The sequence below is a fragment of the Pristis pectinata genome, chromosome 4, assembly GCF_009764475.1.
Source record: "Pristis pectinata isolate sPriPec2 chromosome 4, sPriPec2.1.pri, whole genome shotgun sequence".
Lineage (NCBI taxonomy): Eukaryota > Metazoa > Chordata > Chondrichthyes > Rhinopristiformes > Pristidae > Pristis > Pristis pectinata.
Window position 1 is genome coordinate 105,637,378 of NC_067408.1, and position 288,358 is coordinate 105,925,735.

A 288,358-nucleotide genomic window follows, 5' to 3' on the forward strand; every position below is an offset into this window, starting at 1 on the left:
CAGGACCCTGCTCCCAGCATGGTTCAGGTGGAGCCTGTCCCATCGGAACAGCTCCCTCCCTTCCCCAATACTGGTGCCGATGACCCACGATTTCAAACCCACTTCTCCCACACCAATCTTTGAGCCACGTACTTAACTCTGATCTTGTTGACCCTGTGCCAATTTGCATGTGGCTCAGGTATCAATCCAGAGATTATTACCTTTTTTGGTTCTGCCTTTTAATTTAGACCCTAGCTGCTCAAATTCCCTTAGCAGAACCTCTTTCCTTGTTCTATCTACATCGTTGGTACCCACATGGACCACGACAACTGGATCTTTCCCCTCCCATTCCAAATTCTTCTGCAGGTCAGATGAGATGTCCTGAACTCGGGCACCAGGCAGGCAACACAGCCTTCGGGTCTCTCGATCCTTGCAACAGAGAATTGTGTCTATTCCCCTGACTATACTATCCCCAATCACAACTACATTTCTCTTCTCTCCCCCTTCTTGAATGGCTCCCTGAACCATGGTGCCACGGTCAGTTACTCATCCTTCCTACAGCCCTCACTCTTGTCCGCAGACCTGAGACCTGTTGGACAAGCTCAAGGGCTGAGGCTCCTCCAGCACTACCTCTTGGATCCCCCTACCTGCCTCACTCGCAGTCACACCCTCTTGTCCCTGACCACAGGTCAAATTAGAAGCAGTTAATCTAATGGGTGTGACTGCCTCCTGAAACACAGCATCCAGGTAACTCTCCCCCTCCCTGAAGCATTGCAGTGTTTGAAGCTCAGATTCCAGGTCATCAACTTTGAGCCTGAACTTCAAGCATCTATGATTTCTCTTTCCTCTTTCTTTGACTATCAGATCAACAATTAATCCTGTTTTCCTGTTCATCAGTTCTGATGAAGGGTCTTTGACCGGAAACACTAACTGTTTCTCTTTCCACAGATGTTCTCTGAGCTGCTGATTTTTCTGTTTTTAGTTCAGATTTCCAGTGTCTGCAGTTTTGTTTTAATTTTCAATGGTTACTCTCCCACTACACAACACCAGACCTAAAATGGCCTGCTCCCTGATTGCTTCTTTAACAAGTTGCTTTAAGAAGCCATCCTGAATACCTTCTACAAACTCATCCTCAAGGCTACCCTTGCCAATTTGATTTGTCCAATCTATATGATAATTAACATCACCCATGAGTATTGCAGAACTTACAAGCCCATGTTATTGATTTATACTCTGTTCTGCAGTGTAACCAGTGTTAGGATGCCTAGATACTAATGACTTATTAACCTTACTTTTTCTTCTCTGCCCAAATTAATTATACACATTGAACTTTTGAGCCAATATCATTCCTCAACACTGCAATGATATCATCCTTTATTGACAGAACTAAACTAACTTCTTTACCTTTCTGCCTTTCCTGATACATCAGTTCCCAGTCTTTGTCACTTTGTTGCCTTGTCTTCTGTAATGGCGACCAGATCAGATCCATCTATTTCTATTTGTGCCATCAACTCATCTATCCTGTTACAAATGCTATGTGCATTCAGTTAAACAGCAGCTGGTCTTTTTCTGTCAGTCTTTTACATAGAACATTGAACAGTACAGCACAGTACGGGCCCCTCAGCCCACGAGGTTGTGCCGAATTATCTGAACACCTACTCCCTGATCAATCTAACTCTTCTCTCCTGCCACAGCCCATAACCCTCCATTTTTCTACATCCATGTGCCCATCTAAGAGCATTTTACAGTTCCCTATTGTATCAGCCTCTACCACCACCCCCCGGCAGTGTGTTCCAGGCACCCACCACTCTCTGTAAAGAACCTACCTCTGACATCTCCCCTGAACATACCTCCTCTTACCTTAAACAGATGTCCTCTGGTACTGGCTATTGCCGCCCTGGGGAAAAAGTGCTGGCTGTCCACTCTGTCTATGCCCCTCATCACCTCTATGAAGTCGCCTCTCATCCTGCGTCGCTCCAAAGAGAAAAGCCCAAGCATGTTCTCTAATCCAGGCAGCATCCTGGCAAATTTCATCTGCACCCTCTCTAAAGCTTCCACATCCTTCCTATAATGAGGTGATCAGAACTGAACACAATACTCTAAGTGTGGTCTAACCAGGGTTTTATAGAGCTGCAACGTTACCTCACAGCTCTTGAACTCAATCCCCCAACTAATGAAGGCCAGCACACCATACGCCTTCTTAACCACCCTATCAACTTGCATGGCAACTTTGAGGGTTCTATGGACTTGGACCCCAAGATCCTTCTGTTCCTCCACACTGCTCAGAATCCTTCCATTAAGCTTGTACTCCACCTTCATGTTCATTCTTCCAAAGTGTATCACTTCTGGTGTGTAACCAGAACCCCATGTAAATGCTCCCGAAACAGCCTCCACATTTCTTCTGTGCATTTCCCTGAGAACATCTGTTCCCAATTTACGCTCCCAAGATCCTGCCAAATACCGTCGTAATTAGCCCTCCCCCATTTTAAAAACTTTCTTATATTGTCTGCTCCTATCCTGTCCATGGCTATGCTAAAGGTCAGGGAGTTGTGGTCATTATCTCCGAAATGCTCGCCCACCAAGAGGTCCGTCACCTGACCATGTTCATTGCCTTGTGCTAGATCCAGTATGGCCTCTCCTCTAGTTGGCCTGTCCACATTACTGTCTCAGGAATCCTTCCTGGATACACCTAACAAATTCTGCCCCATCTAAACCTTTTGCACTAAGGAGGTGCCAATCAATATTAGGGAAGTTGAAGTCTCCCATGACAACAACCCTGTTATTTTTGCACCTTTCCAAAATCTGCCTACTTATCTGCTCCTCAGTGTCCTGGGGTGGGTGCCTATAGAATACTCCCAATAGAGTTATCGCTCCTTTCCTGTTTCTGACTTCCATCCACACTGACTCAGTAGACAATCCCTCCTCGACGTCCTCCCTTTCTACAGCTGTGATACTATCCTTGATTAGCAATGCCACTCCCCCCTCTTTTACCTCTTTCCCTATCCCTTTTAAACCCCAGAATATCCAGCAGCCAATCCTGCCCATGCAACAGCCAAGTCTCTGTAACGGCCACAACATCATAATTCCACACACTGATCCATGCTCTGAATTTATCACCCTTATTCATAATACTTCTCGCATTAAAGTAAACACTTTACAGCCCATCCAACTGACTGCACTTATGATCTGTCCACAGTCTATCCTTCCTCACAGTCTCTCCGCATAATGCACCTACCTTTACACCAACTGCTCCATCATCTGACCTAACACTTTGGTTCCCATGCCCCTGCCAACCTAGTTTAAACACTTCCCAACAGCTCTAGCAAACTTGCCCGCAAGGTCATTGATCCCTCTTGAGTTCAGCTGTAACCTGTCCCTTTTGTACAAATTATACCTTCCCCAGAAGAGATCCCAGTGATCCACAAATCTGAAACCCTGCCCCTTGCACCAACTCTTCAGCCATGCATTCGTCTGCCATATCTTCCTATTCTTACCCTCACTGACACATGACACAGGCAGCAATCCAAAGATTACCACCCTTGAGGTCCCGCTTTTTAGCTTCCTTCCTAACTCCCTATATTCCCTCTTCAGGTCCTCAAACCTTTTCCTATCTATGTCGTTGGTACCAATGTGTACCACGACTTCTGGCTGCTCACCCTCCCCCTTAAGAATACCGTGGATTCGATCCGAGATGTCTCTGACCCTGGCACCTGAGAGGCAACATACCATCTGGGAGTCTTGTTCTCATCCTCCTATCTGTTCCCCTAACCAATGAATCCTCTATCACTACCGCAGTTCTCTTCTCCCCCACTTCCCTTCTCTGCCACAGAGTCAGACAGTGCCAGAGACCTGGCAGCTGTGGCTTTCCCCTGGTAGGTCGTCCCCCCCCCCCACCCAACAGTATTCAAAATGATATACTTGTTATTGAGAGGAATGGCCACAGGGGTACCCTGCACTGGCTGCCTATTCCCTTTCCCTCCCCTGATGGTCACCCAGCTACTTGCATCCTGCAACCTAGGTGTGACTGCCTCCTGGTAACTCCTGTCTATCATCTCCTCAGTTTCCCGAATGATCCAGAGTTCATTCAGTTCCAACTCCATTTCCCTAACGTGGTCCATAAGGAACTGCAGTCAGATGCACTTCTCGCAGGTGTAGTCATCGGGGACACTGGAGGTCTCCCTGATATCCAACATTCTGCATGAGGAGCAAACTACTGCCCTGTCTGCCATTCCCAGTGCTCTAAACTGTGCAAAAAGAAAAAAAGAGACCTTACCTGAGCCTCACCTTGGCCTTCCTTCACTTACCCAGCCCCTTTACGCCGAATGTCCCAGTCTTACATTGAGCCACTCCTACAATGGCCACTCCACAATTGGCCGCTCCACCTTTTGTTTAGTATTAGCAGGCAATTGTCCCCATTGGGAACAGTAAATGGTTAGAGGTAACAGAAAAGTTTCCTTTTTGAAAAACAATAGTGTTTTCCATTCTAACTCACATTTTTATTTGTTAGGTATATATTCTAGCTAATTATCATTTTGTGAGCCTTGTCAGTCAGTCAAAGTTTGCTGAATAAATGTGAAATGGACTCCCCTCACCTCAGTTGCATTTCTTCCAGTGTCTTGCCAGTAGGGAAGTGGTTACTCCAGGTTTAAGTGGGAATTCTCATGAGAGTTCGGCCCAGAATATACTTAGCTGACGTTCCTTCTTTTTGAGCTAAACTCAGTCAGAATCAACATTGAGAGGAAGGGTGGTGTGGAGATGAGAGGGGGCATGTTCCGTTCTCTGTCAGGAAAGGAAGTGGGGAGACACTTGGGGTGGTGCTCAGGTGGACGGGAGGAAAGGCTGGAAATGCTGCTTTAGGCTGTGGAAATAATGTGCCAGAATTCACTTGGGTAGCAGAGCAGTATCTGGAGCTGAGGATGTGGAAGGGTGGCAGCATACACTGAAGGAAGAATGTGGTTCCAGCTTAAGTTGGTGTAAAAGTAGGGTACCAGCTTGAACTATGTTGGAGGGAGAGCAGGTTGAATTGAGTGGGGAAGGATGGGAGAGGGAAAAGACACCATCAATTTGTAGGGCTGGAGGAGAGAGAATATGTGTGTGTGTGTGTGTGTGTGTGTGTGTGTGTGTGTGTGTTGGGGGGGGGGTGGTGGGGGGGGCAGAAAATTGGTTGGGGTAGATATGGGCTCAGAGGAGGTTAGAATGGATAATTGGATATGGGCCAAAGATTGCTTTGGTCTTTTTAGGGGGGAATATCAATCTAGTTGGTCCAAACATTATGATATTTTTCCTCTTTTTTATATTGAGTTTATCAATTGTATAAATAGAAAAGTAGTTAATTAGTATTAGGATACAAGCTTATAAAGACAAGCTGAAACCTTTTTGGATATAATACTCTTTGAACTTCCTTGAAATGTGCCACCAATGTTCCTTCACCAGTGATAAAGAATAAACAGTACGATAGACAATGATTGCAGAGGCCAAGCAGGATGAAAATGGAGAATATATGGACACGTGATTGCCTGGATTTCATACTCTTTTGTATGCTATTTATACGCTCCATAAAATGCGAATACCTTTTGGTTCTATGAAAACAAAATGAAGTTGGGTGAAAATATGTTAAAGGTATTAGTATGGTGTTCTGTACAGTGAAGCATGTGTTAAAACCTTCCCACTGACAGCTGCATATAGAGTTTGATGCAGCTGCTTCTTTGCTAGGCTGACCACTGAGAAGCAAGTCAGAGGTTGGAGAACTCTCTCCATGGCAATCACAGCAGTGCTGCAGTAAAAAAAAAGCTGGTTTGAAGATGAGGAAAAGTTGTGGGGAAAGAGGAAGGGAAATGCTCTCCTGTGTGTTTGGGGACCGTCCATATGATGGTATGACGTAATTGAATCCTGTGTGGTGAATGGTCCCAATCCAATGGTGTGGGCTGGTTAAGGGGCAGTGATCACAACATGCAGCTTAGAATTGATCTGCACAGAGAGGCTGTGATGAGTGAGGGGTGCACCATTGATTTATTTTCCTTGATGCTGACCGTTGAAAGCAGGCTGGCAGATGCTGTGTGTAGGACATTGATGTAACAGTGCAGACCTTTCACTTCCCATCTCACTTCTGATATTTGCACGATGCAGCCCTAATTCTGTGAGTGAGCACTGAAGGTTATCGGTTGTCACCAAAAGCTCCAATTTTCCGCCAGCAACAAAAGAAACGTATGCTGCGTGATTTATGACATCATTGGATGTGTGACTGATGCTAGAAAAAAATAAGATTTCTTTATTAGTCACATGTACATTGAAACACACAGTGAAATGTTTCTTTTGCGTAGAGTGTTCTGGGGCAGCCCGCAATTGTCGCCTTGCTTCCGGTGCCAACATAGCATGCCCACAACTTCCTAACCCGTATGTCTTTGGAATGTGGGAGGAAACCGGAGCACCCAGAGGAAATCCACGCAGTCATGGGGAGAACGTACAAACTCCTTACAGACAGCAGCCGGAATTGAACCTGGGCCGCTGGCGCAGAGTCAGCCCCACAAAGGAATATTGTGAACAGCTGAATTTCCTGATGGGTACAATCTCACCTGGAAGTGAGCACTACCACAATTTATCCCAAGAAAAAGTGCTTTTATGCATAATCTTTTTCATATAAAAAACCTCCTCCCATAAAAGTAAAAGAAGGTATATCAGTATCTTGTTACAAAGCTCATTTAACATTTTTTTGAAGGTCATTGGGGCATTCTTGGTTCATCAGATATTTTTTGAAGGGATTTGTTTAGCATATTGGCCAGATATGTCACATGAGATTCTGGACCAACAATGGAATCATGTTGAGAATCTGGAGATTGAGAATCTGGAGCAACATACAAAATGCTGGAGGAACTCAGCGGGTCAGGCAGCATCTATGGAGGGAAATGGACAGTCGACATTTCAGGTTGAAACCCTACATCTGGACTGGATGAAATCTCCACGTCCATAGATCCCTCAAAGTTGCTGTGCAAGTTGATAAGGTTGTTAAGAAGTCATATGGAGGGTTGGCCTTCATTAGTCGGGGTATTGAGTTCAAGAGCTGTGAGGTGATGTTGCAGATCTATAGAACTCTGGTCAGACCACACTTGAAATATTGTGTTCAGTTCTGGTCACCTCATTATAGGAAGGATGTGGAAGCTTTAAAGAGGGTGCAGAGGAGATTTACCAGGATGTTGCCTGGATTGGAGAGCATGTCTTATGACGATAGGTTGAGTGAGCTAGGGCTTTTCTCTTTGGAGAGAAGGAGGATGAGAGGTGAGTTGATAGAGGTGTACAAGATGATAAGAGGCATAGATCGAGTGGACAGTCAGAGACTTTTTCCCAGTGCAACAATGGCTAGCACAAGGGGACATAGTTTTAAGGTGATTGGAGGAAGGTATGAGAGGGACGTCAGAGGTAAGTTTTTTAACACAGAGAGCGGTGGGTGCGAGGAATGCACTGCCAGCAGAGGTTGTGGGGCAGATACATTAGGGACAGTTAAGAGACTCTTAGATAGACACATGAATGATAGAGAAATGGAGGGCTATGTGGGAGGGAAGAGTTAGATAGATGTTAGAGCAGGATAAAATGTCAGCAGAACATTGTGGGCCAAAGGACCTGTACTGTGCTGTAGTGTTCTATGTTCTATGTTCCTTTAAAGTCGGTGTACCTGGAGGAGACTTCACAGTGGAGGAACAAAATGATGACACAAGAGACTGCAGATGCTGGGATCTGGAGCAACTCTCAAAGCGCTGGGGGAATCTCAGTGGGTCAGGCAGCATCTACAGAGGCCAGTCCAGATGAAGGGTCTCAACCTAAAGCATCGACCGTCCACTTCCCTCCACAGATGCTCCCTGACCCACAGAGTTCCTCCAGAATATTGTGTGTTGCTAATTTTCTAGATTTGTAACGTGTCACCTCTTTGGATTAACAAATACATGACAAATGCCCAAGCTGTTAGCAAGCATCCTTAAACCAAATTTACCAAGGCATTGTTCTACCCTGGGACTTTGCCTCTACTTAAGTACAATTATGTAAATTGGTCTAATTACTGCAAATCATTATTATGCCCTTAGCAGCTTCATAAATAAACTTCCAGTTTGAGATCCATGGAAAAGCCTATTTATATGTAAATTAAATCCAGCTAATATGAATCTGTAGTAACATTAAATACATGTTCTGATTTTATTGAGATAAAAGATTTTTTTAAATCAAATTATCTTGCAAATTAAATCTAAATCTTTGAGTGGATTTTTATTCTCAGGAAACTGGATTCCCAAATGTTATTTCTGTTGTTTGTGCCAGTCATTGAAAAGGAGAGTCCAAGCGTCCTTGCTGGTTCAAAGGAGCAAGGCAGTTCCTTCGTTGATACCCTTTTCACAAAACACCATTTTATACTGTTTGTCAGGGTGGGAATGGAAAGTGAAGGAACTATTAGACTCATAAAATTGTAGATTCATACAGCGCAGAAACAGGCCCTTCAACCCACCAATTACGCAGCAACCATCAGACATTTATTTACACTCGTCCCTTTTTATTGTCTCCACCCTCCCATCAACTCCCCCCAGATTTCACTTCTTGCCTATGCTAGGAACAATTTACAGTGGCCAATTAACCCACCAACCTGCCTGTCTATGGGACATGGGAGGAAACCGGAGCACCTGGAGGAAACCAGAATGCACGGAGGAAACCACAGCAAGGACACGCAAGCTCCGCACAGGCAGCACCCAGGGTCAGGAATGAACCTGGATCGATGGAGCTGTGAGGCAGCACCAGCTGCGTTACTGTGCGACCCTCAAGGTTTATCATTAAACCAATGATTACCCATAATATCATGGTGAAGGGGTGAATATGAGCAAAAAGAGAATCTATTTCAGCGCGTGATGTTGAGACAGGCAGGAGTGGAGATATGAGAGGCAATGCCAAGGAAGTGAAGTGATGAAGAATAAACAGTATGATAGACAATGATTGCAGAGGCCAAGCAGGATGAAAATGGAAAATGTATATCGTCACAAGTAATTACCTTGTCTTTGACGGGTTGGGATTAATGTGGTCTCAGTGTCCTGAATCAGATGGAAAAAAGGCTGATGGGAAAGTGAGTGTTGTGCTTGGTCGTGATATGTTTGATGACACGAATGGGATAGTAGTGAGAGGTACTGAAAGTCGATAGTCTCTTTAAAAAGGGTGATGGTGGTAGTGTTGAAAATGAGGAGAATAATGGTAAACAGAGAATTACCAGCAGTTGTACTGAAAAACTACTCTTGAAGTCCACTGAGCTGTGAAAAAATTTGCCAGTGGAATGGTAATGACAGCGCAGATCAATAGGTGATACATAGGCGAGTGTTCCTGTCCTTGGAAACCTCCACTTTGCCAAGTTTCGAGGTCAGGAAGAAGGGTGCATTTGGTGAAAATTTGCTCTTCGAATTGGAGTGATGTTATCACCTGAAATAGTACCCACCTCTTAGCAGGAGATACCAGCTCAGATGTTTATGACTAAAATGAGGAAGTGCCTGACATTAAGATGATCAACTTATGATGCTAACTTCCAGACATTAAGATGATCAACTTATGATGCTAACTTCCAGACAGAGTATTGCAGGCAAAATCCCTGGAACCATTCAAGAAAAGAAAAAGAAGTGACTTTCAGGATTAGGATACTTTAATGTCATTTTGATTCTGGTAAGTTCAATTGTGGTAATCTGCAAAAGAAGAGAGAATGGACTTTCTCATACTTTATCCATGGAAACTGCAATTTTCTCAGGTTTAAGTATGTTAAATTCTTATCATTTGACTCTTTGATTGGCTACAGGACCTCAGGGTGCTAGTGGTGAAGGGGTGGCCTTGATACTGGCACATAATTTGCTGAAGAAAAACAACAACATGAGATATTTGGTGAAAGTTTGCTCTTTGTGTTAGCAGTTTGTTCTCTTCACTTTCAAGAATTCCAAATCAAACCACTCCTTTAAGGCATTACCATCAATGCTCCTGACTATGAGTCCATTTCAACCTTTCATGCATCTGTTCTGGGATTTATCTCACTCCCGATCTCTGTGCCCAACTTTCCCTTCAATCCTTGGTCACAGCACAGAGGTCACACTATTCCAAACCGCCGACAGCAGGTTAGATGGCTGTGGCAATGCTGCATTATCTCTCTTCATTCTCTGTGATCTTCGGCACACATTGATGTTGCTCCTGGTGAGACATGTCACACAGTGGAAAGACATTTGTTGTCTTTCAGTAAACATGCTTTGATATTGTAGGCAGCCCTTCAACACCATCACCCAAAGTTCTGTAGCCAACCAAAGAGTAAGAATTTAACATGTGTCAAACTGTCATCGCTGGTTCGGTCTAACTACTGATCTGATAAAAGCAGCTTCTCCTAACTTTTGCTTCTGCCATTGGTCTCAGAGAAATCTACTTAACAAGCTTTCTGTGTAGTTCTAACAGAATGTAGGTGAACATTTTTGGGAAACAGTGCAAATGGCCATGTTTAATTATTTTGAAAGGGGTTTCGTTGATGGTTCTCCTGAGAAACTCTGGGTGATTGTATATACCTTTTCTAGAACATAGAACAGTACAGCACAGGAACAGGCCCTTTGGCCCACGATGTTGTGCCAAATGAAGTAAACTAGTAATTAAATGCCTAACTAAATTAATCCCTTCTGCCTCCACAATGTCCATATCCCTCCATTCTCTGCACATTCATGTACATATCTAAGAGCCTCTTAAATGCCTTTATTGTATCTGCCTCCACTACCACCCCTGGCAGTACATTCCTTTTTTTGGAGATAAACAGGGAAAGTTTTACATAGTACCTTTACATTTTGTTTCCTCTTTGAATTGGAATTCAAAGCATTCTGTAAAGGAAAGTGAAAGCCACTGGCAGAAGAGATTTCTTCTAATCTGCATCTGGATTCCTTTTAGTGGGTGACATTAATAATGTAACAATATTGGGATCTAACCTGCCTCTTGAAGTGGGCAACTGCACCAAAATATAGGCAAACCTTGTATACATATCTAGAGGATAAATTGATTCAGAATTTTACTGAATATAATGCACATGCATTTTTATTTCCCATGACATAAAACATCCGCACGGTGTCTCTGAATCTCTTATTGTGATACTGAAGGAAATTGCTGGAGAAGCATCATAAGTGGTTATGTATACCATTTCTCTGAGGAGTCAACCAATCTTCTATTAGAGTTAAGGCAGGAGAGCAGGAGAACTTCTGCAGATCTTCTACTTTACCGTCAAAGCCTCTGAGAAACAATTCTTCATCAATCAGGGAATTGAATTTAGGAGCCGAGAGGTATTGTTGCAGCTATATAGGTCCCTGGTCAGACCCCACTTGGAGTATTGTGCTCAGTTCTGGTTACCTCACCACAGGAAAGATGTGGAAGCCATAGAGAGGGTACAGAGGAGACTTACAAGGATGCTGCCTGGAATGCGGATCATGCCTTATGAAAGCTAGGGTAAAGGTAGGTCCGATTAAGGACAGAGGTGGGAGAATTTGCCTGGAGGCGGCGGAAGTGGGAGAAGTTCTCAATGAGTACTTTTCTTCGGTATTCACCAGGGAAAGGAGTCTTGATGACGCAGAAGGGAGTGCTGGTAGGGGTAATGTTCTCGAGGTTGTAGATATCAAGAGAGAGGATGTGTTGAAGTTGTTAAATAATATTAAGACAGATAAATCTCTGGGTCCTGACGGGATTTTCCCCAGGCTGCTTCGAGAGGCTAGGGAGGAGATTGTTGAACTGCTGGTAAGGATCTTTTTGAGTCCTCGTTGTCCATGGGGATGGTGCCAGAGGATTGGAGGGTTGCGAATGTTGTCCCCTTGTTCAAAAAAGGTAGTAGGGATAGGCTAGGGAATTATAGACCGGTGAGTCTCACATCTGTGGTGGGTAAGCTGTTAGAAAGGATTCTAAGGGATAGGATTTATGAACACCTAGAGAATCATGGACTGATTAGGGACAGCCAGCATGGCTTTGTGAAGGGAAGATCTTGCCTCACAAGCCTGATAGAGTTCTTTGAGGAGGTGACCAGGAAGATTGATGAGGGCAGTGCGGTGGACGTGGTTTATATGGATTTTAGTAAGGCGTTTGATAAGGTTCCTCATGGTAGGCTTCTTCAGAAGGTCAGAGGCCAAGGGATCCAAGGAAGCTTGGCTGTGTGGATTAGGAATTGGCTTGCATGTAGAAAGCAGAGGGTTGTGGTGGAAGGAGTGCCCTCGGATTGGAAGGCAGTGACTAGTGGTGTCCCGCAGGGATCGGTTCTGGGACCTCTACTTTTTGTGATATTTATAGATGACTTAGATGAGGGGGGTGGAGGGCTGGGTTAGTAAGTTTGCAGACGACACTAAGATAGGCGGTGTTGTGGATAGTGTGGAGGGCTGTCAGAGCTTACAGTGGGATATTGATAGGATGCAGAGCTGGGCTGACAAGTGGCAGATGGAGTTCAATACGGAGAAGTGTGAGGTGGTACACTTTGGAAGGACAAACTCCAGGGCAGAGTACTGGGTGAATGGCAAGGTACATGGCAGTGTGGAGGAGCAGAGGGATCTGGGGGTTCATATTCACAGTTCATTGAAAGTTGCCTCACAGGTGGAAAGAGCAGTTAAGAAGGCCAATGGGATGTTGGCTTTCATAAGTCGCGGGATTGAGTTTAAGAGCCGCGAGGTGATGATGCAGCTTTACAAAACTCTAGTTAGGCCACACTTAGAGTACTGTGTTCAGTTCTGGTCGCCTCATTATAGGAAGGATGTGGAGGCATTGGAGAGGGTGCAGAGGAGATTTACCAGGATGCTGCCTGGATTAGAGAGTATTGAATATGAGAAGAGGCTTAAGGTGCTAGGGCTTTATTCACTGGAAAGGAGGAAGATGAGAGGAGACATGATAGAGGTATATAAAATACTGAGAGGAATAGATAGAGTAGACAGTCAGCGCCTCCTTCCCAGGGCACCAGTGCTCAAGACGAGAGGGCATGGCTTTAAGGTTATGGGTGGGAGGTTCAGGGGAGATGTCAGGGGGAGGTTTTTCACCCAGAGAGTGGTTGGTGCATGGAATGCACTGCCTGGGGTGGTGGTGGAGGCAGATACATTGAACAGGTTCAAGAGCTTGTTGGATAGGCATATGGAGGAGTGTGGGATGGGGGGATATGCGGGAGGAAGGGGTTAGGTAGTGTGAGGGTGGTTTGATGGACGGCACAACATGGTGGGCCGAAGGGCCTGTTTTGTGCTGTATGGTTCTATGGTTCTTCTATGGAATGTGAGAGAAGGGGGAATCCAGGAGAAACCGATGTCACAAGATCACAAGACAAGGGAGCAGAAGTAGGCCATTCGGCCCATCGAGTCTGCTCCATGCGCTAAAGAAAAAGAAAAAAGAAAAAAAAAAGCAGGTTGAGGGAACTCGGCCTTTTCTCCTTGGAGAGACGGAGGATGAGGGGGGACCTGATAGAGGTGTATAAGATGATGAGAGGTATTGATAGGGTAGATAGTCAGAGGCTTTTCCCCAGGGCTGAAATGGTGGCCACAAGAGGACATAGGTTTAAGGTGCTGGGGAGTAGATATAGAGGAGATGTCAGGGGTAAGTTTTTTACTCGGAGAGTGGTGAGTGCATGGAATGGGCTACCGGAAATGGTGGTGGAGGCGGATACGATAGGGTCTTTCAAGAGACTGTTAGGTATGTACATGGAGCTGAATAAAATAGAGGGCTATGGGTAAGCCTAGTAATTTCTAGGGTAGGGACATGTTTGGCACAGCTTTGTGGGCTGAAGGGCCTGAATTCTGCTGTAGTTTTTCTATGTTTCTATGTTTCTATGTTGAAGTGCAATGGTGTGAATTCTGGCCCCAATTATCGGTTATCATTTCTTAATCAAAAATCAAATTGCTGGAGGAACTCAGCAGATCAGGCAGCATTTGTAAGGGGAAATGGACGGTTGATGTTTCAGGTCGAGAACCTTCATCTCCAGTCCAGATGAAGGGTCACGACCCAAAATGTCGACTGTCCATTTCCCCTTCCAGATGCTGCCTGACCTGCTGAGTTCCTCCAGCAATTTGTTTTTTGCTCCAGATTCCTGCATCTGCAGTCTCTTGTGTCTCTGTCATTTCTTAATGATTCCTAATGTTTGTGTAGCTTTTACTTCTTTGAAGACTGCAGTGTTAGGTTGTCACTTTATTTTTTAAAAATATAAGAAAGAAAAAACAATCTGATGTGCTGCCGTGCATTTCTTTAATATCACTTTAAACCATTCAGCTTAAAAATTGTACAGAAAATCATACTTCTAGGTGTTATGCAGAATCAATAAAAGCACTAAAGATGTTCAGTGCTTGAAGGGTTAGTACAAGATCCATGATGGTGATGGTGGTGTAAGTTTAGCATATGTGACACTATTTTCAAAGTAATTCCCTGTCACCTCTGCCATTTAACTTCACTTTGGTGACAGCTCCTTTCACAGTTGCAGTACTACCTCATGGGCAGAACCCATCCCTCAATCAGCACTGCTAAAGAAACATTTGTTCTCATTGCCGCTTGGAGCTTACTGTGTGCAAGCTTGCCATCATGTATCCTGCGTTACAACAGTGACTGCAAATAAAAAGCATTGCACTACTGGAAAATGCTTTATGATGTCCTGAGTATCACCAGATAATAAAAACTTAAAACAACTAAGTTAAATATAAATATCCCTGTTTTCAATAAACTGCTGCTGGAGTTGCTGAAAATATTGAATGCAATTTAAAACAGTTATAGAAAGGATGATTGGTATTTTCCTGCCTGGTGATAGTGAAATAGCATTCTTTATACTTTTAAAAATCTCAAGCTTCTTGCAATTTCTTAACTATGTTGTATAGCTGCATGCTGTTCCTCCTTGTATAAGAAAGTGAAGCATGAGTGGGTCTCATATCACCTCAATTCTGTCCCGTCAACTGACCTCCTGCCTTCACTTTCTTGCTCTAACCCCCATGCTCTTTCATCCCCTTCACAGCAGCTATTCACTACCACATTTTTACAAGTTTTACATATGGCCAGAGTGACAGGATATGAGTAGTGGACGGTGAGAACAGGAGAGGAAGAGCAAGGTACAGATATGGCTTGAGATGTACTTGTACCCTGTTGAAAATTTTGAACTATGATAATTTAGTGCCATCACATTTACACTGAATCCTTGGTGTCCAGAATATAGGTTGCAAAATATAAACCAAACACCAAATTAGACTCCCTGTCCCAAAGGTTAGGCAAGCTCTGAATTCACTGAGCAAATTTATATTAAGTTATATAATTTATAGTAATTTTATACCTTTGCTCCACTGTACTGCTGCTGCAAAACAACAAATTTCACGTCATGTAAGTCAGTGATAATAAATCTGATTCTTATTCTGAAATCTCATATAGCTTTATGTTCAGAGCAAGAAAACAAGGCAAAACCACCGTGACCTAGAAGTTTGAAAGTGGAGTGCTTTTGTTTCAGTTGCTGTCTGTATGAGAAAACTCACTGCTTGGAGCGGAACATGATCATGCATTTTTCCCAATCGAAATGCTCCACTCCAGACGTTTGACCAGGCAGATGCGGTTGTGAATCGCACTTGTGCCAATGATGTGCTCTAGGTCAGAAATGCACCTAATTGCCTCATGTCCTGTGCAGTTGTTGCAGGAATGTGATTCTGAGGCAGGCCTGTTGTTGGGCACCCCCATGTAAGCAAGATTTTAATAATGCTGCCCAGTGCGGCCAAGTCAGCTGGGTCTTCTTTCATTCATTACTTGCTGGGGCTCTTCAGGCTTCACCACCCCAACTGTCGTACTCAGCCCTCTGAAGCCCCCGCCCCATCACCTCACAACCTCAGCCAACCCCTCTTACAATCCTTCCCCCACCCACCCACCCACTCCCCCATTTCCCCTAGCCAGCTTCCCAACCTCTGATGCTCCAGCCCCCAACCCCATCCCCTTCACATGACCGACCCCTCCCCGAGACTCTGAGCCAAAGCCCCTATCAATCCCCAGACCCTGGTCTGATGACTTGACCGACCCATCACCACCGGGTGCCTCTCCCCTGCTGTTTACATATGTAAGGCTGCAGCACGTGAGAAAAATCTTTCGGGGACATTCAGCGGCACCCGACACTTCGGGATTCAGGTGCTACTGAATTTTAAAAAGGCAGGCATGCAGCCAAATGGCTGCCAGTGCATATGTACTGATGGATAAATGTATCCCTGTGGGCACTGATGCATTTCCAGACCCATTTTTCAATATAAATGGAACAGATCACACATACTAACTTCCAGCCCTAAGTATCCATAGCCCAGCCTTTTCCTCCTTTAAACTGATAGCTTTATGTCACAACATATCAAAAAACTGATGCTCCTATAAATATAAATGAACTAAGAGGGAAACAGCAGCATAAACAGACTATATAAATATATAAATTATGAACTAAGGGAGGACAGTAAATAGCCAGGACAAATAATTATAGGACAGAGTGTAAACAGTGGTTAAAAATAATGTGGGAAGAATGGCTAATAAAAGTGAGTTAAACTGTCCATGCAGTAATGAATCCTCTGGAATAAAACAGAGGAACAGAAGCAATGATATATGAGAAGTGGCTGCCAAAAATCCAGATTGAGATTTAAATGTTGCAGTAATAACATATTAGAAATAATGGAGTGGGGGGGAGAAAAGGGGAGGTGGAGTAACTGTGAGTATTAAAGATAATGTGTAGCAGTTGTAAGAAGTTGTGCAGCTAGCAATCAGCAAGACAGGAACAGAATCATTTGAAAACAGATAAGAGATAATAAAGGATCTATCATGACACAGGTAGAATAATTGAAGAGGATTGGTGAAGGAAATATGCAAACAAATTAGGGAAGTGAGCAAAAAATGTGGAAATAATAATCGACAATAATTCAGCTGCCCTAATAGTATCTGGTCAGAAGCATAAACAAATTAGGATTGTAGTTTACAGAACTATTAGAAAGAAGCTTGATGATAACAAATTAATTGCTGGAGAGCATGAGAAGGGCAAATATGTCTAAGCAAAATGCCAAAAGGGCATTAAGGGGGCAATGAGCCCATGATTGTTAAAACATAATAGATTTTACAGGCACATAGGAAAATTGGAGTAGGAATTGGGCCATTGAAAATAAATCACAGGCAATGATACAAAGTGATCAAAGTATTAAACAACAACTTTGCCTCAATATTTTCTATTTACTGGGGTAATGCGACATGACAAGATGAAATTAGAAATAATAACATCAAAGATGAAATAACAGGGAACTTGGAAAATTATAGTATGATTTGGTTTTATAAAGGGAAAAATTGCATTTGACATAATATAACTGAAACTTGTATAGAGGGATAAATAAGGATGTATCAATGGATGTAGTGTATCTGATTAAAAAAAAGATATTTATAGTCATAGAGTAAGACAGCACAGAACAGGCCCTTTGTCCCAACTGGTCCATGCCGACCAAGATGCCCATCTGAAACTGGTCCCATTTGCCAGCATTTGGCCCATATTCCTCTAAACCTTTCATAGCCATGTCTTTGAAATGTTATTGTACCTGCCTCAATCACTTCCTCCACCAGCTCCTTCCATACACCCACTACCCTCTGCATGAAGAAGTTGCCCCTCAGGTCCCTTTTAAATCTTTCCCATCTCACCTTAAACCTACGTCCTTTAGTTTTTGATTCCCTTTGTCTGGGAAAAAGACTGTGTGCATTCACCCTATCTATGCCCTTCATGATTTTATACACCTCTCAGTCCTCAGTCTCCTACACTCCAAGGAATAAAGTCCCAGCCTGCTCAACCTCTCCCTGTAACTCAGGCCCTTGAGTCCTGGCAACACTTTTGTAAATCTTTGCACTCTTTCTGGATTAATGACATCTCTCCTATAACAGGGTAACCAAAACTGTACACAATACTCCAGGTGTGGCCTCACCAATGATTTGTACAACTGCAACATATTTGGGAAAATATCACACAATAGGTCTCAATGTCTCAATAGGTCTCAAATAAGGTCTCAAGGAATGGAGTAACATATCAGCACAGATAACAGATTGGTTAAATAAAAAACAGAGTAGGAATAAATAGCTAATTTTCAGATTGGCACAGTGTTACCAGTGGGGCATTACAGAGATCAGTCCCATGCTCTTGATTATTTTATAATTTATCTTAATGACATAGATCAAAAGACAGTGACAAGTCGAATGATCTAGCTGTAAGTGGAAAGGGTGCTGTATGGAAGATGCAAATGGAAAAAAGCAGATCAAGCAAATAGGCAAGAAGATGATTGACAGAGTGAAATGTAGAAAAATGGGGGAGAAATTGTGAGGTTATCCACAGGTTGGAAGAATAGAAAAACAGAACATTTCTGTGGGAAACTAATAAATGTCAAGAGGGATCTTGGTGTGTTGGTTCATGTAATGCAGATACAGCAAGTATTTAGATAAACAAATATAGGAGTACAAAGGTAAAGAAGTCATAATGAAAATACACAGGGCTTTGGAGAGAACTCTTATGGAGTATTGTGTGCATGTTTGGTTTCCATATACTTGCCTTGGAGTTTGTGCAGCATTGATTCAATAGGTTGATACTTGGGATGATGAGATTGCCCTATGAGAAGGAGTAAGATTGCTGATCAAATTAGATAAGGATGAGGGGAGGATTGAACGGAGCGTGAAAACCAGCATGAATTGTTGGGCTGAATGGCTTGATTCGGCACTGACTCAATGCAGATTAAAGTGCTCAATTTCTGTACAAACTATCTACATTTTCAAAAATTCTACACAAATATGTGTTGTTATATGTACAGTATTATTCATGAACTGTCTCAGAAGGATATTCTTCAGTTTTTAAATCCAGGAAAACAAATGAAATACTAGAAATACACAGGCGATCTCTGTCCATCTGAAGAGGACAGGTTAAGACAAAAAACCCTATAGCCAGCTAGCCAGTTTGAATAAAGGGTTTCTTGTGATGCACAAGGCTGGTTTATTCTGAGCATTACTTCTGATTTCCAGTGTTCATTTTACGTTCTGTCACACTTCTTCCTGCTCTGTGGCATCTACACAACTGACTTACACCCAAGGCAGGCTTTGGGAAAATAATTTTTCCATTACAGGGAGGATGTGATGGGTAATGTGGGTATCCTGTATGATTTGAGAGGACTGTGACAATGGTTAAAGTTAAAAGCTGCTGAATAATGCAGTATTCTTTGAATGGATGCCTCTTTTCAAAGGAAGTCACATTGGAATTAAAAAGAGTAACATGTTTTAAGAAGAAAGCAACTTGCAAATAACATTCAAAAATAATTCTTTGCAGTAACTCCTGTGACAGTGGAGCTACTTTAAAAGCACAACACCCTTCACTGCCCAGCATCCTTTCTGAGACCTTGTTTGAATCCAGTAATGTGAATTACTGAATAGTTTGTCCATGTGTGTGCATTTATTTTCTTTTAATAACTTAGAAAGGCATCATTAGCCTGCATTCACCTCTACAGCAGAACATTAGAAATAGGTATTTAGGACTTCCAACTACTTGGGAAGCTGGGATTCTTTAAAAAGTTGACTGACCATCTGCAATACCTGCACCAAAGTGTGAGTGAGGAGAAATCTGGTTTTGGTCACTGATGCTGAATGCATGTGGGTACATTAGTGGCTACTTGTAATTGCCTTTGCACATTCAGTCCATTGAAATCAATGCAACTGCATGGGAGTAATAACAAGTTTGCATGCATTGAGCATGAGACACCAAAGAGGAATTTCATCCCCTGTTTTCTAAATAGCTTCTGAACACATGTATGTGCTCTATAATGTGGCTGATATGCTTTTTGCAGCTCTCTATATTGAACACAGATTTTGTGTCTATCTTACTAAAGTAAAAATCCTATTGTGAACCACGCCATGTCCTATTAATTCAGCTTGATCCCTGCACCCTACCATATTTCCTAACTCAAGTGTTTTTTTTGTTCAAACATCTAATTTCATCAGTGTGTTGTGCAGGTGGGAACTTCACACCCTGATACCATTCATCACACACATAAAATGTGATATTCCTGTCTGTCTTGAGGCAAAGAAGTTCCTTCCACCTCACACTTTGGATTCATTCTCTAAATTTGTAACCTCCCCATTCTGCTCTGCTTGCTCCTCGTGGCTCTTGTCTTCAGCTTGTCCCCACTCCTCGTTCTCTTCCTCCTCTTCCTCCTCATTAAGTTTGGAAGAGACTGACCAAGTGAGGGGCAGTTCTGCTTTGCTGATCATCTCCGCCATTTCTCTGGCACTACAGGATGGGGTCTTTGTCTCATAGGTTTCATGAAAGTTGTTATAATCAACCTCGTAGAATCCCTCCTCCAGCGACAGGACAGGCATGAAGCGGTAGCCCCACAGAATCTCACTGGTAACGTATGAACTCCGAGCTTGACATGTCATACCTGTGCAGACAGAAAGACACCCAAGATGAATAAGAACATTTTTTTTCTTCTTCATGTACATATTAAATACAGATTTCACACATTCTTTCCATGGGTTTATTTACCTTGATCTTTACAATTGTGTGGATAATCCATGAGCTCATGTTTATCTGTGCTATCTCTGAGCAAAGAACAGATCACCTCCTCTGATGCCTGTTTCCTGTCAAACACTGACAAATTTTCTTCAATTATGTTCCCATGGAATATCCTGGTTCACGTCACTATGTTAAAAGTGCCAGGTAAATACGAATTGATATTAAATACATGACTTTATTTAAGTTAGGAACATGGAAAACACCTTTTTGCTCTTCCAGGCTGTTCCACCATTCCATGAGATCGTGACTGATCCAGGGCCAATCTCCCACCTTTTTCCCATGTCCCATCATACTTTGATGTCTCAAAAATCTGTCAATCTCACATTAAGCAAATTTAACAATTAATTTAACAATCTGAGAAGAAACTTCCCAATTTCTACCACCATCCATACGTAAAAGTGATTCCTAATGACATTTCTGAAAAGCCTGCCTATAATTTTTAAACCATGGACACTCACCTTAGAGTTGCCAACCACTAGAAATTGTTTCTCTTTGTCTCCCCATAATACCTTGAAAGTTTAAATCAAACTATTCCTTAGTGTACAAAGAGGGTGATAATGAGATAACAGACAGTACAAATCTAGTTTGTGTAAACTCACCTTGTAAGTTAATATGTGAAATCCAGGTATCATTCTGGTAAATCTACACTATATCAGATCAATAAATCCTTCCTCAAGATATCTTTGGTACCCATTCCTGGGATAACATTTTTATGAACATTTCCTGTAATCTCAGCAAAGCTGGAGGAGAAAAAGTAAGTTATTTCCAGATTTTCCTTCGACTATATCAAATTTAAAGCAGAATATTGGAAAAACCCTTGTGGACTTTCTGTCTATTCTTCTAGTCTTCACTAACTCAAAGTTATAAACATAATTTATAACATATTAGAACAATAAGATTATTGTTTTAAATCAACTATATAACATGTGTGCGGAAATTCCAGAACTTAGCACCACTGTAGGATTTTATTTTGTTATATTCAGTGTTAAAATTGGTATGACATGATCTTGTAAAAACTAAGTACAGATTATGTCCTTAAAACTCTTGGGAAAACATCCTGAGGTTAGGAGAGTGCTGAATGTGGAATGGCCCATGCAAACATCTGCAATTCAGTCTGCTGTAGCTTCAAGCAATGCTTTATTAATATGGATTTTGGAAAAGCTTTTTGACCTCCCTAAATTTTTACTAATATATCATTTCCAAAACCTTGCAACAGTATGTAAATCTATTAAGAAGAAAATCAGAGATATCTGATGCTGAATAGCTCTCACTAATGCACAATGCTATAATAGCTACAGAAATACTTTAAGCTTTCACCTGTTAATATTGAATACGGCTAACAGAAGATGCTTGATTATGAGGTGATGTTTTGTAAGGATCTCCTAACTCAACAGTCTTAGTGGCTAATGTAAAATTGTGTATTTGCCCCATATGATTCTCAATAAACTCCACTAATCCGGCACACTAAGGACTTTGGTGTGCTGGACTAGCAGATTTTCTAGACTGTTAGATGCTATTCCCAAGCAATACCCCAATATACTTTTAATTCACTTTTTTTGGGTGTTACACAGTATTATAGTAATTTTTCTGGTGAACCTGTTAAGTTTAGAGGGATTGGGGAAATGGGGTCCTCGTCAGTTTAAAGACAGCATGTCAACCAGGACCCAGCGAGTCGAAAGAGAGTGCACGAACTGGGGCCCCGGTGAGTCGGAAGGGAGCATGGCAAAATTCACCCGGTGATCCAGGTGCTGAGCCATCAGGATTTCCAAATATTCAGATAGCAGATTATCTGAATTTTACTGTACTGCATTAAAGCCCAGAAATCATTGATGCTAATATTAACATGATTTCCTAGCCCGTAGACTACAGGTTTGCTCTATGAACATTACCACCCACTGGGAAGTCAGATTGTATTATAAATTAAAATAGACACAAGATGCTTTTGGCTCTTCCTTCTGTCCTTCCAATCCACCTCCATGAATGAGTTACAGCATAAATATTTATTGGAGTGTGAGGTGAATACATTTATAGGGTTCATTAAACGAACCATTCATAAATATTTTTAGAAAGATGTCGTGCGTTAATGGAATATTTACCATTAAAGCACAGTTTCATGAGCCTGGTGAACATCATCCAGCAAGTCAGAGGCTGGAAAGGCTGAGACTTTTTTCCCTGGAGCATAGGACTCTGAGTGGTGAGCTTATATAGGTATATAAAATCACGAGGGGTATAGACAAGGTGGATGGTCACAGTCTTTTTCCAAGTGTAGGGGAATATAAAACTAGAGGACATATATTTAAAGTGAGAGGGAAAAGATTTAAAAAGAACCCGAGGGGTAACTTTTTCACACAGTGGTGGGTATATTAAACGAGCTGTCAGGGGTAGCTGTAGAAGTGGGTACAATTACAATGTTTAAAAGACATTTGGACAGGTATATGGATAGGAAAGGTTTAGAGGGATATGGGCCAAATGCAGGCAAATGGGACTATCTCAGATAGACATCTTGGTCAGCATGGACAAGTTGAGCCTGTTTTCATGCTGCATAACTTTATGATCATGTTAAGGAAATGGGGTAGCAGTGAAGTCAGCTTTGTATTCTGTGTATGATGCAGGTATGGTCAATCCAGTGAAAGAAAAGTACTTTTGCAGGAAAAACAGCATTTGCATTGTGTGTTGTAATGTTAAGCATGTATTTTCCTGATTTAAAAATGCTGCAAAGGAGTGGTTGAGGTCCTTCCAAGGTTCCGTCACTGAGAGCCGCTAAGATCTTCGGCCACACGACGATTCATTTCCTGGTATTTTTGCCACTGGAGTTGGCGTGATACTTGTCTCTTTATCTCCCAGCAGTATCGGGAACTCAGCAACTACTTAACAGTGTAATAGGATGATGTATCTACATGTCACCATACTTTATCACTGGTGGGTCATGGCACACATCCTTTAATGACAGCATCATTGATGTTTGTAAAATGGAATCGACAGCAACAGTAATTTTATGAGCTGCTTCTTTGTTAGTGTGTTGGAAATGAAGGGAATATGTTCTGTAAAGTATTATTTTTCATGAGTTTTCTCTACCTCCATTTTCAGGACTACTTGAGCCTGCATCAACAGACAATGCTAAAGTGGTAGTTCATGATGTTTGGGGCTACACAATAAAAGCAAGTAGGATATCAGACCACAATAGTACCAGCGTTTGATTCTAGCTGTTAATCTGATGTGACACTTTTGTCAATAATATGATGTAGGATGGCAGTCACATAATAAGATTAACCTGAAACATTAGGTCTATTTCTCTCTCATTAGATGTTTCTGTATCTGCTGAGTATTTCCAGCACTTTCAGCATGGACAGTATTTTGCTTTTTATTATTTAATAATAAGATTATATTTTATTATATAATAATATAATGATTAGAGGGATTATTATAATACATATAATAACCCCACTAATAATGCCTTCTTCCTTCCACAGAAGGAGGCATTACATTCTGGGAAACTAAACCAAAAATTATGGACTCACCATATTGGGAACAGGTGTATCAAAATGACTTACTTCAATATCATGCTTCCCCATTTCTGGAAACTACCTCAGACTCACAACCTCTGGAATATCTGCACTCCTCTAGAACATAGAACACTACAGCACAGGAACAGGCCCTTTGGCCCATGATGTTGTGCCAAACTGATTAAGCTAGAATTAAATACCTCATTAAACTAATCCTTTCTGCCTGCACAAGGTCCATATCCCTCTAATTCTGGCTTCTTGTGCATCACTGATTTTAGTCGCCCACCACAGGCAGATGTGTCTTCAGCTTCCAAGAACGTCACTGGAATTCCATCCCTAAATTTCTCTGTCTCCATCATTCCCTCTAAGTTTTTCCTCAAAACCTTATGTGGTATATTTAAACCAATGCAAATTTTAAATTTAAAATTTTAAATAGAAACTCTTGCAAATTTCCACAGATGTATGGTGAGGAGCATTCTGACTGGTTGCGTCACCGCCTGGTATGGAGGCTCCAATGTGCAGGATCGAAAGAGGCTGCAGAGGATTGTGGACTCAGCCAGCTCCATCACAGGCACAGCCCTCCCCACCATCGAGAACATCTTCAAGAGATGGTGCTTCAAGTAGGTGGCATCCATCACTAAGGACCATCACAGTCTGGGACATGACCTCTTCTCATTACTACCATCAGGGAGGAAGTACAGGAGCCTGAAGACCCACACTCAGTGATTCAGAAACAGCTTCTTCCCCTCTGCCATCAGATTTCTGAATGGTCCATGAATTCATAAACACTACCTCATTATTCTTTTATTTTGCACTATTTATTTATTTTGTAATTTATAGTATCTTTATGTCTTTGCACTGTAATGCTGCCACAAAACAACAAATTTCATGTCATAAGATAGTGATAATAAATCTGATTCTGTTTATGTTCTGATTCTGATTTAATGTAAAGTGTAAGTGTTGGTTTAAGGTTGATGGGGTCAATATTATCTTACATATGTCAAATGGTTAAGCTTTGGAAAAACTGTAGGTAGCATGCTTTAGGCAAATGAATATCACTGTTGTAATAATTGGTCATATTTCTCTGATATTCTGGGTTAAAGGAGTGCTGTAATACTTCATGGTTAAAGTAGAAGAGGAATCCAATACATGACATCTCCCTCTTTGACCACAGTGAAATGCATCTTTGCGTAGAATGTCCTGGGGGCAGCCCGCAAGTGTCGCCATGCTTCTGGCGCCAACGTAGCATACCCATGGCTCTTAACCCATATGTCTTTGGAATGTGGGAGGAAACCGGAGCACCCGGAGGAAACCCATGCAGGCACACAGGGAGAACGTACAAACTCCTTACAGACAGTGGCCAGAATTTAACCCAAATCGCTGGTGCTGTAATAGCGTTATGCTAACCGCTCCATTACTATGCCGCTGCCAGTGCCAGTGACATTTCCATTTTGAACACGTCAATGTGGTGATTAGGTAGATAAACTTGATAATTTACAGTAAGTCATTCTTAGGAAATCCTCCGGGCTAAGAAGTGAGTTTCACTCGATCTTTACAAATATAAGACAGAACAAATTTCTTTCCTTTCAGTTGAAGCTAAGAATCTTGGGTCAAATAGTAACACTTCAACTAATTCGTCTCTTCAATAACCCTTCTTATTTCACTGTGTCTCAGCAGTTTTCAGTCTTGGGCTGAGTCAGAAGGTTGTGGCTTCATTGAGCATAACAATTTAGGTCAATACTCCAGCGCAATGCTGAGGGGGAGTGATGCTTTCTTGGAAGTGGTGTACGTGGGATGCAACATCTAACTGGGATTCTGTCTCTCAGGTATGAGTAAAAGATTTGACATTCCCCTTTGACACTCACCAATTTTTATTGATGCTATCCTATCTAGATCTTATAAGTATCCTATATGGATGCATCATGGCTTGGTATGGTAACTGCTCTGCCCAGGACCGCAAGAAACTGCAGAGAGTTGTGGACACAGCTCAGCAGATCACGGAAACCAGCCTCCCCTCCATGGACTCTATAGTTCTCGGTGACCTGGTAAAGCAGCCAGCATAATCAAAAACCCTACCCACCCTGCACATTCTCTCTTCTCCCCTCTCCCATCAGGCAGAAGGTAAAAAGCCTGAAAGCACGTAGCACCAGGCTCAAGGACAGCTTCAATCCTGCTGTTATAAAACTATTGAACGGTTCCCTAGTACGATAAAATGGACTCTTGACCTCACAATCTACCTCGTTTATGACCTTGCACCTTATTGTCTATCTGCACTGCACTTTCTCTGTATCTGTGACACTTTATTCTGCATTCTGCATTGTTTTACCTTGTACTACCTCAATGAACTGTGAAATGAGTTGATCTGTATGATCGTTATGCAAGACAAGTTTTTCACTTTACCTCAGTACAAGTGACAATAATAAACCAATTTCAGTTCCAATTCCCACAGCATGGTTTTGAAGAAGAGTGGGAGATAACCTGTGCGCCCTGGAATGTATTTATTTCTCATTCAATATCACTAAAACAGAATGTCTGGTCATTATCTTACTGTTTATGTGTGTTTGTTTGGTTGGAATTTTCTCTGCAGTAGAAACATGACTTGAAAAATAATTGGCTATAAAACACTTAAATGTTGTGTATTGCCAGTACAAAGACATATAGTATGTAACTATTTTTGCTAACTTAATAATCAATCCCCATCCAGCTTTCACTGGTAGATTATGGTCACAACAGCAGAAACTCCATATCAAATGGAGCAATGGTGTGAATGTGAATTGGCTGTATCATTGTGCATACAGTCCCTGACATACTATCCCTGACACCAAAACCCTTGGAGAAACGTTTGTGTGCTTTGACCAATTTGTAGGACTTTAGCCTCTGAGTCAGGAAAATGTGGAGTCAATTCCCACTCCAGAGACTTAGCTGCATGTCCTGGCCTGACACTCCAAGGCAGTAGGAATTCTGGAAAGTTTTCCAGGGAGCTGATCCTTAGATCTTGCGGACCCCAGTTGCCACAAGCACAGTAGCTTGGCATTGGATGTGCATGCATCCAATGCATGTTTAGAAACCTGTGTCCGTGGATACATAACCAGGCCAGTGAGTAGTTCTGACTCTAGGTCATCCAAGGCCTTCCCCCAGGACTGGTGATGTTCAAAAAATTACCGGAGACCCCAGGTACGAAAGAGTGACTGAGGGTGTCACCTTTTATATAGAATATAAACCTGAAACCACATAGATCCTCCTGGGAAAAGTTAGATATCCCATGTTACTACTTCAAAGAAGAGCAGGGGAGATCTCCCCACTAAAGGGAAATTAAAAAAAGATCGCAAATGCTGGAAATCTGAAACAAAAACAGAAAATGCTGGAAGAACTCAGCAGGGCAATGCATCTTTCGAATGCATCTGTGGAAAGAATATTTGTTCCTCAACCAACATCAGGAAAATGCTAATTATCTGGCCATTATCATGCAACGATCTGTAGGACTTTGCTAAACATAATTTGACTGATCCCTTCCTACATTCCAGCAACAGGAACACTTCATAGGCAGTAAAGGTGCGTTAGTGTCCTCAGTATAGCAACACTATGACCACTTTGAACCCCTTGCACTACAATGGACATTTTTTTTGTTCTAATTGTGTTCTTTCTTGTATAATTTTGTATAATTTAGGTTTAATTTATGTTTTTCTTGTGAATGCTGCTTATCTGATGCCATGAGCCTGTGATGCTGCTGCAAGTAAGTTTTTCATTGCACCTGAGCACACATGTACTGGTGCATTTGACAGTAAACTCGACTTTGCCTTTGACTTTGATTAGCTGTAAAGCACTTTGGGATTTACTGAGGTAATTACATTGTGGTATAAATGCAAGGGCCTCCTCTTTAACTATCCTGTTTCCTTGCCATTACTCTGAAAATTGGTATGCAAATGTGAGAGACTGAGTCAGAGTCAGAATCAGGTTTATCATCACTGACTTATATGTCGTGAAATTTGTTGTTTTGTGGCAGCAGTACAATGCACAGACATGAAAGTGGCGCACACTGAGGGCAGAAACCATAGGATCGATATGGAACCAGACCATGAAATGCAGCCTGTGGTTTCTGTGCTGCCTCACTGCTAAATTCTACTTGTCCTGAAATGTAAAGCTTGTTCATGATCTGCAGCAGGTATTTAATAATTTCAGGGCTTCCATGTTTTTTGACTGGAATCCATGAAATGTTCCACAATTGCATCGAATATGCTGCCAGTTGCAGGCAGATAGAGTTTCCTTCCCTGAAGTTTTCAGGTGGTGGAGTGTTTGGTGGCAACAAGGAGAAGGCACCCTGAGCACAAAACGGTCAGTGAGCTGCCGGCTGTCATTGCTGATCTCCAGGAAGATCCTGATGCCTCTGCTAATGGAATGTTGATCTACTGGATACAAGTGAAGGAAACACATGACAGGGGAACTTAAAGGGGCCACTTGGGTGGCATAGTTGGTGCAGCCAGTACAGTTGCCATCTCACAGCTCCAGCGACCCGGGTTCAATCCTGACCTTGGGTACTGTCTGGGTGGAGCTTGCACCTTCAGCCTGTGACCATGTAGTTTTCCTCAAGTGCAGGCACGGTAGTGTAGCAGTTAGCGTAACGCTATTACAGCACCAGCGACCCGGGTTCAATTCTGGCCACTGTCTGTAAGGAGTTTTTACGTTCTCCCCATGTCTGTGTGGGTTTCCTCCGGATGCTCCGGTTTCCTCCCACATTCCAAAGATGTACAGGTTAGGAAGTTGTGGGCATGCTGTGTTGGTGCCGGAAGCGTGGCGACACTTGCGGGCTGGCCCCAGAACACTCTATGCAAAAGGTGCATTTCACTGTGTGTTTCGATGTACAGTGACTAATAAAGATATTTTAAGTGCTCCGGTTTCCTCTCATACCTCAAACAGTATGTTGAGCAGAAAAAACAACAACTGGAAGAACTCAGCGGGTTGAGCAGCATCTGTGGAGGGAAAGGAATTGTCGATGTTTCGGGTTGGGATTCCTTCCCCCACTCCCTCCACAGATGCTGCTCGACCCGCTGAGCTCCTCCAGCAGATTGTTTATTGTTCCAGATTCCAGCATCTGCTGTCTCTTGTGTCCTCAAATGGTATTGGAATTGGTTTATTATTGTCACTTGTACCGAGGTACAGTGGAAAAACTTGTCTTGCATACTGATCATACAGATCAATTCATTACACAGTGCATTGAGGTAGTACAGGGTAAAAATAATAACAGAATACAGAATAAAGTGTCACAGCTACAGGGAAGTTCATTGCAGGTAGACAATAAGGTGCAAGGTCAAATAAGGTAGATTGTGAAGTCAAGAGTCCATCTCATCGTATAAGGAAAACCGATCAATAGTCTTATCACAGTGGGATAGAAGCTGTCCTTGAGCCTGGTGGTACGTGCCCTCAGGCTCCTGTATCTTCTGCCTGATGGGAGAGGAGAGAAGAGAGAATGACCTGGGTGGGTGTGGTCCTTGATTATGCTGGCTGCTTTACCAAGACAGTGAGAGGTATAGACAGAGTCCATGGAGGGGAGGCTGGTTTTAATTGGTTACTGTGAATTTCTCCTTGTGTGTAGGTGAGTGATGTAATTGGGGAAGAAGGGCAATTGATGGGAACATGAGGAAAATAAAATAGGATTAGCGTAGAATTGTTTTAAATGGGTGCTCATTGGTCGGTACAGACCTGATGGGCTGAAGACCCTGAGTTGATGTCTAAATGCTAATTTTCATCTTTCTTGAATAATTATTAGTTGTAAGAGAAGGGAAGTTAGGCTGTATGATGGAATGCAGTGATTGCAAAATCTCCTGGAATACATCCAATCACAGTTGGGAATTTAGTTCTCTAGGTCAGCTACCAGCTGTTGTTAGTGGGCTGGGGGGAGTACAGGGACTGGCCTACATGGAGGGGTGGGGGCTATGAAGAGGGAGTGTGTATGTCTGAGGAGAGGGGGTGGGTATGAAGAGGGGTGTGGGGTTATGTGAAGAGGTGGTGGTAGGAGAAAGGGTGGATTTATGAAAAGGGGGCAGATCTGTAAGAATGGATAGGGATGTGAGGAGGGGATAGGTTAATGTGGAGGGATCAGGGTATGAGGAAAGAGGTGGAGCAATGGGGGCATGAGAGGGGGTGGAGTTATACAGTAGGGAGATGAGAAGGGATGGGTTCTGAAGAAAAGGGGTGGGGAGTGAGGAAGGGAGGGGTGGAGGAAGTGTGCATTATATCCTGGTACACAAAATCATCTTAGGTTTCCTCTTCAGCCAGTACTAGGCAGTGTGAAAGTGGCATTCAGCACTGAGCAACTTTAAAAGAAGCCTTCAGTTGACCCCAGCCCAGTCCTGGCCCACAAATATACATCTTCATGGGGCTAAAGCATGTTTTAAGCATCTGATCGGAATGCCTGAGAAAGGAGCCAAATGCTTCTGGCTGTGGGACATTAAGACCCATGTGGATGAGATGCAAATTGTGACTAAATTGGTATGCACTGCACCCAACTTCAGTACTAAAAGACAGGAACAATATGTACTAATTTTGTCTCTAACATGTTTAAAATGCTAACCTGTGTCTGTCAGTTAATCAGTCAAATATTAAGAAAATCCTATTTCAGCAACTTCTCCCTGCAACGATCAATTTTAATCTCAAAGAAACAAGATTTCATGGATTTATTTGGCTAATGGTTTTGTTACTTTGTAGTTGTTTGAATGCATCATGGTGAACAATCCATTTCAAAGCACCTTTCAATGTTGAGGCAGTGACATTCACAGTCTGAAGGACTTAAAAGGAACTGCTTGCATCATGTAAATTTTCACAAAGGGAAATACTAATCGTAATGCTAAAGCATTTTGCACTGTTTTTTTAACAAAAGATAGAATAAGTCAGCTTTTCTAAGGCTTTCTAGATGTGTATTGTTACTAGCAGGATTCCACAGGTATTTCCCTTGGTAAGTGGTGGGATAAACTGTTCAATAAGGACAGGAGCATTATATAAATAATGCAGTATTCTAGTCTTAATTTGAGTTTGTTTATAACTGTAATGTGTACCTGCAATAATAGTTCCAAGATAAAATAAACTGACTGATTTTCTTTTGCTTTTCTGAGACTGACAGCTGTTTGTAAAATCTGGCTACTCCCAGGGAAAGGTGAACTCACCATTAAATGAAGTACATTTTAAAAAAGAAATTATTTTTTGTATTTGTGCCTCCAAAAGTGTGATGGATAAAGGTAAAAGATAGCACTTAATGATAAATAGTACTAGTTACTATTAATAATTACTTCTGTAAATTACTTTAAGTAAATTTGATTAGCAGTGGTACCCTGCATGAAGTGTATAGTTTCAAAATACCATGAACACTTTAGGAATTGCTGTTATTACAGAGAAAGGTAATTGTATGATTTCGTATACCTGTTCATCAGAGGTGTGAGTAACTTGGTTCAATCATTTGGACAACAGAAATGTTCGAACATACATTGAAATACAAAGAAGTTACAAAGGAGGTCCAACCACTCTGTGTTGGGGAAAAAATTCCTGTTTACGTTTGCCACCTAATTCATATTGATCATTAATCCATGTCCTTTCTTCACCTGAATTCTTTCCTTCACCTGTCCAGTTTTAAACATTGATATAACAGCCTCAACAACAGGTCTACATAGGTCCATGAATATTGCAAAACATCCCAAGGTTCTACCCAGGAGCATAACCAGTGCTCAGGCCACAATAGGGGATGGTAGAGAAGATGATCAAAGTGTTGGTCAAATTGTTAATTTTTAAAGGGTGCCTTTGAGGAAGAAAGAGATAAGAGGGGAAGTGAGGGAGAGAGGTTTATGGGAAGGATTGCAGAGCCAGCAGTGAGTAAGAACCCAGAACTGGAAGAGTATAGCTGTCTCCGAGGGTGATGGGGCTGGAAAAATATAAAGATAAAGGGAGGGGCAGGAATGATATGAATATTAAAATTTAGGTATTGCTTACTTATGACTCTATGCAGGGCAGCAAACACAAGAGTAAAGGTGGGAGACATTGCAAATTAAGACACATTCAGCAGAATTTTGGATGAGCTTGAATAAGGAGGGTAGACAACGGAGAGATGCCACAACAGTAACAATTTACCTAGAAAGGTAACAATGGTACGGAAGGAGGTTTCAGCCACAGAAGAGTGGAAGGATGGATGGAGTTGTACATTGTTACAGAGGTGGAAATGGGCATTATTGATGATGGGGTGGATATGTCGTCAGAAACCCATCAAGGCTGTTGAATATAAAATCCAGGTTGTAAGAAGACTGGAGACAAATGAGTCCATAGCTGGGAATAGAGTTTGCGGTGAAGAATGAAGATAGTGGTTTCAGTCTGCCCAATATATTTCTGGGGGAAAGCTTCTGGTTAACCAGTCCTGGATGTCAGACAAGCAGTATGACTTAAGAACTAGTCACGGAAATGACTTCCTCATCCTCTATATAAAGAAACTTCTCTTGCCATCTTGTTGGAATTGTTGTAATCTTACACCCGTGCCTTTGCTTTGAACCTCTCCGCTACTAAGAACAGTTTCTATGATCCATCCTTATCATAATTTTAAACAATCTTTGTATTTCCTCTTAACTGAAACCATCCTGGTGATTCTTCATGGTTCCTTCACTAAAAACCTATTATTTATTATTCTATACTGCGATACCCAGTACTTCACAGTTCTCCACTGAGATCTTGCATTCCTGGCTCTCTCATATTCTGTAGCTCATGCTTGAACTTGGGTCTCTGTTTTGAAGAGTCTATTTCAGTTCAGAGTACAAACAAAATGTATCATCTCACACTAGCAGGCACTGAACTGCATCCTACTCTTCCTATTCCACATATACCCTGGCAGCTTCCTGTGACCTTGTAAGTAATTGACTGAGCTTCCTATTTTGGTATCTGTTAGTTTTGGCACAACTCTCCGTAGGCTTTTATCCAAAACATTGACAGGATTGGCCCCAGAAACCTTGTGGGACACCATCACTCATTTCCAACCATCCAGAAAATCTGTTATTGATGCCTACTCTCCGCTCTCCCCCTTCTAGCCAATTATTATTCCAATTTTTTTCCTCCACCGTATGCCTGAATTTTCTCTTGGAACTATACAAATAGAGAGTAAGTAGGTCACAACTAATTTGAAAACTTAAAACCACTTACACCATCCTCCCTAGTTCCAGACCATTGCCTAAATCAGCCTAATGGAGTTAACCATTTGAGAATATCATAGCACCAATTACACACCATTAACACGCATTAAGTGATTCTTCAATACATCTTTCATAGCCACATACAATTAATATTTTGCTTTATTATATAAGAAAGAGCCAGTCATAGGACCAGACAGCATAGCAGTGGTTCATTATAACAGATGTATCATATTAATTGTATTAATGTAATTAATCCAGGATGTTGCCTGGATTGGAGAGCATGTCTTATGAGGATAGGTTGAGCGAGCTAGGGCTTTGCTCCTTGGATAGAAGGAGGATGAGAGGGGTTGATAGAGGTGTACAAGATGATAAGAGGCATAGATCGAGTGGACAGTCAGAGACTTTTTCCCAGGGCGACAATGGCTAACACGAAGGGACATAATTTTAAGGTGATTGGAGGAAGGTATAGAGGGGATGTCAGGGGTAAGTATTTTACACAGAGAGTGGTGGGTGCGTGGAACGCACTGCCTGCAGAGGTTGTGGAGGCAGATACGTTAGGGATATTTAAGACACACTTAGATAGACACATGAAGGATAGAAAAATAGGGGGCTCTGTGGGAGGGAAGGGTTAGATAGCTCGTAGAGCAGGATAAAATGTTGGCACAACATTGTGGGCTGAGGGACCTGTACTGTGCTGTAATGTTCTATGTTCTATGTTCTAATTAAAGAAGCTTCTCGAAAGTTAGGATGTCATGTTGCAGCTATACAACACATCGATTAGACTGCATTTGGAGTACTATGTACAGTATTGGCCACCAGACTACAGGAAGGATGTGGCAGCAATTGAGAGAGTACAGAAGTGATTCACTGGGATGTTGCCTGGAATGGAGGGCTGTTGTTATAAGGAGGGATTGGATAGGCCTGGTTTACTCTGACTGGAAGCTAGAAGGCTGCAGCATAGCTTACAGAAGTTTATAACATTATGAGGGGCATAGACAGCATAGGTAGTCAAAGTCTTTTTCCCAGGGCAGTGGAGTCCAGAACTACAGGGCTTAAATTTAAGATGAAAGGGAAGAATTAAGGAGACCTAATGGAACGACCTGCCAGAGGAGGTAATGGAGGCAGATCAATTGCAATGTTAAGAGGCATTTGGACAGGTACTTGGATAGGAAATGTGTGGAGGGATATGGGCCTAATGCAGGCAAATGGGATTAGCATAGATAGGCATCACAGTCGGCATGGGCAAGATGGGCCAAAAGGGCCTGCCTTTATGCTGTACAATTCTATGGTTCAATGAAATCTTCATTAACTTCCCACATTGTTAACTGTGGTACATCCCACTTGAGGGAGTGTTGGTACTTCCAATCTGCTGAAACGGTGTTGATACTTTTCAATGCTGCTGAAACGTTTAATGCAAAAATCAGAAAACTGGCACTGAGAGGTTATAACAATGCAAAAAGGTTGAGCAGGCTGGAAAAAGAATGCCGAGGGATATCCTGATGGAGGTCTTTAAGGCACTGAGAGGATTTGATAGCATAGACATGGAAAAATGTTTCCACTTATGAGTTTACCTAAATGGACGTCATATATATAAAATATTTCCTACTAAATCTAATTCAGGGACAACCTCTTGATCCAACCAGTGTTGAGATCACATAATTTGCTACCACTTGGAGCAGTTGATGCAAGTACCTTAAATGTAGTTAGGGCACTTCGTTAGATGAAGTAGGATGGGCAGAGGTTCACATAGAATGCAAAAACAATGAGATAAACCTGTTGGGCCATAAAACTGTAGGAAATTCTATGTAACCTTTTAACTGTCAAAGTTAATTTAGGGAGTCATTTTGCATATAGTGGACGTATTGCCTTTGCAAGAATGCACCTGTTATGTGCATGTACGAATATGCCACCAAACTAATTATGTGCAGCAATAGGCCACTTGATCCCACAGACCTCTTCCACCATTCCACAGATTATTGCTGTTCTGAATATAATCTCAACTCTGCTTTCCTGCCTAGCTGTAGTAACCTTTCATCCCTTGTTCATCAGGTATGACCTACCTTTGAAATATTTAATGACTCTGCTTCCATTGTCCTTTGGGGGAGAGAGTTCCAAAGGCTCTCAATCCTCTAAGGGAAAAAAACATCTTTGCCGTGAGTAGGTGGCCCCTTCATTCTGGATTCTCCCACAAGAGGGAAGATCCTCCCCACATCCACCCCATTGAGACCTCTCAGGATCTAAGGTGTTTCAATCATTCTCCTCTCAGTGTTCCCGGTGAAACAAGTCTAGCTGTTTGACCTTTCCTCATCAGATAACCTACCCATTCCATGCATTAGTCTCGTAAACCTACTGTGAGCTGTGACCAAAGCATTAACTTTCGTTCCTGGATAAAGAGATCAATACTGTACGGAGTACTTCAACTTTGGCCTCACCAATGTCCTATACAACTAAACCCCCTTTTGTATTCAATTCTTCTATCAATGAATGCTAAAATTCTGTTAGCTTTCCTCATTACTTGCTCTATCAACATATTAGATTTCCTTTTTTGAAGGAAGCTTTATTTACAAATTTCTAATATGTACATTATTTCCAACCGAATATTTACAAAATTCAAATTTAAACAAGGTCACCCTTGTCCAGGATGCACTCCAGTCCCCGCGGTGCCCACCAGTCCCAGAAGGCCTCCAGAGAGCCGTGGATGCCGTGTGTTCCCTCTCCAGGGACACCAAGTCACAGACATCCCCTCGGAAGAAGGGCAGGCGGCAGGTTTGGTTGGAGCCCCCAGCAGCCTACTGCCTGGACCTGTGAATGGTCACTTTGGCCAGGCCCAGGAGCTGGCCTTTGGAAAAATCATGCACTATGACTCCCAGATCCTTCTGCATCTCAGAGGTCTGCAATCTCTGTTTGGTTGGCATAAAGTAAGAACAAAAATAGATAACGGAGATGCAACCACTGTAACATAACTTGAACATTCTATAAATAGTTCGATTGTGTCTCCTTAGTTGTAACAAACATTTACTACTAGCCACTGAATGTGCAAAGCATTTTTTAAACCAGGCTTTGAAAAAAATCTTTTTTTTTGTCCAGTTTTCAGTCAAACTCAAATTGTGCTCCAGTGCAAAAGCCAGGAGTGATGGTATATAAAAGATCAGCACTGCTATTCTCAGATTATTGTTGCCAATTGGCAACTCATCCTACTAACTCAATGTAACTGCACTGTGTAATGAATTGACCTGTACGATGGGTATGCAAGACAAGTTTTTCACTGTACCTCGGTACAAGTGACAATAATAAACCAATACCAATACCAATACTCTCATCAATGTTTAATGCACTCACTATCTGCTCATAGTACTGAAACAGTCAGGAATGAGTGGCTTATTAGCAACTATGACAATGTGCTCCATGGATTGATAATATTTTTCACACCAGCTTTCTCTATAATGGTTTCTTCTAACTATAATGAGCTAGTGATAAACATTTACATGCACTATTGTGAGCTAAGGCCATTCTGATAATGTACCTGCAAACAGCTCTAAGATCCTAAGAAGTGACTGGTTGGTGTAATGGTGCAATGCCCCCTGTTTCATCTCTCACCCTTGAATCAGTACCCATTGTGATACAATGATAGACTTGTATCCACCAGTGTTAAGGAAGAAGACTTGTACCCAGCTGTATCATACCCTGGGTCTACAAGTGGATATGGACTTTGATCTGGACTCAGTCCCACAGTGTTGGACTGTGGACCTGAGATGGCTTCTGTGTCCCTGGAGCCTTGCCCCTGGGGTCCCCACTCTCAGGTCCCAGATCCTGCCTAGTCCCTAGGTGCCTGGTCCAGTCTTTAGTTACTACCTTGCTACTTCAGAGTAAACTGGATGATGATATGTCAAATGCTCCTCTCGACGAGCTATCCTGGGTATTCCCGGACCTGCCCCTCTGTTGTTTTTTGCTGGAAAATCAGCTCCTGAATCAATATTTCACAGAGAGCCATATTTTCCCTTCAGGTACAGGAAGTCTTGTTCCATCCAGCTCAGTGGCAAATTTAATTTGCTCCACATTCTGGTGTGCTTTGAGAGATGTACTTTTTTTTAACCTGTAACCTTGACCACAGCTCATGCATTCAAGCTAATTCATTTATTGCAACCTTATCTTTTTCTTTGACTATTTTTACGCACTGCATCATGTTTCCATTCAGTCTTCGTTCAGTTCCGCTGCAAAAATCAATTTAATTGCTTTGTTTATTTCCAATGATTTGTGACTTGAGGCCTGAAACCTCCCTTGTACTCAGCCCGAATCCTTTCTGATGTGTGCATGTGGACTTTTGAGGTAAAGTGACTTAGCTGTTCACCATATGCCAAAACCACAATGGATCTGTAAATTGACAGTAAAAACCTGTTCAGACTTGATAGTTCCTTTCCTCCATGATGTTATTAAACCAGAAAGAGTGCAGAAAAGTAAACAAAGGACTGCAGATGCTGGAATCTAGATGAAAAAACAACAAGATGCTGGAAGAACTTAGCAGGCCAGGCAGCATCTGTGGAGAAAAACAGACAGGGTCTGAAGAAGGGTCCTGACCATCTGTTTTTCTCCATGGATGCTGCCTGCCCTGCTGAGTTCCTTCAGCATCTTGTTGTTTTTTCATCTGGAGCTTAGAGAAATAGAGAGGTATGGTTAAGCTTAGTAATTTCTAAGGTAGGGACATGTTCATAGAACATAGAACAATTACAGCACAATTCAGGCCCTTCAGCCCACAAAGCTGTGCCGAACATGTCCCTACCCTAGAAATTACTAAGCTTACCCATAGCCCTCTATTTTACTCAGCTCCATATACCTATCTAACAGTCGGCACAGCTTTGTGGGCCAAAGGGCCTGAATTGTGCTGTAGGTTTTCTATGTTCTATGTTCTAGTACAGAAAAGATTTACCAGGATGTTGCCTGAACTTGGGGGCCTGATTTACAAGGAGAGGTTGCAAAGACTAGGACTTTATTCCCTGGAACGTAGGAGATTGAGGGGTGACCTGATGGAGGTATATAAAATCATGAGGGGCATAGACAGGATGAAAGCACATAGTCTTTTTCCCGGGGAGGGGGTGCTAAAAACAAGAGGGCATAGGTTTAAGGTCAAAGGCGAGAGACTTAAAAGGGACATCAGGGGCAGCTTCTTCACGCAAAGAGTGCTGTGTATTCAGAATGAGCTATCGGAAATAGTGGTTGAGGCAGGCACATTGGCAACATTTAAAAGCCATCTAGATAAGTACATGGATAGGAGAGGTTTAGAGGGCTATGGGCCAAACGCGGGCAGATGGGACTAGCTCACTGGGCAACACAGTCGGCATGGACGAGTTGAGCCGAAGGGCCTGTTTCCATGCTGTATGACTCCAAAACCATCCCAACACAGGGTGTACAATTCCCAGCACACACATTCCTATCATGCATTTGTTTCAATCAGCCCCAAAAGTGCTAACCATTTTGCCAACTACAAATGTAGCTGCCTGCAGTGTGTTAATCGTTCTGTGGATTTTGGGCAGAGGCAAGTGTTTACTCAAGAGTTTGCACCTCATTAAGATCCCCACCAACTGGTGTCAGGTTGCAGTTTTGCCCAAGATTAATAACAAGCAGTCTCAATAAGTGAGAAGCACCTCGTTAAAGCTCCAAATTACCTTCTGCACTTAATCTCCTTTAAATTTCAACTCCTTCAGTGATTTGCTACAGTCTAATAGCAATAATGCTGGATTGTGTAGTTTGGTATTGGTATTTGTTTATTATTGTCACTTGTACCGAGGTGCAGTGAAAAACTTGTCTTACAAACTGATCTTACAGGTCAATTCATTACACAGTGCAGTTACATCAAGTTAGTACAGAGTGCATTGATGTAGTACAGGTAAAAAACAATAACAGTACAGAGTAAAGTGTCACAGCTACAGAGAAAGTGCAGTGCAATAAGGTGCAAGGTCACAACAAGGTAGATCGTGAGGTCATGAGGTCATAGGTCATAGTCCATCTCATTGTATAAGGGAACTGTTCAATAGTCTTATCACTGTGGGGTAGAAGTTGTCCTTAAGTCTGGTGGTACGTGCCCTCAGGCTCCTGTATCTTCTGCCTGATGGAAGAGTAGAGAAGAGAGAATGTCCCGGGTGGGTGGGGTCTTTGATTATGCTGGCTACTACACCAAGACAACGAGAGGTCGGCATGTTACCTTGCTTTTCTTTGGTACCGGGATGATAGTGGTCTTCTTAAAACAGGAGGGAACCTGAGATTGAAGCAGGGAGAGGACCAGAGTCCCTGCCCACTCACTTTTACTTTTCATAGCTGTGGAATGTGGAATCTGCCCTCCTCTCAAATGTCTATAGAGGCAAAATTGGGCCCTAAGACGGCATCCTGAATGCCCTGATGACCTCTGCAGCTCTCTAGCCATCTAAGACTTTTTATGCATTTTTCAATGTCTCTGATAGACAATTCCTGCCGTTTGTACGTTCTCCCTGTGACTGAGTGTTTCCTCCGGGTGCTCCGCTTTCCTCCCACATTCCAAAGACATACAGGTTAGGAGCTGTGGGCATGCAATGTTGGCACCGGAAGAGTGGCGACACTTGCAGGCTGCCCCCAGCACATTCTCAGTAACGCAAAAAGACGCATTTCACTCTGTGTTTCGACGTACATGAGACTAATAAATAAATATCTTATCTTATCTTAAAAATCTATTCAAATAGATAGTAATCTAAATAAAAATGTTAACATTATTTTTTAAAAATTAAATTGTCCTTAAAGGCTGACAAATAAGTAATTAAAGGAAAATATGTAAGGACTTACCCACACATCAGTCTACCTCGTCATGGCCCTTGCACTTAATTGCCTATCTACACTGCATTTACTCTGTAACTGCAACACTATATTCTGCATTCTGTTATTGTTTTTCCTTCAGCACTATTTCAATGTACTTACGTATGGAATGACCTGTTTGGATGGCACGCAAACAAAGCTTTTCACTGTATCTCGGTACATGTGACAACAACAAAACAATTAACAGTTACCTTTCTCCACACTGGAGAAACAAAGGACTGCAGATGCTGGAATCTAGATGAAAAAACAATAAGATGCTGGAGGAACTCAGCAGGAGAGGCAGCATCTGTGGAGAAAAGCAGGCGGTCAACGTTTCGGGTCAGGACCCTTCTTCAGGACTGAAGATAGGAAAAGGGGAAGCCTAATATATAGGGGGGAAAACAGAGCAGTGATAGGTGGACAGAAGAGGGGAGACAGGGTGGGTGCAAGGTAGAGATAGGTAGATGCAGGTCAGAGATAGCAACTCTCCCCTCCTCCCCCACATTTGTCTATCAGTATCTCTGACCTGCATCTACCTATCACCACCTTGTGCCCATCCCGCCTCCCCTCTTTGGTCCACCTATCACTACACTGTTTCTCCCCCCTATATACTGGGCTTCCCCTTTTCTTATTTTCAGTCCTGAAGAAGGGTCCCGATCCGAAACATTGACTGTTTTTCTCCACGGTTGCTGCCTGGCCTGCTGAGTTCCTCTAGCATCTTGTTGCTTTTTCACCTTTCTCCACACATTTGGTAACCGCAGTCAGCCCTCCCCACATAAAGCTGAGGGCCGCGTTCAAAGTGCATACTGGTGGTCAGTCAGGGCATTTGGGCAAATGCGTATCAAGGGCAAATTGCTCAATAGAGGGCAATGTTCCTTTAGTCCTCACGATGTCAAAATGACCTTGTGATGTAACACTGCTACCGAGAAGCCATAGAAACAAGGGTCTCTACACATTTCCTTGCCAATGAAACCTGGCCACCAGCCATGTACCTCACTGCTGACTGAAGGCACAATCCCCATTCTGATGATGTTTAGCTGCCACAGATCTTCACTAGATCCAGAAGAAAGCCAGCAGGCAGAATAGAAGTATGCAGGCATCCCAAATACAAGACCCACTTCCTGGCTTCGACTTTTCCCTAAGACACAGATGCACCATCAGTTGGATTGGAACATGCTTTAATTTCATCCATAAATGAAAATCATAATGGAATTATGATCTCACAATCCAACCTGTGGATTGTTAAACTGCTGCAGTCTACTCTCATTCAAAGGAGTGTTAAAATATACACGTTGTGTCCTGAAGCCTCTTTAAGGCTGATGTTTGGCTCCTGAATATGTTGCTCGTGCAAGAAACCAAGACTGACCAAATGACTTAGCATTTAATCGACAACCATTCTCAAATCATTTCATTCCTAGGCTCTGACAGAATGATACATTTTTCTGTTTTGTATGTACTGCATAAGATTTATTTCTTTAAGTCATCAAAATCTCAGTTCCCTCACAAAGATTGTCAATAATTCTCTGCAGGTTATATATTACATTTTTACTCATTTCCTGCCCCATAACTTTATGTTATTACTAAATTGAACTATACCACTCTGGATAACTTGTCTACTAGCCCAGCTACTTTTGCAAATAAATCTAATAGGTCTGTGGAACAAGTACAATGTTTCTGTACGGTGGCTTTCGAAAGACTGGTAAATGTGATTTAATAACCAAGGGATTTACCCAGATGGGCAAAGTCCACTGTTTCTGTTGCCATGGTAACCAGTAGTAAAGGGTTGCATGACCAATCGAAGATGAATTCTCATTGCTTGTGTCAATGCATCAGTTCAACAATTAAATGTCAACAATCATTTGAGATTAGAAAAGCTGAAGAATACCAAGGCCTATCAAGTTTGGCTTCTACTGTGCTGATTGTCACATGATGCAACAATAAAGAATTATGAACTAATTATTATATTCAATGTGCAGATGTTTCAATTCATCAAGTCCAGAAATAAATCAAGGAAAACCTCAGTGGTGGAGAGATTGGGGAACAAAAAGATTAAAGCTACTTGTTCTTCCCTAGCTCATTACACCGGGCACATCAAGTTATTTGTATACTGCAACTAAATAGTTACTTTCTGGTAGAAATCAATCCAATTTCATTTAAGTGAATCAATGCTAATTGGTTTCACTATCACCAGCTATTCCATAGACAACTACTTGCACACTGGGGGTGGTCCAAGGATTCAGGGCTGGGCCGCTGACCAGGTGGTATAGCTATTGGGACTGTGGGCAGGACTGGGGCAGCAGCCCTGAGGAGGCTGGCTATCAAGAGCAGCCCGAGAGTCGGGTGGGGTGAGTGAGGAGAACTGAGGGTGGAGGAACCAAGGGGGAAATGGAAGAGGCCGAGGAAAAAGGGCGAGTGAAGGGGGAAAGGAGAGAGGAAACTGAGAGAGACAGTTGGGGAAGAGGAGAGAAGTAGGTAGATTGAGGGAGGGGGGAGCGAGAGCAAGGAAGCAAGATCTTGTACCTGTTTGTGTGTGCATGTGTGTGTCTAACTCACCCAAGCTACTCTGACAGTACCTGTCATACCTGTGACTTCTTACAGCAAGAAGGTGAAGAGCAGCTGGCCACAACCTGCGGGTTCCCCTCCAAGTCACGCACAATCCTCACTTGTAAATATACGGCTGGTCCTTGATCATCACTGGGTTTAAATTCTGGAACTCCCTGCCCAACAACACCATCCCATCAAGAGGACTGCTGTGAATTAAGGACACTGCTCTTCACCACCTTTACAATGGGCAGTAAATGCTACCCTTGCCAGCAACATCCAGATCCTGAACATGAATATTAAAATAACATAACTTGGGTTGTTTTCTCTGGAGCATCAGAGGCTGAGGGGAGACCTGATAGAAGTTTATAAAATGATGAGAGGCACAGATAGACAGTCAGAATCTTTTTTCCCAGAGTAGAAATGTCAAGTACTAGAGGACATGCATTTCAGATAAGAGGGAGAAAGTTTAAAGGAGATGTGCGGGCAAGTTTTTTTACACAGAGAGTGGTAGATGCCTGGAACAGGCTTCCAAGTGGAAGTGGATACAATAGTGATGTTTAAGAGGCTGTTAGATAGACACAGAAAATGGAGGAATATGGATCATGTGCAGGCAGAAGAGATTTAGTTTAATTCGACATTGTGTTCAGTGCAGACATCTTGGGCTGAAGGGCCTGTTCCTGTGCCGTACTGTTCTGTGTTCTATGTTCTATACGTGTGTGTGTGTGTGTGTGTGTGTGTGTGTGTGTGTGTGTGTGTGGTATTGGTTTGTTATTGTCACTTGTACCGAGGTACAGTGAAAAACTTGTCTTGCATACCGATCGTACAGGTCAATTCATTACACAGTGCAGTTACATTGGGTTAGTACAGAGTGCATTGATGTAGTACAGGTAAAAACAATAACAGTACAGAGTAAAGTGTCACAGCTACATAGAAAGTGCAGTGCAATAAGGTGCAAGGTCACAACAAGGTAGATCATGAGGTCATTGTCCATCCATCTCATCGTATAAGGATGTGTGTGTGTGTGTGTGTGTGTGTGTGTGTGTGTTAAGTCTGGAGTGGAGCCTGGTCTCCAGTCATCTTGGATATCCTTGCCATTTGTCCAAGACCTCACTTTCTCTTGTCTGTGTGGTAGCTGAGGTGAAATGGCCACCCCGCGATAAAAGGACTCACACACAGGCATCTTCCATTCCTTTGAACTGAAGCAGAAGCAGATCATCCTCAGTCTCCAGGGACTGCCCTAGAAAAAGGCTTAGACTGTGAGGTTAATCTTAACACCCAAAACCTAAAGTCGGGGCAGTCAAGTCAGGAGTTAAAATGCAAAAAATCTGGGACCAATCCTGCCTTGAATCTACCCACCTGGTTTTAATAGAAATGGGAGGATGAAGGGGGTGGGGTGGAAACGAGATGTAGGGAGCATGAAGGTCATTTAAGTTAGGCCTCCTACCTTAAATTTAACAATTATTCGATTCCCAGGCCTTCAGAAGCTTGCCAGTTGAAGAGAAGTGAGCAGGGCTTAACCCATGAGGTACAGTAAGTGATTTTTACTGCAGTACTTGTGAGTCAGGAGAAGCAGGAATAAACGTTCCTTTAGCTACCCAGTAAACATTCATTTACAATTTGACTGCTCCCTCTGACCATTGACCAAATCTTGACTATCATTGAATTGCCTCGTGACACCTACTCTTGGTGACCACGGTCAGATCCCTCTAATCACAATTGAGCTCTTCTGATCCCCACTCATCTACCTACCCAGTCACTGACCCATCATCCTGAAAACATTCACAACCATAGCCCTTCACAGAACCCATGGGGCTAAACTATTCTGCAGAAACACTGCTGATGTTTTTCATTAACCTGCCTAAAGAGCAGGTCCTAGCATCCTGGTGTTGTTGTCCTTACAATCTAAAAGCATACTCCCTCACAATTCTTTTCCACTGCTTAGCTTTTACTGAATTTCTCATTCTAGTCCAATCTTTGCATCACCCCTGTCATTCTGGTTGCCCTCCTCTGCATCCTCTCATTATATGTAATATTTTTCCTTTACTGCAGTGGCTAGAACTGAACACAATGTTCTGTGCCATTACTCCACTGATTTATTATGTCACTATTTCAGACTAATATTTTCTTATCAATACTGCCTAAATCTGATCTGCTTTACTCACAGACACTGTACATTGCTGCAATAGCTTAAATGTATAATTATGATCCCTTTGTAAAGTACTTCTACTTAGAATCTCATCCATGGTTAGCAGTAGTGACAGTGCAAAATACTTTACTTCTGAAGCAACAAACAATCTTCTGGAGGAGCTTAGCAGGGTGAGCAGCATCTGTGGGAGGAAAGGAATTGTCGACGTTTCGGGTTGAGACCCTGCATCAGGACCAATGCAAGGTTTTGACCCAAAACGTCAAGAATTCCTTTCCTCCCACAGATGCTGCTCACCCTGCTAAGCTCCTCCAGAAGATTGTTTGTTGCTCCAGATTCCAGCATCTGCAGTCTCGGGTGTCTCCATTTTCCTTCTGAAATTAAGTTTCATTAGCTTCAATGGAACGAAGTTTCAGAACCTCACTACAGAGTACCTGGACTACTGGGCAATGTGTTTGGTGCAACTGATTGGCAATAGATTTTAAATCATCAACATTTTTCTCCTGTGAATTATATACATCATATTTTTGCCCAGTTCCCATTTATATCCCCCTGTGCCTTTTACCCAATTTAGCTTTAGTTTACGGCATTCGTAAGTTGTGTAACGGAGGTTGTGATTGTTACTCTTAGCTTTATTTTAACTTTTTGATGGTGATGCCACAAACTGTGGACTAGACACATTCATTGTTCTGCTGTTAAAGTAAGATGTTTGCAAGGACATAGGAATTAATGCGCATCTCATAAATTTAATGATATTTAGAGCTCAAGACTAGGCTAGATAACTGAATTAGTCTGTGTTGCTGTTGATGTGCAAGGTGAATCTCATTTCATTTCCCCATCGAATCATTTTGGCACATCCTTCTGTTCCTTTCTCCCCCCTGTGTGTATACAAATTGCCTTAAGTGCATCATTCTATCTGCCTTCCTGCTATTTATTGAAGCAGCTTCTGGATTCTCCAACTGGATAATAATTTTTTTTCCTGGATTTATTTTTCTCTAACTTCTACTCATAGACTCCATTTTTTGGTCTCTTCTCAGTGGAAATATTTCTTCTATGTACCCGAACCAGGCAAATTGAGTTCAATAGTTTCAGATAACCAGCCTTTCCAGTTTGTGTTATATTTGGGCAGTTCTGATGAAAGCTCATCAACCTGTAACATTAACTCTGTTTCTCTCTCACACAGATACCGCCTGACATAGAACATAGAACACTACAGCACAGTACAGGCCCTTCGGCCCACAATGTTGTGCCGACATTTTATCCAGCTCCAAGATCCATCTAACCCTTCCCTCCCACATAGTCCCCTATTTTTCTATCACTCATGTGTCTATCTAACAGTCTCTTAAATGTCCCCAATGTATCTTCCCCCATAACCTCTGCTGGCAGTGCGTTCCACACACCCACCACTCTCTGTGTAAAAAGACTTACCCCTGACATCCCCCTTATACCTTCCTCCAATCACCTTAAAACTATGTCCCCTCATGTTAGCCATTGTGGCACTGGGAAAAGGTCTCTGACTGTCCACTCGATCTATGACTCTTATCTTGTACACCTCTATCAACTCACCTCTCATCCTCCTTCTCTCCAAAGAGAAAAGTACATGTGAAGTACTTCCAGCATTTCTGTTTTATTTCATATTTCCAGCATCTGCAATGTTTTGTATCACAATTCCATCACTGTCTTTTTCCCCTCTTCTCTGTTTTTACTCCTCTCCTTCTACTTACGCCTCCTCCAGACAGATCAGTGGTGATTGACAAACATTCACCGTCTTCTCTCAGCCAGCACCAACTCCCGTTGTGTCATTCAGTCTCTCTTGGTCTCCACCCAATCACAGACATTCTGTGTTCTCTCCTCCCACCCCCTCACCCCCTTCACTACAACGCAAAACATTTCTAACTTTTCCCAGTCTGTTTGGAGGCCATTCGGCCCATTTAGTCTTTGCCAGCTCACTGAGTAATCCCATTTCTCTATAATCTTCCTTGTAACCTATTGTCCCATATTCCCTACAATTCTACTACCCACCTACACTTGCGGCAAAAACCCACAAATCTTTGGGATGTGGGACAAACAGGAACGTCTGGAGGAAACTGGCAGAGTCACAGGGAGAACTTTACCCAGACAGCACCCAAGGTCAGGATCGAACCCGGTCACTGGAGCTGTAAGTCAGGAGCTCTCCAAGCTGCAGCACTGTTGCCATCTGGTTGTGTCTCCACAGATACTGTCTGATCTGCTGAGCACTTCCACCACTTTCTGTTTTTATTTCAGATTTCCAGCATCTGCAACGTTTGCTTTTCAGATCTTCCATCTTTCTCCAAGTTCCTGAACCTCCCCCATTTTCTTCGTTCCACCACACATCGCCACCGCACCTCATATTCCGCCTTGGTGATCTCCAACCCGATGGCGTCAACATCGATTTCTCCAACTTCTGGTAACCCCTCCCCTCTGTTTTCTCTTCCCCCCCCTTTGTTTTCCTTCATTCCTGTGGCCCCCTTACCCCTTCTCTTTCCCCTCCCCTGACCTCACAACCTGCCCATCCCCTCCCTCTGGTTCCCCACCTGCTTCCCCTTATTCCATGGTCTGCTGTCCTCTCCTATCAGATTTCCTCCTTCTTCAGCCCTTTGCTTCTTCCACCTATCACCTCCCAGCTTCTCATATCACTCCCTTTCATCCCCCTCCCCCACCCACCTACCTGCCCCCCCCCTCACCTGGACTCACCTATCGCCTGCCAGCTCATGCTCCTCCCCCTTCCCCTACCTTTTATTCTGGCTTCTGCCCTCTTCCTTTCCAGTCCTGACGGAAGGTCTCGACCTGAAATGTTGACTGTTTATTTCCCTCCATAGATGCTGCCTGGCCTGCTGAGTTCCTTCAGCATTTTGTGTGTGTTGTTCCAGATTCCAGCATCCGCAGAATCACTTGTGTAGCCATGTCTTTAGTCTCCTAGGGCCTAAGCTCTGAAAATTTGAGTCTCTCTCTGTCTCTCTTCCTTTAAGACATTCTTCTTAACACCTATGTCTTTGGTCACCAATCCAAACATCTAATAACAAGGCTCAGTGATCGTTTTCAGACCTGGGAGCTGCCTTGAAATGTTTTAACATATTAAATGTGCAAGTTGTCATTAACTTATCACCAATTTATGTTCTGTGAGTCTTGCTCTCTTTTGAATGAATTTACTTATACTCTTGTTCTTCTCCATTCCCCAATCCTCATGTTTTACCCTAGAATTCATTGTGGCTTGATAAAATATCAATCACTGCACCTTTTATTCCATCTTTAGGTTCTATAAGTATTTAATTGCAGAATGTTGTATCTTTATTTTCAACTTTGAACAGGTTAAACATGATTCCAGAGTGCTTTGCACTGCCACCAAGCATCCAGATGAAAAAGTGTTGCATTGTTGAGCACCAATATGGATGTGGATGAACACAATTCACCATAAAAAAAGTGAAGTGGAAGGGTTTTTTTTCAAACAAAATTTCAAATAAATAAGTACCTCTAGAAGTAGAGCCTTGGATCTCCATGCTGCGATCTGCTGCCTAACTAGCCCGGGGGGTGAGTTACTATCCAGCTCTGGCAAGGCTGAAAAACAAAGCCACTCACCAGCTTCCAAGTAACAATACTGTGCATATTCTTCATCGTTAATCATGAACAGACTTTCTTTCAGTGGCTTTTTGTTGCAATTGGTTTCAATTCTTGTGCACCCAAATCGTTTGCTTTCCCAATCCAATAACATTTAATATTCCTTCACCATTACAAATCCAGTCCCCCATCTCAACCTCTGTTTCTCCAACCTTCCTGTCTATAAATTCCTTCCCTACTCTTGTCTCACTTCTCTCTTTCCATCCCACACCCTTTGCCCCAAAAGCCCCCTTTAAACCACTGCCCTGCAACCTCCCTCTCCCTTCCCTCTAAACCCCATCTCCAACCCACCTACGACTCTTCCTCCCCTCCCAACCCACACGTTTTCAAACACCTTCCTCCCAAAAGATCCCCTTTGAGCCTCCACCACACAAATCCCTGTCCTTTCTCTCTGAACCTTGTTTCCCAACCCATGTCCCACTAAAACCCTGCCCGACCCTCCTTCACAGCTCATCAACATTCCCTCCAATCCTCATTCGCTAGCCCCACCTTCCCACCCCATCTTTGCCAGCCTCCACATTGCCAAACACCCCCACCCAAACACAGTGACCAACTTCTCTTCCATATATTTTATCCTGTGCAATCCATTTCCTGTCACTGGTTGTTCAGCTTTTGAGTGTATAATGAGACATAAGGATGTCACATAAATATAACTATTTTCTCTTTAGTGCTGATAAAATGTGAACACTGAAAGAGGGTCTGTGTAAGAAATAAAGACAAAGTGTTTCTCACTTGCACCTTGGTTGCCTCCCACTTTCCACTGCGCATGGGTTTCATCCAAGCCTCTGCTGCCTGTTGTATGAACCAAGTTATATTTGGGCAGTTCTGATGAACCACATTTTATCTACCCATCACCCCCATGTTCGCTGAACTTTACTGGCTCTCAGTTTGGTAACAATTAACTTTAAAATACTCAATCCTGTTTTCAAATCCATTCTTGGTCTCATTGAAATCTGTCACAATGACTTCCTCTTGTGCAAGTCTTTTGACATCCATGCACCCACCTGATGCTGGCAACTTGAGTATCCTCCGTATAATTGTTTTCCCTTTGGTGGCCTATCACTTAGCTGGCAAAACTCTAAACTCTGGAATATCCTCTCCACTAATGGATTGGTTGATAACACCCTTGTGAAGTACCTTTGGACAATTTCCTGCCTTAAAGTTGCTGTAGTCTAGAGATTGGATCCCATAGTATCTGTTTATTAGACACTAAGTACACAAACTACCTTTAACTGGAGTAGCTAATTTGTGCTAGCAAATGTTTCTGGGTAAAATTGTGGCGATCAAAAAATTGAATTGGGTACTTCTCTGTGTGACCCACACTAGTGCACCTGACATATTCCTACATCATGTTCATACTGAATGTTGTCATTACCCACGTGACGTCTATTTCTGCCAATACCGACATAAATTGGAACAAGATGCTGCAAACCACAATTGTCATGGAGCAGTCTTTACTTGATGCTAGTTTGTTGCTGTTCTTGCCATTTAAAGGGACACAATGGGGAGACCTGAGATGGCATCTTCAGAACTGACTGCATGCTGCTCAGACATGTTCCAGAGTCCCAACATCCTTAACTAACAGTGAATATTTTCTCCAGCATTTAGTGAAGGAGATGCTCCGTCCACCAGCAACTCAGTGGTGACACTGCTGGCAGAACTCCATTACTGGAGGGCTCGTATTGCCTTGGCTTTTCACTCAGGATAAGTCAAGGACCTTGGGACAAGAGGCAAAAACACAGCTTCCACTGAACAGCCTTCTCCCAGAGAGCATCAGAAATATCACATCCTATCTAGACCGGTTGAATGAACAGGGTCTTCACAGGCTCAGGTCTTCCAACACCATCATCACTCAGAGATGTGACAATCTGTGGGAAGGTCCCTGGCCACAATCTTGTACTTGGACTGCTCTCCATCTGAAGGTCAAGGTCACATTAACTCTCAACTTCCGTGCCCCAGAAACATTCCAAGGGCCACAGTACCTTTATCATGTCTCCCAACTGTTGTACTCCATTGTAGTAGAGAATTCAACTTGACACTGTATTAACAAAGAAATTATTTTGTATACTTTGACTTCAGTAAGAAATGGGAGGCACCTTGGGCACTGGGATTTGCCAGTATTGTCAGCTTCCAACAAGTGCAGGCAGCCATTGGCTACATTCATGCGTCCATAAGGGCTCCCAGTAAGAATCTGAACCTTCTCATGAACAAGAAAGAATCTTGCTGCCTTAATGTGCGTCCTTGAATGTGGATTACAAGAAAGGTTTCCAGGTGGTGAGTACCTTGTTTCTGGAAAGCATATGTGACTCCTTCAAACTGCATAGCGGGACATTTTCAGTGGGCCAACACTGTTCAGAGTGAACGGTCCTCTCACCAGCCCACTCTCTAACCAGAGCAGTCGAGTGTGAATACAATGACAGCTGAGTCAGTACAAGGATAGTGATGGAAAAGACCACTGATCTCCTCAAGGTGATATTTTGTTGCTTGCATCAATTGACAGGTGTCCTGCAATACACACTACACAGATACAGAGACTCAGTTGTGGTGTGTTGCATGCTGTACAACCTTACGGCTTGTAGAGTGCAACCAGTGCGAGAGGAAGAGCACTAAGGAGGCCTCAACTGAGAGCCACACGGCAGAGGTGAAGAGCAGTAGCAGCAATAGGAACAGGAGGGAGACTAAGGCAACAAAGGAATGATCTTGCTCCGTGCACACAGCCTCATCTGCTAAGAGAGAAGCATTATTGCTGCAGGATATAAATTAATCCTGAAAGGTAAAAGATTCTCCTAAATAGCCTGCAAAATCATAGTCCCCACTGCAAGCCATGTGCTCCTTTCCATGCTCCAATTATTATCAGCAACATATTACACCATTCGTCAGAGGAGGAGGCCAAATACATGGTAGTGTAGTGTTAGCATAACGCTATTACAGCGCCAGTGACCCGGGTTCAATTCTGGCCGCTGTCTGTAAGGAGTTTTGTATGTTCTCCCTGTGTCTGCGTGGGTTTCCTCCGGGTGCTCCGGTTTCCTCCCACATTCCAAAGACGTACGGGTTAGGAAGTTGTGGGCATGCCACGTTGGCGCTGGAAGCGTGGCGACATTTGCGGGTTGCCCCCAGAACTCTCTACACAAAAGATGCATTTCACTGTGCTTTTCGATGTACATGTGACTAATAAAGATATCTTATCTTATAATATATACAAATTCCTCCTATCCTGCTTTCCAGGGTTACCTCTGCAGATTATAACTAATGAATGAATGACTCTTTGTACCTAAGTGGCATGCAACATCTCTATTTTCCTAATAACCCTATCTAAGTAACTCAGACCTCTGGATAAAATATGTTTTTCTCCATTTGGTACAGAGATGTGTAGATCACATCACACATCATGTTACAACATGAAATTCCTTTCTGCATTGTTCTATTGTGCAGGGATTCTCACACATGGAGGAGACAATTGTACCTGCTATCAGGCTGCTCTTATGGTGGGCGTGATGGGTTTCTTGTTCCATCCCACATATACACTCACCAACTTTTATCGATGCATCATAGAAAGCATCCTAACTGTATGCATCAAGGCTTGGTATGGCAACTGCTGTGCCCAGGACCGCAAGAAACTGCAGAGAGTTGTGGACACAGCCCAGCGCGTCACAGAAACCAGCCTCCCCTCCTTGAACTCTGTCTTTACCTCTCACTGCCTTGGCAAAGCAGCCAGCATAATCAAAGACCCCACCCACCCGGGTCATTCTCTCTTCTCTCTTCTTCCATCAGGTAGAAGATACAGGAGCCTGAGGGCACCTACCACCAGGCTCAAGGACAGCTTCTATCCCACTGTGATAAGACCATTGAACGGTTCCCTTATACAATGAGATGGACTCTGACCTCACAATTTACCTTGTGACCTTGCACCTTATTGTCTACCTGCACTGCACTTTCTCTGTAGCTGTGACACTTTGTACTGTTACTGTTTTTACCTGTACTACCTCAATGCACTCTGTACTAACTCAATGTAACTGCACTGTGTAATGAATTGACCTCTACGAATGGTATGCAAGACAAGTTTTTCACTGTACCTCGATACAAGTGACAGTAATAAACCAATACCAAACCAATACCAATACATCCTCCTGGCACATGTCATGTCTGTTTGAATGATTGTGAGAGTTATCCCCCTCTTCTCTTCCCTTCAGCACCTGCCTCTTCCATGGCAGCCTAAGTCTCGGTTGTTGATGTCAGCCTGCTGTGGAGGGTGTATCAGGAGATGCACAAAATTGGGTCAGGTCTTGTTGGGAATTTTGCAGGTCCTTTTACAGCACCAGATACCACCCTAACGTTGTTTCAATGATTCTTGCGTAACTTTGCTTTATTTGCAGGGGACCCAATTTGGCTTTAGCATTAAGTATAGCCATGTTTTATTCCATCAAGAATGGCTGCAACCCAATTTCTAGGCATGTAATGCAGGTTGGTATTAATAGTCATAGACTGACATGACTGCTTTATTTGATTGTGGGGTTGTAGCAAAATGCAGAAATGGTTGCTTAATCCAAGAAAGATGCAAGTAAAAAATTGTATCCATTGCTCTATCGAGGAAGATGCATGTATAAATATTGCAATTGCACCCCTTTAATGTGAAATAACTTCAGCTGGAAGAGCTAGTGAATCACTTTTAGTTTCCAACCTTGATTCCCTCCATTGATGAGTTTCCTCAAGTTTGAAGATGCAGTGCAGTTTAGGTTTGAGTGTGAAGAGGAGGAAAGGATTAATCATCAAGTCGATGATTGAGTGCAAATAAGTCATGAGACAATATTTTAAGACAGTAGCAAAGGAGTCTGTGAGCAGGTGAGAGATGAGAACACCTTTTTTAGAATGGACAAGGGGTATTAAACATTCATAAACCTTAGTGGATGAGATTTGGTCCATCATGCCTGCAGGTTAATGTTGAATCTGCTTCCAACACTAAAAAGTAATGGAGATTTTCTGAAAAAGGAATTCATATCGAAATAATGAAGATAAAATAGGAATAGAAATGATAGGATTTTAGTTGTTGGCTATAGGCCCATAAGCGATGTGATCAAAGGTGATCTTCAGAAAGTTCGGAGGCATGTATAAGCAACAGAGCAATAATGTTGGGTGATATTAACCATCCAAGATCTGAGGAAAAATGAATGCTTGTGGTCAAAGGTGGAAACTCTTTAAAGGTGTACTTAATGCTGCAATCAGTTGCAGACAATGCAATCTGATAGGAAAGGAAGGTGCAGCCGTTTGTTACCTCCACCTATCATCTCCCATCCTCTGTCGCTACTTCCACTCTCCTCTCCTCACCTGGATCCACCATTTGCTTGCCAGCTCTTGCTCCACCCTTTCTCCTCACCTCCTTATACTGGTTATCTCCCCTTTGCTCTTTCAGTCCAGGTGAAGAGATTTGATCCAAAATGTCGACTGTCCATTTTCCTCCATAGATGCTGGTTGACCCCTGAGCTCCAGCAGCCTCTTGCGTCTTGATTTTAAACAGGGGCACTGAACATCAATGAGCCTTCTATCAACTTCTTTTGAAAAGGTTATAGTTTTCAAATCTTCATATTAATAAGATGTCTTCTTAATTGAATTGACAGTGTTTCTTTATTGTTCTGTTTGCTGTGTTGTACTTGAGGCTTCATCATCCCATTCCAATGAGGCTTTGTCCATGACCAATCTTTGACTCAGTCTTCATGAGGAACCTGCCTGCCTAACACCATTGGCTCTAACTGTTGCTGCCCTGGCTTGCTTCCAAAACATTCCCTCATCACACTGTTGCATACAACCTTACTCCCACTGCTTGCATTGTGCCATTGAATTCAGAACCACTGGGGGAAGGGGGAGGAGGAGGCCTGAAAAAAGAATGCAAATTAGAGGATTTGCAACTGATTGACCAGAAGTGCAAACCTTCCACAAAATATCAGTGATTTAATTTGGCTGACTGGTTTAGTTGTTGCGTGGGAGGGGCTGCATTTCATTCATAAATAGTTATTCATATGAAAACATGTCTAATGGACGATTAACCTGTCATAAAGGATTATCAGAAACAAAGCAGATACAAGTATTATTGAAACAAAAAAAGAAAGAAAAAACAGATGCTGGAAATCAACAATAAAGACAGAAAATACTGAAAATATTCAACGTCAGACACTACCTGTGGAGAAAGAAAGAGTCAATGTTTAAGGCTGATGATTTTTCATCAGAATTGATGATAGATCATCAACATAAAATATTAATCCTGTTTCTCTCTCCACTGGTGCTGCTTTATCTGCTGAGTATTTCCAGCATTTTCTTTCTTTGCTTTTGAAACCAATATACTTTTGCCCATTGATCCCTGGAATGCACAAACCACCAGGTAACACCATTCATTACTGCGGAAATTAAGTCAAAATTGGGTTGGAGTGTGGGAGGGCAAGGGGAGAGGAAGATATACACCTGGCCAACTGAATATGTGCAAACTCGTCACAGCCAGCTCCAGAGGTTGGGATGGAACGCAGGTCACTGGAGCTGTGAGATGACAACTCTACTAACTGTGCCACTGAGCTGCCTTGTTTTACTGTTCTGCAGACTCCCACAGATGCTGCTCGACCCGCTGAGTTCCTCCAGCAGATTGTTTGTTGCTCTTTATAAAGGTTAGTCAGCAGGTCAGGCAGCATCTGCAGAAGGAAAAACAGTGCGAAAGGTTATCCACCTGAAACCTTAACTCTGTTTTTCTCTCCAGGGTGCTGCCTGACCTGCTGAGTACTTCCATATTTCCACAGAGCAAAGAAGGAGGCAATCTCAGCCAATCGAGTCTATGCCAGTTTACAGTGCAATTCCAATTGCCCACTAGTTTTTCCCATAACGTATTCACTGCACATTCCCATTCCCTGATTCTGACCCTGACAACAACCTTTCCCTCAATGTCAACAAAACAAAAGAGCTGGTCATTGACTTCAAGAAAGGGGGCGATGTACATGCACCTGTCTACATCAATGGTGCTGAGGTTGAGAGGGTTGAGAGCTTCAAGTTCCTGGGAGTGAACATCACCAACAGCCTGTTCCGGTCAAATCATGTAGATGCCACAGCCAAGAAAGTTCACCAGTGCCTCTACTTCCTCAGGAGGCTAAAGAAATTTGGTTTGTCCCCTTTGACTCTAACCAACTTTTACCGATGTACCATAGAAAGCATCCTATCTGGATGTATCACAGCTTGGTACGGCAACTGCTCTACCCAGGACCGCAAGAAGCTGCAGTGAGTTGTGGACACAGCCCAGTGCATCACGGATACCAGCCTCCCCTCCTTGGACTCTGTCTTTACCTCTCGTTGTCTTGGTGAAGCAGCCAGCATAATCAAAGACCCCACCCACCCGGGACATTCTCTCTTCTCTCCTCTTCCATCGGGTAGAAGATACAGGTGCCTGAAGGCATGTACCACCAGACTTAAGGACAGCTTCTACCCCACTGTGATAAGACTATTGAACGGTTCCTTTATACAATGAGATGGACTATGACCTCACGATCTACCTTGTTGTGACCTTGCACCTTATTGCACTGCACTTTCTCTGTAGCTGTGACACTTTACTCTGTACTGTTACTGTTTTTTACCTGTACCACATCAACGCACTTTGTACTAACTCAGTGTAACTGCACTGTGTAATGAATTGACCCGTATGATCGGTTTGTAAGACAGCTTTTCACTGTACCTCAGTACAAGTGACAATAATAACCAATACCAATACCAATACCCACCCAGGCCATTCTCTCTTCTTCTCTCTTCCAGAGGGCAGAAGATACAAAAGCTTGAGAACACGTACCACCAGGCTCAAGGACAGCTTCTATCCCGGTGTTATAAGACCCTTAAATGGACCTCTTATACTATAAACATGAACACTTGATCTCTTAATCTACCTCATCACAGTCCTTGTACTTCATTTGTCTACCTGCACTGTACTCTCTCTGTAACTGTAACACTTATTTTGCATTCTGTTTTCTACCTCGATGGACTTGTATATGGAATGATCTGTCTGGATGACATGCAAACAAATGCTTTTCACTGTATCTTGGTATATGTGACAATAATAAACCAGTTACCAGTTACCTGTACTCCGACTCCAGGTACAGTGGCCAACCCGTACATCTTTGGGACATGGAAGAAAACGGGAGCACCCAGAGGAAACCCATGTGGTCACAGGGAGAAAATGCAAGATTCACACAGACAGCACCTGAGGTCAGGATTTATCCCGAATTCGAGGCAGCAGACCTGTGCCACTGTGCTGCATTTTCTGTTTTTATTTCCAGTACCTGCAGTTTGTTTTGCTTTCCTTTAAACGGGTTTACACCAGAAGACCCATCTCCTTCCCTGGCACCCACTTTACCCAGCTAAAACAGAAAATGCTGGAAAAACTCAGCAGGTCAGACAACATCTGTGGAAAGAGAAACAGTTGGTATTTCAGGTCTGGGATCCTTCACCAGAACCAAGCAGCACTACTAACCATGACCAGGTTCCCACCAACCAGTGCATGCTTGCCTTCATTGACTGTGGAGCTGGAACATCATGTGGCAGCTTTATAAAACATTGGTTAGGCCAAACCTGGATTACTGTGTGCATTTCTGGTCACCACACCCCAGGAAGGATATGATTGTGCTGGAGGGAATGCAGAGATTCACCAGGGACATTGCCTAGAATGGAGCATTATGGTTGTAAGGAGAGACTGGAGTAAAACCATAGGCTGCTGGAGGAACTCAGTGGGTCGGGCAGCATCTGTGGAGGGAACGGTCATTTGACAATTTGAGCTGAGATCCTTCATCTGGACAGATGAAGGGCCTCGAACCGAAACACTGACTGTCCAGTTCCCTCCACAGATGCTGCCTGGCCGCTGAGTTTCCTCCAGCAGCTCATATTTTTGCTCCAGATTCCAAGCATCTTGTGTCTCAGTAAGGAGACACTGCATAGGCTGGGATTGCTTTCCCCGGAGTAGAGGAGGCTGAGGGGTGACCTGATAGATGTATATAGAGGGCCGTGGATTGGGTAGATAGTAAAAATTGTTTTCCATGGCGGGGTGTCGAAGACAGGGGGGGCAGAGGTTAAAGGTGAGGAGTAGGAGGTTTAGAGGGGATCTGAGAGTGTATTTTTTCACATGGGGGCGTGGGGTTTGGAGTCTGAATGTGCTGCATGAAGAAGTAATGGGGGCAAGTAGCTTCGGGACATTTCAGAAGCATCTAGACAAGTGGTTGAATCACCAAGACCAGTGGGCTATGGATCTAATACAGTTAAATGGGATTATTGTTGGTAGGTACAATGGTTGGCATGGACACGATGGGCTGAATAGCCTGTTTCTGTGCTGTATGACTCTATGAGTCAATGACTCGTTTCCAAATAACCATTTCCAGCACCTGCAGTTCTTTTGGTTTTCATTCCCTGTGAGGTCGGATTGCAAGGGAAGTCTCTGCTAACAGCCAGAGGAGGACCAATGGGTTTGGAAGGAGGTTCTGAGACGGTGTGGAAGTGAACCCCTTACCTGTTGCCTCCACCATTCCTTCGAGGATCACCACGATCTCCATCTCCTCTTTGGCCAACTGGGCTTTGGAGATTTCCCAGAAAGGACTCTGCTGGTTGATTTCATGGCAAATGATTAGAGGGGAAACTAAAAAGAGCCGGTCATCTCCCGTGTCGTAGCCCACGTTTATATCTGTTTGATTGAGAGGGATGAACTCTCCTTCCTTGGTCTGCTTCGATTTGATCAGTTTGGCACGGATCGAAGCCTCGACAATGTGGGAGTTCCTCAAGTCCCCAACTCGGAACATCAGGCACAACTTGCCGTCGCGGACACTGATCACAGCGTTGGTGGAGAACACCAGGGTTTCTGCTCTCTTGTGTGCTGCGAGATCTTTACAAACATGCACCCTACCATGAAGGCATTGACTATGGAGCCCAGCACGGACTGCACCAGGAGTAGAATGATGCCTTCGGGACACTTGTCTGTGATGAATCTGTAGCCATAGCCAATGGTGGTTTCAGTCTCAATGGAGAAGAGAAAGGCTGAGACAAAGCCATTGAGATTGTTAACACAGGGCACCCAAGAAGCGTCCCCTATGTGGCTTAGGTCCCCTCGGATGTAAGCAATAAGCCACCAGATCATTCCAAAGAAAAGCCAAGTGGTTGTGTAGACCATAACAAAGATCAGTAAGTTGAGTCTCCATTTCAGGTCCACTAATGTAGTGAAGATATCAGTCAGGTAACGGTACCGCTCCCAGGACATTGCCGTGGTGAACGTTGCATTTCCCGTCCTTCCGCACGTACCTCTGGACACTCTTTACGGCAGCTTGACCACCCGAGCCTATTTGCTTCGGGATGTCCTCACGCACTTGCTTCGGTAGCTTCGGCTGCCGAGTGGCCAGGGGGCTCTCAACGTCCCGCTCCATTGGTCAGTCTGGTCAGAAAGGGACAGAGGCAACAAAGTGATTTGAAGTCCTGCATTTAAAAAAAATCTACCTTTAAGTAACCTTACACAAAGTCTCAGACACCAGCCCCCATTGACATTGCCATGTTTCAAGAGAATTCTATTAAAATAGCAGAATATGAAACATCTCACAAAATTCATGTTTAACAGCTCACAATTTCCCCATTCCATTCCTTCTTGAGAGCCCCGCTCTCTCTGAAGGCCCATTCCATCGATCATCCTTTATGCTGGTAAAACTCAGTTTCAAAATTACTGTTTACTACTTTATTCTCATGATTTGGTTTAATGTAAGATCCTGGATGTATCTTTTGTGCGTTGATAAACTCAGATCCCAGTTATCTAACATCAGGGCTGAGAAATCCTTGGTGAAAGGACTAGTCTCATGGTTATTCATCAATGCCTTAATTACTCATCTTTTCCATAGCCTTTGGAAAATGGCCAGGACTCCTGAGTAGTTACTCCATCAGAGAACTGTAGATATTGATTATAGCTTGTTCTGACCTGCCTTTCACTGCTTTGGTTATGAAGTTTGACATTCTTTTGGTCAGATTTGCTTTTGCTGATTGTTGTCTTTAGCTTTTTAACCTTCTCCTCAGCTATCTCAAGACCATTCATAAAATGTATTGTGACACCGATTTTTCTCTCTGTGTCCAGTACTCTACAACATCAAAATTGTTTAAGCCACGTGCTTATTGTTTAGATACTTTGTTATCTAAACAATAAGCACGGCAGGCACAGTAGTGTAGCGGTTAGCACCACGCTATTACAGTGCCAGCGACCCAGGTTCAATTCCTGCTGCTGTCTGTAAGGAGTTTGTACGTTCTCCCCGTGTCTGCGTGGGTTCCCTTGGGTGCTCCGGTTTTCCTCCCACATTCCAAAGACGTACGGGTTAGGAAGTTGTGGGCATGCTACGTTGGCACCGGAAGCGTGGCGACACTTATGGGCTGCCCCAGAACACTATGCAAAGATGTATTTCACTGTGTGTTTCGATGTACATGTGACTAATAAAGATATCTTATCTTATTTATCTTTGGACAAGATACATTCAAATATCAATTGATCCTAACTTTCCCTTTCCCTATTTTGAATCTGCCTACTTTGTAATAATCTAATTTGAAATAATAAAGAACTTGCACTTCTATAGAGCCTTGCACAATAAAGAACTTGCACTTCTATAGAGCCTTGCACAATCTCAGGATGTTCCTAAGCACTTTGCCATCAATTAAGTATTCTTAAAGTGTAGCTAACTGCATAATTTAAACAAACTTGACCACCAAATGCAGAGAGCACAATGAGATGAATGGACAGCTGATCTATTTTAGATGTTGGTTGAGGGATAAGTGGGCCACTGGGAAAACTCGTCTTTGATTAGAACAATGGGATCTTCCCCACCACATTTCCCCATGCATGCTTCCTTTGCTACTTTAGCACATTATATGCCTCTATACAGTCTCTTGAAGGCAGAAAAACAAGTGCACTAGTCATTCCTCATTACAATTATAATGTCCTTAATCGGTTATTGTTTCAAAGTGTATGGAGACCTAAATCTCTGTTGAGTTACACACTAACTCCCACACTATTCATAGAGTACATTTGATACCACTTCTTTTCTTAATCTGCAATACTTACTGTTTATTTAATTTGAATTTTGTCCACCATTGTTTTGTCCTGTCAGGAAATGCAAGTGATGTAGTTAATTTGGACTTCCAAAGGAAATTTCATAATAGGCCTGTCATATAGATTGAATGCAAAAACGGGTGCAGCATGATTGAAAATGGTCTAAATGATAGGAAACAGAAAGTAATGAGGAAAAACTTGCTTCTTTGGCTGGAAGGAAATGTAGAGTGAAGTTCCCCAAGGGCTTGGCCTGTACTAGAAACATTCATTTTCTTAATATATGCAAATGTGTCATATACAAATGTACAAATTAGAAGCAGGGGTAGGCCACTTCACCCCTCAAGCCTGCTCTGCCATTTAACAAGATCATGGCTGACCTGATTGTAACCTTAATTCCACATTTCGATCTACCCGAGGTAAACTTTCATCTCCTTGCTTATCAAGAATCTATCCACCTCTGCTTTAAAATTATTCAGATTCTCTCTGTCTTACCCTTTGAGGAAGAGAATACCAAAGACTCAGGATCCTTTTAAAAAAATAAAATTGCCTCCTATGTCTTAATGGGTGATCCTTGTATTAAGCAGTGACCAGATTCTCCCACAAGTGGAAACATCCTGTCCCTAACATGGCTCCTCAGCTTATCACTGTGGCAACCCTGTACCTTTGCCCTATCTATCCGTTCTCTACCCTCTCTGCAATTTAAAACTAACTTGCTTTCTCTCTTGTCTGGTTCTGATGAAGAGTCATAGAGTTGTACAACACAGAAATGGCTTTTTGGCCCAACTTGTCCATGCCGACCAATCTATGCTAATCCCACTTGCCTGCGTTAGGCTCATATCCCTCTACTCCTTTACAATCCAAGTACCTATCCAAGTGCCTTTTAAATTCTGTAACTGAATCTGCCTCTTCAACGCTTCCTCTGGCAGCTCATTCCAGATAACCATTGTCCTCTGTGTGACAAACTTATCCCTCAGATCTCTGTTAAATTTCTCCCCTCTCACCTTAAACCTCTAGACTTCCTTACCCTGGGAAAAGACTCTGACTATCTACCCTAATATGCCACTCAGAAATTTATCAACCTCCATAATGTCATTCCTCAGACTCCTATGTACCAGTGAAAATAAACCAACCTATCTAATCCTTCCTGATAAGTGAAGCCCTTGGTTCCAGGCCACGTCCCAGTGCTTCTCTTCTGCACTCTTTCTAATGCTGCCACATCCTTCTTGTAGTGTGGTGACCAGAAAGGTACAAGATCCTCCAAGTGTGCCTGACCAACGTTTATACAGCTGCAATACTACAGCTCAACCTCCTATACTCAAAGCCATGTCGAATGCCTTCTTCACTACCCTATCCTCCTGTGTTGTAATTTTCAGGATCTATGAACTGGACCCCAAGGTCTCTCTGTACATCAACACTCTTAAATTGGTTATTATTGTCACCTGTACTGAGGTACAGTGAAAAACTTGTCTTGCATACAGTTCATACAGATCAATTCATTACACAGTGCATCAAGGTAGTACAGGGTAAAACAATAACAGAATGCAGAATAAAGTGTAACAGCTACAGAGAAAGTGCAGTGCAGGTAGACAATAAGGTCATAACGAGGTAGATTGTGCGGTCAAGATTTCATTTTATCGTACTAGAGAACAGTTCAATTGTCTTATAACAGCAGTACAGAAGCTGTCCTTGAGTCTGGTGGTCCCTTATGGAGGTTAAATGAGGCCCCTGCCATTTACTGTACATGTCCTTTTAGTATTTGATGTCCTACTATGCACTACCTCTCACTTGTCTGGATTAAATTTCATCTGTTACAGCTTCACCCAACTTTCCAACTGATCTATGTCCCTCTGCATCCTTTCACAACCTTCTTCGCTCTCTACTACTTTTGCGTTGTCAGCAAACTTACTAATCAGTCCATCTACATTCTCATCCAAGTTGTTTATAAATATAACAAACAACAATGATCCCAGCACCGATCACTCTGTTACACCACTGGTTACAGACCTCCTGTCAGAAGAACAACCTCCAACTGGTAACCTCTGCTTCCTATCACCAAGTTAATTTTGGATCCAATTTACCTTGGATCCCAAGTGCCCTACTGGGTGGGACTTGTTAAAAGCCTTACTAAAGTCTATGTAAACCATGACTACCATGCTGCCTTCATCAGTTTTCTAAGTTACCTCCACAAAAAACTCAAACAAATTTTTAAAACAGGATTTTCCCTGCACAACATCATTAGGACTCCTCCTAATCGGTCTCTGCCTTTCAAAGTGAACATAAATCATGTCCTTTTTTGCAATAATTTCCCTACTATTGATGTAAGGCTAGCTGGCCTGTAGTTTCCTGGCTTATCCCTACTGCCCTTTTTGAATAAGGGAACAATGTTGGCTATCCTCCAGTCCTCTAGTACTTCACCTATGGTTAATAAAGATGCAAAAATCTCCATCAGAGCCGCAGCAATTTCCCCCCTTGACTTAATGTGAAACGTTGATCTGTGTAAAGAGAGGTTTCTCTTTCCACAGATGCTGTCTGACTTGCTGAGTCTTTCCGGGACTTTGTTCTCATCACTGGACAAGCTGTTAGAAAGGGTAGATAGGCAGCAGGTGAAAGTTAATGCTGATAAAATGTTGCATTTTGGTAGGAAGAATTAGAAGTGGTATATAAATTAGTGGCACAATTCTAAAAGTGATACAAGAAGAGAGAACAGGAACTGGGGTATGTGTTCATTGTTACCTAATGTGTTGGGGAAGGTTGGAAAAGTGCTTAAGAGCATGCATGATCCTAGTCTTTATAAATAAATAGAGACCTAGGATATAAAAGCATAATGTCATGATGAACCTTTATGAAATGCTAATTTAGTTACAACTGGAGTAGTGTCCCATCACGGTTTAGGAAATGTGTCAAGTCAAGGCTTTAGAGAGAGTGCAGAAAAAAATCAACTAAATTTATTCTGGGAATGAGCAACTTTAATTACATGGATGGTTTGGAGCAGTTGGTGCTTTTCTCCTGGGAACAGTGGTAGTGGTATTTAAACTCATGGAGTGTATAGTCAGAGCAGATGGGAACTTAGAGAAAAGACAGAGAGAAGGACCAGAAGTGACCTGAGAAGAATCTTTTATATATAGCAAGTGTTTGGGGTTTTCAATACACTACCAGGGACAGTGGTTCAATTGTCCCTTTAAAAGTGAGCTGGACAATTACCTGAAAGGCAAGAATTGGTAGAGTTATGGGGAGAGAGCAAGGAAGTGGGACTAGCTGTGTTGTCCATACGTAGCCTGGTGTGGACTTCATGGAATACATAATCTCCTTCAGCACAGTAACCACTTGGTTATTCTGTGTAAGTCATTGTGCCAACTCCATTGTTAGACATTGATAATGGCAGTCATTAAACTATTAAATTCCACAAGAGACAAAGCAATCTTATCCTTGAAGAGGATTACTTTAATGTAAAAGAAACTGTCAGGCTGCCTGATGCACAGTATGTCAGTCAATTGACACGCAGGACTTGAGTGTGGAATCTTGTCTGAAATTCTGGTGCTGAACGGTTGGAAGTGATATTTTGCTCCACGTACTCTGTTGAAGACAAGTGAGGAATTCTCCCTAATGTCCTGATCAATATTTATCCCTTAACCTCCATCAGATAATCTGACCATTACTCTTTCTTACTCCTGCTTGTTGGGAAGTTAGTTGCCATGTTTGCACAGTAGTGTAGCGGTTAGTGTAACGCTATTAGAGTGCCAGCGACCCACGTTCAATTCCGGCCACTGTCTGTAAGGAGTTTGTACGTTCTCCCCGTGTCTGCGTGGGTTTCCTCCGGGTGCTCTGGTTTCCTCCCACATTCCAAAGACGTACAGGTTAGGAAGTTGTGGGCATGCTATGTTGACGCTGGAAGCGTGGCGACACTTGTGGGTTGCCCCCAGAACACTCTACGTAAAAGATGCATTTCACTGTGTGTTTTGATGTACATGTGACTAATAAAGATATCATCTTATCTACACCTGCGATTGCATTTTGAATAAGGCACAATGTTGAGTGTAAAGGCTGTGGGACATCCTGAGATCATAAAAGGCACTTACTTAAATTCAAGGAATTCCTTTCCAAATGCCATTACCAAATAACATTAAGCACAGCCTGATGAAGTACATCGCACTGCTCTATCATTCTTCGCAAAGGCTTGGAGTTAGATCATTTGCCTAAGAGTTTAATTGCGAGATGATGGGATGTGACCGGAGGAGAAAATGACCATCAGAACCAATTTAAAATTCTGGGTACCAGATGTGAGGGAAAACTTAATTTTTATGCAGATAGTCATTATGATCTGGAACCCACTCCTTGAAAGGTGGGGTTGGGCGCACATGGTGGGAATACAATTAATCAGTCACTGCTCCAAGTGAGTGGCCAACTGAGAGAGGATAATTTGCAGGGTTAAAGGAAAGCTACAGGGGATTGTGACTGTTCAATTGCTCTGTTAGAAGCTGGCATAGACTTGATGGGCTGAATGGCTTCCTTCTGTGCTAATCTATTTGCTCCTGAACTCCTTTTAGAATTGTACCCTTAATATTATACTCCCCTTCCTTGTCCTTCCTTCCAAAATGTATCACTTTTTAATTCACTGCAATGGATTTCATCGCAAAATACATTTTTGTTTTAACACATAACCATCATCTGCAAATGTTAAAATGGTGCCCTAGCATCATTAAATATATATCATGAGTAGTGGTCTTAGTACCAAACCAATAACAATTCTAGGATTTTATAGTGATCTAGTGACAGAATTCAACTGCCTCCTATCAACTTGAGCCTATTTGATAAACAAATGAGATATCTTTATTAGTCACATGTACATCGAAACACACAGTGAAATGCATCTTTTTTCTAGATTGTTCTGGGGGCAGCTCGCAAGTGTTGCCACGCTTCCGGCACCAACATAGCATGCCCACAACTTCCTAACCCGTACGTCTTTGGAATGTGGGAGGAAACCGGAACACCTGGAGGAAACCCACACAGACACGGGGAGAACGTACAAACTCCTTACAGACGGTGGTCGGAATCGAACCCGGGTTGCTGGCGCTGAAAAGTGTTACACTAACTGCTACACAACCGTGCCTGCCATGGTATAAGACATCCTAAACCTCCTGCCATAGTCAACAAATTTGGAAACTGTCCCCATTTTTTGTTTTATTTGTACTGACGCACTATGCTAAACTGGCCTGATCACCCAGTTATGGTGTGTTCAAGTCTGTACATGGCAGGAATGTAATTTAAGCTACTATTTGAAGTTAAGCTACTATTTGTCTATGAACTACTTTATCTGTTCTCGTTATCTTTGCCCGCTATTTTAATGCCAGTTAAGCCGTACATTTTAAAAAATAAACTGGCTTAAGAACTTTAAATGACTTCTTAATGAACTTTAAAATTGTTATCCAGGGTGCTAAATAAAGATCAGAGCCTACAGGTGATTAATATAAAAGCTGAAATAAAATCAATAACGTATTTACAAAATTTAAAAAAAAGATCTTTTATGTTTTGAAATATTTGAAGTAATTTATTTGTGATTATATATTCACGATAGCTCGTTTTGGGCTCTCCATAAACAAAATATCTTTTTTGACCATTTGCCCATCTTTCCCTAGCTCTTCCATATTCCATGTCCTGAAACAATCTTAAATATCTTGTATATAATTGAACACTGCACAGACATAAAATTACCTTCTTAGAGCTGTATTGTTTGATAAACAGTAACTATGGAGTAAAGTGTCATCAGAAACTCGCCCTTTAAGCTGAGGTCTAAGCCCAGCCTTTTCAAGATACTTTATAGTGGGATTGACTTCAAAACACCTGCAGTTCAAGTGATTATTTTTGACTGGTGGGGAAGGCGTCAACAGTTCAGCCTGTCAAGGCACATTGAACAAGTGAGCAAAACCTTGGTATTTCCTGTTAAACTGTACATTTACAGAAATTCCAAAGTTGCTGCTAGTTTCATGGTGTAATGATGACAAGTTATTGTCCTTTCACAGTCATTACTCCCACAAAATCTCAGCACTTACGTCTTCACTGAAAAATGGGAACCGCTGGTGTAAGTTGTAATTACACTAATATGTCAGTCTTGATGCGGCAGTGTCTTAGTTTGCCATCTCCTGGTGCCTTCATCCATATAGCAGAAAAGGTACAACAGCAACAACAACTTCCATTAATGTCTCCCCTTCAGAATAGCTATGCCTCAGAAGCGTGGTGACTCTTGTGGGCTGCCCTTCAGAACACTCTACGCAAAAGATGCATTTCACTGTGTGTTTCGATGTGCATGTGACTAATAAAGAGATCTTATCTTATATCCCAAGATACTTCACAGGACTGTTATAAACTGTTGGGCAGGCATGGTAGTGTAGCAGTTAGTGTAACACTATTACAGTGGCAGCGACCTGGGTTCAATACCAGATGCTGTCTCTAAGGAGTTTGTACATTCTCCCTGTGTCTGCGTGGGTTTCCTCCGGGTGCTCCGCTTGCCTCCCACATTCCAAAGGCGTACGGGTTAGGAAGTTGTGGGCATGCTCTGTTGGCGCCAGAAGCGTGGCGACACTTGCGGGCTGCCCCCAGAACACTCTACACAAAAAAGATGCATTTCACTGTGCGTTTCGATGTACATGTGACTAATAAAGAAATATTATTATTATTAAACCAATATAAAATAATTTTACTGCCTCCCAAATTGCTGTTTGTTCAACTTTTTATAAAAATAGTTAAATCTCATCCCTGGAATCACTTAGTGAATCTTTACTGTGCCCTTCCTAAAGCCTTTACATCCTAGAAATGGACATATTATCCCAGTCTTTATATAATTAGTGTCTATATGGTTGGGCTAATTAAACTTCCATCCTGAACACTGCTTTCACTGAAGCCTATGGCTGTTCTAAACTTCCTGGATGCAGGTTAATTATGTTCAACAAATGCTATTAAATCAAAGCACAAGTTTTAAGGCTTAATATTGATTTCTCCTTCATGGATTTTTTGAAGATTTCATTTAAATACTATGCCCTCTTAGTTTTGTCTTCTCTGCTATATATGGAAATACAAGTAGATACTGAATCATTTCAGCTTTCTAAAATAACTAATAATTGTAGAAATGAGATCTGTATTACAAGACACATTAATCCTCATTTGCTTTATTTTTTAGACACCGGGAAACTCCTATCTCTGTGGACCAGACAGCAGTAATTTTTCAGTTTGTACACTGTGATGGCAAAATAAACACTAATATTGTAATATTAAGGGTAGTTTGACACTAGAAATAAACTGATTTATGTAATTTTAGCTCTTTGAATTAAAAGTTTTATGATCTAAATACTGCATACTATGTCATCACTGCCTTCCCCCTTTTTATTGTATCTCTCTTTGTTACATGTTTAACCTCAATTTAACATTCTTCCCCACATGGTCCAGTCTCTCTCATAAACCTGTGATAGCAACATATAACACTTTGAGCCTGCTCCACCATTCACGAGGATCAGAACCAGTGTTTTACCTCAACAGCGTTCTTGTTGGATCCCCACAAATTTCCTCAATGTCCAAAATTATTACTTTCATCTGAAATAATGAATTTTAAATATTTGCCTAATCTTGTTTTTCTTCTGGTTTCCCTTGACCATCTATAAAAGTTTAGAAATAGCCACCTGAGAGACAGACACAAGAGACTGCAGATACTGGAATCTAGAGCAACAGAGAACTCAGTCCTGATGCAGGGTTTGACCCAAAATGTCAACAATTCCTTTCCCCCCACTGATTCTGCTTGACCCGCTGAGTTTCTCAAGCAGATTGTTTGTTGAGCCACATGAAAGAATTCACTTTAACACAGGTCTGAAACCATAGTAGATTCTGCACAAGTCAAAAGACAGAAGAAGCCCTTGCAATCGCAAATTCACCGAAATCTGACAGTCCCTGGACTCCCACACACAATGATCTTCTGCAGCATGCACATGTAAAACAGACTTGAAGGAACAGAGTTCAACACACAACATATATACAGTATATTTAGGATCATGTGTGAGAATACTTGACAGTGAAGATGGTTATCAAGAATTAGAGTGAGATCTTGTTCAATTGGGTAAGTGGGTCAGTGAATGGCAAATGGAGTTTAATTCGGTTAAGTGTGAAGTGTTGCATTTTGGGAAGAAAAATCAGGGTAGGAATTTCAGAGAGAACAATAGACAATAGACAATAGGAGCAGAAGTAGACCATTCGGCCCTTCGAGTCTGCACCGCCATTTTGAGATCACGGCTGATCCTCAGCAATCAATATCCTGTTCCTGCCTTGTCCCCATATCCCTTGATTCCCCTATCTATAAGAAACCTATCTAGCTCCTTCTTGAAAGTGCCCAGAGAATTGGCCTCCACTGCCCTCTGAGGCAGTGCATTCCACAAATTCACAACCCTCTGGGAGAAGAAGTTTTTCCTCACCTCTGTCTTAAGTAGCACCCCAGTAACGTCCTGGGGTGTGTTGTAGAATGGAGCGACTAGGAGTACTAGTACGTGGTTTTCTGAAAGTGGCGTCACAGGTAGACAGGGTGGTGAAGAAAGTTTTTGGTGTGCGAGCCTTGGCATGGGACTCAACAACTCCCTTTGCAACTGGATCTTTGACTTCCTGACAAACAGACTGCAGTCAGTCAGGATAGGCAGCAACACCTCTGCCATGATTATTCTCAACACTGGTGCACCACAAATCTGTGCCCTCAGCCCTCTACTCTACTCCCTATACACTCACAATTGTGTTGCCAGATTCTGCTTTAACTCCATCTCCAAGTTTATAGATGATACATCCATAGTGGCCTTATCTCCATATCTCAAATAATGATTTGGAGTACAGGAAGGAGATAGAGAGCTCAGTAACATGCTGCCATGACAACAACCTTTCCCTCAATGTCAGAAAAGTAAAAGAGCTGGTCATTGACTTCAGGAAGGGTGGGTGGTGCACATGCACTTGTCTACATCAATGGTGCTGAGGTCGAGAGGGTTGAGAGATTCAAGTTCCTGGGAGTGAACCAACTATATAGATGCCATGGCTAAGAAAGCTCACCAGCGCCTCTACTTCCTTAGGAGGCTAAAGAAACGATATTGGTATCGGTATTGGTTTATTATCATTACTTGTACCGAGGTACAGTGAAAAACTTGTCTTGCATACCGTTCATACAGAACAATTTGTTACACAGTGCATTGAAGTAGTACAGGGTAAAAAAACAATAACAGAATACAGAGTAAAGTGTCACAGCTACAGAGGAAATGCAGTGCAGGTAGACACTAAGGTGCAAGGTCATAACAAGTTAGTTTGTGAGGTCATCTTATAAGGGAACCGTTCAATAGTCTTATCACAGTGGGATAGAAGCTGTCCTTGAAGCTGGTGGTTTGTGCCCTCAAGCTCAAGGACAGCTTGACAATTTGGCATGTCCCCATCGACCCTCACCAATTTTTATCGATGCACCATAGAAAGCATCCTATCTGGATGCATCACAGCTTGGAATGGCAACTGCTCTGGCCATGACCACAAGAAAGTGCGGAGAGTTGTGGACACAGCTCAGCACATCACGGAAACCAGCTTCCCCTCTATGGACTCTGTCTACACTTCTTGTTGCCTCAGTAAAGCAGCCAACATAATCAAAGACCCCACCCACTTGGGACATTCTCTCTTCTCCCCTCTCCCATAGAGCAGAAGATACAAAAGCCTGAAAGCATGTACTATGAGGCTCAAGGACAGCTTCTATCTCACTGTTATAAGACTACTGAACTGTTCCCTCGTACAATAAGATGGACTCTTGACCTCATACCTCGTCATGACCTTGCACCTTATTGTCTGCCTGCACTGCACTCTCTCTGTAGCTGTTACACTTTGTTCTGCATTCTGTATTGTTTTACCTTTTACTACCTTGATGCACTGTGTAATGAATCGATCTGTATGAACGGTATGCAAGACAAGTTTTTCACCATACTTCGGTAAATGTGACAATAATAAAACAATTCCATATCCTTCATCAGTCATGGCATTGAATAGAGAAGTTGGGATGTTATGTTGCAGTTGTCCAAGATGTTGGTGAGGCCGTGTTTGGAGTATTCTGTTCAGTTTTGGTCACTGCTATAGGAAAGATCCCATTAAGCTGGAAAGAGTGCAGAAAAGATTGATAAGGATGTTGCCAGAACTCAAGGGACTGAGTTATAGAGAGAGGTTCGGCAGGCTGGGGCTTTATTCATCAGGGCATAGGAGAATGAGAGATGATCTTATAGAGATCTATAAGATCATGAGGGGCATAGATAGGCTGAATGCACACAGTCTTTTTCCCAGGGTTGGGGAAACCAAGAACTAGAGGGCCTAGCTTTAAGTTGAGATTTAATAGGAACCTAGGGGCAACTCTTTTACCCACAGTAAAAACTTTTTTGACAAGTTGTGATTCTTTCCCTCACCTCCTGCAAATTCCTGAAATGTTCTTAAATGTCATAGATATAACTAAGCAATATGATTACTAATTTAATTGTTAAATTAGTAAATTTGTTTATTACTGTCACATGTACCGAGGTACAGTGAAAAACTTTGTTTTGCATGCTATCCATACAGATCATTTCATTACAGCAGTGCATTGAGGTAGTACAAGGGAAAACAATAACAGAATGCAGAATGAAGTGTTACAGTTACAGAGGAAGTACAGTCTTTAAATGGAATGAGCTGCCAAAGCAAGTGGTTGAGCCAGGTACATTAACAACACTTAAAAGGCATTTGGACAAGTACATGGATAGGAAAGGTTTAGAGGGATATGGGCCAAATGCGAGCAAATGGGATTAGTTTAGATGGGAATCTTGGTTGGCCTGGACAAGTTGAGCTGAAGGGCCTGTTTCCGTGCTGTATGACTCTATGACTGACTTGTGATGCAATATTATTATCCAGATAAAATTACATTCAAATTGTAGGGCAGAAGTTCTGCTATTTCATCCTTGCTGGTATCTGCATCATAAAAGCCCCTGCCATGATGTTACAATGTCCATCTACTCCCCTTTTCCTCATATATTTGCCTCGCCTGCCTTAAAGGAATAAGTGCATTTTGCGAGAATTAGCCTGTGGTAGCATGTTCCATGTTATAAAGAAGTTTCTCCCGTTTTCTTGTATGATGGTCATTTTCAGCAACCTGTAAGTAAAAACTTTTTTGACAAGTTGTGATCCTTTCCCTCACCTCCTGCAAATTCCTGAAATGTTCCTAAATATCATAGATACAACTAAGCAACATGATAAGTGATAGCTTGGTGCTCTTTCAAAAGACCGCAGGGATTTCCATTGATTTGGGTATGTAACTGGTCCATAATTTGCCAATACCTGCTGACAATTAATGGTAACAGTAGCTACATTTCATAAAGGTTATCGAAGACAATCTATAAATGCAAGTTTTTCTTTCTTGGAGCATGAGAATGTAACACTGTGGTGAGCTTCTAAGATGGTGAATGACTCATTGTAATTAATGAATCACTGATGTCATTGCAGCAGTTCCTCAGGGTTGCAGCCTCTGCCAATCCATTTTCATGTTTGCAGTTGTTTGCACTGTTCCATTCAGAGCTTCTCCAAGAAAGAAGTAATCTATTGGAGATGCCAGGATAATATCCAGATTTGGGCTGATAGATGATGAATAGAATTTACTATCCTAGATGGTTGTGGAGGCACAATTGCTACATCTATTCAGGACAGAGATCGTAGGATTTTAGGTATTAAGGGAATTAATGGAGCAGGAATGGCCTGCTCCTGTGCCCATTTCTTACAACGTTAAGCAGCATTTGCACAACATAAATGACAGTGATCACCTTCAAGAAGAGAGGGAATCTAACACCCTGTCCTTGATATCTAACAGCAACATCATCAAATCTACCAGCATTAACATCATGAGGATCGTCATCAACCAGAAGCTTAATTGGACCGGCCTCATAATTACCATAGCTACAAAACCAGATTGGAAGTTGGGTATCCTGTGCCAATGACTTACCATCTGACACCACAAAGCTTTCCCACTATCTACAGGTAAGTCAGGAGGGTGGTGGTATGCTTTCTACTTGCCTGAAACCATGCGCAAGAAGGTTGACACCAACCAGCAAAAACTGGTTACTAATTCAAATGAATGATATTAATGACATAAGGAGTGTTATGAATTTGAAGTATCAGGAATCATGTTACAGGGACATCAGTTATGCAGGCAAAACATGCCCTGTTCTGCCACATCACCTGAGCTGGAATTTCTCCTGATCTCTGCCTATAACTTTGAAGGATTCCTTGGAAGAGAATTGTTTTCACACATCCTCCAGAAGTTTCATCTGATCTTCCAACAAATGTGGCAGTAACCCAGTGGACTCCTTTGGAAATGTCAGGGAAATATGCCTGAGCCTAAAATCCTGGGTCTAAGAATGAATAATAGTGAAACAGTTTGGTTATGCACTTTAAACCTGATATTCTTCTCAGTTTAGCTAACTTCTCAATCTATTAAGGACCAAGCTAAGGGCTAAAAAAATTCCATTACTTTTCCAAGACTCATTGAAGTATTTACATACTCTACTTAACTCAGTGAATGAATAGCTTCAAAAGGGAAAAATTCGAACTAGATTGAAAATGGGTGAAATTTTAAGATTATTTTCTTTCTGGTCTTTAAAAATAAACATAGGTGAGTTGTTTGAGCCAGACTCTCAGGAAATGCGGAAACAGATGAATAAGAAGTAAGTCACTCACGATGCCTATATTTGTGCAGGTGGAATCTTTGAAAGCCTTGATGAAGTGGGGTGAATATGATGATAAATCAAAATGACTATGATCAAAGATGATGAATTTCAATTTAAGCAGTAGATGTGGGAGGTTTTACTGCTGCCGCTGAATGCTGAGAAAGACTTCAGAATGCAAATGCAAATATATTTAGGCTAAGACATATTAGCTTTGTTATCATTCAATGGTATTTGATAAACTTGCTTGATACTGAAGGGTAGTTGTTGACTTTTTGTTATAATTATTATACTGCCCATTATGTTTCTCCTGGAATGGCCTGCAAATAGCTGGGGAGTTCATCTAGTCTTCTGAGACCACCTCCCGTTCAATATTAGACTTACTCAGTGAAAACTGATCACAAGATCTGCAGTCAGAAAGACCCACAGGGTGATGTGGGTGGTTCTGTTGTGGTGGGATATTAAGGGGATCAAGAGGCATGGGGTTAGTGCAGGAAGGCGGCGCTGAGGCAAAAGGTGATCTTATTGCATGGTGCAGCTTGCACATGGTCAACTTCTGCTTTTGGTTCTTATGCTATAATTTTCGTTTCATCATCAGCAGCTTTACAGAGGCTGCTGTTGAAGAAACGTGGAAGACACTGCCCTGCCAGGAATCACCTCTATCTTGGTATCAGTATTGGTTTATTATTGTCACTTGTACCGAGGTACAGTGAAAAACTTGTCTTGCATACTGATTGTACAGGTCAATCATTACACAGTGCAGTTACATTGAGTTAGTACAGAGTGCATTGAGGTAATATTGGTATTGGTTTATTATCGTTACTTGTACCGAGGTACAGTGAAAAACTTGTCTTGCATACCGTTCATACAGATCAATTCGTTACACAGAGCATTGAGATAGTACAGGGTAAAAAACAATAACAGAATACGGAGTAAAGTGTCACAGCTACAGAGGAAATGCAGTGCAGGTAGACAATAAGGTGCAAGGTCATAACAAGTTAGTTTGTGAGGTCAAGAGTCCATCTCATAAGGGAACCGTTCAATAGTCTTATCACAGTGGGATAGAAGCCGTCCTTGAAGCTGGTGGTATGTGCCCTCAAGCTCAAGGACAGATCACAAGGTAGATCATGAGGTTAGAGTCCATCTCATCGTATAAGGGTCTTCATGATCTTACAGCAACTTCGGCTACTGCGTCTTGTTAACCATTCTTTCCACTCTCCATATTCATGCCTGAGACCTGCTTCCTGACATCTCCAAGTTGATACTGATATCCCTTCCTGTCTTTGCAAAAGATTCTGTGACCCTCCCAATCAATCCCATGTGGATCAGTCTGAATCAAGTTGCTTGGAATGAAGCTGATATCCTTCTTTCCGCTAGATAGCTCAGGAGGTGGAAGAAAGATTTCGTCCATCACCTTAAATGAAGTCACTTAACCTATGATAGCAAACATGTTTCATCTTTGTTCTCCCAAATAAAGTAGCAAAACCTAGAACATATTTTATTACATATCAAGCAAAATTGTCCATCACTACCTCATGCCTCATCTTGTCATTTTCCAATAGCCCTGTGATATCAAATGGTCTATTACTCTAGGATCAAAGGCACCACTTCAGCTTGTTTACCAAATAGAATCTATTCATTTTCCTTAGACCTGCCCTCATAATGACTGTCAGAGCCCTGCAAATCTCTTGCCAGCTATCCTTCAATATACTGGGATGAGAACTACCTAACCCAATGCCTAGGAAGAGAGGACAGGAGACAACAAAATGTTTGGCGGAAAGAAAAAAACAGCTTGATGACACAAAGTCTTGAATAAAACCCTAGCAGCTACTTTTTTATGATTTAAATATTCTAAAGCCCAGATGTTCATAAATTTAGTTTCAACATGGCAAAGGCTGAAGATGGCATCAGTTTTCAGGACTGATAAAGATTGTTGTAAACAAGGAAACCCATTTCCTTTTACATCATGAGTAGTGTATCTCACTGTGAGTACTGAGGAAGAGCAATAAATCCAATGAAGTATAAACTTACAAGGTGCAAGCTATTATTGAGGTAGATTATTGTCTGGAAATAGAGGTGGAATAATACTAGTAACTCATTGTAGCCACAGCAGCCTCTTAGCTATCCTCAGTAAAGGTTATTACATTATGTTGGGGTACAGTAGCCCAATAGGTAAGTTACTGTATTAGTAACCGGATACCAGGACTGTTGATCCTGAGAAATGAATTGGAATCCCACCATGGCAATTGCAAATTTAAATTAAAGTAATTAAATAAATCTGGAACAAAAATGCTAGTGTCAATAATTATAATCATGAAACTAATGGATTGTTCTAAAAACCAATCTAGTTCACAAATATCCCTCAAGGATTGTGGGCCGAAGGGCCTGTATTGTGCTGTACTGTTCTATGGTTTCTATGGTTTCTATGGAAACAAATCTTCCATCTTTACCCAGTTTGGTCCACATGCATCTCCTGACCCGTCAACACGGTTGTCTCTCAACTACATCCTCATTTCATGGCCAATTAAAGATAGACAATTAATGCCATGATTGCAGTAATACCCACATCCCATAAACAATAAAACAACTTGCTGATATGGGCGTTGAAGCTACGTGTAACTTCTGCATTTATTTTGACTGTCAATCTTACTGAGTTAAAAATACACCAACACAATTTTTGGAGATGCAGAATGACTGCTGCATTGTTAAAAATCTGAATGAGACATTAAATCGAGGCCCCATCAGCACTGTTTTGAAAAGAACAGTGAAGTTCCTCCCAGTGGCCTGGACAATATTTATCCATTAATCACCAACTAAAAACAAATTACTTGTCATTATCTCATTACCATTTGTGGGAACTCGCATTGCACAAACTGGCTGCCAAGTTTCCAACATTAAATATCGTAAAAAAATAATTATTGGCTGCAGGGCATTTTGGATCATCTTCAGGTCATCAGGTGCTACAGAAATGTAAGTTATTTTTACATCCAAGTTTCCATCAGAATAAAACCTGAAACAGTTCAGCAGTTGAGATGTAATTTGAATTTGCAATAAAAATACAAGCACAATAAAATTCTTGCCAAGATAGCAAATGTGTAGGTAAAATAGAAGAAGTGCCAATATGCAGTAGGCCAACAGATGGCACAGGAACTCTGTATACAAATAAAGGTCTCCCAAATACCTTTCTGTAAAATGGAGCCATTTTAACCCTGACTAATCGAGTGTTATTTTAATTTTGAATGTTCATCCAGCGACATTTTAGAACAATTTTCTCAGCTTGAGTTCCACTTAAGATCAATAGTTTTCTCTTTTCATGTGGATTGAAATTGATTGGATGAAGAATTCTAAAAGTCAGATCCAGATCAATTGATCAATATATAAGAAAAAAAATGGGGCTATGAAATTTTGCGCATCATACCCAGCATGGGCTTGAATAGCAGTTTGAAAACACTGGATTATAGGAAGAAGGTGGACCAAACTAATGTTGATTTAGGAACATTTACCAAAAGGTTTTGAAGCAGGTTTGAAAGCACTGGATTATAGGAAGAAGGTGGACCAAACTAATGTTGATTTAGGAACATTTACCAAAAGGTTTTGAAGCAGGTTTTAAAGCTGCTAAACAATCACAAAGTAACGATACTTGGAAAGGAGGTTCCAAATTAAAGAGTTGAAATAAGGAATGGCCATTGTGCAGATGGGCGGGATGGAGGGATATGCGTAAGCAGAGTGGATCCACGGAAGTCCATTGATTGAGGACCTCAGTTCATTAGCTGAGATGTAAGACTAGGGCACAGAAGCCAGATGGAGCTCAGGTCATTCATTGAAATGCTGGCCGGGAAAATCATGTCTTGGATCTCTTCTCACTTCATTTCATGACCCAGCAATTCACTGAAAATGCAAACATAGAATATTTCTTTCCTGTCATGCAGAAATAATCCAATAAAAGCTCAATGAACCCAGACAAACAGCTCTGTATCATAATTTTACAATTATTACCCTATCAGAGTGGATGCCTGAGACACTCACACACCATGAGGTGGTAATGGTCAGTAGGTGATAGGCCATAAACGCTCATGTGACAAATGAACCTAATGCTAACAATGTTGTTTCTATTAGTCCAGTACATGTGGTAATTTACAGATTCTCAGCCTGTGATTCTCTGGGCTGGTCTAGGTAGTGGGATTGTTAATAATAATAAATGAAGTGGGATTGTTAACATGGAGCAGGATTTAAAAAGGTTTCACTGTCTGTGCTTGTAATACCCTATTTTCTGGATGTGCCACCTGATCATTTGCCCTTTGATGGACTTCTCAAACAAGAGACAGTTATGAGTATATTGCATCAAACCAATGATGATGATGATTGGTTATGAGCACCCAAGTGGATGACCTCACTCTTTTTTCCACACTATATTTTCTCTTCCATGTTCTTGCCCACTCCCTCAGCTTCCCTTATCCCCTTGAAGCCTTTTTAAATCCTGCTCCATGTTAACAATCCCACTTTGTTTATTATTATTGGAAATATGACATTTTGTCCCCTCAGCCAAATGATTGACATTGATTGTGAATAAATGGGGCCCAAGCACTGATCCCACTAGACACAGCTGGCCAACCTCAATCCATGTCAATTTATTACCCCAAAATTCTGTGTACTCTAACCTTGTTGAACAACCTCCGGTGTGGGATCTTATCAAAAGCCTCCAGAAAATCCAAATATACCATATCCGCTGATCTATTCTACTTGTCACACGCTAAAAGAACTCTAGCCGATTAATTAAACTTGATCTTTCTTTCATAAATCCGTGTTGACTCCATGACATCCTTCATTATAGATTTCAGCACTTAGTCTACAACTGTCATGGGGTAAAAGGTTGGTAGTCCCCAATGCTCCTTGCTTTCTAAAAATAGTGGGGTCATATTTGCTACCCTACAATCCACAGGAACAATTCCAGAATGTATAGAATCTTAGAAGATGAGACCTGAGTATCCGGTATCTCTAACACTACCTCTTTCATATATGAGGTGTAGCTCATCGGGTCCTTGGGGTTTATCAGCTGTCAAGCTCAACAACTTTAGTATTTTGGTGAATACTAATTAGCTTCTTCAGTTCCTCGTTCGTGTTAGACTCTTGATTCTCCAATATATCTGGCAGGTTTTATAAGATATCTTTATTAGTCACACGTACATCGAAACACAGTGAAATGCATCTTTGCGTAGAATGTTCTGGGGGCAGCCCGCAAGTGTCGCCACGCTTCCAGTGCCAACATGGCATGCCCACAACTTCCTAACCCGTACATTTTTGGAATGTGGGAGGAAACTGGAGCACCCGGAGGAAGCCCATGCAGACACGGGGAGAACGTTGTGAAGGTAGACAAATCATTTAATTGATCTGTCATTTCCTTCTCTGTCTCTCCCTGTAAGGTGCCCACATTTGCCCTCACTAGTTCTTTTCTTTTTATACCCTTATAAAAGCTTCTTTTCTGTTTCTTGACTGTCTACTCTTGTATTCTATCTTGACTTTATTTATTGATTTCTTGATCCTCCTTTGCTGAGTCTCAAAATGTTCTTAATGCTCTGGCCTGCTGCTATTTTTGAAAACTTTATAAAACTTTTTCTTTGAATTAACCTATCTGGCCATTTTTCTCCTTCTGCTAACCCTATGATTGCTTTTTTTTACATTAATGGCCAAACGATCCATTTTGCTTAAATGGAAGGATCCAATACCCCCTACTGCTTTTCAATGGTTCTCTCAAACTATATCATGTTTAAACTTGGAAAAAATTAGGAGTGGTACTGTTGATCCTTCGTTTAAATTTGAAGATATTTGGAGTCCATTTATTCAATATTTTCACATGATGTGGATCCCCTTTCAATAACTTTCCAACTTGGAGGAACGGACTTGACGACATAATATTGCTCTGTTTCTACTGAGAAATTTTAGCCCAGTTTTTTTTCTCTTTTTTTCTGTTGTTTGTTTTTTTTAAAAAAGTTTTTTTTGTTTAGTTTATATTGTTTATAATTATTTTTATTGATTTGGTTTTTTAAAAATTTATATAAAAATCTTTTTCCTTCCTTTCTTTTATATTATGTTCATTTACTAAGAGATCGTTGGATCTACAGATCTTTTTTATATTTTATTGTTCTTTATGATTATCTATGCTATGATTGTTATCCTGATCTCTTTGTATTACATGTATAAATATTGATGTTATATATCAATCTGTATTAATTTGAAAACTAATAAAAAGATTGAAAAAGAAAAGGATTAACCTATCTTTAATTTCTCTTGCTCAGCCACAGATGAATTACTTTTGGTTTTGGGTTTTATGCACTATAAGATTTGTTTTTGCAACTTACTCATTATATCCTTAATTGTACTCTATTACCTGTCCACCATCATACCTTTCCATGTGTTTTCCCAATTCACCACAGCCAAGTCTCCTCTTATATGTTCATAGTTCATTGGCAAGATGAAAAGGAGAATGTATCAGTATTCTTGACTGTTGTGAGTGGTTGAATATGAGTTGATGGCTGTTAGATAAATATATACATGTGAAATACATTTGCGTGAATTTTCGATATCCCTGTCGTTAGTCAACATTTTCTACTGGACAAAATTACCCTATACTAACCTGAAGCTTAGAAGAATGGAGATTCATTTATTTATTTAATGTATGTACATAAATTAATGAATGTAAAATCATGCAAACTTTTTAAGCACACACCTTAAAAAAAGTGAAGCTTGGTTAGTAAGATAAAGCTTTTTTTGGTACCTTCTCAATGTCAAGAGGACAGGTTTCTGGATTTGGGTTATGATGTTTGCAAGCCGTAGAAAGACTTAGACTTTGCAATAAAGCTGTATGACTACATCAAGCAAATGGTGAGGCATTAGACAATTATCTTGTATGATCTGATATAAAAGTCTAGAAATTCTTCAGTTTGTAAAATAATATTGAAGTGGTATTGTGACAGGTACTAGCGCCAGTTTTGGACAGTGTATATGATGTGCCTGGCTTACAATATGTCATGCACAAGGGTACTGCCCACATAATCATAACAAACTGCTTCATCAGCCCAAAGCAACACACACAAAATACTGAAGGAACTCAGCAGGTTAGGCAGCATCAATGGAGAGAAATAAACACTCTACGTTTCGGGTCGAGACCTTTCATTAGGCCTGGAAAGGAAGAGGGCAGAAGCCGGATTAAAAGGTCAGGGGAGGGGGAGGAGCACAAGTTGGCAGGTGATAGGTGAGTCCAGGTGAGAAGCTTTTTACATCACTAAGTTCCTCCAGCATTTGTGTGTGTTGCAGCAGACTCCAGCATCTACAGAATTTCTTGTGTCATCAGCCCCAAGTTGCTCAACTTTGCTACCACAATCCCCAGCCATAGAGGTGGCTCCCAACAGAGAACAGTTGCCTGGACTTGCAGTGTCACTTGGGGCAGGTTTTGTGCTTGAGTAGAGTGGGGGAGAGGGTGGTATAAGGATGACAACCATCTAATGCCAACTGTAGAAGGAATGTTGAGTTGTTGGAGGTCAACACTTGGGATTATACTGGAGGAACGAAGAGCAATCCTCACTGACAGACACCTTGTGAAAGGTCCAGTGAGGAATGTGCCCTTTAATGTCATTCAGTTAAGACCTGTATCTGCAGTTGAGGCCAAGCCATTCAAAACTTACTTATTTGCATTAGAAAACTGTGGAAGTTATACAAATGATGAATTGCATCACCAGACATCATTGTGGCATAACCAGCAACCTCTGTGTGTAAGTGCATCTCACACATGCTATACAAACTCAGAGTATTTAATCAAGCTTAGCGATTGGGTTTCAGATAAAATTCAAAATTTGCAGGCCAAAGACCTTCAGTAATTAAAATTCAGGCATGCTTAATGCTATGTTTTAATTGAATTGCTAAATAACATGGCAATAGAAAGATAATACTGGGATGCTTCAAAATTCGATTAATGTTTGGAGGGTTTTGGGCAAAGACTCATTATGGAAGAATTGTATGTGTAGATGTGGTATCTGAGTGTCACTATTGGTATTGTGCAGAAAATGTTTGAACTGTGAATAGAGTACTGAACTGTGTCTTCTGTGGCCCTTGACGTTGTGCTATATACAGGAGATTGGCTTAAACTTCACTGATTCTGGTGGCATTATTCCAGCTAATCTTCAAAAGACTGATTGCCACATCTCTGCACTGTTACAAAGAATGAACCTTAACAGGCAGCAGTCCAACCTCATTAAACTTAGTAGTGTGTTTTTTTCTATTTACTTATAGGATGAGGGCATTTTTGGCCAGGACAGCACTTATCTCCCAGCCCTAACTGTCCTGAAGAAGGTGGTAGCGAAGCACCTTTTCAGCCGCTGCAGTCCAGGGGTGCTGTTAGATAGGGAGCTCCAGGATTTTGAGCTCATGAAAATGCACAGGAGCAAAATATAAGCATTCTTTGCAGACTTTCAGGCACAACTGCAATTTTCCAAATACCGTGGCCTCTGGAAAATTTGGGCTTTGCCAATAGTTTCTTTATATAGAAAAATGAATACAACATGGTGTTTTGTCTGCTGCAATGATTGTAGTTGCTATGGATGCATTTATATTTAATATTCTATTCTCCCCAGGTGAACAAAGCAGGAACATTGAATTTAAAGGAGAAATGCAAATAGAAAGGAAAATTCAAAAAGGTCAAACATAATGCAACACAGCCCAGGGGACACTGACAATTTGATATCATTGTGAAATCAATTATTAACTGGGTTAGACATGGTCAGCTAATAAATAGCCAGCAGGAGCTGAAGGAACATGGAAAGATGTAAAAATAACAAGATTATTGTGGTGGATGATTTTAACTCTCCCCTCCCCCCATATTAATGAGGACTCCCCTCGTGCCAGAGGAGTAGATGGAGCAGAATTTCTTAGGTGCATCCATGAGGGTTTATTGAAATAGTATGTCCAATTGGCGACGGGGTTGTAATATACCTTATATTGGGGAATGAGCCTGGCCAGGTGATCAAAGTTACAGTGGGGGAATATTTTTGGAACAGTGACTATAATTCTATATGCTTTAAGATAGTTATGGATAAAGATAAGAGGTCCTGAGGTGAAAGTGCTAATTACGACAACATTAGGCAGGAACTGAAGAAGGTAGATTGAGAGTGGCTATTTGAGGGTAAATCCACATCTGACGCTTATGAGAAAAGGCAAATTAATTAAAGTTCAGGACAAGCATGTTCCTGTGAGGATGAAAGATAAGGAGAGCTGGGTTTGGGAATCTTGGATGACAAGAGATTTGTAAATTTAGTCAAAAAGAAAAAAGGGAATGATATATAAGGTTTGGGAAGCTGAAATCGGATATGGCCAGTGAAAGATATAAAGGAAGCAGAAAAAAACTTAAGCAAGAGAAAAGAGGGCTAAAAGGGACCATGACATGTCCTCGGCAAGTAGGGTTAAGGAGGATCCCAAGGCTTTTCATGTGTATATTATGAGCACGAGGGTAGTTAGGGAAAGGGTAGGTCCACTCAAGGATAAAGGAGGGGATTTATGCGTGGAGCCAGAGGAAGTAGGTGAAGTCCTTATTGGGTACTTCGCAATCATATTCAGCAAGGAGAAGGACATTGTTGATGGTGAGTTTAGGGAGGGGTTTGTTGATGATCTAGGACATGTCTATATTAAGAAAGAGGAGGTATTGAGTGTCTTGAAAGTCATTAGGGTGGACGTCACTAGGGCCAGATGGGATCTATCCCTGGATACTGATGAAGGCAGCGGAGGGGATGAGGGTTGGGCATTGGATGTTATCCACATGGAAAGCATTTAGTAAAGCATTTAAGATGGTGCCTCATGGTAGGCTGGTCCAGAAGATTAATTCACATGGCATCCACAATGAGTTGGTAAATTGGATCCAAAATTGGATTAGTCATGGAAGACAGAGGGTAGTGGTAGACAGGTGCTTCTCTGACTGGAGTCTGTGATCAATGGTGTTCCGCTAGATCAGTTCTGGGATGTCTGTTGTTTGTAATATACATAAATGATTTGGATGAAAAGTGGGTTGTCTGATTAGTAAGTTTGAGATGACATGATAATTGGTAGAATTGTGGATAGTGAGGAAGGTTGTCAAAGGATACAGCAGGACATAGACCACTTGGAAACTTGGGTGGAGAAATGGTAGATGGAGTTTAATCTGGACAAGTATGAGGTAATGCATTTTGGAAGGTAATTTATTTATGAGGTAAATGGGTGGGGGGGGGGAAGGTAATAAAGACATATTTGTTGACTTGAAGTTAATGCTTATTGGTTTTGTTTCGTGATTTTACTTACTTGCTTATTGGATTAAGTGGCAAATGCACAAATATTTCATTTGAATATTGGGATTGCAAAAGCCTTAAATGCTTCTTACTGCTACAAATACTCCTTTAATGTGCTTATATAATTAAACCACAGTCAGCAAACATACAGAAATCACCACAGATTCCCCTAATTAGAAATGATTTGTTTTGCTCTTAATTTCACTTCAGTGAAATTAAATAATGTGCTGGTGATGGGATTGTTGGTTTGGGCTGAGGCAAAATCAACAGATTAATGATCCTTCCTTTACAATGTATTTACATCACAATAGATCATTTGGCCCAAGACTCTATGCTGAAGCCTTATGAGCATTTCCTTGGCAATATAATTTTGGCCCAAGATTTCCTATTGCAGAAGGTCAAGCATTCCTCTCCCTCACTGAAGACCCAAACAATAAAGAAAATCCAAATGGAAAATACTATAATTTTTCAGGATCCAAATACACCAAGGTCAATGTTTATCTTTGCTTGACTGGAAACATTTATGTCTATGAGGAAGAAAGTTTAGGTTCTTGCTGCATTTCAGAAATTTGAGCACATACATACTGTAATCTAGGCTGAAGCTCCAATAATTTCAGTGATGCACCAGGCATATCTGCCATCTGGAGGAAGTATTTGCTTCCTATTATGCTATTACATGTTTGATTGGTATTATTAAAAACAGCTTTCGAGAAACTTTTTTTGAGTTGCAAGGTAGTAGAAGTAGGAGAAATTGCTTCTCCAATAAAAGCAAAAATATTTTCAAAGAAGGTCTGTGGTTATTCATCATTTTGAACAACCCAAAAATATTTCAGTTACACATGATCTGTTTCCAAGTTGGTGCAAATGGATTTAGCTCTCAGCTCTAAGGTCAGACAACTCCATGGAGTTACTGGACAAGTAACCAGAAGCCTTGGCTATTGATCAAGAGATAAGAATTTAAGCTCCTCTATTGACAAGAGGGAAAGTTAGTTTCAAGTAAATGAAGTAAATCTGAAATTAAAAAAAAGCAATGAAACTGAAATAAAAGTAGCAATAATGACCATGAAACAATTGCATTCTTGTGAAGATCCATCTGACTCATTATCCTCTACCTCCTCAGGAGGCTAAAGAAATTTGGCATGTCCTGTTGACCTTCACCAATTTTTATCGATGCACCATAGAAAGCATCCTATCTGGATGCATCATGGCTTGGTATGACAACTACTCTGCCTAAGACCATAAGAAACTGCAGAGAATTGTGGACACAGCTCAGCACATCATGGAAACCAACCTCCCCTCAATGGAATTTGTCTAAACTTCTTGCTGCCTTGGTAAAGCAGCCAACATAATCAAAGACCCCTCCCACCTCAGACATTCTCTCTTCCCCCCTCCCATTGGGCAGAAGATACAAAAACTTGAAAGCATGTACCACCAGCCTCAAGGGCAGCTTCTATCCCACTGTTATAAGACTATTGAACAGTTCCCTAGTATAAAAAGATGGACGCTCAACCTCACAATCTACCATGAATGTCTGCTACACTGCACTTTCTCTGTAACTGTAACACTTTATTCTGCATTCTGTTATTGTTTTCCCTTGTACTACCTTGATGTACTGATATGATGAAATGATGTGCATGCAAAACAAAGTTTTTCATTGTACCTTGGTACATGTGACAATAATAAACCAATTTACCAGTTTACCTTTTAGTTAAAGAAATTTGCCATCCATTCCTGTCATAGATGGTGCTCCAGGCCAGCAGTGAAGTTGACTCATAACTCTCTGCTACCAGTGTCTACATTTGGGTAAGGACAATAGATGCTGGTCTTCTCAGTGTTGAATAAATTAGAAAAGTAATTGCTGTGTTCTATAAATTATTGGCTCAATCTGTAGTTTGTAAAATATCATGTGACTCTACATCATTGGGAAGCAGGATATATCCCCATTACCATATTTGACCCTGAGCTGAGTTTCCGATTCCAAATAGACCCCACAGAGATTGGTAAAATCTTAATGTCAGCCATCTTCACCCCTGCCTGAGCTCAGGAGTTGCTGATGTACCCCTCACAGTTTTTCTTGCTGGCTAGCCTTCCATCCTTCAACCTCCATAACCTTGAGCTCTACACAAACTCTGCAGTTCACAGTTTTTTTGACTTTCCGGGCATTCTTTAAATTCATTTCTGATATAAGATCATTGAACTAAAACATTAACTGTTTCTCTCTCTCTCCACAGAAGCTACCTGACCTGTTGAGTACTTCCAGCACCTTATGCTTTCATTACAGATTTCCAACACCCACAGTCATTGGTTTATGTATTACTCATTAGATTTTGTTGCAACATTTCCACTGAACCTCCTGCTTATCCATTCCTTAGCAGGATCTCTCCCAGATTCAACGTGAACTGGCAGTAGCTATGGTTTGATACATGATAAATTTTGAACCTTCGAACAGTCAATGAACAAATGACCAAGTCTGAGTTTGCATTTGGAAAGAAATGATCCTGTGAATTTTTGCAGCCACCTCCTCTCTAGCGAGCAATTACTATTTTGGCACTAGAAAAATATCTAAAATTATATTATCTAAATCAGCAGAAAAGCCTTGTGTTTAACAGTGACAAAGAAAACATCTTTATGTTATAGTATCATTAACTGAGAAACCAAAGAGCATTTGCAATTTCTCAAAAGAAGTCTTTTTTGTCAAAAAGTATGGATAATTTAGAAGATTGTGTTCATTGAATGAGGAAAAAGCCTCAACTGAACAATTTTAAGGTTGCATGTATATGGATCATGAATCTCCAAACCAAAGCTCTTGACATTTCATGTGGATGAGGTATCAGGTCAGTATACAAATTGACAATAACTTTACTAAAGATACAGTGGTTGAATCCCTTCAGTGTTTTAATGTTACCACTAAGATTTTGCTCACCGTCAGATTTGCAGAGCAAAATCTCACAGGAATACCAGCCAGTGTAAAATGCAAGGATAAGTTATTTCCCTAAGGAAGAGGGGGCAAGCCTAAGGTGGCCCTGCAACACTGTAGAGTTGACTCTGTGACTTGTGTCTCATCAGGCAAGGTCTTTGTATCACAAAATTGACCATATAAGGAAAAGGGTGATAGGTAAAGATTAGACTAATTACTGAAAGAACTGGTAATGACTAAATAAAATAGCTGCCTCCTGTGCTGCTTGATACTATAACATAGGAATAATCAGCCAGACCAAACCTCCGGAATCCTAATTGCATGACAGTGTGGTCTGACCAGTCTGTTAGCTAGTTTAAACATGTATTTTTCTAATTTGTACTCTGCTGTTTTAGCTACATAATTTAGCCTTGTTGACAACTACTTAAAACTGATTTGATGTGTTAAGTAGAATATTAGTTAGTTCACTAACTCCGTTTGCTGCAGCTAATTAGTTCACACATTTGGTATTCTATACATACTCTGCAGGTTCTATATAATTCAAGCCAATTAAGGCTACAGATTTAGGCACTGGTTCTAAATAAAATTTATCTAAAATCCATAAAAGTGTCACAGGTTCTTGACACGTTTCAATTTTTTCCTGAATTTAGAGAGCTCTCTGATGGTTTGGAGGTAGACTAATTTATACTAACATTTTGAGTAGGGGTGGTTTGATCATTCTGACCTTTCCTTTTAAACTTTCCAGCTGTTTCCTTTCCATGATTCTGAAACAGAAGCCTTACATCCCCTTTCCTGAGCAAAGCTCACTGAGTATGTTTTAAACTTATGCAACTGTTGCTTCTGGTAACCTGCTTCACTGTAGTATCACAATGTGTGAGCTGAGCTGTATCTCTGCCTCCTCTCTGCATATTCACCTCGACTGGATATGGTTATTACACATTCATGAGGCATTGTTTTCAGTAACGTAGATTGTTTGGATTATTGATCACTCTCAGTTCACTGCCATTTTTAAATGTTTTTTTAAAATAAATAGACCTGCATTTTTTTATAACGCTCTTCACAATTTCAGGATGTTCCAAATGCTCTATAATTATGCACTTTAAGTATAGCTACTATTGTACCGTCAGGAAAGAAACAACTAAATTGTGCACAGCAATTTCCCACAAAAAGCATGATACTTATTAGACAATCATTTAATAGTGATATTGATTGAGGGATAAATGGACAGCAGGAATATTGTCCATGCTGTATTTCAAACTAGTGCCAGAGGGTCTTTATGAGAGAGCAGGTGATACTTGGTTTAATATCTTATCTGAACATTAGCACTCCCTCATTATTGCAATGTCAGACTAAAGTTTTGTGGCTGTGGAATGGGACTTGAATTCACAACCTTCTGACTAGTAAGCAAGACTGATCCAACTGAAGCACAGTTGACAACACATCTGTGTTTTTAACCAGGCATTCTTTCCAGCCTATTGCTCTGCTACCTTTCCCTTAGGCATGCATTTCACAAATCAAAACTGTTTTGCTGTACAGTGTGAAGTGCCTTCCTAAAATCAAGATTGTCAAACACACTGCTGCACACCTTTCTACCAGGCAATACTCAGAGGTCTGGCAAATTGATTAAGCATATATTACATCTTTTCTCTAATCTCTCCTTCCAGGAGATTCTTTGTTATTTTTTATATTAAAAATCTTGACCATTTTCATAGTTGTATAGCAGAGAAACAGGTCCTATGGCCCACTACATCCATGCAGGCCATCAGCTACCTTTCTACTCTAATCCCATTTATCTGCACTTGGTCTACAGTCTGTGCCTTGGTAATTCATGCTTGTTCAACTGCTTCTTCTTGTAGTGAGGGTACCTGCCTCTGCCAATTTCTCAGACATCGCATTCCAGATTCAAACCACTCTATTTGGAAAAAAAATTCTTCCTCAGAATCTTTGTAAACCTATCTGGTCTTAGTCACCTCTGCCATGGGAAAAAGTTTCTACCCTATCTATGCCTCTTATAATTTTGTACATCTCTGTCAGGTCCCCCCTCAGCAACTCAGCCTACCCAGTCTCTCTTCACAACTGAAACATTTCACCTCAGGCAGCATCCTGGTAAATCACAACTTGGTGTGGCAACTGCTCTGTCCAGGACCACAAGAAATTGCAGAGAGTTGTGAATGCAGACCAGTCCATCACGAAAACCAGCCTCCCCTCCATTGACTCTGCCTACACTTCATGGTGCCTCTGGAAGGCAGCCAACACCAGAGATCCCTCCCACCATGGTCATTCTCTCTTCTCCCCCCTCCTGTCAGGCAGAAGAAACTGGAGCAGGGCAAATTATGAGAGCATTAAGCAGGAACTAGGGAGAATTAATTTTTTTTGGGCAAGTCCACACCAGACATGTGGAGGGTGTTTAAAGACCAACTGTACAGAGTACAGGAGAGGTATGTTCCAGTAAGAAGGAAGGACAAGGATGGCAAGTAAGAAAAACTTGGATGTCAAGAGAGGTGGTGAATTTAGTCAAGGAGGAAACGGAAAATTATATAAAGGTTAGGAAGCTAGGATCAAACAGAGCACTTGAGGACTATAAAGAAGCCAGAAAGGAACTTGAAGGGAATTAGGAAAGACAGGAGGAGCCATGAAAAGTCCTTGGCAAATAGGATTAAAGAGAATCCCAAGGCATTCTATATATACATCAAGAACAAGAGGATAACTAGTGAGAGGGTAGTACCACTCAAGGATAAAGGAGGGAACATGTGCTTGGAAGCGGAGGATGTGGGTGAGGTCCTTAATAAGTCGTTTCCATCAGTATTTACCAAGGAGAAGGATGTGGAGGATAGGGAGATCAGTGTGGAGCATGTTAATATGCTGGGGCATTTTGAGATAAAGGAGGAGGTAGTGTTGGGTCCCTTAAAGAGCATTAAGGTGGGTAAGTCCCTGGGGCCTGATGGGACATACCCCAGGTTATTGAGAGAGGCAAGAGATCAGATTGCTGGGGCCTTGACATATATCTTCTTGTCATTTTTGGCCACAGGTTAGGTCCCAGAGAACTTGCAAGTAGCTAATGTTGTTCCATTATTCAAAAAGGGAAATGGGGATAATCCTGGTAACTATAGACCAGTGAGTTTTTAGATGATGTGACAAGGGTGATTGATGAAGGTAGAGCTGTGGATGTTATCTACGTGGATTTTAGTAAGGCATTTGACAAGGTCCCTTATGGGAGGCTCACCCAGAAGATTAAGAAGCATGGGATCCACAGTGGATTGGCTGTTTGGATTCAGAACTGGCTTGCCTGTAGAAGACAAGAGGTTAGTGGTCGATGGGACATTCTAGCTGGAGGTCTGTGACTAGTGGTGTTCCTCAGGGATCTGTACTGGGACCTCTGCTGTTTGTGATGTATATACAGTAAATTACCTGGATGAAAATGTACATGGGTGGATAGTAAGTTTGCAGATGATACGAAGGTTGGTGGTGTTGTGGATAGCGGTGAAGACTGGCAAAGGATACAAAGGGATATAGCTCAGTTGCAGATATGGGCAGAGAAATTGCAGATGAAGCTCAACCCGACCGAATGTGAAGTGTTGCATCATGGAGGATCAAATGTAAAGAGACAATACACTGTTAATGGCAGGACCCTTAACAGTGCTGATGAGCAGAGAGATCTTGGGGTCCAAGTTCATAGCTCCCTGAAAGTGGGTACACGGGTTGATAGGGTGGTAAAGAAGGCATATGGCATGCTTGCCTTCATTAGTCGAGGCACTGAGTTCAAGAGTCAGGAAGTTATGCTGCAGCTTTATAAAACTTTAGTTAGGCTGCATCTGGAGTATTGCATTCAATTCTGGTTGCCCCATTATAGGAAGGATGTCGAGGCTTTGGAGAGGGTGCAGAAGAGGTTTACCAAATGCTGCCTGGATTAGAGGGCATGTGCTATGAGGATAGGTTGGACAAACTTAGATTGTTCTCTTTGGAGCGGCGGAGGCTGAGGGGAGATCTGATAGAGGTTAATAAGATTATGAGAGGCATAGATACTGTCCACTCGGCAGCCAGTATCTTTTTCCCAGGGTTGAAATGTTTAATACCAGAGGGCATGCATTTAAGATGATAGGGGGTAAGTTCAAAGATGTGTGGGGCAAGTTTTTTACACAGAGAGTAGTGGGTGGCTGGAATACGCTGACTGGGGTGGTGGTGGAGGCAAATACGATAGAAGCACTCAAGAAGCTCTTAGATAGACACATGGATGTGAGGGAAATGGTAGGATATGGACATTGTGTAGGCAGAAGGGATTAGTTTAGTTGGGCATTTTATTACTAATGTCATTGGTTTGGCACAACATAGTGGGCTGAAGGACCTGTTCCTGTGCTGTACTGTTCTATGTTCTATGTAACATGTACCACCAGGCTCAAGGACAGGTTCTGTCCTGCTGCTGTAAGACTCTTGAATGGATATCTTATATGATAAAGGTAAACTCTTGATCTCCCAATCTACCTCGTGATGGCCCTTGCACTTTATTTGTCTACCTGCACTGCACTTTCTCAGTAACTGTAACACTATATTGTGCATTCTGTTTTTTTCTTCCTTTTGTACTACCTCAATGCACTTATGTGTGGAAAGATCTGTCTGGATGGAATGCAAACAAAAGCTTTTCACTGTATCTCAGTACATGTGACAATAATAAACCAGTCTCCTCTGCACCTTCTTCAGTGCAAATGTGTCCTTCCTATAGTATGGTGATCTGAACTGCACACAATATTCCAGTGTAGACTAACCAATGTTTTATAAAGTTGCATCAAGACCTCTCTGCTCTTATATTCTATGTTCTGGCTGATGAAGACAAGCATATTTCATACCTTCTTCACCCCTCTCTATCTGTGCTGCCACCTTTGAGGATATTTGGACTTGTACACTAAGGTCCTTTTGCTCCTCAATGCTCCCTAGGGTCTTACCATTCATTTGTTCTACTCATTAGAACCCCTAAAATGCATCACCTCACACTTATCAGGATAAAATTCCACCTCAAATTGCTCTGCTCATCTTACCAGCTGATCAATATCATTTTGCAACCCAAGACTACCTTTCTGACCATCAACATCATCACCAATTTTCATGTCATCTGTGATTGAGTAATGGTTCCTTCTATTATTTATAAGTCATTCTTTGATGTTTTTTAAACACTTTTAACTACTTTCCAATCACTGGGATATTACAAAATTTCACAGATTTCTGAAACGTGCTGAGGATCTGAGGATAATCACTACCAATACTCTGAAATGGAACTGTCAGAGAGCTTGGAGCCTTCTTCACTCAAATGAAAATGGAAACTGCTAGAAATACTCAGCAGGTCAGACAGCATTGGTGGAAAGAGAAATAGAGTTACTGTTTTAAGATGATAATCTTTCATCAGAATTAGGAAATATTCTGATGACAGATCTTGAGGCAATGTCCAGAATGATTGGCTGTGATTAAAAAACCCAGCACCATCCCCTTTTGTGTCATTGAATCTCTCTTGATCTCCACCCTATCAAAGACATCCTCATTGCCTCTCCGTTCTCTGCAACTTAAAACATATTCATTTTCCAACACTCCCTCGGTTTGATGAAAGGTAATTGATCTGAAAGGTTTTCTTTCTCTTACTCTAGATGCTGCTTGATCTGCTGAGTATTTCCAGCATTTTCTGGGTTTGAACCCTCCAGTATTTGCAGTTTTTTTGCTTTTTGATTCCTGCTTTCTTTACTATGCCTTGCCTTTAATGCTAATAGTTTCTTGTCTGCCTTCTGCCTTAGAGGGTTGTACATCCTTCCCCTCAGTCGTCTTCCCTCACCATATCCACTGCAATACTCAGATCAATGAAGATAATAATGATTTAGTTAATCTGCCATTTTCTCTTCATACATCCCAGGAATCAGTCTGGTAAACGTTCACTGAGCTCCGTCCATAGCAAGAACATCCTCAGATAAGGCGACCAAAGCTGAACACAATACTTAAGGTGTGGTCTCACAGTGAAGCCCTGTATAATTGTGGCAAGACACCCCTTCTCCTATATGCGAATCCTCGTGCTATGTAGGCCAGCATACAATTTGCCTTCTTAATTGCCTTTTGCATCTGCATGCTTACAACAACTGATGCACAAGGATACCTAGGTCTCATTGCACCTCCCAATTCCAATTTACTAATCGATTGCTATTCAGTACAAAAGTTACAGAAGTTAAAAAAACATCCATGCAACACAATTACAAAAATGCAATGTGAGTATCTTGACCAGTACAAGATCTGTGCAATGAAGAGCAGGAAATTTTTCAGTGATGACAATGAAGCCAGTGACAGAATTATCATCTTTTTACAATCAGCTTTTGGTTTGCTATATCGATACACTTAAAATTTCTATGAGTAAAATCAGAGCCAAAGTGGACCATCTAGTTAAAATTCTCTGAAATAGTTGTGGAAATATTAGCTCATTCCACCAAATGCAGTCCAATTTAAATGTTACTGTGTTGTTTCAGAGATAATATAAGCTGCAGGGCTGAAAAAGCCTTTAATTCACTATCAAACACTCAGATAAAACACCGCAAGTAACATACGTTATAGCTTTGACAAATGTGCTATAGAAAAAATGTGCAAAGACTGCTGGATTTTTAAAGGATGACTGTGACTGTTTAGTTTAATGAGAATCTAGATTACATTGCCTATAAAAAAGAGCAGCTTTATAGGTGAATACATTGCAGTTGTGAATACGATCATTTGTATAGAATGTCTTTAATTTTGAAAAGTCCAACACACTTCACAGAACTATAATCAAAATAAAAATAGATGCCATGACCACAAAGGTATTGGTGCCTGGAAGATGGGTCCATTAGCACTCATGTTTTGTATAAAAGCAATGTAACCTGGATTAGATTGCATTAGCAATAATTTTCTGCTGTAACTGCGCACATTAGGAGGACGGACTGTGCGCTATTCATGTTGGTGAACCTGATGTTTTCCTGGTATTAGGTGAGTATTTAATGATGTTGCTATTTGAGCAATGGCTATTTCCACCCTAGCAGACATAAATTGCTCGTGTGTAATCTATGACCTTTGTTGTAAAGGCATTAAAAAAAGGAGCACAATGTATTGAAATCCTCAGAGATATGCCAATTAAAGGGTCTCTATTCTGATGTTGATGCATTGATCAAAACATCTGCTAGACTTGTATTCCACTTGTCACAATATTTTCCCAATCATTTTCCTTGCTCCCTCATTGTTTGTAATTTGATGTGCTTCAGTGCATTATCATGTGATCTCCGCATACAGTTTGGCATAGGCACAACAATGCCAATGGATCCCTGCAGCTCCTGTTAAGAAATCCCCCAAAACTTGCTGACAACAAGAGTCAACAGCATTGCTCAAAAAAATCTGAAGAGAACTACCATCCTCACCATCAAATTTTAATATCTTTTCAAAATGCCTTGAGGCACACCGAATATATATCCAAAGAGGGAGAGGGTTATTTACAAGACATATTAAGAATTTAAGACTTGCTGCAAACTGTATGTTTTAGATTGTGAAACTGTCATTTGTTTGAGAAGGAGGCAAACCATATTCCAATTGAATGACAGTGTAAAGGCACACAAAAATAGATGATGGAGGTCGGTGAAGATTACTTGTTTTGGGAGTCAAGTGTCCATATATTGGTCTGGGAGAGGTTTCCCTATCCTGCCAGTGAATTTGGAGGATTTTATTGAAACTATATTACCTGGTAGTTCTTCAGTGCTTTAAGATGCCTGTAAGTTGTCCATTACGAGACAATAGGGATCAATTCTGTTTGGTAGACAGGTTTGAGAAGGTTAGGTGTAACAGTTACAATTCATCACTGACGTCTACCTTTGTTGGGAGCTGGTTCCCAAGATAAGGGAATGAGCCACATTTTTCAGGGATTCATCATGGATCTCAACTGTCAGGGCAGGACTGTGTTGTACGGTAGGGGAAGATAATTTTTGCCTTCCAGATGTTTAGATTAAGGCCCATCCTCTCATGTGCTTCTTACAGGAGTCATAGTTGACTTGGAGCTTGTTCTCTGAATATGCACTTAGACAAGCATTGTCTGTGTACAGCAACTTAATCATTGAGGTTGGATTAATACTAGTTCTGGAGTGGTAGCAACAAGATTGAGCAGTTTCCTGTTCACTTGTGGATCAATTCCATTCCAGCAGGAAGGTTATTGGAGATGAGGTGCAGTATTGCAGTACAGAAGATGAGAAGAGGTTGGTGTGATGACACAGCCTTCCTTCTTTCTGTGCTGGGCTTTGGTCTGTGGTGGATTTGAATGTTGGGATCAAGGCTTCTATGGCTCACACTACGGAATCAGAATCAGATTTGTTATCACTGACATATGAACTGAAATTTGTTGTTTTTGCAGCAGCAGTACAGTGCAAAGACATAAAATCTATAAATTACAAAAATAAATAAATAGTGCAACAAAAAAAAGAATCACGAGGTAGTGTTCATGGACCATTCAAGAATCTGATGGCAAAGAAACTGTTCCTGAATCATTGAGTGTGGGTCTTCAGGCTCCTGTACCTCCCGGATGATGAAGGTCCTTAATGATAGATGCTGCCTTCTTGAGGTGCCACCTCTTGAAGATGTCCTCGATGGGGGGGGGGGGGGGGGTGGGGGGCGGGTTGGGGGACGATTGTGTCCGTGAAGGAGCTGGCTGAGTCTACAACCTTCTGCAGCCTCTTGCGATCCTGTGCGTTGGAGGCTCCATACAGAATTATTGGTACAATGCACTGATACAAAAATAGATGGAAGAGCAAGCTGTGATGATGACATCAAGATTCTGCAAAGGGATGTAGATGGATTGAGTGATTGGGCAGAAACCTGGCAATGGAGTTTAATGTTGGGAAGTGGGATGTCATGCACTTTGGTAAGAGGGATCAAAAGGTGGATTATTACCTAAATGCAAATGAGTGAAATTCAGAGGGATCCAGGTGTTCTACTGCATGAATCACAAGGAGTCAGCAGGCAAGTCCAACAATAAGTTAAGAAAGCAAAAGACATGTTGGTCTTTATTGGGATGGAGTCAGAGTTTAAGAATAGGGAGGTTTTGTTACACTTGTACAAGGTGTTGGTGAGGCAACACCTGGAATACAGTGCACACTTTTGTTTCCCTTACCTAGGAAAGGATATAGTAGCATCGGAACTAGTGCAAAGGAGACTCACCAAGCTAATTCTCAGGATGAGAGGGTTGTCTTCTCAAGAGACACTAGATTGTTTGGGTCTGCATTCCTTGGAAACCCTAAGGAGGGTTGACAGGGTAGATGTTGAGGTGTTTCATGAGTGGGAGAGTCATAAACAAGGGGACATAGCTACAAAATAGGGGGCATATTAAAACTGTGGTGTGCAGAAATTTCTTCCCTCAGGGGGTAGTGAACCTTTGGAATTCTCAGCCCCTGAGGATGATGGAAGGCACACCATTAGATATATTTAAGGTGGAAATAGATGAATAATTGAAATATTGAAAAATTGAGGGTTATGGGGAAACACACACAAAATGCTGGAGGAACTCAGCAGGCCAGGCAGCATCTATGGGGGGAAATAAACAGTCAATCTTTCGGGTCAAGACCCTTCATCAGGACTGGAAAGGAAGAGGGCAGAAGCCAAAATAAGAAGGTGGGGTGAGGGGGAGGAGCACAGGCTGGCAGGTGATAGGTGAGTCCAGGTGAGAGGGGGAAGGTAGGTGGGTGGGGGAAGGGGGAATGGAAGGGAGTGACGTAAAAAGCTGAGAGGTGATAGGTAGAAGAGGCAAAGGGCTGAAGAAGCAGGAATCCGGTAGGAGAGGGTAGTAGACCATGGAAAAAAGGGAAGGAGGTGAGGCAGGTCCTGAGGGTGGGGAGGGAAAGAGAAGGGGTGAGGGGCCACAGGAATGAGGGAAGAAAAGGGGAGGGGGAAGGGAGGGGTTACCAGAAGTTAGAGAAATCAATGTTGATGCCGTCAGGTTGGAGACTACCAAGGCGGAATATGAGGTGTTGTTCCTCCAACCTGTGTCTGGCCTCAACGTGGCAGTAGAGGAGGCCGTGGATAGACATGTCAGTATGAGAGTGAACTTCCGGTAACCCCTCCCCTTCACTCCCCTCCCGCGCCCTTTTGCACCCTCATGACCTGCCCATCTATTCCCCACCTCCTTCCCTTGCTTGCTCCACCCTCCTCTGACTCCTGCACACAATCCTGGGTGGTAACTTTGGTATGACTCTGATACAGTACACACTCAGGTCAAGTCCAATCTTACAGCAATTACAGACTTGAATATATATGAGGGTTTTCCTTTGCTTCATTCTACGTGCAGTTTACTTGTGGTAATTGCAGGAGGGAATCTTTTGGAACTGAACAGCTTCACCTCTGTTGAGACTAAACGGATAACTTTTCCCAGATGTTGTGAGAACCTTGTTGTTGACAAAATGAATTTAAAGCTTGATTACACAGCCTAAGGCATAATTAAACATTGGTAGCTGCAGTCACTTTTTGACAGGGGCTTTGTAATACCACCTAGTAAGCTATAGAGATACGTCAAGTAGGTTTCTGGACATCATATAATTACTGCACCTTTTCCAAAAATAAAGTGCTTACTCTTCGCCTTCTGTCACTCAAAGAGTCCCTTAGGCAAGAGGCTGGCATGTTTGTCAGGCCATTAATAAAATTCAAAGCAAGAGATGTAATCTAGCTACAGCAGCCAGATTACATTTGGAAAGAGCAGTTCGTGATAGGAGATCTTAGAGACACTGTAGTCCTGACCATCTGCAAGAAAGGAAGCAAATCCAATTGAGGCAACTACAGAGAGGTGTCTCTACTGTCTGCCACAGGGAAACAATAACAAGTGCCCTCCTCCCAGTGGATTAGGATCTCCTCTTGGAAATGCAGTGTAGATTTAACTTGAGGAACCCTGGACACATTGGTATTGGTATTGGAATTGGTTTATTATTGTCACTTGTACCGAGGTATAGAGAAAAACTTGTCTTGCATACCGTTCGTGCAGACCAATTGATTACATAGTGCATTGAGGTAGTACGCGGTAAAAAGAAACAGAATACAGAGTAAAGTGTCACAGCTACAGGGAAGTGCATTGCAGGTAGACAATAAGGTGCAAGGTCATGACAAGGTAGATTGTGAGGTCAAGAGTCTATCTCATCGTATAAGGGAACCGTTCAATAGTGTTCTAGCAGTGGGATAGAAGCTGTCCTTGAGCCTGGTGGTATCTGCCCTTAGGCTCCTGTATCTTCTGTCTGATAGGAGAGGCGAGAAGAGAGAATGACCCAGGTGGGTGGGGTCTTTGATTATGCTGGCTGCTTCACCAAGGCAGCGAGAGGTATAGACAGAGTCCATGGAGGGGAGGCTGGTTTTCGTGCTGCGCTGGGCTGTGTCCACAATTCTCTGCAGTTTCTTGCGGTCCCGGGCAGAGTAGTTGCCATACCAAGCTGTGATGCATCCAGATAGGATGCATTTTCACTGTGTGACAAGAAGATTGTTGGGAGAAGCATCAACCATGGTACATTAACTTTATTGATCTTAAAAGAGCCTTTGAATTTGTCATCAGAAAGGGGTTGAGGAGAATTCTCCTCATACTTGGCTGTTTCAGAATTTTGCTGTGCTTCTACATGTGTTTTATGATGGCATGCAAGCTGTGATTCTAACCAATAGCTTGACTCCAGACACAATCTCAATTTGCCACAATGTCAACCTTACCTCCAACAAGCTTCTTGCCTGAGTGGAGAAAACCTACAGGACGAATGGAAAACTGCTCAACCTCCATTGTCTCCATTCCAGAAGGAGGGTCACTCCAACTTAGACACCCCCCTCAGTATGCAGATGATGCCTGTGTATGGGCACCTTCCGAGGCCAAACTCCCCCCAAATCATCATTGACTCGTTCACTGAAGCACACAGGAAAATAGGCCTTACAGTAAACATCTGCAAAACAAAGGTCCTCTCCCAAACTGCTCTGGCTTCACCCCAACAATAAAGGTCCATGATGAGACCCTGAAAAATGTGGATCACTTCCCTTATCTCACTAGCAACCACTGAGTGAAGGAAGACATCAGTGGTGAAATTCATCATTGCCTCCAATATGTCAGTCCAGCTTTTGGCATCTGAGGAAAATGTTGTTTGAGGATCAAGACCTCCAACCCAGAAGAAAAGTCATGGTCTATTGGCAAGCAGTGAATCCTGTCCAGGCATGTCAAAGCACTGGAGAGGTACCATCTTTCAAAATTCTTTAGATTCTAGAACAGTTCCCACATATTGGAAGGTAGCAAATGTAACACTACTTTTTAAGACTGAGAGAAAATGAGGAACCCTATTTAGCCTGATATAAGTAGACTGAAAGATATCCATTATCAAAGAAGTAGTAGCAGGGCACTTAGAAAGTAATAATAGGATTGGCAGAATCGACAGGAATTTATGAAAAGAAAATCAAGTTTGAGTTTGTAACTGGTAGAATAGGCAAGGGATCTGGTATATTTGGACTTTCAGAAGGGCTTGAAAAGGTGCTACACCAGAAATTATTAAATAAAATTTGACTACGCAGGATTGGGGGTATTATAGCAAGATGGATTGAAGATTAATTAATGGACAGGAAAGGGAGAGTGGGAATAAACAGATAATTTTTGGGTTGGGAGGTTGTGATTACTAAGATGCCATGAAGATTGGTGTTGGCACCCCGGCTGTACATGATTTGGATGAGGGGACCATATATAACCTATCCAAGTCTGCTGGTGATACTAAGCTGGTTATCAGTGTTGGGTGTGAGTAGGATGCACTGGGAATATATGCAGACTAAGTGAATGTGTGAGGACCTGGCAGATGCAATATATTGCAGAAAAATGTGAAGTCATCCATTTTGGTAAAAAATAATAGAAGAGTGGACTTTTTTTTAAAACAGTGAGAGATTGAAAAGTGCTGGTGTTCAGAAGGACCAGGGGGTGATGGAGAGAGGGACCAGGTGCATTTGGCATCCTGCCCACAGTCTTGGTCCCTGAAGAACAGAGTAAATGCAGTTAAGTTCAACAGTCTTTGACAGCAGTGAGTCTGGGCAGTGAGCTGCCTCCAGCATGACCCCACCTGTTATACTTTGCTAAGATTGTGCTTTATCTAGCAGAAGGAAATGCATTATATTCTAGCAACTCTTGGGGCTGAATCCAAGTTATTGAATGCCAGTTACAAATGTGCACAGTTCATTTACAATTTTATTCTTGCTCTTCCAGTTTCAGAACATTGTGGATCCATAACAATTAATTTATGGAAATGAACATATTTGGTGAAATGAATGGAGTTAGCCCTGATTCTTTTTCTCAATTTTGCTCATATAGCATGTCTCTAAACCAGCCTAAAGCATATAAATCATCCTCAGTTATGATGTAAAAGTAAGATTTTATTTACTTAATAGCATTCTTATGGAAAGCAATTATTTGCCTGTATTGGAGCCAGTGACCTGATAATGAATGTTCTTGCGAAGTTATTCAACTCAAATCTTTTGGGATGAATTAGTGGAATATGCCCCCGAAGCATCTCACTTTACAATCCCACTTTCATCCAGTGCCTTTGTACATTTCATTCCGAAGTAACCAGAAGAATGATCACAGGACCACAGGCACAATAAACCCAATCTATTCATATATCTCAATTCATTTTCTCAACAGAAACACAAAGGAAAATGCAATTTCCTTTGGTTGACACATTTGCACCAATTTCCTTTGTATTTTAATAGCTATAATCATTGATTTAAAATCAACAGGCTAACGACTTAAAAAGGCAGACAAGGAAATTCTATGCAAGAATATGAACTTGCAGACTATCAGAGGAAATTAAGTCTCCAGGTAGCTGTTTGACCTCATTCAACTCTTTGCTTCATTAGTTTTCCCTGGTAGGTTATTCCACAACTATTATCTGGCAGTGCACATTCTACTTGATCTGGTTTCTTACTCCTGAGTTTTAATTGGTTCATCCTGGGAGCATGAACCTTTCCCCAGATGATAATTTGTGGAGGTCCTCTGCTCTGATGTGGTCTTGGCATGTGTTTCTCAGTGAGCACTTGTTCTTTGTGTGAATGTGCACACACTTATGCGTTTCTGTGTGTGCAGGCAGGGTGGGGCGTGGGGAGGGATGAAGTAATGTGTTGTGGGTAGTGTGTGAGTGTGAGAACTATTTCAGGAATGTGACCCACTTTCTGAGTGAGTGACCGTGAGAACTTGGGATGCTCACTCAGTTGGATAATAACCACTGTACTGAAGTTCACAAGACACTGCTCCTTCACCTCACATATTTATCTAATCATTTCATCCAAGATATAACATAATCACTGCATAAGATGGATTTGGGACTGACTGCACTTGAAAATTGAGGTTCACTGCAATCTAAGGAGAGTGAAAGTATTTTCTTTTGGCCCATGTGATTTGATTCAGCAGCCTTCCATTTTTGTGCATTCAATCAGGGTTGGATGATATTTCCTCTGCATAAAATAATAAATTGGGAAATATTCATGCCCTTAAGACATCTGAGTCCTTTAGGGAAGGAAGCCTGCTGTCTTTTTCTGGTTTAATCTACTCATTTCTCCAGACTTACCAATATGGTTGACTCTTAACCATTTCCCAGTTCAGGAAATTAAAGGTAGAGATTCAGCCCAAAGATAGAGAATAACTGTCGGCATTGCAAGAGCCATATACCATGAACAAGTAAATGAAAAAGGGTCTTACAAGTATGATTTGAAACAGGCATGTCAGCCCCACAGTTAACCCATGTTTGCATTAATGCACTGAGAAAATATCCATAGAGGTTGAGTATTGTTGGCAAGACATCAAACTAGCCATTTAGATATTGTCTTTAAACTCTTGTAAAGTGACTATCTGTGCAACTGCTAAGCTGTTGAGAGACAGGCACACCACATGGCTCTCTTGCCCAGTACAGCTACTTTATAAAGACAGGCATACATACAAAGAGAGCAACACACTTCATGTTTAATGATGGATTAGACTTGTATCCTTCTAAAAAAGCAGCAGTGAAATAAAACTAATATATCAATGTAAATATTTAATGATCAACAACTATTAATCTATCCCAGTTGCTGTTTTTGGATCCTTCCTGATCTTCTTACTGGTTTCAGTATTCAATCAACATTTGAACTGTTTGGTTTTGGATTTGGATTCAAAGATTGTTTTGTTTCGTTGTCCATTTTGCTTGGATCTGTTACCTCACTTCCTGAAGCGGGGACTGGATCCAGCTCGGACACAACTTCATGATCAAGTAGAACTTCATCCAAACTTGTTCAATGTCCAGCTGAAATCGCTTTATTCATGTGAACACTTCAGATTCAATCAACATTTGCAATAAAATATCTCTTATTCTGCAAATCTAAATGTTCATTTTAGGCAATGGGGAACTGAAATTATATAGTGTCTATTGCCACAAGCAGTGGTAAAGAAACTGTTGGTCTCTTACTGCCAGAAATAGCAGAATGTATAATGGGGAACAAAGAAATGGCAGTACCTAAGATGGATATATCACCCAGTTCATCCTGGATTGCTGAGGGTAGTAACAATGGCTTTTGCTATTCCAGATTCTAACCACTCACCACTTTAAAAAGCTTTTCCTCATGTTACTTTCAGTTCTTTTATCATTTTTATTGGCCATATTCTACAAAATGTGTATTGAAACAATAGTGAGGACTGAGGATAGGAGAAATACAGATGTTTCACCCTTGGTCAAAAAGGGATGCAAAGGTAAACCCAGCCACTACAGACCAGTCCATGATGGGGGTGAAACTTAGAAATGACAATCAGGTACGGAGTTAACAGTCAATAGGATAAACGTGGATTCATTAGAGAGAGCCAGCATGAATTTGTCAAACATAAATTGAGTTTACTGATAGAGTTTTTTGATGAGGTAATAGAGATAACCAATGAAGGAGATGTGTATATGAACATTAAAAAGGCATTTGATAAAGTGCCTGCATAATAAGCTAGTCATCAAGATTGAAGCCCCTGAACTAAAAGAGGCAATAGTAACATGGATAGAAAATTGATTAAGTGTCAGGAATCATTTTTTTGGACTGCTGGGAATTGTATAGCAGTGTTCCCCAAGGCTCTGTACTAGGAGCACTGCGTTTCTTAATATATATGAATGACCTGGACTTGGTTGTAGTAGGCACAATTTCCAAATTTTCAGGTAACACAAAACTTGGAAATGTAATAAATTGTGAGGAGGATACTAATAGACTTCAAGACACTATAGACATGTTGGTGAAATGGTTACATACTCAGTGGATGAAATTCTATGCAAAAAAAAAAGCAAATATTTACATTTTGGTAGAGTCATGGAATCATAGAGCTACACAGCACAGAAACAGGCCCTTCAGCCCAACTCATACATGCCGACTAAGTATCTGATGTGAGCTAGTCCCATTTGCCTGCGTTTGGCCAACATCCCTCTAACCCGATATAAATTAAAGAGCATAATTCTGAAAGGGACACAGGAACAGAGAGATCTGAGTGTATATGTGCACAGTTTGTTCGAACTGGTAGAATAGGTTGAGAAAATAATTTAAAAAAGCACATTGCATTCTTGTCTTTATAAATAGAGACACAGAGTACAGGAACAAGGAAGACATTGGAGTAACGTGTCCAGTTCTTGGCACCACTCTTCAGGAAAGATGTGACTATATTGGAGAGGATGTACAAGAGACTTTCCACCACGGTTCATGAAATGAGGGACTTGAATTATGTGGCTAGATTGAAGAAATGAGGTTGTTCTTGGTGCAGCAGAGAAGGAATCTTGCAAAGGTATTTAATATTATGAAGGATACAGACAGAGGAGATAGAGAAAATATTCCCACTGGCAGAATGTTTAAGAATTGGAGGACGTACCATGAACATACATAATAAAAGAGGCAAAAATACAATGAGGAAAAGCTTTTCAAAGCAGTGAATGGTTCGAATCTGGAATGCATTGTCATGGGAGTGGTGGAGATAGATTCAATCATGATATTGAAAAGGGAAATTGAAAGAAGGAAAGTTTGCAGGACTACAAGAAGACGGCAGGAAAGTGGGACCAGCTGCTTCCATGCTGTAATCTTTCCATGATTCTATGAGTGGGGTGACAGGATTGATTGCATCTCTTGGTCCCATGGAGCAGACCATACTACAAATCATTAGAGTGATCAGTCCACAGTGCATGGCCAACATTCACAGTATTTTGCTTTTGTCAGCACTGAATTGTTAATCTGAGTCCCAAAGGCGTCCTAATAGCTAGTGAAGGAAATAGGAACATATCACCTGATGCAGAAAAGTGTACTTCAGGGAGGTAGGAGTATAATGCTGCTATAGATTTACCCAGTCTGGTCAAGCTACACCTCTCACGGTGGCAGTAAAAACATATATTGTACCTTTCACAACCCCAGCGTGACCAAAAAGCATTTAACAGCCAAGGAATTTCTTTGTGAAATGCAATTACTTTCATAATTTATGAAACAGCAGTTGATGTGCACACAGCACGGTCCCACAAACAGCTGTGTGGTGACAACTAGCTAATCTATTTTTAGCAGTGCTGGTCAGGAGATTGGGTTGGGGAGAACGTTTTTGCTGATTTGTGAATAGTTGTATCTTTTATGTCGAGCTGAGAGGGCGAACAGACCCTTGGTTATGTGTCTTATCTAAAAGGTGGCCCCTGCAAAAGTTTTGCACAAGTCTTTGGAATGGGGTTTGAACACATGACATCTTGACTCCAAGTTTAATATTCTTTTCTAAGAATTATAGAATGTTAGAATTATTACATTATAAAAAGAGGCCATTCAACCCAATGAATGCATCACAGCTCCTTGTAGAGCAATCTATTCAGTCCCATTTCTCCATTCTTTCCCCACAGACCAGCAAATTAGTTACCCTGAAGTGTCTACCCAACCCCCATTTGAATGTTCTGATTGACTCTATTTCAAAGCATCAAATTCCAGACCATCATCATTCTGCATGAAATGGGTTTTCCTCACCTCTCCCCCTGTATCTTTCCCCTATCACTTTGAACCCATGTCCCCTGGTTCATGAAGCAAACAGCACAGGAACAGTTTCTCTCTATTAATCCTATCTGGACTTGTCCGTCTCTATAAAATCTTCTCTCAAAGAGTACGATCCCAGTTTCTCCATTCAACCTATTGCTCATCGTTGGAAACAATCTGTTAGTTTTTTTCTCTACCATCTCTGCATCTGGCCTCTATGAAGTCCGAGGGGCCTGTTCCTGTGCTGTACTGTTCTACATTCCACAATCTCACATGCCTTTGCAATTCAACAGGATCTTGAGACATGAGTACAAAAGCAGGGTTATAAAACACTGGTTAGACTCTGCAATCACTTCTGGTCATCACCCTTTAGGAAGGATGCATAGGCCCAGAGAGGCAAAAATGTTCCATTCCCTGACTAACATTCCTCTTTCTAAAGAGCTCAAAAATTAATCAAAGAGAGCTCTTAAATTAAAGGAAAGTTAAAAGACAGCTAAATTATCTACTCCATTTTGTTACAACTATTTTGGCTGACTTGCTGTTTTAGCATTTTTTGTGGGAGCTCCTTTCTGGGGTGATGTGTATTTTCATGAATATTGCAGTGTCTGTTGGCTTAGACAGGGACCTGGAGAATATATGCTTCTTTTATTTTAACAGAATAATTCTGCTTTGAGTATCATGAGAAACATTTTGAAGCAGCAATGAATATGCCCTCTGGCAAGCAGCTGTTCAATCACAGAGCTGGTATACATTGGTATTCGACTGGAGATGGAGGTTCTGTGACTACTGATGTAATCATGGAGCACACTCAGGATTTGAGAGCAAAGTAGGACTTCTTGCATATGCTTTATTAAATGGCATGACAATAGGGTACTGTTGTTCCCTATCCAGCTGTTGAAATATATTAGCCTATATGAGGGAAGCCTGCAAGAGCTTATCTATGTTCTGAGGGAATGAGAACACAGATAAGAAATTACTACTGCCATGACCAGTAAGTTTGCAGATGATACTAAAATAGGTGGTATAGTAGAGAGTGAAGAAGGTTGCCTCAGGTTACAACAGGATATTGATCAATTGGGAAGATGGACAGATGGAATTTAACTCAGACAAGTGCAAAGTGATGCATTTTGGGATGGTAAACCAGGACAAGACATACACAGTGAATGGTAGGGCCCTGGGGAGTGGTGTTGAACAGAGAAACTTTGGGGTACAAGTACATAGATCTCTGAAAGTGGCGACACAGGTATATCTTTATTAGACACATGTGCATCGAAACACACAGTGAAATGCATCTTTTTTTGCATAGAGTGTTCTGGGGGCAGCCCGCAAGTGTCACCACGCTTCTGGCACCAACATAGCATGCCCACACTTCCTAACCCGTATGTCTTTGGAACGTGGGAGGAAACCGGAGCACCCGGAGGAAACCCACGCAGACACGGGGAGAATGTACAAACTCCTTACAGACAGCAGCCGGAATTGAACCTGGGTCGCTGGCACTGTAAAACGTTACGTTAACCATTACACTACTGTGCCTGCCCATACAAACAGTTGTAGAAAATGTTAGTGAGGCAACACTTGCAGTATTATGTGTAGTTCTGGTCACCACACTACAGGAAAGATGTGATTAAGCCAGAGCGGGTGCAGAAATGATTCACAAGAATGTTGCCTGGATTGGAGGGCTTGAGTTATAGGGAGAGATTTGATAGTCTGGTTCTGTTTTCCCTGAAGCAAATGAGGTTGAAAGGTGATATGATAGAGGTATAAAAAATTATGAGAGGCATGGAGAGGGCAGATAGCTAGAATCTGTTTTCCATGTTAGGGTGCCTTAAACTAAAGGGCATGGGTTTATGGTGATAGGGCAGTGGTTTAAACCAGATCTGAGGGGTAAAATAGTCACACAAAGATTAGCTGGTATCTGGAATAAGCTGCCAAAGGAGGTAGCAGAGGCAGGAACAGTAACAACATTTAAGAGGCATCTGGACAGGTACTTGAATGAGCAGGGCACAGAGGGATATAAAATTAATGCAGGCAAGAGGGATTAGTATAAATAGGTATGATGTTGGGCCGAAGGGCCAGTTTGTATGCTGTGTAACGCTATGACTCTATAAGTACGGGCATGGTAAGTTTACTCTAGCTCTTGGGAAAGTGCAAGTATACAATGCTGTGCCACTTCACAACAATTGTTCCAAAATACTTACTTCTTTACATTAATAACAACTTGGATTTTTATAGTGGTTTAATGTAGAAAAACATTGCAATAGACTAAAAAATTGATGCTGAGCCAAGGAAAGAAATGTTAGGACAGGATTACTCATTAAAGATTTGGAAGCTGATTAAGGATTTATAAAGGAAGAGACAATTGGATAGATGCAGAGGAGTTCAGTGAACAGACTGCAGAGGCAAGACCACAGGGGCAGCTACCAATGGTGACTACACAAGGGACTGCAGAGGCTGGAATCTGGAGCCAAAAACAAACTGCTGGAGGAACTCAGCAGGTCAGGCAGCATCTGTGGAAGGAAATAGTTGATGTTTCGGGTTGAGACAATGGGCAGCTGAAGAATTGGGCGTGGGGCTGCAGGCGATTGTGCAAAAGGCTGGAATCAGGGCAGAATGTTTTATTGGGAGAGGAATTGCGTTAAGATAGAGTGGGGGTCGAAGCCATGAAAAGGTTTAAACGTAAGACTTTTAAATGTGTGTTTGGGTGCCCTAGGAACCAGCATAGGTAGGAAATGACAGGTGCTTGAGTGGGAAGGATTTATTGTGAGATAGGTTTCTGACAGCAAGGTTTAGGCTGACCTAAATTTGCAGATGGTGGAAAATGGGAAACTAGCCAGCATGAGTCTGGAGGTGACAAAGAATAAGGGTTCCGCCCATCTGCTATTCTTAAATCTGAAGTATATCTTATGCATTGTTTCATTAAACTGCATTGTGATTATTATGTTCACTTGCCTATTCAAATTTAAATTTTTGCAATTTGCAGTTCCTTCTTCTACTATTTTGTTATTATTACCTTCTTCTGATATTTATTATTAATCCTTATAGTACTCATGACCAATTTCTCAACAAATGGCAATATACAGTCCCAATAATAATGGTTGTGTTGCTTAGCAACCTATCAATGGTATCGTAGCAACAATGGGTTCAAACCAGTTCCTCTTTTTAATTAAATTTATTTTATTAGGTGATTTTGTCCTCTTTCATTTTGCCTGATTCTTGATCTTTGTGCCTGCCTCTCCGTGACATGCCGCTAGCAGTCTGGTTCAGAGAAACATTTCATCAAGGCTGTGCTTGGTCAGTCCTGTCCATGGTTCTATCCCAGGTACAGCAATCTGCTGCTAGTTTCTCACAGGTCTGGGCATCCAGAAATCATTAACTACAGCACAGGAAGAACATTAACTGGCCGATTAAGAAGCATCTTCAAGGAGTCAGTAAACCTCCACTTATGGAAATCTTCACTTATAATATGATCCCTTGGGTGAGAAATGAATGGCATTTTGGTCTTCAGTGTGATTTAATAGGGAGTGTGCACCATCAGTAGGTCAACAGCAAGAAACATGAAAGGAGTCCCTTCAAAATAATAAAACATCCCCAGATACAGCCCCAGAGCACTGCAAAATAAAAAATAATGCTGAGGCACCTAGGGCAAGTTAGGATACCCATCCAAGGACAATAAATCCTACCTAAAGAGTGGAGCCAGAGCTTAACATAGTCCTGCAGATTTCCAAGACTTCTTTACCAAGGCTGCTTGGTGCCTCCTTTAGTCAATTGCTGGAAGACATGGGCAGTCACTCTGACCTGGACTCTGGAATTCAGCTCTTAATATGGTAGGATACATTGGCTTTTCCAGCAATGTATGGATAAAAGTAGGACTCGATACTGGTGACATTGGTTGCTGAAGCTGCTGCAGATTCAAGTGTTCCTGCATTCTAATGGCATTAACACCAACAGTGAGTACAGAAAGCTTACTGAAAGCGATAATGATAAAAATAAGTGTGAAAGAAGTGATCTTGAAGCTGACATTCTATTGGCAAATGAAAGTAAAGCACTTCCTAAGACCTTCTGACCTCAATTAGACAATCCTTTAAAATACAGTTTCAATGGTTGCGACACCTGTCTTCCCATATTTGATTGACAGATTAAGCACTGAGCAGTCCTTCAGGAGTGCAAGTTAAAATAGCATGTGAGTTCTAATTGCAACCTAAGAAACTGATTTTATTGAATTCAGATTCTATCTGTTTACACCAAAAAAAATCTCTGCTGTTTAAGTGGCAACACTGCAGCTAAGTACGTGGCTGCTATTTTAACAACATGTCAATCCCCATCTTTCATTTCTGTCAGGAGGGCAGGGTTGAAGCTCTGCCCTGTAATTGTCTGCATGGTTCATATCTATTAGTGCAATAGCTCACGTGCAGAAGAGGGAGTGCATAGTGCTAAAGATTCTTAAATAGCAATGAACTCCCAAGTGATTGTAACATTATTAAAGGAGCTTTCTGTGTAATATTAATGACTTACACTCATTACCCCTACTTTAAAACAATGCAATTACTGCATTATTTATTTAATTATGCAATTAATAATGAAGAATATTACATAATAAATACCTTATCCTAGAAATTAGCGTTTATCTTTGTTAAGTGCGTTCAGCACTAACACCCAATCGGGTGACCTTCTGAAATTTGCAAAATTGGGAAAATGTATTAAAAAAAAAGTGTTAGTGTTGTTTTCACTCTGGTTCCTGAATTAAAACATAATCTGTACAGCTCCTGTCAGCAGCTGCCCGCAGAGATCGCAGCTGCCTCATCATTGCCATTAGGAATCCTGGGAAATGAGTCAGGGCCTTAAAGGAGCAGTCTCCATGGCAGCCAAAATCTTTGGAAAGGCTGCCTTGGAGATGAGGAAAAATGCAGGGAAGGGGGTGACAAGCCTTCAGCCTGCATGGCCATAACCCACAGATCAAATCCCATGGCACAAGTGGTACCACTGTGAGACACAAGCTTATTGCCTTGAAGAATCTGCAGTGTATGGGGGTAGCTGTGGCACTGCAGTGAGACCCAGCAATGATGTGTGGAACATTCAGAGCATTACTCAGGCAGCCAGATGCAGACAGATCCAGATAGGATGTCATAGAACGTAGAACATAGACAGTACAGCACAGAACAGGCCCTTCTGCCCACAGTGTTGTGCCGACATAACTAATCCCTCCTACCTACAGAATGTCCATATCCCTCCATTTTCCTCTCATTCATGTGCCCATCCAAGCCCCTCTTAAAAGCCCCCAGTGAATTTGCCTCCACCACCCTATCAGGCAATGCATTCCAGTGTGGATATGTCTCCTTAATGAATTGCTGTTCCACTGGGAGAAAAAAACGAAGGTTGTAGGTTGCACTTTACAACAATTTCTATTGGCAAGGCAAGGGTGAGTGTCACACATATTGATGACATCATTATGCTCACAAATGATGCTGGAAGAGTGACAGCTGCCCGAAGATAAATTGCACTGGATAATTTTGTGTTGGCAGGATTTCAACGGGAAATGATTGTTATCACACCAAGTATGTCTAAAACAGCTTTCATATGCATAAAATGAGGTGCATTTGTTCTGTCTGTTCCCATGAATTTATGAAAGTTTTTTTTAAATGCTTCGTGCTGGTGACATAATCAGGAGTCTTGACTTAAGGAAGTTACTGAGGCAAATTGAAATGTTGAATTAATATTAGTACTGAAACAGTCACAAATCTGGGAGTGATTCAGCATGTTATTTTCTCTTCTATGTTGGCAGGCTACACCTTCTGAATCAGTATGACAATGACACTATCAGTTCTCACAACTTATAAAAGGGAAATCATTGGATGCAGAGAATGCAAAACTAAAAACTACTTTGAAAGTTTTTAATTTGACTCTGCAAGATATGCTGCCAGACCTTACCATGTTCTCTTCGATAGCACTTACATAGAATATAGAACAAAACAGCACAGCACAGGAACAGGCCCTTCAGCCCACAATGTCTGTGCTGAACATGATGCCAAATTAAACTAGACCTATCTGCTTGCACATGATCCATACCCCTCCATTCCCTGCACGTTCAAGTGCCTGTCTAAATGCCTCTTCAATGCCACATTGTGTCTGCTTCCACCACCATCCCTGGCAGCCTGTTCAAGGCATGTACCACTCTCTTGTGTAAAAAGAATTACCCCGCACATCTCCTTTAAACTCTACCCCCTCACCTGAAATGCATGTCCTCTAGTATTTGATATTTCTGCCCTAGGAAAATGACTCTATCTATGCTTCATAATTTTATAAACCTCTATCAGGTCTCCCCTCAGCCTCCAATGCTCCAGAGAAAACAACCCAAGTTTGTCTTACCTCCCTTTATAGCTAATACTCTCCAATCCACAAAGTATCCTGGTGAACCTCTTCTGCACCCTCTCCAGAGCCTCCACATCCTTCCTCTAATGGGGCAACCAGAACTGCTCGTAATACTCCAAATGTGGCCTAACCAAAGTTTTATACAGCTGCAACATGACTTCCTGACTATTATACTCAATGTCCCAACCGGTGAAGGTAAGCATGCCATATACCTTAAAGGAACAAAGGACTGCAGATACTGGAATCTGGATGAAAAACACCATGATGCTGAAGGAACTTAGCAGGCCAGGGCAGCATCTGTGGAGAAAACATGGATGCTGCCTGGCCTGCTGAGTTCCTCCAGCAACATAGTGTTTTTCATTCATGCCATCTGCCTTCTATACCACCCTTTCTACTTGTGTGGCCACTTTCAGAGAGCTATGGACTTTGACCCCAAGATCCCTATCTACATCAATACTCCTCAGTATACTTTCCCCTTACATTTGGCCTCCCAAAGTGCAACACCTCACGCTTCCCCGGATTAGACTCCATCTGCCATTTCTCTGCCCATATCTGCAGCTGATCTATATCTGTATTCTTTGACAACCTTCTTCACTATCCAGAACACCACCAATTTTTGTGTTGTTTGCAAAGTTACTAATTTGACCACCTACACTTTCATCCAGATTATTTATATATATCAGAAATAACCGAGGTCCCCGCACTGGTTCCTGCAGAACACCACTGGTTACAGGCCTGCAGTCAGAACAACATCACTCCACCATGACCCTCTTTCTTCTATGGGCAAGCTAATTTTGAATCCAATCTACCAGGTCACCATGGACTCCATGCACCTTAATCTTCTGGATCAGCGTACATGAGGGATCTTGTCAAATGCCTTACTAATTCCAAGCACTTACCAATCTCAAGATTCCTGCTGTCCAGAAGGACAAGTGCTTCAGACCATGACATTGCCCGCAAGCTCTCCTCCAAGTCATCTTGCATCTTAAGTCAGATCTCTGAATAGTAGCCAGGATGTGGGGTACAAATTACAACAGTGGATAGAAAAGGCATGTAAGAGAGGCAATGTGACTTCAATATGCAGGTAGACTGGGAAAATCAGGTTGGCACTGGATCCCAAGAGAAGGAATTTGTAGAATGCTTACGAGACGGCTTTTTAGAGCAGCTTGTGGTCGAGCCCACTAGGGAAAAGGCAATTGTGGATTTGGTGTTGTGCAATGAACCAGATTTGATGAGGGAGCTCAGGGTAAAGGAACCCTTAGGAGCCAGTGATCATAATATGATAGAATTCACCCTGCAGTTTGAGAGGGAGAAGCTAAAATTGGACGTATCAGTATTACAGCTGAGTAAAGGTAACTACAGAGGCATGAGAGAGGAGCTGGCTAAAGTTGATTGGAAGGGGACCCTAGCAGGGATGATGGTAGAGCAGCAATGGCAGGAGTTTCTGGGAGTACATCGGAAGACACAGGATCAGTTCATCCCAAAGAAGAAGCAGCATTCTAAAGGGAGGATGAGGCAACTGTGGCTGACAAGGGAAGTCAAAGACAGCATAAAAGCAAAAGAGAGGGCATACAATATTGCAAAAATTAGTTGGAAGCTAGAGGTTTGGAAAGCTTTTAAAAACAAATAGAAGGCAACCAAAAAAGCAACAAGAGGAGAAAAGATGAAATATGAAGGTAAGCTAGCCAATAATACAAAAGAAGATACCAAAAGTTTTTCAGATATATAAAGAGTAAAAGCGAGGCAAGAGTGGACATCGGACCACTGGAAAATGACGCTCGAGAGGTAGTAATGGGGAACAAAGAAATGACAGATGAACGGAATAAGTATTTTGCATCAGTCTTCTCTGTGGAAGACACCAGCAACATGCCAGAAATTCGAGAGAGTCAGGGGGCAGAAGGGAGTGTCGTCGCTATTACTAGGGGGAAGGTGCTTGGGAAGCTGAAAGGTCTGAAGGTGGATATGTCACCTGGACCAGATGGACTACACCCAGGGTTCTGAAAGAGGTAGCTGAAGAGATTGTGGAGGCATTAGTAGTGATCTTTCAAGAGTCACTAGAGTCAGGAATGGTTCTGGAGGACTGGAAAATCGCAAATGTCACTTCACTCTTTAAGAAGGGAGGGAGGCAAAAGACAGGAAATTATAGGCCGGTGAGCCTGACTTCAGCAGTTGGTAAGATGTTAGAGTCTATTATTAAGGATGAGGTTTCAGGGTACTTGGAAGCTCATGATAAAATTGGCCAAAGTCAGCATGATTTCCTTAAGGGGAGATCTTGCCAGACAAATCTGTTGGAATTCTTTGAGGAAGTAACAGGCAGGATAGACAAAGGAGAGTCAGTGGATGTTGTTTACTTGGATTTTCAGAAGGCCTTTGACAAGGTGCCGCACATGAGGCTGCTAAACAAGATATAAGCCCTTGGCATGACAGGAAAGGTACTAGCCTGGATCGAAGATCGGCTGACTGGCGGAAGGCAAAGAATGGGAATAAAGGGAGCTTTTCCTGGTTGGCTGCCAGAGACTAGTGGTGTTCCTCAGGGGTCGGTGTGGGGTCCGCTACTTTTCACGCCAATGATCTGGATGATGGAATTGATGGCTATGTGGCCAAGTTTGCGGATGACACAAAGATAGATGGAGGGGCAGGTGGTGTTGAGGAAGCAGGGAGTCTGCAGAAAGACTTGGATAGGTTGGGAAAATGGGCGAAGAAGTGGCAGATGGAATACAGAGTAGGGAAAGGTGAGGTTATGCACTTTGGTAGAAGAAATAAGCCATAGACTATTTTTTAAATGGGAAGAGAATTCAGAAATCGGAGGTGCAAAGGGACTTGGGAGTCCTAGTGCAGGATTACCTAAAGGTTAACTTGCAGGTTGAGTCAGTAGTAAAGAAGGCAAATGCAATGTTATCATTCATTTCGAGAGGACTAGAATATAAAAGCAAGGATGTAATGCTGAGGCTTTATAAGGCATTCGTCAGACCACATTTGGAGCATTGTGAGCAGTTTTGGGTCCCATATCTAAGGAAGGATGCGCTGGCATTGAAGAGGTTGCAGAGGAGGTTTATGAGAATGATCCCAGGGATGAAAGGGTTAACATATGGGGAGCATTTGATGGCTCTGGGCCTGTACTCACTGGAGTTTAGAAGAATGAGGGGGGATCTCACTGAAACCTACTGAATATTGAAAGGCCTGGACAGAGTGGAAGTGGAGAGGATGTTTCCAGTAGTGGGAGAGTCTAGGACCAGGAATAGCCTCAGAATAGAAGGACATCCCTTTAGAACAGAGATGAGGATGAATTTCTTCAGCCAGAGGGTGGTGAGTCTGTGGAATTAATTGTCAAGTCATTGGGTATATTTAAAGCGGAGGTTGATAGGTTCTTGATTAGTAAGGGCGTCAAAGGTTACGGAGAGAAGGCAGGTGAATGGGGCTGAGAGGGAAAGGTAAATCAGCCATGATTGAATGGTGGAGCAGACTCGATGGGCTGAATGGCCTAATTCTGTTCCTATGTCTTATGGTCTTATCTTAAGTATTGCTGTATCTCCCCATTATCATGATGAGAATATTTTTACCACATGGTTTACAAAAGCATTTCACCACAGCCTTCTCAAGGACAATGCTAGCATGTCCAAGAAAGGCCACATTCCGTGAATAAATAACAAAAGAATAGTTACAACAAATAGAAAGTCTGATTCTCATTCCCACCTTGAACCACCCCACCCCACCCCATCCCAACACATACCATGAATTATTGTATATTACTGGCAAGTTAAAGGACGTTTGAACAGATGGAGACATTGATTCAAGGACAATTATTCCAAGGCAAAATGTTAAAAGTTATTCAGAGTAATGTCAAAAACAAAGAGTTGGCATTTACATTGCTTTTCATTCCACCTGTCAGAACATTTCAAAACTCTTCACAGTGAATGACATTGGAATTCTGTTTGGTATAACAGTGATTACATTTCATTGGCTGCAAGGTTTCACCTTGCAAGAGTCTAAAGGAGGCATATTTGCAAGTTGTTACTGGTTGGTTGGCTAATTAACAGCAGCGAATAAAAGGAAGGTAGGTATAAGTAGAGTGGCTATTTTAGGAATGGCAATTGTGTGTGTGGATTGGGTAGAGTGGGGGTATTGAGGCTTTGGTGTGAGGAGGTGGAGGCTAAGGTAAGTCTCTGCTAAGTTTCTTTCTTTCTTTGGTCTTTTCCTTTAGTGCCAGGCCAGAGTAGTTGGAATGGCTCTGGGGTCAGTGGTGTGTTCATCTTTTGAGATGTGGGAGTTCTGGGAGACCCTCAGTCTCCCTGATAGCTACATCTGCATGAGGTGCTGCATCCAGCTGTAGTTCCTTACAGGTCATGTGTGGGAACTGGAGCTGCAGCTGGATGACCTTTGGCTCCTATGAGGAGCTCATAGATAAGAGCTACAGGGAGACAGTCACTCCTAAGTGGCAGGAGGCTGAGTGACTGTCAGGAGAAGGAAGAATAGGCAGGTAGTGCAGAGTACCCTTGTGGCCATTCCCCTCAATAACAAGTATACTGCTTTGGATACTGTTGGGCAGGATGACCTACCAGGGGAAAGCCACAGTGACCAGGTCCCGGGCACTGAGCTTGGTCGTGTGGTGCGGAAGGGGGGGGGGGGAAGAAGAGGAGGGCTGTAGTGATAGGAGATTCAATAGTAAGGGGGGCAGACAGGAGATTCTGTGGATGTGAAAGAGACTCCCAGATGGTATGTTGCCTCCTGGGTGCCAGGGTCAAGGATGTCTTGGATTGGGTCTACAACATTCTGAAGGGGGAGGGTGAACAGCCAGAGGTCATAGTGCATATTGGTACCGATGACATAGGTAGGAAAAGAGATGAGGTCCTGAAGAAGGAATGTAGGGAGCTAGGTAGGAAGCTGAAAAGCAGAACCTCAAGGGTAGTGATCTCTGGATTGCTGCCTGTACCACATGCCAGTGAGGGTAAGAATAGGTTGCCTTGGCAGCTGAATGTGTGGCTGAGGAGTTGGGGCAGGGTTTCAGATTTGTTGATCATTGGGATCCCTTCTGAGGAAGGTATGACTTGTACAAAAGGATGGGTTACATCTGATCTGGAGGAGGGCCAATATTCTTGCGGGCAAGTTTGCTCACGCTGTTGGGATGGGTTTACATTGGTTTGGCAGGGGGATGGGAACCAGCCTGATAGGTCAGAGGTTGGTTCATCTAGTGTACAAGTAGATGCAGATGTATTTTAATGAGAAGTATCAGGAACAAGGTGATAAACTTAGTGCATGGGTAAGTAGTGGAACTATGACGTGGTGGCCATTAGAGACTTGGCTGTCGCAAGGGCAGGAATGGCTGCTGGATATTCTGGGGTTTAGATGTTTCAAAAGGGATGGAGGTAAGAGGTGGGGGAGTGGCTTTGCCGATCTGGGACAGTGTCACAGCTTCAGAAAGGGAGACATCCTGGAGGAGTCATCTATTGAGTCGGTGTGGGTAGAGGTCAGAAACAGGAAGGGAGCAATCACCCTATTGAGAGTATTCTACAGGCCCACCTCTCTCTTCCCCCCCCCCCCCCCCCCTCACCCATAACAGCAGAGACACTGAGGAGCAGATTGGGAGGCAGATTTTGGAGAGGTGCAAAAATAAGTGTTGTTGTGGGTGATTTCAACTTCCCTAATATTGATTTGCACTTCCTTAGTGTAAAGGGGATAGATGGGGCAGAGTTTGTTAGGTGTGTCCAGGAAGGATTCCTGACACAGTGTGTCAGGAGGAGGAGGCATCATCATCATTCTGGAGACAGTGATCATAACTTCTCGTCCTCCTCCTTAGAGGGATAGGAACAGATGATATGGGGAAGTATTTAATTGGGAGAGGGAAAATTATGATGCTATTAGGCAGGAACTTGGGAGCAGATGTTCTGGGGAAGTGCACAGTGGAAATGTGGAGGTTGTTTAGGGAGTGCTTGCATGTGGTTCTGAATAGGTTTGTCCCATTGAGGCAGGGTAAGGATGGTAGAGTGAAGGAACCATGGTTGACAAGAGACATAAAATATCTTGTCAAGAGGAGGAAAGAAGCATGGATTGGACAGGGCTCTGGAGAGTTGCAAGGTGGCCAGGAGGGAGCTTAAGAATAGACTTAGAGCTAGAAGGGGGGCATGAGAAGGTCTTGGCGAGTAGGATTAAGGAAACCAAGACATTCTACATGTATGTGAAGAATGGAAGGATGACTAGAGTGAGGGTAGGACTGATAGGGATAAAAGAAGAACATGTCTGGAGTCAGAAGAGGTAGGGGGAGGTCCTTAATGAATACTTTGCTTCAGTATTCACCAGTGAGAGACCTTGCTGTTTATGAAGATGGTGTACGACAGGCTGATATGCTGGGGCATGTCGATGTGAGGAAAGAGGATGTGCTAGAAATTTTGAAAAACATTAGGATAGCTAAGTCACTGGGGCCAGTCAGGATATATCCAAGGTTATTACAGGAAGTGAGGGAAGAGATTGCTGTGCCTTTAGCAATGATTTTGCATCCTCACTGGACACAGATGATTGGAGGGTGGCAAATGTTGTTCCTTCTTTCAAAGGGCATAGGGATACCCTGGGAATTACAGACTAGTGAGTCTTCAGTGGTGGGCAAATTTACTGGAAAAGATTTAGACAGGATTTATAGGCATTTGGAGAAGCAGGCTGATTAGGGACAGTCAGCATGGCTTTGAGGGTGCAGGTCGTACCTCATGAGCCTGATTGAATTCTTTGAGGATGTGATAAAGCATTGTGGAGTAGTGGATGTGGTATACATGGATTTTATTAAGGCATTTGATGAGGTTCCTCCTTGGAAGGTTCATTCAGAAAGTCAAGAGGCATGGTATCCAGGGAAACTTGGCTCTGTGGATTCAGAATTGGCTCCTCCATAGAAGATAGGGTGGTTGTAGATGGAGTGTATTCTGCCTGGAGGTCAGTGACCAGTGGTATTCTTCAGGGATCTGTTCTGGGACCACTGTTCTTTGTGATTTTTACAAATTATTTGGATGTGGGAGGGTGGGCTAGTGAGTTTGCAGATTACATGAAGGTTGGTGGTATTGTGGATAGTGTAGAAGGTTGCTGTTGGTTACAACAGGACATTGATAGGATGCAGAGCTTGGCTGGGAAGTGGCAGATGGAGTTGAACCTGGAAAAGTGTGAAGTGATGCGCTTTGGAAAATCTAATTTGAAGGCAGAATACAAAATTAATGGCAGGACTCTTTGCAATGTGGAGGGAAAGAAGGATCTTGGGGTCCATGTCCATAGATCCCTCAAGGTTGCCATGTAGGTCGATAGGGTTGTTAAGAAGATGTATGGTGTTGGCCTTCATTAGTTGGGGTATTGAGTTCAAGAGCCATGAGGTAATGTTGCAGTTCTATAAAACTCTGGTTAGACAACACTTGGAGTATTGTTCAGTTCTGGTCACCTCTTTATAGGAAGAATGGGGAAGCTTTAGAATATGCAGAGGAGACTTACCAGGATGCTGCCTAGATTGGAGAGCATGTCTTGAGGATAGGTTGGGGTTTTGAGCTTTCCTCTTTGGAGAGGAGGATGATGAGAGGTGACTTGGAGGTGTACAAGTTAAGAGGCATAGATCGAGTGGGCAGTCGGAGACTTTTTTTCCCAGGGCAAAAATGGCTAACACGAGGGAGTATAAGTTTTTAAGGTGATTGGAGGAAGGTATGGGGGGTGGGATGTCAGAGGTAAGCTTTTTAGTGGTGGGTGCAGGAACTCTCTACCAGCAGAGGTGGTGGAAGCAGATGCATTAGGGACATTTAAGAGACTTAGTTAGGCAGATGACTGAGAGAAATAGGGGGCTATGTGGGAGGGAAGGGTTAGATAAATCTTAGAGCAGGATAAAATGTCGGCACAACATTGTGGGCTGAAGGGCCTGTACTGTGCTGTAATGTTCTATGTTTAAGGTACTCTGGTGGGGCTGTGTGGGGAGGGATCAGGGTGGTGAGGGTGTCCTGCAGTTGTAAAATACACAATATAAATGTAAGTCTTTATTTCCTTTTCAGGTATCTCAGATCACTTTGAATACAACAGATTTTCAGAAAAGGCAAGTAGCTAGAGAAAGTAACTGGTTAATGTGTTTCACTGCGGCAAAGATGTCGAGCAAGATACTGAACTTCCATAAATGGATCGTTAACTTTCACCTTATTCAACAGTTGGGATTTCAGTTTATAATGTGTGGCACTGCTGATATTCCTTGATGTCAACCTGAATTGTCGGCCTCGATTAAGTGCAACAAATCCTAAAATGAAAACTAGTCATAACCTGGTGAAAGTTATTCAATTCTTTCAGAGTGATGAATCTCTGAAATTCTGTCCCAGAGTTGTGGCGGTTAGCTCATTAGGCTTAAAGTGAAGGTAGTTTTTTGAAAAATTCAGGGATTGAGAGCTGTGGGGATCTGGCACGAGAAGTTGAGGCCTGGGTAAATCAACCACAATTACACTGAACGATGGGGCAGGGTTAAGGGGTCGAGTGGCCTACTTCTGCTCCTGTTTTGTGTTTTTTGTTCTTCTGTTCAGTACTTGGAAAGAACAGCTTTGGAAATTGTCTGAAACTTAATGTCATGCCAACTATCAGCTGGGATTTTATGGGGAAATTTCAGCTGTTCTGTACATAACTACTGGAGTTTCATGCATCTCTAGGTAAATATAGAAGTTCTGAATTTGGTGATGGCTGAGATCTTTTGACTATCCTCCAATAATGGATTCCTCATACAGTGAAGCTTGGGAGGCCAATGCAAAGAGGAGTATTCCAACAATCTGGCAGTGAGCAACTAGGATTGCTCTTCAAATAAAACACACAAAGTGCTGGAGGAACTCAGCAGGGCAGGTAGCATCTATGGAGGGAAATACATTCCTTGTTTCAGGTCAAGACTCTTCATCTATTTATTTCCCTCCATAGAAGCTGCCTGACCTGCTGGGTTCCTCAGCACTTGTGTGTTGCTCCAGATTCCAACATCTACAGAATCTTGTGTCTCGGATTGGTCTTTGCATACTTAGATTTTTATTAAAACTATTTGCATTTGTTTAAATGTTTTAAAGTAGTTCTAAATATTTTAGTTCATTATCTCAAATTTTCAAGCAGTTTTTAATTATTAATAGTTTTAATAATTTGTAATAGTTTTAAATATGTCTGAATATCAGGAACACTTGGAATTTTTCCCAAGAGTTTCAGTCAACTAAGCAAGGGAATATGTCTTAGCTGGCTGTCAAAGTTTTTTCAAATAAAAACAGAAAACACAGGAAATACTCAGCAGGTCAGGTAGCATCTGTGGAAAGGGAAATGGCTAATGTTTCAAACCTGCAACCTTTAATTCTCATTCCACAGATGCTGCCTGATCTGCTGGATGCTTCCAGCATTTCCTGTTTTATTTTGGATTTCCAACATCTACAGTATTTTTTGATTTTTCAGTCAAAATTTCCTAAATTGGTGTGGCTTGATCTAGCCTTTCCATGTGATACCATTTATGCCATCTTATGTGCTGACCATTGTCTTGCCACTGAAGATTAGATCTGCTTCTATCCACAAGTTTCCAGTGGATGAAACCTATTAGGTAAGTCAGACATTTATTCGTAGTTCAGTAATGAGCACAAATGACTGTCAATTGCAAATTCTTGGCAAATGTATTTGTATCTGTGAAGTGGTACTAGCCAAATAAAAGGCCACATTGATGTAAATAAAGATAGAATCCATGGGATGAAAGGGAAAACAGGTGTCCTTTGCAAACCAAATGTTCTCTTTTTATACAAGCCAGGGCTTGTTTGTAGTTTCCAGAGAATGCAGGCACAAAATAAGTCACTCAAAGAAATGAGGAAAATGAAGATAAAGAGACACAAAATAAACATGCATTAATCATTTATTAGAAAATACAATAAAAGCTAAGCTATTAGCATTTATAGTTGATAGCCTTGAAAATTATGTGAATATCCAAAGATGTAATGAATTTAGTAATAATTATTTTAAGTGCTAAAATACCACATAATTAAATAAACTAACCGTGTCACTGGAAAATAAGCACTTTTCAAGTGTTATAATAACTAGCAGGATAGGAGAGTTTAGAAGAATAAGAGATGATATCATTTTAACATGAGGAGGGATTAACAGGGTAGACTGAGGTTTCTTTAGCTGGAGAATCAAGTATTAGAGGATACAGTCTCAGGACAAAGTTACCATTTGGGACTGAGGAGCAGATTTTTTTTATTTGAGATGGTTGTGAATCTATAGAATTTCTTATCCTGGGGAGTTGCAGATGCTCAGACAAAACGTGTTAAGCCTGAGTTTGATGGAATCACATGATATAGGCAGTGGATGGAATAGTAGCTTACTTAGAGGATCAACTGTGATGTAGAATGGTGGAGGAAACGAGGTACCATAACTCCTATTCCTGTTTCTTTCTCTTTGAGGTTAATAATGATATTGTGAAATCCTGAATGTATATTTCTCATTGATTATTTACAAATTTCACACAATGAACTCTTTTGATGTTGCCAACATATGTGATGCATGTTCTGAAGCAGTACTTCAGAGTCTGGAGGCAAACAATTGCTCTGCTTTGCCAGAATTGCACAATGTTGGGTATTGGAGATCTCTGAATATTCTGTTTTGGCTGAGGGGATCTACTTGGCACCCATTTGTTTGAGAACTTATCTAGAAAACAGTGACAGCTAGTTCATTTAGTATTGTAAAATGACTTTCAATGTCAAACTTAGTCAGAGTGATATGGCATCAAAACAGGGCCTTTGGCCTAACTAGTCCATGCTGACCAAAATTCCCATATCCCTCAACCTTCCCTATCCATGTACCTGTCCAAGTATCTTTTAGATGTCATTGTATCTGCCTCAACCACCACCTCTGGCAGCTCACTCCATATACGCACAACCTTTTGTGTGAAGGAGTTGTCCCTTAGGTCTCCTTTAAATCTTTTCCCTCTCATCTTAAATCTTGGCCCTCTTCTTTGATTGTTTCCCTGGGGAAAAGACAGGGTGAATGCACACAATCTGTGCCCCTCATGATTTTATACACCTTTTAAGGTCAATTTGCTTGTATCTGATGCCCTGAATCTTCATGATACCTAATTAGTTTTCCCTCTAGATATATGGGATTATAGTGGAAGAGAAATAGTAGCAACAGCATTGTGTGTTAATAACTTCCCTCTTACTGGTTTTGAATTCCTAGCTCTTGACTCTATGGTCAAGATGTATATGTTTTTCTGCAGGCATACTACATTCTCTCCAAAACCTTCCCCTCCAATGCTCTTATGGCATACTGTGCTTCCTATCCCTTAGGAATAAAAATGCAAATCCATAAGGATAAAGGTTTGTTTTATCCAGGCTTTACACAAGACTTTTTGGAAAGTAAAACAGCAGCATATGTTTTAATTGGTAAGAGATTGAGAGGTGTTGGTGCTCAGAGGGACCTGGGTCTCCTACACAAATCATGGACCATTTCTATGCAGGTATAGAAAGCAATTAGGAATGCCAGTGGAATACTGGCCAATAATTAAAGGAGATTTGAATAATGGTATAAAGACCACATACAGGTCTGCTCTCCCTATCTAAGGAAGGATGTACTGAGATGTAAAGAATGCAATGGAGTTTCATAACGTTGACTTCTGGGATGGGGAGTTTTGTCCTACAAGGAAAGATTAAGCAGACTGGTCTCTGTTCTTGAATTTGGGATAAGAGGTAATCTTATTGAAGCATAAAAATTCCTTACAGGATTTGACAGGGTCGATTTGGGGTTTTTTCTCCTGGCTGGAGTATCCAGTAAGAGGGGTGCCAGTTTCTAAATCAGGTGTCAGCCAATCAGATCTGAGATGAGAAGGAACTCCTTCATCCAGAGAATACTGAGACAATGGAATTTTCTTCCCAAAAGGGCTGTGGAAGCTCAGTTACTGAGTGTATTCAAGGCAGTATTTTGATACTTTCAGATTGTAAGGATGTCAAAGAATATGGTGTTAGTGCTGTTGAGGTAAAAATAAAATCAGTCATATGATGTTGAATGGGAGCAGTCTTGAGGTCCAAATAGACCTAATTTTGCTTCTATTCCTTATGTCCTATTGTTCTTGCATTTGGCACTTTTGCATTTGGAAATTAATCTTTGTTTCACATAGAATGTCAACAGAACTTGTTTTCCATTGTGGCTGCTATGAATGCCATAGTCCACTCCATGCTGCCTGTTCCATGGGTTAAACTAAGGTACTTGCATAGTGCAGTTTGATTGTAAGAGTTTGGTGTCGAATTGCTGCAGGTGAGTTCTGAACCAATCTTTTATCTTGCTGCTGTAGCAGCTCATTAGTCATGGTGAGCTGAACAAAGGGATTATGGACAGATTTTCAGTTCAGAGTTCCACCACACTACTTTCCTGGGGTCAGTTTTACCTTGTATCATTTTGAAATTTATTCTAACAGTATTGATATTTCAGAAGAATTATGGAATTAAAGTCTACAGCAAGGAAGGAGAACATTCAGCTCATGAAGACTCTGCTGGTTCAATGCAAGAGAAACTAGCTGCTCTCACTTCCTAGTCCTCTCCCCTAATTCTGCAAACTTTTCATCCCTTTCAAGTACTTATCCAGTTCCTCTTCCATGCCACACTTGAATGTTTTCACTATTGCTGTGGTAGTGCCTTCCAAATCCCAACCACTTGTTGTATAAAGATATCTTTCCTCTTCCCCCTTTCTTTTGCCCATCACCTTCATTCAATGTTCTCTGCTGATGGGAGATGCTTCTCTTTACCTACTCAATCTAGACTCTTCACAATTTTAAATCCTAGCAGATCCCCTCACTATTTCCCCTGTTCCAAGGTGAACAACCCTGGGTTCTTCAGTCCAGCCATGTAACTGAAGTTCCTCATCCCTGGAGTCAGTCGAGTAAATCTTTTCCACCTTCTTTGAGGCCTTCACACCTGTCCTAAAATATGATGCTTGCTAGTGGACAGAATAGTTCAATGCATTGATAAGCCAATATTTCATTAAGGTTCAGCATGATTTCCTTTTTCTTTATATAAACACCATTAAATATAACCTTTGAATGTAATTTGTTGTTGTGAACATCAGTAATGAGAGCTTCTAAAATTGTCCAATGTTCTTTCAAATTAAGTGTTCCCATCACATTATGTTTCTTATGTTACAAAGATATTCCTGGATTCAAATTTGACTGAAGCAAAGTGTGCTGCTTCTCATCACCTTAGACTCTTGGGGAACTGCACTTGATTGTGTCAGATTAAGTTTCAATAAGCATATCCCTGCCAATTATAGGTTGCAAATGTTATGTAACACTATGACTGATAGCCATGGAAAAAACATTTTGTTGCTCACAAACACTACTGCATTGAGTTCTAAACCATTTGAAATGGAGCTCCAGATAGTGCAGATTATGAATACATGTATGTATGTATATCTTAATTTACACCACCTGTAATATTACCCCTTATGTTGACTTATGCCCTAAAATGATTTCAAGGGCACTAAACAGCTTCTCATCTCTTACCCACATGGCCATACTTTAAGAAAATTTGCATGATGAGCACAAACAATCTGTGACTGTAGGGGGCAGCACAGGCAAAGCTGATCAGCTTCATGGACACCCAAACTACAGCCCATGACTTGGCAGGTTGATCAACTCCCAAGTTGTCTTCATCTACTGTAGATGAAACCCATTTAATTGAGTAGCTTCATGGCAAAGCAGGATTGATTCTTCAGTGTTTGCCATGCATAACCACTCAGCTACATTCTAATCTACATGGTGTCTGGATGCAAGAGGAAAATATTTTGTTATTCAAGAATGTTTCCCTCTTAGATGAATTCTAGATAAATCATCCAAAATATTAAAGATATGACATGCCTCCTCAGTTTACTTAGGCCATTAAAGACTGTTGTATGCAAGGTCCACAGTAAAGTTCTGAGCATGTGATGTTACATGCCACATGTTGTCTCTTTGCATCCCCAGCAGCCTCTTTAAGCTCAATGTCCACAACAATCTCAGCTGGCAGTCTTCTGCCTTGACCTAAAAATGCCCTCCAAGTGCAAAGGGTCCTGGATGTGGGCAGCTGTCTAAATTTGACAGACTTTGCAGGGGTACATGTACAATTCCTTAAGGTTTTGGAGAGGGAGAGAGAGTGTGTGTATGCATTTACATGTGGTGTGCATGCTTTCATAGTATGGGTGTCAGAAGGTTGCCACAGTTACCTGCTATCGCACGGCTCCAGCAACTCAGATTTGCTCCTGACCTCGGGTACTGTTTGTGTGGAGTTTGCACATCCTCCCTGTGACTGCATGGGTTTCCCCAGGGTGCTCTGGTTTCCTCCCACATCCTGATCATGCCGGTAGGTTAATTGGCTACCGCAAGATTGTCCCTAGTATAGGTGGATGGCGAGAATGAGGAAGAGTTAATGGGCATCTGAAAATAGGGTACAGGGAAATAAGTGCGGAACAGGACTGATGGGAAGGCTCTGAGAGCCATCATCGACTTGATGGGCCAAATAGCCTCATGTTGTAAAGAAATAAATGATAAATAGTCTACATATTATCTTTTAAATGATTATGGGGTGGGACTTGGCGCTCTGCCTGCCACCCTCATCCAGTTCATATTACACTTAAGGCCAATTCTGACACCCCTATGTTGCTCTAACTAAGATCAGCTGACACTTGACAGGTTTGTATTTGCCCTGTTCTTTCCGATACTGGGGAAAAATATCTATTTTTACTAAAAACAAACTGCACTTCCAACATACCTTTTTTAAATTGGTTATTCATAATTTATCTTCAATTTGAATCATGATAATGACTGAACTTTGTATGAAGTTGTAGTTAAAATTTCACACTAAGCACAGCTACTGCAAGAGAGGGCCTGTGTACCCAGTTTTTCATGACTGGTTCCCTCAAACAATTTCCAGCCAATGGCAGTTTAGGAAATAAATGAATTTGGTAAGTTTCATGGCAAATATCATAGGACATGCATGGCAAGTATAGCTACTCGGGTTTACATGATGTCTGGATGCAAGAGGAAAACATCTTGTTTTTCAAAAAGTTTGGATTTCAGACCAATTCCAGTCAAATCCTCCAAAATAGAAGTGAAATGTTTCCTCAATTTTTTTTTGCCAAGTAGTTGATTGCATCAGCTAGTGTATCTTGAGTTCACAAACCAAAGCATCCCGTGAAATCAAGTGACCATTACCTGATGTGGTTTCTCCCATAAATGCTGTGTTACCATTTAAAATGTTTTTTTTTCCCACACTTCTTCATGCCTCAGAATAAAATTATTCTTTTTTTAAACTTGCATGCTATTTATAAAACATTATTTAGCATCAGTGCAACCTATTGACTGTTGCTTTGGGTCTTCAATTTTAGTAGAAGAACATTTCAAGCCAAATGGGGAAAAATCAGAAATGTTATGATTCCTGGGCATGAAAGTATTTCGGTAATGCTTTACTTTTCAGATATCTATTCTGATGAACAAAGTTTATTTTAAAAAGAAACAAGTGTGGTCAGATTAAGCCATTAGCAATAGATACTATTAAAAGATTTCGTGCAATGGAACTATCACTTCTAAGTATAATTTCGGAGCTTTGACCATACTTGCTCTAGTTCCTAATCTCAAAGCCATAGCAGTTTGGCTGTTGTCCCAACCAAGGCAATGTGTAAATGACAAATATACAATGATAAAATATTGACAACAAATTATATAGATACAAAATATCAAATGTCTGTAAAGCACTTTTTAATGTTTTTAATATTGCCAGTTGTACCGTGGAGAAGAAAATACAGAGGTGAGAAGTGCATTGGAGAAGTCAAAAGAGTGAAATCTGTATGCCACATTACAGGAAGGATGTGGAGGCTTTGGAGAAGTTACAGAGAGGTTCACCAGGATGTTGCTTGGATTAGAGATTAGTAGCTGTAAGGGGAGGTAGGACAAACTTGGATTCTTTTCTCTGGAGCATTGGAAGCTGAGGTGTGACCTGACAGTAGTACATAAGATTGAGAGGTATATATAGCATAGATAGAGTATGTTTCCCAGGTGAACTGTCAAATACCAGAGGGCACAACTTTAAGTTGAGGGGAGCAAAGTTTCAAGGAGATTTACAAGGCAAGATTTTTACACAGAGTGGTGTGAGCCTGGAATGTGCTGCCAGGGGATAGGGGTGGAAGCAGATGTGACAGCAACGTTTAAGAGGCATTTGGACTGGAGGTAGGAGAATGGTGTTGGGGGAAAAAAAAAATCAGCCATGATTGAATGATAGAACAGATTCGATGGGCTGAATGGCCTAATTCGGCTCCTATATTGGGAGCAGAAGTGGGAGGGGTGCAGAAACCACAAGGCGAGAGAAAGGAGTACAGGGAGTGTGGGTTATCTGAAAGTGGAAAATTCAATGTCCGTACCATTAGTTTGTAGACTATCTGGGCGGAATGAGGTGTTGAATATTATTGGGTGTTAAGTCTGTTGAGAAAATGATCAGAATGCCAACATTTAGCTCTACATTGCAATCATCTCAAAAATAGCTGAAGTTTTATTTGTTACTTCCATGCACTTTCCTCCAGGACTCACTAGACAGAGATCAGTAAACAATCTTTCTCATTTCAACTCTCCTTGCACTGGGATATTCTAACCAACCACTGTTCCTCAACATGTCCCATTTGAAGACTACAAAGAAAATGAATTCTAACCAGTTGGGGCATGACCCTACTTTTACACCACATCTAGTATTATTCCTCATTGACTTAAGTGGAAATTAAAACTAGATGGATGTGATACCAAAGTTATCCATGAATATGTTAGTTTCCCAATGGGTGACTAAGGTTAAAACTGTCACCTTAATAAGCCTACATATGCTATTGAATTGCAGTATCTTATCCACAAATATTAATGCCATTCACAAAACCATAGAAATTGCTATTGTTACGGACTCAGTGAAAGTCCCTTTAAGATAGAGAGTGTGTGTGTGTGTGGGGCGTGCTTACGTCAATAGAAGATAAAGGACGTAATGACGTTGTTGAAGAAGTTAGAAGAAGAAAGAGAGAGAGAGAAGGGAGAGAGACACCAGCCTGCTTGTTTTCTCTATCGATGGATGAGAAACAATAACTGTGTTTACCACTGAAATCCATGTATGGAAGTTGGAAGTAATCCGGTGGAGTTCACTTTGTTGCTGACCTGTAGAAGGAAACAGGTATTTGTGTGTGGACGACCACGGTTCGGATGCTTTTCGGGGTGAGGAAGTCACTACCGAGTAAACACTGAAGTGTCGTTTGGGTTCCATCGTGGAACATTTGGATTTCGTATGTACTCTCTCTATGTTTTCTACATCTACATCTTATCTTCAGACAATGGTGGTTGTTGAAGAAGAAGCCCTTGCTCATGTTTCACCTTATGGCTTGCGGAACTGAACTTTAAGAACCATTCAGGAACTGGGAGTTTTGGACTTTGTCACACACACACACGAAGAGTTTAGTTTTGGGGTTAACGTTCGAGGTTTAACATTCTTGAATTCTAACATACTAACATTTTTACTTTTATTTTACGTATTATCAATAGTAGTGATTAATAAAATAGTTTTTAACACTGAATCATGCTCAGTGTGTTTCTTTTGTTGCTGGTTCGTGACACTATTGTTCCATTAATCAAGAATTCAGAATATTTATGAGCGTTGCAAAAAATACCACATGATTTGAACAGGTTGCTTTTTCATTCGTATTGCATAACATTGGACAGGGAATCATCAAATAATGCAGAGTGTTATTAATAAAGTAGATAAATTCAAGATATAGTACAGGGAAGATCAGGCAATTTGGAACTTAATGATTGTATTGAATAGTGCAGTAATGAACAATTTCACTCCTACTTTCCTAGTTCTTTGCTTTCTGGACTTAAAGAGTAACTTTAAACACCCTCACTAATTGTTAGTGGGTAAATAAAGTCCCTCATTTTACCTGATCCCACATGTTTGGTTTTAACCTACTGTTCTGTGCACACATGAAGGACACCTGCTGTGATTTTTGCTCTAGACATACAGGCCATGACAGATTACACTGCTGGGACCCAACTCTGATTAAATGAGGCCTCTGTGGGGAAACCAATGGGAAGAGCTTGGGGCCAGAAAACAATTTGTGTGCAATAACATCTCTAGGCTGTGGATAAGTGGAATGTTGCTTGGGAAATTCTAGAGCAGTCTTCTAAATTATTAAATAACAAAAATAATTCACTAAGAGCTTTTACTTTACAACAATTAATGTGACCACAAAGACAGCAGATGCAGTCTGACACTGAACATCTTGTGGAAATTTATAACAGTTCCCTTCACAGAGAGATAATTAATTAGGGGACATAGGTTTAAGGTAATTGATAGAGGGATGAGTGGGTAGTTGAGGAAAAATCTTTTCTGCCAGGATGTGGTGGAGCATGAACTCACGGTAAGTGTGGTGGAAGTAGAATCTTCACATGTAAAAAGTACCTGCTTATGTCCTTGAGATGCTTTAACCTACGGGGAGCTGGGGAATAGGATTAATGCAATATTTTTTGCCATTATATCTATTGTCATAGATTTCTACGATTCCGTGAGTTAGTTTCTTGCCACTTTTCCAACTGACAGGAACGTTGGGGCTTATTTCATCCTTGGCTGCAGATGCTTAACATGTGCATGAGTTTTGGTCATCACTTGTTCTCATCCAGGCTCATTAATCTCAATAGAACTCATCAAGCAGAAGGTGAATGCAACTGGCAACTGATACCCATGTCTGTTTACCACTAGCAGCCAAAGTTGATTTGCTGTCCCTACATCTTATTGTAGGTATACCTGCCCTCACCTTTCACTCCCTGCCTCTCTCCACTTTTCATTCCACTGTTTTATCCATCTTCTCTTTTCCTCTCACTTCCTTCCTCTCCTCTCTCCCTCAACTTTTACATCAAGTTAAATCTTATGCTTCCCACGTTTCATTCCTTAGTGCAGGCACGGTAGTGTAGTGGTTAGTGTAACGTTACTACAGTGCCAGTGACCCGGGTTCAATTCTGGCTGCTGTCTGTAAGGAGACTGTATGTTCTCTCCGTGACTGCGTGGGTTTCCTCCGGGTGCTCCGGTTTCCTCCCACATTCCAAAGATGTATGGGTTAGGAAGTTGTGGGCATGCTATGTTGGCGCTGGAAGCGTGGTGACACTTGCAGGCTGCCCCCCCCCCCCCCCCCCCCCGAACACTATGCAAAAGATGTATTTCACTGTGTATTTCGATGTACATGTGACTAATGAAGAAATCTTATCTTACTTGCACTTTAAGACTCAAATCTGTGGTTGACTCCCCTGTTTATTTTCAGACTGCAGGCCAAGGGCTGTCAATGGTGTGAGTTTGACACAGTCAGTGCTGTTGTGTAATAATTACGATCACAGTACCTGCATGTCTATTCTTGTATCTGCTTTCATCTGCTGCCGTTGGAGGGAGCACTGGGAGCCTGGGAAATAGAGTGTAGTTATTCCAAGATCTATCCCTTCAGGCAGTGAAAGGTCTGGCAGTGTGGAGTCCTTCAAGGTGAAGAAATCATGTATTTCCTGGAAAGGTGGCAATCAGCATGAGAAAAATTCTATGTGCAATCCATGAGGACTTGGGCATTGACAGAATAGACTTCTATTCAAAAAAAAAAGTCCAATAATTTAATGGAGCTCGTGGGGACATGAGTGCAGTCAATGGCTGTCGGTGGTTGTGGGAAATCCCAAGGTCCCATCTGTTCCTTACTGAAATCAAAGAAGATGAAATTATTCCTTCTGGGGAAGAGAACCTAGGTGACCTTTCTGATGCACCATGATGTTACAAATCGGGAGACATTAAAGTGATCTACTATGGCAGCTTGGAAAGGTCCTGAGATGTGGAAACTGAGAGTCAATGTGACCTTGCCTTCCACAGCGAGTGTGGCTGAGATCTTCCCATTGACTGCCAAGGATCTCAGTGATGACAGCCTTGGAAAGCCTGAGCTTGCGAATATATTGTTCATCAGAGAGGTCCAGGGGATGCAGTGTTTCTGATGATTCTGTAGGAGTTAGTCAAGTCTCTGACTTCTTCCTGGAGGTTCACAACCTCTGTCAATCCTGCTTCCTCTCCCAGCACTGATCTGGAGGTTGGTTGTTTGTGTAATCACTGTCTTCAATCTAACATGCCTTCCAGTTCTCTGGCCTGTGCTCGAGTGTGCTCCTTCTTCTCAGTCAAGAATTTCTGCATGTCAGGATATGCTAAGCCCAAATGAGTTGGTCCCCTCACCTTTCACACATATCCTTGCATTTGCATTTACCTGCCATATTCTAAGCCTTTTAATGAGACTGATAAAACCTGGCTCCTACCTCAGGCTTTGGATTTCATTCCTATGGATCTCGTGGTTTGACTTCATAGAACATAGAAGAGTATGTCACAGGAACAGGCCCTTTGGCACACTGTCTCTGTACTGACCGCAATGTCTACCTAACTATTCCCATCTGCCTGCACATGGTCTGTAGCCCTCTATTTCCTGCCTGCCAGCTCAAGTTGTGTGCTAATTTTTTTTAATGTTCTTGTCAGGCCTTTTATTCTTTGACTCACTTATTTTCTAGCTGTTGTAAATATCTAATCTGTCCTCAATAGGATGTAGATGACTTAGCACGTCTTTCTAAAAGCTGTCTGAAGTCAGTTTACATTTTTATGTAAATTCTTCTGGTCTCCAAGGCATTATCAACCTCCCAGTTCATCTTGGTCTGGAACAATGCAATCATCACACATTCAGGACAAACAATTGCCACAGATTTGTGTTGGTTTTTTTATTTCACATTCTCATTGTTCATGTGGTATGAAGTTCATTCACTAGACCACTGCCACCCTGTTATGTCTTGTTTTTCCTAGACATCTGTTTCTTAATTACTTTTTAAAACTCAAATCTAGTTTATGTTGTGTTTACTTTCAAACTGCCTGCCATGTACTACTGAGAGATGCACTGTATGTTTTCCACACAGTGACATGTAAGTGAATGATGTACAATCAGTACAAATGGTACACTTACACCTATAAGCTCCTATTTATTCTTGCAATAATATAACATTTAGGATTTGGATATCTCCCTGTTTCTAAACCCAGTGTTTGAAGAAGCCTATCTAATTAAAATTATAAACGTATAATTACAAAGAATTAAAATCTTCTCTTCTGATATCTATAAACTTTTAACAACAAGAACTGTTTCAAGGCCTGAGGTTTCAATTCATATTTACTTGCCATTTTGTAATATTGTCTCATCCTGCATCAATTGCCTGACATCACTATCGGTTTGAATCAGTAGGTCTGTGACAATGCCAGGACTGAGGGGAGTGTCTTTCTTTGCTCACATAGTTAGACCACTGGCCCAAGGAGTAGAAGAGAGCCAGAGTACTGCCAGGGTTTGAGTCTTGGGAATGTGTCCAATAAAATGGGCTAAACTTGTACCTTTTTAGAGGAGTCATGTTAAGTAGAATTGGAAATCCAAAAAATTGTAAATGCAGTAAATCTGAAATAAAAACAGAAAATGCTGGAATAAAAACTTAGCAGGTCAGGAAGCATCTGGGCATTTAATGGCTACACTATTTGACTCTATCACAGAAATTCTGTTTGTTCCACCCATTGCCCTCTCCCTGCTACCTGGACTAACTTTAAGGTATCTTTGAGTCACATGTATATTGAAACACACAGTGAAATGCATCTTTTTTGCATAGTGTGTTCTGAGGGCAGCCTGCAAGTGTCGCCACACTTCAGGTGCCAACATAGCATGCTCACAACTTCCTAACCTGTATGTCTTTGGAAAGTGGGAGGAAACCCACGCAGACACGGGGAGAATGTACAAACTCCTTATGAACAGTGGCTGGAATTGAACCCGGGTTGCTGGCGCTGTAAAGCGTTACGCTAACCGCTACACTACCATGTCTGCCCTACACATTCTCTCTTTCTCAGTTCTGATGAAGGGTCTTCAACTTGAAGCATTAACTGCTTCTCTTTCCCCAAATATTGCCTAATCTGCTAAATTTTTTCAACATTTTCTGTTTTTATTATCAGGAATTGGGTCCAGAGGAGGTAGAATGTGAGGTGAAAAGTGAGAATAAAATGAGAGGAAAACAAAATTATTCAGAGTAGGTATTATCTGAAATTCACTGCCTCTATAGATGGTGGAAATAAAATCAATCATAACCTTTAAAAGGCAATGGAATAGGCACTGAGAGAATATAATTTGTGGGACTATGGGGAACGAATGGGGGATTGTGGCTGATGGGTTTGCCATGGTAGGAGTCTGCATAGACCACGGACTGTGTGCTCCGTGCCAATAACAACTCTAATAATTTGGGCAGAGTGATTAGGTCAGGAAACAAAGGCAGAGAAAGATGAGTTACTTTAAGATATTAGGTTTGAGCTAAGTATGGATTGTAATACAGTCTTTATCAGTCCACAACACACCCACCTAATTCCCAGATGCTCTGATTTTCTGTAGTGTGATGATGTCAGAATGATTGAAAGCTTGCATTACTTTCTTGTTAATTGTTGAATTTTCTGTTTATTCTACACCAAGGTTTATTTTTGGATATGCAGTGGTGTGGATAAGGAACTGTCACGGTAGTTGACTGCCACAAAATTTGTTTATCATTGAATGTATTTGGAATTTACTTCTGACTAATTACCAGCAAAGACTGAGATTTGATTGGAAACTGATATTGTGGCTCTAGGATATGATTGATTTCCCTCTCTGAACAGTTATCAATGAACAACAATTGCTTGAAGATTCAGATAGGTTAAAAGGAGTGTAATTGGTGGCTGTCTCCTATATAAAAGTCTCATTTGGTTTTGTTATTACGTGGATGCAAATAATTAATCCCTATCACTTCACTGTAATGTTAGAATAAAAAAAAGAGCAGCTGGATAGAACTGTGTGGAAGCCACAGGTAATTGGGGATATAATAGAGCAATTAGTAAGCTCTCTCAGTTTCATCCACACAAGTTAACACAAAGCCACCATCTTTTAATAGGAATGCTTTCCCATGAAGGACTTGCCTTCTGAGAATGTTCAAAACCTGAATGACTGTAAATACTATTTACAGTTTTAAATGAGTTGATGACTGTGGTAAAATGACACCACACAGCGACTTGATATGAGACTGTTGATTAGTGTTCAGACTGCATTTGAAGGAATTTTAATTCAATGTTTGTCATTCACAGTCAAACCTTTGACTGCACAAAAGAGAGGAGTTGAGTTGGTGGGAAGGGAGGATGGGTGGAGGTGGTTGATGTTTCATGAGTGTGTGTATCGCAGTTCCTGGCAGGGAGCCTTGACCTCCAGGAACACATTTCAGAAATTGGAATGGAAAATCAAGGTACTGTATACCCAAAATAGAGTATGGACATAAAAATTAATCCCATATAGACTTCAGACCAGAACTTTACTGTACAGAAGGAGGCCATTCTTCCCACTTCTTTGAAGAAGGTATTCGTGTGGCCCCACACAATCTCACATTCAGATGGTTGGATCATGATATGACCAAATAGAGCAGAGCTGAGAATGATACAAATGTTGACAGCTGACAATATCATGCATCCAACTTTGGCAACTGCTCTTTTATTGCCTCTGAGTATTTCTGACATTCAAGTGTTATTAAAGTCAATTAAAACACACAAAATATTGAACCTTTACAAATTATAAACACATTTAGATAATTAAAAACATTAAAACCAATACAGCTAATTTAAAAATGTTTTAAACTTAGCTTCTGCAAATCTCTTGCAGCTGTTTTTGTCCATTCAAATGAATGGGCTCGTGGATTCTGCACAAGGTCTAACCTGGTGTAGATTTAGTGAACAGATTCCCCAGCTTAGGTATGGGGGAACTTGACAAGTTTCTTTATCAGCAGACGCAGCTTCCAGCCTTTTGTGCTTGCTCGACATTCTGCTATTTTCGTGGATAATTTAACCTGTTTATTTTCAATGTACCATTGCAGAATTATTCACACATGCTAATGTGGCAAGAAATTATAATCCCATCAAAATCCACAGATGTATTTTGATATGAAGCTAATTAGTGATTCTGATTTACAAATCATGGGATAAATTAAATGTAAAATATTGAATTCTGATGAAGGATCTTTAGATCTAAGTTTTTGACTGACATCTGCTTTTCCCCTCACACTGCCTGAGCTGTTGTGTAGTTTCAGCTTTTTCTGCTATTGTATATCAATACAGGATATGTGTAGGAGAAGAGTGAACGGATATTTCATTTCATTCTGTTCTGTTTTCATGACTTCCTTTCTCAATTATGAGTAATCACTAAACAGTAAATATTAAAAATTTTCTTATGTAGTACAAATATTTGACATGATGAAATAATTTAGAATGCATCATCGCCTTTAGGAAATGAACAAAAATCTAAAGAATTTTTCTGGCATTGATGAGTTAACAATTCATGCAATCAAAATGGCTCTTAAACATTTTGATTTTAAAATTCTCATCTTTGTGTTCAAATTTCTCCATGGCCTGTTCTCTTCTTAAATCTGTGACCTTCTGCCCTACAATTCTTCTGAGACATCTGTTCCTCTAATTCTGGCCTCTTGCGCATCTTTGATTTTAATCGCTCCACTGTAGACCTCTGTGCTGTAAATCTAAGCTCTCAAATTCCCTCCGCCTTCACTTTTCTCTCCTCCTTTTAAGTTGCACCTATAAATGTTTATATTATATCTTTGACCAGCTGTCCTAATGACTCCAGATGTCACAATGGTCTCATTTTGTTTTCTAAATCTTCTATGGAATGTCTTGGCATGATATACCATGTTAGACATTCTTTATAAGCAAATTGCTGTTGTAAATGCTGACACACATTTTGTTAACCCTTGAGTGAAAATTCCCTGTTGCAGTATTAAAAGTACTTTCTATTTCATATTCCTGGATTGTTTCTACTGAATGTATAACTTGAAATGTTCCAATTATACTAATAGGCAGTTATCTCCATACAATTTTTTCATTACACAAACTAATTTTTCTCTTCTGTTATACTACAAATGTGAGACATGAGCCACAATTGATTAACATGAGTGTGACTTGGGAGATTGTCTCAATGTTGGCAAGCATTTTTGAGCACCATCTAACATTTTATTAATGATCCATTTCAATATTTTTTAAATAAGTAATTTATATAAACTAAATAAACATTTGTATGACCTTCGAGTCACAAATATTTCATAAAGATCACTATAGTCTATCACCTCAGTTACTGCTGTGTATCCCACTTTTTCCTTTTACCTACAATTGCCCTATTCAATACTTGAAAATAAAGCTGGCATAAATTCCTTGCTTTATGCATGGTGCATTCTCCACAGAAATGGAGATGGAATCTTGACAAAGCACCATTCGTAAAGTGCATTCATCAAGTGACAAATAATGTATATGTTTAGGAGAAGGGATATGGAATAACCTAGATTATAAATAAAAAGGACTTAATATATGTAACACATATTTCCAACCTCTTAAATCTGTAACCTTCTGCCCTACAATTCTTCAGATATATCTCTGATAGGATGCCACAAATTATTTTGAGAGGGTAGCTATTGTTACACAAGCATGTTGAGGATACATTTTCTACAATATACGTATTTAAACAAGCACATTCTTAAAAATAGAGAGTTTATAAGACAACCATCGTAACTGAATTCTCACTTAAGAAATTGATTGCATCCATGTAATGGGGGTGGTGGGAGAGTAGATAATGACAATTCATGACAATCCAGTGAAACTGATTTCAAAGCTACAGCAACATTAGGAAGAAACACTTGCAATTAAGTGACATCTTATTCTGCCAGAAAATTGTTTATTACTTTTGAAGTCCGGAAACTGTTGAGAAACTTGGCAGTCATTCTTTGCCAACAATATTTCCATAGAGAGAATAAAAGCAAATATGCTGTTAGTATGATTTGCTTTTATTCAGAATATGGCAACAGGAGTTCATGAAAATTCAAATAAAAACAAAGTGCTAGAAATGCTCAGCAGGTCAAGCAGCACTATGGAGAGAGAAACAGTAAAGTTTCTGATGGATGATCTTTCATCAGAATTGATCGAGAGAATTTCCTGTTCTCCCTCAAATAGGCTATTTTATGCCTAGCAACTGGCCCAAAATGGCATCAACTCAGAAAGAAAGATTTGCATTTATATTGCACCATTAAGGGCTGCAGGACACCTCAAAGCATTTCACAGAAGATGAAGTTTCTGTATGGGCTTGTGACTTAGGATCAATTTGCCAAATTGCATGGACTGAAATGCACAAATAGTAAGGTGGTTAATGAGAAGCAACCGTAGTGATGTTGGCCTAGGGAAAAATATTAGCCAGGACCTCAGGCCTTTTTAAACATAGAGCTGTGGATCCTTCATGGAATGTGGGTACATAGGCAATATCAGCAATTATTGCCTGTCGGGAGAGCGCACAACAGTCTTCATTGAGGGGTCATCAGTGGAAAAGGCAAGCAGCTTCAAGTTCCTGGGTGTCAACATTTTGGAGGATCTATTCTGGGCCCAATGCATTGATGCAATCATGAAGAAGGCTCACCAGTGGCTCTACTTTGTTAGGAGTTTGAAGAGATTTGGTATGTCACCGAAGACTCTTACAAATTTCTATAGAGCATTTTGACTGATTGCATCATAGTCTGCTATGGAGGCTTCAAATCCACAGGATCACATAAGGTTGCAGAGGATTGTAGACTCAGCCAGCTCCATCACAGGCACAACACTCCCCACCATCAAGGACATCTTCAACAGGCAGTGCCTCAAGAAGGCAGCATCCGTCACTAAGGACCCTCAACATTTGCGACATGCCCCCTTCTCATTACTACCATCAGGGAGGAGGTACAGGAGACTGAAGACCCACACTCAATGATTCAGAAACAGCTTCTTCCCCTCCACCATCAGACTTCTGAATGGTCCATGAACACTACCTCATTATTCCTTTTTTAATGCACTATTTATTTATTTTTGTAATTTATAGTAATTTTATATTTTTGCACTGTACTGCTGCCACAAAACAACAAATTTCACATCAGTGATAATATATCTGAGTCTGACCTTACTTGCTCCAATTGACCTTGAGAAGGTGGTAGTGACTTGCAATGTGCTAAATTTACTTTCATAGTACAGTTGGATAGGTAATTCTGGTATTTTGGTCCAGCAATGTTCATGGAATGGTGATACATTTACAAGTTAAATTGGTATGCAAGTTGAATGGGAACTTGCTGCTGGTGGAGTGTCCTGCTCTTCTTGTCATTCAGGGAGGTAGAGATCGTGAAGGAAGCCTTGATGACTTGCTTAGTATATATTGTTTGTTAAATACTTCAGCCACTGTGTTCTGTACGTGGAGAGCATGTAGTTGGAGTACCAGTCATGCAGACTGCTTTGTCATGGATGGTGTGTGGGTTCTTGAGTGTTATTGGAGCTAAACTCAACCAGGCAAGTGGGGAGTATTTCACCACACTCCTTTCGTGTGCCTTGCAAACAGTGGGAACTGTTTCGTGGCTGGTCCCATTGTTTCTGATTAATGATAAATGGCAAGGACGTGAATGGAGAGTGATTTGGTGATCCTTGATTGTCCATTAACTGAGGAGACAGTTAAGACTCCCTGAAGTACTAATCCACATTCAATGCTCAGAGGTATTAGTAAACCAGATGTGTTTTTATGACAACCCAGGGACTTCACAGTTACTGTTATTGACATTACTATTTTTAAAAATTAAATTTAAATTGCTCAGCAGGATTAAAATCAACTGAATCAATAATCCAGAACTCTTACTTTAAGCTAACCACTACACTACCATAGCTGCTGAATGATACAATGGAAAGTTCAGTTAAGCTGAATTTCTTTTCTTACTGTCAGTGTCAACATTGAATAGAAACCTTGTGGATCTCTCTGAATGGATTGTCAGATCTATAGTTTATTTTCTGATTCATATTTCTTTATATGGTTTTATTAAAGAAGAACATTGATTTTATTTGAGAATTACTTCCAAGGTATGGGACATTTGGCCCATAAGTATAAGCCACCTGTATGCTGCACAAGGATCTCCTCCCAACCACCTGCACATCTTTCTTTCTCTGTCTCCTACTTGAACTAAACTAACGTCCCCCTGATGTCAATCCAGAGAGGCTACTCGATTTTTAAAAAAGGCATTGTTTTACAATCCATAAATAATAAATTTGAACACGTAAAGCACAAATGGACTGTTTTTTCATTACCATTTCGACCAAAGGCATTTTAAATCATTATTAACAACAACATGCTTGCAAAGGTAAATAGAACACAACAAGACCAAATAACGATGGGAGAGGGGAGCCGTTTGAATCCATGCATGTTTAACTGGAAGTAGGTGGTTGTTGTCCAAATGCACCTCCATGTTTCTCGTCATGTGTTATGTAATGTCTCACAGAGTGGAATTTCAATCTAGTGAGCTGCCTCCGTTCGCTACTTCATTCTATTTATTCACCTGCCCCAATACATCGTTCTCTCTCCAGAACAAACATCAACAGACCTTGCCCGTTTCGGTGACTATCAGACAACACTTCGAATTTCCTCAGAAACCGCGGACTGTATTTATCATTCATGTTTATTATGAACTGAAAATCATGAATCAGCTGTTAGGAAACGAGTCACTCCGCTCGATGCCCTCCTTATGAAGGGTGCAGTTGCAAATTACATAATTAATTAAAAAATATACAATACTCATCTGCACCCACCTCCCTCCCTCACCACAAGAACGCTTATTGCTAAACCTAACCAACATAAAGTGCCTACTATAATTGTGAAAATTATTGTTACTGGGACAACGGCTGCTGTTAAATATAATTCAGAAACATCGTCAGTTTTGAACGGAGACAGAGAAACCCCCATTATGTAAAATGAACCTAATTACCTCCCTTAGAACGGCAATTCATTTGGAAGGCGATATATTTTCGAGTTCTGGGGCTGACACTTCAGCCGATTTGCAATTTGCAGTGAAGTTTACATTTCAGGCCCTTGGGAGAATCAATGTAAAGGGGTCACAGAAACTTTCAACGTTAAGGCTAACAATTGAATTATTGATAAATGTTCAATGTTTGCAACACATTCGCCTGGTTCAGTCAAACAGCAAACTGCACCCCCCGCCCCCCCCCCCCCCCCCCCACCACCATCGAAGCACAGAAAGTGACCCGTTTAGCTCCCCCGCCCCATCCGCCTGCCCTGGGGCTCAGATAGCGCTGTCCTCGGTGCTGATGCTGCGACTGTAGCCATGGAGACAGCAGGCAGTGTGACCAGAAACGGGAAGCTCTCCATGAGAACAGATCTGACAAGACTTCTATCACGCTCTGTTGTCCCAATGTTTAACTCTTCCATTTTTTCACCCACTAATGCACGCACATTATAATTACAAACTGCTCTCCCCTCCCAAAATTCAGCCTCAACCCAATATAACCCTGCCACTGGAGAAATGCACTCAAGATTGGCAACTAACACAATCCAATCACCCGATTTATACAGGAAAATGACAATAAAAAGCCTCCACCTTTACGCTGAAAGCTGCAATTGTTTATTCCGACTTCAAACCTCCATCAACACTTTCATTTGTAAATGGGTCTGGGCCATCTGAAGCGTAAATAAATATTAATGATGAAAATTGATTTTCCCCCCTGATCTTGCTTCCTTGTTTAATTTATTGTTCTATGTTCCCTGTTGGTTTCCCCCCTTTTTTACACCTGAGGTAAACTAACTGTATTGTAAGAAATTGTACAGAGCATCTTACCTACAGATCACAATGTTTTAGTCACGAATTCTCCCTCCGCCCCCTCTTTCTTAAATATAAAGAGAAAGATTGAGACTGACTTTGGGAAAAGGTTCACGACTCACCAAAAGTGACGGGTAGAATAGGGGAGAATTCACATCACAGCCGAGGGGTTTCCAGTGACCGGTGCGAGGAAGCGATCCACCATCGCCGGCTACAGGAGTTCAGCGAAGGGGAGGAAACGAAGCCGTGTGTGTGTGTGTGTGTGTGTGTGTGTGTGTGTGTGTTTGCAGAAGAGGGGGTGCGGGGAGAGGAGGGAGGGAAGGAGGCTGCTGGAAATCCGACATCAAAGGGAAAGTGTGCAGAAGCGAACAAAAAAAAACAGCCACGCAGCTGGGCGGAGAAGTAAACGCCCGCGTACAGGAAACGTCATTAAAACCAAAGATTTCATGAATTCTTCGGAGTTTAATATTGACCTAGAATTTCAACAAAGTGCCCGACATCTGAACAACTGCACACAGCGCCCTGTACTGGGGGAAAGGAGGAAGTGTGCCAGGGCCGATGAGAGCGCCAGATTGGAAACTGTTCTTGTATATCTATAACGATTTGATGCACATTTTAATCTGTTGGGTTCCATCTCCAAATGTAGAATGGATTTTACAGCTACACTTTAGTAATCTGAAATATTCGGAACTAGACAATAGTATTCAACCCCTTTTCAATAGATTATATGGAAGTGATTTACTCACATTCATTTGTGAGTGGTCAGCAAGGCTACTGCTCATTCCCTAATTTCCCTTGAGAAGGTTATGGTAACATTTCCTCTTGAACCACTGCAGCCCTTATGGCGATGGTGCTTCCACAGAACAGTTGGCAAGGGATAAAGGATGGCACAGGCTCCAAGGTTACATCATTCTAGAATTGAAACCAGTAAGGATGAAGGAGCAGTAAAGACAGGATGGTGAGACACTTGGAGGGACATTGGCATCTGGTGGGTTACCCATCTCCTGAAGGCCTTGTGTTTCTTGTGGTAGAGGGTGTGGAGTTGGGAGATGCTATTGGAGTAACTGCAATACACTTTGCAAATGGTAAACTCTGGTGCAGTGGTGGTGAAGGGAGAGAATGCTTAAAGAGGTGGATGAATCCAATCAAGCTGGCTGCTTTGTCTGAACTGGAGGTTAAGAAAGTGAATCAAAATTGAATAAATAAATCTGGAATGAAAAGATAGTAATGGTAAAATGGCCTGATTACTGTTGGAATTTTAGGAAAATCAGCTGGTCCACCTATACTCTTTAAGGAAGGGAATAGAACATAGAACATAGAACACTACAGCACAGTGCAGGCCCTTCGGCCCACAATGTTGTGCCGACATTTTATTCCTGCTCTAAGATCTATCTAACCCTTCCCTCCCACATAGCCCCCCATTTCTGTATCATTCATGTGGCTATCTAAGAGTCTCTTAAATGTACCTAATGTATCTGCCCCCACAACCTCTGCAGGCAGTACGTTCCACGCACCCACCACTCTCTGTGTAAAAAAAACTTGACATCCCCCTTATACCTTCCTCCAATCATCTTAAAATTATGCCCCCCGCGTGTTAGCCATTTTCGCTCTGGGAAAAAGTCTCTGACTCACTCAATCGGTGCCTCTTATCATCTTGTACACCTCTATCAAATCATCTCTCATCCTCCTTCTCTCCAAAGAGAAAAGCCCCAGCTCACTCAATCTATCCTCATAAGACATGCAAGGAATTTTCCATCCTTGCCCAGATTGGCCAATGTGTTACCCCAGAACCATAGCATACGGTTGATTCTTAGCTGTTCTCTGAAGTGCTCAGCAAGACAATCAGTTCAAGGGCAATTTGGGATAGGTAATAATTGTTGCCTTAACAGTGGTACCCATACCCTGTGGTTGAATAAATAAAATAAAGATCCTGCAGCCTGTTCTATCTAGAACATGTCTGATCTATGCCTCAGTTTCTTGGTCGTATATGCTTAATAGCCTCATCAAAAAGTCTGTCTCAGTATTAAGACATTTTTAAGGCTCTTTCAGCAGCTTTCCAGATTCCCATCACCATTTGTGTGAACAAAGACTAATTGACGTCACCAATTTGAACGTGTGCACTGCCTTTCCCAGTTCTGAGCTCTCCCAAAGGTTTGAAAAGGCCTGTTCTTCATTTGTGGTCATCACATTTTGCTGATTTAAAGTAATAGCAATTTGCTGACCTGTATGCCATTGAACCATAGAATTATTCAACGTTGGGGCTTTTGTGGTTCTTTTCCAATCAGTCCCTTTATCCTGTTCTGAAAACTTCTCCTTTTCACATATATATCTGATTCCTTTTTGAAAGTTATTATTAAATCTGCTTGCATTACATTTTCAGGCAATGGATTCCAGATTGTAACAATTTGATTCAAATCATCAATTCAATTTTAATTTGTAATTGGACAAAAATTAATGTCACCTCAAAGGAGCCTTTTGTATATCGTTGTTTTGTAATGTGGCAATTAATTGATTCTAGCACTTTTAGTTTTTATTTCAGAAAAGTTTTTTGCTTTTTGAATTTTGGACATCATGTTTGCCAATATTTCTGAGCTGTACCAGAGCACTGCTGCCTTGTTGAACTCCTTTTATTTGTTTGACGTGTTAATTGATGCACTTGTCTGCCTTTTCAGGGGAATAAAAGATAATTTATAGCAGATGTCCTTGCTCCTTTTTAGCTGCCCTAAAGCCACTTGAAGGTTGCCCACATAGTAAGGATTACACATAGGCCAGACCATTGATGGATGACAGATTCCAATCTTTGAAGCTTGTTTGTGAAACATTTAGGATTTTATATCTTGGTGTTTTTATGGTTAGTGTCTGGTGGCAATTTACAGCTTATGGTTTTTATTTGATTTCAAACACAACTGGCCAACATCAGATTTGAACTTATAATCATGTAGGCTGCTTGTCTATGACCACAAGTGTTGAATAACTGTAGAGAATTCAATAGAATTATAACTCCTGTCCTTTAGTCACTGAACTGAATAATTAACTTCTCACATTGCATAATTTAAAATCTTATAATTGCCCATTTGCCTTTTCTAAACTTCTATCTCTGCTGCTGACAATGTGATCTCGATGGAAGTTTTATCAACAATACATAAATTCTTCGAATACATTGGAGACTACTTGGTGATAATTTGCTTCTATTTTTTAAAGATTGTACAAGAGGAAATTCTTTCATCCTTGAGTTTTCAGAATTTAATTGCTTTTCATATTTTTTTTTTGTTGCCAAAAGTAATTACTCTTACTTTTAGTTCTATCTTTTGTCCTCTTTGATTGTGTTCCACCTGATTGCCAAGGGCAGTTATCTTCTGCATTTGATTTGATTGTGGAGCATGATCAGATAAAGGCTGAGAATTGTACAAAGGCACAGTTGATATTACAGATTTTCTGCAACTGATTTGGCAATGAAACTCTATTGTGCACGAGAAATGAAGCTTGAGGAAACAGATCAATCTCAGTGATAGTTCTACAGGCAAAAAAAAAGGCAAGTATGAACTTTCACTGTTGGCATTTTGAACCAGCTTTTTCAGAATTGAACTGGAATTCTGAGATTCAGCTGCAGCAGCTCATGTATTTTGGAAATTTAGTTTTAAGCATTAGCTATTCTTGTGATGTTGCTGTGTTTATAAATGCCCTGCAGATTATCTGACAGCCTCGCCACATGCTGATATTGGAGAAGTTGGAGCGTGGCAAGGAGAAGGCTATTCAATGAGTCCACCAGAATTCATTGCTCTGAACTGCCCATTTGGAACTGAACATCCTCCATCAATGCATAGATTTTTTAGCAATCTGTTAGGCAAGGTTATAATTCACAATCACCACATGATACAGTTCCTTTAAGATGCTGCAGTGCTTAGTGTTATCAAGTGGGGATAGACTATGGTAAATTTTATTTCTTTGAGTAGCATTTCTGTGATTTTCAACACCTCAAGCAAATTATCAGTGAAAGGATCTTATTGCTTGGAACTAAAGAGGGGTTGTAACCTTGATGGAACAGAAAACAATTTAACAATGGAACTTGGTGCACTATTAGTTGATGCATTCTTTTGAGCAATGACAACAGAAGTTGGATCAAATTTACTCTCTGTCCAATATTCCCCTTAGAAACCAACAATCCAGCAAAAAAAGGGCACACACAAGGTTGTTACTGATAATAAGAAGCAATATTTGATCACGGATGATGCCCTGAAGGTTCCATTGCAAGTGCAAGAATAAATTATCAAAACATTGTGATTATGATTCATTGTATGCATCCTTTGAGGCTAATCACTTTATGTACAGAACCTCATCAGATTCTTCATAAGACACAAACTTTTCAATGAATCAAAGAAATAAACCATTTTGTTCATCATGTCCATGGTAAGTGATAGAGGACTATTGGGTCTACACCAATTTCACAATTCCCTGTCCGTGACTTGGCTGAAGTGTTTATAGAAGTACTTTGTAAATATGCTGAAGGTTTCTGCCTCAACCACCTTTTCATGCCATGAGTTTCAAATCATCTACATTCTTTGTTGAAATGATTTTATCTAAACTCATCTCTAATCCTTCTATCTACTAGGTTAACTTAATTCCCTTGGGTAATTGATTTATTCAAAGATTCTAGAAATGCCCAGGGCTGTATAGTAACTTTATGGTAGGAATGGATAGGATTATCTACATTTCTGAATCATCAAGATTAATTTGCTCTGAAATAAGACCTTGAACCGATGCACATTACCTCTACAGACTGTCCCTGGGTAACAAACGGGTTGCTTTTTTACAGACGTCCATAAGTCGATTTTGTCCAATGGTTGGAACTATACACAAAAATCACTCAATATAGTAACTGTACCTCCACAGTATTGTAACGAGTGGCATCAAAAGCACATAATTCTCATTAGAAAGAACAATTACTAAAAGTGGAGAGAAAGCAGAAACTACTTTGCCATTCATAGGAATGAACATATGGTACAGTATGTAAGTCAGACTTTTAGAATAATACAGCACAGGAACAGGCCCTTCAGCCCATGATGTCTGTGCAAAATACAATGCCAAATGAACGATCTTCTGCCTGCACATGATATATCCTTCCATTCCCTACGTATTCATATGCCTATCTAAAAGCCTCTTAAATGCCACTATCATATCTGCTTCTGCCTCTGCACCTGGCAGCCTGTTCCAGGCACCTACCACCCTCCGTGTAAACAAAAACTTGCCCCCTCACCTTATACGCATGTCTTCTAGTATTAGAATCTAGTAATGCTATTGGAACTCCTTCATTTGTAGGTGTGTTCTTAACCAGGGGATGGCCTATAAAGGTAAATGTTACTTGTGTGTTTTCAAGACATGGAGTTTCACATGCTTCCTGTACAGATGAACAATTCATCACTTATTCTTATTTTAAATGGATGGAAATATCTGTGGCTGCCCTGACTTCTGAACTCCTGTCATTTGCTTCTGGTGAAGCAGCACCCTGGGAATATGAAGAATATGTAATCAAGCATATAGTATTAAGTTTGTACCTTGTTCAGGAAAATGCCAAACTGGAATAGGTGTTCTGAGCTTTGTTGTTCAGTACTGTTGTAGAACACTGTGCATCACCCAGTGAAGCAGACAGGCTGATGATTATTCCCTGGACAGTGGCAGGTCCAACTACTGCTAGGAAAACAATTGAGAACTGAGAAAATTCACAGTATGCGAGGTGTGCAATTTTCTATGTTACTTCATGCAAACTTGGAATCAACAAATTGAGAGTGACAAGGCAAGTGGAGTGCTAATTAAATTTCCATTTTTAAAGTGACCCTGTGAATATTATTCAGTCTAACTAACATAAAATGTAATGTTTGCACACAGTCAGCATAAATATTGCCATCTGAAGGAAAGGCTGTGTAATGAAGTCCATGTAAAGTGTGAAATAAATGCTCCAAGTACACACCAGAACTATAACCATCTGACAAGATAAAAGATGATTAGATGTCCTAGTCAGAAATCCTTCATCAAAACTCAGAATGTTATTTTATATTTTGTCTTTGCTTAGGTTGCATCTGACACTCCTGAATTTGTGTTTTTATTGTTTATCTCCACCTGATGCTTCCCACTAAGGCCCATTCACCAATACCCCAATGCTCACTGACCTACATCGCTCACTGGAGACACAAGAGAATGTAGATGCTGGAGTCTGGAGCAACATACAGCATAGATGTGAATCTATTCAGATGAAGGGTCTCGACCTGAAATGTTGACTGTCCATTCCCCTCCACAGATGCTGCCTGACCCGTTGACTTCTTCCGGCATTTTGTTTGTTGGTCAACACTTTTCACGTCTGGCAATGCCTCCATTTTCAAATTGTCATCCTTGTTTACAATTCCTCCCATGCTCTCTCATGTATCTGCACTTGTGCAAGTTTGGCTCTTAGTCCTATGTAAGGAAAGAGTTAAATTAGCCAAAAGTCATTTCTGATTCCTTCTTAGTATGTGCAGTAGTGTGTAACACAAAATGGTGTCAGCTCGGACTGTGGGAATGTCTTGAGAACTTACGGGAGTACTGATGCACATCCTTGAGAGTAGATACTGGTGAAGGATGTTTTTTTCTTTACAGACCTGTTGCCTCTGTTTCTAAGTTATGTGTTTAGGCCGAAGGTCACAAGTGATAAGAAGGTACAGGCTGGTACCACTAAGGAATGGAAAAGTGCTGGGGTAAAAGTTATGTTCAGTTTTTGAGGGGTATAAAAGGGGGCACCATCTTTGTGCAAATTGGGACCTTCCCTTAGGCTGGGTCACGACCAGTGCTAAGACACAGACAGAAGGCTGTATGAAAGGTTGTCGGACACCTGAGGTTCCCTCCGGCATTATATAGATCAGTTCATTGATTGGTTGACAAGTATTATTTTGCTTCCTTCTGTATTTTAAGTATTCTTCTTCCTTTCTGCATTTTATTCTTTATATAACTCTATTAAAGTAGTTTCTATAACCTTTAACACGTGTACAGTGCCTCCTTTGTTTGCGAATACCTCTTGCTGCTGAATCAGGACAGAACAAGGAACAAATTTTAAAATATTTTCGTTACATCCCGTAGAATGTTACGGTAGAGAAAGGCATCATTCAGCCCATTTTGTGTAAGCTGGTTCCTGATAGAGCAATCTCATCAATCCCATTTTTCTGCTTTCTCCCTACAGTCCTCCTAATTATTCCCAAGTGAGTATCCAATTCCTTTCTGAAGGCATCAATTGATTACGTTTCCACATCCTTCGAGGTCAAGGATACCAAAGGCTAAGTTCTTTCTGAGTAAAAACTGTTTCTCCTTAGATACACCTTGTATCTATTCCTCAGAATTTTAAAGTTGTGCCTCCCAATCCTTTAGCGGTTCACTGACAGGGATATCTTTTCTCTGCTTACTTTATCTAATCCAGTCATGTCTATTGACTTTCTCTTCAACCTTGATCATTTCTGGATTTAATGAATCCACCGTTGAATCAATATCCCAGGGGAATTAAGCTAAACTAGTAGACAGAGAGATTAGAGGCGAGTTTAAAAAAAACTTTTCACCAAAGAATACAGATGATTTGAAATTCATAGCACGAAAAGGTGGTTGGGTAGAAACCCTCAACATATTTACAAAGTACTTCAGTTAGCTAGCCCCTGAACTTGGGGATTCCCTCCCTTAACTGCCCCACTTCTTTACAATTCTTTAATCCTTCATACTGCTCATTGGAACATATCATTTATCCTTCAGTGCTTTGTTTAATAATCAAGGATGCAAATGTCGTAGAATGTTTTACTATGTTAAGGATACTATAAACATTTGAAAATTTCTTATTGTCCTGGGCAGTAGATAGAAAGCCCCCTTCTTTAAGTATTTGTCTCTTTTTTAAAGCTGGATTGGGATTGCTCTTCCATCTTTCTTTTCCCAATGTGTGTTAAGTTCTTTTTGTCTAAAAAAGAGATATATTTATTTTGTAATGTTTAAGTATATTTTAACATTATCCCCCTTTTGGGTGAAATTGGGCCTTAAATCCATCCTTGCTTCTGACGTTCTGCCTGATGGTGTCTGCTGTTCCTGCCTCTGTTGTCCATTATCCATTATCTGATTTTCTCACTTTTACATCTGTGGAGAAAGAAAGAGTTAATATTTCAGGTCAGAAGCCTATCATTAAAACGTTGAAACACACAGTAACTGGAGAGCTAATAATGTACCAGAACTTCTATGTCACCACGTCATCCATTAACAGTGGGGTCTTGGATGCCTCTCTAACATTAGTCAAAACTAGAGTCATGGAAATTACAGAAGGCTTCACTTGTCAGGTAACTTGGATTTTACATTGTCGTATCTTGTACTGTTACTACTTTAAAATTCTACTCCCCCATACAATCAAAAGAAATAAACCATAAAATTGGTCCATTTTAGCAACGTAAAATATGTTCATACTGAATAGGGAACAGGTGTGGTGTAAAACTGATTACTGATTCGCTATGAGCCCATTTTGTCTTGAACCCATTTCACTCCTTTTAATTGTAATTGAGTCCGTAAGGTGACATCTGCTTGTAATGCTGATATAACTCTAGGTGTGCTTTGCTACAGATATCCCGATGAGAGCTCAGCTGTTTCATTAGGATTGTTAAGTTCAGGTTGTTTCCAATTGTCTGCTTGTGTGATTTAGTTGATAATTGTAGCCGCAAATTCTTCATTACAGGCCCTCATGTAGCAGGTCCATAATAAATTCATTAAACAAACCATCATTTAAAAACAGTTTCATTAGTGACAATGATGATTCCCATCACCAACTCTGAGGGAGCCAATTATCCAGCACTCTCTTGTGCATTCATTGAATGAATCCATGCTCATTTTTTTCCCTTCCAGTTTATCACCATCCTCACATATGCTTCACCATCTGCCTTTATATTGAAGAAAGAAGCAGGTCATTTTCAATTAGTTTTCTCTTTGTTAAGTCTACTGCACCACAGAACACGGGATTAACCATATTACATGGAACATGCAGAATGCCCAATTGGCTGTAAAAGGATTGTAGGCTTAAGGATATCAATATTGAAGTAACCTGCCTCAGTGGAAGGGGGAAGCTTGGTATACAGTAGTAACAAAATTTACCTGAAACTTAAATTAGGTCGGTCTACTTAGGGACTTTTAGCCCAGAAATTCTAGTGCACTCAAATGGATGCATTAGATGTTTTTTCCAGGCCTGTGCTGCAAATTTATGTTGCCACATACGTATTTCAAGTTATCTCTGCTTTTATTTCAGAATTTTCAGCCTTTTACTTTTGTGTCATGCATACCATAACGGCCAAAGTAGGACCTGTGATGACCCAGGTCAATGGCAGTTTATTTACACTAAATACACTTTTATTTTAAAATGTGTTTCTTCCTCCTTCTTGTCTTCCAGGACTGGGAACCCAGGGCTGATGAATTCAAACCATATATTTGAAAGGAAAAGCTCTTCTTTGAAGCAGGGTCATAGGAGTTCCCATGTCCCACCTAAAAGACAGCACCTCCAACAGTGCAGCATATCCCATGTACTGCACCAAAGTGTCAGCCGATATTTTTGTGCTTACAATCATTGAAAGCTAGTTACTTGTGGGATAGAACACCACTGGTTCCTCAAAACATGGGATCTTGTCAGTTGCGATCCCTCTCCCTGGAACATCAAACTCATAGCGAGTACTGTCTGCAGGAAGGTCATACAATCAGGCATTATCATCAGATCTAGGCAGCTGTTAACACTGATCATTTTCATTCAGGAAAATCCCATAGTTTTAATAGGCTGAAGCAAGTTTTAAATTTAGCAATACATAACACTAAGCACTTAAAAAAACTGCCAAATGTTTGTAAAAATCCTACTTGGTTAATGGACATCTGGCGAGAAGAAACTTATCGTAATTACCCAATTGGGCACATACTGATGGATGGACGTTCACCCTTATCCTGGTGTTTTCCTTTGCATTGTCTACCCAATATGGACAGCTCACCCTTACCTCTGTCAGATTGCTAGAATTGGTTTCTCACATCTTCAACTTGTCGATTTCTTTCCCTCCATCTTCACAACCATAATTAATCCAAACTACCATGGTTCAAGTCCTCGCTTGTACAAGGCACACTGTCTCTGCTTCTGTTAAACTTTTCTGTCTTTTTGTCCCTTCATGATTTGAGGTCTTTATTCTTGGCTTTTGCACAACTTATATGAGCAATCATCTCCAGCAGATTTCATTCGATTCTTGGTCTTTAGTGGCTGATCTTCAGCAGCACTTCTTTGCTTGTTTGAAATTTCTCCCCGCACTATTCCCCTCCCTTACTTGAAAATCAAGTAAGGGCGAGGAATAGTGTTAATACTTGTTTAAAAAAATCCATCTTTACACTGAACTTTCACCCCTCCTGCAAGATACCAAACTTGTATTTTTATAGAACTTTTTACTAAGGACTTTGCTAATGAAATAATTTTTGAAGTAGAAAATACACCAGTTAAGTTATGCACAGTAAGGTCCCACAGACAGCAATTTGTTAATGACCAGATAATTGATTTTGACCATGTTGGCTGGTAAGTTCATATTGCAGTACGCAAAGCTTTCCTGCATTACTTAGTGCAGCAAAATCTTTTACATTCCTCTGTTGGACTAGAGGGGACTCCAGCTTAACATCTCTTGTAAAGATAGCACTTTTAGTTTATTGTCATATACATCATGGTGCATTATAATACTGCACTCCTTTTGTTCTGCACTGAAATGTCAGCCTAGTTTTTTGTGGTCAAGGTTCTGAAATAGCACTTGAATCCATGATATTCATCATTGGCGCTGAACATTAGATATCAAAAGCTACTGAATAATCTCTCCCATATCCTCATCTCTCCCTGTAGCATTCTCTGTGATGCTGTTCTATGCAAGGGGCAATTTATCAATGAAGGTTGTTTTTTGAACTTCTTGCAAAAGAGTAAAGAAGGCAGAAGCTAAACTAACCATAAAGCTAGAGGTTCTTTTGTACCCTACGCTCTCATATCCAATTCAGCCCTGTCATTGTCCATTTTATTTACATTTGGGTGCTTAAATGGGTTCCCCTAGATGGCAGACTATACCATAATTCTGCACAGAATGGTAGTCCTATGTGCAGCACGCGAAGGCCACACTGTGTGTTATATGAGGGGGTTGTAAATACTACAAATGGCAGAAAATATGATCTCTTAAATTGTTTTCACGAACTCTTAAAAAGACAACAAATGGGTTGTGGGAAAACTAAATGGATCTGCCATTTTTTAGTTTAATCTGGGAGCAGATTGAATTCTTGGCCTCCTCATTTTGCATTATACTCTCTTCCGACATTAGAATGCTCCTCATCTAGGATGGACAAAATCAGAAACACCACCAGGGCAAGTGAATGATTTAAACTGAATAATTGCCAAACCTCCAAATGAGATACGTTTCTGAGAATGATAAATCTTGTATAATGGAATAATTTGGCAACAGCAAGTTCTTTGGTTTAGAGTTATATCTTCCATTTCCTCTGACCTACTAAACTCAAGCTGAATCCTTTCTGTAATTCCTTTCCTTACTTCAATTGATTGATTTTCCTAGTGGCTTTTCAATTTTTGCCTCAAGTGCAAATACTACCCTCGCAGATGTCTGAATCCTTTCCAATACTCTCTCCTGCTTTATTATCAGTAACATTCCAAAACGAGTTACAAAAATTCTGTGTTGTAGGGATCTGCTAATCCACCCAAATGAACTACTATTTTCCTTGCTACCACAACAGATTTTATTATTTTTGAGGGGTACACTCCATTTCCTGTATATTAGTGAACCTTGTTCCAATGGAACAGAAATATTAAATTGTGAATATGATATTTTAAAAAAATTAAGGCATTCAGTGAATGACATCATTACTACGAGACAAAGACCTGAATCAGGTTGAACCTTTGTGTTTGATGTGATAATCCAATACCTGGAGCAGGAAATTATGACATTCACAATCCCTAATGGAACTGGGAGGAATAGGTCATTGTTTTACTGGGTGGTCCTGGTTGCACAGGCATTGAGAACCTTAACAGTGCTCATTCCTGATCAATTGTAGTCTCAGCAGTGTTCTAATGATGTCCTGGCACACACTCCTATCCTCTCTGGACATGTATTGATTGAAGGAGCATGTAAACAAGGAGACTGCCACCATAGATTACTTATACTTGATCTGGGGAGCTTTGGCCTTGTTATAGTTCTCTCTGTTCCAGACCAATATCAATAATTCTGAATTATGAACAAAAAGTGGGAGCTATGAAATATTGCTGCATGAGACAATTGCCTGAATTGAACTCCTTTCAATTTGTTGGTTAAAAATGTACAACAATTCCTAATATCATTGCATCTTAAATTTCAATATGATTTTCTCTTTTTACTTTCATCATTTCTACCCATTGCACTTCCCACAGCCAGTATAGACTGTAGTAACAACAGCAAATGCTGGAAAAACTCACCATCACTGTTTTAATTCAAGTATCGCAGCAGCCAGTTTGTATAAAGTTAAATAAATGACCAGATTATCTGCTTTACACATTGATAGAGGGATAAGTGTAGGCTGGGGCATTAGAGGCAATATTGTTCCTTCAGATAGTGCCATAGGATCCCGAGAGGGATTTTGGCCTCATCCAACATAGAGTCATGGAGCAATACAGCACAGATACAGGCCCTTCGGCCCAACTAGTCCATGCTGACCATGGTGCCCACCCAGCTAGTCCCAATTTCCTGCATTTGGCCCATATCCCTCTAAGCCCACCCCTCCAAGTGCTTCTTAAATGAGACTATTGTACCTTCATCAACCACTTCCTCTGGCAGCTCATTCCATATACTCACCACCCTCTGTGTGAAAAAGTTGCCCCTCAAGTCCCTTTTAAATTTTTCCCCTCTCACCCTAAACCTAGGTACCCTAGTTTTGGACTCCCCTACCCTGGGAAAAAGACTGTTACCATCCACCTTATCTATGCCTCTCATAATCTTAAACATTTCTATAAGGTTGGGCCTCATTCTCCTACATTCTAAGGAATAAAGACCTAGCCTGGCCAACCTCTCCCTATAACTCAGGCCCTCTAGTCCTGGCAACAGATGATATCCCCAATAGATCAGTACCATTGGTGTAGCACTAGAGGGAATGATTAACCATAATTTCTAGGGCTACTTTAATACAGAACTGCAGGACAAAGATGGAACCGCTCTACTTTACATAGTTTAATGTGGTGTCTTGCTGTGCTGTACATGAAGCAGCAGCTAACAAAATATAAACGGTCCTCTTTGCTTTTTATTATGATGGGCACCCTGCACAGCATAAAGATTGAAATGTCATTTTTAAAATGCAGAATGTACTTCACGATGTGAATCCTATTATCTCACTCTTCCACACATCTTGAGATTTCAATGGCGTTGAAGCGAAGTGCTACACACTGAGTGAAGAATAAAAGCACACAGTCGGAGGGTTGAACTGGAGACTGAATTTATTTCAATTTCCCGTGCTGGCTTTTTAAACCCGTTAACGTCCCGCCCTCTCTGGGCGGAAGTGACGCCCGCCCTGCGTCACCGAACTCTTCTGGCGCGTGTGCTTCCTCCCCTCGCTGTTGGAGAAGAAGGCCCGGCGCCACTTTGCAGCCGGCCTTCCTGCCAACGTGTGCTCCGATTTCAGAGCCGGTTCGCTAGTCCTGAAGGTGGGTTGCCGCATAACTCCCCAACACCCCCCAAAGTCTACGGTCTGGGGCAGTCGCTGTTTGGGCGGTCCGCCCCTGTGCCGTGGAGCCTAAGCCTCGACAGTCTGCGACAAGTCCACATGGGCCGCTTTGAGCCGGTCCACCGTGAAAGTTTCCTCTTTCCCTCCAATGTCCAGAACATATGTGGACCCGTTGTTCCTCAGCACTTTGAACGGCCCCTCATACAGACGCTGTAGCGGTGTCCAGTGTGCGTCCCTTCGAACAAAGACAAACTTACAGTCCTGCAGGTCTTTGGGTATACAGGTCGGGGTTCGTCTGTGTTGTGAAGTCGGAACGGGGGCTAGGTTTTGTCTAGGACTGCCGCTGGTTCTTCCTCTTGCCCCCTTGGGGCTGGTATGAACTCTCCTGGGACGACCAGGGGTGTGCCGTACACCAGCTCGGCTGACGAGGCATGCAGGTCCTCTTTGGGTGCAGTGCGGATTCCCAGCAGGACCCAGGGGAGCTCGTCCGCCCAGTTAGGCCCTTTCAGGCAGGCCGTGAGAGCCGACTTTAAGTGGCGGTGGATGTTCCACCAGCCCATTCGACTGTGGGTGGTAGGCGGTTGTGTGGTGTAAACGTGCTCCCAACAGGCTGGCCACAGTCGACCACAGGCTGGAGGTGAACTGGGCGCCTCTGTCGGAGGTAATGTGGGCCAGTACCCCAAAATGTGCTACCCAGGTCGTGATCAGCGCTCTGGCACAGGAATTGGCGGTGGTGTCAGTGAGCGGGGCCACCTCTGGACATCTCGTGAACCGGTTCACAATAGTGAGGAGGTACTGCGCTCCTCCCGACATAGGCAGGGGCCCCACGATATCCACATGAATGTGGTCGAACCTCTGGTGGGTGGGTTCAAACCGCTGAGGTGGGGCCTTGGTGTGCTGCTGTACCTTGGCTGTTTGACAATGCACACACGTTTTGGCCCACTCATTGACCTGTTTGCGAAGTCCGTGCCACATGAACCTGCTGGAGATCATCTGGACGGTTGTCCTAATGAATGGGTGTGCCCAACCATGGATGAAGTTGAAAACTTGCCGCCGCCAGGCTGCCAGGACGATGGGGCAGGGTTGGCCCGTAGCTATGTCACATAGGAGGGTCCTTCCACCTGGGCCTACCAGGAAGTCTTGCAGCTGCAAGCTCGAGACTGCAGTCCTGTAGCTGGGCAACTCGTCATCTGCCTGCTGCGCCTCCACTAGAGCTGCGTAGTCCACACCTTGGGATAGGGCCTGGATAGCTGGTTTGGAGAGTGCGTCGGCCACGGCATTGTCCTTCCCCGAGACATGCTGGATGTCCGTCGTGTACTCGGAGATATAGGACAGGTGTCACTGCTAACGGGCCGGCCAGGGATCGGACACCTTCGTGAATGTGAAGGTCAATGGTTTGTGGTCCGTAAATGCGGTGAATGGCCTGCCCTCTAAAAAGTACCTGAAGTGCTGGATTGGCAGGTATAGTGCCAACAGCTCCCTGTCGAAAACACTGTATTTGAGGTCAGGCTGTCGCAGGTGCTTGCTGAAGAATGCCAGGGGTTACCAGCCCCCTCGATGAGTTGCTCCAGCACCCCACTGACTGCCGTGTTGGATGCATCCACTATGAGGGCGGTTGGAACGTCCGTTCTGGGGTGCACCAGCATGGCGGCGTCTGCCAAGGCTTCCTTGGCCTTAACGAAAGCAGCCGCGGCCTCTTCGTCCCAGGTAATGTCCTTGCCTTTACTCGACATCAGGGTGAACAAAAGGCGCATGACTCTGGTTGCTGAGGGGAAGAAACAGTGGTAGAAATTGACCATACCAACAAACTCCAGCAAGCCTTTGAAGGCGTTGGGCCGGGCGAAGTGGCAGATCGCGTCTACCTAGGCGGGCAGGGGTGTTGCCCCGTTTTGGTAATCCTGTGGCCCAGGAAGTCGATAACGTCGAGTCCGAATTGGCATTTAGCCAGGTTGATGGTGAGGCCAAAATCACTCAGACAGGAGTAGAGCTGGTGTAGATGGGACAGGTGTTCCTGATGATCATGGCTGGCTATGAGGATGTCGTCCAAATAGATGAACGCGAGGTCCAGGTTGCATCCCACCTCATCCATTACCTGCTGGAACGTCTGTGCAGCATTCTTCAGGCCGAATGGCATTCGGAAGAACTCGAACAGGCCGAATGGGATGATGAGCACTGTCTTGGGGATGTCTTCAGGGTGTACCGGGATTTGATGGTATCCCCGGACGAGGTGCACCTTGGAAAAGATGCTTGCCCCATGCAGGTTTGCTGCAAAGTCTTGTATGTGCGGCACCGGGTAGCGGTCTGGGGTGGTAGCTTCGTTCAGCCTACGGTAGTCGCCGCACGGTCTCCAGCCCCCTGCTGCTTTGGGCACCATGTGAAGGGGGGAAGCCCATGGGCTGTTGGACCGCCGTACGATCCCCAATTTCTCCATCAGCTTGAACTTGTCCTTCACCAGGCGGAGCTTGTCTGGGGGGAGCTGTCAAGCGTGGGCATGGAGGGGTGGTCCCTTGGTCAGGATGTGGTGCTGTACCCTGTGTCTGGATATGGCTGCCGTGAACTGTGGTGCCAGAACCAATGGGAAGTCCGCCAGGATTCTGATGAACTCGTTGGGTGTGGGGCCGGCAAATTGGCTTCGCCTAAGGAGAACGTCTGGAACATCTTGGCGTGCACCAGTATTTTCCCCACATAAGTCAACCAGTAGGCTGTGGGCCCGTAAGAAGTCCACCCCCAGGAGTGGCTGGGCCACGGCAGCCAGTGTGAAGTCCCACGTGAAGCGGCTGGCGCCGAACTGCAGCTGCACTGTGCAGGTGTCATAGCTCCAAATTGTGCTGCTGTTTGCGGCCCTGAGGGTGGGACCTGGCTCCCTGTTACGGGTGTCGTGCCCCGTCAGGGGTAAGACGCTAATCTCCACTCCGGTGTCGGCCAAAAAGCAGTGTCCCAATTGCTTTTCCCAGGCGAACAAGAGGCTGTCTTGGTGGCCAGCCGCCATAGTCATCAGCGGTGGCTGACCTCGGTGTTTCCCGGGAACTCACAGGGCGGGCAACATCGGCGGGCTTCTGTACCCCACCGTTGGTGATAGAAGCACCACTGCCAGTTGGCCCCTTCACTCCTGCCTCTAGGTTGTGTGTGCTCCGTTGCCGGGCCTGGTCTGGCCTGTCGTTGGGGCCTTGGCTTGGTGATCTGTGCGACAGACGCCTCGCTCTCCTCCTTGGCCTTCCACAGCACGTCTGCCCAGGCCACCACCTTCCGGGGGTCACTGAAGTCTGTGTCGGCGAGTATCAGGTGTATGTCCTCGGGTAGTTGCTCTAGGAACGCCTACTCGAACATGAGGCAGGGCTTGTGTCCATCAGCTAGGGCCAGCATTTTGGTCATTAGAACTGATGGTGGCCTGTCTCCCAAACCGTCCAGGTGCAGTAGACAAGTACTGCGCTCCCATCGTGAGAGGCTGAAGGTCCTTATAAGCAGTGCTTTGAATGCTGCATATTTGCCCTCCTCCGGGGGCGATTGAATGAAGTCCTCGACCTGGGTTGCTGTCTCCTGATCGAGGGAGCTTACCACGTAATAGTAGCGCGTAGAGTCAGAAGATGTCTGCCGGATCTGGAACTGGGCTTCTGCTTGGTCAAACCACAGTCATGGTTGCATGTCCAGAAAGTTGGCAGTTTAAGTGAAACTGCGTGTACAGCTGAGGGGTCGATCATCTTCGGTCCAAATCCTGTTTGGACTGTTGGGGTCACCAATGAAGTGAAGTGCTATACACTGAGCGAACAATAAAAGCACACAGTCAGAGGGTTGAACTGGAGACTGAATTTATTTCAACTTGCCGCACTAGCTTTTTAAACCCATTAACATCCCGCCCTCTCTGGGCGGAAGTGATGCCCGCGGTGCATCACTGAACTCTTACCGCGCACGGGCTTTCTCCCCTCGCTGTTGGAGAAGAAGGCCCGACACCATTTTGCAGCCGGCCTTCCTGTCGACGTGCGCTCCGATTTCTGAGCCGGATCGCTTGTCCTGAAGGTGGGTCGCCACAGCGTTTCTATAATCTTTGACACTGGATGCATAGAAGTACAAACTTCTCACAGACAGAAACATAACTACAGTCATTAACATATGTAGCTTAGTATCTTTCATTCTTGCTGAACCACCCAACTAGTCTAGAAGTGTAAAGATAAACTCGCTCAAGATGACAAAATTGATCCAATTACTTATTTCACAGTAGATAAAGAGTTCATATAGCAGTGTAAAATTACAGGTAAGAATGGAAATTGGGGGATCTCTTATGTCCAAAAGAGGAACAAACTTTTGTGTGAAAGGGTTTAAAGAATAATTGGTTGTGTTTTTGCAGATGAAGATGATCCAGAAATAAAGAAGGATCTGGGTCAATCACATAAATCTATCAAAAGTGGGCTGACTTGCCTTGGTCCCAAAAAGGATTTTTTAAAATGAGTTTCTCTCACATTTGCTGCTTTTACACTTGTTTTTTTTTTGGTGGCATTACATCTAATATGTCCATGAACATAAAAGAGATCATCACTTTTTTTCTTGCATGTAAAAAAATGATGGTATCCATTTGGTAGCAACTAAAATAAAAGAAAAACATGTTGCATGGCTAACTATAACAGTCGAGATTTGCACAGTGCAACAAACAGTAAGTGTGGGTGGGGGTTGAGAGGTGGGTGGAATAAAGAATTAAACTGTTTTTAATGACATTGTGATGAGCAGGTAGGCAGCTGGGGAAAGAATCTCTCTCAAGTTTTTATCTAATTTAAGAAAACTATTTTATTTATGAATGAGCTCAATACTTTTAGAAGATAGAACATAGAACAATAAAGCACAGGAACAGGCCATTTGGCCCACCAAGTCTGTGCTGACCATTATGCTAATCTAACTAATCCCAATTGCCTGAACATGGTCTGTGTCCCTCTATTCCCTGCCTGTCCATTTGTCTGTCTAAATGTCTCTTAAGCGTTGTTATCATATCTGCTTCTACCATCTCCTCTGACAGTGTGCTCCTGGCACCTAACACTCTATATAAAAAACTTGTCTCACACATCTCCTTTAAACTTTCTCCCTCTCACTTTAAACCTATGCCTTCCACAATTTGACATTTCTTCTTCGGTAAACAGTCCTCCACACACTTGCTGATAAAGTCTGTGATGGTGGTGGCATTTACACCCTGGGAAAAAGACTCTGAATATCTACGCTTTCTATGCCTCTCATAATCTTATATACTTCTATCAGGTCGTCCCTCTGCTTCTGACACTCCAGAGAAAACAATCCAAGTTTGTCCAACCTCTCCTTATAGCTAATACTCTCCAATCCAGGCAACATCTTGGCGAACCTCTTCTGCACCCTCTCAAAAGCCTCCACATCTTTCCTGTAATGGGGTGACAAGAATTGCACACAATAGTCCAAATGTCGCCTGACGAAAGTTTTATACAGCTGCAACATGATTTCGTAACCTTTATTCTCAATGCTCCAACTGATGAAGGCAAGCATGGCATACACCTTCTTTACCACCCTATCCACTTGTGTTGCCACTTTCAGGGAGATATGGACTTACACCCCAAGATCCCTCTGTACATCAACACTCCTAAGGGTCCTGCCATTTACTGTGTACTTTCCCCTTGCTTTTCACTTCCGAAAGTGCAGCACCTCACACTTGTCCAGATCAAACTCCATCTGCCATTTCACTGCCCAAATTTCCAATTGATCTATATGCTGCTGTATCCTTTGACAACCTACCTCACTATCCACAGCTCCACCAATGTACTAATCTGATCACCTGCATTTTCATCCAGATCAATTTATATTTATCACAAACAAAAGGATCCCAGCACCAAACCCTGCAGAACATCACTGGTCACCGACCTCCAGTCAGAGAAACACCCTTCACTATGGCCTTCTGTCTTCTATGACCAAGCCAATATTGTATCCAATTTATCAACTGTGGATCCCATGTGACTTAATCTTCTGAATCAGCCTACCATGAGGGACCTTGTTAAATGCTTCACTAAAGTTCATGTAGACAACATCCACTGCCCGTATCTCATCAATCATCTTCATCAATTCCTCAAAAAATTCAGTCACATTTGTGAGACAGGACGCCCGTGACTTTCCCTAATAAATCCATGCTTTTCCAAATGTGAGTAAATCCTGTCCCTAGGAATCTTCTTCAGTCATTTCCCAACCACAGATGAAAGGCTCTCTGGTCTATACATTTCTGGTTTGTCCTTGTTGCTCTCAAACAAGGGAACACCAATGATTATTCTCCAGTCTTCTGGGTCCTCTCCTCACACTAAGGAGGATACAAAGATCTCTGTTAAGTCTCCAGCAATCTCCTCCCTTGCCTCCCTCAGTATCCTGGGATAGATTCCATCATGGTGTGGGGACTTAGTCACCTTAATGTTTTTCAAGAGACCCAACACTTCCTCCTCCTTCATATCGACATTCCCTAGAATATCAACATACCCCTTCTGATCTCACCATCATCCAAGTCCTTCTCCTTGGTGAATACCAATGCAAAGTACTCATTTATGACCTTGCCCACTTCCTCTGGCTCCAGGCAGACATTCCCTCCTTTCTCCTTGAATGAACCTACCTTTTCCCTAGTTACCATTTTTCATGTCAGTATAAAATGCTTTGGGATTCTCATTAATCCTACTCGACAAGGACATTTCATGGCCTCTTTTAGCCCTCCTAATTCCTTGTTTAAGTTTTCTCCTGCTTTCTATTCCTCAAGACCTTGTTTGATTTCAGCTTCTTAAACCTTACATATGCTTCTTTGTGTCTTTTTGACTAAACTTACAACTTTTCTTGTCATCAAAGGTTCCTGAACCTTTTCAGCCTTGTCTGTCATCCTCACAGGAACATGCTGGTCCTGAAATCTAACCAGCTGGCCTTTAAAGAACTCCCACATGTCATATGTGGATTTACTCCCAAGCAGCACCCCCAAACTACTCTCCCTGGTTCCTGCCAAGTATTATTGTTATTAGTCTTCCCACAATTTGGCACTTTCAGCCGAGGACCAACCTTATCTTTATCCATGGCTATCTTAAAACTTACAGAATTATGATCACTGTTCCCAAAATTCTTCCCCCCCAGTGAAACTTCAAGGTCTATTTTAGTCCCTTCCCTAGTTGGACTATCTACATGTTGTTATAATAAATGCTTATGGATGAATTTAACTAATTCTGCCCTGTCTAAGCCTTTGGCACTGAGGGAATCCCAGTCAATGTACCAGTCTGTTCTTTTTGTTAGCTTATTCCAAATAACTAACATTGCCTGAGTTAAAAGAACTTTTCTGCATTTTTTTTGTTTTAAAGTGACACCTAGATTTTTGTTTTATGGTCTAACTCTCCCAATAACCTTGATGTCAGACTAAGTCATATTTTGATGAGTTTCCTAATTTATGTTGAACGACCTAATTTGTGCAGAGATAAAATACCTTTACATATGGAAGTATGCAAAAATAGACTACTTTGCTTGTCAAGTATGATGTCAGATGTCTCACAATGCAGTGAATAAAGCTGCATTGGAATGAAATTCATCCTAAACATTTAAAGAGTAGAATGTGAAATAGGCTGCATACCAAGACTATACACTGAACCAGTTCAATTTGGCCCACTTCCAAGTTTCCATCTCCAAATATTCCTGATACTAGATATTTAGGACCCTGCAGGCAGCTATGCCTCATGGATAGAGGTTTGCTCATGTTTAAAAGCAGCCCAAACAATTCATATTATATTCAATAATCATTATTTTCTCCGACATTAAGTGACATTGCTATGATGAACAATGGAGAATGCTACCAATATATTTTCCAGGATGTTTCTCTGCTCAGTTAGAGGTATAGATTGTGGGCTGGTATTAGCACTTGTTATTATAAAACTATGGAGTAGAAACATTGGAAAATTCAGAAAGAAGAGCTTATCAATATATGAAGCCTACTTTCTCTGAAAGACTAGGCACTAATTGCTGCTGGCTGAGCGTTTCCAAAATGTTCAAGAGACTTATTTCACTACCAGCTAATAAGTGTCTGAAACACAATTTCTTACTGTTTATATTAATGAAAGGATTCCACAAATTGTGGCTAGTGTAGCTCAGTCATTTCAGGTGAATCTTACATTATTTGGATGAAGATTTGGATCTATGTTGGGAAGATTATTGCAAACCAATGTCAAGGATTATCCCACCAAAATGACTCAGATCTGGCTGATCAAGTTTAGCCAGATCATCTGTTTGCCCTGGCATGTTATTTGCAACAGTATTGCCAAATTTAATTCTTGAATATCTTCATTGTGTCCTTGCCAACTGTGGATGATTTGGAGAAGAGAAAAATATACAAAAAGACAGCCCCAGCTTCCTTACCTACTATGTCTGTGAAGCAAATAGGATGGGTTTTCTTGCAAGGACATTGAAATGAACAATATTTCCAACACTATTCTACATCCTAAGCATGGATGGAACATGTAGAAAGATGTAAATGCAATTCCATGCTCTGCAAGGTTAAAGCAGACTATGGTTTTAGCCAATTGAAAGAAATACTTGGTGTATGGAACGTGGCCTCTGCTGAAAATTCTCATTAAATCAAACACAGGGAAATGTTAAATGTTAATACAACTGTCAAGTCAAGCTGCTCAGTGGAGCATCCTCAAAGACTGAGGGAGCATTCAGAAAGAAAGGAATGGGACATTAAATAGCTCATGCTTGTTAATCCAATTGCACTTGCTGAACAGTTGTAGTATATGCATCCACTGTTGAGATACACATTATGCACAGAAGCGTTCCAATTAAATATTGTGAGATCGTGTGTTACATCAATGAATGAACATGTTCTTGTGTGTTCAGATGTATTAGTGATATTTGGCTAAAATCCCTCTTACATTTATGCTCAAAATAGAAGAAAACGGTTTGTACTTTCATTGTCAGCTTGTCTTTCGTTACAGGACTCTAATCTCTTTCATCACTCTAATTTTTCTTAGTTCTTCCGTTTCTTCATAATTACTACAGACAGGCCTATAAAACCAAGCTTGAATTCAACTAATAGCAGTTTCCAGATTTAGTTTGACTCTGTGCCTGAATCTGGACTTGCAAATAGAAAATAAACACAGGATGTGTGAGTTACTGCTGACCTTTGCAATTCAGACCTGAGAGGGTGCCAAAGGAACATTAGGTGAAGCTGATAGGAATTTCACAGACTCAGACAGCTATTTTGAAGCTGCGTTTTTACCTGCAAGATGTAGATGGAGGGCTTATGTCTTTGAAAATCTTCCAAAGCGGCTCAGCCTTCCCCATATCCACGTGACCTGCTTGGAGTGAAGTTGGATGAACTGGTGGAAAGATTGACTGCCCTTTTCTGGTACTGAAGGCCACTGTCCACAGGAACTGTGTCACAGTTAATCCTGTCAGTGGATAGCTGACATGATGAATGTTATCGGAAGCACCAGAAGACCTCACTGTTAATTCCAAAGAAAATGGGAGGCCTGAGGAAAGACCCAAGGTAAAATTGCTTCCTTTACTTATTAAAATAAGCAGTAAATACTGGAATACACAGCATCTGAAAATAGAATAGAACATAGAACACAGAACATTACAGCACGATGTTGTGCCAAAATTTCATTCAACTCTAAGGTCTATCTAACCCTTCCTTCCCACATAGCCCTCCATTTCTCTATCATTCATGTGCTTATCTAAGAGTCTCTTAAACATCCCTAATGTATCTGCCCCCACAACCTCTGCCGGCATTGCGTTCCACACATCCACCACTCTCTGTGTAAAAAAAACTCACCTCTGACATCCCCCTTATATCTTCCTCCAATCACCTTAAAATTATGCCCCCTCGTGTTAGCCATTGTCGCCCTGGGAAAAAGTCTCTGACTGTCCACTTGATCTTTGCCTCTTATCATCTTGTACACCTCTATCAAGTCACCTCTCATCCTTCTTCTCTCCAAAGAGAAAAGCCCTAGCTCACTCAACCTGTCCTCATAAGACATGCTCTCCAATCCAGGCAGCATCCTGGTAAATCTCCTCTGCACCCTCTCTAAAGGTTCCACATCCTTCCAATAATGAGGCAACCAGAAATGAACACAATACTCCAAGTGTAGTCTAACTAGAGTTTTATAGAGCTGCAACATTACCTCGCGGCACTTGAACTCAGTACCCTGACTAGTGAAGGTCAACACACCATACGCCTTCTTAACAACTCTATCAACCTGCGTGGCAACCTTGAGGGATCTATGGATGTGGACTCCAAGATCCCTCTGTTCTCCACACTGCAAAGAGTCCTGCCATTAATCTTGTATTCTGCCTTCAAATTCGATCTCCTGAAATGTATCACTTCACACTTTTCCAGGTTGAACTCTATCTGCCACTTCCCAGCCCAGCTCTGCATTCTATCAATGTCCTACTGTAACCTCCAGCAAAGGGCAGGGGTCCCAGAACAGATCCCTGCGGAACACTGCTGGTCACCGACCTCCAGGCGGAATACTCGCTACCTACAAGCACCCTCTGTCTTCTATGGGCAAGCCAATTCTGAATCCACACAGCCAGGTTTCCCTGGATCCCATGCTTCCTGACTTTCTGAATGAGCCTTCTATGAGGAACCTTATCAAACGCCTTACTAAAATTCATATACACATCCACTGCTCTACCTTCATCAATGATAAGAGACTGATAATATTTCAACAGAATTAGTTCCAGCATTTGAAGATATTTCCTTCTTCAACCTTTACCAAGCAATAACCGCAAAATTACAGCAGAATCTCCCATTTAATTTTCACAGCCACTCCCTGAAATCATTGATACAACCTTATAGCCCATTACATGCTTATTGTGCCTGGCTAGATAGGAACAGCGCACAATTCAGAACATGCATTTAGAGTTGCAACCACATCAAAAGATAAGAAGAAGCTCACCAGCGCCTCTACTTCCTCGGGAGGTTAAACAAAATTGGCATGTCCCCTTTAACACTCACCAATTTTTATTGATGCACCATAGAAAGCATCCCATCTGGATGCATTACAGCTTGGTACGGCAACTGCTCTGCCCAGGACCGCAAGACACAGTGTAATGAATTGATCTGTATGAACGGTATGCAAGACAAGTTTTTCACTGTACCTCGGTACAAGTGACAATAATAAACCAATACCAATACCAATACCAAAATATCAAAGGTTTCCTCCAGTAAATGATTGATTGAGTCTTCTGCAGCAAAGGACAGATTGCTGGAGGAACTCAACATTGCCTGTCCATTTCCCTCCACAGATGCTGCCTGACCCACTGAATTCCTCCAGCAGTTTGTTTCTTGTCCAGATTCCAGCATCTGCAGTCTCTGCGTCTCCTTAATTGAATTTTCTATTAGCTCTCACTGAAACCTGACAACATTGGAGGGATAAAACCAAGATTACTGATGTGATATAAAGAGAGTGATTAAATTGGTGGAACTTTGCTCAGAGTTCTTCCCTCTGATTATACAGAGGAAGATAACAATACAAGGATTAGTTAGCATCATTGTTGACTGAAAGGTAGATGAGAGAGTTTAGAAGGATTTGATATTCCTTTATCAGTGCCACATACCAGATACATATGGTTCCTTGCGTGCCTTTCAAAAAGCAATTGAAGACTGTCTTTTGGATTAATTCCTGATGTATCTTGCTGGCTGCTCTAGCATTTCTGCAATGATTCCCTTTTTGTAAGGATTTGTGTTCTGTTACGATCTGGTATTTTTAAAAAAAAACCTGATCATTCTGGAAAAGTCCAGCAGATAGCAACGATCTTGGAGGTCTATTTTATATTAGACTTGAATGTAGTTCTGCTCTTTCAAGCTAATGAGCATTGATACTTCAAGTTACTAAAGATATATCCTGCAACATTTCTGGTTGCTCTTCAAGCTTCATTCTTCAGTTAGGATTATTGCAATGGTGTCTTTAGCCAGGGTTAGATGGGCCTTTGAAAAATTGTCTTTATAATCCAGGAAACATTCTTTCTCATATATTTAATTTTGGGATCTGGGCAGTGTCATTGGCAAGGCCAGCAATTATTGCCCATCCCTAATTACCCTCGAAAAGGTGGTGGTGAGCTGCTTTCTTGAACTGCTGCAGTCTTTCTTTTGAAGGTATTCCCACAGTGCTGTTGCGTAGGCAGTTTCCAAGTCAGGATTGTGTATGACTGGTGGATTTGTGAGATGCTATCAGAGTAGCCTGGGCAAGTAACAGCAATGCACTTTGTAGTTCACACTGCAGCCATTGTGTGCTGGTGGAGAACAGAATGAATGTTTAGGTTGTTTTGTTTTGGTTGGTATCAATCTCCTTGAGAATTGTTATGGCTTCAGTCATCCAGACAACTGGAGAGTACTCCATAATGCACCTTATTTGTATCTTGTAGCTGGTGGAAAATGATTGGGGTGTCAATATTTGTGTCTCTCACCACAGGACATTCTGCCTCTAACCTACCCTTATAGCCATAATATTGCATATATATAGCCAGAAGCATTGCACTTACTGCCTGGGAAGCATGCATTTCATTTGATGGAGCAGAACTCCTTTCATTATCAGGATATGGGATGGTACATATTCAGGGAATTCTTGAATTGGGTATTTCATTTTTTTCCTCCTCCTTTTGTTTGATGGCTTTCTGTTGCTATTATTTCAGCTGGGATTCCATATTCTGATCTTGGCTCTGTTTAATGGAACTAGAACTAAAACATTATCCATCAAAGCAAAGACTCCATCTAGATATTCAGATGTCTCAGGAAGGCTTCTGTGAAGATTGGCAATAGATGTTTAGATTTGGAAATACCAGCTGAGATTGTCTGTTTTTATTTCAGTTATTTAGTCTTAATTATGGATTCCGTACAACCATTTCTCACTTGATAGTTCCCTCCTTTCCTATACATGGTGCTATTGTCTTGGCTTTGGCTGCACTCTCTCCTCCAAGCGTATTTAGAACCACACACTGGCTGGAGACTGAGATGCAGGGGTCGCCTGACTAACAGCTTGGTCTTTTGACTTACATTCATCCAGTCCCTTCCAATCTGGACTCCCTTTGGCTTTCCCTTTGTCACATCTTGAAATATGTTATTCAAAAAACACTTAACCTCACAAACGGACTGCAGTGATGTTCTCTGCTGTCCAGTGGAGAGTTCTTGCCCAGGACAAGGGGAAGAATTCTGGAGAACCCCATGGCATAGCATCAGCTTTCCACAGGTCTGTGGCACCTGCCAAACCTCTAATTGTTATATTAACTAATTTAGCAGAAGTAAACAGAGTTTGAAATCAATAATCCCTCATCAATAGTCCACTAAACAACTCATTTCCTTGTGCTCGCATTGACCATCTAATAATCTCCTTGTCTTCTGCTGATGCCACACATTGTTTTGATCTGAATTTTTAAAAACATTTTCTTTCTTCCACTTTTCGTCTTGAATATCTCAGTTCTTTATCTCACTCTCAGCTCTTGCTGTGGTCTGCTCTCTCTCCTGGGCCCCTCTCTTTTAAAATACCAGAACACTACTTTCCCCATTGGACTGAATTCTCCTGACCACCCAACTTCTGTGTATCATACTCTGCAGAAACAGAATTCCATGCATGAGCAAAAGTCTCCTGTACTAGCAAAAGTTACAAAGACCTGAGTCTGCCTTGCTTACAGCAACTATCAGGTAAACAGTTCCAACTAACTACCTAATTAACGCTGCAACTACCATGAGCAGGCAGCTTGTTTATCACTAACACTGAGAAAGAAATTCCAAATTAAAATTAAGGTGACCTTAAATGATAAATGCAAAACTTAACTACATGACAGAAAATGGTCTACACTTAAAATCCTTAAAACCCTTAGAATTCCCCCAATAGCCAAATTCCTGAATTCAGTTCTTGGTAAAAGTAATAATCCACAGGAATGAGAAAAGACAAGATAAGATATATTTATTAGTTCCATGTACATCGAAACACACAGTGAAATGCATCTTCTTTTGCTTAGGGTGCTCTGGGGGTAGCCTGCAAGTGTCACCACGCTTCCGTCGCCAACATAGCATGCCCACAACTTCCTAACCCGTACATCTCTGGAATGTGGGAGGAAACCGGAGCACCTGGAGGAAACCCACTCAGGGAGAACATACAAGCTCCTTACAGACAGTGGACGGAATTGAACCTGGATTGCTGGCGCTGTAATAGAGTTACGCTAACCGCTACACTACCGTGCCTGCCCACTAGACTCTATGTTACTTCTACATGCAGAGGATGATAGAAAATGGAATCGCCTTTAACAAATAGCAAATGATGATTGGTCAATTTATATATTTAAATATGATTGTTAAACTTTTATTAACTAAAGATATTAAAGATATGGGGCAAAGGTGGGTACCTGAAATTTGGCTGGGACGGCAGTATAAGCAACTGATAGGCTAAATGGGCTCGTCTTCCAATACTCCTTTCTTCCTTTGTAAAGGCAGCTAGGAGACTTAATTCTTCATCCAATGCAAATGTCAAAAGCATATTTTAGCAGCCATAACCATGAATACATTTGCTTAAGTTAGCTCAGGCAGAACATCTTCACTGGTTCACAGTGTGTAATTATTCCATTTGAAAGCATTTGCTAAGTGGCTTTAGACTAATGCACAGGTGTTTGTTTTATTAATCCCTCTCACCAATATCAGCATTGAAAAGACCCAGTAAGTTAGAAGCTGACATGTGCAGGAACCTTTCTATTAGTAAATTTATTGTTATGTCTCATCAACAGCTGGTTAGGACAGGAAAGACCTTACACTAACCATTCCATTCAATTAGTGTGATACAAAAGTGCCTAGATCAATAAATGGGTGAAGAAAAATAATTAAAAAAGGCGTATGGAATGACAAGCTCTTTCACAGCTGGAGGTAGCTTCTTGACAGGCTGACATTTCAGTAGAACTGTGAGATCAATTTGAAGAGTCCCTTTTAACATCCCCTTTCCTTTGAAGCTGTCCTGGTATTAGCCGAGGGTATCCGTTTTGACAAATAATCCATCATGATATTCTCATGATTCAGCATCACAAGTTGTATGTGTTGAAAAGCTGAAGGAAAGAACATACTTACAGTGTCCCTCACGAAAATAGGATGCCCCCAGTATTTCACAGCCAATTAACTGCTTTTAAAGTGCAGTCACTGTTGTAAATACGGAAGCAGAATAACTAATTTATAGACATGATCCCTTAAACTGCAATATGAGAAACAGAGGCAAGGTCAACTTTTATAACTTTCAACTTTCCTCTTTCTGATTAAGTTTGGCTCCAAGCAGAATAAAACAAAACATGAAGTGAATTTTATTAATGAATTCAGCTAGAGCACACCCTTGTTTGACACAACATAAGAACAGGAGCGGCAATGACCAAATGTCCCTTTGAGCTGCCTCACTATTTCACCTTCTATCTTGGTATTGGGATTGGTATTGGTTTATTATTGTCACCTGTACCGAGGTACAGTGAAAATCTTGTCTTGCATACTAATCGTACAGGTCAATTCATTACACAGTGCAGTTACATTGGGTTAGTACAGAGTACATTAATGTAGTATGGGTAAAAACAACAACAGTACAGAGAAAGTGCAATAAGGTGCAAGGTCACAACAAGGTTGATCGTGAGGTCAGAGTCCATCTCATCATATAAGGGAACCGTTCAATAGTCTTATCACAGTGGGGTAGAAGCTGTCCTTAAGTCTAGAGGTACGTGCCCTCAGGCTCCTGTATCTTCTACCTGATGGAAGAGGAGAGAAGAGAGAATGACCCAGGTGGGTGGGGTCTTTGCTTATGCTGGCTGCTTCACCAAGGCAGCGAGAGGTAAAGACAGAGTCCAAGGAGGGGAGGCTGGTGTCCGTGATGCACTGGCCCTGATCCCCATTTCTCTCGATTTCCATGGATTCCAAAAGTCTATCAATCTCAGCCTTGACTGCTCTCAATAACTAAGCATTCATCACAGCAACTGGGGTAGAGATTCAGAGCCCTTTGAAAGCAAATAGCATGTATTGGCACGATCCTGTAAATGGGTACTTGATGATCAGCATGGACTCAGTAGTCTGAAGGGCTTGTTTCTATGTCGTACAAATCTATGAGAACTGAATGCGGTGAATCCACAACTGATTATGCTGACATCTTGAGAAGCAAGGCCCCAAACTTGTCTTGAGCAGCGAAGGAGCAGCATTTGATAATATTGAATTGATTATTGGGAGTGGAATTGCTCATGTACACATTTCATTTTTGATAGCTGCAGGCTGCACCAGGCCGGTTTGATCTGTCCAGCCTTCCCTGCAGCCCTGGACATGATATTCCTGTACAAATAACTGTGCTACAAGGTCCAAGTGGTGAGGGAAAGAGCTGGCTCATCTCCATACTCTGACTAGCCCGGTTTCTATTTAATTGGACTGTCTGTCATGTACTGCTGGTACTACCCCAGCTACTATTTGGAGCACCGGATGGACTTTTTGTTTTTCCCTATAACTTACATAGCCTCTTCACTTCTGACAACAAGCCACATGGTTTAATTCTGTACCCTAAGTCTTAATTGTCAGACAGAGCCACCAATGCTCTTCATACTGTTCATCACCCACAAGGACTTTACACAGATTCCTTTATGGCTCATGGGTGTCCACATGGTTCTGGAGCAGGCCTGGTGCTGAAGAAATCTATAAAATGCTGGAGGAACTCAGCGGGTCAGGCAGCATCAATTGAGGGAAATGGACGTTTCGGGTTGAGACCCTTCATCAGCACCATAAGTCTCAGGTAGTTATCTGATAATGACAAAATAATTTGGTTACGATATGGCTATGAGGGAGCGACTGCTACTGGTTCAGCCAATGTCCTAGGTCGTGTTGTATTCTCAGCATTTTATTGGTCACATTTAATCAAATAAGGCTGTGACCCATGATTGAAAGGAATGCATGGATTTAGATTGTAATCAAAGATACCCTGAATGACAGAGATAGCAATGTTTAAGAGGCATTTAGACAGGCACATGATCAGGCAGGGAATGGAGGGATATAGGCCATGTGCAGACAGTTGGGATTAGTTTAATTTGGCATGAAGATCAGCACAGACATTATGGGCCGGAGGGCCTGTTCCTGCTCTGTACTGTTCTATGTTCTATGATCTAAAGCAACATGTTTACAATTTGTGTCATAATTTGTGTGTTCACTGTAGAAATTGGTAAATTTGTATTACTTTAATGATTAACATTGAATTTAATTTGTGAAGCAGTGAATATTTTGAAATCAATAATGAGATGTTGGTTGGATGAAAAACCCAGCCTGTTATTGAGTTTCCAGGACTGATAAGTGCGGTAAAATCATTTCAAGCAAATTACGTGGTCATTCACATCAAAACGTCAGTGATAATTCCCTGCATTTATGATAGGGAAACCATTATTGGTGTGTTGTTTGGTAGTGATCTGAACAGAAATTACACTGTTAATAAACCCTAGAATTTGTGTCTGATGTAATGACTAAAAATATCAGTGTGGTTGAAGCAAAAGATGTTTCACGAGTGGTTAGAAAGGATTTGCACAGTCCCTGCAAAAAAGCTGACAGCCACTCACTTATATCATATCATACAGCACAGAGGCAGGCCCAACCTCACACTGAGCTTCTGCCAGATATCAACACTGATCCCATTTTATTCTCCCCACTTTCCAATTAACTCCCTCTGATTCTACCACTCACCTACACACTAAGGGTAATTTACTGGAGCCAATTAACCTACCAACCCACACATCTTTGGGATGTGGGAGGAAACTGGAGCACCGAGAAGAAACCCATGTGGTCATACAGGGAGGACGTGCAAACTCCACACAGACAGCACCCCAGGTCAGGATTAAACCTGGGTTGCTGGAGCTGTGAGACAGCAGCTGTATCAGCTATGCTACTGTGCAGCTAGTAGATATTTTAAAAGAACTCATGCCACCCACACATCTCACTTCTTATGATTGTCACAAACCAGCAACAAAAGAAACACACAGAGCATGATTCAGTGTTAAAAACTATTTTATTAATCACTACTTATGATAATACGTAAAATAAAAGTTAAAAAAAAATGTTAGTATGTTAGAATTCAAAAATGTTAAACCTTGAACGTTAACCCCAAAACTAAACTCTTCGTGTGTGTGTGTGACAAAGTCCAAAACTCCCAGTTCCGGAATGGTTCTTAAAGTTCAGTTCCGCAAGCCATAAGGTGAAACATGAGCAAGGGCTTCTTCAACAACCACCGTTGTCTGAAGATAAGATGTAGATGTAGAAAAACATAGAGAGAGTACATACGAAATCCAAATGTTCCACGATGGAACCCAAACGACACTTCAGTGTTTACTCGGTAGTGACTTCCTCACCCCGAAAAGCATCCGAACCGTGGTCGTCCACATACAAATACCTGTTTCCTTCTACAGGTCAGCAACAAAGTGAACTCCACCGGATTACTTCCAACTTCCATACATGGATTTCAGTGGCAAACACAGTTATTGTTTCTCATCCATCGATAGAGAAAACAAGCAGGCTGGTGTCTCTCTCCCTTCTCTCTCTCTCTCCTTCTTCTTCTTCTGACTTCTTCAACAACGTCATTACGTCCTTTATCTTCTATTGACGTAAGCACACCCCACACACACATACACACACACTCTATCTTAAAGGGACTTTCACTGAGTCCGTAACATGATATACTTAATAAACCATCTGCTGTACTCAAGCCCATAGATTAAGTGATGTTGAAGCTCTGAAAGTTTTGTTCTCTGATATTAGATTAACATTCATTGTCAATAGCATTATACCTGGTGGAGAGTATGGAGCTTAAAGTGAGCAATGGCAACTTTATGGTGTCAGAGGACCTTTTACCAAGATTTCCATTTGGTAGAGAAAATTTGTTAAGCACAATTATGTCCTTTTTTGTTGCCTCACATCTTCTAGTGTTAGAAACCTGACTTGGTTGCACTAAAATACCCATACATTATTTGCTCTGAATTTCAGCGAGAGCTAGAGTTGAGGTAGCACCCAGGAAATGTTTGTTTGAGTTAATTTTGTAGATTACAAAAAAAAACTGTCTTCTCTCATTCCTTTGAGAAAAAGTGATCCTGCTGTTTCATGACTTACCAAAGAGGCACTCCAAAACTGTGAGAGACTTAATAGCTTTTTCCACAACCCAAATATCATTAGTCACTGTGTGCAATCCTTATAAATGAAGCAGTGTTGCATGTAACTGCATTGTAATTCATTGTAATTCTGTGTACACTGTGGGCAATTGTCCAAACTCAATGAACTTTTATCAGCTGCTTATATTCTTTGCCTTTGAGTTTTTAATAGCCTGGATTTTTGTGTGGATGGTAACAATGTGGCTAAAAGCACTTACTGACATTATGGGGTAATTCAGACAGCAATTCTTGAAGTAAAACACAAGAAGTTGCTGTTTGAGTTACCTTGCTCTCCTACCATTAACTCTGGTGCCTCCCCAGGGTCTGTCCTGAGCTCCCCATTATTTCTCATCTAAATACTGCCCCTCAGTAATATCACACAACACAAATATCAGTTCCACGTGTTTTTCCACACAACCCGCTTTACCTCATCCATGTCTTTCAATTACTATGCACCTGTCCATCATTCGTGGTAGATCAACACATTCAACAGAGTAGCATTCCCTTACCACTTTACTGGAGTGGTTTGTAATAGATTTTAGTGCTCAACGCTCTGGAGTGGGACTTGAATGTGTGTGTGTGTGTGTGTGTGTGTGTGTGTGTGTGTGTGTGTGTGTGTGTGTGTGTGTGTGTGTGTGTGTGTGTGTGTTTGTGTGTGTGTGCGCGCGTTTGTGTGTGTGTGCGCGCGTTTGTGTGTGTGTGTGCACGTGTGTGTGTGTGTGTGGGTTCGCTTGGTAATGTTCTCATCTGTAAATCAGAAAGCTGTGGAATCAAGCTCTATTTTAATAATTAAACACATAATCCATGCTCATCCACAGGTGCAGAACTGAATGTCTTCATTTCAATAAACATAAGAAAAAGAAACAGGCCATATTCCTCCATTCAGTAAGATCATGATTAACCTTCTATCTCAGAGCTACTCTCTTGTACTTACTCCATATACCCCGAGAGCCCTTTTATATATCTATCTATCTATCTATAAAGTTTATTTATTTTAATTTATAATTAAAATAAATAAACTTTATATATAACTTTATATATATAAAATAAATAAACTCTATTGACACCTACCTTGAGCCTCTACCATCACATTGGGCAGAGGATTCCAAAAGTCCAAAAGTTCACTACCTTTCTTGTGAAGAAATTTCTTCTCATCACTTTGAGTGGCCACCTTCTGTCTCAAGACTGTAATCCTTGGTTCTAGGCACCTCAGCAAAGGGGAAAAATCTGCTCTGTCAAATACCACAGCTATTTTGTGCATTTCAGTGAGATCTCCTCTCATCCTTCTCATCTCAACAGAGTACAGGCCCAGTCTGCTTGATCTCTCCTTGTAGACAACCCATCAATCTGGTTAATGAGTCGTTATGGTGTACAAACTGGCCACTTTGCTTGCAAAGCAACAGTGAATGAACTTCAGATTTACTTAATGGCTGGGAAGTAATTTGTGTCACAAAGAGATTTGGCAAATATCTTCCTTTTTCTATGCAAAATGAGTAACCTGTAATATCTTTAGATAACAGAGTGAAGCAAGCTAATGGTTTTCCAGTGAAATTAGCAACCTTTTGTTTGTGGGTGGCCTGCAATACGATATTCTCACAAATCTGAAGGAATTACTTCTGATGCACACCCTTTTCCCATTAATTTCTGATGAATGAATATCTAAGTGGCTTGAAAGTCTTTGTTTTCCCATTGAATTTGATGATTCCTTATGCAAAAGATGATAAAACTGATCAAATTTTGTATTATCTTGTGAACCTTGGTCAAAAGTTCTGCATGCTGTCAACTCCCCCATACCTACAGTTACTGCCTGGCTGGCTTCATGCTAACACTCTGATCTCTCAAAGGTTTGCAGACCCAAGCCCGATTCTCAGCCTTGTTAGTGAGTCATCCCTGGCCTCAAGTACATAAACTCCATATCATTCATCACCCCTTTGTCTTGGCAAAGCCTGGTGCATATTTGGAATTAAAATTCAGCTGAAGCTTTTGAAACTGTAAATTGCAACCATCAGCCCAGAATACAATCAGTTATACAGACTCACTCCTGAACACAATGTAAACAATGACTGTTTTCTTGATTGTCACACTTGAGATACTGGTCATGCTCAGAAATTGTCCATCTTTGGCCAGTTTTAAATAGAGCCAAACTTTTATCACTGTCCAACCCAAACAAATGGTCAACAGAATTTTACTCTCCAGAACAAAAATGAGTTCATCCACACTGTCTGCCCAGAAACATTGGGCAGGTCATAATAATGTCACTGTAGAAGTAGTGGTCGGATCAGCACAATGATGTTTCTGAGTTGCAATTATGGCCAACTACAAATTGGCCAAATTCATGCCCGGTTTTACATTCCCAGTGTTCCCAGGTGCCAAGGCCATTGTGGCCTTGAAAGATTGACCTAATATATATTCCATCTGTTTAACTGTTCCCAATCATGCAGTAACCAATTTACAGTGGTCAGATTGCACAACAGATGTGAACTCCCAGAAAGACATCTTAGAAACAGAAGGGTCATCTCTGTTCCGCCAGTGTTCTAACCCTGATTTCCTTGGAACTTGATCTCATTTAGTGTGGATAACTGCTAAGAATTATGCCAACTGCTCTTTATTTATTTGAAACAAAATAAGTCTTTACTTATTTGAAACAAGATCAGTCTCATAGCTACAGTAAACACCATTTGCTCTTACATTGAAGATATGATTTTCCAAAGGCACAGAGCATGCTTCTGATGTTACTGGGTTGGAGAAATAGGGAGGGTCAATTTTAACTTTACTTGTCTGTCATGAAAATTAATTCAGCATCAGAGCCACTGTATTTGTTATTTTATTCCTAGCAATAAAAAGATGCATTTTAAAAATCAAAATGATGGAGCATTAAAGTGATTGAGAGAGTGAACACTACAAAGTAAAATTATGACAATTTTGCACTTGCTGCACAAGTTCACACACAAAAGCTCTAAACAAGCACCATGTGGACAATAACCAGTCAGCGACCCGGGTTCAATTCTGCCACTGTCTGTAAGGAGTTTCTATGTTCTCCCCGTGTCTGTGTGGGTTTCCTCCGAGTGCTCCAGTTTCTTCCCACATTCCAAAGACATACGTGTTAGGAAGTTGTGGGCATGCTATGTTGGCGCCAGAAGCGTGGTACAAATGCGGGCTGCCCCCAGAAATCTCTACTCAAAAGATGCATTTCACTGTGTTTTGATGTACATGTGACTAATAAGGATATCTTATCTGTTGTCAATGAAGCGACAACAGCCTTGTGTTGACAGGCATATACACCAAACCATGTCCTACACAGTCTCTTCAATGCCTCCTGATACTTGCCAACTTCCCAACATGGTATGGCTTTTGGAGGACCTTTGATCTGTCTCGAAGAAAACTTAATCGGACTTTCCTCTCACAGCTAGAGATCTTAAAGGACATTGTTTTAATTCCTGAATATGAATATTTTGATATTAAAATATCTTCAGCTCTTTGGATGCATTTTTAATGTATATCCCCATGTCACAATTAAATGTATTGCATCAGATAGAGATGTCATGTTGAGCAGATCTGGCCTATAGAACTTACAAGAAAGACAGGTGACCTTGCTGAAGTATAAGTGAATCTGAAGGCTCTTAACATGGTAGAAGATATTTCCTTTGGTATGTTAACCTGGAAGCAAGCAACATTCATCAGTATAAACGATTGCCCACACAAGACTAAGATGAGGATGAATTTCTTCCCTCAGAGAGTTGTGAATCTTTGTAAACATCTGCTCCAGAGAGCTCAGGATGCTGTGTAATGAAAGTACATTCAAGGAATCACTGAACCATACAGGCTTCAGGGTAGAAAGAAACAATGGTGCTGTCCTAGGGGTTCAGTTTTGGTCGCCTCACTACAGGAAGGATGTGGAAGCCATAGAAAGGGTGCAGAGGAGACTTACAAGGATGCTGCCTGGATTGCGGAGCATGCCTAATGAAAGCAGGTTGAGCGAACTCGGCCTTTTCTCCTTGGAGCGACGAAGGATGAGGGGGAACCTGATAGAGGTATATAAGATGATGAGAGGCATTGATCGGGTGGATAGTCAGAGGCTTTTCCCCAGGGCTGGAATGGTGGCCACAAGAAGACATAGGTTTAAGGTGCTGGGGAGTAGGTATAGAGGAGATGTCAGGGGTAAGTTTTTTACTCAGAGAGTGGTGAGTGTGTGGAATGGGCTGCAGGAAACGATGGTAGAGATGAATACGGTAGGGTCTTTTAAGAGACTGTTGGATAGGTACATGGAGCTGAGAAAAATAGAGGGCTATGGGTAAGCCTAGTAATTTCTAGAGTAGGGACATGTTCGGCACAGCTTTGTGGGCCGAAGGGCTTGAATTGTGCTGTAGGTCCTTCTATGTTCTATGTTCTATGTTCTAAACAGATCACTGAGATAGATACAGGCAAATCAGGGATTGAGTTGAGGCCAGGATCAGGTCAACCATAGAGTCATACAGCACAGAAACAGGCCCTTTGGCTCACTATGTCCATGCTGACCATTGCGCCCATCTATACTACCATCTTATTGAATGGTGGAGCAGGCTCAAGGTGCCTACTCTTGCTCCACTTATGCTCCTGTCAGATCCTTGTCGAGGGGGGGGGGGGGGATTTTAAATCAACTCTTCATGCTTCCCATTTGCATCTCAGTTTCTAATACTTACATTTGAATTCAAGGTCACAGCTGCCTACGTACAATCTGATCTTGTTTTTTTTGCCTTCCCTTAAGCTCACCTCCTTCCTTGCCTCGGATTAGAGGAGCCAATCTTTCTCAGACCTCTGGCAATCCTCCTCTGAAACCATCTGCTGAGAGCTGCTTGGCAGTGAACTCAGCCAGTTCACCTGCTGATTTCCTCTTCTTGCTCTGTGGCGACGGCCTCCTTGGACAACAATCTGGCTTTAAGTGCTTTATTTGACTGGCATCATTAGCACACACACAGTTTGCAGCACTCTGCAGTTCACTGTCTCACTCCATGCACCCACTGTGTATCCTGAAAGCTGAAACTATTTGAATGTAAAGCAGTTGGTACCCTGTAATTATTTTTAGCAACATCTTCTATTTACTGTTCTGTTTGGCTCAGTGGACCAGCATCTGTCATCTGGACAAGAAAAATATGGAATCAAGCCAAACTCTGGGAACTTGGGACATTGCTTTACACCGAGAGTCCAGGAATCACTGAACCTTACAGGCTTCTGGGTAGAAAGAAACAATGGTGCTGTCCTAAACAGATCACTGTGTGCGGTGGCTCAATGGAGTAGTGATTACAGCTGCTGCCTCACAACTCCAGATACCCAGGTTCGATCCTGACCTTGGGTGTTGCCTGTGTGAAGTTCTTTGACCACACAGTTTTCTCCTGGGTGACCTGGTTTCTTCCCATGTGTTCTGGTTGGATTAGTTAATTGGACACTGTAAATTACCCCTGGTGTAGGTAGATTACAGGAGAATCAGGGATGGAGGGAGTTGATGAGGATGCAAGAGAGAATGGGTTACAGTGGGAGAATGGGATTGATGGGATCGCTCTGAGATCTGGAGTAGACTCACTGGGCTGAATGGCCTCCTTCACCGTCAGAGGAAAACAGGAAACTCTCCTTGCACATGTTAACATGGGCATTGAAATAAATATATAGCAAAGCCATTTGTCCCTTTGAGCCTGCCCCACCATTCTATACTATCATGGTTGATCATCCACTTCAATACCTTATTCCTACCTTCTCCCGGTAGTCCTAAATCACTTTAGCACGAAGAAATATATTCAAGGAAGGAGATATATTTAATGACTTGGACTCCACTGACTTCTGTGTAGGAGAATTCCACAGGTTCACCACCCTCTGGGAGAGGAAATTTCTCCCTATCTCTGTTCTAAATGGTATACCTTGTATTCTCAGCCTATGACTCCTGGTTCTGTATCTCCTGCCATTGGAAACACTCTAATCTGCTGTTAGAGTTTGAGAGCTTTTCATGAGACTACCGCCCCCCCCCCCCCCATTCTTCTCCCAGAGGGTGGTGGATCTCTGGAATTCTCTATTCGAGGATGATGGAGGCTCAATATATTTGATAGATATATTTGAGGTTGAGATGGATAAATATTTGAAAGATTGAGGAATTGAGGGTTATGGGGAACTGGCACAAAAGAGCAGTTGATACCAGCATAGATGAGCAATGATCATATTGAATGGCAGAGCAGGCTTGAGGGACCTGGTGGCCCACTCCTGCAGCTATTTTCTTTAAATTTTTAAATTTTAAATTTTATTTACAGCGTGGTAACAGGCCCTTCCAGCCCAATGAGTCCACGTCGCCCATTTCAAACCCAATTAACCTACCCGTATGTCTTCGCAATGTGGGAGGAAACCGGAGCACCCGGAGGAAACCCACGCAGACACCGGAGAACGTACAGACCCCTTACAGACAGCGACGGGAATCAAACCCTGATCGCTGGCGCTGTAATAACGTCGTGCTAACCGCTACGCTACCGTGCCGCCCCATTCCTTCTATTCCTTTGTGCCCCAGTAAACATCGGTCTAACCTAATCTCTTCCCTTTTTCTTGCTTTTGCAGGAAGTAGTCTGGTAAACCTTTGCTGCACTCTCGCCCTGGCAAGAACTTGCTTCCTCAGATAAGGAAACCAAAATCATGCACAAAACACTAGATGGGGTCTCACCAAGGGTCTGTACACAAATCCTCTGTCAATTAAGTCCAGCATATCTTTTGCCTTTGAAACTGTTGCAGCTGAACTATTGCTTTTACCAGCTGGTGTACAAGGACACCCAGGCCTTGTTGTACCTTCCTTTTTCCCAATCTATCACCATTCAGTTAATAATCTGTCTTTGCACTTGTGAAACCAAAACTTCACATTTATCTACCTGCCATGCATTTGCTCACTCACACAACCTGTCTAAATCAAATTGGCATCCTTGTGCATTCTGTCCTCCCACTCCCCCATACATTTGTCTGATCCTCTCCCCGCTCCCCCTCCCCACTCCCCAGCTTTGTGTCCTCGTCAATATTGGAGATGTTATATTGAGTCGCCTTAGAAAGATCATTGATATATATTTTCAAAAGCTGGGGTTCAAACACTAATTGCTGTGACACCCCACCAGTCTCTGCCTGCTTCCAGGGAAAAGTCTCATATATTACTACTCTCTGTTTCCAATTTGTCAAAAAATTGTCAGTCCATACCAGTACATTACCCCCAATCCCATGTGCTTTAATATCACACACTAACCTCTTATGCGGGACCCTATCAAAAGCCTTCTGTGAGTCCAATTACACCACATCCTCTTGTTCACCCTTTCCCATTAGTTACAAACTCAGAAAACTCCAGTAGATTTATTAATCATTAAGCTTAAAAGAAATATAAATTGTACTTTGCGAAACATTTAATAAGTGCAGGAACAGTGTTGATCAGAATCCAGTGGATGTGAAATGCTAGAACAAGGGATGTTTGTGTATAAATTCAAAGTTTCAGCAAAACTAAATTTCAGAAGTGAACTTTATTTAGGCAGGCACCAAAGACAAACCTCCACCTCATTATCAATTTTAATTTGTTCAGAGTACAGATCCAGTAGAACTAGCATTTAAGTTAACGATAATACAGTCAGACTCACAGCCTCTACCACCTAGAAGTCAAGTGCATCAGGTAGGTGTTTGAGAACACCAGCTCCTTCAGAATCCCTTCCACTACATACCCACCCTGACTTTAAGATACATTACCGCTCATTCACTATAACTGGGATAAGATTCTGGAACTCCAAACTTGATAGCACTGTGAGGACACCTTCGCCACAAATACTGCAGTGGTTCAGGAAGGTAGTTCATCACACCCTTCTTAAAAGCAACTCAGGATTGCCGCTAGAAGCTTGTGACATTCACATCCTGAGAACAATAAAAAAATGACAGAAATAAACCCAGTGTCTGGGCGGCTTCCTCCTCTTTACATCAATGGAAGCAGAAGTCCCATTACACCGTTTGAGTTAAAAATCTGATCAATAACTGAAATCTGGGATGTTCACCAAATGGAAACTCTTTGTCTTCACAGAAAGACCATTTGACATTAAAGGAAGAAATTATTACCAACAAAATGGCAGATTTCTGGGCCATTATGGCTAGGCGAAGGAGATTCCCCTGCACAAGGTCTCCCAGACTCTTATGCGGCACATCAGTATTAATTTTCTTCCCCGTGGTGGATGTGGTGGGGCAGTCATAGCTCGCCAAGGCAAAGCTTCTATTAATGCATCCAGTCCCCCCCACCCTCCCCACAGAACTCTAATTAGCCAGGTAAGTAACTTTTGAAGACCAGCGACCAACATTTAGTTTGCTAACAGACAAGATAAGATATCTTTATTAGTCACATGTACATTGAAACACACAGTGAAATACACCTTTTGCGTAGAGTGTTCTTGGGGCAGCCCACAAGTGTCGCTACGCTTCCGGTGCCAACATAGCATGCCCACAACTTCCTAACCTGTACGTCTTTGGAATGTGGGAGGAAACCAGAGCACCTGGAGGAAACCCATGCAGACACGGGGAGAATGTACAAACTCCTTACAGACAAGAGCGGGAATTGAACCCGGGTCGCTGGCGCTGTAATAGCGTTACGCTAACCACTACACTAGAGGCAACTTGATGCCTTCATCATAGAATCATTGAATCATACAGCATGGAAACAGGCCACTCAGCCCAACTGGTCCATGCCAACCAGTGGGCATCCTCCTGCATTAACCCCATCGCCCAGCACTTGGTCCATAGCCCTCTATGCCGAAGTGATTCAGGAGTTCAGCTCAGCACTTAAATGCTGTCAGCGACCCAGCTTCAACCACTCACTCATCGATTCCACAACAACCTTACATTTTGTGCAACATATTGCTGTGTGCTGAATGTCACAGCAGATCTTTTGACCAAAATACTGAGTTTTCTCATGTTATGGCATGTGTTGTGTCCTGTTATACCATCAATAAGTTGGATATCATGTCCAAAAATCTGAAGATTTTTTTAGATGCTTAATAGCCTTCAGCTATGTCCACCCCTCTCACTGAACTACACTTACGTTCAACCTCACTGATAATGCAATCACTGTACTTTTGCAATTTGTACTTTTGCATCAAGACTGTGAAAAAAGTCTAATCATAATGTTCAGTTTAGAGTCCTAACCCAGGGTAACATGCTGCACTTACCTAATATTGGTAGCAAGTTGGTCTGCTGGTCTTATTGGGAAAGTCCCAGGGAGCTTCAGATACCCATTGCAGCCTGAGAGTTTGACAACCTGTCAGCAAGGTGAAGGGGAATTTGGAGAACATAGCACTGGTTGGCATAATTCCCAGGGTTAATACGGAAATCATTCCCTCAGGTCCCCAGCAGATGCCTTCTGCCATACAAGCTCTGCTTCTACCTGCCTGCCACATAATGATTCTCAATGGATCAAGCAGGATTCTAACCATGAACCTGGAGCAGAGGCCGAATTAGTTATCGTGGGCTGAAGAGCCCGTACTGTGCTGTACTGTTCTAGGAGGCCCAAAGATGAAAAACACTTAAACCAGTGCATGAGGTGACCTCCATAGGCTGCCCTTGTTTTCTGAGTATATTTAACAGAAACTGATTTAATCTGTGTGGACAAATAAAAGGTGCAATAAAAACTAGTGTTTGAATGAAAAGAAAGAAACACGATAGTGTAGTGGTTAGCGTAATGTTATTACAGTGCCAGGGACCCGGGATCGATTCCAGCCACTGTCGGTGAGGAGTTTGTACGTTCTCCCCGTGACTGCGTGGGTTTCCTCTGGGTGCTCCAGTTTCCTCCCACATTCCAAAGACATACGGGTTAGGAAGTTGTGGGCATGCTATGTTGGCACCGGACGCGTGGTGACACTTACGGGCTGCCCCCAGAACATTCTACACAAAAGATGCATTTCACTGTGTGTTTCGATGTACATGTGACTACTAAAGAAATCTTATCTTATCTTATAAGCCTTATTTATGAACCTCTATTTTAGCTGTCAACAAGAAAAAGGACATTATTGAGGATGTTTGCGTGTGAATTCAGTACATTGAGCATTCTAAGTCAGTGATTATTTTTATTTCTATGTTGTCTTTAACATGGCTAAGCATCTCAATGCTCTTCCTTGGAGTGTTATCAAACAAAATTTGTCACCAATCTTAGGGGAAGTGATCAAAAGGTTGAGGAGGTTGGTTGTAAGGTTTGAATGAGGGGTGTGGAGGCCAAGATATTTAGGTAAGTAGATCCAGAACTTGGCCATAACTGGTGGAATACAAAAGCAGGGATGATCAAAAGTCAAAATTAGAGAAATACAGACATCCAAGGGGGACGTTTGGTTGCTGAACCATAGAGATGGGAGGGGTGAGACCAAGGATGAATTTGAAAAATGACTATCCCTGGGCATTGCAGATCAAAGCAGGGAGGTAAAGGAATTTGACCTGGTGCCATGAGGAAATGACACTAATCTTACAGAGGCTAGGATGAGGGAGGTTGGCCAGGTATGTATTGGAATGGTCAAGTCTCAGGCTCTTGCTGTACCAAACTTCCGCTGTACCTTCTGAATACTAGTTTCAACTTAGCACATTGATGGACTTCCAAATATTTTGAGCCACTGAAAAGATGACAAGCTATGAGCATGAAAAATGCTAATTTGATGGAAATGTCCACTCCTTTCAGATAGGAAAACAGATAAATTTTGCTAAGCTTTCAAAACATTAGGAAACATTTATGATTTGCTGTATATGATGGTGAGCTAATACATTTAAAGTAAATGTTTCTGAAGTCAGTGTGTTTGTACAAAGACAATTTGCACCCAGGATCACATTTGTATTGTCACTATGTTGCACAATGTCTGTCAAACACTGCTAGTGTTCCAAATACATTTACCTGGGAAGGATTCCCAATTCTAAATGCAAAAGTACATATGCCAGATCGCACTTGCAAAGTCATCCAATATTTGTAACGGGGACATCAAAACAACTGTACTGTAACTGTGTACAAATAATTTGTTAACATTCATTCTCACGTTTGGTGGTTATGATTGTAAATATTTCCTAATGCTGGGATTTGTAGGTGATAGCAATATGAAAAGCAACATATCATCAATACAAAGGTAGGCTGGAAACAGGATAAACTTCCACCGACAATGAACATCGATTGTTGCAGACATCACACTGGCCCATTGGTACTGCTCGTGAGTTCTCTCTTTCCACTGAGTCAGAAGGTTGTACATTCATGCCAAGCACAAAATGCAGTCTGACAATGGAATGAATGATTAAGGGAGTGCTGGATTGTTGAACTTTCTGTTTTTCAGATGATACTTTAAGCGAGGACTTTGTCAGTTTGATGCAAGACATCTCAATAAAGAGCAAAGTTAACTCTGATGTCCCAGTCAATATTCATCCTTCAACTAACACCTGAAAACAGATTATCATCTAGTCATTTATTGCATTTCTGCTGTGTGGAACTTGCTGTGGGAAATTGGCTATTGTGGTTCCTAGATTACAAGCTATTATCAATGGGGTTCTGTTAATCTGTTCCTGTCTTGCAGTTGTGTTGATTGTTTCTATATTTACCATTGCAATAATCTGCCATTTTGAAATTGAATTTGGATTAGTTTGTAATCATGACTCAATATATCTCTGAAGCTCAGTGTAAATGGTGGAAGGAAAGTACCACATCCAATCACTCACCTGATCAAGTACTCCCCTGCCCCACTTGTGGCAGATTCTGGAGGCTCCATATTGGCCTCGTTCCTCACCTCAGAACCCAAATGACTCACCCCCTTGGGACTGCCCGAGAAGAAGATAATTTCCATTTGTCTCCACCTGACTACAGATGTATTCCCAGCTCTATTCTGAGCAGCTAATCACTCCCACTTGGATAATCACCTGAAGTCTCCCAGCTCCAATGTGCATCTTCCAGTGGGAATTGTTGCGTATCCATCCAGGAAAAGAGCAATTCTCAAGTGAGCTAAACTTATCATGTGCAAGCGGTGGCTCACTGTTCCAGCTGGCAGAGTCGCAGTTTAAGAAGAACAAAGTGGGGTTGACAGTTTTCTGGGATGTGTGCCAGCCAGGAACAGCTTGTCTCCAATATAAACAGCTTGAGCTTTGGCCAGTCGTAGTAAACCTGGTCCCTTCCCTAGGGTGGCTACGCTATGCTATTGAAGCAATTGCCTGCATGAGTTCTGATGGAAATTCCAGTAAGGTACTAATTGGAGGAAATGGGAATAATACACTGGAATGCAGTGCTGATGAGCACAATGGGAGGAAGGGCACTGATGGTATTTGTAGGAACATTGCATATTCCATAGGGCAATTCATGTTTGATTTAGACAAATGATTAAGTTCCTGATTTTGGTCTTTTTGCTGTCTGGAGGTATTAATTGGAAAGTAGATAACCCCACAAAGGAAATGCCAATGGACAATTTATTGCTCAACTACTGTTAAAAGGAGTGGTGAAGGGGTAAAATGTTCTTCTGGGAAGCCCAAAAAATTGAGAGACCCCTGTGAAGTTTTGACCCCACAGAGTAGGTCTCAATGACAGGCTTGGTTCTTTTTTGGGTGGGGGACATTGGAGAGAAGGCTGCAGACTTGGAAGGTGCAGGGAGCCTGCTGCTGGGATTTTGGGAAAGGAGTGCTTACCCATCCTCAGGTGGATGGGATGGGGGAGGGGGTGGGAAGGGTTGGAATAATTCTAATTGGTGGGGGGGGAGTTGATGGAGAAGACCTATCCTCAATCACAAAGATATTCTAATCCCCAATCCAGAGTTGGGATTATGGGTATCTGATTCTTGGTCCTGAATGTCCAAGTGGTAGGTTCTTCAGGTTGGTGGGGTGAGTTGGGGATCAGGATTGTGGTGTAGGCAACAGTGGTGTTGTTCTTATGATGTTTAGAAAATAGGCCCCATGGAAGTATTCCTATTCCTCCTGGCCTGGAAGTTGTGATAGTGTACATTTTTTCCACAATGTTGTCTTCACCATCCTTTAACTGCCAGCACTTCCAATACCTAGGAAGCCAACCACTCAGGGTTAAACACGAGGTGTACACCTCATTTATTAGACTACTTAAACAGACAGCCCATCTCCTAGGAATGTGTTGGTTGCTTGCCACCTTCTGATCTTCCTCCATCAGAAACAAAAGTGGTGTTTGTAGGTTGGAAGTGGATTCGAGATGCTTTAAATTTTATCTTCCAACTCCACCCATCCTTCCAGCATTTTGTGGTTAAACTTACCCTGACTTCACTTCCACACCCAAAGTGTCCCCAGTGAGCAACGCAGAGGATGATTAACAGGTGTAATTACCTTCCCTTGATAAGCTGCACAAGGACACAGGGACGAGGTGGAACTTTGCAAGAAATAGTGATGTCTTTAGCCATTGCATATCTACCCAGGGAATGAGCTAACTCTTCTGCAGCGTGAACGGGTTACTTTAAGTAGGAATTGATAAATTGCCTGTTCTGCACAGTTGGTCAGTTCCTGCTTAAAATGATAAGGATTTGCTGTAGCCAGCTCTTCTGATTATGGAGTTACAAATCATGAATAAATCTCCCTGGATCAAAAGCTGCCTCACTTAATTACGCGACATTCCCTTTTCTCTCATTATTAACTCTGTGGTAATTGTTGTTCATCCTCATTATTACCATGTCTATTAAGTGTGGGTGATTTCAGTTTTGCAATTCTAGTTCCTACTTATGCTTTTAAATTTAAAAAAAATCAGTGTTCGGAGGGATCATAGAGCTACTGAAATTTATGGAACGGAAAGAAGCCATTCAGCTTGAAGTGCCTATAACAGCTGAAGAAGCGCTGTTGTGACTAATTCTGCGTTCTAGAACTTGAACTGTAGCTTTATAGGTTATAACATGTTCAAATGCTCACAAAAGTTATTCCCTCCACGATCTGAGGAGTTCTGGCTCCACCGTCCTTTCAATTAGTAGGTTCCAGAGAACCATAGAACTATAGAACACTACAGCACAGCAAACAGGCCATTTGGCCCTTCTAGTCTGTGCCGAAACGGTATTCCACTAGTCCCATTTACCTGCACCCAGTCCATAACCCTCCAGACCTCTCCCGTCCATGTATCTGTCCAATTCATTCTTAAAACTCAAGAGTGAGCCCGCATTCACTACATCAGATGGCAGCCCGTTCCATACTCCCACCACTCTTTGAGTGAAGAAGTTCCCCCTAATGTTCCCCCTAAACTTTTCCCCTTTCACCCTAAAGCCATGTCCCCTCATACTTATCTCTCCTTACCTAGGTGGAAAGATCTTACTCGCATTAACTCTGTCTATACCCCTCATAATTTTGTAAACCTCCATCAAATCTTCCCTCATTCTTCTGCCGTCCAAGGAATAAAGTCCTAACCTGTTCAGTCTTTCCCTGTAACTCAACTCCTGAAGACCCGGCAACGTTCTAGTAAATCTCTTCTGCACTCTTTCAATCTTACAAATATCCTTCCTATAGGTAGGTGACCAGAACTGCACACAATACTCCAAATTTGGCCTCACCAATGTCTTATACAACCTCACCATAACATCCCAACTTCTATACTCAATACTTTGATTTAAGAATGCCAGGATGTCAAATGCCTTCTTTACAACCCTGTCTACCTGCGACGCCACTTTCAGGCAATTATGTACCTGAACTCCCAGATCCCTTTGTTCCTCTGCACTCCTCAGAGCCCTACCATTTACTGTGTATGTCCTACCTTGATTTGTCCTTCCAAAATGCAACACCTCACACTTGTCTGCATTAAATTCCATCTGCCATTTTCTGGCCCATTCTTCCAGTTGGTTCAGATCCCTCTGCAAGCCTTGAAGGCCTTCCTCGCTGTCCACAATGCCTCCAATCTTAGTATCATCAGCAAACTTGACCACATTAACATCTAGATCATTGATATAGCCAACAAACAACAATGGCCCCAGCACAGATCCCTGAGGCACACCACTAGTCACAGGTGTCCACTCTGAGAAACAATCATCCACTACCACTCTCTGTCTTCTCCCACACAGCCAATTTTGAATCCAGTTTACAACCTTTCCATGGATACCTAGTGTCTGAACCTTCTGAACTAACCTCCCATGTGGGACCTTGTCAAAGGCCTTACTAAAGTCCATGTAGACAACGTCCACAGCCTTTCCTTCATCTACTTTCTTGGTAACCTCCTCGAAAAACTCTACAAGATTCGTTAAACATGATCTACCACGCAAAAAGCCATGCTGACTATCCCTGATCAGCCCTTGGCTATCCAAATACTTGTATATCCGATCTCTCAGAACACCTTGCAATAATTTACCCACTACTGATGTCAGGCTCACTGGCCTGTAATTACCTGGTTTACTTTTAGATCCTTTTTTAAACAATGGAACTACATGAGCTACCCTTCAGTCCTCCAGCACCACACCCGCGGCTAAGGACATTCTAAGTATATCTGCCAGGGCCCCTGCAATTTCTACACTAGTCTCTCTCAATGTCTGAGGAAATATCTTATCGGGCCCAGGGGATTTATCTACCTTTATTCGCTGTAAAGCAGCAAGCACCTCCTCCTCTTTAATCTCTATATGTTCCATGACACTATTACCTGTTTCCCTTCCTTCTATATCCACTGTGCCAGTTTCCTGAGTAAATACTGATGCAAAAAAACTGTTTAAGATCTCCCCCATCTCCTGAGGCTCCACACATAGATGACCACTCTGATCTTCTAGGGGACCAATTTTGTCCCTTACTATCCTTTTACTCTTAATATACTTGTAGAAACCCTTCGGGTTTACCTTCACATTATCTGCCAAAGCAACCTCATGTCTTCTTTTTGCCTTCCTGATTTCCTTTTTTAGTATTTTCTTACTTCTTCTATACTCTTCAAGTACCTCATTTGTTCCTAGTTGCCTATACCTGCTATACACCTCTCTTTTTCTTAACCAGATCACCAATATCCCTTGAAATCCAAGGCTCCCTAAGCTTGTTAACTTTGCCTTTAATCCTGGCAAGAACATGCAAACTCTGCACTCTCAAAATTTTGCCTCTGAAGGCCTTCCACTTACTGAGCACATCCTTGCCAGAAAACAACTTATCCCAATCCACTCTTCCTAGATCCTTTCTCATTTCCACAAAATTGGCCTTTCTCCAATTTAGAACCTCAACTCGAGGACCAGACCTGTCCTTATCCATAATTAACTTGAAACTAGTGACATTATGGTCACTGGACCCAAAATGCTCACCTACACATATTTCTGTCACCTGATCTGTCTGGTTCCCTAATAGGAGATCAAGTATTGCATTCTCTCTCGCTGGTACCTCTATATATTGATTTAGAAAACTTTCCTGAACACATTTGACAAATTCCAAGCCATCCAGCCCTTTCACAGTGTGGGAGTCCCAGTCAATATGTGGAAAGTTAAAATCCCCTACTATTACAACTTTCTGTTTCTTACATCAGTCTGCTATCTCACTACAGATTTGTTCCTCCAATTCCCTCTGACTATTGGGCAGTCTATAATACGACCCTATTAGTGTGGTCACACCTTTCCTGTTCCTCAGCTCCACCCATATGGCCTCAGTAGACGAGCCCTCCGGGCTGTCCTGTCTACGCACAGCTGTGATATTTTCCCTGACTAGTAATGCCACTCCTCCCCCTTTCATCCCTCCCCCTCTATCACGTCTGAAACAATGGAACCCCAGAACATTAAGCTGCCAGTCCTGCCCGTCCTGCATCCAAGTCTCATTAATAGCAATACTGTCATAATCCCACATGCCAATCCACGCCCTAAGCTCATCTGCCTTACCTTCAATACTTCTTGCATTGAAATAGATGCACCTGAGAACATTTCTATCACATACAAACCTTTGATTTCTGTCGATACCTGCAGTCCTCGCATGACCTTTTTCCTCCTCCACCTCACTATCTGCTCTAACACTCTGGTTCCCCTCCCCCTGCAAATCTAGTTTAAACCCCCCCCGAGCAGAACTTGCAAACCTACCCACAAGTATGTTAGTCCCCCTCCAGTTCAGGTGCAAGCCATCCCGTCGGAACAGGTCCCACCTTCCCTGGAACAAAGCCCAATTGTCTAGAAACATGAAGCCCTCCCTCCTGCACCAATTCCTAAGCCACGTATTTAGCTACATGATCCTCCTATTTCTAGCCTCACTAGCTTGTGGCACGGGTAGCAATCCTGAGATTGCAACCTTGGAGGTCCTGTCCTTCAACTTTACACCTAGTTCTCTAAACTCTCTTTGCAGGAACTCCTCCTCTTTCCTATCCACGTCACTGGTCCCTACGTGGACCACGACATCTTTCCTCAATTCTTTCCTCTTTCCTCAACTTCTAACCCTTTTTACCTATTAAGCTAAATCTATGACTTCCTAGCTATTGACCCCTCTACTAAGGAGAATAGGTCCTCTCTATACATCGTGTCTGAGCCTCTCATTATTTTTTATGTCAATTAAATCTCACCTCAGCTTCCTCTGCTCCAAAGGAAACAACCTCAGTCGTTCCAATCTTTCCTCACAACTATAATTTTACAGCCCAGACGATGTCCTCATAAATTTCCTTTGTACCACCTCCAGTGTTATCACATCCTTCCTGTACTGTGATAACTAAAACTGTGCACCGTACTTAGGAAATGGGGAGACAATGGGAGGTAGGGATATGAGGCTGAGCTTGCTCACTCTGATTTTGTTTTTAAACACGTCAAACCATATGGATCATTTATCAGTAATTCTACATAATTGCATAAGAAAAAAACTCCAATTTGTAACAAATGCACTGCAAATGTAAATCAATTGCCAATTAGTTATGCATCCTCATTAAGTAAGCCTCTTAACATGACATACCTTTCGCTAAGATGTCATATTCTGTGTTAATAAACCCACTCTTGGGCAATCACAGTGAAATTGTTGCCTGCTCTCTTTCTCTCTGCTCAGATGTCCCTCACTGTTAATCTCCTCAGCGAGACTCTCCACGTGACCGAAACAAAATATTAAAATACACACAGCAGGAAATCCCATTGAGGGATAGTAAATACATGGAAGTGGCTTTCAAGGCTGCAAAACAGCATATGGTTCAGCTGACGTTCATCGACCACTTGAGATTTGTTTTGCTTAAAGAATTCTGAGATTTCTGTGAATCCTCTATCTCATAGCTAATATATTTAATGTAACAAAGGTGGATCTCTGTGATCTGATGTACTTCAAAGAATTTGACTGACTCCTGGTAGAAATAATGAATAATTAACCAAAAAATGACCACATTAAATCATTTCCTGTATTTTGTGTACTATATTTATAAATAGAACTAATTTTTCATGAGCATTGAGTCTGTTCCCAGGTGACCTGTTATAGATGCCTGCAAGACATCTGTACAATCTAATTTCATGACCAAACTTTGAATGGGTCATTAATGTAATCAAAACTGAAAGGTGACTATAACATGGCCCAATGCTTCCCTCCTAATTGGCCTGTCAGGAAATCACGCCCATTATGAATGCTTAGGGGCTCAATTTTCCAAATCTGTGGATGCCACCAATGAGGGTCCATGTAAAATGCAAAGCCTCAACTTAATCAAGCTACCTTAGGTCAATGGAACCATTCCATTCTATTTGGACTTTTCTGCTTGGGTAGATTTTTCTGACTCAAAAGTGGTGATCAAATGTAGCAAGGGACATAACCTTCATCAATTTAAAGCAGGGTTAATTTCATAGTTTCTCAGAGTCCTAGTCAGACAATTACCCTGAGCTCGGAACATCATCAAGAGAGAGTTGGAAAATCACATGAATAATCAGCATATAAAAGGCATGCTAGAACATCCTTGGGGGACTTGGGATGGGAATATCCACACATACATTTCCTGTTCTCTTGCTAACTTCCTGGATATTAAAATCAGGAAGATGACCTAAAGTCCAGGCAGTTGATTGCAACACCATGAGGTAAACTCCTGTTTTTTCTGAGGCTCACAAAAATATGACAAGATTTGCTTTTGAGAGGCTTCATCTCCTCCTTTGCCTCTGGAAATGGTCACAATCTGGACTGTGCAGAACCTGACTGCAGACAGCCAATTAGGCTGTTATTCCTGCAGAGGACATTTAGAACATAGAGCTCTACAGCACAGTACAGGCCCTTCGGCCCACAATGTTGTGCCAACACTTTATCCTGCTCTAATATCTATCTAACCCTTTCCTCCCAAATGTTAACCCTTCCCTCCCATTTCTCTACCATTTATGTAGCTATCTAAGAGTCTCTTAAATGTCCCTAACATATCTGCCCCCACAACCTCTGCCAGCAGTGCATTCCATGCACCCACCACTCTCTGTGTAAAAAACTTATCTCTGACATCCATCTTATAGCTTCCTCCAATCACCTTAAAATTATGACCCCTCGTGTGAGCCATTTTTGCTCTGGAAAAATCTCTGAATGTCCACTCGATCTATGCCTTCTATCATCTTGTACACCTCTATCAAGTCATCTCTCATTTTCCTTCACTCCAAAGAGAAAATCCCTAACTCACTCAACTTATCCTCATAAGACATGATCTCCAATCTAGGCAGCATCCTCTCTAAAGCTTCCACATCCTTCCTATAATGAGGTAACCAGAACCGAACACAATATTCCAAGTGTGATCTAACCAGAGTTCTACAGACCTGCAACATTACCTGGCGGCTCAATACCCCGACTAATGAAGGCCAACACACCATACGCCTTCTTAGCAACCCTATCAACCTGCATGTCAACCTTGAGGGATCTATGGATGTGGACCCCAAGATCCCTCTGTTCCTCCACACTGCTGCCATTAACCTTGCATTCTACTTTCAATTCGATCTTCAAAAGTATATCACTTCACACTTTTCTGGGTTGAACTCCATCTGCCACTTCCTAGCCCAGGTCTTCATCCTATCAATATCCTGTTGTAATCTACGGCAACCATCTACACTATCCACAATACCACCAACCTTCATGTCATCAGCAAACTTACTAACCCACCCTTCCACATCCTCATCCAAGTCATTTATAAAAAAACACAAAGAGCTGGGGTCCCAGAACAGATCCCCGCGGAACACCACTGGTCACTGACCTCCAGGCAGAATACGTTCCATCTGCCAGCACCCTCTCTCTTCTATGGGTGGGCCAATTCTGAATCCACACAGCCAAGTTTCCCTGGATCCCATGCCTCCAGACATTCTAAATGAGCCTACCATGAGGAATCTTATCAAACGCCTTACTAAAATCCATGTACACCACATCCACTGCTCTACCTTCATCAATGTGCTTTGTCACATCCTCAAAGAATTCAATCAGGCTCGTGAGGCACGACCTGCCCCTCACAAAGCCATGCTGACTGTCCCTAATTAGCCTATGCTTCTCCAAATGCCCATAAATCCTGTCTCTAAGAATCTCCTCCAGTAATTTGCCCACCACAGAAGTAAGACTCACTGGTCTGTAATTCCCAGGGTTATCCCTACTCCCTTTCTTAAACAAAGGAACAACATTTGCCACCCTCCAATCATCTGGCACTACTCCTGTGGCCAGTGAAGATGCAAAGATCATCGCTAAAGGCATAGCAATCTCTTCCCTCGCTTCCCATAATAACCTTGGATATATCCCGTCTGGCCCCAGTGACTTATCTATCCTAATGTTTTTCAAAAGTTCCAGCACATCCTCCTTCCTCACATCGACATGCCCCAGCGTATTAGCCTGTTGTACACCATTCTCACAAATGTCAAGGTCTCTCTCACTGGTGAATACTGAATCAAAGTATTCATTAAAGACCTCCACTACCTCTTCTGACTCCAGGCACATGTTTCCTCTTTTATCCCTGATCGTTCCTACCCCCACCCTAGTCATACTCCTATTCTCACATACGTGTAGAACACCTTGGGGTTTTCCTTAATCCTACTCACCAAGGCCTTCTCATGTCCCCTTCTAGCTCTCCTAAATCTGTAGAATACTCCCAATAGAGTGATCGCTCCCTTCCTACTTCTGTCTTCCACCCGACTCGGTAGGCGGTCCCTCCAGGGCATCCCCCCTTTCTACAGCTGTGACACCATCCCCGATTTACTTTCTTTAAAAGGGCCTAACACCTGTTAACTGGATTCTTGTACGTCGGTTTCTTTTTATAAGCTAAAGGGCATAAAACGGAGTTGGTAGACAGGAGTCAAAATAGCCACTGACCTGTTACCCTGGCTGAAAGTAAACAACTTCAGTTGGTTCTGAATGAAATGTGTTGTGACATTGTGTTGTTCAATGTTAAGAATCACCTGAGTCTAAAGTTAGAAAGACGTTTACAAACTGAGGGTGGCACTGTGACTCAGCACACTGCTGGCTGGTAAATAGTCTGCACTTTGGATTTTTCAAGTTGGCTACATCATTGATAAGAAACGGGAGCTGGATGGAACATAGAACAGTACAGCACAGGAGTAGGCCTCTCAGCCCATAACATCTGTGCTGACTATGATGCCAATTTAAACTGACCCATCTGCCTGCCCATGATCCCTCCATCCCCTGTCTACATGCCTCTTAAGCATTGCTATTATATCTGCTTCCACCATTTCCCCTGATAAGATAAGATAAGATAAGATAAGATAAGATAAGATAAGATAAGATAAGATAAGATAAGATAAGATGCCTTTATTAGTCACATGTACACAGTGAAATGCATGTTTTGCATAGAGTGTTCTGGGGGCAGCCCACAAGTGTCGCCACGCTTCCGGCGCCAACATAGCATGCTCACAACTTCCTAACCTGTAAGTCTTTGGAATGTGGGAGGAAACCGGAGAACCCGGAGGAAACCCACACAGACACGGGGAGAACGTACAAACTCCTTACATACAGCAGCAGGAATTGAACCCAGGTTGCTGGTGCTGTAAAGCGTTATGCTAACTGCTACACTACTGTGCCTGCACAGTACTGTGTACTGGCAGTGCACACCAGGCACCTACCACCCTATGGGTAAAAATCTTGCCTCATAAATTTCCTTTCAACTTTCCCCCTCTCACCTTAAATCTGCTCCCTCTAGTACTGACATTTCCACCCTGGGAAATAGACTCTATCTACCCGATCTATGACTCTCATATACAGTATACTTCTACAGGCTTTCCCTGGGAAATGAATGGGTTCTGTTTATACAGACGTCCATAAGTTGATTTTGTCCATAGGTCAGAAAATACACAAAAATCACTCGATATGTTCACTGCACCTCCACAGTACTGTAATAAACGCCATCAAAAAGATGCAAGACTGATAAGAAAGAACAATTACTAAAAGTGGAGAGAGGGAGGAAGCTAGAAGTGCCACTCACAGGAATGAACATATGAATGCAAGTCGGACTTTTGAATTTAGTAATATTATGGGAGCTCGATCATATATAGGAGGTGTCCATAAGTTGGGTATTTGTAACCCAGGGTCAGCCTGTATCAGGTCAGCCCTCAGCCTCTGTCATTCCAGTGAGAAATGGATTTTGGGTGAATTCTCAGTGGTAGGGAGATCAGAGGCGATGTTGCTCCTGATGGCAGCCAGTGCGAGAAAACCTTCAAGAAAAGAAATCCTTTGAACACTAGTTGTTGCTCCCTCTCTTCTCAGGATATGGCATGCACTCTGTAATTGCTACCTCTGCTCAATTGTTATCGCTATCACCCAGAATCAATGGGGTTTAACCTCAGTACCTACATCATCCTAATCTTGACACTTCAACATAACGTTTGCCGCGTTGTGGTAGGTGCTACCTTTTGAACGAGATGTTAAGCTGAGATTTTGCCTGTGTATTTTTTCAGCTGTCTGTTAAAGATACCGTGGGGTGTTCACAGGAAATCCACAGTTCTGCCTGATGCAATGTGCCCCTGGCCTATAGTCTGCCCTGAGCTAACATAGCCCAAAAATATGCAGGTTTACACAATCATCCATTTGTTGTTTTATGAGATCCTGCCATGTGCAAATTAGTGGTAAAATTTATCAACAACCATAATTACTTCAAAATAAATTCATTTGATGTGAAATTCTTTTGAGATAGCTTGTGAACATAGTGCCATTTACATGGAAGCTATTAATTTTTTCTGTTGGTGAAGAGAAATAGATTAGTTAAACCAATGCCAATAAATGGAAGCATTGTGTGAATTTATAACATATGCTATGAGCAGATTCCATAGACTTGTTATTGCAGGGGATTTATGAACCATATTAATTGCATCAGTTTAGGAAAATCGCAGACATCTGCTCTTGACGCATTCACGTATTTAGTGCTGTAGCTACATTTGATGGGATATGCGTGCATTTTCTGCCAAAGATTGGTTCTGGCTCACTCTGCATTTTGTTTGCCAGCTCTTTCTGTTGCCTCACTATATTTTCATGTAAGTTTCACCTTTAAGCCTCTTGCCAAAAATAAAGTAAGAATCTGTAGCACGTTTCAAACATCGCTAAATGTTTTACTGCTGACAAAGTACATTGTTATAAGGGATAGAAGCACAGTAGCCAAACTAAGCCTGTTATCACATTGCCATTTTATTTAAGTTAAAAGGCCTGGCCTGGCCTGCACTGAGATCAAAAGTGGTTCCTTTTTGTTTTGCTTCATGAAATATACTGCATGTTTATATTTCCTTATAGATTTGATGGGCTTCTATACCATCTCCTAGAGCAATCCCATTATTCCTGTTCCCTCATTTATTTTGCTGTTACACATTATTTGGCTGTGTGGGAGAAGACAGAGAGTGGTAGTGGATGATTGTTTCTCAGACTGGAGGCTTGTGACTAGTGGTGTGCCTCAGAGATCTGTGCTGGGGCCATTGTTGTTTGTTGTCTATATCAATGATCTAGATGATAATGTGGTAAATGGAATCGGCAAGTTTGCTGATGATACTAAGATTGGAAGCGTAGTGCACAGCGAGGAAGGCCTTCAAGGCTTGCAGAGGGATCTGAACCAACTGGAAGAATGGGCCAGAAAATGGCAGATGGAATTTAATGCAGACAAGTGTGAGGTGTTGCATTTTGGAAGGACAAATCAAGGTAGGACATAAACAGTAAATGGTAGGGCACTGAGGAGTGCAGAGGAACAAAGGGATCTGGGAGTTCAGATACATAATTTCCTGAAAGTGGCGTCGCAGGTAGACAGGGTTGTAAAGAAGGCATTTGACATCCTGGCATTCTTAAATCAAAGTATTGAGTATAGAAGTTGGGATGTTATGGTGAGGTTGTATAAGACATTGGTGAGGCCAAATTTGGAGTATTGTGTGCAGTTCTGGTCACCTACCTATAGGAAGGATACTTGTAAGATTGAAAGAGTGCAGAAGAGATTTACTAAAATGTTGCCGGGTCTTCAGGAGTTGAATTACAGGGAAAGACTGAACAGGTTAGGACTTTATTCCTTGGGGCGCAGAAGAATGAGGGAAGATTTGATGGAGGTTTACAAAATTATGAGGGGTATAGACAGAGTTAATGCGAGTAAGCTCTTTCCACCTAGATTAGGAGAGATAAGTATGAGAGGACATGGCTTTAGGGTGAAAGGGGAAATGTTTAGGGGGAACATTAGGGGGAACTTCTTCACTCAAAGAGTGGTGGGAGTATGGAACGGGCTGCCATCTGATGTAGTGAATGCGGGCTCACTCTTGAGTTTTAAGAATGAATTGGATAGATACATGGACGGGAGAGGTCTGGAGGGTTTATGGACTGGGTGCAGGTAAATGGGACTAGTGGAATACTGTTTCAGCACAGACTAGAAGGGCTGAATGGCCTGTTTTCTGTGCTGTAGTGTTCTATGGTTCTATTATCTCAGACATGCCCATCCCTATGATACCTCCACCAGCCACCTACACAAAGAGTAATTTACAGTAGGCTCTTAACTTACAACCAGCATATCTTTGGGATGCAAGGGGAAATCCATGCAATAACATGGAAAACGTGAAAACTCCACACAGACAGCACCAAAGGTCAGAATCAAAGCTGGGTTTCTGGAGCTTTATGATGGTTACACTACCTGAAACATCACTATATTGTCCTACAAGAGGGGATTTGACTTGCTTTATTTTCAGTTCCTGGATATAGAACATTGAACATGGAACAGTACAACACAGAACAGGTCCATTGGCCCACAATGTTGTGCCGACGTAGCTATTCCCTCCTACCTACAGAATAGCCATATCCCTCTATTTTCCTCTCATCCATGTGCCCATCCAAGCCCCTCTTAAAAGACCCCAATGAATTTGCCTCCACCACCCTATCAGGCAACGCATTCCAGGCATCCAACACTCTCTCAGTAAAAAATGTACCCCTCATGTCTGTTCTGAACCTAACCCCTCTCACCTTAAATGCATGCCCTCTGGTAATGGATATCTCTCCTCCGTCAATACAGTGTGGTCACAATGTGTACCATCTCTAAAATGTAATGCAGTTACCCACCAAGGCTACTTCGAGAGCACTTCAAAACCTGTAGTTATTGCAACCAAGAAAGACAAGGGCAGCAGTTGCAATAGGGCACTACTCTGCTCCACTTCAAGCCACTCATCATCCGGATAATACAGCTGCTGGAATAATAACAGAAAATGCCAATGTTTCAGAAAGGGTGGAGAGAGGTAAGGGAAGACCTGTGATGGGATAGAGACCAGGTGACCTTAGACATGGGTGTAAAGGTACACGTGGAGCAAATGTACATTGGAGAAATTCAATTCAAATCAGATACACCTCAAGAGGAGTGGGGAAAGAAAAATAACTGAACATTGACCATGTGAGGTACAAGACTGAGATGGCTGATTATTTGAACTTGAATGTTGAGTTGTATTGTGCCTCAGAAGATGATGAGGCACTATTCCTTGAAAATTACGTTGTGGTTTATTGAAGCAGTGCAAGAGGCAAAGACAGAAGCCAGCATGTAAGTGGGATGAAGTATTGATATGACAGACAACTGGAACCTCAGGGTTACTTTTGTGAAATGAACTGAGGTTTTCTGCAGAGCAGTCATCCAATGTGGGGTTGATTTCCCCAATGTAGAAAAGAGCCTATTGTGAGCACCAAATGGGAAGCAGTACAATTGCTGTCATACCTGCAAGGGTTGTTTGGGTTCCTGGACAATGCTTTTCTCTCTCCCTTTCTGGTATTTCAGATGTCATTCACCTTCTCAAACTTACACTTTCTCCAGACCTACTTTCACCACCGTCTTTCACCAAACACTTGTGTCATTCACTTTCTCTTGGTCTCCAAACATTCGTTTTGTTCTCTCCACCCCTCCCTCTCTCTGCAACTTAAAACTTATTTATAACTTTTCCCAGTTCTGATGAAACATCGTCAATCTGGCACATTATTTCTGTTCATCTCTCCATAGCTGCTGCCTGATCTGCTGCGTATTTTCAGCATGTTCTGTTTCTTTTGCAACCATATCACTGTTCCTTCATTGTTGTGGGGTTTAAGTAATAGAAACACAGTTCTAACTAGCACAGTCTTCTTAAATGGTCCCTCTTGATCAAGGATGACTTAGTTTCACCTCAGTTTTGTGGGTTCTGAGGTGACTAATGAGGCCAATGTAGGATCCACATACTCATCCACAGATAGGGCAGGCAGATGGGTAGTTTGTGAGCTGTTGCTTTTTCCATTGTCTACATAGAACCTCTGATACATTGCCTGGAGGTTCTCAATACCATTCTAAATAGTCCTTCCCACTTTGAGCAGTCATGGGCCAGAGATTGCTGGGAGTCAATGGAGATGTTGCACTTGTTCACGATAGTTTTGTGCACATCCTCAAATATTTTTCTCTGTGATCTCCCATGACAGAGATTGCAAAAATGTTCTTTTGGGAGTCTGGTATTGAACATGCAAACAATATGACCTGCCCGACATAGCCAACTGGGAGTGACTAGGGTCTCTTGCTGAGTATGTTGTCCTGGGATGGGATGCTGCCATGGTTTGCTTTCCCGTTCAGTAAATTTGGAGGATTTTGCAGTAATTAGAGTATTTTTCCAGTGTCTTGAGATGCCTGCTGTTGGTAGTCCAGATCTTGGAAGCATATAGGAAGGAAGGGATCACTGCTGCCCAGTAAACTATGAGCTTTGTACCAAGTCTGGAGGTTCTGATTTTCAAATCCCCTTTTCCTTAACCATCCATAGGTGTGCTGATGTATTGAAGGTTGTAGTTAATTTCATCATTAAAACCTGCCTTGTCTGAGCAGTTGCTCCTTAGATATGGGAAGTGGTCCATATTTTCTAGGGTGTTGCTATGAACCGTTATTGTTGGAGACCAGTGTAATGCAGTGAGGTCAGGTTGGTAGAGTTCTTTGTCCTGTAGCGTTGAGTGTAATGCCCATCCCTTTTGCATGCTTCAGTGAACAAGTCAATAGTATTTTGGAGCTCGGCTTCTGAGCACGTGCAAACACAATGTCATCTGCATATTGCAGCTAAACTACTGAAGTTTGGTGACCTTGGTTCTGGAGCATCATGACTATAGGTTGAATGGTGTATAGGACCACTTTCACCAGAAGAACTGCAGTGGCTCGGGAAGGCAACTCAATACCACTTCTGAGGCAATAAATGCTGCCCCCATCCTATAAATAAATATAAGAAGTCCTAGGCTCTTAGAGACATATTTGAAATTCTGACTCCCTTGAAATGCTGTGCAACAGGAGACCTGCCAACAACTTTCCCATCAGTAGAACTCAACCTTGTGCCAATAAACAAAACAAAGGTATGTGATGTTTCATGGTCCACTACTCCTTCCTGGAATGAACATATAACTGCTCACTTGACTTCCTTCATAATGGGAGGGAGAATGGGGTTGGGTGGCTCAGCTCCAGGTCACCAGATGGCAATTCCTACCATAGGTATTGTTGAAATGAGTAATTCCCAATCCTGCCTGTATCCTCCCACCTTTATCCTCTATAAACAATTTGGATGTGAATGTACAAGGCATGGTTAGTAAATTTACAGATGATACTAAAATAGGTGGTGTTGTAGATAGTGTAGAAGGTTATGAAAAATTACAGGGAGACCTTGATCAGTTAGGTACGTGGGCTGAGGATTGGCAAATGGCTTTCAATTCAGATAAATGTGAAGTATTGCATTTTGAGAGATCAAACCAGGGTAGGACTTATACAGTGAATGGTAGGGCCCTGGAGAATGTTTATGGAACAGAGGGACCTAGGAGTGCAAGTTCATAGTTGACTGAAAGCAGTGTCACAGGTGGATAGGGTGGTGAAGAAGACGTTTGGGATGCTGGACTTCATCAGTCAGGGCATTGAGTATAGGAGTTGGGAAGTTTCAGTTATACGAGATGTTGCTGATGCCGCACTTAGAGTATTGTGTCCAGTTTGGGTTACCCTGTTATGGGAAAGATGATATTAAACTAGATAGAATGCAGAAAAGACTTACCAGGATGTTGTTTGGACTTGGGGGCCTGAGTTACAAGGAGACATTGCATAGACAAGGAATGTATTCCCTGGAATGTAGGAGATTGAAGGGGTGACCTGATAGAGGTATACAAGATCATGAGGGGCATAGACAGGGTGAAAGGACATAGTCTTTTTTCCGCGGGGAGGGGATGCTAAAAACAAGAGGGAATAGGTTTAAGATCAGAGGCGAGAGATTTAAAAGAGACATCAGGGGCAGCTTCTTCACACAAAGAGTGCTGCGTATTTGGAATGAATTGCCAGAAATAGTGGTTCAGGTGGGCACATTTAAAGGCCATCTGGATAAGTACATGGTTAGGAGAGGTTTAGAGGGCTATGGGCAGATGGGACTAGCTCACTGGACAACACAGTCAGCATGGATGAGTTGGGCCAAAGGGCCTGTTTCCATGCTGTATGACTATGACTCTTTTCATGCCACTGAGCCTTGTTAGGGCAAGTCACAGGACATACTATTATCAGGCCCTTCCTTTGCATGGTACAGTGGTGTACTAGGGTTTTCAGGCCTGAATTCAACCGGCTCTTTGGTTAACTGAAGGAGAGCTTCAGATACATTCACTGGATCCAACTCAGAAAGGAAACTTGTCTGTGGGGTAGAAACGACAAATGCATTTCTGTTTGCATGGATATTTAATTTTAAATTTCATTTTAAACTGCACAACACCCAACAGTGGCAAGAATGTGGAATTTCAGAATCAGGTTTATTATCACTGACATACGTTGTGAAACTTGTTGTTTTGTGAAAGCAATTACTATGTTACAAAAAAAATTGGTACAAAAGAGGAATAATGAGGTAGTGTTCATGGACTGTTCAGAAATCTGATGGCAGAAGGGAAGAAGCTGTTCCTAAAATGTTGCATGTGGGTCTTCAGGCTCCTGTACCTCCTCCCTGATGGTAGTAATGAGAAGAAGGCATGTCCTGGATGGTGAAGGTCCCGAGTGATGGATGCCACCTTCTTGAGGCACTGCCTCGTGAAGATATCCTTGATGGTGGAGAGAGTTGTGCCTGTGATGGATCTGGCTGAGTCTACAACCGTCTGCAGCCTCTTTCGATCCTGCACATTGGAGCCTCCATACCAGGCGGTGATGTAACCAGTCAGAATGCTCTTCGCTGTACACCTGTAGAAATTTGCAAGAGTCTTTGGTGACGTACCAAACAAGGAGAGGTTCAGGCTTAGAGCATTAGATTGAGGTAAGAAAAAAGAAAGGAATACAAGAATGCATTAATGTGTTTGGATAATGCAGGGGAGGAAAGGTTTGTCTGGAGTACAAACAAGATGGACTAGCAAAGTTATTTACTTCCACCCTGTAAATCCTTTGTTACGGTGCATGGGACTTAACAGCCATGTGTGTTTGAGAATTTTAAACTTCCACCATCTCAAAACAACTTCTTGTTCAGCAGCAGTGAGAACCTTCAACAATCCCTGAACAGTTTGGTTGTGAAAGAAATCTGACTGCAAGACATGGAATTTGTAAGAACTACACCCCTCATATCAATCCTGTCAAAACTTTTATCCACTGTTGCAGCCAAGCATTCCTTCAGTCTATACATGCACTTACTCTCTTCCATCCCAATACACATGCTTAAATCCATCTGCCATTCCTCAGTCCATCTGCTCAAGTGATTGTTTGATCAGTGTCAATCTGTTCCCAGTCTTACACACAGTCGGTGGGACTTCCAGCCCATTCTAACTGTGCCAGAATGCTTTTATTTGTCAGCGAGATTGTGTGGTGATTATATCATAAAGATTAAAGCAACAAGTCAAGTTTTTGAGAGAGGCTTCTCCTCAGATGTTGGCTGATATACATTTGGGAAACCAATGGCAAACTCCCTTCTTGGCTGCCCCTCTTGGTTTACAAGATGGTCCATGGTCTGGTTTATGTGGCAACAAACAAACTGCTGGAGGAACTTAGTGGGTCAGGCAGCATTTGTGGAGGGAAAGGGATATTCAACATTTTGGGTCGAGACCCTGCATCAGGACTGAGAGTGTAAAGGGGAGATAGCCAGTATAAAGAGGTGAAGGGGAGGAGTGAGGCAGGAGCTGGCAAGTGATAGGTGGATCCAGGTGAGGAGGGGTTGACGGGCAGATGGAGCCAGGTGAGAAAGGGATGGGTGGAGATAATGACAGAGGCTCGGAGGTGATAGTGAAATCAAAGGGCTGCAGATTATGGAGTCTGATAAGGAAGGTGGTGAATGGAACCAGACAAAGGAGAGATGCTGGGTAAAAGGGGAACAGTGAAGGGGGAGGGGCAGGGAGGGGAAGAAGGCAAGGAGATGGGGGTCTGAGTGGGTGTAGTGTGTGGGTGATAGGCAGATGGAACTAGGAGAGGGAGGGGAAAGAAACTGGGAAATACGAGGCTGAGGGGGACACAATATTGGAAAGAAGGGGCTGTATGATAGGATCTGGGTGGATCAGGAGGAGAGAGAAAGGAACAGAGGCTGCCCATATTTTCTATGGGAACTCATAAGAATGCAAAAAATAGAAGCAGGGGTGGGTATTCAGCCCCATCTATCTTCTCCACTATTCAATAAGAACATGGCTGATCTGTCAGTCAGTATCACTTTCCTACATTAAACCCATTTTCCTCAATCTCATTAATAACCAAAAATCTATCAGTCTCTATCCTGAGTTACATCAGTGGCTGCACACTCACTGCCTTTAAGGGCAGAGAATTCCAAAGACTCACTATGTGGGAAGAAATTTCTTATCTCTGGCCAGAATGACTGACTTCTCATTTTGAGAAGGTGATCTCTGGTTCTAGACACTCCAGCCAGGGGAAACATTAGCTTCGTATCTCATCTTTCAAGCCCTTAAGAATTTTGGTATGCTTGAAAGAGATCAGTTCTCATTCTTCTGAACTTGAGAGTATAGGTCTCTCAGAAAGTCAAAAGATTTCAACCGGTGTATCTTTTCCATAGTTACCTTCCAGGTGATCTGGTCCTAGGTATTAAATTGGTCATTAATTTCTCCAGTTCTAGTTTTGTTTTTATTTATACTTTTTTTTGGGAGCTATTCATTGACTTTGAACCTGTAGTCCCCTTCATGTCCCAGACATTTTCTGTGTCTTCCAGAAAATATTTGCTTAATTTTCTCTGCTATATACACCTATAATTTACCTAACTTGTTACAAGTGCTGCACTCTTTAGGGTACTGAACCTTCAATTTTGTCTTTTTACCATTTCCCTTTCTCTGACTCCATTTGGAGCAGTCTGCTTATGTTTATATGCCCTGTCCCTTCCTCACACTCTGGTTATCATTCCCAATTTTGCTACCATGCACAATCTCTCCTGTTTGTCACCAGCACACAGATTGCAATATCCTATACTTGTTGGACAAATGCAATGGAAGATGTCCTCAGGAATTCTCCTCCAATGCTTACACTTTTTAACCTCCACAGATGCTGCTTGACCCACTGAGTTCTTCCAGTATTTTTTTTTGTTGCAAATTCCAGCATCTGCAGCCTCTTGTCTTTGTATCCTCTAATGCTAACTTCTTAATCCCTCAGTCATTCCCTTTTGAGTGACCATATCGGCAGTACTTTCTATAAAGTCTGTGACTTACTCGTGAAAAAGTGTCCAGGTAACTTTCTCCTTTCCTAATGTATCAAAGTGTCTGAATTTCAGACTCCAGCTCATCAGTTTGGAGCAGAAGTTTCCCCAAGAAGCAGACACTTACTGCAGGTAAAGTCATGGATCACAATGGTCATAAAATCTGTAACTACAACACATCACTTGACCTACCATCTCCATCTGAGAATATTTACTTAATTTAATCAATTTATTTAATCTTGTCACAGTCACTCTTACCACACTGAAGTTCCTTACCAATCGAAGTCTATGCTCAGTGGACACAGTACTCCCACAACAATGCTAAAAACATGCTGTGTTTTTGGCTGGTCCCACAGATTTATACTCTCAGATGATAATATGAGTAAGCTGACTTCAATTAATCAGTTCTAGCTGGTTAACCAATTACTGGAGAGACTCTCAGCTATGATAGATTTGAGGTTGCTGATACTTTCATGGGATCAGTGATGAAGTGTTTGTTGAGTAGACACAGTATTCCTACAACTGGGCAAATGTTGGTGGGTCACTGTCATTGAGATAGTCCCACAGGAGTATCACTGATTTAAATTGAAGGTAGTGTTGAGGCTTTCATAGATTTGGAAGGTCAGGTTTGTGCAAATGTATTCAATTTCTCGGACCGTTTGCAGATCTCAGCACAGCTGATGTGCCATGCCACGCACAGTCGGGGTTTATAAAAACACTTCTTGTGAAAAAGTAAGCAGTATTAGAACAGTACAGAAATTAATTCAACAATCCAAACAGATTACTGAGCAAACCATTCTGCTGCATAATAAAGTATCTAAACCAAGTTCCATTAACATTTATTTGCCAGATGAAAACATGATGATTTATGTGATGACTTGTCTTCATTCAATAGTTAAACTTGTTTGTCAGAGATATCACTAATTTTGAACTGAATTCAAGAACAAATATTTCATGGCTGAACACTTTGGTATTGACACTGTGTAAGCAGATGACTGCAGTCTTGATTTTGGCACCATAAGCTTTCTACACTGTCGCTTCATTTACTCTCATGTCAGCAAAAATGTTAGGAACCTTAGGAATGCGATGAATTTTTCAAGAACTTGTTCACTTGGAGAGATGATAAAGCAGAAAGGCCTGGCAAAACCTTGGATTCTCCTTTTCTCTCTCACACAACTTGCGTCCAAGAGTATCTGATGAAGAGAATATTCTGATTAACATTAAGTACAAGATGTAGAGGAGGAAAAAGGCTACATTTATGTTCATTATGACAGGGTGGCAAGAATAAAGCCAATAACCACTGTCCCATATTGAATTAAAAAAATAAAGGACTTACTTTTTTTTAAACAAAAACAACTGATAATGAGACATCTAAAGTCAGTAAGAAATCACCCAGCCTCTGCTTGATACCGTACCCAAACAGAGTGTTTGCCCATGGCTAAGAAAAGGCATTTTCATTTCCAAGCTAGAGGTTTGAGATTCAGATTCTACTCCAGAAATTTGAGCACATAATCTAGGCTGGCATTCCAGTGCAGTACTGAGGCAGAGCTATAATATCCGTGCTGATGTTTTTCAGAAGAGATGTTAGAAGGCGTATGGAGTGTTGGCCTTCAGTAGTCGGGGTATTGAGTTCAAGAGCCACGAGGTGATGTTACAGCTCTATAGAACTCTGGTCAGACCACACTTGGAGTATTGTGTTCAGTTCTGGTCGCCTCATTATAAGAAGGATGTGGAAGCTTTAGAGAGGGTGCAGAGGAGATTTACCAGGATGTTGCCTGGATTGGAGAGCATATCTTATGAGGATAGTTTGAGGGAGCTCCGGCTTTTCTCTTTGGAGAGAAAGAGGATGAGAGGTGACTTGATAGAGGTGCACAAGATGATAAGAGGCATAGATCAAGTGGACAGTCAGAGACTTTTTCCCAGTGCCACAATGGCTAACACAAGGGGATATAGTTTTAAGGTGATTGGAGGAAGGTATAAGGGGGATGTCAGAGTTAAGTTTTTTTTACACAGAGAGTGGTGGGTGCGTGGAACGCACTGCCGTCAGAGGTTGTGGGGGCAGATACATTAGGGACAGTTAAGAGACTCTTAGATAGACACATGAATGATAGAGAAATGGAGGATTATGTGGGAGGGAAGGGATAGGTCTTAGAGCAGGATAAAATGTTGGCACAACATTGTGGGCAGAAGGGCCTGTACTGTGCTGTAGTGTTCTATGTTCTATGTTCTAACATGATTCCTCAGTCAGTCCTTTCAGTAGGTACTCAACTTCCTGTGACTCTCTTTGTGAAGAAGAGCAGAAGTGGTGATCTTCCTGTCCTGGGCAATATTTATTTCCCAAGCAACGTCATTAAGACGTATTACTTGGTCACAATTCCATTGGTGTGTGGGAGTTTCTACAGTACAACTTCTCTCTGTATTTTTTCTCATTTATTCTCTAAGATATTGGAAGAAAATTAGATTATTTAAATAAAAGATTAAATAAGTAAAAGAAATAAAAGAACATTTCTCTGTGCTAAAAGAGGCAGCTTCTGGACAAAGGTTTGCACTAAAACTACGTATCGACAACACATAAAGTAAAAGGAGAAAATGAAGACCACTTGTCGGAACTGGGAAATCAAGTCAGTTTTAAATTGCAGAGAGGATGGGGAGGATTGGATAGAACAAAGGGAATATCTCTGAAGGGCTGACATCAGGTTTGCTTTGTCTGTTTGTATCAGGACTGACCAGTTGCTATGTAGGCTTATTCATCTGTAACAAAAAGCAAACGGGTGGAGGAACTCAGCAGGTCAAGCAGCATCTGGCATGGACTGGTTGGACTGGTTGGGCCGAAGGGCCTGTATCCGGACTGTATTGCTCAATGACTCCATCTGTGGAGGGAAATGGACAGGCAACATTTCAGATCCAGCTGAAGGGTCTCATCCCAAAACATTGACTGTCCAATTCCCTCCACAGTTTCTGCTTGACCCGCTGAGTTCCTCCAGGTGTTTGTTACTTGTTCCAGATTCCAGCACCTGCAGTCTCTTGTGTCTCCATTATTCATCTGTAAAATATTTGTATTTCTCTCTCCACAGAAAATGCCTGACCTGCTGGTTACGTCCAGTGTTCTCCTCTTGTATAAAAACAGAAAATGCTGGAAACATTCAGCAGGTCAGTCAGCATCTGTGAAAAGAGAAACAGAATTAGCATTTGTTGAAGATCATTTCATTCTCCATTTGGTTTTGGGTGTAAGGTGTGATCTGCGTAACACATTTAAACATTTCACTTTTTGTCTCTCCAGCTGCCTTCATGGTTCCATTATCATTGGGATATTCCCTTTGTCTATGCATGCTCTAAACCTTAAAATTAACTAACTGTCCCAGTTCTGTTAAAGGGGCTTCCACCCAAAATATTAACTCGATTTCTCTTTCCACAGACGTTGACTTGCTTCCTGAATGTTTCTGTTCTGTTTATGTAATCTGCCAGTACTTGCTCTGTGAAAATCAAAAAAAACTACAGATGCTGGAAATCTTCAACATGGAGAAAGCAAACGCAAATTGGATGATCGCTTCGTGGAACACTTGTGTTTGTTCTTCAAGGGTGACCCTGAGCTTCCTGCTGCCTGCCACTTTAATTCCTCATCCCACTCCTGTTCTAATCTATCGGTCTGTGACCTCCTGTGCCGTCACGGTAAGGCCCAACGCAAGCTTGAGGGACAGCACCTCATTTTCCGCCTGGCACATTGCAGCCTTCTGGACTCAGTGTTGAATTCCACAACTTCAGGTAACTTGATTTTTCAGTCTGTATCAGTCATCCATCTGTAGTATTAGTTCAGGCTTTTTTTCCCTCCTTTTTCCCTTCCTTTTTTTCTCTCTCGGGAGTGGAGCACAGGCCCACCCTAACCTGCTGGGCTTGTCCTCCCGCTCTGCATCGCGGAACTCCCTGATAGTTTTGTTCAGATTCTTTCATCCATGTCCTCACTCTCCAACTGCTCCCATTCACTCATTGACGAGATAACCTTGTTTACAGTTTATCCCCATGGTCACCCTGGTTATATCCTATCAGAGACGTACCTTCCTCCACCCTCCTGCAGCTTTCTTTGTCTCCTTTTCAGTCCTGACGAAGGTTCTCCGATCTGAAACATTGACTCTGCTTCTCTTCCCACCGATGCAGCCTGACCTGCTGAGCATTTCCAGTGTTTTCTGTTTTTGTTTTAGTACTTGCTCTGTTCTCCCTTTTGTCCCAAGCCACACTCACATATTTCTTTCTGTTTGCAGTCCAACATTTCAACTTCGGTAGTATCAATAGGAGACGCTGCCTCAAGAAGGCAACATCCGTCATCGAAGATCTCTGCCATCCGGGCCATGCCATCTTCTCACTGCTACCACGGGGCAGGATATAAGATATAAGATTTCTTTATTAGTCACATGTATATCGAAACACACAACGAAATACATCTTTTTGTGTAGTGTTCTGGGGGCAGCCTGCGAGTATCGCCACACTTCCGGCGCCAACATAGCATGCCCACAACTTCCTAACCCGTACATCTTTGGAATGTGGGAGGAAACCTGAGCACCCGGAGGAAACTCATGCAGACACATGGGGAGAATGTACAAACTCCTTACAGACGGTGGCCAGATTTGAACCCGGGTCGCTGGCGCTGTAGAGCGTTACGCTAACCGCTACACTACCGTACTGTACCAGAGGGACAGAATCCTGAAGATCCACACCAGTAGGTTCTAGTACAGCTACTTTGCTTCAACCATTCGGTTCTTGAACTAACCGGCACAACCCTAATCACTACAGTATAGCAACACTATGACCACTTTGATCACTTTGCACTAAAATGCAGTTTGGTGTCTTTTGTTCTAATTGTGTTCTTTCCTGTAAAAAATTGTGCATAATTTATGTTTAATTTATGTTTTTCTTGTGAATGCTGCTGCAAGTAAGTTTTTCATTGCACCTGTGCAGACGTGTACTTGTGCATATGACAATAAAACCAACCTTTTTTTGACTTTGGATAGCTCTGCAGCTTTGCATGTCTGGATGCACTTTTGGGAATTAACTGTCCAATACAGTAGCTATCCTTCTGAGTGGACTCCCAGATTCCATAGATAATCTGACCTCTGATGAGCAATCCCTTAAATCTGCAAAACAGTTATCTGCTGACAATATTAGCACCATAAAGAAACTATCAAAGGATTCTCCTTGCTCCTGGTTATGAGTAAGGAACTGGTAATGGGAAACTGTTTCATTTCTGGGCATAATATGCTTTGCATTGATCTAATGCATTCTCCAGGGTATCCCTTGATATGAGACAATTTTCTCCCCTTGTGACCATAAAGTACAATAATATCTTAATTTTCCTCTGTCTGGTTTATCTGTCATAGGTGGCTTAATATACAGTGTAAAATGTTCTCTATACTGTCTCCATTCTTTGGAGAAACTACTTACTTGGAAATCTGGTGACTTGGGTATTCTTATTTGTTCCATTGTTAACTATCTCCATGGTCTATTCTGATGGAGTCCAAATTTCATAGTTTCAGCAACCAGTGCTTCTGACAGCATGTCTCTGGTTCATGTCCAAGATACTGGAGGATACTTAACTTACACAAAGGGACTAACAGAGAGTTGGGGCCATTTGTCTCTGTCTAGGGAAATTCTTGCAAGTTCTGCACCAAAACAATGTATCAAAAACACACAGAACAACTGGTCACATGCTTCAATTCTTAAAATATTAAACTCTCAATATTACATCAGCCATATATGTTATACAACCTTCTAATGTTTAAACAGTAACTGCATTTTAAGAGGTACTAAATTATTAACCACTAAGGCAGGTCCTGAGGTTTTAATAATGCAACATTCATGATCTTTTAAACTTTTCCTTTCTATCATATTCTATCCCCTCTCTTGAGATTTTCCTCCTTTCCTTCACTTTATTTCTCTTTGTGCATTTGATCTGATATTGAATTCACCCACTAATTTATATTTCCTTTTCAGCCCTTGAGCTGTTAACGTCACAGTATTTCTAAATGACAAGTTAAGACAAAACAGTTGTTTGGCCTGCTGAGATGTTTTCAGCTTGCAGTTTGAACAACTTGTCATGAAAAATATGTAAACTGATTTGTAAATGAAGAGTCCTACAGAAATCTCCATTGAATTCCCATTAGGCAAATTATGGTCCTATTATGTAAATACTGCAGTCTGCAAAGAGTAAGTCTAATTAAAACTTTTGATTCAGTTATACATTTGATGTAAGATTCCTTCACTCATTTTATCTCATTGCAATGCATGGAATTAAAAGCTATCATTTAATGCCCTAGTTATTAATTATGTATTATGCGATGACATGAAGTTGACTAAAGTCATAGATCAGGCAAAGCAATGAAAGTCATACAAATCCCAAAAAGGCAGGATGAATGTTTATTTGATAACTTATATTGCTGTTTACCAAAGCTCTCCCAAGTCTTCAGGTGGATTTACCATCACTGCAGCTCATAAAGTGACCCTGTCCAATTCATTCTGAAGATTGTTCCTTCCAAATGGAACACCAGTGAAAATCAGTACGAGTTAGTAACACTGAGAATGGTGCATTTGACATCACGACAACTTGGCCCAATTTCTTTATGTAGTTCTTGATATATTGACTGGGTTGCTATTAATGATAACCAGAGTAGAAGATTACAGCCCAATTAGAAGATGAGACCTGAATTTTGAAAAAAATGGTATAGGTTGCATAGACTAATCATGTATTATTTTGAATATAGTGGATTATTCAATTGAAAAGTTTAGTTTGATTATGGGTTTGAAAGAGTGGCTTTTTTCTCTGATGGTGAAATCCAGAACAAGGGGACGTAATGTTGGAGCTAGACAGTTCAGGGTGTTATCATTTCTTCCTACAAAGTGATGTGGAAATCCGGAATATTCTTTCTGAAAAAGCTGTGTTCCAAAGTCAATAGAAAATTCCAAAATTGAGATTGAGGGATGTTTGTTGGGAAAGGGTACTGAAGATTATGGAACCATGGCAGGTAAATTGGGTCAAGGTAAGGATCAGTCATGGTCTAATTGACTGTTGGAATGGGTTCAAAGAGCTGAATGCCCTCCTCCTGTTTCTCCACTCTTAAATCAAGAAGGAAATTTTGGACAGATGGGCCTAATTAAAAAGCATTCAGGAGCCTAAGAAATGTGAAATGAAGCAATTCTACCTGTGGTTCATTTCCACCTGAAACTCAGGGGTAGATAGTTGAACAAGCTTAGTTAAATCTTGATTATAATGTACATTGTATTATATAATAATCAGATAGTAATAACACGTATAATGTGTAGAGCAATATATTTGGTTAACATGTCACCTGGTAGCATGAAATCACTTTGCTAACAATTGAATGTCAACAGGTGTAGCAGTAGTTTCCTGAATAGAAGTTGTCCTGCAATAAAACTTAACCCTTTGAACATGTTCTTGGTCAACTGTCCTAATAGATGTCTCCTAGGCATGTGGTTGGTGTCCAGGAGCAGCATCTGTGTTTGTAATGTTTAGTTGGGGATATTTTCCACTCATTCAGAGCTGTATGTCAGACAAGCAAGTGGACAACTTGGAGATGACAGAACAATCAGGGGAAGAGGTTGTTGGACAGGGCTGGGTGTTGCCTGTTTTTGACTTATAATGCTGAGGGACAGCATAGAGGTGAAAAATAGTATTGGTCAAGAATAGAGAAACAGGGATAATAATGTTAGTCTGGGAAGAGATGGAATTGCTTGTCATTCGTGTGCTTTATTTAGATAGAGGAGAGTGAAATCAGAAGAGTTTGTGCCATCCAGCAGAGAGGTACTAGAGGAAGTTTGTGGGGTCAGCTGTGTCAAAAGCTGCAGTTAGGGAGAGAAGGATGAGGTGGGATGGACACAGTCACAAAGGATGCCATTGGTGACCTTGATAAAAGCTCTGTCAGGACTGTGACAGAGCTGCAGGGAACTCCCAGCTGTCAGTTTGAGGCTACTCTCATCTTGGACTTAGACCATAAGACATAGGAGCAGAATTAGGCCATTTGGCCCACTGAGTCTGCTCCGCCATTCGATCATGGCTGATTTATTTTTCCCTCTTAACCCCATTCTCCTGCCTTCTCCCTGTAACCTTGGATGCCCTTACTAATCAAGAACCTATCAACCTCCGTTTAAGTATACCCAATGACTTGGTCTCCACAGATGTCTGTGGCAATGGAATTTCACAGATTCATCAGCACATGGTTAAAGAAATTCCTCCTCATCTCTGTTCTAAAGGAATGTCCTTCTATTCTGAGGCTGTGCCCTCTCCCACTACTGGAAACATCCCCTCCATGTCCACTCTATCCAGACCTTTCAATATTCAGTACATTTCAATGAGATTCCCCCTCATCCTTCTAAGCTCCAGGGAGTACAGGCCGAGGGCCATCAAACATGCATTAACCCTTTCATTCCCAGGATCATTCTTGTAAACCTCCTCTGGACCCTTTCCAACGTCAGCACATCCTTCCTTAGATATGGGGCCCAAAACTGCTCACAGTACTCGAAATGTGGTCTGACCAATGCCTTATAAAGCCTCAGCATTACATCCTAGCTTTTATATTCGAGTCCTCTTTGAATGAATGCTAACATTGCATTTGCCTTCCTTATTACTGACTCAACCTGCAAGTTAACCTTCAGGGAATCCTGCACTAGGACTTCCAAGCCCCTTTGCACCTCCAATTTCTGAATTAACTCCCCATTTAGAAAATACTCTACGCCTTTATTCCTTCTACCAAAGTGTATGACCATACACTTCCCTACGCTGTATTCCATCTGCCACTTCCTTGTCCATTGTCCCAACCTGTCCAAGTCCTTCTGCAGACTCCCTGCTTCCTCAACACTACCTGCCCCTCCACCTGTCTTTGTATCATCCACAAACTTGGGTACAAAGCCATCAATTCCGTCATCCAGATCATTAACATATAAACATGAAAAGTAGCAGACCCAACATGGACCCCTGAGGGAACACCATTAGTCACCGGCAGCCAACCAGAAAATGCCCCTTTTTATTCCCAATCTTCTATCCATGCTAGTACCTTTCCTGTGATACCACGGGCTCCTATCTTGTTTAGCAGCCTCATGTGTGGCACCTTATCAAAGGTTTTCTGAAAATCCAAGTAAACAACGTCCACTGACTCTCTTTTGTCTATCTTGCCTGTTTACTCCTCAAAGAATTCCAACAGAGTTGTCAGGCAAAATTTCCCCTTAAGGAAACTATGCTGACTTTGGCCAATTTTATCATGTGCTCTATGTATCCCGAAACCTCATCACCATTAAGGACTCTAACATCTTACCAACCACTGAAGTCAGGCTAACTGGCTTGTAATTTCCTGTCTTTTGCCTCCCTCCCTTCTTAAAGAGTGGAGTGACATTTGCAATTTATCGGTCCTCCAGAACCATTCCTGACTCTAGTGATTCTTGAAAGATCACTACTAATGCCTCCACACATCTCTTCAGCTACCTCTTTCAGAACCCTGGGTGTAGTCCATCTGGTCTAGGTGACTTATCTGCCTTCAGACCTTTCAGCTTCTCAAGCACCTTCACATTAGTAATAGCAACTATTGTTACAGACTCAGTGAATGTCCCTTTTAGATAGAGTGTGTGTGTGTGTGTGTGTGTGTGTGTGTGTGTGTGTGTGTGTGTGTGTGTGTGTGCTGTGTGTGTTGTGTGTGTTGTGTGTGTGTGGGGCGTGCTTATGTCAATAGAAGATAAAGGACATAATGATGTTGTTGAAGAAGTCAGAAGAAGAGAGAGAGAAGGGAGAGAGACACCAGCCTGCTAGTTTTCTCTATCAATGGATGAGAAACAATAACTGTGTCTGCCACTGAAATTCCATGTATGGAAGTTGGAAGTAATCCGGTGGAGTTCACTTTGTTGCTGACCTGTAGAGGGAAACAGGTATTTGTGTGTGGACGACCATAATCCGGATGCTTTTCAGGGTGAGGAAGTCACTACCGAGTAAACACTGAAGTGTCGTTTTGGGTTCCATCGTGGAACATTTGGATTTCGTATCTACTCTCCCTATGTTTCTCTACGTCTACGTCTTATCTTCAGACAATGGTGGTTGTTGAAGAAGCCCTTGTTCATGTTTCACCTTATGGCTTGCGGAACTGAACTTTAAGAACCATTCCTGAACTTGGAGTTTGGGGGCTTTGTCACACACACACGAAGAGTTTAGTTTTTGGGGTTAACGTTCAAGGTTTAACATTTTTGAATTCTAACATACTAACATTTTTACTTTTATTTTACGTATGGTCATAAGTAGTAATTAATAAAATAGTTTTTAACACTGAATCATGCTCAGTGTGTTTCTTTTGTTGCTGGTTCATGACAAAATTGGGGGCTCGTCCGGGATCCAACCCAAAGATTAACGAGTGTCGTCTGGGATATCATTCCCCAGATTGACGAGATTCGTTCGGGATTCAATCCAAAGATTTTTTGAGGGAGGTCTGATAAATTCTTTTTAATTGGCTTGTGTGTGTGGAAACCAGCAGCAATGGATATTAAGGCATTTTTGGAGTCACCCAACCCTAAAGAGATTGGAGGTGGCGAAAAAAGGATGATCTTGATAAAGATTGCTACAAGGCTAAACCTTACAGAAGTAAAGCAGTCTATGAGAAAGGCAGATATTCAGAGACTGATAGCTGGCCATTATGTGGAAAAGAAGGTGTTTGAGAAGGAAGTGTTTAAAACAGTTTTCTGGCAGTGAAATAGCAATTTCTGAGGCACAGGTGCAGCTGGCAAAGATAGAGGTTGAACGAGAGCAAACCCAGTTGAAGATAGAGGCTGAATGAGAGCAAACGCAATTGAAGATAGAGGCTGAACGAGAACAAACGAAATTAGAGGCTGAACGAGAGCTAACTCGGATGAAGATAGAGGCTGAACGAGAGCAAAAGAAATTAGAGGCTGAACGAGAGCAAACGAAATTAGAAGCTGATCTAGCAATGAAGCAGATGGAATTGAACAGGATGGAGCTGGATAGCGAGGGGAAGGAGAAACAGAGGCAGCATGAGTTACAAATGAAGCGTAAGAGTTTGGAATCTGATTCTGATGATGGTTTTTTCAGCCAGCAGGGAGGTTCGATTAGTCCCTCCTTTTTGAGGAAGATCAGGTTGATCAGTATTTCCAACATTTTGAAAAGGTTGCTGTGAGCTCAAACTGGCCAAAGGAAGGATGGGCTCTTACGGTACAGAGTGCGATTAAAGGTAAAGCTCAAAAAGCTTATTCTGCTTTGTCTGTTGAGGATGCAGCTGATTATACCAAGGTGAAACAAGCTGTATTAAAGGCCTATGAATTGGTACCTGAAGCTTATAGACAAAAATTTAGAGACTTGAGGAAATCTGCAGATCAGACTTATATGGAATTTGCCAATGGAAAGAGAATATGTTTTGAACGATGGTACATGGCTAAAAATATAGATGGGGATTTTGATAAATTGAAAGAATTGATATTAGTGGAAGACTTTAAAAGATGTGTTCCAGCTGAATTAACAACATATTTAAATGAAAAGGGAGTGGAAACTTTAGAAGAAACTGCTAGGTTGGCAGATGATTATGCTTTTAACCCATAAATCCAAATGGGGACAACCTAAAACCTTTCAAAGGAGTTATAAGGACAATCCAGGTAAACTGGAGATTAAATTGGGAGGTAATCAAAAAGGGAAGGATGAAAAGAAGCCAGGGCTGGAGAAACCTGTTGAGCGTACTTGTTATTACTGTAAGAAACCTGGCCATGTGATATCTATTTGTGCCCTTTGAAGAAAAGGAAGGAGGCTGTGCCTTAATGCTTGCTTTCAGGCAATTAAAAATCAAAAAGGTTTAGGAGATGCTGTTAAAGATCAGTCCTTGCAAGAGGTTAAAAGCTGAAAAGTTGGAGGAGGTGAGAAAGGAATTCCGTTCTTATGTATCAGAGGGCTTGTTTCACTGACTGATGGGTCACCCCAGGTGCCAGTGAAAATTCTTAGAGATACTGGGCTTCCCAATCTCTCTTGCTTGTCAGTGTTTTAAATTTTGGTGAAGAAACTGACACTGGTGATGTAAATCTAGTTCGAGGGGTTACAGGTGACACCATGTGTGTCCCTTTGCACACGGTGATTTTAAAGTCAAAGTTCGTAGAAGGACCAGTCGAAATAGGGATAAGACCTAGGTTACAGTGGAAGGAGTTTCTTTGTTATTGGGAAATGACCTTGCAGATGGAGAAATTGTTCCTGTGGTACGGTTAACAACCAAACAAGGATTGATGAGTCTGAGAATGATCCAGATGTTTACCCATCATGTGCGGGTGACTCGAGCTAGAGCTAAAGAATTAGCCAAGGTCGACAGTCCATGTGCAGCCTGAAGTTGTTCCTTGTGATAGTCCTAAACAGGAAGAAAATTATGATGCCTTATCTGAGACTTTTCTGTCTTCACTGGAGGATCAACATCCTTATAGTGAGCCTGAATTTAAAGATTTGTCTTTGTCGAGGAAGGATTTTATGGTGGAACAGACAAAGGACCCTGAGTTGACAGAATTGAAAGAAAAAGCACTCTCATGTGAGGAGATTGAAAAAGTGCCAACTGGATACTATGTCAAAAATGGAGTGTTAATGAGGAAATGGAGACCTCCTCATGTTCCTGTTACTGAGGAATGGGAAGTTATTCATCAGGTTGTTGTTCCAAAAGTTTATAGGAATGAGATTTTAAATTTGGCTCATAGTATGCCTTTGGGTGGTCATTTTGGTGTGAATAAAACTGTAGGGAAGATCTTGAAACAATGCTATTGGCCTGGTTTGAGAAAAGATGTGGTGATGTTTTGTGAACCTGTTACACATGTCAGATTGTAGGTAAACCAAATCAAAGACCCCCTGACCCCTGTGGCTCCGTTGAAGCCAATTCCTGCTTTTGGTGAACCCTTTTCGAAGGTGACTGTGCACTGTGTTGGCCCATTACCAGAGTCTGAGCCTGGAAATCAGTATTTGTTAACCATCATGTGTGCAAATTCTATATTTCCAGAAGAAATACCCTTAAAAATATTAAGGCCAAGACGGTGTTCAAAGGCTCTTTTAAAATTTTTTTACCTTGTTTTGTTTGCCAAAAGAATCCAATCTGATCAAGGTAGTAATTTTATGTCAAATTTTTTTCAACAACTAGTCTATGAGCTGGGAGCAAAGCAGATTGTATCATCTGCGTATCACCCAGAATCTCAGGGAGCTCTGGAGAGATTTCATTCTACTCCTCAAAAATATGCTGAAGACTTATTGCTTTGAAAACACAAAGGATTGGGACGAAGGCGCGTTCATTTACTTTTGTTTGCCATTAGAGATTCAATCCAGGAGTCATTAGGATTTTAGTCCATTTGAGCTTTGTATGTGGACATTGGGTGAGAGGATCTTTGGAATTGTTAAGCGAACAATGGGTTAATGAGGAAGTGCATTTGAGTCTGTTGGACTATGTCCAAAAATTTAAAACTCGGTTGTAGAGAGTCTGCCAGCTAGCGAGAGAGAATTTGAAAACCAGCCAGATAAGAATGAAGACATATTTTTGATAGACGTGCTCGGCCTAGGACATTTGCAGTGGGCAAAAGGTGTTGGTATTTTTCCCTAGCCAAAATAATCCCTTGCAAGCTCGTTTTTTCTGGACCCTATGTTATTGAATCTCGAGTGACTGATTTAACATATATAATCAAAAACACCAGATAGACGCAAGAAAACACAACTCTGTCATGTAAACATGCTAAAACCTTATTATGAGAGGGATTCAGTTGTGGCCTTGGTGGGTGATGTGAAGGTTGTTTCTAGAATGCCTGATGTTGATGTTGATGAAGGCCAATTTAGACCAAATATTGTTCCATCGAAACTAAAAAAACCAAAAATATCCTGGAGAACCTTGAAACAAAGTTGGACCATTTACAAGTTTCACAAAAACAACAGATGAGAGAATTAATTTTAAAATTTAAAAATCTGTTCCCAGATGTTCCAAAACAGAACATCGATAATTACCATGATGTTGATGTTGGGGATGCAAAACCAATCAAACAACACCCGTATCGAATGAATGTGGAAAAAAGTAAACTTGTTGATCAGGAGATCAAATACATGTTGGAAAATGATATTATTAGACATTCTACTTCAAACTGGAGTTCGCCCTGTGTTATTGTACCTAAACCTGATGGAACTGTTAGATTTTGCACAGATTACAGGAAAGTGAATGCTGTAACAAAGTCAGATGCTTACCCTATTCCTAGGGTGGATGATTGCATAGATAGAGCGGGAAAGGCAAAATTTCTTACAAAGATTGACCTATTGAAAGGGTACTGGTGTGTTCCATTAACAGATAGAGGAAGGGAGATTTCTGCCTTTGTAACCCCTTCTGGATTGTATGAATACAATGTTTTGCCATTTGGAATGAAAAGTGCTCCGGCAACATTTCAAAGAATGATTAATTCAGTGATTCATGGGTTAAAACATATAGATGCCTACATTGATGACTTAGTGACTGGGAATGATACATGGGAGGATCGCATATCTGTGTTAGAAAGGTTGTTTGAAAGACTTTCTGAGGCTAACCTTACAGTTAACTTGGCTAAAAGTGAATTTGGCCATGCCACTGTGACGTATCTTGGTTATGTTGTAGGTCAAGGCAAGCAAGCTCCTGTTCAGGCAAAAGTTCAAGCAATATCTGAGTTCCCTATTCCCACAGGTATGAGGACTGTTAGAAGATTTTTGGGAATGGTTGGATATTATCGAAAATTTTGTAAAAATTTTGCTGATATTGCTCTTCCCCTAACTAATCTTCTGAAGAAGGGAGTAAAGTTTGTTTGGACAGATTCTTGTCAAGAAGCATTTGAGAAGCTGAAAGCCATTTTATGCTACCATCCTGTGCTCAAATCACCTGACTTTGAAAAGCCATTTTCATCAGCAGTAGATGCCAGTGATGAAGCTGCAGGAGCTGTGTTGTTGCAGAAGGGTGACCTTGATGATATTGACCATCCTGTAGCTTACTTTTCAAAGAAATTTAATGAGCATCAAAAGAATTATTCCACCATAGAGAAAGAATTACTGTCGCTTGTTTTAGCCTTGCAACATTTCAGTGTATATGTTTGCACCGCTCAGAAACCATTGACTGTATATACAGATCATAACCCATTGGTGTTTCTGAGCCGAGTCAAAAACAAGAACAGAAGGCTGTTAAACTGGAGTTTAATTTTGCAAGAGTTTGATCTCATGATAACTCACATTAAAGGCAAAGATAATGTGATTGCTGATTGTCTTTCCCGATGTCAAATGGGAAACATGTATCTGTACTAATCTGATAGTCTGTAGTTGTGTAGAATGATAATTATTAACATTACTAACTGTATGCGCGGTTAAATTTTTCTTGGGAAAAATTCTTTTTAGGTGGGAGGTGTTACGGACTCAGCGAATGTCCCTTTTAGATAGAGTGTGTGTGTGTGTGTGTGTGTGTGTGTGTGTGTGTGTGTGTGTGTGTGTGTGTGTGTGTGTGTGTGTGTGTGTGTGTGTGTGTGTGTGTCGTGCTTACGTCAATAGAAGATAAAGGACGTAATGACGTTGTTGAAGAAGTCAGAAGAAGAGAGAGAGAAGGGAGAGAGACACCAGCCTGCTAGTTTTCTCTATCAATGGATGAGAAACAATAACTGTGTCTGCCACTGAAATCCATGTATGGAAGTTGGAAGTAATCCGGTGGAGTTCACTTTGTTGCTGACCTGTAGAGGGAAACAGGTATTTGTGTGTGGACGACCATAATTCGGATGCTTTTCAGGGTGAGGAAGTCACTACCGAGTAAACACTGAAGTGTCATTTGGGTTCCATTGTGAAACATTTGGACTTCGTAATTACTCTCTCTCTGTTTCTCTACATCTACGTCTTATCTTCAGACAACGGTGGTTGTTGAAGAAGCCCTTGCTCATGTTTCACCTTATGGCTTGCGGAACTGAACTTTAAGAACCATTCCTGAACTTGGAGTTTGGGACTTTGCCACACACACACAAAGAGTTTAGTTTTGGGGTTAACGTTCAAGGTTTAACATTTTTTTTTGAATTCTAACATACTAACATTTTTACTTTTATTTTACGTATTATCATAAGTAGTAATTAATAAAATAGTTTTTAACACTGAATCATGCTCAGTGTGTTTCTTTTGTTGCTGGTTCGTGACACTATACTCACTTCGGCCCCCTGACTCTCTCGAATTTCTGGCATGTTGCTGGTGTCTTCCACAGTGAGGACTGATGCAAAATACTTATTCCGTTTGTCCGCTCTAGCTTCCCACTAATTTTTGCAATATTGTATGCCCTTTCTTTTGCTTTTATGCTATCTTTGACTTCCTTTGACAGCTACGGTTGCCTCATCCTCCCTTTAGAATGCTTCTTCTTCTTTTGAATGAACTGATCCTGCGCTTTCCGAATTACTCCCAGAAACTCCTACCATTGCTGCTCTACCATCATCCCTGCTAGGGTCCCATTTCAATCAACTTTGGCCAGCTCCTCTCTCATGTCTCTGTAGTTACCTTTACTCAACTGCAATACAGATACATCCAATTTTAGTTTCTCCCTCTCAACTGCAAGGTGAATTCTATCATATTATGATCACTGTCTCCTCAGGGTCCTTTACCTTAAGGAACCTTAGGGATTAACTCCCTAATCAAATCTGGTTCATTGCGCAACACCAAATCCAGAATTGCCTCTTCCTTTTTGGGTTCAACCACAAGTTGCTCTAAAAAGCCATCTCGTAGGCATTCTACAAATTCCTTCTCTTGGGATCCAGTACCAACCTGATTTTCACAATCTACCTGCATAGTGAAATCCCCCATGACCACCATAACATTGCTGTTTTTACATGCCTTTTCTACCTCCTGTTGTAATTTGTACCCCACATCCTGGCTATTATTCGGAGGCCTGTATATAATTCCTGTCAAGGTCTTTTTACCCTTGCAGTTTCTTAACTCTACCCACAAGGATTCTGCATCTTCTGATCCTATGTCACTTCCAATGACTTCTGCACTTTTAGCCAAACACGGGATGTTTCAAATGAGTTGGATGCTATATGCCATCTTCTGACTTTCTGCCCTTTTATCACTGAGCCCTATGGCAGAACATTGACATGCTGAGGAGAGGAGGCTGATGCACTTTGCACCTGCCCCTCAACTTCACACCAGGGACGACTGATGTATAAATGGCTTTGCTTTTAATATTTTTAATGACTTGTTTTAATAATTTTTAAAATTTTTTTCTGTCATTGACTATCAAAGACAGTTAAAAACAATCCAGAGGCCATGACGTGGTGAAATGTCAAAGACTGTCAGTGTGTTCCAGGATGGGGCCATTGGATGTGACACCTGAGGCCATATAGGACTTGGACCTCTCCAGATAAAGAGTGGAATATTGCATTAAAGGAGAGTAAAGTAAGAATGACCAGAAATTGGTGTTCATTCTCATTTGATGCATTTAGCGGGTGATCCATTTTGCACTGAGGTCCAGTCACTTAATTGTGAAATTAGGAACATTTACCTTTAAAAGTTATTAGGGTAGTTCTCACCCTGATTGCTGTAGCAAAATGTGACCTGCCACTGCTAGTAGAGATTGTGGTACAGCATGGTTACTGCTGAGAGTCATGGGAACCTTAAAGGACTCTCCCCATGACAACCAGAGTACAGGAGCAGCAGGATACGCTTGTCTGAAATTGAAGGAAAATGAAGAGGAGAGGGAGATTGTGTCTTCAGTGTGTGTGAGACCGCTCCCCTTGTCCTTGCTATTGTGGGCTCAAGTTGAGTCCTGTGCCATGAGTGGCCCTGTACCACTGTAATACATAAGTTCTTCCCTCTGCAGAGATTGCAACTTGTATCTCTGTTGAACGCAATGACAAGACAATGAGATCCAGCAATGATGTATGCAATGTGGCAGCGCCAAAGACTTAGGCAAATACATGCAACAGCATATCAACGTCTCCATGGGAGCCCCTTATTTCATGTCACCTTGTCAGTTTGCAGTGGGGTTTGTTTCTTGTTTTAATGAGAGTTAAAGTTTGAGATTTCAATCCAATTTCCAATGGTGTTATACACGTTGATAACATCATTATGCATGTGAATGTAGCCAGAAAAATGTCTGCTGAGCTAAAGTGCATTGTGCCTGGAAAGGACTGGCCCAAATTTCCAATTGACCCTCCACTACCTGGGGTTGGCTAGCAAGATTCGGATGGTGGATGCACAGCAGAACACCGAAGCCCCATTCAGAAAACTCCAGCTAGCAGGGTTCCCTCAAAGTGTGAGATTCCTTTTAAATGATTAAACAAAAGCACTTTAATAAATAGGAACTTAATTAAAACACTTAGCAATTCTTCAGCTTCAGTAAAATACATTTAAAAGTGACGCATCACTCAGGCTTAGAAACCCCAGAAAAATGAGTGGGATCTCTAACCCATGCTTGGTCTGACCTGGTGCAGGGTTGGACCAGCGGAGAGCAAGGCTGGTCTCCACTGCTGAATTGACAGAGAGAGGTGACAGGTGACAGACTTTTGAGATGGAAGGCAGTGAATTAGATCCTGTGGATCTAGCCACAAGCAAGAAGATTCAACCTGGTGGGCTACGCAGGGCTCACTTCAATAGCAGACTCAGTAAAGGCATCTTAGGTCAGGATTGGCCCTTTAACTCAACTTCTTTTTAACTCATCTCTTGCGCCATTTCCTCAGGGCATATTTCTATTTACATCCACTGTGCGCAGCTAATTTAACTGGTGTAACTGGTGTCAAGCATGTCATACACATGGAAGATTGTGTTACAGTTTCCAAAAGTACACTATGTTCTCAATGAATTAATCTTTGAATAAAAAGATGTGTTACGTAGTGCATAAAAAAGTCATATTGAATTATGGAATTTCCAGTCCACGAACTTGGGAAGATGATTGGAGGTCAAGCAAAGTATTTCGGTGCCCAAATGTTATCAGGGTGGTGGCACAGGTAACCAGGGAATGTGGCTGAGCCACGCATTTCAAGTACCATAACATGTTGTGTTTCTGAAGGGAAAAGTTGATGGCTATTGTAAGAAGATGTGCAATTGGAATAGATTGATCCAAAAAAGGGACAGACTTTTCCTGTTTGTAAAAAAAATCTTTTGTAATTAAATATCACTTGTGGAGATGGACAAATGTATATGTTTACAAAAAACTGGTTACAACAAGGGAAACAGAGAGTATGTACTCCAGTCAGACTGGTTAGGAATGGGTGGGTTGGCTTCCTACATGCATGAGTGACACCAGATAACACCTGTTATTTTTTTCCTTTCAGCTCTCTTCATCAGTGTTAAAGGTCCCACAACCCAGGAGTGTGATTGGTTATGCTGCTTCTTCACATGAGTGAAATACATTCTGGATGGTATGTGATTTTCTTTATATATGCATTCTCAAATGACTCATCAACCCTTTCAGATGCAGCTAGTCATTACGTGGAAATTAACTGCAATTAAATATTATCTAGACTGTGATTAATTATTAAGCTTCCGACAATTCTTCAACATCCATATTATTAATGGGTTATGCTCCATATCCCAAGTTCAGTATCTTGAGCTACATGCTATGCTTGTTCCTTATATCTGAACAGAAAAGACTTAAAAACAGGCAGTAACAGGCTTAATTGAAAAGAGGCATGATTAGTGGAAGAACTGACAAAGGCACAACACAGGTCATTAATAATGAGAACAAAGCATTGTCTTAACAACCCAAATATTATCTCTTCAGTCTACATCATAAGCCAGACAAATACCAAACAAAAAAAGTATTTCTGTACTTAGAGAGATCTTAATACAGATGCATATGGTTCAGGATGAACATGCATCTCATATTCAAACATACACTTCAACAAGCCAATGTACTGGTTGATCTACTTGAAATTGTATGTAAACATTTTGTGGATATAGGTTTACAACCATCAACGTCCCAACACACTTCGCAGAGGTATTACTTAACAAAATTTAACAATAAGCAATGCAAAGAGATATTAGAACATAGAATAGCACAGCACAGGAACAGGCCCTTCTACGTTCTATGTCTGCACCGACTATAATTCCTATCTACACTAATCCCATCTGTCTGCATATGGTTTGTATTCCTTTATTCCTAGTCCAAATGCCTTTTAAACGTTGCATTCGTATCTGCTTCTATCACTCCCCTGGCAGCGTGTTCCAGGCACATACCACTCTGTGTAAAAAAATTGCCTCGCAAATCACCTTTAAACTTTCCACCTCTCACCTTAAACCTATGCTTTCAAGTAACCCTGGGAAAAAGACTCTGACTACCTATCCTATCTATGCCTCTCGTAATTTTATAAACTTCTATCAGGTCTCCCCTCAGCCTCTGACACTCCAGAGAAATCAGTCCAAGTTTGTCCCTAATATAATGTCTTGTACAGTCCTATTCCCAGTTGGACAATCTACATATTGTTGCAAGAAACCCTCCTGGATGCACTTATCAAATTCTGCTCCATCTAAGCCCCTGGCACTAAAGAAGACCCCGTGTGACACACCGCCACCCCAGTGCACATTTTCCAGTGTGATACACTGCCATCCCAGTTCACATTATCCAGTGTGACACACTGCCATCCCAGTGCACATTTTCCAGTGTGACACATTGCCATCCCAGTGCACACTTTCCAGTGTGACCCACCACAATCCCAGTGCACATTTCCCAGCATTTTCTCCCCAATCATGTCTTTTACAACCATTGCTTTTAATCACATTCCTCCCCTCTGTCAATAAGACGAATGACTTCTTTGAACCCAAATCCATCACAGTTTTAGTAAACCTTGCCTGCAGGGCAAACAGCTTGTTTCCCCTCACTTTGATCCTTGTGTATTTATTAAACTATTTTTAGAGAAACCATCTTCAAGTGCAGATATGCATTCTGGAAGTTTCCATTCTCCATTGTGAATTGTTACTCTTGTAAAATTGAAAGCAATGGGACATAGTCACTTCCAAAAGTGATCAAAAAAATTGTCCAGCTGTCTCATGATCAAGACTGGAACTCCAAACACAATCTTCCTGTCATTGGTAGGTTCACAAGATTGGGTGGAACTAATTTAATTAGACACATTGTTCACATGTTTGTACACCATTTAAGAGGTTCATATACTGTTTGGTATAGAGTAGATTATCTACAGAACAAATTAAGGACAGAGAGTTTGAATGTGAAAATGCAGCATAAATGAAAACTTCTTTAAACCCTTCCAGCTGCATATTCATATTATTGGGAGGTATTTGGGGAATCATGGAGTCTTTTCTGTATGTTCCTATACCTATGTTACCAACACATTCTTTAGAAATGTACTTTTGATTTTACAATACCCAGTACATGGAGAAGATCCCCCACCACCCTCCAACATAAAAGATCTAACAGGCCAGATCCAATTTTGTTTGGATGTGTGGGTACAATCTTCTCAAGACAAATTGGGACATGAGGTACAACAAGGCTTCAGTGGTAACCAGGTCAATGGGGACCTGCAGCTGAGGCCCTGTGTCCAGAACACCCTACGACAAGAGGCAAGACTGAGAGTGGAGCCTTATCTCCTATCAAAGTCTGTGCAGCTGCAAGAGTTTTTAAATATCTCTGATATTCAGACATTTAAAAACTACTAAAATTACTAGAAATAATTAAACAACATATATTGAAATATTCTGAATTAAATCAAGTTATTTAAAACACATTAAAATGCTAAATAATTAAAAATATTAAAATAAAGTAAAATTATTAAAGATTAAAGTAGCTGAACTTACATTTTTCTCAATTATGTCTTGGTCAGGAATCACCATTCAAATGATTAGTGATTCAGATCCTCCGACAGGTCCAGCTAGTGTCTCCAGAGTCCAGTGGTAGAGTGAGGTGTTGGCATCTTAACTTAGCCTGTCCTAGACTTGTAGCTGGGCTGGGTAAATCCAGGAAGTATTTACCTGTGAATGTTGAACACTGGTAGTTCCACAAACAGCACAATTTGGCCCAACATTTCAAGAGATATAACAATCCTCACTTCCCCAGTGCTGGATCTAGCTACCTTCACATCCTCTCCATTACAACACAGCTTTAAATATGCTTTGAAGTATATTACACTGATAGATAATCCCTTTTCCTGTTCGGCTTGTGGGATGTACAGACTTTCTGAACATTATTATATTGTTATTTTATGGTTACGTTACTGAAATGTTTATAGTTCCATTAGGTGGTTTAAGATGGCGCAGGGGAATTATGAAGTACTGAAGCAGAAGTATTGGAAACATGTTTAAGTTGGTCACTGTTCCAGGAAATGTCCTGTGCACCAGAAAGGATTGCTATGCGGTCAGCTCTGCCCATCTTTCAGATGAGACTTCAAACCACGCTCACTCAAGTGGACATGAAAGATCCTATAGCAATATTTTGAAGAAGGGCTGGGTGGTTCTTAGTGCTTTGCCCACCATTTATCTTTCACCTAACATCACCAAAACAGATTATCTGATCATAATCATTAACATTTTGGGAGTCACCGCTGATCTGAAGTTTAACTGGACCAGCCAAATAAATATGGTGACTGCAAGAGGAGGCCAGGGACAAGATAACTTGTGGTGTGTGACTAATCCCTTGATTCACCAGGCTACAGGTCCCAAATCATGAGTACTCTCCACTTACATGAATGAGTGCACATCCAAACACACTCAAGAAGGTTAATATCAATGAGGACAAAGCAACTTGCTTGATTGGTCCAACATTTACCAGCCTAAACATTTGCTTCTGAAGTGCATACAGTCTACAAAATGCTCTATAGTTATTCACTGAGGCAATTCTGACAGCACAGCTTCTACCACCAAGAATGGTAAAGTCAGCAGGTGCATGGGAACACCACCATCTTTACTTGAAAATATACCACCATTCCTTCATCACCACTGGGTCTAAATCCTGGGTCTCCTTTGTAGTATTACCTTCACTAGAAGGGGTGGAATGGCACAAGAACTTGTCTTACCACCACCTTCTCAAGGGCGATCAGGGATGTGCAGTATATGCTGGCCTTATTAGTAATGCCATTATCTCGTAACCAAATAATAATAAAAAAACTTATATACAAGAACCTCATAGGTTTCTTTACCAGAATGAGGGTTGCTTCTGTTGCCTTGATCCCTGCTTGCTCTGGGACTCCTCCCACTTCCCATTCTGGTCCCTTTTGCTGAACAATGTCAACCACCTTCCCACTGTATTGAAGCACATCAGTTCCACTTACGTACAGAACTACAAATTTGGAATGGGACTAGGCCATGGGACCCCTCGAGCCTGCACCTCCTTTTAGTAAGGTCATGGCTGATCTTTTGGAACCTCACCTCTGCTTCCACCACCCTACGAGAAAGAGAATTCCAAAGACACCATCCCCTGACAGAGAAAAAAAATCACCTCATATCTGTCTTAAATGGGCACCCCCATATTTAAACAGTGACAATCCAGATCAGATGATCCCACAAGAGGGATCATCTTCTCTAACTCCACCCCATTAAGACCTCTCTGAATCTTTTATGTTTCAGTCAAGTCCCCTCTCAATCTCCTAAACTCCAATAAACACAAGCCTAGCCTATCCAACCTTCCCTCATAAGACAACCCACCCATTCCAGTATTAGTCTTGTAAACTTTTTCCGAACTGCTTCCAGCTCATTAACATTCTTCCTTAGGTAAGGAGACTAATACTACAAATAGTACACCAGATGGGGCCTCACCAATGACCTATTGTGTATAACTGTAGCATAATCTTCCTACTTTTGCATTTGGTTCCCTTTGCAATAAATGTCTAATGGCTTTTCCAATTACTTGTAATATCATTTTCTATTATTGTTCCTCTAATTCACTTTCTAGAGCACACACGGTCAGATTGTTAACTTTCTTTCTTTTGTAGATATCTATGGAAACTCTTACTATCTGTTTTTACTTTTTAGCTAGTTTCATCTCATACTCCAACTTTTCCCTCCTTATTAAGCATTTGGCCATTTGTTTGCTGTTTTCTTCGATTCTATTCAATCTTCTAACCAGCAACTGTCTTTATAAGATTATATGTTTTTTCTTTAAATCGTTTTAGTTAACCACAAATGCTGGGTTCTCCCCTAGGGGTCTTGCTTTCTCATTGGAAAGCATATATTCCTTGTATTCTGAAAGAACCTCTTAAACATCTGCCACTGAATTTCGATTAATCAATCCCTTAACCTAATATCCTAAATTTACTTTAGCTAACTCTGCTTTCCTTGCCCCTTGTTTAGACTTTAAACACTAATTTTGATACTCTATCCATAGATTCTGCCTAACCTGCTGAGTTTTTCCAGACTTTTCTGTTTTTGTCCCATTATTTCTTCCTTTAAAGCAGTTACTGTTTACCTGTACATCACTTTCATAAGAGGCTTCTTGCATTTATTATTTCTCATCTCCAGACCAGACTGTTTCTGTATCCAGATTTCCTGAACTTAGGTCACCTCTCTGTCATTAACAAAGCCCTTCCTCGACCTTTTCCCAGCTTCCTGTCCTTCTTAGATGTTACCTACCTTAAACATTCAGGTCCCAATCTATGTTGTCCTGGTGTCACTTCTATGTACTGCCCTTCCTCCTTTTATGGCCTTGTACAATCTTTCTGATGTATGAAGTCCTTGGCCACCCTTACAAATGCACACCTCTTCTGAATACAGGTTTTGAATTCTCCACTTTGAACCAGCATGGATGACAGCAGCTCCAGGTTACTCTTATGCTGCTCTGAAATTCCTTTCCTTCACTTTTAGAGTCATCGAGTAATAGAGCACGGAAACAGCCCCTTCAGCCCAACTCGTCCATACTGACCAAGTTGCCTACCTGAGCTAGTCCTATTTGCCAGTGTTTGGTCCACATCCCTCTAAACATTTCCTATCCATGTGCTGGTCTAAATGTCTTTTAGACATTTACTAACCTTTTCTATTAGTTCACAAATGCTTTTTAATCCATCCTTTTCTGATTTGGCAATTCTTTTGTTTGCTTGTCATTGAAGCAATTTGGCATGTTTGTTGCATTAGAGAAGCAAATTGCTATTTTATCCAATCCTTATGAGCAGGTAGTTAATACATCGTTTGTTACTTAAGGAAACAGGTAAGATCTGAATGGGAACATATATATTTTACAGACCTAGTTGGATTTTTCACCTAACTCCCTTTCATTTCTCTTACATTTTTAACGGTTGTTATGCACTTTGAAGTCACTGTGAACATGGATGGACAAAAGTGGAGAATGATTTAGGAGAAAAGACAGATAATGCTGTTAAATTTACCATCAGGTATAAGCCCAATATGCCAAGAATTGCACAGGCCAAACCAGATAATGTTTTCATTCAAATATAAAGTGCCAACCAAAACCTTACCTTCTCCTTTCTCTCTTCTTGACAAGCACCAATGACTGCTGAACTGACCACTGTTTAAATTCCATTGTATAATAGTGGATACATGGGATCACACCTTTCATGTATGAGCAGAGTTACATTAATTAGACCCCGTGCACAAGTACTATATGAGTATGACCTATTAACCAAGGTTTTGAGCCACGAAATTTAGTTTGCATTAGACAACATTGGCAATGGCAGTCAAAATTCAAGAAAATTCAAGAAAATGGCAGTCAAGATTCAGATGCATGAAATCTGAAATAAAATCATAAAATGCTGGAAATTATCAACAGGTCGGGCAGCATCTGTAGAAAGGGAAATAGGATTAATGTTTCAGGTCAATAATCTTTCATCACAGCAGCAGAAGCAGTGATACTGATGGGATTGTGGAGGAATTTGGCATTTCTGGACATTAAACTAAAATTGGCACATTTCCATACACTCTTGGCTATCTACTTGTTTACGTCACATTTACAAGTAACATCATATCAGCAGATCAAAGTGCAGTATTTATTGCACCACTTGCGTTTGGAATGACATAAATGCATCAGTAAAAAACACATTTGACAGGTATACAGGACAAGTAGAAAGAAGCAGAAAGATTGTGATGAATAATTGGCCATAAAATTCATAACAAACTTTACCAACTAAGAAACGAACATCTATAAAATGAATAGTCATGGGTTGTGAATTTTGAAAGGCATGAACTTTGTACGGTATAGTTAATAAAGTTTTATGCAGTAGAATATTGACAGACCAGGCAATATGGAAACTAACTATGGGCCTGTAAAGCTTCAGATGCTGCTTCAAGATTTGCTAAGAAATTGTCTTCACTGCTCAAGTACTTGATTCAAACTGGTAAAACTGTGTGTGTGCTGGCATCTGACATTACTTTCCACATAGCTGATCACTGGGGCCAAAATGAATTCTTATTTCAGTCATTCTTTTTTACGTATGGTATAAGTTTAGAACTTACCAATTCTAGGCCATGGTCATGTATATTCAATGTGCTATACTGATTTGGTTGACACTTAGCTACCCTAAGCTATCTGCTTGAAACAATCAACAATGTTTTAATAAGCAATTAGTATACATCTATCAGGGTCCCCTAACATATCAGGTCTGTGGAGCTCTGATTATCGCAGAAACTGCAATTTCCACAAAATCAAAATTAGTTAGGGTCTTGTTCATGCTATTTCATAGGCTCCGATATGTTTTGTTTTGTTGACCATTTTCTCATCATGCTTGTCCTTGAACATTTTTATACTGGAAAAGGTTTCAGAGGAAGGAAGACCACAAGGATTGGAGCTCGTGGGAAAGAATTTTAAATCTTAGGCATTGCTGGTTAACAGTCAGAGGAGTAATGGATGAATGGGTCTTGATATATGTTAGGATTTGGCCAACAGATCTTTGAATAAGAGTAACACTTGTAACTGTCCAGTGGAGGAAAATGTGTTCAATGTACACACACCAGAAAGTGAAAGGTTTGAGATGCTTGAGAAAACTTAAGGAACTCAGTCATCTGGTAGCTAATGTGTACATAGAACATAGAACACTACAGAACAGTACAAGCCCTTCGGCCCACAATGTTGTGCTGACGTTTTATCCTGCTCTAAGATCTAGCTAACCCTTCCCTCCCACATAGCCCCCCCATTTCTCTATCATTCATAATGTACATATAGGGTTCCTATTCTAATTATTTATACCAACATTTACAGTATTAAATGTTGATATAAATTCACGATGAATACATGACAACAGGAGGTTGAACTGGAAATTTGTGAGAGTGCATTTGTAATAATAGTCTTGTTAATCACCAGTGAACTTGCAATGAGGTGGAGACTTCAATATTAAGTGTAGTCTTTGGGTTAGAACTGGGAATAATTAGATCAGGACATACAGAACTATCTTAGTCCTCACTTTAATGTGTTTCATTATGCCCATATGTTTTTACTTTGATTTAGCCACAATTACACAATCTCACAATGTATGACAATTAGCAGAGAGAATTGATTGGTCTGCTGGAGTTTCTTTGTAATGCACAGGTCAAGCAGTTGGGAGAAATGACACTGAGGTGCTACAATGTTGTATTTATAATCAACTGTGGGAGTGTGTGACAAATTTTACACAGATAGTTACTATTATAAAAGATAATACCTTGAATTTATATAGCAACTCTTATGTATGCCACAGGAACATTGCCAAATTAAATGAGCAGTTAATATGACAAATGTCTAAACATTTGAGGTAAGGTAGAGAGAGGAGAAGAGACAGAGGGATTTGGGAAGGGAAATTCAGAATTTAGATCCTATTCTGTTGAAGCCAAACTGCAAATGGTGGAATATTTTGGAATTTATAACAGGAAAAGTAATGCAGGAAATGCACTCAGTTATAATGGGTGAGAAATTGTTTTTGAGAGACAAAGCTTTGCGCGATCCTCTGCCCTTCTTTGTTATGTGTTTACCATTGGGTTTCGATGAAGTTCTGAACTACTTGTGCATGTGTTTTAAACTCTTGCACTGTGGAGGCGATGCACCTCTTATTATATTGCTAACCTTTTCAAGATGACTGAAGAGGTGGTAACACAACATCACTAAGTGTTCTATGTGTGGCATTGTGTCACTTAACATGAATAACCTTTTTAAGAGCTAATTTTTTTAACTGCATTGTAATTACATTCAAGGTTGGCATTTTCTCACATCTAATTAAAATTAGCCTACCTGAAAAAATATTAGATCCATTTCATAATAATAAATTATATCCTCCATGATTTAAAAAAATGATATACTTAAGAAGCAAATGAATTTGCACTGATTATTTTAAATTTCAGGAAGATATTATTCAAGCAGTAGATCTGGTCCAGATAGATTTCAATCAGGCATTTTAAAATAATTGAGGGAAGAGATGAAACAGGCATTGATATACATATTTAATCCTTTGTTTAGTGGGTAGCAAATGGGTCTAGTGGGTAGCAAATACAATACATATATTTAAGAAGAGGAATAGAACATATCCTGCGATTTATAGATGAGTCAGCTAAGGATTGGCAGTAGAAAAATTAATTGAATCTCAACTGAAGGAGAGACAAAACATTAATTATGAATCGTCAGAATGGATTTCAAAAGGGGAATTCTTGTTAGACCAACTTTATGGATTTTTTGAGAATGTAAGGGGTATGGGAAGAGAGCAGTAGAATCAGCAATGATTATTTTGAATGATGGACAGACTTGAAGGGACAAATTACCTACTTCTGTTCCTATTTTTCTAAGTTTTTATATTTTTCATCCTATGTAGTCCCATAAATCAGCTTCTAAACTCTCCTGACGTAATGAAATTTCTGCCGTTTTCTTGTTTCTTGACCGAAAGCCTTAGGTAGCAATGCCATCTCTTTTTAAACATCACTTGATCATTCAGCTGTACTCTGATCTCTGTCTGAAGATTAAGAGTCCAAGTCCCTGGTGCAGGGTTTAAATAGTTATGCAATTAACTTACAAGGCAGTTTTCCTGATTTCCTGCTGTAACTTCGGCCAACACACCATATAAATTATGTAAAGCTATTCCGGCAGGATTTCTGTGAATTTTCTGCCAATGTTACCTTGAACAATCAGAATTGTTTCCTTCCAAGGATGAAGATCTTGTGTCAGCTTTAAGTCCTCGCTGTGTGGCGCTGCACAACAAGGTGCTGACATGATCGACAGTTTTGGTTCGGGTACATGTGTTACAAATTGTAGGTGACCCATGAATCTAGGCAGCCATAGAATTTGTAAGAAATCGGTGGTTGTCTCATTAACAAACACAGTCCAAGCCTGGTACAATTCATGGGCTGGAGGTAGGGGGCAGGTGATGGGTAGCTAAGCCAAAGGCAGGAAAATTTGGGCAGAGGTGAAATCACTGGTGGTAGAGTGCTGGTAAGTCTCCCTGCACCTTCTCCATGCCTTGACATCTTCTTGATTGATCAGATGTATTTCTTGCTTGTAATCCACCAATTGATTGTAGACCCGACCAGTCATGAGAAGGACAATGGGGCCTATATGGATTCAATTGGTAACCAACTCTTCATCCATTGGTTCATCATAACTCTTCCTGCTCTAAATTAGGTCAATTTATAATATCGGTTTTCCTTTGTATGGTTGGAGCTATATGATATTTGACATCTTCATGTAAGCCACCAAGACAATAGCGTAATATATCAGTTTAATAACATCAACGAAATAACAGATTAGCGGATATTTGACACTGAGAGATTAAATTCCAGCTTCTGGTTCATACAAAGCCTTGAGTTTGTTGCTTTTTCCTTTTATTGAGGTCATTACAAACAATACACAATTGCTTAGCCAACAGAGTAGGAATTTATCCTCCTTTCAAAAGCTCTTTATACCTTATGAAGATTGTGTTAAAACGTGGTCCCTTCTGTAATGTAGAAAATCCACCAACTAACTCGTGCATAGCAACCAGGCAGAAAATGCAACATAATAAGTTTGAGCTGCTGATTGAGGAATAATTGTCCATACTGGAGAGAGCATTGCCTGTTGTTTTTCAAAATAGTGCATGACTTTTTTTTAACCTTCAACTGAGAGGGCAGTTTAATTTAAAGTTACTACATTCATTTGCACAGTACACCCTTTGTTACAATTCTGGCTTCAAAACAGAAAATGTCAGAATTTCTCAGCTGGTCAGGCAGCATCTGTGGAGAAAAAGGAAACAAAATTTATGTTTCAGGTCAATGACTTTCCCTCAGAACTTTCTTGAAGTGTCACCTAGATTCTGGCCTTTTGTCTCAGGTGAACTCAAACTACAAAATTCTAACTAAGATGTAAGAGTTCCACAGCTGCTATCAACTTTGAATCCATTAAGTCATTATGCGATGTAGCAAAGATGATAAATCAACCAGTTATACTGGCATTTCATAGAAGTCTTGTCACTACTGAATCTAGTTTTACTCCATGGTTAATTCTGGTAAATCACTAAGCCCATTAGGTACCTTTGATTTATACGACACTTGTGAACTATGAACCTATGCTGTTACATTCTTTTTAAATCAGCATTATGTTTTGACAAGTAAGGTCTTGCAAATTGTCACCTGCCAAATGAGTGCAGGAGCTAACACAGCAAAAACGAGCAAAACAACAATCTTTAACACTGCCCTCTGCAAACCTCAATTACTTGCCTTTTCTCCTTCCCGTTGCTATGGCAATGAAATGTAAGTGACCACTATTATGTGACTGACTCCCAACATCTTTCTCTCTCTCTCTCTCTCACACACACACACACACACACACACACAATCCTGACAGTTTTCAGTTTCTCTAGATGAACACTATTTGTTCTCAAATAGCAATCAATATGTAACCAAGAAAAATGAACTGACTAACTGGTTTGGACCTGGAAATAATGAGGTTATACTTTCATTACTCAGACAGCTAATGTACTCAGGGATTTAATACCTTTTGTACACTAAGTTTAGTGTACTAGTCCTCTATGGATTGTGACTGTTTTAAACTGATGGCAAGAATGCATGTTGCTAAACTTGTATGTAAAAGCTTAATACAAAATTTATTCTTAATCACACCATCACCCCACAAAAAAGACCATATGTCAATCAAGTGTGGGTAGGAGGGAAAATTGGAACTCAGTTCAGCAGAAAACCTTGAACTACAATGGTCTGCGGTATCAAACTGATTAATATGATTACATGAGATTCTCCTTGGGGTCTATTCTGATACAGTGAGTAAATAGTTTGAAATAAATTAAAGCACAAAGAAATATAACAATTAGTTAAACTCTGTTGGATATAAATCATTGAAAATAATTTCTAGATTAGCACTAAAACCCTTATAATGATATCATTCAGCACTCGGTAGCTTGTAAAGTGGAAATGCTTGTATTTTCTTTCTGTATCTAACATTAGTTGAAGTACCACCCAAGGGAGTAACCCATTTTGTTCCATCTTGACTGAAGGTTGTAGGTTTGTAGGTTCAAGTCCCACATCAGAGATAAGCACAAAGTCTCAGCTGACAGTACTGTACTGAGGGAATACAGATTGTTGGAACTTATGTCCTTTGGATGAAATGTTTAACTAAAGTCCAACTGACATATCAGGTGGATGCAAAACATATCCCAGAACACGACTTTGAAGGAAAGCGGAGGATTTATCCTCTGTTTCCTGCCCCTCAACTGCTATCACTAAAACAAGTTGAACTAGAAACACTTCAACGTAGCACAATGTTTTTTTGTGTCATGTGAGTAAATTTTATCTAAAATCCGATGCACAGCACCATCAAATGGGATGCGATACCTGTTTTGGTGTACTACGCAATTCTTATTGCAGATTCAAGTCCCACATACAACATGAGCCACTCCTACCTAAAAGGCCTCAGAACTGAACCTGCTTCAGCTTTAGTGAAAGGGTCCAACCTTACCTGGCTTTCTGAAATAGGGTCAAAGGCACTTGTGGTTTTGCAGGTAGGTCGTCCGTAAGGTTTGGTGTTGACTCATACCCACCACCACCCCCTGGTTGTTTCTGATGACCTTATATGCCTGACCATCCTCCAACCACCCAGAGCCTAGCTTTATCATACCCTGACTGACCTCAGCCCGGCTTGTATCTGACTCTTCCATTCTTCACACCCCTGATCCAATGGTATGACTAACTCATCTCCTTGGACACTGAAGCAACACACAAAAAGCTGGAGGAACTCAGCAGGTCAGGCAGCATCTATGGAAGGAAATAGACAGTTGATGCCCTTCATCTGGACTGAAAGATAAAGGGGAGATAGGCCTGTATGAAAAGGTGGAGGGAAAGGATGGAGCCAGAGCTAGCAGGTGATAGGTGGATCCAGGTGAGGAGGGGTGATAGGCAGACTAGGGGAGGGGAGAGTGGAATTACCACCAGAAGGTGGGAGGTAATAGGTGGAGCCGACAAAGTGTTGAGTCTGATAGGAGAGGAAGATACATTGACTGGACATTTCCCCCCATAGGTGCTGCCTGACCTGCTGAGATCCTCCAGCATTTTGTGTGTTGTTTCAGATTCCAGCATCTGCAGTCTCTTGTGTCTCCTTGCACACTGAACTCAGTTGTGTATCTGATAGTCATCCTCATGGAGGATATGTGTAACGTGCCAAAGAGAGATGTTATGGATGCGATGGGAGGTGAGGACTTTGATATAATCACTGTCACCAAAGAGGTAGTGATGAGAAAAATAGTGGGCCTAAAGGTAGAGAAGTCTCCTGGTTCCTGGTCCTGATGGGATGGATCCCAGGGTACTGAAAGAAATGGCAGAGGTTGTAGTAGACACACTTGCAATAATTTACCAAAATTCTTTGGATACTGGGCAGGTCCCGGCAGATTGGAAGCCAGCAAATGTCACGCCACTGTTTAAGAAAGGATTTAGGCAAAAGGCAGATAAAAATAGGCCAGTTAGCTTAATGTCTGTAGTCGGGAAAATGCTTGAAGCTATCATTAAGGAAGAAATAGCGAGACATCTGGATAGAAGTAGTTCCATCGGGCAGACGCAGGATGGATTCAGGAAGGGCAGATCATGTTTGACAAACTTATTGGAGTTCTTTGAGGATATAATGAGTGCAGTGGATAGAGGGGAACAGGTGGATGTTGTATACTTGGGATTTCCAGAAGGCATTCGATAAGGTGCCACATAAAAGACCTTATCCATAAGATAATGATGCATGGAGGATGGGGGTAGTGTATTGGCATGGATGGAGGATTGGTTAACCAATAGGAGACAGAGAGTTGGGATAAATGGTTGTTTCTCTGGTTGGCAATCAGTGGTGAGTGGGGTGCTGAGCCCCTAACTGTTCACGATATACATTAATGATTTGGAAGAGAGGACCAAGTGTAGTGTATCTAAGTTTGCTGGTAACACTAAATTAAGTGGGAAAGTAAATTGTGCAGAGGATGTGGAGAGTCTGCAGAGAGCTATAGATAGGCTACGTGAATGGGCAAGGGTCCAGCAGATGGAGTACAATGTTGGTAAATGTGAGGCCATCCACTTTGGAAGGAAAAATAGAAGATCAGATTATTATTTAAATGGTGAAAGATTGCAGAATACTGTTGTGCAGAGAGACCTGGGAGTGCTTGCGTATGAATTGCAAAAGGTTGGTTTGCAGGTACAACAGATTATCACAAGGCAAATGGAATGCTGGCCTTCATTGCTAGAGGGATTGAATTTAAGAGCAGGGAGGTTATGCTGCAACTGTACAGGATACTGGTGAGGCCGCACCTGGAATACTGCGTGCAGTTCTGGTCTCCTTACTTGAGGAAAGATGTACTGGCTTTGGAGGCAGTGCAGAGGAGGTTCATCAGGTTGATTCCAGAGATGAAGGGGTTAGCCTATGAGGAGAGATTGAGTCATCTAGGACTATTCTCACTGGAATTCAGAAGAATGAGAGGGGATCTTATAGAAACATATAAAATTATGAAAAAGATAGAAACGATAGAGGCAGGAAGGTTGTTTCTACAGGTAGGTGAGACTAGAACTAGGAAACATAGCCTCAAGATTCGGGGGAGTAGATTTAGGATGGAGATGAGGAGAAACTGCTTTTTCCAGAGCGTAGTGAATCTGTGGAATTCTCTGCCCAGGGAAGCAGTGGAGGGCTACCTTATTAAGTATATTTAAGACACAGTTAGATAGATTTTTGCATAGTAGGGGAGTTAAAGGTTATGGGGAAAAGGCAGGTAGGTGGATCTGAGTCCACAACCAGATCAGCCATGATCTTATTGAAAGGTGCAGCAGGCTCAACAGGCCAAATGGCCTCCTCCTGCTCCTACTTCTTATGTTCTCAGAACCTAGCCTGATCGTGTGTCTGATTCTTCCCTCACAACTTCAGTCCCTTCACGTGTACAACATCCTCACCATCCAATCACTGGTCCAGCCCACTTTGACCACTGACACTCCAGTCCCAATTCCACTCCATCCTTCAACCCCATCAGCTGATGCCACCCCATCTCCCAATGCCTCTTTTCATTATTACATCCAACTTGTATCCCTTCCTTCATAGTTTGCCTCCCACCCCTGGTCCTCTTTCTATTCTCCCCCACACTACCCCGACAATTCACAGCCAACCTGACTTCTGTTGTAGAATTAGCAGGAGTTAGGTCTTTGGGCAAAGTTTGGTCTGTAAATTGGGGCTTCATGTGCAATAGAATTTATTTGCCAAGGACCTCGCATAAAATTGCAACTGGTCCCACTTATTTATTTATTACAAATCAAAAGTATGCTGTCTACCCCATCAAGTTCATGAGAGCTCTTAGGAGAGCATCATATCAGTCCCATTCTCCCTATTCTAATTTCCATGTAGTCCTTCAATTTATTCTCTCTCACATGCTCATCAACTCCTCTTTAATTCTTTTTCTACTTACCTATACTAAAGAGTAACTTACAGTAGCCAATTGACTAACCAGCATGTCTTTGGTGGAAACCGATGCAGTCACAGGCAAGCTCCTTACAGACAGCACCCAACATCAGGACTGAGCCCATGTTTCTGCAGCTGTGCAGCAGCAGTACTAACTGCTGTTCTAGCCTTTGTAATTACTGTTTAACTCACCATTCCCAGCATTGTTGGAACTTCTATCCTACCACCAGGTAATTTATCTCATTGACCTGAGCAAATGGAACTGCTGTGGTTCCTATAATCACAGCACTGTCCACATTTCCTGCATCCTAAATTGGCTGAAATGTGCTTTGCAACATCTTGAGCTTGAGAAAGATGTGACGTAAATGCACAGACTTTCTTTTGGCCCCTGATTGTTTATTGTTAAACAGTTTTATTTTGGAGCTTCTTTTTCTGATTCTATGGAAGCTCATTCTAATGCGATAATTTTCAGAGTTTTTACTGGCATGGGGAGACATTTCTTTTCTCTCTCTTAATATGCTTAGATTTGAATCCCTTGTGCTCTTTTAATTTAACTTGTGGGTAGCTGTGTTGATAAATAGCACCTATCAAACCACAAAGGCCTAGGTGTCACAGTGAAGCCCTAGAGGTCTGACTAAAATGAAGCAGCATTTATCTATGACAAGCACAGTCAAGTTCTTAAGTCTCAAAAATGTGCTGGAGAAGATTTACTATAATATTTGGTCTCCAATCATCAGTAACAAAAACTATTTTCAGCACTTAGCAGACAAATATAGCTTGACTAAGGAACCCATGAGTCTCTACAGAGACCACAAAAGACAATATTAGCTTACAGCAAAACACAATTAATGAAGCACCTATAACAATAGCAACGTGCACTTTATGAGTATCTTTAACATGGCAAAATGTCCAAAGGTTTTTTCATAGGAGTATCATCAAACCCAACCTGACATGGAGTTATAAGAAGAGGTCACCAAAAGCTTTACCTAAGAAATGTATTTTAAACTTTAAAGCAAACGTGGTGGAAAGGTTTGAATTTCAATGCTTGAGGCCTAGGCTGCCCTAAAGGGCGTTTAATGCAGTTCATGGCTGTGCAAGAGGCCAATATTGGAGGAGACCAGAGATCTCAGGAGGTTGCTGAGATGGAGCAGGACATAAAGATTGGGGGAAACAAGGTGGTAGAGCAATTTGAAAACCAGAATGACATTCGTTTTATACATAATATAGTTGCTGTTGTAAAAGAGTAGCTAAATTTCAGATATCATTACATCCTATCTTTAAGCTTTCCATTGTCCCTGTATATTAGCCACTGTATAAGGTTTCTCATGTAACTTTCTAGAGAGAGAATACTTATGTGCAATTTAAAGGAGTGTATCTTGAAACTGGATTTTACTCTCTTTTGGCACACTAAACATACATAACCTACAACACTAATGCACAAGTGAACTGCTCAAAAAGTAATGAAACTGGGCAAGAGTATGTCAGAAATAGCACTGTGGCTGCTTGCATACAGAATCATGCACCAAGCAGGACCTGAGGGGTTCCTGACAGGAGCTGCATGAAAGATTTTAGCTGCTGTGTCATTGCCATGGTGATCATTGGGAAAAGTGTCAGACCTAAAGGTGCTCACCCTGACAGCCATAGAGCTGCTGCATAAAAGGTGCCACAGAGGTGAGGGTAAACACAGGGGAAGGGAGGACATGGTGTCTGGCCACCCTCCATATGATGGTCTTTCCTGATTGAGCAAGCTAATCTTGTCTTTTGTGGTTTCTGTCAGGATTCATGAATTCCTAAGTCAAGCTATATTTGCCTGCTAAATGCTGAAAACAGTTTTTGCAATTAGCCTCATGCCCTCCTCAGATACATGGTGATCAATGGTCAGAGACTGCAACATGCAACTCTGATATGAATGGTATAAAGTGGCAATGAATAATGAAGATACAACCAGTGATGCAGGTTCTGCTATGCTGCGTTGAAAATTGAGGCTGGTGAATGCAGCATACAAGGTATTAATGTCACAGTGCTGACCCTTTAATTGATATCTCAATGAAGGTCATAGATTGGTCCAAAAAGCTCCACTTTATGTTGGCAATAGTAGAAACACATGACTTTTGAAGTCAATAGGTGCTTGACTGATGTCAGGATAATCTCAGATGTACTAAGGTGCTTGGGATGGTTGCTGAAAGGGATGATTTCACCTAGAATTATTTGTTAGCTTGTCCTCCCCTGATACAACTAGTTTTATGGCCATTTTGCACATGAGAAATAGCTACAAATGGATCCAATTTTAGACTGTAGTGCCTTATCGTGTAAGAAAATCTGCTGGGAATAAAGGCAGTCAGGCAGCGTCATCCAGAATCCACACTATTATGGACCTCCTTCTGACATTGCTAGCTTTAGGGGGCACTAAATTCCCTCCCCACACCCCTGAACAAGATGCCCTGTGGTTCCGTAAGCACCTTTATGACCTCAGTCCCATGTGTGCCTTAATCTTTCCTTTTCAATATGTTTTGAATGATAACAATTAACTTCCAAACAATCTGTTGGATAATACAAATGTTGATATTGCATCAACAGTCCTCATAACAGCATGTCAGATTTTTATTAAAGAAGACTTAAATGGAAATAGTATCAGAAGTAATCCTCATCACTCTCTACATTATCTCATGTCAAAATTTATCCCTCAATCTGCTATGCTTGAATTTTTCTTGAGGCTTATTGCTGTTGAGTATTCCATTGCTGTCTTAGTTATCCATAATCATAGTTTTCTTAATTCAACATTTTTACATTTTTCAAAACTGTTTGAATAACCTTCACCATACGCATTTGCTGACATCTCTTACTATCATTTGCCCGTTACTGACATTTGTTAATTCTTACACTGTTCCCCATTACTGGCATCCATCAACTTACAGAACAGTTCAAATACATCTCTCTCTATGTCTTTCAGCACTAATAAAACCTTCATCATGTCTTTCCTTTGTCTTCCAACAGAAGTAACTTTAGTTGCTTCAGCTTTTCTTCATGATTTAAGATTAGAAACCTTCCAGTTGACAGACAAGTACTCAACCTTCCACATGACAGACTAAACAGCTTTAAGGAACAGTTAGGTATGAGCAAAAGGAAGAAAGGAATAAATGGATATGAGGGATTGGGTCAGATGAATGTGAAGCAATGGACACCAGCATAGACAATCCACGTTAAGTGTTGTAAACCTTTGTGCAATCATAAAAATAATCGACAACTCACAGGTAGCAAAGGTTAGCTTTGAGAATGCTGAGTATTAGTACAGTCTGGAAAATATTCCAACAAGCAGATGGCAGGTGCTCAGTAACTTACACTTTGGTACTCAATAAATCTCCAGTTCTATTTTGAAATGTTATCAGGAAATAATGTAACTTATTTTTGACCCCAAAAAGTGGGTGCATTGAATTTTCATCTCCTTCCCCAATTCTACATTTTTTTAGAAACAATGGGATACCGTCCTGAATTGGGTTCCGGTTTGGCCAAGAATCAAGGTCTGTCCTTCAACCAGATAATACAATGAGAACAATTAATGTTTGGCGCATAACATGGTATCACTGATAACCAACTACATTCAGCAAGAGCTGTGTGTGAAATAATTAGGCTAAGCTTCCTATCAATTTACCAAGATTCCACAGGATATTATTGACAGTAGCAAATAATACATCAATAATACAAAAAAGTATATAAAGGAAAATCACAAACATTAAATATTCTGTCTTTAATGTTACTGTTTTTTTGAAATTATAGGAACATTTCATTTTGTGTAGGACCAGTTAGATGCCTACAAAGATATATTGTTGTAGTGAATCTTGGTTAGGAAAGATTTATCCTTCTTCCTGGTAGAGAATAATTCACAATGTAAAACTATTCAAAATAAGCTGACAATCTAGCTATGAATGCCAAGATCATTGTGGTTGCAACCATTAGAGGTCAAGGGCATCACTGCAGAAGTTCTTCAAAGCAGTCTCCTAGGCCTAACCATCTTTATCTGTTTCCCCGTTATCATCATGCCTGAAGTTGGGTATTTTCTAATGATTTCACATTGTTTTGTTCCATTCACAAACCTTCAGTGAATAACTTGGTCTGTGCCATATTGAAGTGAGACTCGGACAGTGTTCAGAGTTGGAGTGATAATTGGCAAGTAGATACAAGTGTCAGATTGTGACCACCTCTGACAAGAGAAAGTCTAACCACTTCTTAACATTCAATGGCATTACCTTCACAAATCCTTCACCTGTAACATCTTGGGGGTCATCAATGACCAGAAACTTAACTGGGCGAAGCAAATCAATGCATAGTTGCAAGAACAGTTCAGAAACGAGGTATTCTTCAGTTAATGGTTCACCTGCTGATTTCCCAAATCCTTTTTACCATCCACAAGGCACATTTAGGCATGTGAAGGAATACTTTTCGCTTGCCTGAATGAGTGTAATGCCAACAAAATTCAATAAACCCCTGGGAGTCCCATGCACTAAATATTCACTTCTTTCACTAAGTCTACACTGTGGTTGTAATGTGTACCTGATACAAAATGGACTGCAAAAACTCTGACACCAAAACTTTGACTGTATTTTGCAAATCTTAGGCTCTATCAACTAGGAAAGACTGGATAAGCTGTGTTTGTTTTCCTAGGAGTGAAGAAGGCTGAGAAGTGACCTGACTGAGGTATATAAAATTATGAGGAGCATGGATAGGGTAGATAGTAAGAAAGCTTCCACCTTAGCAGAGGTGTCTCTGACCAGAGAGCAAAAGTTTAAGGTAAGAGGTAGGAAATTTAGGGGGGATTTGAAGGATAATTTTTTCACTCAGAGCGGGTTGAAATCTCATCATATAAGGGAACTGTTCGATAGTCTTATCGCAGTGGGGTAGAAGCTGTCCTTAAGTCTAGTGGTACGTGCCCTCAGGCTCCTGTATCTTCTACCTGATGGAAGAGTGTCTTCATCAAAAGAACCTCTGTTGTTCAAGGCATTGCTCATCACCATCTTCTCAAGGGTGGTGAGAGATAGACTATAAATGCTAGCCTTGCCAGCAATATCTGCACCCCATAAATGAGTCTAAATTAAGGATTATGTTGAGGCACAATGGGACACCAAGTTCTCATCCAATAATCCAAGTCTCTCTCAGTCATAGCTTGGACATATGCAACATTGTTTCATCATTGCTGGCAGCCATTCACTAATACCATCAGAACAAGGGGTGCAGCTGCTCTAGATCTGTCTCCGCTATCTCAGAACTAACAGTAAATGTGACTTTGCCAATGTCACCTACTCTGGTGTTCAGTTGCATCAGATCAAGTTCAGCTATGGGAACACAAACAATACACTTTGGTCACTTTGTACAGCAACATCTTCAATGCATTCAGAAAAAAATATCATTTATTTGGTACTTCACACAAAATCATAAACATACTATTCCATAATTGTTTGTGATTTTGTTGGAATTATACTAAACGTTCAGTTCCCCCTTTGCAGCTTGGAAGTTTATCAAAGATTCTTCCACCCCATTGTTGTCACTTTGCTGCAAGTCCATCAAAATCCCCACTCATAGGTGGCAAAAGACCTTCAGACAAAACTCCGCAAAGCTTATGATAGCAGAGTCTGAGGAAACTCTTAGCTACCGTACCAGAGCAACCATTTCCCCTTGCCTGATGCAGAGGGAGACTTACTTTGTTGCTAACTTGGTTGTTCCCTTGGAGTTCAGAACATTGACACTCAATGCTAGGGCCGATGGAATGACACGTGAAGGCAACAACTTAAGAACTCTAAGATTGAATAAGTAAGATTAAGTCTCATGTTTTAGGAGAGCACAAAATAAAATTTTGTATGAATTTACAAATGTATGAGTTAAGAGCAAGAGTAGGCTACTTGGTTCCTTGAGCCTTCTCCACCATTTAATAAGATCATGGCTGATCTGATTGTCACCTCAACTTCACATTTCACCCCCTTCCTTATCTAACACCTACCCACCTTTGCCTTTAACATTTTCATAGATTGTGCTTCCACTGCATGTGAGGAAGAATTCCAAAGATGAAAAGAAAGAAACATAATGTTCTTGTTGTCTGTCTTAAATGGGTGACCACTTAGTTTTAAGCAGTGCCTTTAGTTCTAGACTCTCCTTCAAGAGGAAATAATTTCTCCACATTCACTCAGTCAAGACCCCTCAGGATGCTACATTTTTCAATCGTCCCCTTTCATTCTTCTGAATTCCAGTGGATACAAGCCTACGAGCCTGCCACATCCATTCCATTCTATTAATCTAGTAATCTTTCTCTAAGCAGTTTCCGACACATTATCATCCTCTAGATCTGTCCACACTATCTCAGAACTAACAGTAAATGTGACTTTGCCAATGTCACCCACTCTGGTGTTCAGCTGCATCAGATCAAGTTCAGCTATGGGAACACAAACAATACACTTTGGTCACTTTGTACAGCAACATCTTCAATGCATTCAGAAAAAATATCACTTATTTGGTACTTCACATGAAATCATAAACATACCATTCCATAATTGTTTGTGATCTTGTTAGAACTATACTAAACATTCAGTTCCCCCTTTGCAGCTTGGAAGTTCGTCAAAGATTCTTACATCTCATTGCTGTCACTTTGCTACAAGTCCATCAACAACTCCATTTAGACGTGGCAAAAGACCTTCAGACACAACTCTGACCAAGACTCTACACTGCACTGTTGTGGTATTGCTTGTGCCTACATTACTGAAGCAGAATCTCCCTACTTTTGTATTTAATTCACCTAGCAATGCACAGGAGCTTCCATTAGGTTTTGTCATAACTTGCTGTATCTGCATACTATCCTTGTGCAAATCATGCACTAGACACTCTGTGTCTCAGCACTCTGCAAATTCTCACCATTCAGATAACAAGCCTTTTTATTTTTTCTGACAATATGGACAAATTTCCTTTCCCTACATTATGCTTCATTTTCCAGACCCTTGCCCTATCCTCTTCACAACTTACTTTTCCTACTTATCTTTGTGCCGTCAAAGTCATTGATTCAATATAGATGGTAAAACGTTGAGGTTCCAGCACTGATTCTTGTGGCATATCAGTCATCACACCTTGCCAATCAAATACAGATCCATTTTATGTTTACTTTCTGTTTCTGTTAGCCAGCCAATCTTTTATTGATAATAATATATAACCTCCTACACCGTGAGTTTTATTTATGTAGCAACCTTTGATGTGACGCCTTATCAAATGCCTTTGAAAATCTAAACATTGTACAACAAATGGTTCCCCTGTATCCACAACACATGTTACTTCTTCAAAGAACTCCAATAAATTGGTCAAACATGATTTCCCTTTCAGAAGTCATGTTGACACTGCCTGACTACCTTGAATTTTTCTAACTGCCCTTCAAGAACATGGTAGCTTTTAAAATTTTCCCTTTGACAGATGTTAAGCTAACTGACCTGCAATTTCCTACTTTCTCACTCTTTCCCTTTTTGAATAAAGGAGTTAAATTTGCTATTTCTCAGTCTAGTTGAACCCTCCCAGAATCCATGGAATTTTAGAAAATTAAAACCAACACATCAGCTATCTCACTAGCCACTTCTATGACACCAGGATGAAGTCCAACAGAACCTGAAGACTTGAGACCCCATAGTTTTAACCATTTGCTCAGCACCACTGCCCTGGTGATTGTAATTTTCCCAAGTTCCTCCCTCCCTTCCAATTCCTGATTTACAGCTGTTTCTGGGATTTAACTTGTATCCTCTACAGCGAATATTGATGAAAAATCCTTACTAATTCAGCTACCCTCATCTTGAACTTATTATTCTTGGTCACAGAGGGCAGCAGTACTCAATAGGGTTTACAATGTAATCTGTTTGCTGTTTTCCAGTGGATGTATTAATTATGCACAGCAACACCGCTTTTTAAGTATATCAACAGGGAAGTAAATTTCTTACAAATGTATGTTCTGCATCAACTGAGTTGTGTACAGACAGTAGTATAATGTGTTTGATGAACCTATCATTACACAAACAAGCCATTGTTACAGTTCATCTGTCTTGTGCAACATGCCACTGACTGGATTTGCAATTCAAGGCAGCCTGAGGATAAGTACAATCAATATCATTCTCTTTCAAACTTGTACCAACCTTATCTGATTTAGCCATGTATCTGACAAAGTTATAATAGTCTTGAAATCTAATTCCAGATATAGATACTCTGGATCACTAGAATTAAGGTCTGTGGACATTTTGGAGGTTATTTTATCTTGGATGCAAGGATGAAGTTAATGTTACAGTACAATGGGTGAAGCAGATTTACTAAATAGAATAAAATTAGATCGAAAGGAAGTGCTAAATAGGTTAGCATTACACAAAACGAGCAATTATTTGGAAAGACAAATTGATGGGCAGATTAAGAAAACGTATGGGATTCTTGGCTTTGTAAATAAGGGTGTTGATTACTAAAACAAGGAAGTTATACTAAACATATGAATTCCCAATGGATCCCAGCTGGAAAATTGTGTATAATTTTTGGCACCACTCTTTATGAAGGCTACTAATGCCTTAATGAGGAGACAGACAACTTTAAAGGATTGAAGGAGTTGGCCTTGATCTAAAGGCTAAAGAAACATTAACTGAAATATTTCCCTCACTGCCGAGTCTGACCAGTTGTATGTGTACGGAATCCAGTTCAAGACACCCCAAACCTTTCCCAAAAACTTGTAGGAATGGGTCACAAAGGATAAACAGATGCTGGCTGGGTGGGCATTGTATACTCCTCACCATAGTTGGAAATTGGTGAGACGTTGTGAGATACTTTCATTGTAGCTCAAGTCTGGTTCATTTTTCCTGACACCACTGTCATAATCACCTGAGCTCACTTCTACTTTGTTTAGAGGTCCAAGGTAGAATATATCTGCAGGGACACTATATACAAGGCCCCACACAGTGTCCCCAATGGGGACAATGGGGACACAAGGTGTCCCCAATGATCTGCTAATCCCGATGGCCACTTACATGTGAGCCTGTCTCAGGAGCTATGCGGCGCTCTGGTACACAAACAGAATACATAACAAACGTAGACACAATGACTAAGAAAGCTTACCAGTGCCTCTACTTCCTCAGTAGGCTGAAGAAATTTGACATGTCCCTGTTGATCCTCACCAATTTTTATCGATGCACTATAGAAAGCATCCTATCTGGATGCATCATGGCTTAGTATGGCAACTGCTCTACCCATGACTGCATGAAACTGAAGAGAGTTGTCCACACAGCTCAGCACATCACTGAAACCAGCCACCCCACCATGGACTCTCTCTGTACTTCTCGTTGCCTTGGCAAAGCAGCCAACATAATCAAAGACACCACCCACCCTGGACATTCTCTCTTCTCCCCTCTCCCATCGGGCAGAAGATACAAAACCTGAAAGCATGTACCACCAGGCTCAAGGACAGCTTCTATCCCGCTGTTATAACACTATTGAATGGCCCCCTACTACGATAAGATGGATGCTTGACCTCACAGTCTACCTCGTTATGACCTTGCACCTTGTCGTCAACCTACACTGCACTTTCTCTGTCGCTGTTACACTTTATTCTGCATTCTGTATTGTTTTACCCTGTACTACATCATTGCACTGTGTAATGAATTGATCTGTATGAAGACTCTGCAAGACAAGTTTTTCACTGTACATGTGACGATAATAAACCAATTCTAATTCCAGAAAGTGCAATGCTATGCGAAATTTCTACCTGTCCCGCACTCTGAGAAGGCAGGTTCTGACCACGTTAGTGAGCAGATATGGGATGTCCTTGCAAACTGAGCTGCCTCTCATCTATATGAGGTGGAGAAAAGCAACATGTGTAATCCATTCAACACAAAACCTTCAGGCAATGGTCACCCTGGAATTTGCTCACAGGCCTGAGGGGAGCGAACAGAGTAGACCCAGTGGACCCAGTTGGCTTCACTCCAATCAGACTGCTGATACCATTTGGCAAAACCTCTCATCACGAGAAATATTGAACAGGTACCAGGATGTGGCCTGAGTTGTGGTGAGGAAGGTCTTTCCCAAAACATTTAGAACTTCAGGGCAACTGTGAGCTGTCTCCAAGGATGTGAAGGAGAAGAACTAACAGGCACGTCCTGCTGGACTGTCACTCTGGACATAAAGTGCGAGAGAAATTCATTGGGCTTGCTCTGGTGCATCCCCAGTAATTCAATAACACAGGCCTCTGTGCTCTCTGGACTGTTCGAGGACTGGACGCATGCTGACACAGATATCAATTCCTGCTAGACTCTGTGAAAGAAGCTTCATGGTCAACCTGAAACTTGCTGGTTCTCCACCAAGAGAAACTGTCCAAGACTGAGTGCTGCTGACAAGCATGCTGCAAGCTCCAGGGGCATAGGCTGTGGAATCAACTCGTGCAAGGTGCAATTCACACAAAGGTCATTTGGGAGAAGGTTACAGTGAAATGAGGTGTAATGAGGCCCTCTCCCAACAAAACTCCTTTACACACAATATACAAGAGGGCATGTGCTCATTAATGTGTGTTAAGTTTAAATGTATAATTTATAAATATTGCAAGCATTAAAGTCACTTTTCTATGCAATGGATTATTTGATGAAATAAAGTATTTAATTTTGTTAAAAAAGTAAAACCTAGTCGAATATTGAAAATCATGAAAAGCCTTGGTAGAATCAACAGGGACAAAGTATTTCCTCTGGCAACTGGGTCAGTAACAAAAGGTCACAGATTTGAAATAATTGACTAAAGAACCAAAGGAGAAGTGAGGAGATTTTTTTCATGGAGGATTGTTAAAACCTGAGATGTAATATTTAAATGGATGAAACCTAATTTCATCCAAATGTTCAAAAGGCAAAAGTTCTGGGAGGGAGGATTAAATTGAACAATTCTTTCTCCATGGCTAGACATGATAGGCCAATTAGAGAATTAGTCTCTTTCTGAGCTGCCTCTTTCTGAGATTATATCGATATATGACCAAACATCACTGAGGTTCACAATTCAACATCTTTTCATGGATATGTCTTTACCTGGCCCCTGGTTACTTCACAAGCAAGAATCTGACATGGTTTACTGATTTCCATTTTCATTATTATTCTCACTTCCATTCTTCACCAGCATTGCCTCTTTCTCCAGGACGTCATGTTTGAGTCTGTCTCTATGTAAGAATATAAACAATATTATTTCCATATTCCCAAATGGCATAGCAGTGGTAGGCCATAGTAGTAGGCCATTCAGTCAACTGAGTCTATGCTGGTTCTCAGATAGAAGCAGCAGTAATACTTAATTACATATTGCTCTTGTCAAGAATTCTTCAAACTTATTTTTCTAAAATGGCTAAAAGTGGCACCCTGCATACTTTGCAAAGTGAGAAATTGCAGATGCTGGGAATCCGAAATGGAAAAAGAAAATGCAGAAATTTCTCAGCAGGACAGGCAGCATCAGCGGAGAAGGGAACAGAAATAACAGTTCAGCTAAGTTATCTTTCATTGGGAAGGTTCTGGTGAAAGTGTATTAACCTGAATTGTTAATTCTGTTTCTCTTTCCACAGAAGCTGTTTAACTCAGAGTATTTCTTGCATTTTCTCCTTTTACCCCACATACTTCTCTAGTTCTTTCTTTCAGAATGGGATGAAATTAAGACATTATACTATCTCCTACTGTGTAATACCTTTGCGCCAGATTTAATCTAAGTAATCCTTCTTTATTAAGAGAAAACAGCTTATGACATACAATCACCATAATGGTTTTTCAATGGCAACATTCCTCATATTACTTTGAGGCCAATTTACTTTGTTTATCAATGTGAAAAGTTTTTGTTAAAATTGTTTTCTATCATAAGCAGGTGCATATCTTGCTTATTAATAACGGTAATGACAGAAGAGAGAGCGAAGAAATAATCATTCTGGAGTTCCCGTGACTTGCACGTTAATCTTCCTGATACCAGTGAAGGCAACTTTTAGAAAAGCCACAGAAAAATGTGTTTTTTTTATTCACTGGAAGTCAAAATGTTAATTTCCTTTGAATATAATTACTCGCAGATATAGAAGTGTTGGGATGGGTGAAAAGCCTGTTTGGCTGGACATTCAAGAATCATCCTCCCTTTTCTCCCTCCTATCGGGTGGAAGATACAAAAGCCTGAAAGCATGTACCACTAGGTTCAAGGACAGCTTCTATTCCACTGTTAGAGGACTATTGAAGGTCCCCTAGTACAAAAAGATGTACTCGTGACCACACAATCTACCTTGTTGTGGCCTTGCACCTTATTGTCTACCTGCACTGCTCTTTCTCTGTAACTGTAACACTTTATTCTGCATTCTGCAAAAAGATGTACTCGTGACCACACAATCTACCTTGTTGTGGCCTTGCACTTATTGTCTACCTGCACTGCTCTTTCTCTGTAACTGTAACACTTTATTCTGCATTCTGTTTTTGTTTTCCCTTGTTCTACCTCAATGCACAGTTGTAGTGAAATGATCTGTATGGATGGCATGCAAAACAAAGTGTTTCACTCTACCTCAGTACATGTGGCAATAATAAACCAATTTAATTCAAAGAAGAGAAAGAGTGTACGCAGCTCTGAATTGCCATAGGGTGGAGGGTGAGCTTCTATGTCCAGTGGTGAAAGGGTGAGGCAGACTGGGGAAGAGGGGTCCAAGTCTAGTGTATCTAAGTTTGCTGATGACACTAGAATGAGTGGAAAAGCAAATTGTGCAGAGGATGCGGAGAGTCTGCAGAGAGATATAGATAGGTTAAGTGAGTGGGCAAGAGTCTGGCAGATGGAGTACAGTGTTGGTAAATGTGAGGTCATCCACTTTGGAATGATAAATAGAAGATCAGATTATTATTTAAGTGGTGAAAGATTGCAGCATGCTGTTGTGCAGAGAGACCTGGGAGTGCTGATGCATGAATCACAAAAGGTTGGTTTGCAGGTGCAACAGGTTATCAGAAGGCAAATGGAATGTTGGCCTTCATTGCTAAAGGGATTGAATTTAAGAGCAGGGAGGTTATGCTGCAACTGGACAGGGTACTGGTGAGGCTGCACCTGGGGTACTGTGTGCAGTTCTGGTCTCCTTACTTGAGAAAAGATATATTGGCTTTGGAGGCGATGCAGAGGTTGATTTCAGAGATGAGGGGGTTAGCCTCTGAGGAGAGACTGAGTCGCCTGGGATTATACTCACTGGAATTCAAAAGAATGAGAGGGGATCTTATAGAAACATATAAAATTATGAAAGGGATAGAAAAGATAGAGGCAGGAAGGTTGTTTCCACTGGTAGGTGAGACTAGAACTAGGGGACATAGACTCAAGATTCAGGGGAGTAGATTTAGGACAGAGGTGAGGAGGAATTGCTTTTCTTAGAGAGTAGTGAATCTGTGGAATTCTCTGCCAAAGGGAGCAATAGAGGCTACCTTCTTAAATATATTTAAGACGTAGTTAGATAGATTTTAGCATAGTAGGGGAATTAAGGGTTATGGGGAAAAGGCAGGTAGGTGGATCTGAGTCCACGGCCAGATCAGCCATGATCTTATTGAATGGCGGAGCAGGCTCGATGGGCCAGATGGCCTATACCTGCTCCTATTTTCTAATGTTCTTATGATTGGTTGAAGGTTAGGAAAGGTAAAGTCCAAGAAGACCATTAGTCTCCACTGCTAATCTTTGTGATATTGTGAATGAGCAGGCAAATGCCAGCTGCATTCAAGGAACGGTAAGCAAGTAGCAAAACATGCCTTGGTGCATATAGTATCTAAATATAAGTAGTGCTTGCTTCAGGTAGTTTTCCAGGACATATCAAGTCCCTGGAGCTAGGGCCATCTGATCTTTGGGTACCCAGCACTTGATGGGTCTCAGGAATTGGTCTGACATGGTTGAGCCCTGGGACCAAATGGACATCAGTGGGCCCTAGGGCCCAGGAATTCAGAGCTGGGAATCAACTTCCTACCTCTGCTCTGCAGCCCCAGCTTCCACAGTGCTCCCTCTGGTCACCATGGGGTTCTAACTTTGTGGTGCTGTCATTGGCTGCTCCGATGAGGGAGTATTGGGGCTGCCTTGGGGATTCTCGCTCCTGCTCCCACTACCTCAGTCAGTTTTATGGGGAAATTGCTATCCCATATGAATGTCATAAAGGCCAAAAGATTTTGCTTTCAGATTTGGGAAATCCTACTCAATATGAGACTGTCGACACCTTGATACACAAATTTCCTCCAGCATGACTTCAGGTCGTTTGTTTTCAAGGAAAGAAACGGCTGCGTTGACTTACACTTTTCTTTTCCAGGATCTGTTCTTTTTATTTTAGTTATTCCAGTTTGCCTGAGCAGACACAGGAGGTTTAATGGCCTTGTGCCCATCTGCAGTTTCCCTTATTGCTGAAATCTTTCTGAACCTTCACTTGGATTCAGTCTGGTTTAACTTTAACAGAGTGTGTTTAACTGCATATGTATGGTGCTTAGTTTAAAACCACTCAACCTACAGCATGAATGGCTTCAGCGGTACATTCTATAGCTGCCCTCAGGGTCTCAGTTAAAGCTAAACTCACAGATCCAGATTCTCTCTCCTGTAATAATGGAGTCACATGTTGCCAACCTTGTCTTGGGACAAGCACAGGAGGGACAATAAACTGGGAGAGGCATACAGAGCCTGGAATGGTGCCTTTGACCTCTGATCCCCCATCTTAGTTTCTTTTCAATTAAAGCTTTCAATTTGTACACCCTGTTAAAGTTTTAAATAAAAGTAATTTCAACATGGCAGCTTCTCAGAAGGACATGGGTTTCAATCCTAGTTCAGAGTTTTGTGTGCTAAAATTTTTTCTGACACTACAGTACAGGAATCTCTGCATGTCCTCTCAGGTGGATGTAATGGATCTCATGCTGCTGTTTTGGAGAGGAAGTCAGGTCAATATTTATCCATCTTTTGGTGTGCTCTACATGTCCTGTGTACAACACTAATATCCACTCCAGTCTCCCAAATGAGTTTGTGTAGTTGGCCAAAAATGCATGAAAAATAGCGTTATAACTTCCAATGCAAAAATTCATACACTAAATCAGGGGCAGCCAGAAGCAGCACAGATCTTCATTTATTATATCTGAAGTACTTCTTGTATATAGTGATTTTAACCACAATAAGGAAGTGAAGCCAGTCCAGCTGCCCAGTTTTGGGGGCTTGTCCAGAAATCGCAAGTAAATTGCAGACAAGCATACTGTTACTTGTAATGGGGAAGCATCAAACACAAAGGTTATTACAGTCCCCATCCCCGAAACTGTGTTAAGCATGATTCTTTCAGCGCAAGGCAGAAAATTGATGCTTTCGGAAGTAGCATTCATTAACAATTGTTTCCCAGTCAAATTATATTACTTGAACAATTCGACTGGGTACTTCTCATCACAAATCCATTTTGTGTTGACGAGCCATTTTCTGCATCGATTACAGCTTCTTCCCCACTTCTATCAGGTTTCTGAACTGACCTGAAAAACCCCAACACTGCCTTGGACGATATTTCTTTTCTCTCTCAACTTGCACAAATGTCATTATGTTTATCTTGTTTACTTTGTTGTGTAAATTATGCATAATTTATGTTAATTTAAGTTTATTTTAATTTATGCTCGCCATGTTTGTAATGCACTGTGTTGCTGCTACAAAAAGCTAATTTTCATGGCATTTATACCCTGCGTATGTACGTCCATGACAATAAACTTGAAACTTGAGTTATGGACTTTTGTGATGCTGTTTCAGAGATGTCGCTGATCAAGATTAAATACCTTGTTCCAAAACATGTCTGTTATTGGGCATTCTCAAACCAAGCTGTGTAATTTAAAGAGCCTCTCACTCTGTGTTTCAACTTCTCCAGTTTGCTGCTTAATTTGCCATTGATTTTGAAATCTTTTTTGGCTGAACTCCACAACTATTTCAGGACTTCAACCCTCTTTACAATGGGGTGTCCAGTGACTTCATCAATTGTGCGGCGTGAGTTGGAGCAGCAGGGAAGGCATTCATATCACCAACAACCTCACCTAGTCCCTTCACATTGATGAGGTGATCAATAGAGTATTACATCCACTCTTACATCCTTGATTATAGAAAGTATTACATCTGCTATCACATCCTTCATTTTAGATTCCAGTGTTTTCCTAACAACTAATGTTGGACTAAAAGGTCAGCAGTTTCCTGTTTCCCCTCATATTGGGGTCACCTTTGCAACTTCAGCAGGGATAGGAACTCCAGATGAGGAGGCCTGCAAGGGCACATCTGCACAGATTCTATCCCACAGAATCTCCAGAGGCTCATACCCCTATCCACAGTTGTGTTAGAAATTATAGGCAGACCACTCCACTTGCACACAGGCATGGATTACTCTGCCAATCAAGGTCATCACATGTAACACCTTGGCCTTTGGGTCATACCAGACAATGGGAGATGATTCACACCATACCTTATAGTATGCAGTGTTAAGGAAGTCACTGATTCTCCATATTCAATGGACTTACCCAATTTTTTATTCAACAGAGAACCTAAGGCTGATCTGGTGTGCAGATTTTCCAGCAATGTGGCCTTCCCCAAGCATTGGGTTGTGAAGGACGCACTCATGTTTTGTTTTGGTCCTTCAGAACCAAGAATTACCACTCCATTAACGTTCATCAGGGTTGACAAGGAGAGAAATCTTCTCATGATCAATGCCAAGGGTCTGGGAAGCACACATGAATCCTCAGGCACCCCATCTTGTCTCATTATTTCAGATGAGTTACTGTTCCAGGAAATGGATCCTGGAGAGTAAGGGCGATCCTCTCCTTCCTTTGTTTCTGACTCCCATTTGTTCTCCATCCACTGCAGCTAGCGTAGAGACCACGTGACAACCAGGAGCTTAGTCTGGACTGCAACTAACCTCCTCAGAATGAGATTATTTAGTTCATACATACTCACTACCTTCACCTGGTGAACCCTGCACAACTTAACCAACAAGAGAGAGGAGTCCTTGCTGAGAGCCTTCAGCAGGAGGAACTGGAGGAGAATGTGCAGCAGTAGCTCTTCTAATTCTTGATTCTGAAAGGGATCCTGAAGCACAGTGAGGAGCTACAGGGAGATCTACAACAGGCACAGCAGGTGCCACAGGAAGACGTGACCGGTGAACAGAGTGGAAGGGAGACTCTGTCTGGTTGGGCAGTCTAATAGTCATGACATCTCATGAATACCTCACCACACTCACCATAAACATCTAGCAGTGTGGGATTAAGGGGCCCCGCACACAACAACAGCCATTTATTCCCCATTAGCAAGGTCCATGTTGTAAGTTCCTGAGTATGTCCTCTTCTCAACTCCAGTGGACCTCACACAGAGAGGTTAATGAAAGATCGCATTTCTGTTTGTAGGGAAATGTTCACGAGTAACACGCAAAAAAACTGTAACAGAGCAAATGAAACCCATATCAAGTTTAAGTTCGTTCAAGTTTATTGTCATGGGCATACATACACAGGGTAGAAATGCCATGAAAATGAGCTTTTTGCAGCAGCAGCACAGTGCATTACAGGCATGACAAACGTAAGTTAATATAAGCCTAAAGTAACATAAATTATACATAACTTACATTATGTATAATTTATATATACTGTACGTAACAATCCTAAAATAAGATAAGATATCTTTATCAGTCACATGTACCTGGAAACACACAGTGAAATGCATCTTTTGCGTAGAGTGTTCTGGGGGCAGCCCACAAGTGTCGCCATGTTTCCGGCACCAACATAGCATGCCCACAACTTCCTAGCCTGTACGTCTTTGGAATGTGAGAGGAAACCGGAGCACCCGGAGGAAACCCATGCAGACATGTGGAGAACGTACGAACTCCTTACAGACAGCGGCCGGAATTGAACCCGGGTCACTGGTGCTGTAAAGCGTTACGCTAACTGCTACACTACCGTACCGGGCTTGCAACTAGTGCAAGTTGAGAGAAAGGGAAAGAAATGTAGTCTGAGGTAGTGTTAGATTTTTTTTCAGGATGGTTCAAGAACCTGCTGGCAGTGGGGAAGGAAGAAGCTGTGGTTGAACCTTGAGGTGTGGGTCTCCAGGCTCCTGTACCTCCTGCCTGATGGCAGCATCAAGAAGAGGGCATGGCACAGATTGTGGGGGTTCCCTGAGGATGGATGTCACCTTCCTGATATATCACCCACCTCTTGGAAATGCCTTCAGTGGTGGGGAGAGCTGTACTCCTGATGGAAGCAGCTGAGTCCAATCCTCTCTGTAGCCTCTTGTATTCCTATGCATTGGCGTTTCCATACCTGGCTGTGATACAACCAGTCAGAATGCTTTCCACTCTACATCTGTAGAGGTTTGTCAGAGTATTCGATGGCATACCAGATGTCCTTAAACTTCTCAGAAAGTAGAGACACTGGCACGTCTTCTTCATGGTTGAATCTATGTGCTGGACCCAGGATAGATCCTTCAAGATGTTGACACTCGGGAACTTGAAGCCGCTCACCCTTTCCACCACAGGCTAAGGAACTAAAAACAATATCTTGACCCCAAGATTTATAGATCAACCAACTCTGATGCTGAACTCATATAAACAGATGCATCCATGAATCAAATGAGAAATGCTCAAGAGAGAGACTGTGGTGGAAGGAAGCCATTAAAGGAGGACCTTCAGGTTTCATGAACTTTCCTTTTTGTTTTGCACAATAAATGGGTTTGGGCAGGGAAAGGTGTGACAGTATCTCGCCCTATCAGAGAACTAATTATTTAACTAATTTAACTTTGGGTCCCATAGTCATGGGGAATGAGTCTGCCTAGACTTTACTATATTTGTCTATTGATGCCCATGCAATGAATGGCCACATCTTTGCTGTTCTTTAACACTTCAGAGATAAGATAAGGGTCACTAAACACATATCTCCTGAGAGCGCTAACACAGCTTTTGATTGACTGAAGAAAAAGGTGTTTGAAGATCAGGACCTCAGACCTGCCACAAAATTCATGGTTAGCAGATCTGTAGCAGTGATCTTTGCCCTCCTCTGTGCTTCTGAGCCTGGACTACCTACAGCAGGCATCTCAAGGTGCTGAAAATATACCGCCAACTCTGCTTCCACAAAATCCTCCAATATTTGTGATCTGCAAAGCACAAGCACACCTCCTTCTCTCTCCCACCTCTCTACCTTGTGGCAGTGGTGTGGGCTGATGGAGAGGCCCTCTGTAAGGAGCCCTGATGTGTTATTTGTGAAGCTGAGTGCCAGCAACTGCATGATGTACAATATCGGCAAAAGCAGTGCTTCCTTTGTATGGATGTATTGCCAAGTTAAAACCTGACTCCACTGTTACATATGATTTCAAGCAAAAAATGTGATGGGCAGGAGCTGTGTTCAAGCTCGTAGAGCCGCTGCCTCAGAGCACCAGAGACACGGGTTGAATTCTGACCTTGGGTGTTATGGGATTTGCATACTGTCCCTGTGGCTGTGTGGGTTACATCCAGGTGCCCAAAGACGTGTGGGTTGGTAGGTTAATTGGCCAATGTAAATTGTCCCTGATGTGTAGGTGAGTGGTAGAATCTGGTGGGAATTGATGAGAATGCGTGGAGAATAAAAAAATGGAATCGATGCAGGATTAGTGCAACTGGATGGTTGTTGTTTAGTGCGGACTTGGTGGGCCAAAGAACCTATTTCCCTGTTGTTTCTCTCTCTCTGACTCTATGAAGTGTTCCTAAGAAGGTGCAAATGAACTCCTTGACCATCCGCTTTTGCAAACTTCAGATCACAGTCCCACTCCCCATTTTTAAGATCGAACAAAACAAAAAGGTTGAAAATCAAAGAAACTGCAGGTGCTGGAAATCTAAATTAAAAATGCTGCTTTTTTTCCTGTTTGTAAATCAAAAAGGTTGTAGCTCTCATGCCAGTTTTCTGAGCATTGATCCATGGTCTTGTATTTCCTGGTCATGGAAAAGTTTGCAGTATATTCGGATAGTTGCAATGCCATGACAGCCAGTCTGGTCTGGTTTCCAAACACTGCCCTCGAATGATACTCAGTGGATTCTGCCACCTCATTGCTCTTGGTTTCGTACAGCCCTGAGACAACATCAAATCAGGACAAGATGCTGTCACTTTCATGCAGAGATCCCTTTAGAGAAACCAGCTCTGAACCGGACTGAGACTGCAAATACAGGCTGGGATGCTGGCTGTCATGTAATGGGAGGGATGTGTAGGCTGTTAGGTAATTCAAACACCAGACTTGCTCAACAAGTTGAACAACTGAGTCTGCACTTTAATTCTTTTTTTAAAATCTGGCCAAAAAAACATCCACTGAAACATTTTTCATGAAAGCACAGCCTTGAATGAAGGAGGTTTCAGGGTTGTGCTGAAGGGAGAAGGTGAAATTATACTGGTAGCTGCCAATACCTGGGAAAACCCAGAGCTGTGTGAATACAGATCAAAACAAGCTGTGATTGGAAGCCAGAATTAGTGACTGTCACATGGAATTGAGTGGTACTTAACAAATCCATAATCCTGGGTGTGGTGAATAACATTCTCAGCCACCTAGGCTTTTCCACTGCAGACCTGTTTTCAAAAGCAGAACCATAATTGGCCCTCTCAGCTTCCCGACAACATGACATAATTGTTATCTTTTGGGGTGACATTAATATTGAAGATGTGAATAAAGCAGCGGCATTCACTCAAAATCTTTGGTTCCTTCATTCTTGCAAAGGTAAAGAACTAGAAATTCAGAAAGGCAGCCTTTTTTGAGCAACCTGATTTAAAGAAACCTCTTTGAATAGTTCCCAGATTGGAGCTGTGAACTTGACTCAAGTTAGTTCCCTTTAATTTATTTACTTACCTGCAGTCTGTGAGTCATCCCACCGCCAACCAACCACCCCACCCCCGAATTCACTGAAACTGAACAGTTGCCCAAAGTAACCAAACTCATGACCAATTGCCCACCCCCCCTATCGTTCTCCAAACTTCCTCCCAACCACTGGGTACCCATCCTGCAATGTGCCTCTCCTCACAAGCTAGATCCTGCCTCCAAGCCATGATCCTGTGATATAACATCCCCATCAGATGACCCATAAATCGCAATCACAGGGTCTTTCTCCCTTATGACTTCTGAACCAAGATTCGGACCCGGGCCAAGGCCTGATTCTGCACTTAACCTGCCATTTTCCTTTGAGAGTTCTACAACTGTATGGCAGCGAAGGAAAGGCCTTACCTGTGCTGAAGTCCTATTTACTAGTGCCTCATGCCTTGTGCCTCAGGTACTGCAAAATATTCCAGCAGTGTGCTGTGCAACAACCATATCCCACACCTGTGCATTTCTCAATCTGGGAGCTCTTGAAGCATCATGAAGTGCTTCGAGAGGCTGGTCATGGCACACATTAACTTCAGCCTCCCAGACAACCTCGACCCACTACAATTCACCTACTGCCGAAATAGTTCTATGGTGGACGCTATCTCCCTTGGCCCTACACTCATCGCCGGAGCATCTGGACAGTAAAGACACCTACGTTAGACTATTGTTTATTGTCTACAGCTCTGCCTTCAATACATTAATTCCAAGCAAACTCATCACCAAACTCTGGGACCTGGAGGCAAATGCCTCCCTTTGCAACTGGATCCTTGACTTCCTGACCAACAGACTGTAGTTAGTGAGGTTAGGCAGCAACACCTCCACCACGGTTATTCTCAACACTGGTGCCCCACAAGGCTGCGTCCTCAGCCCCCTACTCTATTCCCTATTCCCTATACACTCATGACTGCATGGCCAGATTCTGCTCTAACTCCATCTACAAATTTGCAGATGATACCACGATAGTGGGCTGTATCTTAAATAATGATGAGTCAGAGTACAAGAAGGAGAAAGAGAGCTTAGTGACATGGTGTCATGACAACAATCTTTCCCTCAATGTCAGCAAAACAAAAGAGCTGGTCATTGACTTCAGGAATGGGGGTGGTGTACATGTTCCTGTCTACATGAACAGTGCTGAGGTCGAGAAGGCTGAGAGCTTCAAGTTCCTATGAGTGAACATCACCAATAGCCTGTCCTGGTCCAACCACATCGATGCCATAGCCAAGAAAGCTCACCAGCGCCCCTACTTCCTCAAGAGACTCAAGAAATTTGGCATGTCTCCGTTGACCCTCATCAATTTTTATTGATGCCCCATAGAAAGTATCCTGTCCGGATGCATCACAGCTTGGTATGGCAACTGCTCTCCCTGTGACTGCTAGAAACTGCAGATAGCTGTGGACACAGCTCAGCAAAACCAGCCTCCCCTCCATGGACTCTGTCTACACTTATCTCTGTCTTGGTAAGGCAGCCAACATAATCAAAGACCCACCCACCCTGGACATTCTCTCTTCTCCAATCTATCTTCAGGCAGAAGATACAAAAGCCTGAAACCATGTACCACCAGGCTCAAGAACAGCTTCTGTCCACTGTTTTAGACTATTGAACGGTTCTCTAATACGATAAGATGGACTCTTGACCTCACAATCTACCTCGTCATGACCTTGCACCTTATTGTCTGCCTGCACTGCACTTTCTCTGTAGCTGTTACACTTTATTCTGCACTCTGTTATTGTTTTACCTTGTACTACCTCAATGCACTGTTGTAATGAATTGGTCTGTATAAATGGTAAGTTCATACTGTGTCACATGTATGAACGGTACATGTGACAATAATTGTTTTATTATTGTCACATGTACCGAGTTACAGTGAAAGACAAGTTTTTCACTGTACCTTGGTACACGTGACAATAATAAACCAATACCAATACCAATAGAGAGGGTGGGGACGAGATGGATAGGACAAAGGGAGTATCTCTGGTAGGGTGATACCAGGGTTCCTGTGGGCAGAAGCTGTAAATGGATTTGCCCAGTTCATAAGTTCATAAAATAGAATTAAAGAACATAAAAGTTATGAAATGAGAGTAGTTTGAAAGAGAGAAAACACAATTAAATGAATATAAAAGTTGCAAAATGCAGAGCTGTCGGAAAAGCCCAGTAGGTCAGAGGATGATAATGGAGAAAGGAAAACTGATCCAATATTACAAGTGGGTGATCCACCACAGACTTGGTCTGTTCTAATACAAACAGAGTATGCTGGTTACCTGAAGTCACATAGAACATAGAACACTACAGCACAGTACAGGCCCTTCAGCCCACAATGTTGCGCCGACATTTTATCTTGCTCTAAGATCTATCTAACCCTTCCCTCCCACATAGCGCCCTATTTTTCTATTTTTCTAAGTTGTGTAATTTGATATTGAATCCAGAAGGCTACAATGTGACCAGACAGAAGATTAAGAGCTGTACCTCAAGCCTATGTTGGTATAACAGTGCAGGAGGCGACCTGATTATAGGGCAGCGTGGAAATAGGATGGAGAATTAAAATGTTAAGCAATTGGAAGTTGAGGGTCATGCTGAAGGCTGAATGCAGGTGCTGCACAAAGCAGTCATCCAATTTGCCTTTGGTTTCTCCAGTGTTGAAGAGACCACATCATAAGCACTGAATGCAGTACACTAGTTTGGAAGAAGTGCTGCTTAAGGATTGTTTGTGATCCTAGAGAGTGGGAGGGGAAGAGGTAAGAGGATAAGTGTTGCATCTCCTGTATTTGTATGGAGAGTGGTTGGTGAAGACAAAAGAGCGAACCAGAGAGTGGTGATGATAACAGACAGCAGGCACGGTAGTGTAGTGGTTAGTGTAATGCCTTACAGTGCCAGAGACCCGGGTTCAAGTCCAGCCACTGTCTGTAAGGAGCTTGTACGTTCTCCCTGTGTCTGCTTGGGTTTCCTCTGGGTGCTTTGGGTTCCTCCCACTTTCTAAAGATGTACAGGTTAGGAAGTTGTAGGCATGCTATGTTGGCGCCGAAGGCATGGCGACACTTGAGGGCTGCCCCCAGAACACGATGCAAAAAGATGCATTTCACTGTGTGTTTCGATGTACATGTGACTAATAAAGAGATCTTATCTTATCTTACCCTTTGGCATGCTGAAAGGGGAATGGTGTGGAAGAAGTGTTTAGTGGTGGAATCTCACTGAAGGAGGTAGAAACTGTGAAGGAAAATCCATTGAATGTGGAGGTTGGTAGGGTGGAAAACATCTCAAAAAATGTCATGAAAGAAGACATTTCAAGAGGCATCTGTGTGAAAATATTTTTCATCAGAGCAGAAAAGGCGGAGATGGAGGAACTGGGAGAATGGAATGGAGTCCTTTCAGGAGCCAAGGTGGGAGGAGGTATAGTTGAGGTAGATGTGAGTGTCTGCGGGCTTGACATTTTTGTCACTGACCCCTCCCTGAGATGGAGACAGATATCCAGAAAGGGATAAGTCAGAGATGGACAACGTGAAAGTGAGAGCAGGATGGAAATTGGCAGCAAAAGTAGGAAACTATTTGATTTCTGCATGAATGCAGTGCAAATATTAATTGAATCTTTCCACGCCACCCCTCCCAAAATAGTTGGTGAACAAAATATCTATGTTCAGCACACCGTGTGTTGCCCCTTCCTGAAAATGCAGAACTTGGTTTTTTAAGGGAAATATCCTTTTGAACCTCTAAAAATTGGTGCAGAAATGCCCCGGCATGTATGAGTATTAATGATCGCTGCACAAAAAAAATGAAAGAGGTAGATCAATGATAGTATGAGAACTTTCCACCGTGTTGGCTTAAGCTATTTTTTATCCTGACAGAGTTACTTGGAAAATGAATAAATCTTATTGAGAGATTCCCAGAGATGTCAATTAAATAATATCTGTGAGAGACCCTCTCCAAAGGTTGCCCAGGATTGAGTGGGCAAAGCAGATTGGAGGCACAGAGGCATCTAGAGAAAAGAACTTGGTAAAGATTCAAGATGTGAAGTGTCAGGATTCTTTAGTGCATTGAGGTTTTTGAAGGTAGAAACTTTCCTGAGATAGCCAGCGGTTCACCCAAATTGTGAAACTGAGGCCTAAACTAAAGATGGCTCTGACCTTCAGATACTTGGATTTCAGTGTGTGGCCTAGCTATTCCCACAATTGATCCCTACTTTGTCAGGAGTTTAAAACCAGGGGCTATAGACATTGGCTGGAAAGAAATATCCATTGGGGATTGCTGGAGAAAGTAAAACAATGGGGAATGTTTAAGAGGAAATGAACAGAAAGCTGGATAAATACATGCGGGAGAAAAGGATAGAATAACATGCAGATAGGATTGAATGAAGTAGTGTGGAAGGAGATTACTGCGGAGCATAAAATACCTCACTGACAGACCAATTTGGCTGAATTACTTATTTCTCCCCTTTTTTAAAAATTCTATGCATTGAAACTCTGCCCCACACCTGGCTTTCTACAACTTACCACCCACATCTTCTATACAACCAAGAATGAGCATGGAACAATGGATCAATTATGTCCTGTTTTACACTGTCACCCAAAACCTCAAATCAAATTGATTATAGCACTTGCATACTTGCACTTCAAAACCTCAAAACATTCCAAAGTTCTTTTTGAAAAGTAGTCATTGAGGTAATGCAGGAAATAAAGCTGCCAAATGTACCCGGAAAGTTCCCACAAGCAACAATGTGGTAGCAACCAAATTTATTGTTTCAATGATGTTGGTTGAGAGTTAAACATTGGTCAGGCCATCAGGAATAACTTCGAAGCTCTTCTTAGTAAATGTTATATGTGCTTGAGATAGAGATACTTTAAAATATTAAGGGAATTAAGGGTTTGATGTTAGTACAGAAAGTGACACTGAGGTAAAACCTCAGCCATGAGCTTGTTGAATGGTGAAGCAAGCATGAGATGACAAATTGCCTATTCTTGTCTTCTTTCTTTTATATTCTTATGCTCTAATAGCCTTCAAAATAGTGACAAAGATCTCTTATGTCCATCTGGGCAAGAAGTGAGGGGAGGATTGTTTAGATTATGTGCCTAAGGCTCTGGAGTTGGACAAACAAGCACCAACTCCGGAACCAGAGTGCCATCACTTATCCACAGCCAAAAGCTTAACATTCAGCCTAGCACTTGGAATTAATGAAGCATTCCACACCGTAACTCCTGTCAGCTACTTACAAGGAGATGTCAAAGCAAGCTACATTGAAAATTCAACTTTATTTTTCTGCTCTCAGAATTGAGGCAAAACATGGACAAAAATGTCAAATTAAGGACTTTTTAAATTTATTTTTTCAGATATGAGTATCATTGGCGATGCCAACATTTATTGCTTGTCCCTATTTGCCCTTCAGTTGATGGTGGTGAGCTGTCTTCTTGAACTACTGCAGTTGTTCTTGTGAAGGCCCTCCTAGTGTTGCAGGGTAAGCAATTCCAGGATTTGGACCCAGTGATGATGAAGAACTGGCAATAGATTTCCAAGCCAGGATAGTATGTGACTTGAAGGGGAACAACAAACCGTGGTGTTTCCATGTGCTTATTTCCCTTGTCCTTCTTGGTGGCAGAGGTGATGGATTTGAGAGGTGATGTCAGCATAGCCTCAGCAAATAATTGCAATGTATATTGTAAATGGCACATACTGCAGCCATGCTGTGGTGGTAGTGGAAGGAATGAACATTCAGGGTGTTGGATGGAGTAAAAGTAAAGCAGGCTGCTTTGTCCTGGATGCTGCACAGCTTTTCAACTGTTGCAGCTGCACTTAGAACATAGAACAGTACAGCACAGTACAGGCCCTTCGGCCCATGATGTTGTGCTGACATTTCATCCTGCTTTACGATCTCTCTAACCTTTCCCTCCCACAGAGCCCTCAATTTTTCTATCATTCATGTGTCTATCTAAGAGTCTCTTCAATGTCCCTAATGTACCTCCCTCCACAACCTCTGCCCGCAGAGTTCCACTCACCCACCACCCTCTGTGTAAAAAACCCTCTGACATCCCCCCTATACCTTCCTCCAATCACCTTAAATTATGCCCCCTCGTGTTAGCCATTTTCACCCTGGGAAAAAGTCTCTGACTGTCCACTCGATCTATGCCTCTTATCATCTTGTACACCACTATCAAGTCATCTCTCATCCTCCTTCTCTCCAAAGAGAAAAGCCCGAGCTCACTTAACCCATCCTCATAAGACATGCTCTCCAATCCAGGCAACATCCTGGTAAATCTCCTCTGCACCCTCTCTAAAGCTTCCACATCCTTCCTATAATGAGGCGACCAGAACTGAACACAATATTCCAAGTGTGGTCTAACCAGAGTTTTATAGGTAGCTATCCAGGCAAGTGCAGGGAATTCTAACATGCTTCTGACTTTTGTCTCATAGATGGTGAAAAGGCCTTGAGGCATCAGGAAGGAAATTGCTCATAGCAGGATATCTAGCCTCTGACCTGATTGTGTAGCCACCGTATTTATTTGGCTGATCTAGAAGAGATTCTAGTCATTGGTGACACGCAGAATGTTTATGATGTGGGTCGCTGTGATGGCAAAGCTATAGAATGTCAAAAGTCAGAGGCATGTTAATACCACTTATTAGCTGTTGCCTCACTGTTGTCAAGTCTTGCTGCATGTGGGCATGGATGGTACTAATTGATCTCCAGTGTAATCTGACATTTTAAATTTTGTGTCATTGATATGGGTTGTGGAACTTTTGTGCAGTCAGTGTCACTGCCAAGGACTCTTTCACTTATATACAGGAACAGTTAACCCTTACATGCTGAACCAGGAAATTGCTATTCTGATTAACAAGGGAGCGTTCTACGACATGTCCAAAACTTTGCTGTGGTTCCAGGTCTCTCTTCTCTTATGGACTCCCCTGGTGTTAATACTCTTTTGCCTCCATTCTTGTTCTATGGGTTCTAGTGATGTTTCATGGGGGTGAGTGGATGGGTAGTGTGGGAAGTGGGTCACTCCTTCCAGTGTTTATATGCATTCAATCTACTGTATGTTCCCAGTCATTGGATCTGAAGTTCCCAATGCCAACTCAAATGCTCCTTCATTTTGTGTAGTGATGTGTCCAGGGTCCCCATGAGTTCATGGGCATGTTACACTTCTTTTCAAAGAGGCTTCAAAACTTTCTCTTTGTCCGCTTGGTGAACGGCTGTGATAGAACTCAGGCTGGAGTGCATGTTTCAGCAGTCTGGTGTCTGGCGAGTGAATGGTGTGACCTGTCCTCCAGAGCTGGCTGAATGTAATTGGGGTCCTAATGCTGCAGGTGTTAGTCTGGGAGGTGACAGAAGCTGGTTTCCTCATCCTGCCAGTGGATATGGACAATCTTGAATCTTGTTGGTGGTGCTCAGTGCTTTGAGGTGCCTTCTGTAGGTTGTCTCTTCCAGAGCATATAGGAGAGCTACTAGCAGAGTACTACTGCCCAGTTGATCATGTTTTGTTTTGCCTGGTTTGAGGACAGCTTTTGAGCCATAAAGCCATACAGCACAAAAACAGGACCTTTGACCCACCATGTCCTTGCTGACCTTTCATTCATCTTCACTAATCCCATTTGCTCACATTAAGTTCATGACAGTCTGGATGACCATGGTCTGCTGTTCTATGGTGGGGTCATGACCTAAAGGGAGGTCTGAGGATATGTCTGAAAGTTAACATCTGGCCTCTGCAAGATGGGGTTCAGTTCATCAGACCACAATAGCACCACCTTCGTCAGGGGCTTTGATGATGATATCAGGGTTGGTTCTGGTGAATGAGGTTGCTGCAAGTACAGAAGGATAGAATGTGATAGGGGAATGGAAAAGTCAAGGCGGTAAGTATTGCGTCGGCAGTTAGCGGTGAATAGATCTAGAGAGGGAAAGTGGCCAGAGGAAGGGGTCCAGGAGCATTGGAAGTACTGAAGATAGATGACAGGGTCTCCAGTTTGGAGTGAAGGCCCCTGGCCAAAGAAATGCACACAGAGGTGAGGTGGTGGAAGAAGAGTTCAAGGTCATGTTGAGCTCAGAATTGATTGAGATGGGGGCATAGAGCGCCAAAGCTGAGGCCTCTGCTGAGGAAAATCTTGTAGTTTTCGATTATTATAGAGTCGTAGAGTCATAGAGCAATGCGGCACGGATAAAAGCCCTTCCGTCCAACAAGTCAATGCTGACCATGGTGCCCATCCATCTAGTCCCAATTTCCTGCATTAAGCCCATATCCCTCTAAGCCCCTCCCCTGCATATACCTATCCAAATGCTTCTTAAATGATACTGTTGTACCTGCCTCAACCACTTCCTCTGGTAGCTCGTTCCATGTACTCACCACCTTCTGTGTGAAAAAGTTGCCCCTCAGGTCCCTTTTAAATCTTTCCCCTCTCACCCTAAACCTATGCCCCCTAGTTTTGGACTGCCCTACCCTGGGGAAAAGACTGTTACCATCCACCTTATCTATGCCTCTCATAATTTTAAACATTTCTTTAAGGTCGCCCCTCATTCTCCTACATTCCAAGGAATAAAGACTTACCCTGGCCAACCTCTCCCTATAACTCAGGCCCACTAGTCCTGGCAACATCCTTGGAAATCTTTTCTGCACTCTTTCCAGTTTAACCATATCTTTCCTATAACAGGGTGAACAAAACTGCACACAGTACTCCAAGTGCGGCCTCACCAACGACTTATACAACTGCAACATGATATCCCAGCTCCAAAATTCAATGCCCTGACTGATGAAGGCCAGCTGCTAAACACCTTTTTCACCACCCTGTCTACCTGTGACTCTGCTTTCAATGGAATATGCACTTATAATCCGAGGTCCCTCTGTTCTCATTACACTTCCTAGTGCCTGACCATTCACAGTATAAGTCCTATGCTGGTTTTACTTTCCAAAATGCATCACCTCACACTTACCTGTATTGAAATCCATTTGCCACTCCTTGGCCCACTTCCCTAACTGATCAAGATCCCCCTGTAATGTGCAATAACCTTCTTCACTATCAACAACACCTCCTAATTTCGTGTCATCTGCAAACTTACTGATCAAGCCTTGTGCATTCACATCCAAATCATTTATATAAATAATGAATAACAAGGATCCCAACACTGACCCCTGCAGCACACCACCAGTCACCAGCTTCCATCCCAAGAAACAACCTTCAACCACCACCCTCTACTTCCTACCTCTGAGCCAATTTTGAATCCACCTAACTAGCTCTCCCTGGATTCCATGGGACCTAACCTTCCAGACCAGCCTACCATGCAGGACCTTGTCGAAGGCCTTGCTAAGGTCCAAATAGACAACATCCACTGCCCTACCCTCATCTACCTTTTTGGTTACCTCTTCAGAAAACTCTGAAAGGTTTGTCAAGAATGACTTTCCATGCACAAAGCCATGCTGACTCCTCCTAATCAGACTCTGTCTCTCTGAATGCTGGTAGATCCTGTCCCTCAGAATTCCCTCCAGTAAATTCCCCACTACTGATGTCAAGCTGACCAGCCTGTAGTTCCCTGGCTTTACCTTGCTACCCTTCTTAAACAACAGAACAACATTAGCCACCATTCAGTCTTCGGGAACTTCATCTGTGGTTAACAATGAAGCAAATATCTCCGCAACGGCCTCCACAATTTCCTCCCTAGCTTCCCACAATATCTGAGAATGAACTTGGTCAGGCCCTGGGGGTTTATCCACCTTCATGTGCTGTAAGGCTCCAAATACCTCCTCCCTGGTAATATGAATGTCCTCCAAAACACCTCTACCTGCTTCCCTTATCTCTTGAGCAACCATGATTTTCTCCTTAGTAAACACCAAGGAGAAATATTCATTAAAAATCCCACCCATCTCCTGCGGCTCGAGACATAGGTGGCCCTGTTGATCTCTAAGGGGACATACTCCCTCCGTAGCCACCCTTTTACCCTTAATACAGCTATAGAACCTCTTGAGATTTTCCTTAACCTTACCTGCCAGATCCATCTCATACCATCTTTTTGCCCTCCTGATTTCCCTCTTAAGAGTATTCTTAATCTTTTTATAGTCATCAAGGGATTCACTCGTCCCCGACCTCCCGAACCCAATGTATGCATACTTCTTTTTCTTGACCACAGTCTCAATATCTCTCATCAGCCAAGGTTCCCTAAACTTGCCAGGTTTACCCCTCACTCTAACAGGAACATGCTGCTCCTGGACTCTTGATATCACACTCTTAAAAGCCTCCTACTTGCTATTTGTTCCTTTCCCTTCAAACAGACTCACCCAATCGACCTCTGCTAGATTGCCTAATTAGGCCTGCCTAATTCCCCCAAAGTTATCCCTGCTCCAGTTTAGGACCCTAACCCATGGACCTGTCCTATCCTTTTCCAGCACTATTTTAAAACTAACTGAATTATGGTCACTGGAGCTGAAGGGATCCCTGACTGCCACTTCAGTTACTTGCTCTGCCTCCTTCCCTAAGAGGAGGTCCAATATTGCAATCTCCCAAGTAGGACCCTGTATATATTGACTCAGGAAACTTTCTTGGACACATTCCTCAAATTCCACCCCATCCAGACCCTTAACATTCTGGGTAGTCCAGTCAGTACCGGGGAAATTAAAATCTCCCACTAATACAACCCTATTATTCTTACAACTATGAGCAATTTCTCTACACACTTGCTCCTCAAGTTCCCACTGACTATTGGGGGAGGGGTCTATAATACAGCCCCACTCGAGTGACCCTCCCCTTCTTGTCTCTAAGTTCTACCCATATGGCCTCACTGGATGATTCCCCATAAGTACTGCAGTATGCTGTATAAAAAAGGCAACACCCATCCTCGCTTACCTGTACCTCTGTCCCACCTGTAACATCTGTATCCTGGAATATTGAGCTGCCAGTCCCACCCCTTCTCTCAGCCATGTTTCTGTTATGGCTATAACATCCCAGTCCTCAGAGCCAATCCATGCTCTGATTTCGTCTGCCTTACCAGTTAAACCTCGTGCATTGAAATAAATGTAGTTTAAGTGAGCATTCCTTTCCCTGCCTTTACTGTGCCCCTGGCTATCCTGATTACTAAACTTGTTCTCGTTGGCTACTGCTTTATCCCATGACTTTCAACAACAAGTTACTACATAATTTTAATGTAGAAAGTGGCCTTGGAATGAATTGATGCTGTCTGCATTGGTAACAGCGATTTAGCCAATTTGGAAGTCTTACATAGAAACATAGAAAACCTTCAGCACAATACAGGCCCTTCAGCCCACAAAGTTGTGCCGAACATGTCCCTACCTTAGAAAATTACTAGGCTTACCCATAGCCCTCTATTTTTCTAAGGTCCATGTACCTGTCCAAAAGTCTCTTAAATGACCCTATCGTATCTACCTCCACCACCATTGCCAGCAGCCCATTCCACACACTCACCACTCTCTGAGTAAAAAACTTACCCCTGAAATCTCCTCTGTACCTACTCCCCAGCACCTTAAACCTGTGTCCTCTTGTGGCAACCATTTCAGCCCTGGGAAAATGCCTCTGACTATCCACATGATCAATGCCTCTTATCATCTTATACCCCTCTATCAGGTCACCTCTCATCCTCTGTCGCTCCAAGGAGAAAAGGCTGAGTTCACTCAACCTGTTTTCATAAGGCATGCTCCCCAATCCAGGCAACATCCTTGTAAATCTCTTCTGCACCCTTTCTATGGCTTCCACATCCTTCCTGTAGTGAGGTGACCAGAACTGAGCACAGTACTCCAAGAGAGGTCTGACCAGGGTCCTATATAGCTGCAAAATTACCTCTCGGCTCCTAAATTCAATTCCACAATTGATGAAGGACAACACACCGTGTGCCTTCTTAACCGCAGAGTCAAACTATGCAGCTGCTTTGAGCGTCCTATGGACTTGGACCCCAGGATCCCTCTGATCCTCCACACTGCCAAGAGTCTTATCATTAATACTATATTCTGCCATCATATTTGACCTACCAAAATGAACCACCTCACACTTATCTGGGTTGAACTCCATCTGCCACTTCTTAGCCCAGTTTTGTATCCTATCTATGTCCCGCTGTAACCTCTGACTGCACTCCACACTATCCACAACACCTCCACCTTTGTGTCATCAGCAAAGTTACTAACCCATCCCTCCACTTCCTCATTCAGGTCATTTATAAAAATCACAAAGAGTAAGGGTCCCAGAACAGATCCCTGAGGCACACCACTGGTCACCGACCTCCATGCAGAATATGACCCATCAACAACCACTCTTTGCCTTCTGTGGGCCAGCCAGTTCTGGATCCACAAAGCAATGTCCCCTTGGATCCCATGCCTCCTTACTTTCTCAATAAGCCTTGCATGGGTTACCTTATCAAATTCCTTGCTGAAATCCATATACACTACATCTACTACTCTCCCTTCATCGATGTGCTTAGTCACATCCTCAAAAAATTCAATCAGGCTCTTAAGGCAGGACCTGCCCTTGACAAAGCCATGCTGACTATTCCTAATCATATTATACCTCTCCAAATGTTGATAAATCCTGTCTCTCAGGATCTTCTCCATCAACTTACCAACCACTGAAGTAAGACTCACTGGTCTATAATTTCCTGGGCTACTCCCTTTCTTGAATAAGGGAACAACATCCGCAACCCTCCAATCCTCCGGAACCTCTCCCGTCCTCATTGATGATGCAAGGATCATCGCCAGAGGCTCAGCAATCTCCTCCCTCGCCTCCCACAGTAGCCTGGGGTACATCTCATCTGGTCCCGGTAACTTATCCAACTTGATGCTTTCCAAAAGCTTTGGCAGTGTCAAAAAAATGGCAATGTTTAGTTTTGATGCTGCTCCCTGCTTTTCTCTTAGAGTTGGTGTTGTGCAATTCAAGTAACCCCCAACTACAACCAGAATAATAGGCAGGCTGTGTGAACTGGGACAATGCACCAGGTAGCAATTACACTTCAGACTGAAAGGATGTAACTGCATTGATGAATAAATCAAGATTTCTTTACATACAAACAAAACTAGAGTTGTTTTCTTACAATCCAAATGAAAAGGACATGACCAAATTAACCAGTAACGTAGTAAATATATTGTGGCTCTCTCTTATCATGTTATTGAAATATCTCAAAGCCCTTTGCTCAATAAGCTACTGTTTGAAGTGCTGTATCCGATGTTTTGCAAACAAATCTGCTTATCCTCTCTGAAGTCATTTAGATTGAGGAGAATGCCAAGCTGACCTGTTTTATTTGTTGGTAATTCCTGCTGAGGAGTTAGCGCTATTTGCAAGAGCATGGGAATTGTCTGCCTTGCAACAGCTGATCCATTGGAGCAGGGTTAATAATCTCATTGGAAGGCTAGATGCATAACATACATTCACTGCTAAAACTTAATGAGTGCTTAACTGCTGACCAAATTAAATTCATAGGCCACAGTGAACGCTGAACGAGAATTCACGAAGATGTTTCACAGCATGAGACAAAGCAATTTTATCTCTTATTCTGCACAGGCTGCATGTAAACACAGTGGGTGTCTTTAGCTGGTGAGAAATTTCATTGAGAGTCAGATAGTCAAACAGCACATAAACAAGCCCTTCAGCCAACCAGTTTGGTGGCATTATTTTGAAGATTAAAAGAGCTTAGCAATATAAGAAATAAAAGCAGGATCTTTTACTTTGGCACTATTTTCCTGCACCAGCCCTACATCCACTGATTCTCTTAATATCAAAAAGGTTTATGGTGTCTGCCTTGAATATACTCAAGTAAACCAAGAAGAGCATGGATGGTATTCTTGGTAAACCTGACTAGTATTTAACCTTCAACAAATATAATTGGAACAACAAATCTGGAAATGTGCAGGACTGGGGAAGGGACTGTGGAGAGGAATGATTAGGGGAGAGCTGCAGTGTCATGTTGTGTTTGCAGATGGAGGGATGGGAAAGAATGCATAGGATTGGAGAGGCCAAAGATTTCTTTTTAGAGCCTAGGAGAGCCTTCCTTTCGTTGCTGGCTTGCCAACATAGACTCATAGACTCATAGTCATACAGCCTGGAAGCAGGTCCTTCAGCCCAACTCATCCATGCCAACTGTGTTGCCCAGCGAGCTAGTCCTATTTGCCTGCATTTGGCCAATAGCCCTCTAAACCTCTCCTATCCATGTACTTATCTAGATGGCTTTTAAATGTTGCTAATGTGCTTACTTCAACCACTATTTCTGGCAGCTCATTCCAAATATACACCAACCTTTGTGTGAAGAAGCTGCCCCTGATGTCCCGTTTAAATTTCTCACCTCTGATCTTAAGCATACGCCCTCTTGTTTTTAGCACACCCTCTCTGGGAAAAAGATGATATGCTTTCAGTATAAATGTTACCTTGCCTATCTGCCGTGATATCTTCCCTAAATGAGCTACTTTTATAGCTGGGCCCTTGCCCCTGGCCCCTGGTGACAACTATGGAACCTGTATGTTTCCAGTTTTCACCTGCTCAAAAAGAACTTAAAAATGCAGCACCATGGAATTGCACAGATAAATGGTTCTATACATTGTACTGTATCATATCACCTGGACCAAACACTGCAGAAGCGGATCCTTGATCCATTTAATGATCAATCTTTAACAAGACTTGCAAGAGTTTGTAACATGTTGTTCACTGGTATCCAACAAACAGAATCTTCAATCAATCATGCAGTACATATTCAGCAAAATCCCACAAAACCAGCTCCTCCAGATTATTAGGTTATAACTTAAGGTAGAGAAATACAAATGATAAATCCATTGAAGCCAGAACAGGAAATCTCACACATTCTTCCGCTAACTATAACATGCATACGTATCAAAATGCTTCGCAGTAGTATAAGCAAGCAAAATTTGCATTAAGCCACATAAGGAGACAAGTTGGTGAATGGGGGAGGTTTTAAGATCTGTGTTAAAGGAGGAAAAAGATAGAGTGAAGGAATGTTTAGGGTCCAGGCAGCTGAAGGCAAGACAGTGAATGAAAATCAAAGAAGCAGAAGAAACCAGGCTGGAGTATGGAGGGGCAAGGCCATGGATGGCTTTAAAACCTAAGATGGGAATTATAAAACTTGATGTGTAGCTGGACTGTGAGCCAACATATGTGAGTAGCTGATAGTCGCTGATGAAGGTCCTTCTACAGAGAAGTATTGAAAGACAAAGAACAGCCTGGTGAATATCATGAGAGACGAGTGGAAAAGGGAGAGTGTGAGGTTAGAGGATATTGGTGGCTCTTCACTGTCTCATTTCCACCCACCAAGTGCTGCAGAGGAGTTTGTTTTCTAAAGCATATGCAGGAGAATTGTGCATGGGAAGCCAAAACTATCTGCCTGTAAAGAAATTGGGTTTGAATCTGCTCCGGAATGCGAGATGGGATTCAGTTTATACAGACTCACAGTCTGATACCTGTCAAACAGGCTATGCATATTCCAGGCATAGTTTCTCACCCATGCACAAGTAGTAAGCTCCAGCAATTTTCTCCATTTGGCAGCCCCAGCTGGATGGGTCATCCACATTAAATAAAGAGAAGCACTCACATTTATACAGCACCTTTCACTGACTTGAGTCATCTGAAAGCACGAATGTCACTAGCGTTGTACAGTAGGATATACAGCTGGTAGTTTGTGCACAATGAGATCGCAACAAACAGCATTGTGATATTGACCAGTGTCACGAACCAGCAACAAAAGAAACACACTGAGTCATGATTCAGTGTTTAAAAACTATTTTATTAATCACTACTTATGATAATACGAAAAATATAAGTAAGAATGTTAGTATGTTAGAATTTAAAAAAAAGTTAAACCTTGAACATTAACCCCAAAAACTAAACTCTTCTAACTGTTCGTGTGTGTGTGTGGCAAAGTCCCAAACTCCAAGTTCAAGAATGGTTCTTAAAGTTCAGTTCCGCAAGCCATAAGGTGAAACATGAGCAAAGGCTTCTTCAACAACCACTGTTCCCTGAAGATAAGACGTAGATGTAGAGAACATAGGGAGAGTAAATACGAAATCCAAATGTTCCACGATGGAACCCCAAACGACACTTCAGTGTTTACTCGGTAGTGACTTCCTCACCCCGAAAAGCATCCGACTCGTGGTCGTCCACACAAATACCTGTTTCCTTCTACAGGTCAGCAACAAAGTGAGCTCCACCGGATTACTTCCAATTTCCATACATGGATTTCAATGGTAGACTCAGTTATTGTTTCTCATCCATTGACAGAGAAACTAGCAGGCTAGTGTCTCTCTCCCTTTTCTCTCTCTCTCTCTTTCTTCTGACCTCTTCAACAACGTCATCACGTCCTTTATCTTCTATTGACGTAAGCACGCCCCACACACACACACACACACACACACACACACACACACACACACACACACACACACACACACACACACACACACACACACACTCTATCTTAAAGGGACTTTCACTGAGTCCGTAACACCAGTAATCTGTTTAAGTCATATTGGTTAAAGGATAAATATTAGCCTAGGCTTAACCAAACCTTCCCTTTCCTTCTACAAAATAATGTTAAGTGATTGTCTATACCCACTTGTGATGACCAATAGGACCTTTGTTTAACATCTCTTAATGATGGAAAGATTTTCTAACTGTTTTGGTGGAAGTCCAAAAGGCCTGGATTAAATATTATCATGGTTGGCAGTGAAACTGATTTCAATATATCTAGCAATTTATAGGTGACATTCAGGAATGTTGTAAAAATCCCAGCTGATTTACTAATGTCCTTCAAGGAGTACAACTTGCCACTCCAGCTAACAGGCGTAAATGTAAGGAGATTTAAATGTGGTTGGTTCTTAATTCCTTCTAGAGTAACACTCCAGGGGACATTATTATATATATTAATAGTCCGAAGGAGAAGACCTACTGAAATATGGATAACAAGTATCATAGCAGAACTACTCACAGGTTAAGAGGAAATAATAATGTTAAGACAAGGAACACTTGAGTACTTGAACACCAGTGTTAAATCTTAAGAGGCATTGAGTTCTCAAGTTGATATGCAGCCCCTCCAGTCACTGGTTCAAGTTATAAAGGACTGTGCTGTACTATTGCCTAAACAGTGCAGAGCATTATGTAGATGTACTGACGCACAAGATGTGACATGGACAATTTTACCAGTCTCTACCATCTTAAGCAGCCTGATGGGAGGTCCTTACACAGCATACTGGAGGACCTTTTAAAAATGTTTGTATCCTGTAGAGTAGGAAGGAGCAGAAGTATTTTCACAATTCTTCCAATAAACCTCCAGCTCTTTTTCTAAACTTATCTCCCAGAAGGGAAGAGCTGGTAGTGTCTTTCACAAACAGGAAATCTGTTAACTGCTCAAAGCTCTCCTGATTCATTCTAAGAATCAAGAATCTATGTGATGTACCCAAAAGATTTAGAAGTACTTCAACATGGGTTCAATTGGGTGCAGGTTATATTTCACCTGGTTATGCAGAGTGGCTCAGAAAATTACATTTTTGTTGATAGATCCAAGAGGTAATATGTGTAAGGTCTTTAAATATAGACATGCATACATCATTAGAAAATGTTGTTTATACTGTAGTTAAAAAAAAACAAAATAAGTTTAATTAATTGAAGAAGGGATGGTGTGAAAGAGGTGCTTGAAAGGTTGGTTGTGTTCGAAGTGTGGTACATTCTGGGTTGTTGGAGATGGAGGTTGCAGAAGGACATGCCATAATCTTTTGATTCCATCCCACCTGTCCTCCCCCATCAAAGCAAAGGATGGTACTAAAGGACTTGAAAATGGCAAATCTAACACCTTTGTTGGAAAAAAAGAGTAAGAATATACTTGGCAACGACAAGCTGGTCCTTGTAATCTCAGTGATGGAAAAAGTTTCAGGAAGCATTATCAAGGAAGAAATTAATGGACAATTGGAGAAGGTTGAGCTTGTAAAGGAGAAACAGCATGTAAAGGGAAATAAAAAAAAATGCAGGAAATACTCAGCAGGTCGTACAGCATCTGTGGAGAGAGAAACAGATTCCTGTAAATTACATTCACCCCATCAAGAAGCCTAACGTCTGTTGTGGACTATTGATTAGGACCGTGGCTTGCATGCCATCATGAAAACTTAGTGTGGTATCTCACACGAATCACACAGCTTGCTGTACTTTAATTAGAATGGATCCTGCCTGGTGTTTGGAATTTAGATTCATGCATGGTGTCTAAATGTACCAATATATAAAGTTTTATCAACACACTCTGCTGATGTATCAGAATCAGTTTATAAGACACTGAGGGATAACTAGTAACTGCAACTAATAAAATCCTTTGTTAAACCAATGAACTTACAGGTAGACACTGATCATTTCTATTGAAATGCAGCTCTGATCAAAGGTCATGAACCTGAAACATTAGCTGTATGTTCCTCTCCACAGATGCTGCCTGTTCTGTGAAGTATTTCCATAATTTTCTAATCTTGTTGCATCATTTCTACATCATGTACCTTGGACAACCAGTTCCAGCCTATACATTACTAATAATATAACTGCATATAAAAAGACAGCTATTAGTCAATGGTACAATGCTTATATATACATATTGAATGTACATATTGTATACATGGTACACACATGGTACATGTATACATGTATACACATGGTACATCTATACATGTATACACATGTGTACATATATACACATGGTACATATTTAATACCATAAGAGTCATGTATGTTCACCCACTGTTTATAAAGCTGATGGAAACAGAAACTCAGGGCTTTGAAAAGGATAGGGTCTTGAGGGAAAATAATTTGCAGGGCCACAGGGAGTGAGCAGGAGAAAGATATAAGATAGATATTAAGATATTTATTTATTAGTCACATGTACATCGAAACACGCAGTGAAATACATCTTTTTGCCTTACTGAGAATGTGCTGGGGGCAGCCCGCAAGTATCACCACTCTTCTGGCGCCAACATAGCATGCCCACAGCTCCTAACCCATTCGTCTTTGGAATGTGGGAGGAAACCGGAGCACCCAGAGAAAACACACGCAGACATGGGGAGAACGTACAAACTCCTTACAAACAGTGGCCAGAATTGAACCCGGGTCGCTGGTGCTGCAATAGCATTACGATAACCGCTACACTACCATGCCGCCTTTAGAGACCAAATAATCAGCTGCACGAGGTGCTGGCATCAATGACACAAATGGCTTCCTTCTGTACTGTAATGATTCTATGATTCTAAGTAGGAGATCAACAGGTTTCTAATATGACTGAAGATTTAATTGATCAGCATCAGCTAAAGCAATATCTCTAATCTCAAAAACATGCTGAATGAATGCCTGATTAAAAATGGGACTGAGTTTATAAGGATAAGAGCAGACATGGGTGATTAAATACAGAATGTTCTGCTGCTACTAAAGCAATGTCATATCAGCAATGCCACCTGTCAGAGTTAAATAATGCAAATTGTAATGTTGGATTATTATTAATTCAAGTGGAAAGAAAACCAACAGGGTTTATCCCATTGGATGAAAACCTTGACCTTTTGATTAAGGAGTGAGAGTGCTACTAACAGAATCATTTGATATTGTTTGCATTTTATTGTTATGTAGGGAACCTTTAACATAAAAACAAAATCCCAGTATTTGATAACAATGCTATAAATCGCATGGTTAAGGGAAAATCAATATAAACTGTGCTCTGAGTTTACATTATAGCACCTAAATTATCCTTTGTTACTCAGTTAAACTATGCAAAATATTCCATTTAACATCTTGATAAACTCCATTGAGCCATGGATAAAGTAGATTTGCAAGGTGATACCAGGGAAGAAATGCAGTTATGTTAACAGAAGAGAAAAAGCTTGGGCTATGTTCAATAGAACAGAAAATAATCTAAGAAGGTGTTCAAAATGTTGAAAGTGCAATTAAAGAATGATTATTGCCCCTCTTGGCTAGTAAATAAATGACAGAGTGCCATCATTTAGGATAGTTAGTAAAAGCATAAAGGTCGGGAGAAGTTTATTCATTCAAAGGTTATTACCATGTGGAATGTGCTGTACAAGAGATACTTGAACCCAAACCACTCACAGTTTAAGACTTAGATAATACCTGAAGGGGTAAAATATTCATGGAAGGAACGATAGAATGGGATAGAATGCTGATGTGAAGATGGAACCGGAATACAGGATGCCCAGTGTAACCTCTAACTGAATTGACTTTCTTGAGCATCAACTACACTTTTTATAGATTTTTCTTATGTTCAAAGTGTAATAGAAACACGTGAAAGTTCCTGGTTAGAACTTGCTCAGAGTTCCAGCAGATCTCACAAAGCATTTCCCTTGTCATTCAGAAGCTACCTGGTATAAAAACAAAGAAATAGTTGGAGCAGTCTAAATGGCTTCTGTACTCTTTTCCACCAATCAATAAAGTCATTGCTAATGCTTTAACTCACAATCCACTTTCCCTGCCTGATTCCCATATCCCTTGATTGCAAGAAAAGAATTTATGAAGACATTTTGAAGAGATCTCTTCAAAAACACAAATATTTTTGATTGATGCCTGGAATAAAATTTGTCTATTACTGTCCTACTTCAGGTACAATAATAATTCAATATATTCCCACCATATAGTACAGTCCCATTTAGAAAGTGATCTCAATATGCAGAAGTGCCTGATTATCTTTACTGTTCATTAATTGTGAGGATTTTTTGTGAACTGTGCCAATAAATAAACAACATTTAATAATATATTAAACTTTGTACAGCAACAGTTTTGTTTTAAATAGCACTTGTAGTGAAGTAAAAGGAGGACGGTATCAGTGTTTGACAGAGAGAGGTTTTAGACAGCATCTTAAAGGAAGAGAGAATTGCAGAGACAAGCTGATGTTTACTTAGGGGGTGAACTCCAGAGCTAAGAGCCTGGACAGCCGAAGGCAAGGCGTCAAAGCCTGCAGAATCAGAGTTGATTGAGTCATACAGCACAGAAACAGACCCTTTGGTCCACTATGTCCATGCTGACCGTCAAGAACCAATCAGCACTCATCCCATTTTCCAGTACTTAGTCTATAGCCTTCAATACCTTAGTGATTCAAATGGTTGTTTAGAGACTTCTTAAATGCTGTAACACTCTCCATTTTCCATTTTCCAACCACCCTCTGGGTTTTAGACGCCTCCACTATGGGGAAAGATTTCTTACTATCAACCCTATCTATGCCCCTCATAAATTTGTATGGAGGATGAAGTGATAAAAATCGATATCCTCCACCAAATATCTTTCTGTCAATGCTTAATCCTACTAAAAAGCCTCTATTTAATCTGTTTAAATTCAGGACTTTATATTCAAACCTTCCACTATGGTTGCTGAATTAAGATATCCTGTCTCCACGAACATTGTTCTTGTGTTTTTTTCAGTTCTTTTTCCAAAATTGTACATGAAACAAACCATAACTAAATGAATAGATGGCAAAGTAAAAATAGATAAAGAGAAGACAATGGCAAATTTCCAGGTGCTAAGTTTCATTTGCAGTGTATGTGATATCTTTGTGACTAATTTGGATTGTTTCCTGAAAAACTACTGAGTAAAAAGCTGACATGATCCCACTTCATGCTGCCTTTGTCACATCTATGACAGAAGAAAACTTCAGGTACATCCACTGATACCGCTTCACGTTGGCCATATCAGTGTTTTCCCATGGTTGGAAGTGATGTCATAGGGTCATACAGCACAACAGGCCCTTCAGCCCACCATGTCCATGCTGATGTCTTTGCACATCTACATTAGTCCCATTTGACAGCATTAGGGCCGTCTCCTTCTATGCCTTGCCTATTTATGTGTCTGTCTAAACTCTTAAACAGTAGTTGTATCTGATTCCCCCACCCCCTCTGGCAGCGCGTTCCGGATATCAACTACTCTCTGTGTAAGAAACTTGCATGTGCCAAGGGATGGACATGGATTTCTTTCAGAGCCATGCAATTGAAAATCAATCTTGCCCAGCGTAAGTAATGTTTGTGACAATTTCCAGGCTGCATCGAGTCAATTGCAAAATACACATGGGTGTTTCTGTTTGATATCCATGTTGCTTGCTGCATATGGAGATATTTGAACAGATTTAGTGTAGGTATGCTCTGCACTAATTTTTTAACAGTCCAAGATGGAGCAAATGACTAGGCAATACTACTTAAGCACTGGGAAGACGTAATGACCTACAAGTACCTCTGTGGTAGAGAATTCTAAAGGTTCACCACCCTTTAGTGAAGCAATTTCTCCTTATCTCAGTTCTATCCCTTATTCTGAAATGTTGTCCCCTGGCCCTAGACTCCTTAGCCAGGGGAATCATCTTCCCTGCATCCAGCCTGTACAGCCCTTTGAGAAGTTTGTATGATTTGATTGGATTCTATCTCACTCTTCTAGACTCCAGTGAATACACTGCCTGTCCACTCAATCTCTCCATTCCAGCAAAACTTCCATCCCTGGAACTAGTCCACTGAACTTTCCCTCTGTAGCAAGTACATCCTTTCTTAGAGAAGAAGATCAAAGCTCCCCACAATATTTCAGAAAGGGTCTCAACAAGGACCTATACAGTCTTCATAAGTCTTCATTGCTCCTGTACTCTTTCAATAAAGGCTAACATATCGTTTACTGTCTTAATCACTTGCTTCACCTGCATGTTGGCCTTCAGTGGCTTGTGTACCAGCACACCTAAGTCCCTTTGAACATTAACACTACATCAATCACTTTGCATTTTACAAATTCTCCATTTTTTTGTTAGGTGCACCAAAGCAGGTGACCTAATTTTTCTACTTGCCACGTTCTCACCAACTTGTCCTCTCCCCCTTGAGTTCTCCTTACAACTTCCTCTGTCGTCATAAGTATTGTCAGCAAGCTTGGAAATATGACAATTGATCCTTTCAATCAAATAGCTGTTATAGATTGTGAAAAGCTGGGGCCCTAGTATCAATTGCCATGGTACCTTACAAGTTGCAGCCTGCCAACCTGAGAATGGTCCTTATATGTTCTTTGCTTTGTGTCTGATAACCAATTCTCACTCCATTGCTGTATGTTACCCAGGGTGCACTGCAGCAACTCCTCAAGACTCCTTAGACAGTGCTTTCCAAACCCACCACCTCTACCAGCTAGAAGGACAAGGGCAGCAAAAGTATGGGGACGACCACCACTCAGAATTTGCCCTCCAAGCCACACACCATTCTGACTTAGAAACATATCACCATTCCTTCACCATCGCTAGGTTAAACTCCTGGAATTTTCTCCTTAACAGCATTGTGGGTTTACCCACATCTCAAGGAGTGTGGCAGTTCAAGAAGGCAGCTCACCGCCACCTTCTCAAAAGCAACTAAAGATGGGCAAGTACGTACATGCTGGCTCAGTCTGCGAAGCCCACATCCCTTGAATGAACATAAAATAAAATATGCATGCTCTAACCTTGTTGAACAACCTCCCATGTAGGATCTCATCAAATGGATTCTGAAAATCCAAATTCACCAGATCCACTGGTTCCCCTAATCTATTCCACTACTCACAAACTCAAACAACTCCAACAGATTAGTCAAACATAATGTTTCTTTCATAAATTCATGTTGCTTCTACTCAGCCTTCTTTTCAAGATGTTCTGTAATTACCTCTTTCATTATAGATCCCAGAACATTTCAGGTCACTCATTTCTCTCCCTCTTTTCTTAAATAGTGAGGATACACATGCTACTCTCCAATCCAAAGGAATAATTACTGAATTTATAGATCCTTGGGAAAGGACAACAAGAGCAAACATTATCTCTGAAGTCCCCTCTCTCTAAACTCTGGGATATAATGCATCAGGTCCTTGGAAGTCTTTGGCCTTGAAACCCACCACTGGTGCTTTTTGACAATTAATTAGTTTCTTCAGTTCTTCATTCTTGCTAGACCTTTGAATTTCTAACATATCAGGTGATTTTTTTCTATCTTCTTCCATGAAGACAGGCACAAAATATAATTCCTGACTCTTCATTATAAATTCTACTGCCTGTCTGTGATGGGTCCACACTTGACCTCGCGTAATAGCAATATCATCAATTAGCTCTTTCTCATTGCACAATATGAGATCCAAAATAGCCTGTTCACCAGTTGTTTCCTCAACATACTGATCTGGAAAAGCAGCTTGAATAGTTCCATGAATTCATCTTACACCATATTACACTGAAAATACAAATTGTCCTGTCTATATATAGATTGAAGTTACCTATGATTCTTGTATTACCCTGTCACTTGCATCCCTAATACAGGCCATCTCCAAGTAATGAACCAGTTCTGTTTTTAAAGACAGCTGTAAGTTGATTGTGTCCATACATCAGAAAAAACTCAAAGATCACTCAATATGGTGACCATACCTCCACAGTATTATATTGAATGACATCAAAAGCACAAAGAACAATTATTAAAAGTGAAGAGGGAGAGGAAACAAGTTCTGCCATTTGAAGGAACGGACATATGTACATTGTATGTCGGACTTCTGAATTTAATAATATGGGAGTTCATTTGTATGTAGGGGTGTCCATAAGTTGGGCATTGTAACCTATTCATATCAATGGTATTTCTCAGAAAAACCTCCCTTTACAGTCAGTGACTTCACTGATAGCTGAAGAAATCTTTTCCATGTAACCTTGAATGTAGTTTGATATTCAACGAATTGAACACCAAGGGATCAATATCAGTTTGCCTTACTTCCTTCTTGGAGAATGATTAATGGACAAAGCTCACAGCTTCCTATCAGTTTGTGCTACACAATTAACAATGGGCTGATTTTGGAATCTAACCTATTTTGTTGTTTACCTTTCTATGAATAACAAAGGAAATAAGAATTGACTTTTTTTGAAACCTTAGATTCCTATTTTTTCAATGGAACAGTCATTGAGCTCAGATCACATGTTGACCCATAAACTATGGATTCCAGGAAAGCATGAAATTAAGGGGGACCTTTGTTTCAAAACTACATCTGTTGAAATGTATCTGTTGGATTTGGAGTAATTTGCCTCAAGACAATAAAAATTGTCACTTAGATATTGAGTGATTAATCTTAACCTGAGTCCTTTCCTAACTATGAGACACAAGAGCCTGCAGATGCTGGAATCTGGAGGAACAAACAATCTGCTGCAGGAGCTCAGCAGGTCGAGCAACATCTGTGTGGGGGGAGGTGGGAGAGGGATTAATGGGCCTCGATACAGGCTTTTGACCCAACATATTGACAATTCCTTTCCCACCACAGATGCTGCCTGACCTGCTAAGCTCCTCCAGCAGATTGTTTTTTGCTCTGTCTTTCCTAACTGCTTGTCTATAGTTACTTAAGAACGGGAACGTAAGAATTAGGTCGGCCATGTGGCTCCTCAAGCTGTTCAGTAAGATAACGGCTGCTCTGATCTTGGCTTTCCTGCATCTCCTCATCATTCTTACTTCCAGCAATTCGCCCATCTCAGTATTTAATATATTAATTGACTCAGCTTTCACAGTGCCCTGGAGCAGAGACTTCCAGCTATTTATGACCCTTTGAGAGAAGAAGTTCCTCCTTACCGACACCTTAAATGGGTGGCTCCTTATTCTGAAATTGTTTAGTTCTCTATTCCTCCACAGATGGGAAACATGCATTCAGCAATGACCCAGCCAAGCCCCTTCAAGAACTTTTCATTTTCCTAAACTTCTCTCTCATTTTCCTAAACTCCAATAAATTTAAGTCCAGCTTGCTCGGTTTTTCCCCATTTAGACTAACTCATAAACAACCTGGTCAACCTTCTCTGAATTATTTCCAATAAAAATATATTCCTCCTTAAATAGAGTGAGCTTCACACAGTATTCAAAATGTCATCTCAGCAGTGCCTTGCACAGTGTTAGAAAGACATCCCTACTTTTGATTTAATGTTATTCTTTCAAGGCAAGTGTCAACATTTACAATGCAATGAACTCATGCCATTTAGAGTACCAAGCAATGGGTTTATTCAGTTGTTTCATTGGAGTTTTCCCTATGGTAGGTTTCAGAATCATACAATGCATTCAATGAATGGTGTATGTGTTTTCATTATTGTGGATATGATAGTGAATTGAAAGTTCATTTTACACATTACAAGATAAGAATTGGTTTTTGTCCATAACAGTGTACCCTCTAGGATGTAGGAATGTATGGCCAATGCATAATACCTAAACCAATATCAATTAGAAAGATTTATCTTTATGTTGCAATTTCTCAGAGCTTGCAGTATGCATGCTGGCTGTGTTTTCCTACATTGTAATAAGTACTCTCGAAAACTACCTCTTTGCTGTAAAATACATTAGAACATCCTGAGGTTACACAAGTCTTTCTTTATTAACAGCACCAAAATGAATCTGAGCTGAATTGTGTCTGAACATTGTACAACAACAAGTCATTCAGTGCTTTCCTCAAAGGTTCTGCCTGTATGTCATACCTTATTAAACATTAACTAAAATGACTGCCTTCTGCAAGATAGAAACAACCAAAGTGTTTGAGGTACTGGGTGATAATCTTATCTGTTCAACTGATGTTTGCAAATTAACAGATATAGATTAAACTTCTACAAAACGACAATGTAGGTATCTTAATTATACTGATATTGAATATCCTTGACAGATTAGAGAACATCATTGAACCTAGTTCATTGATATATGCCATTCTTTAAACATTTTCCAATGTCATGCTTCTGAATAATGAAGGGAATTGGAGACAGGAACTAGAGAGTACCCTTCTCTATCAACTTTCGAATCCAACTACTTTAAACCTTCAATAATCCAGCAAGCTAATGACATTGATGGTGCCCGATAGGCAAATTTTACAGACAGTCGGATGTCATACCCCACTGTATTTTTAATTTACTTCTTTTTATGTGTTACACAATATTATAATATATTTTCCAGTGAATCAGATAAGTTCACCCAGTCACAACACGACCAGTCAAAAGAGAATGTAGGAAAGGGAGAATGGTAACTGGGGCCCTGGTGAGTTTAAGGAACACAGGAACTGGAACCAGTGAATAGAAGGGAGCTTGGGAACTGGGACCTTGGTGCATTGGAAGGGAGCATCGAAAAGGGGGCTCTGGTGAGTTGGGGAGTGGGAAATGAGGCCCAGCAAGTCAGAAGGAAGCACAGGAACTGGGCCCACAGGAAGGAAGTGACAATGTCTCTCTCCTGAATGTAACATACGTCAAAAAAATTGAAGATTTTGCTGGGGATATACAATCTTAAATATTCCATTAACATGTTGCTAATTCACCTTTAAGTTGCATTTTATGATAACATCTTGCATTGTAACCAGATAATTTACATGATTATTAAAATTTCACAACTTATCTTGGTCATCCTCGTACCTTATCAAACTGCTTATAGCCAATGAACTAACATTGAGAAGTTGATATTGTTGTATGTATTTATCTCAGCAGCAAATCTTTGCATAGGAAGACCCTATTTTGGTTGAAGTATTAATATTGTTTACCAAGAGAACTCACCTGCTCTTTTTCATACATGATTGGGTTTATTACCATTATATGCTCTTGAATGGTCCAGGATGTCCAAGCTACAGTAGAAATGGAAATTCTTCCCAAACTTCAAAAAAGTCCA

The 288,358-nt window shown here is 41.5% G+C and overlaps 1 protein-coding gene across 1 annotated transcript; it reads right to left on the reverse strand.

Moving 5' to 3' along the window:
• Positions 1 to 16,627: 16,627 nt before the first annotated feature.
• kcnj6 (potassium inwardly rectifying channel subfamily J member 6) lies at positions 16,628 to 140,774 on the reverse strand. The gene is given in 5 exon segments (XM_052014553.1): positions 16,628 to 20,393; positions 57,839 to 58,198; positions 58,201 to 58,574; positions 58,576 to 58,750; positions 140,563 to 140,774. Coding segments are annotated over 4 exon segments (1,242 nt in total). The 5' UTR covers positions 58,743 to 58,750; positions 140,563 to 140,774; the 3' UTR covers positions 16,628 to 20,052.
• Positions 140,775 to 288,358: the final 147,584 nt, after the last annotated feature.